Source organism: Sardina pilchardus, chromosome 4 (assembly GCF_963854185.1).
Source record: "Sardina pilchardus chromosome 4, fSarPil1.1, whole genome shotgun sequence".
Taxonomy (NCBI): domain Eukaryota; kingdom Metazoa; phylum Chordata; class Actinopteri; order Clupeiformes; family Clupeidae; genus Sardina; species Sardina pilchardus.
Genome location: NC_084997.1, coordinates 11,167,455 through 11,411,247, shown reverse-complemented (window position 1 = coordinate 11,411,247; position 243,793 = coordinate 11,167,455). Strand labels below are relative to the sequence as shown.

The 243,793-nt window shown below is 41.7% G+C and overlaps 6 protein-coding genes across 8 annotated transcripts; 3 read left to right on the top strand and 3 right to left on the bottom strand.

Annotated features, from left to right (window-relative positions):
- Positions 1-2,062: 2,062 nt before the first annotated feature.
- col5a2a (collagen, type V, alpha 2a) lies at positions 2,063-37,051 on the top strand. The gene is made up of 54 exons (XM_062534139.1): positions 2,063-2,278; positions 18,732-18,953; positions 19,282-19,298; positions 19,432-19,464; positions 19,572-19,604; positions 19,841-19,894; positions 20,207-20,299; positions 20,942-21,016; positions 21,650-21,694; positions 21,849-21,902; positions 22,204-22,257; positions 22,342-22,395; positions 22,503-22,556; positions 22,784-22,837; positions 23,008-23,052; positions 23,280-23,333; positions 23,426-23,470; positions 24,199-24,252; positions 24,480-24,578; positions 24,710-24,754; positions 24,916-25,014; positions 25,865-25,918; positions 26,631-26,738; positions 26,938-26,991; positions 27,082-27,180; positions 27,297-27,350; positions 27,454-27,552; positions 27,648-27,701; positions 27,791-27,844; positions 28,108-28,161; positions 28,263-28,316; positions 28,462-28,506; positions 28,627-28,725; positions 28,861-28,968; positions 29,057-29,110; positions 29,735-29,788; positions 29,978-30,031; positions 30,117-30,170; positions 30,277-30,384; positions 30,475-30,528; positions 30,644-30,697; positions 31,037-31,198; positions 31,596-31,703; positions 31,830-31,937; positions 32,773-32,826; positions 32,951-33,058; positions 33,324-33,377; positions 33,505-33,612; positions 33,721-33,774; positions 33,881-33,988; positions 34,109-34,409; positions 34,597-34,778; positions 35,302-35,541; positions 35,861-37,051. The coding sequence occupies exons 1-54, from the start codon at positions 2,191-2,193 to the stop codon at positions 36,005-36,007; spliced, it is 4,473 nt and encodes a 1,490-aa protein (XP_062390123.1). The 5' UTR covers positions 2,063-2,190; the 3' UTR covers positions 36,008-37,051.
- Positions 37,052-38,334: 1,283 nt separating this feature from the next.
- gulp1a (GULP PTB domain containing engulfment adaptor 1a) lies at positions 38,335-103,977 on the bottom strand. Of its 3 annotated transcripts, XM_062534162.1 has the most exons (14): positions 103,922-103,977; positions 75,510-75,587; positions 57,286-57,365; positions 50,541-50,602; positions 48,474-48,545; positions 45,538-45,636; positions 45,291-45,428; positions 44,986-45,102; positions 44,758-44,844; positions 44,368-44,592; positions 43,852-43,984; positions 40,726-40,820; positions 39,948-39,958; positions 38,335-39,582 (listed from the first exon to the last, which is right to left on the bottom strand). In XM_062534162.1, the coding sequence occupies exons 3-14, from the start codon at positions 57,311-57,313 to the stop codon at positions 39,561-39,563; spliced, it is 1,089 nt and encodes a 362-aa protein (XP_062390146.1). In that variant the 5' UTR covers positions 57,314-57,365; positions 75,510-75,587; positions 103,922-103,977; the 3' UTR covers positions 38,335-39,560. The 3 variants fall into 3 exon arrangements, with proteins under 3 accessions (XP_062390146.1, XP_062390147.1, XP_062390145.1); XM_062534163.1 differs by lacking the exons at positions 39,948-39,958; positions 44,368-44,592; XM_062534161.1 differs by lacking the exons at positions 39,948-39,958; positions 75,510-75,587; positions 103,922-103,977 and adding an exon at positions 65,648-65,766.
- Positions 103,978-124,023: 20,046 nt separating this feature from the next.
- tfpia (tissue factor pathway inhibitor a) lies at positions 124,024-144,421 on the top strand. Its single transcript, XM_062534166.1, has 9 exons — positions 124,024-124,182; positions 132,708-132,908; positions 136,443-136,613; positions 138,325-138,396; positions 138,549-138,611; positions 139,246-139,308; positions 140,463-140,534; positions 141,642-141,821; positions 144,088-144,421. The coding sequence occupies exons 1-9, from the start codon at positions 124,101-124,103 to the stop codon at positions 144,153-144,155; spliced, it is 972 nt and encodes a 323-aa protein (XP_062390150.1). The 5' UTR covers positions 124,024-124,100; the 3' UTR covers positions 144,156-144,421.
- A 2,591-nt stretch (positions 144,422-147,012) lies between these two features.
- Positions 147,013-167,130, top strand: calcrla (calcitonin receptor-like a). Its single transcript, XM_062534150.1, has 13 exons — positions 147,013-147,160; positions 157,286-157,375; positions 158,107-158,257; positions 159,176-159,289; positions 159,710-159,822; positions 159,949-160,040; positions 160,166-160,292; positions 160,407-160,560; positions 160,660-160,720; positions 161,753-161,819; positions 162,262-162,480; positions 163,952-163,993; positions 164,738-167,130. The coding sequence occupies exons 2-13, from the start codon at positions 157,307-157,309 to the stop codon at positions 164,954-164,956; spliced, it is 1,428 nt and encodes a 475-aa protein (XP_062390134.1). The 5' UTR covers positions 147,013-147,160; positions 157,286-157,306; the 3' UTR covers positions 164,957-167,130.
- Positions 167,131-218,830: 51,700 nt separating this feature from the next.
- Positions 218,831-221,505, bottom strand: si:dkey-10c21.1 (uncharacterized). Its single transcript, XM_062534169.1, has 4 exons — positions 221,396-221,505; positions 221,013-221,286; positions 220,557-220,610; positions 218,831-219,418 (listed from the first exon to the last, which is right to left on the bottom strand). The coding sequence occupies exons 1-4, from the start codon at positions 221,405-221,407 to the stop codon at positions 219,156-219,158; spliced, it is 603 nt and encodes a 200-aa protein (XP_062390153.1). The 5' UTR covers positions 221,408-221,505; the 3' UTR covers positions 218,831-219,155.
- Positions 221,506-224,983: 3,478 nt separating this feature from the next.
- On the bottom strand, positions 224,984-237,241 carry LOC134078315 (protein FAM171B-like). The gene is made up of 8 exons (XM_062534149.1): positions 236,980-237,241; positions 229,953-230,186; positions 228,872-228,964; positions 228,450-228,599; positions 228,089-228,259; positions 227,744-227,860; positions 227,535-227,655; positions 224,984-226,770 (listed from the first exon to the last, which is right to left on the bottom strand). Exons 1-8 carry the CDS (start codon positions 237,158-237,160, stop codon positions 225,417-225,419), a joined length of 2,421 nt encoding a protein of 806 aa, XP_062390133.1. The 5' UTR covers positions 237,161-237,241; the 3' UTR covers positions 224,984-225,416.
- Between the last annotated feature and the right edge of the window lie 6,552 nt (positions 237,242-243,793).

The following is a 243,793-nucleotide window of genomic DNA, read 5'->3' as shown; positions in this document are numbered from 1 at the left end:
AGATAGATTATCGGAAGCCATACAGAGCAAAGTTTCTCAAAAGTTTCAGATAGTTCGACTTTGATGATCGACTTTAGACCTGTTTTTTATTAACATGCACCACATGTTGAAATCTGGCAGTGTGGTCCTTGTCTTGTTTTCGGTTAGCTGCAAGAAACCCAGCCGAAACTCTTGTGAATCATGGTGCACAGTCACTCACCAAAGGCAGGTTTTGAGCTCTGGCCAAAATAACTGTCAACACCCCCACAACCCCTGAGCTTTGACCATCCAATAAGAGGGAAGTTTGTAATCTCTATCAGATATGGATCTCTTTTCCTCCCTCACAAACTCAGACTAAAATTCACCCCTTACAGTACCAACCTTACAGTTTTCGTTCCACAAATACACCAGGATTCATTAATATCATCAAATGTCTGGCTGAATACCTCTTGTGGGAGGATTCAGTTAAAGTATACTCTGGAATTCAGTAGGCTATGTTAGTTTGAGTTATAGGGTTAATATCTAAGTTATTATTAAATTATATTCTAGCGTTTTTTGTATCTGTGTGTTGATTAGGGGGTCCGTTTTATATGTTAATTCATGTGACATCATACAGATGGGATGTAGTCACATATTTGAAGTTCACATTCCTTATGTTCGCTAACAGTTATAAGACCGCCTAGAATTCCATTCAGTTGTTCATTACGAGCCACACATCTACTCATCCTGTGGAATCCCATGTTGAATAGCTATGCTGAGCTGAGAGGTCTGATTCGTGGAAGAGATTTAGCTTCCCACATCCATTAGATTCTAGAATGTACACACCTCTTGGGAGGCGTGGCCTTGTACCAGCCATTTAAATAATTAGTTGTTATTCACATTTATTTTACCCTCTGTAATATTCCAGTTTCTTATTGACATTTAGATCAGGCACTTTGGGAAATTCATTTTCTTTCGTAATTGGCCTGACAGAGTTGACATTGATAGACATCAGACACATGAGCTCATAAAATTATATTGGAGGTCTTCTGTTGCAAGAAGGGTGTTGTGAATTTCTTCCTTGGGATAGGATAAGGCTACTTTTGTAAAGACTGTTTGTTGAGAAAGGGCTGATGAAGTCCAGTGATGGTGGAAGGAGAACCATTTGTGTGACATGCTTAGAGACAAATGGGAGGTATGTTGCACAGCACATAGTAAGCACCTGTTTAAACAACATCAAACTTTTCAACAGAGGTGAGCATTGGTGTGGGTCTACTGAACACTAAAAAAGCAACAAACAAGTTTTACTGTTGCATCGCCAGGTGGCATAGCTTTACTTGAAATGAAGTGTAACTTGAGACACTCCTATTGTATATAAGAAGTAACACCAGTATATGCTTGATCTCCATCAGTTTCATAAATGTTAATGTTTATCATGGGTTTCATATCAACAAGAACATCTGTTCAGCATGTGAGAGATGGATGTGCTTTTCATGAAGTCCATGAAGCCTTCCTAACTTTGTGAACAATAGGAAAATTGCGCCCCATATTCATGACATTCAAGGATTGATTCATGCGACTATGGACACAGACAAACGATAAGGAGATCTAGTGAGCATTCCGTCTCAATTTTGCATGAACAAAATTGCTGATCCCACAGCCATTCTCCAAATGAAGACAGCTGTAGCATAAAATCTATTCTTGTTCACCCATAAAAAAAAGTGCCTTTCAGTGAGATTGGTGCCGTTAAGCCACTAATAAAATCTCAGTTTACGGTCTTGCTAAGCAACCAACACTGGAAAAAAGCAGTTCCATGAAAAAAAACCCTTATCTTCTGGTTATCTTCTGCAAATTCTCTTCTCCCCCTCAAAAAAAAACGTTGTTCCCCATTTATAAGTATTTGCTAAAACACCAACAAGCCATGAAGGAAGTTTCATTAGAGAGAAGAGACGTGTGGACAAGGGTGTAGTTTCTCAACTACTGTCTGTGACTGGATGATTATGAGAGAGCACTGACACAAAAGGGGGAGGAAAATTAGGGCTGCCAGCATTCTTCTTATTTAAAGCTGTAACTACAAAAAAGTGCTTCCAGAGGCTGGGCTGGGCTGGGTCTTGTTGCTGCTAGCAGGAGAGGAGCAGTCCTGCCTACATGGTGAAGCGATAACTCGGACCCTTTCATCCTCCTTTTTTCCCCATTTTGCACACAAGGAAGGCTCATGTCTTGCCTATAGACATGATGAGCTTCGTGCAAAGCAGGACTTTCTTACTTCTGGCTTTCTTTCTGGCACAAGAACTGTTTGTGAAATGCCAAGACATCAGTGGTAAGTTCTGTTTGTTTTTACTGTTAATTGTGCTGATGGCTTGTGGATATTGGGAAATTGCTGTTGTTAAGAGATTCACACTGATGAAACCAACCTCAGCATGTTTGGCTCAGACATTTGTTTGGTGTTTTAAGATAAGGCACGGAAGCCTTACATTAAACCTAACATGATTTGGATTTATTGTATAGTTGTTTAAATGTGTTTTTTTTTTTAAGTTGAAGAGACAGTTTAATGCAGAGCAAAATCTTTTTTAACTCCAGCTATTCCATCACTTTGAAGTATAGCTATATTGTATAGTAGTTGTCTACATACATGATACTGGATTTTTGTCAGGGATTTTGACTAATGCTAAAACATTGCTTTTTAACATCTTTCACTAAATGCTTTTGTAGACATCTTGTCACAGGGACAATGTGGATGTGAATTGCCCCTGGCGGGGAAGCAAATTAGTGCTATTGAGACTAATTGTGTCCTTTTGTACCTTCATTTGTTGCTGATTGCTGGTGATGTCACCTTGGGGGTAACGCAAACATGTGAACCATAAGGGGGGCTCCTATAGGGGCCAGGCTTATACCGCAGCTCTATTGTCAGGCTGTAAGCTTCAGTAAGTGTTATCCATATCCAGATTTGGGTACCCCAGCGCTTTCCTCGGAAACATCTGTTGAGTCCATTTCATCGGGACTCACGCGTCTTTGAGGGAACACAGCCTGCATGTCTAATGCAGCACAGATGTAGGTGGGGTGGGGGGGTGAGGATGGCAGTGGGGGGGTGGAAGTCACAGAGATAGATTGCCCAAATGAACTGAGGAGAAAGCAGTCCAGACGCACCTGAACACTATTATTTCTGCCAAGCAATGTTTTCCTAGACTCCTTTTATGGGGTGACATCATTTTTTCCCCCTAAATGATGTCACCAGGATTGTCTGAGCCTTTGGCGATGTAGGGAATTTCCTTATGTGCTTGTTTTGTTGGTTCTTCTTTGCTTTTGCTCAACAGTCTTAAATTGACAATAAGATCAAAATATCTAAAGCATATGTTTGCGTTATACATACTAGTGTTATCAGAGGAGGATAACACAGAGTAGTTCATGTAAAACACACATGTTTTACTTGTGGGAAACATGCATTGACTTTTGGGAAAACAGAGACATCTTGTGGCAGAGCTGCATACTACAGAAACGGTGATGTCTGTTTTACATTGTCAGTTTAATCCAATATATGACATTCATAACGAGATGAAGTCATCACATCAGTTTTCTTTTTAAAAGATGTTAACAAACACAGTGGTGAATATGAAAATGTACTGACTAACTTAACAGCTTGTGTGGAGTTAAGCGAATACCCTTGAAGTATAAGGTTGTTGGACTCACTTGCCCTTGGGATTAAAAGTTTGCCTTAACCGCACTCTTCTGAAAAAGTAGAATTATCGTATGTATGTATTGGACTTGGAGAAATGCAAATTGGCATAGCGGAATTGAGGGACTATCCTTGTTTGTGTAGTTCTGCAGGACCCCTTTACACAGGGCGGACAGAGGCATTCCATGGGATAAGTGCAGCATGTCCTGCGATAGTTGCTGTACATGGAGTCAGGGTGGCTGTTTGACAGTGGGTACCTTCACTGTGCTAGGCTTCCACAGCCATTGTGGTTGTTGGAACATGTCAAATTCATGAAGAGCTGGGGTTTAGTGTTGACTTGTGTAGGCTGCTGAATTTGTAAAGCTTTGTTGATAGAAAATTCCTGACACACCCAATCATGGAATACAAGAACCTACTGCCTCGCTGTGGAATGGACTATTGTCCTGTCTGTTGCAGATGTATCACTGACAGTTATTTTTCCGGCAGAAAAGCTAGTTTGGATAATTTGCTATTTCGAGTCATCAAAAAACTAACCTAAAGATCCATTGTGTATACTACTTAGGGTTCTCTAAGAGGAGACTACATGTGAAAATGTATTCTTTACATGTTCTTTGTGAGCAGGCAACACAGATTTTGTAAAGATTCTAGGTGGCACCCTTTTCCTGTAGTGCATTATACATTTTAGTCCATGAAAGTAAAGGCTGAGAGAGCCAGCATGTCGAGTGTCTTTCTCCAAACATGGCGCCGGAAAATTGAGTATGGTTGAATGTTGATGTCAGTGAATAATGGAGAGCAGCTGGAAATGCTGGAACATACTACGCATGAGAAGAAAGGACACATATTGTTTGCCAAAAAAGTGGTTTTGTGGAGTGTGCTATGTCTTGGTTTTTGTAATTGGATGTCGACTGGTGGAATCAGGATGAGACTTTGAAAAATTGATTCACGAAGATGAATTGATCATGAATGATTAACTTGGACGGACAGTCGTCAATGATCAAGCACAGAGAGCAGACATGTTACATGTTTGTGACGAATCAGGTCTCTGAGCAAGTAACCTGGGCAACTCACCCAAAGAAGGGAGTTCATGTCCAGCGCTGTGGATGAGGGAATCCATGCTTGAGTGCGTGTGAACATCACCGCCCGCCCACCAGGTTCACGGCCCCCACAATCCTGGAGCAGTTGTAAAACATCTCCGCAGATGGCACTTTTTAACTTCAAAGGCGCCAACCACTTAACACTGTGTTCACTTAGCCCGCTAAATGCTTTTATGGACAAGACAGTGGGAAAGAGTGTTCAGAAGCATGTAATCATGTGGAAGATGTTCTGTTTTTTTTTTTTTTTTTTTAATGAAGATTCATTTGTTGCTTTTAGATCCATGGATACAGCCAATTAATATCTCATGTTTGAATTATTTTCATGGAACCGATCTTCTAACTGAGACAACTTACCAATCTCTTGCCAGACCGAGTCTGCATCCATAAATACATTTCTAACGAAGCTGTCTGAATGCCCAAGTTTAGGAACCCTGCCAGGCCCGCAAGACAGCATTGATGGAAAACATGTGCTGCATTTTTGTGCCATGACTTGATTACACGCCTCTTTGCTCCCCATGTAAAAACCAGGGGAATCAAGCTCTACCTGAACCAGGACTGTAACCAGGGCACCCAACGTCAGTAGTCATACATGATTCGCCATAGAGATGGACCTTGATGTTTCTGTGGGGTAGACATTTTAGTTGATGGACTTTTAATGCTGCTTGTGGTCTTGAGAAGGCTCCATGGGAACTACCAATAAAGTAAATTACGGCAGTCAGCAAATGCGGAGCGCTAGATGACTTCCAGATGTTGAATTGGTTGCTTTGGCAGTATTTGTAAAATATTAGAACAAATCTTGGGCGAAACGCAGAGCTGGAGGAAGTCATATGGCTGATGTAAGACATAACGTGTCAGTGAACAGCTTAGGGTTGGAGGACATGGAAAATGTGTACACGTGGGTACGTAGCCTGAAGAAACATTAGCTCTCTCCCTCTCTCTTTCTCCCTCTCTCTCTTCTCTCTTTCTCCCTCTCTCTCTTCTCTCTCTCTCTCTCTCTCTCTCTCTTTCTCTCTTCTAAGTCATTAAGGAAATAATCACCCATTTTAAGATGGGCAATTTAGCCTTCTTGCTTGTCAGGGGCAACTTGTGGGGCACTTCCCTCTGAGCGTGCTCCGTAATCCTAACAACCTGATGCGGTTGGAAGGTGAAGAGGTTGGACAAACCTGAAAACACTGGGAGCACACAGGTGGGCTGCGAATGCACCACATGGCATCCCACTGAGTGCGGTGTTTAAGTCACACACGCTTACACAGCTGGTTTCGGTTTTCCTGCCTCCACAAGGAGACTCGGGCCCCGGGAGTGCCTTATTTGTGGTTGGCTGTTTACACACGGCAGTGTTCTCGCATCGATATTTCACCGTGACCACATTAATGAGCATGTGGTTGGTTGTATGATCAGAGAAGGATGAACCGCCACATCTGATTATGGACGAAAAGCCCAGATCATTTGGCTGATCAGTGTAGTTTTGCCATGACAAGAGGACTAAGTAGACTTGCATGTGCATGTAGACTTGCACTCAATAACACACTTCCTCTGACTGATTGTGGCTTACTAATGGTCCAAGGATGGCACATAGTACATTTTAATGCTTGTTTAAAAAGGGAAAATTGGACCAAAATTAAACAAATGATGTACTCAATTAATACATTCAGTCAAATACCATTGCAATGGAATGGCAGTTAGCCACAATGGTTACATTAATCCGTCCACTGTTTAATCAATTAAAGAGACATCAATTTGTGGTTGAAGCAGTATAAAGAAATTACATTTTAGAGTTAGAGCTCTCAACAGATCATCATGTCCTCATGGAGATTATAGTAGGGGGACTAGGTTACACTTGCATATTAATTCAAAAGTATGGACGCTACTATGGATAGAGATGAATGCCACTGGACTCAATGGCACTTCAATCACAGGTAATGCCATGGCTGTGATTTCTACTGATAAGTGTTTAAAACATTCCATCAGTTGTGTGTTCTTAACCCGGACAACCATATGCCACATGGTGATGTTGATTGGCTGTTGGATCCTGATCAAAGTATTGTCATGAGGTTGCTGAAAAGCGATATAAGCATTCCATAAGGCTTTTGATTTCTGCCAATATCTAATAAAATGCAGTCCACATGGTGCCCAATGCAATTACATCTGTTATCAAAATGGAGCATGGGAACTTTAGCCTGACCAGACAACCTTTCCATATAGAACCAGAATACATTAAGAATGTGCTTGTTCTATCTGGATTTTGTTAAAATATGGCAGCCAAGCTGGCCATACGTACAGCAAAGTTAAAACAGAACATTTTCAATGCATTTTCAATATGCCCCTACTGTCTTTTATGGAGGTCTGCATCACATTACCTTGGTACCTTACACTGTTTTCATATTGCTCTTAATATCACATGAAGAGTTAGGTTCCAAAAAGCTATATCCTCCATATTCATGATATTTTGTTTGTTTCAGGCAATTTCGCTGTAATTAGGTTATTGCTCTTTTATTTTTCTTTGCTCAGTCAAAACAACAACTGCAATATTATTGATATTACCTGAGATACACACTTAAATAACATGACTTATTCATGTTTTTAAAAATGGACATACTGTATATTGTTTTGGAACCAAGAGACGCCACTTCACAGAAGCCATGTGTGTAGTGTGTGAAGATAGTTGATAATTTAATGTGGATCTGTTTTGTCTAAATCTGTACACTAGTTATTTGTCAAAACCTGTTTTATCAGACACAATAGGCCTACAGTGTATAAACGGTATGCAGAACATATCCAGCATTTGTGAAAGCTAGTCAGCTTGTTTTACAGATGTTGGGCCTCTTTGTTATCTATCTTTATTGATAACTTCTGTATTCATTTGTGTTGAGCACAGATGTAGTGTAACTAAAAAGCTTTTCTGCTAAGTATGTTTTTTAGTGACAGCATCTTAACAGTATATTTTATATTTAGGGATATCTACTAAAATATGATTCTAGATGTTAAAATATTAGACATTGTAAACTTGCAAGCCCATAAAGACTGCACTGATAAACTTTCGGAATACACCTCTCCCAGTGGAAGTCAGTCTATGCTCTATCTTATGGAGATGCTGGGAAACATGATAAAAAAATATGTTTAAAAATGCAATGCTCGACTATCCAGACTGGCTAGGCAGAAAGTAGGTCATTAAGTGTCAGCCCTGAAGTACTGAAGGACCTCGTTGTGTCACACGCCCACTGATGTTCGCTCCAAGCACAAGGGCAAATGAATGCGCATGGATGTTGCCATGAGTTACTCTGAGTCATGGGACTGGCTTTAATAAAGCCAAAGACTAAATTCAATATTTGCATGGAAGGAATCCCTGTGATTCTGTCTTCCAATCTGATCTGGCAAAATCACACCACGTTTTGACCATTGTTGTTTCTCAGATGTTTTGTGCTTTTTATCAGTTTGTGATTGGTTCCATATGCTTGTTTTCTTTTTGTCCTTTCATTCTGGCACGGCATAAAAGCCATAAAAATGGAAGCAGGACCTAGACCATGTGGACACGTGGGATATGAAGTCAATTGCGAGGCCTCGAATGGTTGGTTTTGTGGGTTGTGGATTTGATTTCCCTGTGGCAATCAGCTATGTTGCTAGCGAGACAGAGCCCATGTAAATAAGCCATAACACAGACTCCGACATGCTGTTCTTGCAGACTGCATTATCTGAGCTGCAGGATGTCTCGTCACAGAGGAATTTCCTCTGGACAAGACGATGTTTGGTTTCAAGGTTTCACGAATGTCAAAGTCAACTGCTCGTTTCATACCAGTAGGAAAGACTATGCAAACAGTCGCAGAGCACAAAGGTACATTTCCACATCTGCATGACAGACATTTGTTTGATCATTTCCCTCTGCACATAAAGCAAATGTTCAAGGGAATTCCAGGGCAGCAAGTAATGGAGGGCCAATCAGAAAAAAGCTGCATATTCATCTCTCTGCTGAAGAGTATGAAAGCTCATGCAAACATAACCAATATGAGTGCCGTTGGATTCATTACATAAAGGAACTCCTAAGATGTTAATTATAGTATAGATTTAGCCTTAATGGATTCATAATAGTTTTCCATTACTGTATATTGGACTTCATAGCTGTAGAAATCTAACCATTATTTACAGGCCACAGATTTTCTCCATTTCTCAACAAAACTATTCTGTTTGTGGCAAAGTCGCCAAACAGGAAGTGTACACATATCTTAGCCAACCTTTGGTCTTGCCCTTGACATGATGACTTCAAGTTTCCATGGCAACTGTAGCCTGCTAGGATGCTTGGCCCTTCATAGTTGTTCACAATTATATTTTTTGTCAGTTGTTCTCATTATATCACTTCTTTTCATCCTGATAATCTGTTTAACTAAATCCATCACCCATAATCTATCCATATTCATGAATCATTGAAAAGGGAGGCTGTATTAAGTCACTGGTGACATGAATTCACCCTGGTCCAGGCCAACATCTATGTCATGAACATATACGGTTCTGAGTATTTATTTACTGACAGCAAATTACTTTACATGTACAGTACTTTCCTTGAAACTGATGTGAAAGCCACACTTACCGCAACTACAATAAGCATGCACAGCAGTTGTGAAAAGAAACTACACAACTTGCTAATTCAGTGAAGTCAATTCCGGGGGAGGCTTAATGGAGCAGAGTCTAGCCAAGCCAGCTGTTGATGACTGTTTGGATAAGAATGTGATAGCTCTTTAGAGGAAGATGGACTCTGCAAGGCCAGATTAAAAAAACATCTAGGCAACGTTGCTCTCTCTCTTTGTGCTTTTGTGAAAAGCAGATGTTAATTGTGTGGAGGAAAGACTAGATGGAAGTGTTGGATCAATTTGCTTAATTCAACATGGAAAAGAGTGCGATAGTAGTATATGCTAACTTAAAGTCCAACTTGGCTTGAGTGTACAGTTAATGATACTTTTGATATCAATTGAACTAGTAATTAAGATTTATGTGAATAAAGGCATATTCTCTGTGTGCTCACTTCCAGTGGTGGTTGCTGCATTGCATTTACTTTCATTTGTATCTGTAGCTTGTTTTTAAATGAGTACCCACCTGTATTGACCACTCTGATGGAAAGCGAATGGCAGACAGTGACAGTCTGAAGTTCTGTTGGCCCGGAAAGCAAGTGTATGATTTGTCGCAGTAAGCAATTGATAGAAACGTTTTGCATGTGTTGTGGTTCTTAGTTTTAATTAATATAGAAGAAATGTAGTTGTTTGATCCAAGCTGCAGTTGTTGTATTGTGTGTGCATTGGGAAGTGTGAGTGAGTGTGGACCGTGGAGGCATTTGGAAAACTTTTGAGCGACGGGGATCAGTAACTCTTGCTTTACTTTGAAATTGTTAATTTCTTCCTTCGTGTATGCATTTTTGGACAGTTTTAGCCAATTAGTGATGTGGTGGTTTGTCAGAAACTTCGCACAAACACTATGCCTGCTGCAATAGCCAAAGCCTTCTTGTCAAGATAATTTAAGACCCAATAAACTTCAAGGGATTCACCTGGTAACTAAGTGATAAATTACACAGTTGCCCTGAGGCCACAGAATGGGTGATGTCACTGACCCTGAGCAAGGCAATTTGGGCCATCACACTGACAGGGGGCCCCATGAACAGACGTTGTGCTCGGCAGGCTGCTCAATCACGCCTTTCTGCCCAAATCTCAAACAGACTCCAGCAGGAATTAAAAGCAGGTTAATCTCACCATTGATAGTGCTTGAAGGGAAAAAAAACAACAACAGCAAAAGATTGTCCACTTATGTGGCTGTTTTAGGATGTGCATATAATTTACAGTGCAGGATTGTGAAGTATCAGATTTAGCAGGGATTTTAATGTTCTTGGAACTAAGGTTTTAATATGTATTGGCATGTTGGACTTCTGCTTACGCTGTGAGGCTACTCCTGCTTGGTGGCAGATTTACTTGAGGTTAAAACTAACTGAACTTGCAACGGGGATGTGCCAAATAGTTCTCGGACACCACATTTTCTTTGCTTGATGGTCCAGTTCTCACTGGAGCCTTTTACATGCTAGGAGAATGTGATTGGGCTTTGGTCATTCTTTTGGTTCAAGTGGATATCAGCAGGGACAGGGATGTAACTAAGAGGAATGCCAATTGGCCAATAAAAAAGGCAGATTAATGAATATGTGGATGTGGTCACTTGATCTTAATGGGAATGGTATACTGTTCACTGCTAATGCACTTTCACAGCGTATAAGCCAGAAATCATTGTGGTCCAATAGTGAAATAGAATAGAAACTTTAATTGCCACACAACAATGTTGGTGCTATTTTTTGTAGCTCAGTTATACATGAATAAATAGAGTTGCAAGAGTCAAGAGTCCAAATCCTCTTCAGTTCTGGAACCAATAACTCAGGATTGCTCTGTTGTGGTTTGTCTTCTGGGAGTTGCAATTTTAGTTCTGATGACTCTCTGGAATCCCCCCTAACCCCAAATTCTTCAAGTTTAAGTTATTTTAAAAGTTGGAAATAATACAAATTCCAATGACGAGAAGCAGAATAGATAGCATGCATGCTCTATGCAAAAACAACAACAGCAACAACAAATGGTGCTTTGTTCAAACAGCTTGTCAGACCCAAGCTTTATACGGAGCAGAGAGACAAGATGGCTGAGCTGAAAGCAGTTGGATCCTAGCTCTCGGAGTTTGTGATGTAAATATTTAGCTCACACGCTGTTGCTTTGCTTTGAGTGATTGGGGAGGCAGACAGCAATGTATGGCAGTGTCGCTGCACACCAGCTGTGACTGTTCTACGAGGCCTGTCAACATTCAAACAACACGGGAAAAAAAAGGGCCCAGGGAAAGGATTTGTTAAAGGAAACACCAGGAATGGATATTTTCATCCCCCAGGACAGAAAGTAGTTGTTCCACTGTGGACTGAGGAGAATGTGGGGGCAGTTTGCATCTCAAAAAAAAAAAGCACACAGAGCAAATAGTCCATTACGGACGTGGTTGACCGATGCATAAAACATAGTCAGAGGGCGCCTCCACAAACCAAATGCTCCAGTGCATTGTACGCGAAATTTGATCAACTAGTTGTTACCCAGACTCCAGGATGTCCATCGGAGTACTACTAGAGTGGAATAAGCTGATATAAACTTCAGTACATTTGTTTGGGAGGAATTCCAGAAATATGAGTTCAGCCTGGTTTCAGCTGCCACATGTCCAGAGGTGGAGCAGAGTTATGCCCTATTGTAGCTATTACAGTACATGTTCAAGCCTTCGAAATGGAGAATGCATATTTCTTTGCATGCGTGGTCTGTCACATCTAATATGTCAAATGTGACATGATGAGTGCTGCATTATTGGACTCAACCAATGCAAGAGATTATTGTTATCCAGCAGTATTACTGTGAAATGGTTATCAAACCGAGTGTTGTGTATTTCACATCTCTACAGTGCTTGTAGTGGCAAAGGTTTCTTCTCCACAGAATTTCCACAGAATTAGTTTCATAGAGGACCAAAGCCAGATCTGCGAGAGAGAGAGTCACCATTGCCAAACTAGTCCCCGTGGAGCATAAATCATGAGGAAAGGGGTGGTGGAGGAGGAGTAGTTTGTGTAGCAAAATAGAGATGCATCAGATAGAGAGGGCCTCATGCTACGACGAGCCTCGCTCAGAGTCTGTGTAAGTTTGGAGAGTCCCGTCAGTACGCTGCCCTTGGTTTGATCCGGGCAAGTGGACGCAGCTTGAGAGGATATGAAAAACAAATGTTTTGACCCCTGTCCAACTCCCATGTAAGATGCAGTTACAAATCAAACAGTGCTTGCTGTCTGAACTCCACACGTGAAGACCCATCATTTCCACTGTTTTCACACATCTTCTTTTGGTCATGCAGAGGCCTACAGGAAGTTCTGAGATAAAAGTGTGCTATGGAGACGTGTACTATAGAGGTCTTTATAAGGACACATATTTAATGTTTGTGATTGAATATACAGTACTTAAGCTAAATGGTAAATGACTTGTGTGTATGGTGCTTTGAAAAAAAGATGGCAGAATTACTGAATCTTTTCTTGGTGTGAAACTGTGGGAAGCCTTTGATCTTCGATCCTGTGTTTATGTGCCAAATGTGTTAGAACGCCATAAATTATATACTCTCACTGGATTTGAGGCTTTAGGGCTGTAATTTATCTTAGAAAATGGCAGCCTACAAGCCACGTACGGTTTCAGGGTAACCACTGTGCCAGTCAAGATTATGTGATAGGAAGAGCATTGACATGGAGGTTTTGTGAAAAGAATTGATTATTTCACCACGTTCTGCACTCCACATGGTACATGCCATTATAGTTTTAATATACTCGTTAAACTGATTACTGTAAAAATAAGCATTATAAGCACTATTTTAGCTTTAGCAAGACATTTGTCTCATGCCATCTATGCAGCGGAAGGCATTGCAGTGGTATTATCATGTGTATCATTAGGCGACAGTAGCCAGCACTGCAGTGGTTAAGCATAACCCTGAAACAGTGGAAAGTTCGCAATCCTATGAGGCCACCACAGCTGCGGTCAGAAAGCGCTCCCTAGCCCAGATGGACATACTTGCAGAAGTAATCAGAACAATGGAGTGTTCATCAGAGAACCCCATAAGACTCTAGCAACAGCGACCAGTTCAGACATGCTGTCAGCTACTTATTCATTTTAACTTTCCTGGCCGGGCTTCCCAGCCAGCCCTACCCGTGAGCAGAGCAAATTGATTGTGTGGAAAAGAGGGTGAGAAGGTGCGTGTCTAAACCAGAGGAAGACGTGTTTCATGCTCTGGTCTGTTTTCCCCTCCCTAAGCTAGATCGGCCATCTCTGTTCTGTTTGAAACAACCTTTCTAATGCACATATTTTAGCAGTTTAAAATGAACACATATGGTAATAGGTCAGTTTGGTTGAGAATTGATAGACTTTTGACCAGTACGAAGGAGACCACAAAGAACATGGAAACCCATCCGGGCATGGGAGGCAAGGGATAATCATAGGTTGTGCAGTGACTTTGAAGTCCATTTGTCTGTTAGAAGACACTGTAAATGAATGAGCTTTGTCATCACTCAACGACTTACTACAGACGCATTTGACACTGCCAGTGTGAGAAGTACAACTCTAACTTGTCTCGGTAGTCGCTGAACAAAGGGCTTGGAAAAGACCCTTGAACTCCGGCATTCATTTGAGGTCTGACCCCAGCCATTTCAAAATGGAAGACATGTGAAAAGTTGAGGAAAAATAATCTCCCTGTAGCAGAACAGCGTTTTCTCAGTGCGGCCCACAAAAGAGACCCAATTCCTCTGGTTCCCATTTGCTTCAGTCTTGTAATGTTGGAAGAGGCCCAGCTGAGAACCCAGGAGGCAGCCTTGTGTCTGAAAGTCTTTCTGGCACAGAGTCACACCACTCTCTTATTTCTGTCCTTATTTTGAAAAGATGGTCAAGGAACTTAAAGGAACTTAGTAGACCTTATTGACCATGCATTTTGGTAAGGTAAAAGCAAATCTGCTGTACACAAGAAAACAGATTTGCTTCAGCGACTCACTTTTTCCATAAGGTCATTTGTCTAACCCCTGCAATCTGGCAACGGCTGCAAACCTCTAAACACAGCACGTTATGAGTATTTCCACATCAGCCAGGGAAAATCCATAAAGTATTAATTTGTCCCTGTTTCCTACATTTGACAGATATATTTCATTATCATTCCCCTGCTTGGCTAGTGTGATGTTATTTATCTTGCTTATTTTAGATGTCCGTGGGAGGGCTATTATTTTTGATACCCACCAAATGCTATCTCCCCCCGTTTTTTCCAGAGGAAAGTCTTTCAGTCAGGGTGGGTGAGGGGCAACGAGGGGAGCAGATCCAGACTAGCATGTAGCCGGTGAGCTCATGTTCACGGTGAGGGGTGTGCAGGTTGAGGGGGAGGGCAAGCGGAAAATCTGCATCAGGAAGACTCCTCAAAGGGGTACGCTTTCGCTGTCGTCATCATTTGTGGGCTTTTATAAACGTCTGCGGAAAGAACAGAATCTGTACTGAATTAGCTGGAAATGTTGGGTGGAGGAGGGGGGAGTAATGGCTTGTGGAGTACATTCTCTCCCTGTACAGAGAGAATGTTCTTGAAGCTTTATCCTTAAGCATCATGGAGAAGTAAAACAATACTGTTTTAGAGCTACTTTTTGAAGAGACTAAAACGGTTTCACAGTATTGTTTTATATCTGACATAAATCTCTTAGATAGGGAGAACCACCCATCCTTTGTTGCGTGTTAGACTTTTACTCAGCTTAAAGAGGCGGTGCTGGATGAGTTATTGCTGATGGAAACAAAGTACTTACATGGATGTCGTGTATAAAGTCAAGGCTGAAAATAGCTGCCATTTACTGTCATGAGTATATAACTTAATGTCAGAACAGCACGCTTTACGCTTTGACTGGTTGATTCCCTCATAGGAGAGCTCACACTCCAAACTAATCCCTCATACATGAAATAGCACACTGAAAGTCCAAGAGCAGAAAGTCGTAGAGACAAAAAAAATTACTGCCGAACTAATGCTGCGAAACAGTTTACTGGAAAGATTTTTGGAGAATCACCCCCTCCCCCAAACCCCTCCAAAAACCAAACAGTTTATTATAAAGGCCGTAAAAATCCACGGCGAGTGCCATTGGGTCATTTTTCCATCGCGCCAGATGAGACATCAGCCAGAGTCTCTACATCTGTGCTGTCATGGGGCTTCTCCTCCATATGTTCCATTCGTGATGCAGGGGAGCAGGAAACTCTTCTTCAGACATACCACACGCACTCATCTCCAGAGCTTTCCTGTGCTCACCCAGGTCAAAGGAAATGTCTCCTTTTCCCAGACGCTAATACCTGAGCAATAAGCACACCCCGCTGTGTGGAACGTCTGCACTTTACAAGAGGGATTTTTCAAGGCACACTGTTGTCAGCTGAAGTCTTCAGACGCGTCTGTCTCTCTCGGTTCCCCAGTGAGGCGCGTTAAAGCATGACTTCAAACAACATCTACCCCGAGGATGTTAGCATTTCAATGAGCGTATCTTTTCCATCTGACAGATTATGCGTTGGAGATATGGTTCTTATCGGCTTGAGTTGTTATGGTGTCCATGCAGAGTAAGCTAGCAAGCTGGACTTCCAAACTGTCTGTAAAACTGGGTAGATATTAGCTAATCTGCCAACTATGAATACCTGGAAGGATTGTCTGTGTGACTAGATTGTTTGATAATGTTGTCTCTTTCATCATTCTTGCCTGGAGATACGTAGCAAAAGTGTTATAAATGGGTATAATGGGTTTCCTGTGGTAAATCTGTTTGCAAATGGTGAGGGATTTGAAGGCTTTGTTTTCAACAGCCAAGAGCTTTTCAGCTAATATGGGAGTGAAATCATGGTGACTTTGTCTGTAGGGGCCTATTGTCCATGCTTGGTGTATACAGCCTCAACAGCATTCCTTCTCAAGCTCTTGAATGCCACCTGGTGTTCATGCAGGTAGAAGACCATGTACAGTATGAGAGGGATAGTTGATTCCCAAGTGCTTGTGGTGCACTAGTAGGCTTACTACCATATTAGTGACCATCAAATAATATATAAATATTTACCATCAGCTTTATTTAATAATACATGAGATGTTGAAAGACATGAATGGGAAAGCACCTAGAGATCTTGTTTTGCTCTACCAGACAACGACAGAATGTTGTAGACCCTTACATACAGTACTTTACCATGTCCTTGCCATGCTCATGCAAGCGTAATACAAACAACATTCAAATTAAGTGCCCCTTTCACATGTACTTACCTCTTTATCAGGGAAAAAAATTGAACTTGAAAAGTTGAAAAACACATAGCTTATCAGTTTTGGGAGAATTTGGCTGTATAGTACAAAACAGTTTTGAGAGTGATAGTGTATTTCGGGTTGCATTTATTTTTGCTGGAAAAATGATTTATATCTGGTGGGAAAACCACTTCGTGTTTAAGTGATGAATCACAGCTCTCCTGGGAGACTGCATATGGACAGAATTAGCTAACGTCTGACCATATGAGACTACCAGAAAACGGGGTCACCTTTTCCAGAAACTGTCCAAATGGTAGTCTTAAGCAAACATTTCTAGGTTTTAAGAGTGACTTCCTGAGACACACACACACACACACACACACACACACACACACACACACACAGAGAGAGAGAGAGACACACTCAAAGATTTTCTGGTGTTGATTGTGAAATATTTTTTTCATCTTGGCTAGATGGCATGACTGATGCAGGGAAGAAAGAGCTGCTCATTGCTTTTACAGCTGATTGACCGATTGACCAAATCTGTGTTTTTATATCTAATAATTAAGTGTTATCCCATACCATAGCAGAGGAGGCTTCTATAAGACTACAGGTGAAGCAGTGCTTCACCAAAAAAAAAGTAAACATAAAAAAAAAAAAAAAAAACCTTACAATAATCCAATTTTCACTGTTTTGAAACAGACAGACAGTCATTAAGACGAGCTGTTTTCCTGAATTCAATTCTGTGAGTGACAACAGCGCCATCCCCACACCCGCGGTGAAACAGACAATTGCAGTGAATCAGACGATTTTCTTGCTTCACTACCATCGATATCTTTTCCCATTGACTTCAATGTAAATCGAGTGAAACCCCCCGCGGCTCGTGGATTTTTCCCGTTTCAATGGATCCTTATGGCAGATAAGTCCCACCCGTGAAGCAGTGACCGATAGGGTAACATTTTGCACTTCCGTCACTTGAGTATGATTGACACAATAATCTGGCCAGTCAACGCCTTCATAAGGCAACTATCGTTAACTGACTTTGACAGCGACGATTTAGGAGAGCTTCATAATCAGCAACAACAACACATCATTTGTTGAACAGTCATTTCATAAGACACATCTTTATTTTCCTGTGTAGATGAGGATTTTGCTACTTATGGTTAGTGAATATCTTTTTTGTTTCCTAATATAATTTGTTTAGCAAGAGCCCTTACAAGCTAGGAGGGTATTGCTAGGAGGGTAGCTAGCTTCGTTTCCAGTCATATTCATATGAGGACAAATTACGAGTGGAAGCAGAGGGCAGACCAAAACCTTCTGTGGGAATTACACAGCTCGTTGATGCTACGGTAAGGAGACATCTCAATTGTAGAATGTGAGGAAGAACCGTGAGTAAGGCTGAACGATATACCGTTATGTAAGGGATAATCAACGACGCGCCGTGCGTCTACAGGAAAATAATGCACGTTCGAAGTGGTAAGGGTCCCGACGCCGCAACCGCGTCGGTCGACAGGTTTTGCTTCACCAAAAAATTTGATGACCAGCCGCCACTGTACCATAGTACCCCCAAAGAATCAGATAGAATGCTGCCAATAAACTCGGCAAACTCAATATATCACATTTTACTCTCTGGCCATGATGCTAAGTAATTATTTTGCACTTGCACTATAATCACAGTCATGTACTATATGTGTAAAAGCAAAGTTGCTTTTAAAAAGTCACAATTGCTGTGTTTCTGAGGAATGTGTGGCACAAGTGGGTTCAGCATCCATGCCACATTAGGGTACAGGGGCCCTATTACAGAAAAATATCCTAACTGTGTGTCCTGTCTTAGCTTAAGTTTGAAAGATAGGAAAAATCTTGAGTTAGGATGGTTCTGTAATGGCAAAATTCCAATTTTAAGTTAAGATTTATTCCTAAATGCCGTTAGGAAATATGCTTCTGTAATGCCAAAAATCCTAAATGCCATCCTAAACCAAGATAAGGTAGTATTTCAGAGTTAGGAAGTTTCTGTAATGAGGTCCAGGTTCCCACGGGGACCTGGGCTTGTGTCTGACCCCACCCCTGCACCTCTCTCTCCAACCCATCTCCTGTCACCCTGCTCTCTTTCTCCTGTTTGTTTTCAGGCATAAAGCCCAAAAAAATATAATTGAAAATCTTCCACTGTTTTTTTTTCTGTTTTCCACACAATGCTTAATGGGAATTCTCTCTTGTCATGTCTGCAGGAGATGACCAAAGCTGCATGGAGGACGGTCAGACGTACTCCAACAAAGACGTTTGGAAGCCAGAGCCTTGCCGGATCTGTGTGTGTGACAGCGGGACCGTTTTGTGTGACGAGGTCCGCTGCGATGATCTGACCAACTGTGAGAGGGTGTACACGCCCCCAGGGGAGTGCTGTCCTCGGTGTCAGACCGATGGGGACTCTGGCTACGACTCCGGCACGTCAGGTGAGACGCACCTGAGAGGTTAAGAGGCCTCCCTACCAGAGGTGGAAAAGTCCAGTTTCAGAAAGTAAAAGTCCACACATATCTGTGGCAACCATTCATTTAAACCAGCTGATTCTAATGAGCACAACTCTTCAGCTAGGTAGAGCAGCTAATGGATGAGATCACCTGTGCTATTGCCCAGGTAGAACTAATGCATGATCAGACTTTTACTCACTGAAGTTTTCCACCTCTGCTCCCTACAGACTCACAGTAAAAATGGAAAAATAATCAAATGCAAAAATACGATTGCTTATGTTGTTATATTCTCTCTTTCCATTTCCATGTACAGGTGGCACGGTGTATAAGGTGAGCTACGTTGGTTTATGTTGCATGGAACACAGCAGGATCACAATGTTTTGCAACACAATTGCAATCATTTTATGCCTCATGCAATTATGCTTCATGTTTTCAAAACTGTTTTTCATTGTTTTATTGTCAGGGTCAAAAAGGAGAGCCAGGAGATGTCCCTCTCGTATGTATACACTGAATATTGTACATCCATATTGTAATGGTGTTTATCCTCTGCAGTGATATGTTGCTTAATTCATTTCATCCTCACTAATCATCATATTATTACAGGTGACAGGAATTAGAGGTCGCCCAGGGCAAATGGTGAGTTGTTTGTTAACACTTATTTGGTAATACACATGAAATTCCCTGTGTGTAGCTTGCAGAGAAGCAGTAGTTTTATGGTGTGAAGGCAAGGCATGCAAGTACAATGAACACTAGGTGGTAGTAAATAACTGTGCTTGTTGGTCTCAGGTTAAATTTGTGGTGTGGAGTTACAGTATCTCACAAATGCATGTTCTGGTCCGTCTGGTCACTCTGTTGTGTTGCTTGTGTTTTAGGGTCCTCCCGGGGCACCTGGATTTAGAGGTGACCGTGGTTCCAAAGGCAGGCCTGTGAGTAACCAAAGCCTGCTACATGGCATCTGTATCACTGCACTTACAAACCTTTGATGGTAGATGAGGAAATCGTCCTCACAAATATTGATAGTTAAGAGTTAGCTATCCAATCTGAGGTATTAGCAATAATTACACCCTCTAGATTTTATGAATTCAATTACATTTTTATTACAGCTGAAGTGTATATATTAAATGTTGACCACAGTCCATTTACAAGCTTCTTCACCACTAATCGGTATGTTTACATGAATTGGATACAGTACCGAATGAATTAGTTGCTGCTATTCACTAGGAGCCATCTTCTTATAGGGTCCAAGAGGCCCATCAGGATATGACGGGGAACCTGGTGTTCCAGGAAACCCAGGACCACCCGGCCCGGCTGGACACCCAACTCATCCAGGAGTAAGTGTGGCAGTTGGACTACACTGCGCAAAAGCCCTCAAGCTAGTCAAGCTAGTTAGAGGCTCATGATATGCTAGGAAGTTCTTCTATATCTTCCTCTAAGGCTAGCTGCAGGGAGATACCCCCAAACCCTCTGAGATCTGAGATCTGCTCAGTAAAAAGTCTGTTATTTCTTTATTACCATGTGCTAAACTCTGCCATTCTGTGAGATATCCTGAGGTCATATTGATTATGTATAAACCAGTATTTGAGTAGAAAATGATAATTCTTAGTTCATTTCCTACATTGCTGGCACTAGCATTAGCATTTTCTCAGCAATCCTACTCCTGTGATTACTTGAAATCAGCATGTCCAAGGCGAGTCCAGTGCTTCATCACATGACCTGCCTTCTATCCCTATGCAAGGGTATTACTGTATAACTTAGCAACAATGATTATTATGTCTTTTTAGATGTTACAATTCATGAATCAATATATTTGTTTGAGCTCTTTCTGAATATGTGTTTTGGGATAGTGTGTGTGTCATAGAGGCAAACACAAGTCTAAGGATTTTGACATCACACTAATGAACTGTGTGACTTTAGTTCTAATTTGACAATCAGAGGTATTAGGATGTGACTGAAGAGCCATGTGCTGTTTCCAGGGCCAGCTGGGCGCAAATATGGCTGGAGGATTCGATGAAAAATCAGGAAACCTGGCAATGTTGCATGGGTCACGGGTAAGCAGAGGTTGCTACTGGTATTTTTGACTAAAGTATAGAACCTACAGTATATAGCGGGTGTTATTGTGTTTAAGACACACATGTCTTCTCTCATTGGCTATAGCAAGGAGTGTCATGATGTGAGTGTTATAGTATTATTTTTCAATGACAAACAAACCCATAAGTAATGACATTTTGTCTTGAAACAATTATTGATAAACAGAAACCAGTAGAACTTGATGGAGGTAGAACAAAGAAAAATCAACGATGTGGCCACAATTCTGTTCTGAATGATGACTGTTGCAAACCAGAGATAATACTATTTTAGTTTAGTTTAGTTTTAACTCTTGTCAATTTATGTTCAGACTTGTCTAGTCTTCCTAGTCTTGAACTGAGCGACCTTCATATGAGGTTTTTGGACTAAAATGTCAAATGTCAAACTAGTGGATAAGATATGATTAGATATGATAAGATATGATTTTCAATCCTGAAGTCAATCTGAACTTTTCCCTCCATTTTTTTATTTTTATAAATCAGCCAAAAGATTAAGGCAACATCTAAGCAATGGTCGTAACAAAGAAGAAAATGATATCTTGAACTGTATATTATTTTGGCAATATGCCACTGATGATTGTTCTACTTTCCTTTCAGGGTGAGTCTGGAGCAAGAGGACCGCCTGGGCCAAATGGCATGCCTGTAAGCAAACTCTGCTTTCATCTGTCTGATTAATCAGTACAGTATCAATTGCATAGCTACTCATTCTTGGCGTGTCTTTGCACATCTCATATGTACCTGTGATAGTCTGTGCTTTTCCTCTTCCATAATCATGACCATTGGCCATATGTTTCAGGGATCCCCTGGACCTCAAGGACCCCCTGGTGATGTTGGTGATCCAGGCCCAATGGTATGTTGGCACATTACCCAGTAGCAAATAAACTGTGAGAGATGAGTAGCTTGTAGCTTATTTGATAAATATGTGTGAATACAAAGTGAACATGTGGATGGCCAGAGTCTTTGTGAACCAGCAATTGAGACACATCATTTATCTTATTGCAACAATTTCTTCATACATTGATATACAGTATTTATATATATGGGCTGAGATATCCACTTTCAGCCAAGTCTTTATCAGCAAACCTGTTTCAGGGTAACAGCCTGGATCCAATCCTAATAATGTGCATAACATGTCTGTTTCTATTTCATAGGGAAATTCAGGTCCAAGAGGTCCTGAAGGCCCTCCAGGAAAAGCTGGTGAAGATGTAAGCAGATTGTTTCACCAAAAGTGTTTTTCGTGCCATTGTTTCCTATTGGTTAACTTGACGTGTCAATCATTTTTTTCCCAGGGTGAAGCAGGAACTGGAGGAAATAATGGGGAGATGGGATTTCCAGGGTCGACGGTAAACCTCAAAAAGCATTATTTCTGGTTGCTTAGATAAATCTTTTATATTTATCCATTATATAAATTGCAGCCTTATTTAAGTATTTTGTATGTTTTGAATATTAGGGAGCAAGAGGATTCCCTGGCACACCTGGACCCCCTGGCCTTAAAGGTCACAGGGTGAGTGCACTGTAAATTCTTCATCTGACAGACGTTTGCATAACCCATACGTTATTGTAATTTATTTATGCCCCATTTACATCTAAAGTGGTTTTTGGAGGTGAAACTCTGACCTGCCCCCCTCCATCTCCTCTCTATGTGTTTTGATGTCCATTCTGCCATCTGTCAGAGTGGGTAGCAGGTCATATTTTCAAGTCAAATGCTGAATATTTTGTCTGATATTCCAGGGGCACCAAGGGCCAGGTGGCATCAAAGGAGAGCGTGGTACCGTAGGATCGAAGGTCAGTGTTTTCAGTGCAATCATCCTTGAACATCCAAGGGTGGGAGATCAAGTCAGCAGAAGCATCAGAATGAGCCAATCAGAATTTGGTCAAGCTAGTTCAAACAGTCATTCAAACTACCCTAGATGCTCTATCATTATCATGACAACTGATGCTTTTTGTTCCTTCAGGGAGAATCAGGACCTACAGGCCCTATGGGTGGACCTGGTCCTATGGTAAGATTTATTAACTCAATACTTCAAGCCCTTAAAGCAAGGCCCTTAGAATGTCACAACTACTGTACCATCTTGACTAGTTTGCAAAGCTATTAGACGCCTCTGTGACAAAAACGAGGTATAGTTTCATCTTTCTTACAGACGGAGAGATAAAGTAGGTAGTTTAAGCGAAACAAAAGGATGTTGGAGGATCTCTTTGTGAGATGATTTTATTTTATTCCACAAAGGGCCCCAGAGGAATGCCAGGAGAGAGAGGGCGCTCAGGACCAGGGGGACTGGCTGTAAGTACATTTAGTCAGCTGATTTCAGATGAAAAAACAAATACACTATTTACACACTTTTTCATTTCACCATTTGACTATTACTGTTGTAGGGATCTCGTGGACCTCCTGGGAATGTTGGGAAGCATGGCCCAATGGTAAGAGAAATGTTGACGAAATGCAAAGGTTGTACGCTCATTTTCTTTTTATAATGGTTTTGCAGATCTTTTATTACCTAGCAGTTTGGATTATGTATTCAGAAGTTTTATATTGTCAGATTTGGGAGAAGAATAGGAAACAGCCAAGTGACTCACTTTTTTTCTTATCAGCCATGAGACAATATGTTAGATATCCATGATACAGCACTTACCTTGAAAGAGACATTTCAAAATGATGTTTACAATATATATTTGGCAAATGTTAGTGTGCCATCTCTCAGAAGTAACAATCTGGCAACCCAACCTTGCTATAGACCTTCTTAATTCACATGGTGAAAACTGACACCTAGTGGCAAAATGGAAAACAATAGGCTACATAGCAACAAAATCAACAAAATGTTGCACTTTTTCAACAATGTTCAATGTTTTTATAGGCAACAGGAACCAGGGTTGTTGTCATGGTATACATGTATGGTTATGTGAGGAATAGCCAAACAAACTGTTTAAGCTACTGTACCTAAAGGCTATGCACTATGCACTAGGGTCTAGGTTGGATGTATGTAAAAATGTGTGGCTAGCACGCTAGCAAAGTTAGCATCCTAGCAAACCTTTTATCAGTGCCAGAATTGTTGATTTTGGTGTTTATAAGGGTTTATTTTTAAGCTAGCTTGCATTAGTTTGTGTAGTATTAAGTACATTTTGACACATACTTTTGTTGACTGTTATAGGGACCCTTGGGTCTTTCCGGTGCCCCTGGCTTTCCAGGAATGCCAGGCATGAAGGTAAATACATTACAATGATGTCTTACTCTTAAGCTACTGCTACAAATATAAGATTTATTGACTAGACACAAACCTTATGAAAATGATTATTAGACACAAACTATTTGAACTATTTTAACTTTAGATTCAGAATGTACTGTAATAGCATGTGTTGGATTTGGACTGGACTTACAAGGGTTATAAAGCAAAGTAAAGCCCAGAGTGATAACCACTGCACTAATATCTAGGGTCAACCTGGACCCACTGGTGTGCGAGGGCCTGAGGGACCACAGGGTCAGAGAGGTGAGACTGGACACCTAGGAAGAATTGGATCAACTGGTCTTCAGGTTTGTAAATAAACTATATTATGTGTTTTCTGTGTCAAAATATAGCATCCTCATGCAGGCACATATAACTCCTGAATATACATCAGTATTTTAAAAGCATCCTTCTTGTTTTCCTTGTTTGATGGTTTTAGGGTCCATCAGGTATTGATGGAGGTCCTGGTACCAAGGGTCCTGTGGTATGTAGAAAAGGCAGAATCATCAAATATTTAGCAGCCTACGGCACCTCAGCAAATGCCATTCATTATTAAGGACTATATTTCAGTGAACAATCATAATAACCTCTGTAGACCTTCAAGATTCATTCAACGTAATCATTCTGTACTCTTTGTGTCCCCAGGGAAATGCAGGTCCCCAAGGTCCTGGTGGCCTTCTGGGTCCACACGGTCCCCCGGGGCCCCAAGGAAGCACTGGACAGCCTGGAATCAAAGGCACAAGGGTACATGTTTCACACTTTCATTTAAAAACAGTTTGAAACGATGCTACTGTATATGTAAGGCATCATGGGTACATCACTCAGTAGTCTATTATATTCTCACTCTGGAGCTGGCCCCTTAAGGCCAGTTCAAACCAAAGATTCGCGACGGTCTGAGACGGTTGCGGAGAGCAGTTGCGGCGGTGTGAATCAAAAGTTGCAAGCAGTTGCAAGCAGTTGCAAGCCGTCGCTAAACATTCAACATGTCAAATCTTAGTTGCAGAGTTTTAGAACGTTGCTGGTTTTTAGAATGTTGCAGCTCGTCTCGTCGCGGATCTTGTGTTTGAACTGGCCTTTAGGCTTTGAGAAGAGTGGAGACGGCCAGTCAAGAGTCTTTAGGGAAACACGACTGTAGTGCATCCTGTGGTCAGGCAGGGCTTCCTTCTAGACTTTGCACCCCTGTAATTCAACAGAGAACCCTGAAGTGATATGCTTATCTGTATCTGATGTGATATGGCAAGATATTACAACAAGGATTGACATAAGGACTGTATCACCTAGAATATCTGAAGAGAAATCATTAATAGGGAGGAAAATGAGATGCTATCAACGTAGACACACAACAACACAAGATTTGGATACAGAAAACCCCACACACTTGAGATAGAACAAGAGAGAAAATGCACATAAAAATGAGTGAGTATCGACTCTAGAGTTGGTGCAATGTTTCCATCAGCTCCTCTTCCTTCAGTTACTTTTGTTAATATGTTCAGACAGTCCCAATGCAGATCCACTTCAAAAGGAATATGAATGCCATTAGTGTGAAATTGTGTTGAATCACTTCTGAAAAACTTACAGGGATGTTCTTTTCTAGGGGGATGTTGGTGTTGCTGGATTTAAAGGAGAGGCTGGACCTAAAGGCGAATTTGTAAGTGAGACATGACAACTGCCATAGATCATTTACATTTAAATGTTCCTGTGAAATCAACACAGACTAGGGATGCCCAATATTATCAGTAGGACATCGGTATTGGTAGATAACAGTTTTATATTATCAGCATCGGCAGATACAAACATTTCTGCAGATATTCCTGGCAGAATAATAAGACTATAATCAGCACAATCTATTATGGCTTCAGAGGATACTAATCTGTTCAAAAAAGGATGAGCTTTACCATTTTAATGTCAGTATGTCTTGTGATATATGTTGTGTCAATATGACACACAGTAGGTCTATGTCATATGTCAAATTGCATATTTTAAGTCTACACCATGTTGCAATTTTGGAAGTATACATTTAGGGAAGAATGAATGACAGTGAAAATGGTATGCCTTTATCTACAACAACTAGGCCTTACCACAATAAGAGCCATAGATTAATTCTAGTAGAGACCCTCAAAGGAAATAAAAACGATGTGTCATGATTATCGGAAATCAGCCAAAATGAGTTTGAAGATTTCGGCATATTGATTTCCGGCAGTAATCCAGTATTGTGCATCCCGTATACAGACTAAGCATATTAACAAATGAGTGTAATTTGTTTGACTGAAAACAACTGAAATATGTTTCAGCTTTTATTTCACATATTCATCCTTGTGTATGACATATTTTTTCCTACCCCCGAATGCTGGATGTGATAGGGACCTTCAGGGGCCCAGGGAGTTATAGGCCCTCAGGGAGAGGAAGGGAAAAGAGGCGCCCGTGGAGACCCAGGGTCGGTGGGCCCACTTGGACCTCCTGGTGAGAGAGTGAGTTCAGTTGTTAAGTTGTTGTACACATTTGAAATGGTCAAATTGTTACGTATGTGTGGTACCTTTATGGCAATGTGTGCTTGAGATAAATCATTGAAATTACCCTTAAACATTTGTGGATTCCTATGATATGTGAGATTGTTTGGTTTGTAATGTAAATCATTTGTTTATCACCACTCTGTTCTTATGTACATAGGGTGCTCCCGGAAACAGAGGGTTCCCTGGTGCTGATGGATTACCTGGCCCCAAGGTATATATGAAATGTTTACCAGTGGACCAACAAAATTCGACTTTACTGAAAAATCGAAGTCTAAAATTTGTCATTTTCTCTCACTCTTAGGGAGCTCAAGGTGACCGAGGACCATCAGGAATCGGTGGACCGAAGGGCAGCAATGGCGATCCTGGGCGGACAGGGGAGCCCGGTCTACCTGGAGCAAGGGTAGCCATAACAATACAGTCATTCCCCGTGCAAGGATACATGCAAGAACTTGTTCTTCTTTTTCTCACTATTGCTGATACACTGTCCTAATGCGGATTACTGTTCCTCTTTCAAAGGGTTTGACTGGAACACCAGGCGTCCAAGGTGCTGAAGGAAAACCAGGGCCACTGGTATGCTGAATTGCTCATTATTTATACACAAAAATGATTGTGATTGAAATAAGCAATAATAAAGTATTATTGTGAAATTAACAACACATTTATGTTTTCATAGGGTCCACCAGGTGAGGACGGTCGTCCAGGGCCAGCTGGGTCTGTTGGAACACGAGGCCAGCCAGGATCGATGGGACTGCCCGGTCCTAAAGGTTTCAGTGTAAGTTTACAAATCCAAGGTCATGTCTGTCAAGTTATCTGGTCAGATGTTTTGCCACCTAACAGGGACTAACAAGTTAATGTCAATGCATGTAGGGAGATCCAGGCAAGACAGGAGAACAAGGATCTGGAGGAGTTCCAGGGCAGAGGGTAAGTGTAACGAGCAACCATGCACGCCAACAGCTGATATCCTTTCCTAGGTGTTCTCTGAAGGAGTTCTGACTATTGCTTTGTTTCAGGGGCCTCCTGGTAAAGATGGTGAAGTAGGCCCAGCTGGTCCTGCAGGTCCTGCTGTAAGTTTTGCCATATTTTTTTATATTCAAAAAGACACGTTATCCTTTTATTTCCACTATCGACTCGATCGGATGTCATTTTTAGATAACATAGATGTATAAGGCAAACATAGAAACTGAAGGATTTCAGACGTTTCAGGTAGAAAAGTGAGCAGTTGTTTAGTCAAAATTGTTATTTTGATCAACTCACATCTCAGGTTGTCACTGAGAACACATGACCTCACCAGAGTCTTCAGTGACATCCTTGACCTCTTCTGTTTCAGGGACCAGCAGGAGATAGAGGAGAGCAGGGGCCCCCTGGCATGCATGGCTTCCAGGTGAGAACTGCAGCCTGTTCTTCTCTACTAAAGTGGCTGACTATATATGTCAACAGATGCACTAATGCTGATGTTTTGTCTGTCTTTTGTCATGTGTATAGGGATTGCCTGGACCTCCAGGTGCACCAGGAGAGGGAGGAAAGCCAGGTGACCAGGTTAGTAATGGTCTAATGTTAATGCAACATCATGAAAAGTTACTTTCTAATGTACACAGCCTCTATAAGCATGACAACTATGTTCGTATAGTCCTATATAGTCATTGTCTGTCATAATCATGATACATTCAAATGTCATACACAGGGTGTTTCTGGAGAAATTGGACCTGTGGGTGCCCTTGGACCTAGAGTAAGTTTGATTTCAAGAACTGTTCTAAAGATTTAAAGATGTATCTAAACAATACCAGACTTGAGTTCTTTGCCATGTTTTCCTATGCTTGATCCTGACGAGCAGTTATCTATCCATTAGGGCGAGCGTGGCACACCTGGTGAGAGAGGTGATCCGGGGCTTCCTGGATTGCAGGGAGCCAAGGGTATTCCTGGAGCGGCAGGACCCGACGGACCAAAGGTACGTACCATAATGATGTCGTTGCGGTTTGGCCCGGGCAGTGACTATCATTACTGATTTGTCCAATTACTTTGTACAACAATGAATCACTAACGGTTTGTTGCAGAACGTTTACATGTCTCCCTCCATCCACAGGGAAGCCCAGGACCTACAGGTGCTCTTGGTGACCTCGGCCCACCTGGGCTCCAGGGCATGCCAGGAGAGAGAGGCATCTCTGGGCCATCTGGACCTAAAGGAGACAGAGTATGGACCAGTTGTGGGGGCAATGTCATGTCACAATTACGGTCAAGACCACACAGAGTTGTAAACATGTTCTGTTTGATCATTTCAGGGAGCCTTGGGTGATAAAGGTTCAGAGGGAACACCAGGAAATGATGGTGCAAGAGTGAGTCTTTTAAAATCAAACTACATTATTTGATGTGGACAAAGGCAAGGTATTGAAGAATCCTGTTGTATCTTTGCAAAGGGTACAATACAGTTAGTAGATTGATCATAGATACATGTTTTGAGGGCCTGGTATCTCAAAATGATTTACTTCAGTTCTGCTGACTTCAGTTTTGGTCTTCAATTAGGTACATGGAAATCTATTGAACATTGAGTAACTGATAAATGTTTCACCCTCTTAAATTGTTCTGGTAGCAAAACTTCAAAGAATTCTGGTAGCAAACCTTTTGGCAAAAACAAAAGTGTACATGTTTTGGCAAACTTTAATCTGCAAACATATCCAATAACAAATAGGAGAGGCAGCCGTTTTAACCACTGTGCTGGGACAAGCAACCACTCTGTTTACAAGACTTCAGCTGTGTGGCTTTGAATTCCATGTCTTCATCCAAATGGATTGTGCACAGTTCCTCATAAATGCTTATCTCATTGTGTCTTTATGTGTGTTCAAACTGTGAGGGGGCATGTGATGGCATGTTTCCCCTGCATTTCATATGTCTCCGCTTAATTCACTGGCAAATACGATGAGGCCCTCCCTGACATGCTCTTGTTTATGCTGTGATGATAGGGACTTCCCGGTCCTGTGGGCCCAGGAGGACCTGCTGGCCCTAGTGGTGAGAAGGTAAAGAACTTTTTTTGTTGTCTTTCTTTGTTGTTTTGTTGTTGTTGATTTGTTGAATATTTTATTATGATAGCCAACAACTCATGGTCTGCAAGATGACTGTGAGGCTTGTCTAGGAGTGGCAGCGTATCCATAATCAGCAATACTTTTAAATTTGCAATAACATGATATTTTGGAATTCATTCTCAGGGAGAACCTGGTCCAAAAGGGCCACCTGGACCACCAGGGTCAAGAGCAATGCCAGTGAGTAATTATTTCAACAAAACTGATAACAGAAAGCAGAAACCCAGTTCCATGTTGCACTAAACTCAATTATCCCTGCCCTTAGGGATCTCCGGGAGAACCTGGGCCAATTGGTCCTGTTGGATTTGCCGGACCACCCGTGAGTTGACCACTAATTCACCATGGCTAAATTCATGACCTTCACCACCTGAGATTAAATCTTAGCACTCACTCCGTCATGTTGATTGCTCCCGTGATCTGTGCAGGGTCCTGATGGTCAGCCAGGAGTGAAGGGAGAGCCTGGAGAGCCAGGACAGAAAGGAGATGCCGGGTCGCCTGGGCCCCCAGGGTTGTCAGGAGGTCATGGGGCTCCGGTGAGTATGCGTTAAATTCTTACCATTGGTTAGTAATCTATTTCACATGAGGCTGCAAATTAATCAGATTGATTTGGTTGTTTTTCTAAGGGTCCTGTGGGAGTTGCTGGGCCAAAGGGTGGCAGAGGAACACAGGGAGCACCCGTAAGTGTTTTTGATTTAGTTTTTTGCCATTGGTTCATTTTGATCCAAAAATAGCCAGCACACGATGAGAGGAATTGAACCTGAGAGCTGACTTGTTGTCTCTTTTTTATCTGAGGGCCCAACTGGTTTCCCCGGGTCTGCTGGACGAGTTGGCCCACCAGGTCCAACTGTGAGTAATCAGTTCTCCATTCCGTATTCCTTATTATAGATAGCACCAATATGAATATTGAAAGTGATAGAGGACTAGAGCAAGAACCCCCGAGGTTCTAGAGCTAAAGAACTACATCTAGGTGATGGTGGGGACCCATCTGCTTGGAGTTGGTTGACTGGGTAGAGCGATAGAGTGTGGTGGTGGGTGTGGGATAATAGGAGGGTAGTCGAAGACAATTGAAGATGTCTTTGGGCCTAGATTATAAGAAGCTGAAGAATGTTGTAGTTGTAGCTTTATTTGGCAAATATCTCACTTTGTAATAAATGGAAATGGCTTTCCCTCTTTTGTCATTGTTAGGGCCCTCTCGGAGCAGCTGGACCGATTGGTCAACCTGGCAAAGAAGGACCACCTGGCTTACGTGGAGACCATGGACCTCCAGGACGTCAGGGTGAGAGAGGCCCAGCTGGTCCTTCTGGTGGCATAGGAGACAAAGGAGACGGTGGAGAAGATGGACCCACGGTAAATATCCTATCAGCAGATCGTATGAATGATAAGAAGAGTCAGTTGGAATTGGTTAATTGATGCCATTGGCTGCTTGATGGTACAGCCCCCTTTTACTCATCTGAGGATGATTCTAGATGTTCTTTCTAAAACATCCCCTCTTCCACCGACTCTGATGAAAATGTAATCGTACATTGAAACGTTACTCCAGTCATTATGCACATTTTTAGATAGATAGAGGGCCCTTTAATTAGCCACTAGTGCTGCAATCACAGATATAATATCCAGGGATCTAAACAGACTGGGAATGAAATTAAATTATTATTACTACTATTTACCCTCAATTTATGGTACGCTTTTTGGGGGGGAGATAAAAACATCCATCTGACCAATAGTAAATCTTCTTCTCTTTCAGGGCCCTGATGGACCTCCAGGTCCAGCTGGCACAACAGGAATGAGGGGAATTGTGGGTCTTCCTGGTCAAAGAGGAGAACGTGGAATGTCAGGGCTTCCAGGGCCAGCGGTATGGATTGAATTCAAGACCCTAAATCTCAACTATGCTATTTAGCCCAAATATGCTACTTACCCAAATATGCTACTTACCTCAATTATGCTACTTAACTCAACTGGTGGCTTGATGCGTTTACAGGGTCCTCCAGGAAAACAGGGAAATCCTGGTTCTCAGGGTGACAAAGGCCCTTCGGGACCAGTCGGTGTGCCAGGTGCTAATGGACCCCGTGGAGACCCTGGACCTCCAGTACGTTCCCATCTTTACATCATTCAGTCATTACATTCTGAAATGGGCAAAATAATTTAAGATGCCAATTTCAGCATAGCATTGTTACTGTTATTGTTCCCAGAACTTCCCACCCTTGAGCAGTATGGCACGAGTGAGAGTGGTGTAACAAATTTCACCATGACTTTGTTTCGGCCGTCGGCACGAGGCCAGAGACCCAGTGCCGCAGGTTATCACAGCCATGGCTACAAATGCCACGATCACAAGTGCCATATTAACCTATCATCTGATCAAGCTTAAAGACATCAAATTGTGTTTTCTACTATTTAATTTGATTTTTGTTTCTTCATCTACAGCCCAAAAACATTCCAAACTGTTCCAATCTGTCTTGTATCTGTCATGGCCAAGCTATATCACTCTTCACTTTTAGAGCTCAAAGTTCAGTGAGAGAGGCTGTATGTGCTTGTGCACACATAACACGTTTATAAAGCCTACTTGCTTATCTGTACGTCACATGCTAAATTGAACAGTCACTGTACTCCATTTACTCCATTTTATCACTCAATTAATGTCAGTTGTGGTGCTTTGAATGAATTGAACATTCACATTAGATTTCAGCGCAAAATGTTGAGTGATTGCTAGCGAGTGGGGATGTCCTGAGATATCGTCACTAATAGTGCATTAGCAGTAAAGTATTTCCAAACATGTGTATTGTAATCTCAACCCTTGCATCATATGTGTGCTGTTGATCCTTGTCTTGTTCTCTTTTGCCCCTCCTTTCATTCCCTCAACATTATAGTCTACATATGACAATGAAAATGTTAGCAGAACATAATTATCCAATCTATCTCAACAGGGTGTCCCAGGCGCTGATGGCCCACCAGGCAAAGATGGAGTTCTCGGTCTCAGGGTAAGACTGCTGCCCACTCTCTACAGTGCATCTTAACACACTACACCTCACGCTTGGTGTCCCCCAACCAACGGTTGTCTTAATCCTCTCTTCCTCCCCTTTTCACACCTGTGTTGACCCACAGGGAGACAGAGGGGATCTTGGCCCTGAGGGACTGACTGGGGCTCGGGGAGCTCCTGGGTCTCCTGGCCCTGTCGGTACAACTGGAGGTCCTGGCAAGAGGGGAGAACCAGTATGTGTGCTTTACTTGGTTTTATGCACGATTTTAACCATGTGTAACGATTTTCTAGACATTTGGTGACTGACTGAGCCATAATCTGTTGTTCTAGTCATGTTCCAGATGTTACTAGTTGTTTTATAAAATGTGTTATCTGAAAGGCCTTATTTGGGTTTTGGACACTTATAGTTTGCTTAATGAAACAAAGAATATCTCCATATTTCCATATATTTTACAAGTTCGTTGTACAAGTCCTCATATTGGTATTTTCCTGAAACAGGGCTCCAGAGGTCCGGTGGGTCCTCCTGGTTCAGCTGGAAAGAGAGGCCTCACAGTAAGATCTTACACGTCATACTGTCATTACATCACATTAGCTGGCTGGTACACAATTTCATTGAGGAATGCTGTTTAATAGCATGAAATAAAGATATACACAGATACTCATAAATATGCACTTACAGGGACCACAAGGACCCAGAGGGGATAAAGGAGACCTTGGTGATCACGGAGAGAGGGGCCAGAAAGGTCACAGAGGATTCACTGGTCTGCAAGGACTTCCTGGACCACCAGTAAGGACAATGATCATACTACCATTTCATACCATTACATGTTGGTATGTTGATGTCTTAAGCAAAATGTAGGGTGCCTTTTGAATATCTGTGTGTCGTTTTAACAAGGGCTCAACTGGAGATCAAGGAATGCCTGGAATCTTTGGACCAAGTGGCCCAAGAGTGAGTATTACTGTAACAATGGGGGGAATTTCTGATCTACAAATTAGAGCATAACTTGATGAACAAACAGAAAAAACAGCACAAAGGACCATATTTTCTATCTTAGGGACCTCCTGGGCCAGTGGGTCCTTCTGGTAAAGAAGGCTACCTGGGGCAGCCTGGACCAATGGGACCTCCAGGAACTCGTGGTCTAAGTGGTGAAGTCGGACCCGAGGCAAGTAGTCTGTAGAAATAAAACATACCTGTACTGTACATGGCCTTAATTACCTGCTGTATACATGCTAAAGGCTAGTGTTGTGTAGTAAATTGCCATCGTTTCATTTGTTCTCACCAGGGACCTCCTGGAGAGGAGGGTCCACCTGGGCCTCCTGGTCCCCCTGGCCGCCCCACTGCAGCTATGGACGACTTATTCGGTGGGGGTGACTACGGGCCGCCACCACCTCCAGAGTTCAGCGAGGATGAGGCCCTGCCCAATAGCAATGCCTCCGAGGCCCTACAGGCAGACCCTGGCGTCCAGGCCACTCTGAAGGCCCTCAGCAGTCAGATTGACAACATGCGCAGCCCCGACGGCAGCAAGAAGCACCCAGCACGAACTTGCGAGGACATCAGACAGTGCTACCCCCTGAAAAAGAGCGGTCAGTAAAAACCGTAACCGTTGTCATCATCCTGTCATGATTTATGTAGTTTCATCACCTCACTGACCGAGTTCACGAGTCCTAATGACGACGTCTTTGTGTCGACGTTTAGATCTTCCACAATCTAGTGTCAGTGATAGCCATTGACTTACTTGGCCATAATATGAGTTTATGGTCATCATTCCAGGTGAATACTGGGTGGATCCAAACCAGGGAAGTGCAGAGGATGCCATCAAAGTGCACTGCAACATGGACACGGGTGAGACGTGTATATCCCCAAATCCATCCAGCATACCTCGCAAGTCCTGGTGGAGCTCCCCTTCAAATAAGCCTATCTGGTTTAGCACCAATATGAATGGTGGAGTTCAAGTAAGTACACTGGTGTTGGTCAGTACTATTGGTTTCACTATGACTGGTGAACCCTGCTGGCCATTAAAGTTATTAAGAAGTCAGTGTTAAGTTATGTTCATTATTATTTATGTTTAACTCTGAAACTGTACCTCCAAAGAGGAATTAGAGGGCTGTTGGTCAGCTTAAGCTGATTTATAATGATCTAAAAATGACACTCAAAGGTGTTAACATGCAATACAGGTTTGATACACTATTAAAGAGCAGTGTATTTCTCAACCAATTAATCTCAACCAACCAAAGTGCCTGTGGAAAATGGCAGAGTAGTCCATTGGCATGGACCTTTGGCAAAAGTCTGCGTGTCTGGTTTAAATGCAAAAAAAAAAGAAGATATATACTGTAGGTAATGATATATAAAGGTGGGCAATAAAACCACCAAAAACAGTGTAGCCTCGAAGTTTCATCACAACTTGGTTGTAGCTCATACTACAAACATATGTAAAAAATATATTTCAAATTAATCACAGTCATATTTCTTTTTTAGTTCGCCTATGGGAACAAAGATCAGCCAGCCAACGCTGTGACGGTACAGATGACTTTCATCCGTCTCCTGTCCAAAGAGGCTTCCCAAACCATCACCTACCACTGCAAAAACAGTGTGGCCTACAAAGATAAGACAGGAAACCTGAAGAAAGCAGTCGTCCTCAAGGCAGCCAACGATCTGGAGCTCAAGGCAGAGGGAAATAACCGTTTCAGATACACTGTCGTAGCAGATACTTGCTCAGTAAGTTGAAAGCTTATGTACTTTGGCTGTAGAGGGAGCATATTGCCACTGACATCAGTGAGAAGCCACATACCTATCTACAAGTCTTAAAGGCACAATAGTCCAACATGAAGCAACATGTGTTCACTCACATTGATTCTTAGCCTTAAGTTAAGTGAATATAAAAGCACATTGCATTTTTGAGCTTCAGACTATTATACTGAAAACATCTAGCCTCAATCTACACAATTGTGAAGTAAGTTCACGGTCATAGCATATCCTTGCAATACACTTTCCAACAAAATTATCATTAACATGAAATCACTCTTTCCTTTTGCAGCAAGCCAATGGCAACTGGGGCAAGACAGTTTTTGAGTACAGGACACAGAAAACAGCAAGACTTCCCATAGTGGACGTGGCCCCTGTGGACATTGGTGGTGCAGACCAGGAGTTTGGAATTGACATTGGGCCGGTTTGCTTCTTGTAATAAATCAGAGGAGAATGGGATGTAGTGACGAGAACCCTGAGACTCTTGAACTGACTGCTGACTCGATCAGCCTTGTACATACCGTACAATGGACTACTCTGACCCCGTTGCAAGATATTTATTGTCCCTTTCTAATCATTTAGAACAAAAAAACAGCAGTAGTTTCAAGCCCACTGTAAATCATTATTTTTCCTAATAGGGAAAAATCCACATTCATTGAAATCAATGCAATATAATGATGTGCATTGATTATTGTGAAATCGAACCAAAAATAAAACTTAACGTGAAATTTTCATTACAAATAATTTGCAGATTTGTTTTATTCAGTCATTACCTGCTGTTCATCAATCATGAGTTCAGTTGCTTCACCTGACACAAGTGTCTCTGAACATCATTAGTTTCCTTTTCAAAACCAAACTCATTTGTTTATTTTTGTCATGCATTTTTTTTCAAGTTTACTTTTTTACAACAAAGAAATGGTGCTAAATGGAAACCTGTTTCAGTTATTCCTCTAAAGAAAGAATGTTTGATAATGAGAATGTTGATAAAAAAAATTGCCACCTGTAACCAAGTAAAGTACCTTCACTCTGTAATGATGATGACATCCAACTGAGAATTAAAGATGAGACAGTGGATTGGTACAGATGTAAGCTACCTCGTCTCTATGTACTTGGATTGATACATTTTCCACACAGTTGCAGGGAGGATCTTCCAACAGTCGCACAGAACAGAGTTGTGGACAGTGGAATAAAGATCTTACAGTCACTGATGGAACAACCAAATCAGTGGCTGAGGAAAGGTGTGTTTGAGTGACTTTATATTGGACATATTAACATTGGTATGCTTATCAGTTAAGCAAGGTATTTGCTATTGGGATGTGTTATATTCTTATGCATGTAGCTAGGCTCTTTAATCGGCTTTGCAGTCCCTTCTAACAAATCTTTTCCTTCCCAACAACCTTTCAGCCATTGCAAAGAATGGCCTTAACGCCAAGGCCTTCATGTATCTTTTTGCTATGCAACAAATTAAAAATATGCTTGTGTATCTCAGCTCTTTTTTGTGAAATCAATTGAGAATATTTAATTTACATTTTTTTCTGACTTGGTTATGAATTTTTGGGAAATTTTCTACATAAAATTCACATTATGATTTAAATGACTCACTATTCATTTAAACTTGAGTGATGATTTTTTTTAAGAACATGGTTATGAGATAGATAATATATTCCCTATTGAGTTGAAATATTCTTCATTATATTGGTAAATATATTGTATGTGGTTAGCTCTGCTGATCTTTGTATGAACCTGTGCAATATATTTTAGTGCTAGGAAGATGTGACTTTTTCAGTTGTTGAACTGTACTGCAATGTATACCTCTACCAGCAAGGGCATGACCTTGTCTGACTAATTGTTTAATGTTTTGTATCATAACTTATTTCAGCTCGGTGCTGATGGCTTTTCATAGGTGCATAGACTGTTAGCTTTAGATAAATTATTTGAAACAGTATCACGTAAAGCTATGCTTTTGACCGAAGTTATGATTAACCCCATGTTACAACTGGATGGCCTAAGTCCTGATAATGTAGGCAACTGAAAGAGTCACCAGAACCCATGGAAATGCACTTTGGGGGAAAAGACGTGATGGACTGCTGTCTTACCCAGCCAAGTGTTCTGCACTTGTGAATTGAGATGGCACAGCAGGAGGAGACCACGGCATCCAGGCAACCCTTACTCTGCATGTGGCATCTCAGCTATACAGAGAATGACTTCAGGGGTATAAACCCAAATAGCGAGAGACATAACATTGATCTTACGTTAAAATGCTTTGTACTAGATAAATAGCCTTTGTAAAAAACACTTCTGAATCTATTTCAAGGTAAATTACGAAAAGAGTTGTGATATGATAGTGTGTGTTTACATCCAAAGTTAACTAAAGACTGTAGCTTAAATTGTAACAGTTCAGTATCATTCATCATGTGAATATGAGATGGAAGAGTTGATAGCTGCAACTCCTTTGAAAAGAAAGGAAAAGTAGTCGACATGTAGCAAAATAACTACCCATTCATGTATATGTATTACCACAGTTTGACTTCAATAAATAACTTGTATTGTACAAAACACATGGTTTTATACTTCCTCACTCTGAGAGTAAAACCAACATGACTAGTCTCAGCTGTCCAGCTGCTCCTGGCATGATCCTTTCTGAATTCCTCCTCCATCTCCAGTAGGAGTACACATACAGTGAGAGAGGTGTTCATACAACAACAACCGGACATGGAGTATATAATATCAAAACACTGAAAATAAAGCTTCAAAAACACCATGGTGTATCATGTGATGTTATATTTAATGACTACAGGGGCAAAGTTTAAAATACTGCATACAAATTAAATGTAATCATGTAAACATATAGGTGTTAACATCAAAATATACTGACAAAGGCTTTTAAAAGTGCTTCCTTGTGCAAGTGGGTACTAAAACATAGTAAGGAATGAAATTCTGCTACCCAAGAGGATTTCAAAAAGTACATACTGGGCTAAATGGATAAAGAATACAAACAGATGGTTACATGTTCTATTAAAATATCTCAATGAATCCATTTTAGTCATGAAAATATGTTAAATCATACAAAATGTGTTAAACATGAAGCTCAGTTTGGCATTCCAGTAATATGTCAATAGCTACCCAATGATGCATCGTACTTCAACCCTATACAAATGTAAGGGACAACATCCCCCTCTAATGACGCAATTGTAAACTTCATAATACAACTTCAGGTCAATACTGATTTTGCCTTAGAACCCACATCCTTCCTGTCCTGCCAGAGAACACAATGAATTCTCAATATTACTGTAATGTATACTTCAATATGGGGACCAACATATTAATGTGGTCATGAAGGAACATTTCTGTATCTGTAGTTTTTAGTACAGTCCTTTATAACTTTACAGAGCTGCAGCCAGAACTGAGGAGTCATGCTAATGTTTCCTGTTTTCAGACTTCAACGATGTTATATTGCATTTATGAATCCCTACATGGCAATCACAAGCAGACTGTCAGGTACAAGTACAATGGAAATGTATGTGTGCAACAGAAGAGGTTTCTGAAATGACAACAAAGAACTAAAATATAATGACAGCTGGAAACATAATAAAATGTAATTGCCGGGACATGAGAATTCAGATATTAAGCTTTTTGATACAGCATGTACCATTGGACATACTATTTACATCCTTCAATGCCTGTACAAGGGGGTGTCAAAACTACTCTATTCTTTTTTTTAATAATTGTTATAAAAATAGTGTTTTAACTTATCAGACTTAAAATGTAGGTTCCATCACATTTCTCTCTTTTTCAAACATTTCTGTTTTTGTAAACCAAATTCTAATGCAAAGACATACAAATCTCAAGGTGAGAACATTGACATCTTGACTGTAGATTCAATTTTGGCACTTATTTAATAGAAACAGGAAACAGTATTTCACAAAAAGAGTCCTCTTGGCATCAGCAGCGACCGTCTAGTGGGTCTGGAGAAAAGACAGTGCCCTCTAGGGTTAGTCCCATTTTGAACCCCTCCTAAAAAGACAAAAAGAACACACAATTAGATATAAAATTAGCTATTTCCAGATTTAAAAAAACAATAAAGAAAGTTAAATACATTGATACATTGATACAAGTACATTGATTGAAGAACTCAAATCACTTTTTTACTAGGGCTTCTGGTTTTTCAGTGTGAAGTAATATTTACTGATACTGTATATAACTTTAGTGACACTGATAGCAATTGGAACTTTGAACCTTTTTTTTTACTATACTTGGGTAATACTTAAGTAATACTTGGAATGGATTGATGGAAACACTCTTTTTTCAGAAGAGGACTTGAAAAACTAGTGGCCCTAGCCAACCACAAGAAAAGCGTGAGGTTAGACAAATATACAAACCATCTCTGACGCTGCCAGCAGAAGCGAAAAAAGAAAGGGGAGTTAACAAGAAAAAAGGTTACAGAGATACAAATGTGAAAATAAAAAGAACAGCTAAAAGAGCAATACAACCGTTTATCATTCAGTGTTATTGAATAATGTGTTTTACTGAACAGTAAACAGGAATCAGCTAGTTCCAGTATTTTTTCATTTTCATTACACTTTTAGGCGTTACCTGAGTAGTAATAAATGAAGAAAATAAAGAGTTCAATAACTTTAAAAACATCAGAGAAAGAGAAACGTTGACGTTATAGTTTTTGGTTAGATTAAATCAGGGTCACACATGCACAGTAAAGACAGACCACTTCATCAAGTAATATCACTGCCAAATTACACAGAGTGATAATGGAATTTCACCGACTAACTCCCTCACTGTGAAGCAAAATATCATTATCATCACAGCTCTAGCGCGCTAGCCAACTACTCCCTGAATGGCAGCAAGATTACCTGACTGAGCTCCAGCCGTGCACACATACAGTACACACACACACACACACACACACACACACACACGGGCACGCATACCCACAAGCGCGCACACACATACACACACACACGCATGGCTGAGCTCGCGGGCTTCTGGGTGTGATCGATAGACATTAGAGAGACGGGCGGAGGGGGGGGAGCTGGCTGGGCGAGGGGGTCCACCTCTCCCAGTCACCGTGCCTACCGTCTGCTCCGGCAGCTGCCTCATATGCATGCGTCGCCATGTGCTAATAATTCACAGACATGCAGTCACCTGCATCTCGTCCAGCTTGGATTGGATGTCCGGAGGGAAGTCAGCGGCCCCACAGATGAACGGGTCAAAGGGTTCGGCGCCAAAAAGATCTGTCCCTATGTGTGAGATAGATAGAGAGAGAGAGAGGGAGGGAGAGAGAGAGAGAGAGAGAGAGAGAGGGAGGGAGGGAGGGAGAGAGAGAGATGTAGAGAGGTACTGTGCTGTGCTGGATTGTGGCGCAGTACAGGTGTCCTGTTTGGGGAGGTGTCTGGGACATGAGGGTAATGAATGGTGCTAAATGGGCAATTTATTTCTTTTTCGTTTCTGGAGTTCTTGGCAGAAAGTCTCTGGAAATGTGACCCTCAGGTGTGGTTTGGAGAGACACATTTGTTATGAAAACTCTCTCTCTCTCTCTCTCTCTCTCTCTCTCTCTCTCTCTCTCTCACACACACACACCTTAGACCAAAGTACTAGTATCAAAAAGTAGCATCCCTGTGAAATTCCACTTGTCCAGCTGTCGTCCAGTTAAGCAGTGAATCAAATGTCTCTCTATAAACCAATGAATCAGAGCTGCACCGTCCAGTCTCATTAGAGAAGGCATCAGTCTCAGCCATCACCATCTGGTGGCATCCATCTCCACGGAGTACCACTGCAGTGATGTTAGGCAGCGGGAATGCTGAGTGAGGCACAGTAAGTACGACCGACCGTTTCCAAAGGAGTCTGAAAAACCCTGTTTGTCTCAATAACATGGAGTTTGTGCTGTCTGAACGGCACAACCGCAAGAGATTTGGCAAGATGTGCCAGACATCTAGGGCCCGATTTTGCCGGTCGCGCAATGAGCTTTCGCCACTTGCGCAACCTTTAATTACTATTCTCTGCGAGCGCATCCTTCATTTGTCCAGCGCAAATGTACGTTCTCTAAATGGGAGATGATATTGCGCCCTAACGGGCGTGTCAGTGAAGAGAAGAGGTGTGGTCCGGCGCAAAGCTCGCCAGTCGCTAATATATGGATGAAGAAAGTAAGTGCGCCACTGACCAGGAAAAACCTAGTCGGAAATCACTCGCGCATAGCTGAAAGGCTATTATATGAGCGCATGAGGCTTGGGGATATGGAAGAGTGCACAGTGCGCACTTCTTTCATCAGCAGGAGCGCGCGCAGCCCGAATATAATTAAATAATATTTGTCCGTTTCTCGGTTTTAGGTTCGTGTATTGGTCAGCAAAAAGTAGCATACATAGCATAACAACATCCACATGCAATAATACAACAATAACGTCTAACAGTGACCTGCTCATTTAGACAACATTACACAGCCCTATGGCTAAGTTACCTTCAGTTAGTTTTGTTCTAGCATACCTTTAACGTCTGGCATTAAACAGCTGTAGTGTTCTGGCAACTGTCTACCTTGTTATTGCTCATCTGGAATAACTTCTCTAGCTGCCTCCATCCTCCATCCTTTCTGTTTTGTTTGTTTAAAGAACTTGCGATATCCATGATGAGTAGGAGTTAGTGAATTAGCTTCACATTGTGTGCTGATAGCGGAGTAAAAGAAAACAACACGTAGCCTAGTTGCGCGCCTGCGTGCGTAATCTCTCCTGTTCAGACGAAATGTGTGCGCGTGGATATAGCTATATAGCTCATTAAGTTAATTTTGATAACGTATTGACTGACTTTTTCTTAAAATAGAAGATTGTAAATAGCCTGATGGCAGGCAGCTAATGGGATGCTGTGCATATTGGGTGGGTACGGCATGGCATGCCAATTTGGTGTGAATACACACACACACACACATACACACAAGGGAAATGTAATAATGATAATGATCAATAGTGAGAACTAGCTTCTGACTACAGCTGCGGCTGCTGCGTTCATTCTGAAATAATCTATTTAAGTCATAAGCCCCGAGAGACCGTAAGCAAGTGCCTAAAACCCCCCTTAGCTGTTCTAAAATCAGTGTAGCCTAAACTATGGACTAGAGTGACTTATTGCTTTTCTAAAACGGTAACTATACGTCGATGTATTCACAGATAATCATTCTTCCGCCAATACATATTTCTTCCATAGGAATGGTTGCCATGCAACATCGACACGCAGCCACTTTAACTTTTGTGCAAGTTGTGGTAGTGCATTAACGAAATGCGGTCAAGGTGTATGTTTGTGTTGGATTTTATAACAGCATCGAACGCGATTCAGCCAATCATCATCAAGGACCGGAACTATCCGTGTTAGAAAATAATATTCACACATCATGTACATTATTTTCACAATTTCCCAGCATAAAAATTGGGAAGGCTTAGGAAGCCTCCATTACGCGCCGCCCATGCCTCACGCACGAGCAAGTCGGTCTCTTCTGGAGTAGACGTCCAGGTAACTCCGCCATGATAATACCAACAGACCATTGAACAATGCGCCAGGCTTTTAAAGGGAATGAGAGTGTGAAATCTAATTGGTTTATAGCATGCTACGCCCAAAAGACACCCACGACTAATTAACTAAATTAAGACAACCCCTTTTCACTTTGCGCTGAGCGCAATGTTCACTTTTCAAGCTGTCATTATAGCCTTTTGCGCTAGGACCGCCCCCAAAGAAACTAGGGCGAGTGACTTGCGACAATGCCCAGTTGATCCTGATAATAGAGCCCTTAGACTTTATTTTCCCTGCTGGCCCTGAGAGTTTTTTTGGAAGAAAACAAAGAGAAAGACGCCAGTCAGTTTATCACTAGACGGTTTACCGTAGTGTGCTCTGTGTGTTTATCTGTGCTTGACACAGTTATGCTAATATAGAATGTTTCAATTCTCTTGGTCAACCAAGTGTATCCAAGAAATTGTTCACGGGTAAGAAACAGAATTCTTAGTAGAAAGGACATTTTCTTGACAGGATGATCAGGGAGATACCAGTTCTGCTATTTAGAATCCACACATAACAAACTAACTGAAAACCCAGGTGTGAGTGAGTTACAGATGCAGCTCAAGAGGTGCTTAGCATCTCCAAAAAGCAAATAATTCTCATTCATTATGCTGATTACTACAGAACAGAAATGGCCCATCATCCATAATCATCCATTATGAGAATGCTGTGCTATGCTCTACAGTAAATCTGTTCTGGTAGCGGTAGCTCAAGACGTTGGCATGCAAGTCGGGGGCTTACGTGGGTCTGCTGGTTGTGCTGGGGGAGGGGGTGACGCTCCGTTACTCGCCGGTAATGGAACCAGTGGCTCCACAGCGGAGAAGGGAATCATGTCAAAAATGTCTGTGGATGGTTTTGTGGAGATGCTGCCCGCCTGCAGGGAACCAAGGACATTAGAGCAAGGTCAGAACGCCGCTCCCGAGCCTTCACACTATGCTATGCTCAGATCAACAACACACAATCATGCACACTCAGGCTGTGTGAAAGAACCACATTTTTATCTATCAAAACATTTATCATTGAGTGCAAGCTTAAGTACCCAAACGAAACAAACAACATCACCAAAAAAAAAAAAGGTTTTAAATGGAGAAGAAGTCACATGCAGTTGCTAATGCAGAAGATGGCAGGCTGGAGCGAAGCAGCAGCAGAAGAAAAAAAAGATAGAAGTGAGACAGCTGGCTGCTGAGCCCAAAGCACACCAGCCAAGATTGGAAAGAGAAGAGAAGGAAAGGTGTGTGCTTTTTTTTTTTTTTTTACGCGAGGCCGTGGGATACTGCATCCGTTGGGAGGCTTTGGAAGCGCAGGCTTAGCGGGAGGAGGGGTGAGGAGGCCCGTGGAGAAGTTGGACTCGGGAGAGCTCATAGGCGTGAGAGTGACAGAGGAGATCTCGAGACACGAGAAGGAGGTGAGATTGTGACACCAGAAGAGAGAGGAAGGCCTCTGCAGCATGTACGCTTCGTTAGCCGAGTTTAAGTGCAGCAGCTGTGGGAGAGATCACACGGAGGGGGAGTTCAGGAGGAAGAGAAATTGACAGCGCTAGTACTACTCAGGAAAGAAGAAAAAAAACAGCACAAGAGGTGCAAGAGAGAGAAAGAGAGAGAGAGAAAGAGATATCTGGGGGGGGGGATTTGGCAAGGAAGCTCATACAGGGGACACTTTGGAACTTCTCAACTGCTCATCTAAGTTCTGTAACTGCTTCTTCAACTCGGTATTTTCCGATTCGAGTTCCTGGATCTGTCGAAGACAAATCAGAGAAAATACTGTCAGTGAGTGGACATGTGTTAAATGTATCAAATCAAACGTCGCCACTGTAACAAAATACTTGAAGTATTCTAGGATCTGAGTGAACACGCTACATGTCCAAATAAGTCTTACTCTCTTCTGAAGGGTTCCTATCTGTTTCCGTGTCTCTACATCTTTTCCTCCTGACTCCAGAAACTTCTTGTAGGCCAAGTCAAAGGCTTGGCCAATAGTCAGAGTGATCTCCTCTGCCTAGGAAACAGGTTTAGGGAAACCTCAATGCACTGTGACATAGACATTGCACTTCACTGAACCACTGTACATATTTCCGGGGAAAAGAATGTTTCAAGCTTATCCGTGCAGTTTATAATGAACATTTTAATTCATCTTTAATTTCAGAAACTGATTGAAATAGAAGATAAGTGTCGAAAATATCTTACACATTTTTCACTGTCAAACACGTAGCAGAGGTGTTTATTTGATTCCGAGTCTTTGCAGATGAATGTAAATATCCTTTTGTCTGTTTTATCATCAGCACAGAAGGATATCCTGTGCAACTGGCAATTGTGCAGCACATCCTGCGAGTAGAAAACAGTCATTTATTTTAACGAAGAGGACACCTATATTTGTAAATATGATTTAGAGATATTACACCTGTAAGCAAATACACTTCATTGGTACACATACCTTTGTCTTAGGATCTAATATCTTTACTCCGTAAATTGATATTTGTAATTCCACCTTTGGAACCTTCTGGCCTTCTGATTTCTTGATGTGCCTTTGAAACTGCAAGGGGAGAAAAGAGACATCTTGTAGTACTGTAATACTGGGCAGCAGAGCTGTAACTGTCCCGAGGGGACTGTGGAACAGTTGTTTGTGTGACACACAGCTCTCAACCAGGCTTGATATGGACAGATGGTGGTTTATTACTCATTGTTTTAGTTGTAGTTTAACAACTACAACTGTTGTAGTTTAACAAAATCTCCCATGTCCAACTGTAGAGTGGCACCACTGGAGAAATAGGTTTTATACCCGTCAGTATCATACTCTTCTAAATACATGACTTGCTCCCCATTTCTGAGCATCTTGATTTGCAGAGCGAGATTTTGGCAGCTCCACCACTGTGAATCCACAGTAGTAAACTCTTTTGACTGGAGCTGTAAAGAAATCAGTTTTACTGCTATAGGCCTGTCCAACATTGGTGATGATTTTAGTGAAAACCAAGTTCTTGGCCAGTGTGTATCCTGCATTAGTTAGAGCGGTTGAGAACGCCACCTTAGGTTTCCCCGCAGCCTCCTTCTGTAAATCCTCTACTGCAGTCTCAGTGGAACCAGTCTGTTCTTCAATGCTGTCAGCTCTGACAGTTGTATTAAGTTCTCAGTGTTCAGGTCCACCACTTCTGCTTCAGCAGTGTCCATCTTTCTCTTCAACACGACCAACTCTGTCTCGTGTGCGGCATTTTCCCTGACCAGGTCCATCACTGTGGTCTTCACAGTGATCAGGTCTGTGTGCATGATGCATTTTCCATCTTGAGGTTCATCACTTCAGCCTCCATAGCGGTCTGGTCACGTGTGTTGTGCTGCAATGTCTTTCTGATTAGCTCTCTGTACTGCAGTTTCCTTCCCTGGATTCGCCACTTCAGTTTCACTAGCAGCCAGTCTGGTCTTCAAGGCTGCCAGTTCTGCCTCTTGTGCTACAGTACATTCAGGCTTTTCAGAGATTCCACTTGAGTCTCACTGTCCACCAGTCTTTCTTTCATAATGGTCAGTTCTCTGTCTTGTGCTACACTGACCATCTTCAAATGCCCAACCTCGGTATCCATTTTGTTTTTGGTGCTCAGCAGTTCACCATGAGTGAGGCTCAGAGCTGTCCTTCAGTCCATCATGGTTCCAAGCTTCTCCAGCACTTCTTGGTGTTCCCTGAGCTATGTGTAGATATTCACCTGCCTAGTGAGTGCAGCAGCAGCCCCAGTGCTCTGGCTCGCCGCACATGGAGAACAGCAGCACTGATGGTATGATGACAGCCCTCATCTCAAGAGCACTCGATCTCATACAGTAGCAGTAATTGTAGTAACAGCAGCAGCGGTAGGAGACTCAGTCTGTGGGCACTCTCTCTTTACCCTAGTCAGTGATGGCAGAAGACATGTCGTCGCTTTTTTGGGGTGAAATAAAGTCCAGGGACACTAATTAAATCAATATGATACGGTACTATTTCTCCGAGGCATATCTGTTTATTCAGTTATCAGTGTTCTGAGAAAATACAAACCTGTCGCCCAACTAGTAGGACAGGTGGTGTGTCATGACTTAGTTTTTAGCAGCCACTTATAGTATAAATAAAGAATAGTCTTTATTTGTTTTTGAGGATATGTCTCTCACTCAAATAGGAAAGGGAAAATATGTAAGAAGAAAGCTTTTTGTTATCTTACAGTAAGACAATTATATAAATGGATGATGAAAAGTCCACAAAAACTCACTACATTTACGCAAGATAGATTGTTTGATTTTACTTCAATAATAAAAATGTCTTCATGCCAGGCCTTTCCCTTTATTGCTTCCACCATCATTGGCAGGTATGCTAATCTTACACACATAAGCAATACATCCTCAGGAGACATGTCTAGTTGCCAGTGATATAGCCTATCCCATACATGCAAGGTGAAGTGGACCTAGTAGAGAAGGTGTGCTGAGTTTCAACACAGGAACATTCTGTCACATCAACTGATTATAATGCAGCGTTGATATATGTAAAACAACAAGCCATTCAATCTCTTTCAGTATATCCATGGCCATGGATTTAAACACGGATTAAAAACAAAACCCTGTAATATGAAACTCTATGGATCAGACAGGTACTGTGTGGGTGAAGGCATCAGTGTTCAGGTGGATGTAAAATGTACCCGTTCTGAATTGTGCCAAGGATTAGTTTTCTCTTGTATTACATACTACTGTATATATAGAGTTCAGATGCAAGACCCTCTAAATCCGTCCGACCATGTACATAACTGTTCATTTAAATGGCCATTTTTTTAAACCAGGCTCCAATAGGTTTTTGGTCACAACGAAGAGAGTGGTATTTAGCGGTTATTGAAGCTGAATTACAGTATTTGATTACTGTAACATATACAGTACGATGTATGGAGAGCATTCACTCACCATCATTATCTCATTTAGACGGAGGTATACATACTGTATGCACAAATGTACTCTTGACAGTGCAATATTGCATACGAGCTCTTTTGTATTTACAGTAATTCTCAGGCTGTAGGAATTCTCTACATGGTCTGTGTACTGTCAACCTTGTGTTTGATTTATGTGCGTGTGTGTGTGTGTGTGTGTGTGTGTGTGTGTATGAAATTGCAGAAGTGTGGGTGTTTTGCTTATTATGGTAAATGTGTCCTTGATAGAATACATATGACATGTCTTATATATTAATTTAGCTTAATTTGCTTTTTTCTAGTAATACTAATTTGAACAGTACCTGTGCCTGTGAGCCTGCTCTCTAGACGTCTGGAGATCAAACATTTAAATGAGTAAATACAAGTTGTTATGATCAGCCCTGACTTCAAGCATTAGGTTTCCAATTCCCCTTCTTGTGCATTACATGGTGCATTATAGATCACTTACCTTAAGCTTTCTGACTGCATCTCTCACAATCTCTGTGCCTTTAGGTTGCTCAACCTCTGTGTTGCCGAGGAACTACAGAAAACAAAATGAAATTCAGTCATTACTATTTGCAGCAAAAAGGTACAGGTAAAGGAGTCAATTGCTTCATGTTGTTTTGTCCAAGCCTAGCCAAAATTAAGCACAACATCACACCATGAATTACTGTAAACATTCTACAACAGAACATCCCAAATATGCCAAGTGCAATGCATAAATTCAATAGGTGGTTACCAATGTTACCCAAGAAACCTCTTCAATAATACCCAGTATTGACAAAAAGATTTATGAAATTCTACTAGTGTAGAGAAAACTTTTCCTACATCTGTTGAGAGGCATTTCAATGTACTTTCCCCCTAGTGAAATCTTCTGAGTGTGAACGGTGAGCGGAGAGTTAAGCACTACTGCCTGTATCCAACAGATGGAGCTATTAACCTTTGCCATGCCACCATGTGGTCGCGCGTCTGGCTGGCAACATGCTCTGGCTCTCCTTGCCTTTGCTTCAGGTCCTTGTGTTCTGGACATCTGTATCCCAAAGACCTCTGCAGCTACTCCGCAAAGCAACACTTTCACCTGCACTCTGTCTGCACACCGGGCATTACTGAGGTGATGTACTTTCATTTTAATTTAATATGGCTGAACTCTTTCTAATAGCACATCGAGACACTTCTCCAATGACACTGTGTGCTTGTTCAAAATACACCTCACCGTCCAAATGACTGTGAATGTCATTCAAGCTCCATACACTCACTTCCATTAGAAGTGAGATATTTAGCCCCAATCAGAAATGTTCATGGTCCTCTGGGCAACATCCCCTCTCCAGTTCTTTCCAGATAATATAAATAAGTTATTATGTGCTTTAATTTTGACATTGGCCTCATCCTCATTTAGACTTCTATTCGTTTTCAGCATACTGAAATAATTACTATGATCAATATACTAAAATACTTGATACATTTTGAATGCATCGCGTCACACTTGAACTCAAACACTTGAACCGAGTGAGTGTCCTGATGATTTCTTTTGGCCCTGTTTTATGACGGTGGCTGGCCGTGTTCAAGGGCGAGCGGTGGCGCCGAGGGAGCAGGAGTGAAGTGGCGATGACAGATACACAAGGTGAAGCGCCGCTCCTTTCCAATCACTGCACCGCACCCTGCTGGACTCTGAGGGGAAGGAGGAGGTTTTCGCCACATAAGCCCCGTCTGTGCTCATCCATCATCCGAACCCGCTGGCAAAGTACCATTCCTCAACCTTCCCGATAGCCACTTGCTCTGTCTGCCCTCCGCTCTCTCCCTCTCTCTCTCTCTCTCTGTCTTTGTGTCTCTCTCCCTGTTTAAGTAAGGAGTTGGAGATGCTTCAGCGACAGCTGATGGTTTTAACCCACACCTCCGATTTCCTTCTTCTTCATAGTTCAGTAAGACATCCCCCGAAAGCCCCGGGAAGGTGGAAGCTGACAAGCCTTCACCTCCGAACAGGAGCCCGGGCTTTTGTGAAGCGCCGCGGTGCAGAAAAGAAGTCTTACAGACAGTGAGTGAGGGAGTGAGTGAGTGAACAAGCAGGCCAGGGATTGCCTTTTGGATGTGTGTATTGTTGACTGCCAAAGGAGTAAGACAAAAACAAAGTCTGTTTGTGATGGTTCATGTTCTGCAGTCAAAATCTATTTGCATTGATCCGTCCATTCATGCTGTTTCTCTGTTTGCGTGTTCTCAACCCTTACAATGTTGTATTGAGTAGTTTTGAAAATAACACGTTGAAAAGCATTTGTTGTGTATGCTGTATGTGTTTGTACTAGACATCAGAAAGAGGCAATGTTGAAAACTGTCTATAGAGCACAGCAGCGAAAGCCCACTCCACGCATTGATTCAAAACAACTGCTCGTCAATAGTTGTTACCACGCTACCAGGTACAGCAATCATGCTGTTGTGGACATGCAATAGTCACATGTGCTCCTGCTGACTTAATACATAAACACTTGAGCTATCATTTACACATGAGATCATATGTTTTTATGGGGGTCGGCTCTTTACATACCTTGACATTGTACGCAATGAAGTGTTTGGCCAGAGCCTCAGGGGTATGCATCCATGATTTATCTGCAACATAAACAGGTCAACAGGTTGAGTGCAGAAGCAACAGTCATTTTCACTAAATTACACACAAGGATGCTGCATGTGTATGTGCATACAATTCCTGAATATTCACAGTGTCTGACACAACAGCACATATGCTACATTTGAACTGTTAAGGCACAGTATTTGTGTTCTGTTTGTGTATATAATTACAGAGTATGTAATACGGTATCCCTTGTGCTCCATCCCCTTGGCGCTCACAGAGCAAGATCACGGAATCAGCAACACTCGACGGGCCACTCCAGCTGACTGAGCCCAGAGGAAGTGGTGCTGGAGCACACTGATGTCTTATAGAGTGTTTAATAGGTGCGAACGATCACCGTTTGGATGCGCAGTGTCTTCATTGCACCTATTAAAACTCTCTTTAAGTTAATCGTGTGCTCTGGCTCTTCCTTTTGGGTTCAGTCATCTGAATCGGCCCACTGAGTGGCCGGCTAACTCCAGAATATTCACAGCGTCTGACACAGCCGATGCTACGTGACATATTCACTGTTGAGGCTAAATAGATCCCTCTCTTTTCTTAAGGAAGAAATAAATACCGCGTCTGATTTCGTTCAAACTGAGAGCAAAAAATGAGAGATAATGAAAAACACAGATGTGCCACTGAGAGTTGGTATTAGTCAGAATAAACATATCTCTAGCTCGCACATCACATCTCATGTGTTCCGTTTCTCTTTGTTTCGCTTGGCATGCCTGCTATCAAGACGTTTGGCTTCGTGAAGCATATTGTGTGTGTACAAAAGAAGAAAGCAAACAAGCCGACAGGACGTGCCTGCGCTTCAGACATTCAGACATGCTTCCTCTATTGAGGGAACGGGAGGCAGCTGTTGCCCAATGCATTTTTCAGTGACAACACAAGGCATCTGTGCACATTACAGTAGCGCTGAACAGGAGGATGATCCGCACACACAGACAACCAAGGTCTTAAAAGTAACACAGCTGGGCAAACAAAACAATATAAAGCCCAGATGGAAAACATATGCATAAAAAGCTATGAAACACCATATTGAAAATAGCAGTATAATTAAAAGGCACAAAAAAGGAGATGCGCTCCTGTTAAATATTGCCTGAGGAAAAGGTCAAGTTGCATCATGATAACTGATTTAATTGCATCATCGTAAAAAACTCAGCGCATGCTGTTTTCTTTTTTTTTCTCAGGCCAGGTGTCTTGACAGGTATTTCATTAAACATCTGCAATTCTGCAGCGGACACAATAATACTGATGAAGCAGCACTTAGGGCTGGCCAGCGCTGGGACTGCGGGCTGCGTCTGGACGCTGGGCACTGGCTAGCAACAGCTGGATGGATAGCGATACAGGGGGATGTAAATCTAACAAAGAACCTCATGAAAGACTGAATGAAAGAAATGAATCTCCCCCGGGGGACTCCTGGGGCGAAGGTTGATAGAGGGACGGCACCACCCTCCGCACCCCACCACCATCACCACCACCACCACCCCAATACACACACACACACACACACACACACACACACACACACACACACACACACACACACACACACATGCGCACACACACGTGTACCCCCTTCCCCCATCCTGAGGGACAGCTTGAGGGAACAGTAAATTCTAACTATGATAGATGAGCTGCAGGAGTCACCCCAGTCAGGCAGGCACTTGTGCACTTTTTCTTTGTGTCAGCAGACTGGGCTGATTAATAGAGGTGGCCACACCTCGTTTCCACCTTCACCGAAAAAAAACGGAAAAAAAGAGACAAGCCCTTCAAAAACAAGACGACACCTGAGGAGCTGAGCACTCGACCGCGAGGAAGGGGTGCGAACTCTGCAGGTGGGATCACAATGTGTCTCTTTTGCTCTGTCTCCTTCTTTGTCACACACTCACTCTATCTCTCTCTCTCTCTCTCTCTCTCTCGCGCACACACACACACACACACACACACACACACACACACACACACACACACACACACCTACACACACCATAGTGCTGACTGGGTCTGGGTCAGATCTGATGGTCAAAATGGTCAACTACTGTATGGCAGTATATTTTCTGTTACTGATATAGAAGCTAGAATCCATGCTGACTTGGTCACTCTATTTCCCGGAGTTTTCAAACCCACTCATCCATCCAAGTTGAAAAACATAAAAACATAAAACACCATTGGTCTGAAGTAAGCCAGGTTGATTTACAGTATTATACCCCGTAGTCCAATAGCAGACAGAGAAATGTTACACAATCAATACATAAATCAGTCGCTGAGACTGCAGTTGGAAAAAAAAGTGTAGAAAAAAAGAGACTAATTGGCAATGATAATGATTCATTAATGCCCCCCCCCCCACACACACACCCCATGTGGAAAACAGGTAATGTTTATAGGACAACAAGATTCGCTTGGAAAGCAGTCACTGACAACCTTGAACGTCTTGGAAAACAATAGCCAATTAATCTCCAATTTGGCGCGGGCCAGGAAACCCAGCGGATCGAACAGGTTCCTGCGGATTAACATTTAAGAGACCTCTGTCAATGTGCACAACCTTAAGTGCTTGATTCTAATTACACTCAATCGCCAGCAATTAATAGTGGTTCATTAGGTAAGAAAACCTCAGAGCTTTTTTTCCCCTCTTATTGCAAATGGATTGGTTCTGCAGATGAGCAGAGGGACTCTAATACTAGTGGATGTAAAAATTACAGACGATGAGGGGGAGAGAGAGAACCAGACAAGACAGGTCAGCTGGCCGCGCTGGCAAATGGCGAAAGCAGCTGTCTGGTTATTGACTGCATAAGGACAGCCAAGCTGTTATTGCACAAATAAAAATCAAAACAAATAAACAAAACGCTGAATGCATGAATGGCCACATGCACTCACTTGACAGTGCGCTGATGCTGACTCACTCTCCTATCTCTGGCCTGTCTTGACATTGACGAGGTCTGGAGGAGGACGACACATATTCCAGCCCACATCAATATCAGGTCAATATTAGGCCAGCCTCAGGTCAGCAATAAACTATATGATCTTGAAATAAGAAAAATGACAATTTCCTTTTCAATTGGTTACTTTTTTTAAGCATTGATGTTCTCATACATCAAATGAACCATTTCTGAAGAGTTTGAAACAAATATGGTAAATAATACTGATTGAGTGAATATGAGTTCATATAATTTTGGTTTCATGACCCCTACACAGAAAAATGCATTAGAGAAGACTGAGATAACGATAACACACACACACACACACACACACATACACACACACACACACACACACACACACACACACACACACCAAGAAAAACGCCATATAGGATTCTTAGATTCTGTCAAAAAAGAAGAAAGTCCTCCAGAAAAGTAGTAGTCGGTTCCATTCATACAATGCATGAGTCATTTCATATACAAGTACAACATTAGCATACCTATAGACCAACTCTCACAGGCTCTCACATAAGCCTATTTTATGTCCATCTCACCGGCCTGAGAGGGAGCAGACCGTTTAAAAATCATTTAAAATAAGAAATGGTGTGATAAAGATAATAATAGAATATTATTGGCAGATTTTTATCCTTTCAAAAATGTTGAACTGTCTTTCATTATGCCAGAATATAAGCAACTATGTATATAATGTATTCATGACTTTCCTTTAACTGGAAAACATTATATCTGATCTTATGTATATGGCAAAACATTATGCTGAGTGACCTGGAACCATATCCCATTCACCCTTTGGGAAATACCAGTGGACACCAGCCGCTGTTACAGTAATGTATCAGGATGACATTCAAACGTTGACCTTTGCAGAGAAAGGTTAACACAACGGAGGACTCATAACATAAAGTATGTTGAATTCAAGTAAAACATATACTACATGCTATGGCACTTGAAAAGGTGTCTAACACATTCACATAATGGAATCACTCCCCTGAGAGAGCAATGCAGTTGGTTGTCTTTTGTAGTGTCACTCAAAACTAACGAAATAAAAGAGTCCATAGCCTGAGTATCTAATTTTCCACTTGGCTGATTTTATATGTGGAGCTCTGAATGATATACAGGAGACATTATAGTGTCGCAGCGATGATACAAAAGATACACATCCAATACGCTGTCAACGGAGCAAACAAATCTGACCCATTATGACAAATGATTAAAGCTCTTATTAGCTTAAACTATCTGCACTGTCCTCGCACGACGCACGCTCAGGCCACCCACCACCACAGCTCCTCATTAAGAGCTCTGGCCATGCATCAGGCCGAGACCTGAACTAGTCCTCTGACGACAGCAGTGAAACATGAATTCAAGAACACGGTGACACAGCCAGAGAGAGAGAGAGAGAGAGAGAGAGAGAGAGAGAGAGAGAGAGAGAGAGAGAGAGAGAAAGAGAGAGAGAGAGAGAGAGAAAACGGAAACGCTGGGGCGCCAGAGCATCCAAATCACTGTGATTGCAAACTATTACTCACGGGGGGGACGGTAGTAGTAGAGGTGGTGGTGGTGATAGAGGGGGTTCTCTAGGAGCGAGGGGCTGGCATAGATTAAGACAGACATGAGAGGGCTCCGGTGAAGCATTAGAGAGAAAAATGATCAGGGCTCCTCGACACTCTGCCTCACCCACACAAGATTAGGCAGTCCTGAGAGTCGGGCCAGCCCAGCATCCATATGATTAAATAAAACTGCCTGGCCATATTAGATCATCACTGAGTGGCAGGGAGGATTAGGACGGTCACATAAAACCTCCACCGCTACGCTCCACAGCTACTGGGAGCTACGACCGAGAGGACTCATTTCCATCCTTAACAAAGTACAGTGTACATATTTACACACCACGATGAGCAGTTTTTCCATCTTTTAAAACATCTTCTACTTTGTGAGGGTAATTCTAAACCCCACTTTATCTGCAGAATGCCACGGTAATTAGCTGATATAGAAGGTCAGTTGGGAATCTCCGTATGTGGTCCAGGCTTTGATTTCGCCATGCTCTAATCACAAACAATGCTCCCATTTAGTGGTGGGTAATTGGATGCACATATTTGGGGACGAGAAAGATTCTGGACCCAATTACTTCTTTGTCATCACATACACACACAGGCAGCGCTTGTGTGTCTGGTCCTTGCAGATAAGGGGATCAGCTAGATCACTTGCGAACAAGTGCACATTGGACTTGTTGAGCCACAGGCACATTCAATAACCTGTTGTCAGCAAAAAGATCAACATGATCTCCGTGCAAACACCTATTATGTCCTGTTTTTGATGAGTCTGACAGTATCGCTCAGCATAGCGAGATTTCATCACACCACAAAGCTGATTCGCATCACAAATCACTGCTTACATAGAAAATGGGGACAACTAAAGCTGACAGATACATTTGAGATACCGTCCATAGTTTTCGACGCTCAACGCATAAGCTTAGATCTCTGTGCCTCAACTGGCAAATATTCGCCATTGAACTGTGAGGCCTCTTCAAATGCGTAGCAATAAAAGCCATGTCTGAGGATTCTGCCCCTAGTAATGTGGGGACTGCAAAAACAAGATAACTAGGGCTAGCAACTGCCTCGGCTAAACACTGTTCTTGTCTGACCGCGCAACGCTCATTATCAGCGGCAAAAACAATGACCACTAATGAATGCCTGGCCCTGGGAAGAAAAAGGAGGCGTGTTCCACCCCTTTGCTGAAATGTCAGTTGTGCACATGAAGGGCTTGCATGGACCTTTGTCCCTGGAGTGAAAGGGTTTAAAGCCTTCTTTATGCCAGATGGCTGGATGCGCCTTTGTAGTTTCCTCCGCCGTCCAACAACACTGGCCTGTGTGCACGTATTAAGCCCTTTGAAAGAGCACATCGGGCCACATCGGTGCAAGGCGGGCGGTGGTGGCTGTGCCGAGCCGGCCCGGGCCCGGGTAGTGTCCTCTGAATACAGTACGGTTTTTATCTGCTAGAATGACATAACAGTCTATTAGCCGAAACGTCCCTGAGCACACTGATTCATGGAGGCAGCAACGCGCGACTGAAGAAAAAAAAAAGTATTCCCTTTGGCTTCATTAGTATGCCAATCTCAACAGCGGAAAACGACAACAGCCGAGATATCCCTGATAAGATTACTCATCTGAAAAACAACGGATAGCAACTCTGATCCAACAACAGAGACACACGTTTCCCTTGCTTGATCACTGTGTTTGTCCTTTCAGTGCCAGGCAAGCCAGACGGGAAATCTTAGCGCAGAAACACACCCATTTGGTGGCATTGGGGAAAGCGGCGTTCTCCAAGAGGGACTTGACGGGGGGGGGGTGAGGGTGTGGAGGTGGGGGAGTTATCACATCGAGAATCCATTAATTCACTTGGGAGCGAGCTGAAGAGACAGCCGGTGGTAAATATGTCAGGTGAGAAGAAGAGCAAATGAACCCCAGGAGCCCAGCGTCCTGCCCGCTGGAGGCCATCGACAGGCGGCCGAGAGAGAGAGAGAGGCAGTCAGCGCTGCGAGGGGGCAGGAGCCACGTCTGAAACGCTTGTTAGAAGGCTGAATCTGGCACCTCCACCAAGACTGGAATCACATTATAGGAGAGAGAGAGAGAGAGAGAGAGAGGGGGATGGAGGGAGAGAGGGGGAAAGAGTGGGAGAAGGAGAGAGGGGGAAAGAGTGGCAACTGAGACAAGGTCACAGACAGAGATGGCCACGCCGCTGCTGCTCACCTCTTTTCCTGTTAAATGCTCGGTTCATGCTGGAGCAAGACCTGTCTGCGCTTTCCCTCCCAGAACGTTACCACTTCCACCTGGATACAGAGAGAGAGAGGGAGAGGGAGAGAAAGAAAGACAGAAAGAAAGAAAGAAAGAATGACAGAAAAGAAAAGAAAATATGTCAGAACATGTTAGCGTTTCCAAACTTTCTTAGGGCTTAGGGAGAGTGCTTAGGGAAGTGTTCTTCAAAGAAATCATCTTCTGGGACAGTGAGCTAATTACTAGTGACATTAAAGTACTCTGATGGGTTCTGAGGAGTTCAGTCCAAAGAAATCATAAAACCATCTCTCAAACGAGATTTATTAATCTCCAAAAAGAATCAAAGAATACAGAAGTAAAAAATAGCTTAAACTGAGTTAAAACCCACAGAAGCTTATTTCCCATGATAGGGTCAGGTGGGCAGGAGCTGAGGGCATTCTAGGATGTCCACCTGGACACAGCTTGCCACAGAGCATCTCCATCACTCCCACAGCCACGTCTTCATATATAAATCATGTCAGAATGGGGAACCATGACAACGACTGACACATCCATCATGTACAATGGCATGCTGTGGCTGACCCGCTATATTACTTTGTGTTGTTGTAGAGACCTCAAGTTCCTGACTGAGCAGAAAAAAAGAAAATACTGCAATTCAAGCCAGTGTCACAACATGGTGCAGCCAAGGTACTACAGTATATCTATTTGACCTTGTGGTGAGACAGCAATACATGCATTTCACGAACCTTACATTTTAGCTGGAAATTGATGAGTTAGGTTTCAGATGCACTTTCCTTTCCTAATAAATCTTACTACTGGATGAACAAATATAGCTGGTCAGCTATTTGGGGAGATGTCTTTTTTATAAAAAAAAAGATAATGAACTTCAAATACATTCATACCTGTGGGAAGCTTTCTGCAATTTATTAAATTATACTAGCGGTAGAGCTGGACTGAAGTACTTTGAACAATGCATGCTGAGTAGGTGTGCATCACAATGTCATTGTCTGTGTCTGTTCAGATTTGAAAGTGGTTTTAGTTGTGGATTAGGAATGTGAGAATTATTTGCACGCAAACTACAAGTACCAACATAATTTGCTATGCAAGCTAGGGCTACTCTCTAAAAAATCTCCAATCTATTACACTCAACACCATCCCCAATGAAAACAGTGAAACACAGTCATTTTCTATTTTTCAACACAAATTGACATGAGAGAGAGGAAAATTTTTTTTTAACAAACACTCAACCACCACAGGCACCACAGGTAGCCTATGAATCATTACCAACTAGGGACCATTGAGAATTACTAAGGCTTATTTTCCTCCATCAGAACAGGCACGGAATGGTGCATACCTCTTTGCAATGGACAATTCTGGAATTTTACAGACCACATGAGATTCCTTCCTATCCTTCTGGAAAAATAATATGCATTTTTAAAATGTGCCAACCTTACAACAGAGAACTGACTTTCTGTGAGTCTGTCTAAGAAGAGTATGTGGCTTGGAAAGTGTTTTTGTGCAAAATGGAATGCAAGCTGAATGCATCTGAATATGTGGGGATAGTGCTGTTGCTTTATCTGAAGTTTTTGTCAAAATTGCTCAGCAGGGTATTGGGCATGCTCAGTCACTTGCCAACTACCTCTACAGAATTTAACATAGTTTTAAAACTAGGTTTGGTCACTGAGAATGACTGATGTATTTTTCATCACAGTCATAAAAAAAACACAAAAGATTTTCAACTGTAGCTTTGAATACACAGCATACAGAAAGATATAGGCTTATATAAACCAAAGCAACAAAATCATTGCCTTAGAATTGACATTTTTCTTGAGCTATTGACATATTCTCATTCTGTGACAACTTCATAAAGTGAGGTGGGGTGTGTTTCTTCTTTGTATGCAATTTTGGAGGCTATATTAAGAGAATTGTTACACTTTCATCAGTATAACTCTATGGAATTCTGCATTTATTGAAGCTGAACTACTCAGAACGGAGGTACAACCTTACAATTCCAAGGCGAAAGAATGTCGATGATATCCAAAGTACCAACAGAGCTGGAAAGTAATGATACGACACAGAGGTGTGTAAAACCTAGCTCATATCATCAATAGTTCAAAAATATATTATACAACATTATAAACCATAAGGTCCTGAATGGTTCAATTATAATATTTTACCATTTAATTTAATTTGGATAACTGAGGTTCCAATCAGGGTATTTGACGCACTGTCAATTATAGAAATGATGACAAAGCTTCTTTTTTTTTGGAAATGCAATTTTCAGAAACTCATTTTCTGACATAATTCAAGCCATTGGGAGATGGGCTGCTGCTTGGGTACTGGTGGGTACAAATGGGTCTATCAATCATTTTACTCTTTGTTCCTTTAATAGAAATTCAGCTGATGCCAAGGAGACAGAGAAAGCTGTGGAGAACCAAAGGCCATAGAAACATCTGAGCTCATCGACACCGCCTTTGGCAATAACAACTTCACTCTTCATCACTGTCCAAATAGATATCGATCCTCACTCCTAATGGCCATTTCTTAAATACATCTAACCCTGGGACAGTAGGGGCCTGGAGAGTGAGTTCACTTTTCTCTCATCCGGCCTCACCACTCAAAGTAAATATCAAACCCTGGACTGGGGAAGAAACAAACAGTGTTTTGACAGATTAAATGTGCTTTATATATATATATAAATAAAAACTCCCCCTGAAAAAACGGAAACCCTCAAGGGCATTTGGCCACGCTTTGATTGAAGCTTTAATTAAGAAATGATTTGATTCAATCCCTCAGTACAATCCTTTTATAATGCTCTGGGGCCAAGACGACAAAGCTGCCCATTCATGCACTGCCTGAAACAAGCCAAATAGACAGACTGTATTATTTCAGGTGAAATGTCTTTTGTAACTCACAAAATAAAGATGTCTCCTAAATTAAACCGATCGTTTAACAGGAAGTGAGGTTTAATTAAAAGTCAAGACAGGCTTTTCATGAGGCTACAATATGTCGCTTTTGTCTTTGTTATACCTATGCACTGATTTAATACATAGATATAAATCGTTAAACTTGATTAATCAAAGCTTCAATTGCTAAAGCTATGTTGGCTTGAAGTGCTTCCTGTCTAAGCAAGTCCCAAATCATTGATTGGGAGGAAGACATTGTATATAAAGTGCTACAAAATTAGAGGAAGAGATAGGAGCACTCTAGAGTCCTTTTTTCAGAGCTGAATGTGCCTCTAATTTCATCTCTTCAGAAGAACTTAAGAGCATAGCTCGACAACGTTGACAATACTGCTTTGATGCGCATCGCACCATTTTTTGGATCGGTCTTTTGTTGCTTTTGTGACTGCTGCCAGAAAATGATGCTTGCATTTCCCACTGAGCACAGATGAGCATTGCATCTAATTATCCTCTGTAAAGTAAATCACTTTGGATGAAAACAAATTACATGACAACATTAGCATCATACCACGAGAACCCCTAAGAATCACTGATTGTTGTTGCCTTTGGATTTGTAACAAGAATCATTATCAATTCAAAAACATCTATAAAGAAAATGAGGTCATGACTATTTTGGCAACCCAGAAAGAAAAAAATGTGTCTCATTCCTTTACACTCAGACTGATATTCATATGGTGAACCTTGAGGTCTCTACGCACACAATGGGCCTCTACATTTTCCAGAAACCAACATATACTGGAAAGCGGCTCTAATGTTATGTTGTAGAGAGGTCTGCCAAAAACACGTGACACACTAGCTTAACTACCATGTGGAGAAGCACAATCCATGATTTAAGGGATCATTTTCAAAAGGGTGTGGTGCAGAATAGCATGCTACTATACAAATACATAATGGTATTTCACAAGAGCCCCATGAGAAAACTTCACATTTGGAGAAAGGGGAAAGTAAATTATAACATGTTATAGCACGCTCAACAAAGGGTACACATAAATATTAGATGGCAGGAATAACATCAGAGTTTTACTTCTGTAATGGGCAGTACTGAATTGGACATTTTTTCCCTTGTAATCTAGGCCACTGTTCTAGTCCTTCTGTAAATACATGAAATCATATCAAACATTAATAAGTACTGTCTGTCATTTTCCTGCCAGTATTACGGTGTTTTGCTGTACTTTTGCATTGAGGAAATACAAAATAATCAGTTTCTATAGATATAATAGGTAACACTTCACTTGAAGGTATCTACATAAGAGTGACATGACACTGTCATGAACACATGACACAGTCATGACACATGAACTCTAACCCTAACCCTAACTTGTCATGACAAAAGCCGAATGACACTTAATGACAGTGTTAGGTCAAAAAGGTTTATGACTTGATTATAAGGTTTATGACACGTTCATGACAGTGTCACTCTTGTATAGATACCATCAAATAAAGTCTGACCAAATATTATTTCTGATCACTCCACTCAGAGACAGAAGGTCAAACAGAGCGAACAACTCTGTGGAGACTTCAAAGACATTTCCGGGGTCTGCCAACAAACCCATAGTTCCACGCAGTAGAAAACGCCGCAAACAAGCACTCGTGCATGTGTTTCCTATTTACAACCAATTGGACTGTCACAAAGAGCAATGCACTGGCAAATGCAAACAGGCAGAAGGCCTCTACACCTGTGTCACAGGAGAGCAGTGATTCATGGGAGCGCGGCATGCTTTTGTGCGAGTGCTCAGCAGGGAGGCAAAGCTACTATCACACGGTTCCAAATGCCACAACGCAGACATGTCTCAACAACATCAATTCAAAAAATCTTCAAAACCGTGCTGCTGTCCAGGGGAAGACAGAAGATACAAATGCCAAGACTACTTCTCAGACTGACAAAATGACAAAGCTCATTGATCACAAGCTACTTCAAGGACACAGAGTGTCTGTGAATTAGATAAGGTTTGCTTTCAGTAGTATCACGTTCAGGAGGAGGAAAGATTATCATCAGTTTATCTGATGCTGTGAGTGCCAAAACACAGGTATCTTATGAGCTTGATGGGGTTACTTTGAAAACACTCTAAAAATAACTGAATTTTAGCCAGGTATATCTTAATTTACAATTCTTGGAAGATGCTCAAGGTAACTGACACCATTAAGTTAGTTTTCAGTTAACTTTATTTATCAAATATAAAACTAATGATCAAAAGATGCCTGGTAGAGAAGCTACTCAGTGTAGTCATTTGTTTTTCCCAAGCTGATGTGTAGCTACAAACAGCACAGAATGTTTTTTTGTCAGTAGAGTTGAATATTGGTTTGATGGGATGTTTCATCTACCATCTATAACCTACCCAACCTCTACATATACAAACACATACAGGCATACAGTAAAAAACCTGGATAATCTGTATACATGGTACACAGGTACACAGTACAAGTACAGGCTTTTGTAAAGTGACCACAAAGTTTTGGCGACCATCCACCCACACAAATAAAACCATTTAAAATTCAGCAGGCCCCAATCTCCTTCCACACAATAGGGAGCCGAATGCTGTCTGGTTTCTAAGGACACCAAACACCTCACTGTGCTTTCTTCTTTCCCTTTTGTCTCTCTGACATTTTTTGGGCCCCACCGAGGAGCCAACCTCACATCAGCGCTGTGTTCAATTACAAACACCATACTTCATCTGACTTATTCGTTCCACACTGTCTGGACAACGGTTAGCAGCTGACATCAATCTAAACCTCAGTACAGTGTTGCACAATATGCCTTCTTGGGAGATATGAAGCTATCTTTATCTGTGTATCTGTTTCTGTGAAATTGAAAATAATTTGCTTCAGTATAATTCAATTACATAGAAGAGGAAAATATTTGGTAACACTGTTGGTGACAGCTCTTGCAGGCAATATTGTTGATAAAGTTCTACCACATGGGTAGAGCCTTTATAACATGTATCTATGACACACTATACCATACCTAGTGCTCCTTGGGTATTCTGGAAGGCTATATAAAGCATATATAGGTGCCAGACTGCTCATGCTCTCACACTTCAACTCCCAACAAAGTATGCATGCCACCCTGAACATATAAAGTGGTTCTTGAAGGTTGCTTGAAAAATAATTAAGGGCTATTTTAACATAGATCTCTGCTTCTCGAGGTCACCAAGCACTGAACAAAAATGGTAATAAAAATGTGCTTGAGTTAGCTTGAGTTGCTGCAGATAATAGCAGTAGTACTGTCATTTGACATACCGAGAGTACTCGGTGCCCTCAAGAAACAGTGATCTATGTGAAAAATGGTGAGCAACAATATGCCACTTTCCAAGGTCATTTTTCGTCATCTACATTTGGCATGATATTCAAATCCAGTTGCATAGTTCATACAAGAGGCACATAATCATACTGGTCATTCATGCTAAAATTCACACTAATATTCTACACGCAAATACACATCATCAATCACATTGCCAAAACACCCCAGTACTCAACTGAACTCTAGCTGGCTCACTAGTTTTATACGAACTCTGTTTATGATCATTTATTGATATATCAACTCAACTGGGAGGCAGTGGCTCTTTCACAAGCTACATTTCCAGTCAGGACTGGATGGCTACAACCAGAAGTTCTGACGTCACAAAGGTGAAGCAACAAAATAAAGGTATTCACCTTATTTCGCCACGCCCATTTTAGAAATGTATTTTCTTCCACCTTGTGTTCAGTATTCTGATTGGCTAGTTCCAGCTACTTGTTAGCTTAATTGGGTTAACACGGCAGAAGAGGATGGAGAGGCTCTTGGAAGGAAACGAGAAATGTCATCAGGAGGTCAAATGGCAAGATTGCACTTCGCCATGGGCTATGCACCTCTACGGAGTGGGTAGATGATACAGTATGCAGTGTTAGCCTCCCGTATCGTATGGAGAGATTTCTAGATTTACTGTAAGATCTAGGTCTACAAGATGCAGGCTAATTCATTACCAATTTGGCATCAATTATTTTTATTCCGATCAAAAAAACGTGATGTCTGTTACACAAATGGCATTTTGCATAGTATTACTCTAATTCAAAATACATCTTAATGGCCAAATAGTTAAACTGAAGCAAAGCAGACAAAGAAAAAACAAGGACCTCCACTCCTGGTAATGGTGTGACATTCTGTTTGACAGCAGCTGTGTTTGCCTTGCCTTTACAGGTTATACTCAGCTGAGTCAACCTCACCGGGAAGAGTCACAACCCAGCTTCTACACAGAGCCCAGCACTGCCCACTGGTACATACACAGACATACCAGTACACAAACATGCCCCATAATATACTGCTGTCATGAGAGCACGGCTAACACAACAACCTATAATCACAGATTCATGTGTGAGTCAGGCATCTTTCATTGTGAGAGTAGGAGGCAATGGATTGCTCCGCTGGGAACATGGGAATGCTGTTTACTGGTGCGCTTCTCACATGATCCGAGACATCACTCCTAGTACTTACGACAGAGTATAAACACTACAAGGTCCAACACATACGCTGTGAAGAACACTTGGAAAATAACACGCTTTCATGCACAGAAGACCTCCTAATACACTCCTAACTATAGTCATCAAGCACCATCAGCTTCAAAGCCATAATTTGTGTCTCATTATGATGAATAGAAAACGAACCTGCGAACATAACACTATGAAAGAAAAGAGCTAAAGCAAATGCTACAGGCAAACACCTAATGAGATTCATGCAGTCAAGACTCAGGGTAAAATTCCCAGCCACCTTATAATTTAAATTCCTTGCACCATATGTGAAATTCCTGTGAAAAGCAAAACTGTTTGAAAAAAAGGTGACCTACTTTGACCCCTTGAAGTTTTCCCTCTTGGAGGAAAATAGAGTCTCTGAGTGGAAGTTACAAAACTAAGGCACAAGAAGAAAATATCCCCAGATTTAAATAGATAACATTATAACAACATAAAAATCGGAAGGCAAAGCTGAAGATTTTAAAAAAAGCCCTTTAGAGATCCACTGATCAGTGCCATATGCTTAACAAAGCTGGCAGCAGGAAACACAGTACAAAAACACGTTCCACAATCCTAACAAAAAGCCACTGAAAAAGACAACAATGACAGTGCTTTGTTCCTATGGTCAGACTCACCATCACCCTGGAATGTTGCTTGCTAAGTGTTCACATTCAACCTCACAACGATGAATCTATTAATTTACAGCACAGCATTACCAGCCAGGATCAGCTGTGCCCTTAAACTAGGCTCAGTCATATTCTGACTGATGTCTCTCTCTCTCTCTTTCTACCCCATCTTTCTCATTCTCTCTCTCTCTCTCTCTATCTCTCTCTCTCTTTCTCTCTCTCTCTCTCTGCAACTCTCACAGACCCAGAGACATAAAACACTCTTACCAACTGCAAGGGCAGTGTCACCGAGCCACAAGCTGATGCCCAATGCCAAGCCGAGCTATGAGTGGGGGAAAAAACCGGACGGCGAGCCGCGAGTGGTTTTCATAGAAACGTGCGGAGGGGAGACTAACCCCGAGCCGGAGCGGAGGACCTTTGCTTTGCTCGTCGCTCGCTGGGAGCTGGACTAGAATAGTAGAGGAGGAAGTTCCAACAGTGCCTAATGGTTTTCAGCTGTGGGCCAGATGGAGAGGCATGGAGTGTTGTGGTGGAGAGGGCTGATGACTTTGCAAACTCAGGAGGATGTTTGTGCAGTGACACAGTTCTCACATTTTCAAAAAGCCAGGCATGTTTACCCTGAACAGGTTTGGAGAGTTAAAACTGCACAGCCAGCTCTTCCGTTTCAGTTTATGTGTGTGTGTATACTGTGCTGCAAATTCAAATAATAATGATAATAAAAGATGTATACCATTTTCACAAGGTTTGCAAACAAATGTTTAACTCATGATGGAATTCAGATGAGGCGTTGAACCACTTCAAAACCCTGTCATTCAAAAACAGCACCATGTGGTGAGCCTGCGACTGAGAGCAACAACAACAATGATGGTTGTGAGGTAAAAATATCAGTCACTCAGACCGGAGCATTTCTGAGAATTGTAACAAGGAAATACAGAGGGGCACGTTTCCACAGAGGCTAAGCAGTTTCCATTGCAGCTGCAAAACTACTTGAATTTAAGGCAGTGGATTCTGGCAGCAAACTGTGTTATGCCTTAGTGAAATCTGACACCTGTGTTTTTTTCAGCACTTCACAATGAACTGCTACAGATGTCTTTACAAGACAGGGGCCATACAAATAAGAAATGGGAAAAAAACATCAGAAAATGGAAAAGTACAGCTTCTGTTTACAAACAAAGTGAAGCCTCCCCTTGCTGTACTACCTCCCGACTTCTAGTCAGCAAGGCCAGTTTTACAATGGGTGGGGCCACATTAGTTCTGGCTTAGGAGAGAGAGTTTGATTTCATGAGATTCTACTCTTAGCTTTTTTTTGCAAACGTGTTTTGCTTTCCATCATGTCGTGTTTCAGTCTTGTGTACACAGCTGTGGGGTGGGGACGAAAAAAGGTGTTTAAAGACTTGCCAAGATGTTTTCCATTTGTAAAGGTACGGCTCTGCAGTGTGGCAGTGGCCATTGAGGAGAAGGAATAAAATCAGCAAGACGGCCTACATCTGGACATCATTCCTTTGGTATGTGCTAAATATGACTTTTGGAGAAACACCTCGCGTCTGGAGACAGTTTCCGATGTTTTAATCTAAAAAATCAAAGCTCAGTAACAACATTGCAAAATACTTTCCATTTGACTTCTTCCCTCCCTCTTACTTAAGCCATTCTTCCAATACTCCCCACATTAAATCTCACTGGGAGTCCTTTATAATATCTATTTAGTGCAAATGTAAACAAACCAGAGAAGTAAACCACTTTGCTGTTTGGGATGCCACTAGCACTTCATTAATTCATCAGCGACAATACATTTCATTACATTATTATTGCCATGTGAGTATACAATCTTCACGGCTGTTTCTAGAGAAACACAACAGCAGTCAACAAGAGTGGGGAAAATTAAAGCCCACGGCACTTCAGTAGGTCAAGCCCTGACATTTCCAGTTTGCTCAACAAGCCAAGCTCTCCAATTAAAGCCAATGGAGGAGATTTTGTTGTCAAACAAAAGGTGAAATAATTCTAATAATTTGAGAGCCACAATTCACTCAATAACACAGTACAAAATCAGGCTTGACAGCTTAAAAGGCTAGCGCTGGCAATTGTGTAGTGTGAAATTGGGCTGTGGCAAGATGTCTGTCAGCACGTAAAGAAGAGAATAAATAATTCCCACTTAATTAATTCTGTCTACTTTAGATGTATGACTCATTTGGAATTCAATAAATAAGTTCAGTTGATAAAGACTGTCACACCAGTACATATCTAGCTGAGTCATTGTTGGCCAAGGATCCACATTGCTGAAAAGCATTAGTTCACCAAAAGGGCACATTGATGTTGGCACAATGGATTTGTGCAAGTGAGCTAAAAATAAGAATGAGCTTGTTTATTTTACTAATATGGTTGGTGGATCAACAGACAATCCCCACAGACACCTGTCCACCTGTCTGAGTCCCGTATGTTCCCTGCATCTCATGTGGGAAAGCATACTGTATAACATATAGGTCCAGTGGAGCCAGTTGATGTGGCTCAGTCCTCAACATACAGTCTCACAGGTTACTCATAATGAATGATATGAATTATTATATTAAGTTGATGTTGACATGATTAACACTGAAAATATGACTAAACACCATGTACAGTATTTAGGCCTATAACAACAAAAAAAAAACACAATATTTTATTAGAAGAACGCAATGTGATTCCATGGTCGAGCAACAGTATAGCTGTTTCTTTCACGGTGGTTTAATAAGTCAAATTAAGTGTTGTACTTGTAGCGTTATGCTGCTAACTATGCCATTTAATGAACCATATTTAATGGAAATATGTTACCAATCAATCTAAACATTTATCTCAGTTGAATGACTCCATAAAATGCTATTTTCAACCTGGACAAGTAGAATTAAAAGATAAAAAAAACTAACGACCTTACATTGGAACTAACAACTGCTTTAATGAACGGCTTAAAGGGATATTCCGCCATTTTTGGAAATACGCTCATTTTCCACCTCCCCTCGAGCAAAACAATCGATATTTACCTTGTTCCCGTTCATCCAGCCATTCTGCGAGTCTGGCGATACAACTTTTAGCTTCAGCCTAGCATAGATCATTGAATCGGATTAGACCATTAGCTTCTCGCCTGCTAGCTTCATGTTTAAAAGTGACTAAGATTTCTGGTAATTTTCCCATTTAAAACGTGTCTCCTCTCAAGTTAGAAAGTGCAATAAGACCAACTGAAAATGAAACCTGCCGTTTTTCTAGGCTGATTTGACATGGAACTACACTCTCATCTGGTGTACTAATCAAGGCAACTTGCAGGCGCAGTGATATCGTACGCAGCATCTGAAAATAGTCCCCATAGAGAACAAGCAGTAGTAGTGCCAGTAGCTGCAAGTTGCCTTGATTATTACGCCAGATGAGAGTGTAGTTCCATGTCAAATCAGCCTAGAAAAACGCCAGGTTCCATTTTCAGTTGGTCTTATTACACTTTCTAACTTGAGAGGAGACACGTTTTAAATGGGAAAATTACCAGAAATCTTAGTCACTTTTAAACATGAAGCTAGCAGGCGAGAAGCTAATGGTCTAATCCGATTCAATGATCTATGCTAGGCTGAAGCTAAAAGTTGTATCGCCAGACTCGCAGAATGGCTGGATGAACGGGAACAAGGTAAATATCGATTGTTTTGCTCGAGGGGAGGTGGAAAATGAGCGTATTTCCAAAAATGGCGGAATATCCCTTTAAACTTAATGAACATACATACGATCTTAAAGCTGCAAGGAAAAACCATTCGACTGGGCAATGTATACCTAATTGGTTTTCTATACAAGAGCAGATGGTAATGAGAGATCTAGTGTGAGACGCTTCTCTTCAGTTCAATCAGGTCAGCTAATGGGAAATGATCTGTCCTCCTGCTCACATCACTGGCATCAGCATTGGTGGTCTATGGCTTCCTTCTCACGAAGGCTTCAGTAAAAAGCTATTCAATATTCAACACCAGCATTAGGTAGTGTTGATAATCATTAAAGGAATGTGAATCCTATTGGTCTTGCCAGACACCACACCTTAACCGAAATAACAGCCAATCCTTTGAGTCTACTGATTATGCCAAGGTATTAGTGATCTATTTGAATATGCCAGACATTTCCATTCTGAAAATAGAGTCTCCGTGTTGTACATTTCAAACACATACACACAGCACAGTAAGGATGCTAGGAGGCTTTGATTTTGTTCTTTGCTAACCACCCACCTAAAGCAAAAAAAAGAGCTTGCCTTTCCTGAAAAATCGCAAGAGCATCACTCTGACAAAGCCTCAGCTGTTTTTACTTAGGAGCTGAGCATGTGTTTTCAACCATTAGTGGCTACAGGACAGGAAATGGGGAGTTAGGTCTCCACACACACACACACACACACACACACACACACACACACACACACACACACACACACACACACACACACACACACACACACACACACACACACATGAATGTGTCACACAGGACTACACTACCTGGCTGACTAGCCTCTGTGCTGTAGAAGCGCTCAATATGTTCACTTTAGCAGCAATTACAGTACACTGGAGGGGTATATGTTTTTTTTACAAAAAACACACATTTAAAGATACACTGTCTTTACGGCGCCAATTTGATGGTAAACAAACGTCAAACCTATAAGCTGGTTTGATTTGCATTGAGCTCAATGAGCAAATAGGCTAACTGACAAAAAAAACACCATGCCAATCTCTAGGTATGGTGAAGGGTATGTGATGAAGAGGGGCTATTTTAATAGGGCTCGGGATTGTGACGTGAAAACTTCGCAGGCAGCCATATTGGCAGCCTCACTCCTTAGTTTACTACGGATTACTATGGATTTACTCCCGCCTGTTAGTGTGTTCCTGTTACTTACTGCAATGTTTGCCTTCTTGGTCGTATGTTGCTGTGTAGTGGGGTGTAACAGCGCAGCCCACGATCGCAAGAGGAAAAGAATCGCTAATACTATCAATTTTCTGCTTCTTGTCTTCTGCATCTGAATGAATGGATTATTATGTTTGTTGGTGCGCTACCAAGATGGCGGCAATATTCCTAGAACGCAACGCGTGTGCCCAAGCCATATTCCAAAGGCCAAGGGAACTTTATCAGGATGCATAGTATCCTGGATCCATGGAATAACTGGCCTTTAAAAATAAAAATCTGCCTGCCTCTACGGGAATATAACATAGGAGTGCAAACACTTATGCCCCTTGTATTTTAAGGAAAAAACTTTTATTTATTCACAATACATTAGTCATTCACAAAGAAAATTGGTGTCCTTAAAGGTTGAATATTTCCTCTTTTTTTACTTAAGGAATTAAGATTGATTCCCAAAATATGATTTTATATTCCTCTCTAGTCAACTTTAGCATGGGTTCAAATACTTATTAGCCTCACTGTATATAGCGGCTCTAGGGAGAGCTCTACAAAAAGCCTATCGAAACTGGATAGTGTACCTTTAATGACCCAGTTCTAATAGGTTACTGTTACACTAAATGAGAGGTATTCCTTGTAAATTGATTGGTATTGAGTTTTTTGTGATCTCAGGTTATAACCACCTGGCCCTTCTAGCCAAAGACACATCAATCTGACTCCCATGTTATTACATGTAACGTATTCAAAATGGTGAGTTCACAATCATACATCATAATAGGCTACTGCTTTCTCATGCTGTCCACATCCCCTTTATGGAACAGTTCAGCTGCAGAGCCAGCCTATCTGCTGCATCTTGCCAACAATAAAATCTGACAGCCACTGACAAACAGTCTGCCATAACTTCCAGCCCACCTTCTGTTCTTAACAAGGTCAAGAGACTGTTAGGACAAAAAGACAGTGCTCCACATTTGTAAATAATGAATTATGACAAGTGTGCCTAATTCTCCACAACAAATCAGGACAGCGCCAGACTCCTAACAACCAAGAACGCCCCAAAACACCAATATTCAACTTGCGTGACTGCATTCAGTGAGAGAACACATTCAGTCAAAGGCTCTCCACAGCAGACATGAAATGGGTTAACGTGTTTTCTCTCCGCCGGACAGAATAATTTGTGGACACGCAGCTCCGAGAGAGAGAGAGAGAGCCATGTAATGAGGGAGAGCTACAGAAACTGTAAACAGTGTGGAGAGAAGCGTAATTGGCAATTAGCTGCAGTTTGGTGGGGGAACCCCTGACTGGGACTGCGGTTGGGAAGAGGGACATTTTCAGCAGATGCTATTTTATTGGGTTTGATCTGATCGGCTCTCTCCAACTGGCAGTCGTCAGTGGATGCGCTATAGCCTCTGGCACCGACCGCCTCTTTGTTTTTTACACCGCATCAGCGTGATGGGAAATAAGGGACAAAAAATGCAAACAACTCACGAGTCGACGAGCCAGCCTCGCCATTTAGGAGCCGGCTTTTTGCCAATGTATTCATCCCTTCTACTCCAACAGGGACAGACTCCCAGGGATGACCATTTAGACAGCGAGATGAGGATGAAATCTGGAAGCATGACTGGTTTTATAGCCGGAAGTTATAGCCGGCTATCATTGTAGTGCAAAAAATATGTGCTGTGATGCCACAACAAACTGTCTAACAGTTGAAAGCAGAGGTGGGACATATTGAATAGGCTACATTGAAATGATACAAGCAGTGTTGGGAAAGGACTGAAACAATGACACATTTCAAAAAGGCTTTAAAAGCATAAATAAGTGACATCAAAGCAGTTTTTCCAATAGGCTGAATATTTCTGTTGAGAATTATGGTCTGATGCACACAATTGTATTGCTCAGTGTGCCAATCCATTTGAGAAATACATTTTTCCAACTTCTCTTTATTCTAGAATTTTTATTCAAAGTTTTCAAAATGTGGAGAATACATGTCCTTATTTACCGTATTATTAGTCAATTGGCCCTGCTCATACCAATAACCCTGCAAACCAACACAACACTGACACAACTGCATCTGTGTTGCATGACACATAGTATCATACCTCAAAAAGACTAAGGTCATCCACTTGCATGACTTCCTTTGTAAAACCATTTATCCCTCAAAGCCCAAATGCAGGCTGATTGTCTGTGCCTGATAAGCACCAGTGTGGATTTGGAGTAAACCTGCATGTGTAAGCCACACATACTGTAGGTGCATATCAGTCTGATTGGATTTGATCAAAGTTCCCACACATATACACTCTGCTCTACACTGTGCATCAGAATAACCCAATGTCCTTAAAAGTCACTCCTGAGGCAATCTGCACGGCTCATTTACAGAGCTGACCACAAGATTTAGCCCAGATGTTCCTACAGCCTCAGCTGACAAGGTTGTGGACCGCGCTCACCTCAAGACTCCAAGCCCCTGTGAGCTGTGACCATGATCCACCGTGCAACAACATGCATGTGTGGAAGATAAAAATGCCTTTCTTGTCTCAAGAGGAGTCCTATCTTTTTGACAAATATCAGTTGTCATTACTGCATCATCAGCTGATATCCATAACAAACTTATGACCTGAGTGCGAACTCTAGACTGTGTACTGTGCAACTGTGCACCGACCGAAAATAAACCCTCAGATATGCCTGGCAAACACATTTCCCATCCATAAATATAAGTATGAAGCAGCAGAATGCAAAATCCATCAAAACAACTGTAAATCTCCTTCTCCTCATCCGCTCCGCCCTCTTCTGGAAATACAACTCCCCCAAACATCTGCTCCGTCCCTGTCCACAAAATCTGCACTAGATGGATTTAAAACACAGCACTTTTTTTATCAATGGCAAAGGCCTAACTGCATACAGCACTCCATTATGTGTTCGTGATGAGAGCAGACTAGGTGTTACCAACAAAATTATACCACACAGATTGCACAATTAATTAGATTTTTTTGTGATTGGGCTAACAGCCAAATTGTTTATTTAATGCTCCAACTCTGACAAACATCAATAAAACTCTGCTGATTAATGCCACTTATTAAAATGATTAGCATGTGACAGAGCAGCTTTAAATCTTTTTTCCTTTTTCCCCCTGGGGAAAATGTTCAATTCAAAACTCATGAGGGTAGCACAAAAAATTCTTAAAGGTCGGACAAGGCACAGGTTTAGGAGTCCAAAGATCTTTCATTTCAAAATGATAGCTGGATCAAGGACGATTAGTTTTAAATACGTTGCAGCATCTTGTCAGAGTCAGAGATGCTGCTTCAGATCACCCTACAGCCACATTGCCCTCCATATTTATTGCCACCCCTGGTAAAGATGAGTAAAAAGAGGCATAAACAATCATGTACAGTAGCATGCATGTCCTTGCAAATCTTTATGAGGAATTTTTCTTTCCCTTTAACGTAGGACTTCTCCTCATTGTTTTCATTGTGAAACTAAGATAAAATGCCCACAGTTGATTTTCTATACCTTATTTTTAAACATCTTTAATACATGTGAAGGGCATTGTAGATGGCAATCTGAGGACAACTGAAGTTCGATTTAGGAGGAGACATACAGTACAGGATATCTCTGGCATGCCAAGTAAGGACAGTGAGACAACAAAACAAGCACAGTGTAGGTGCTGAGGACGATGATTTAGTTGGCTGTATTTTCATTTTGTGTAAGCCATATGAAGCATAGAAATTTTCTAGAACATAGATATTATACAATTAAGGTCAAAACTTTTCAAGCGCAACCTGCGGGCTAAGTTTAATGTTTTCATTTTCCAGCTTGATGGAGTAGCGCATTAAGGCCTCTTGGTAGTGCAGGGCGAAGTACTTTTGATGCAGTACTCTTTGATTTTGCATTTCTGCCTCAGCTCAAAAACACTGGACACAAAAAAGTTACAAAAGAACAACAAACAGAAACTGTGGACTATTTAGATACCACCGGCAGTCTCTATTCATTAATGCTATCCAGTGAATTTAGTCTTCAGGGAAAAGGCAACATTCTACCTCCTATTAAAGTAATGGAACATTATAAAGCAGGAAGGACCGTTTGCTCAGAAAGGCCTTATATCATCCAGAGAGGAGTGTGCGCTTAATTAAAGGTCATAAACAAATATGACCGTGAAAATATAGAGCCGTAATCAATAGAAGCAGAGTACTCATTCATCACAACGACCTGTTTACATCTTTATGGCTCTCGAGCTTCCCACCGGTGACTGCCATGATAAGGAATTTACCATTTAACCAGCTCTTCAATTAAAGTGTGTGGAAATGTTCAAACTGCACTGAAAGTCTCATTGCATTTGGTTACATTGCTCCTAGATTATTTGAAACATAACATGCGGTGTAGTCAACATTTGAGAAAGCCAGGCTGGGTCCTGAGTTTTCAGATGTGTTGGTGTCACGAAAAATATCACAGATGCAATGGTGCTTCTGATACAAAGGTGCCATGGCATGCATTCAATTCTTGAAGTATTAGTCCACATCAGTCTCCACAACACATGGGATGTCAACAGTAGCTGTAGTAGCAGTTCTGCTGTAATCAGCAATCACATATTTTCTGTTAAGAGTGAATAATACCACAAGCCAATGCAGCACAAACAACCCCTCCAGCTTAATATGTACCAGTATAACAGAAATAAGCCCAGGGGACGCGGGACAAAGTGAAAGTGCCAATGTGCATTATTATCACACAATGACTTCATTACTTGAATGCCAACGCTGCTGTGATCAGGCCATCTGATGAACCATCAGTGCTTCTCTGATGGATTTCTTTCTCAGGACGCTTCAGCAAATCCTTGGAATAATCGATTGTGTGTGCATGGTGTCCAGGCTTCAAGGTGAAAGTCAGGTCTGACCACTTGCTTGTTTTAAAAAATATTCATGGACACTATTCCATTTCACCTTGGAAGGAAAATATAAAAATGGTTCTGGTTCCCAAAGTGATACAAAAAGTAAGAGAGGGTGGAGTTACATTTTAACTCATCTGATCTACCACATCTCAGAAATTAATTCTTTCATTTTTAATTCTTTCATTATTCATTCTTTCAAGAGATACAGCAGCATAGTGAACACAGGGAGTGAAGCAAATTTAAAAAGGTTTTCCTGCAAAATGAGTGTTTAATACAATCTAAATCTAATCTACTTTTCTTACAAAGTCTTTCAACACCAAAAAGCACAGAATCAGCTTTGTGTATGTGTGCAGCGATCAATTTCAAAGATTGTCTTACCTGTTATGTCTTAATTAATGACCAAAATCCACAGTTTTTCTTTTGCTCATTTAACTGTCTGGGTGTGTCATGTGTATCCTAGACAGGAGAGAATGGGAGAGAAAACACACAGTTAATGTACAGCTGCAGACAAGCATAAAATGAATTCCTTTCCATGAATATCCGCAGGCTAAATATAAGAAGAGCAGATATATTTCAAAGAATTTTCCACTATGTCACAGGATGCAGAAACCAGATCATATTGAAACACATGAGTAGATCTAAACTGATAAGACACTGGAGAAAATATCCCATCAGCTATGCTTCATCTGTAATGGATAATAGTGGCTTTTACTACAAAATCCATTTGCATCTACCTTACTAACATAATCATTATCCCAACTGAGCACCGCAGATAGTCATAGACCATAAAAGACACACTTCCCCTCCAAGTGGACAGTCACATTACTGACCTCTGACAATAATTATCTATTAATGCCCGGCACGTCTGTCTGTCTGTTTGTTCTTTGCATAACTCTCGAGCCATTTGCCTACTGACGTCATTTTTGGCAGATGTTTTTCTGAGGGCACAAGTGAGTGGAGTGTCCAGCCTGTTGTTGTTGTTTGGATGAGAAATGCGAAAGTTAGGCCTATCGCTAAAATAACTATTGACAGGCTCTTGTCGCTCTGGCAACTCCCCTCCCGCTCTCCCCTCCCTCTACACACAACTGTAACAGAAGAGTTCAGATGCAAAACCCTCTAAATCCATCTGACAACTTTTCTTTTAAATGAGATTTTTTTATCAGGCTCCTATAGGTTTTTGCATACAAATCAATATTTCAGACCAGGAAGAGAGTAGTATTTAGTTGGCTTTGAAGGACAATTATTTGATTAACATATACTATGTGCCGAGAGCGTTCACTCATCATCGTTATCTCATTTTTGACGGAGGTGGTGTTTAGAGGCTTTTGCTTCGGAAGTCGGAACTCTTCTGCACACTGACAGAAAGTAACACAAGTGAGTGCAGCGTTGAGTATGAAGTTGTCTGCATATATAACGGAATATAAGTGTAAGACGTAACTATAAGACATGGCTTTAACTTCAACCATATAAAGACCTCAATCCCCTGGGTGCAGCTGACTGCAGGCAGAGAGTCATCCAGCAGATCTTGACCTCAACAACGTGCTGACCAACTCATAAACTGCCTCGTGGAGGGAGCACGGCAACCATACTCTGCCATTTTAACCCTTAGATGCATAGGCTACCAATACCTACACTCTTCCATGAGTGGGGTCAAAAATGACCCCAATTAGAATGCATGCGTTTTTTGCTGTAAACTCAAATAATGTCTCTCATTTTCGTTAAAGATGATGATTTTTATTATATATTTGTCTAAAATGTTTTTATTTCATGTTGGACATATTGATGCATCACTTTTTATTAACATTTTATTACAAAACAGCTTTTAGATAGGCAAAAAAGGTAAACATCTTACAATTATCTCAACATAGGTGAATAGGGTAAAATTTTTTACTTAGAGATATCTTCATGAAACTTTACCAGTTGAATACTCACATAAATAGGAGAAAAAAACGTATTGCAAGTTTTCTATATTTATGTTTAAATATGCTAATTAGGTCATGTCTAATTAAATATGCGCTAATTTGCATATATGTTTTGATGCGAAGAATCTGACCATTGGAAAAAGCCAGGTTGAAAATATTTTTTTGTAGTGTTAACATATCAAATAAAAAAACATTTACAGAGGTGATTATGAATATCTTCTTTTGTTATCCAGTAAATCAGAAGGTACTGCCAATTGGCTTAAAAAAAATGATTTTTGCCCTATTTTTAGGCATAAAAAATCATACAAATCAGGCCAAGAACGCTATATCAACAAATCCCTCTGTAAATATCGCTTGGTGAATTCTACTTCACAATTATAGGAAGAGCGGACATCGAAGGATCAAAAAGCGACGTCGCTATGAACGCTTGGCCGCCACATTATATGATGATACTTAGATTTATGTTGTTGTGTAAAAATAGCCTTCAGGATGGTGAAACTGCTGACATGAGATGTGATAATCAACAGTAAATGTATACCTGACTGCCACAGTTGATAAAAATAAAAAGATCCTAAGGTTAACTTTTGAAATTCCATAGAAAATGCTTGGGGTCATTTTTGACCCCACCTATGCGGATCGGTGGTACTGATACAAAACATTAAATTACTTTAAAAATATAACAGTTAGACACAAATCCAAATGGCCTCATGTCAAAGACAACCTATTTGAGGAATACATAGAAGGTTAAATGAAAAAAAATTAAAATGAAGAAGATACTGCAAGAAAACAACCTCTGGGGTCATTTTTGACCCCACTTATGCATCTAAGGGTTAAATTACACAAGCGACAATCCCAACAGCATCCCACAATTAAAAATGGTTTCAGAGTGTCACATTCTTGTCGTCATGTTAACCACGTTAACGTGGATGTTATGGCAGCTGCTGTTCGGTGCCAATTTAGGCAGTTGCATATTTCAAGTGAATTACTCATTGAAGCTCTGAAATCTATATAAAAGCCACAGTTGTATGTCCATTTTATCTGTAACAATCTGATATGGTAGTTAGTAGAGTGAAAGGGTTTTTTTCCTACTACAGAGTACAGACCATCCGTTTTCAAAATAGCTGCAGACATGTCACTAAGCTACGAGCATTCAACAAGAATGAGCCTGATTAGACCCAGGCACTGCACTAATTACCACACTACCATAAAGGACACTTGGCCCTCTGGGTTTACACAGCATATAACCCATTCTGCATGCAGTTGCAGAGTAATAATCAATGTGCTGGATATTCTGTCAGTTTAAAAACATCAAAGATTTGACTTCTGTGGCAGAATGATGCTTTGTAGAATTCTGAAGTTAGCTGACATTCTTTTATGATTGGTATTACCAGAGACGGTTGAAAAAGGGTTCTTAAGGATCTTTGGTATTACTCATTTATACCCATTAAAACGGTATACATACTGTATATCTGAAACTTCTATATACTTTGGAATCAACAACTTAAAGTAAAAGCCAGACTCCCAATGTCGCTATGCCTAGCCAAAGTCAGCAATCACTCCAAATGTTGCTTACAACAGTTTCAACCTAATGCCACACTTAATCTTCTGCCACATTGTGGATGTGCATTTGAGAATTAATATAATGTCACGCATTTAAATGTATCCACATTTCTGGAAATTACATGATAAGAAACATTTCCAGCTGTGATAAGCCTCTTAGGATTTCAATTTACACACAGGTTTGATAAAGGCTGAATGGGCAAAGCCAAGGTGACTGCCATTTTTTAAAACTCACAGTTCCGATTAAATATATCTTAATCCACAGCATCTGAGCATTTCCTCTTGAGCTTATTCTAGTCAGAGTCAACATATTTAAAGGTGCTTCAGTACTAATCTGACAGTCTCTGGGTTCAGTAGACATATCGGCTCTCCATAAAAGAGGAAATCATAATGTTTCAGCTTGACGAAATTACTTTTTAATCGACCTTGGAAAATACATAAGCCATGTAAGTTGTCACAGCCCTGTTCTGTGCAACAATGGCTGAGACTTTCAAAACTTGAAAAGCATAGAGCATTACATTTGGGGTGTGCTCAGAAATGGGGTCGTCTCAAACACTGAGGTTGACATACGGTAACACCTTTAGATTATATTCCCACAGAGCCACTCTATGAAGAGTAGTGCAAGTATCATTGCCTCCGGAATGGACTGGGAAGCTTGTAAAGATTATACACCTTTATGCCAGTTTAGTAGCCTGGCAAGCCAAACTATACAGAAATGTATAGTCTGGGGTCAGACCATTCACAGAGCTGAAGCCTGTGGGTGGGATGCACAGTTGTCTTTCAAACTGCCTCTGCACGTAATAGGCCAGCATTTGTGACCAATCGTAGCTGGTCGGCAAAACAGCAAATACATCCTTCTTTCTGCTCAACCTTCAAAGAAAAGCCCAAGTCTAACTCTTCAAAAGCCAATTCAAACGAGCGCGCTTCGTTAGCCTCATCCATCTTTCGTTTTTCTCTATGGTTGTGCAACACGGTCTCACACCCAACTCGTCGAACGAGGACGCATGGTCCAGCCCCTTGGTGTCAATATCGGAAGCCGAAGGTGAGCTAAGGCGGGCTCAAGGATTCCGAACACAGATAGAGCGTTCTGATTGGATAGGCTGGCCTGGAGTCGAACGCATTCTTGGCTTTAACGGTGCGACCCAAGACCATCCCGCTAGGTAAAAATATTTTTGGCCGCTAGGGTGCGTCTAGATTTCTAGGCTACCAGTTTAGAGGAATAGTATGGGCAATGGGAGACCTTGCTCCTCTAAACGCATACTCATGTTATTTAGTAAGGACAAACACAAGCAAGGACAAGTATGAAGTCTTTCCACATAAACCTAAAACAAACGGTAGCATTACAAAGTCTCAACTATGTTACTAATTTGGGGGTAATAGCATGGTGGCAGTAACTAAGAATGGGCACAGTAGAATTTCAGTTCTTGAAATGTGACTGGGAATGAAATGGGAAAGAGACAATCCCATTTAGTAGATGGTTTATTGTCCAATCACGCACTAGCATACTTGTTCAGCACTCCGTCAGAAATACAACCAGTTTCAATGCTCTCGAATGTTATAATCAACACCTTAGAAATGTTTTAGTATGCAACGTGGGTAGCCCACTAAAAGTGTCCAAAATAAATAAATAAATAAAAACATAAATACATAAAACCCCCGCAAAAAAAACAGCTTTTCCTGAAAGACATCGATTTGTCTCTATGCAAATGATGTCAGATAAGAGGACATCCCTCTGTCTTTCATGGCGTGCGTGCCACGGAGCCGGTGCCAGGCTGCTGCTGCGGGCAGATAAGGACCTAAGACCAGACCTGAGACCAGAGCCAGAGCGGCAGGCTGTCAAGAGGGGCTGCTGGAGAGGGCTGCTGGGTGAAGCTTAGCCCTGGCATGTCCTGTGTAGTGGTGTACTACCATAATTATCACCAAATCCGGGGAGCATGATACACGATTTCTGTAAAGAATGGCACAGCTCCGTTTACGGATTTATGTATTCACTGTCAAGTCCACGATGACAAAAAAAAGAAGAAAAAAACAGATGAGAATTGTTTCAGTGAGCAGGTTGTTACATAAATTAAGTTATAGTAGATGTATCTTAGGACTAGATATCTAAAACCTCATAAAACATCCCAAGCACTTTAGTGTGTAAATCTTTATGATGTTTTTGCCGACTGATTGACTCAAGCAGAATGGAATATTTCATTATTACTAATAATTTAATAATTAACAAACAACATAGACCAAGATTTTCCCTCCATGCACAGAAAGTAGCCTAGTTAAAAAGACCAACATAACTAAAAGGCAGACATTTATTTAGGATGAGAAACATGACCCTGCAAGGGACCATGCAATATATTCATCCTTTGAGCTTAGAATTGTGAAATGGCATAAATAATTGCAAATCATAAGTTTAGGAAGAGAACAGAAAGTTAGGAAAAGTCACAAACACATTTGCATTTAAATGAGGGGCTGGATGTGTGGCAGAAAAAGCTCCATAGACATACATTTTTCTCCACCCAGTGGCAGCTCTGGAACACAAATCTGAGTCTGCTGTCTCATGCCCATGCAAAACTGTCTCGAGTCAGATTGACCTCCATCACCACATCACCGCTAACTTTAAGAGGTTGCACTGAACCATCTACAATGCTTGGCCTTCAAGGTTTTTCCATTCTCTGATACAGTATGTACGTGTTGCCAGAGTCTGACAACAGATCATACTGTATGTAACTTGAGTTGACTGTCCCAGACTGAACTCTACAAACTTGCAGCACTCCAGAAATACAACTTGCACAAAACCCATAGGTGCTAGCATTGTGTCACTAACATTTCCCCTGGTGTTGGGAGGGAGGTTAATCTTCTGGCGTCATAACTAATGCAGTAATATATACATATATCTAATGTACTAATAGATAAATATGTCTATGTAGTCTTTTTTTTTGGGGGGGGGGGGCTATGTAGAAAGTGGTGTTATAAACTAATAGAGCAGAAGGAAAATAAATGGCTTCCAAACATACACTACATACTGAACATGGTATGCTTGTTGAAGGTGAATCCCTCTTTTATGTCAGGCAAGCTAGGTTGAAGGATTTGTTATCTGGACGCAAACATGGATAACACATACCGGTATGTTTTACATTTATCTGTAATTATTGTTCAGAGACTATGCTGTCTTGCCTTCAAGTAAAACAGGCACAGACATAATAATGCACACATTACATCTTATGAACAGAAAAAGGAGCGCTTGTCCAACTCTGATGTAAAAACCAATGTGAAACATTTTCAAAATGTGTCTGTGTGTTGGGGGAAGGTGGGTGTTGATGCTCAATTAAACAGCACCATAATGAGATACTAACCATTATTCACATTGATGAACCATGAATAATCCACATTAAACTGCCATTGTCTATGATTCCACACAGTGATTAGGTCATGTCAGCCTTGAAAGTACTATTATCATACGTTACAGGGGCCAGATCAGAGAGCAAGTCACAGCCGGGAACTGCGCAGAGGACTGACATGATGTTAAAAGGAAACTCTAGAGCCCCAGAGCCATGGAGATGGCTCTGGCCGACCCACCATGTCTCCATGTGACAAACTGTTTTATCACATCTTAAAATGGTCGCAGAAAGACTGATGTCATTTAGCTAAATCCCATTGATGTCCATTAGATTGATCTCCTCACTGGAGACTGGGTATACTAAAATGACCTCCTCGACACAAAACCTGTGTACGATACACACACACACACACACAAAATGTACACACACACACAAAACGCATGTGCAGTCACACACACACACACACACACACACACACACACACACACACACACACACACACACACACACACACACACACACACACACACACACACACACACAAAACACATGTGCGCCCACACACACACACACACACACACACACACACACACACACACACACACACACACACGCACACACTGAAGTACACACACAAACATGTGCGCCCACATGCCCACACACACACACACACACAAAACCTCAATGTCAGTATATTTGATCATAATACAGTAAAGTAGCCATACTGCTCTTGCCAATGACATGACAAATGTGCAGCTCAGTATGAATCAATTGAGCGTGTGACATGAGAAGTGGGAGCTGAAACCGTGCTCTCTCTCTCTCTCTCTCTCTCTCTCTCTCTCAGAAACTGGAGTCCACTTGTTTGTGCAAGACTGCAGAGGGACATTTGGGGATAGAGGACGTGCAAAGGACAGTGCTCTCCAATGCACGTGCTTGATAAAGTGCAATGCCAACACAGTGTGTGTACATGGATAAGGGCTCCTCTTCTGGAGCGTGTGTATCAGAGGAAAACACAGAAAGATTCAGGTTGTCTAAAATAAAAAATAATTCTTCACAGCATTTGCTGACATCTAAAATACCGGACGGTGTTTCAACTGAGAAGATAAACCCTTAAAGAACTATTGCAAGAAATAAGAGTGCTATTTGCCTGTCTTCAGTAAAACACAGCAGAATGGCACAGTGACTTATCAGCCAAATTATACACTGCTCTGTCTCATTCAGCGTTGCCGTAGTTGGAATGTATTTTCTAATGAGTTTTATGCTGACTGCAGGAGGTTCATCAAGAGTTATTTTATGTATAGGCCGGCCAGCATGGTGTGACGCCGCAGTGCTTTCAGACAAATGGAATCTTTCTAAGAGACCAACGCAGAGAAACTATGTGGTCATCTAAATGCATAAGCAGTGTCGGACGCGCGAGAAAATAAGCCGTGGCGGTGGCATATGCGCGTCTCTGTCTGGAAGGAATGCCGTAATCACCATCAGTGGGTGCTTCTACACATGCCTGTCTGTATGGAAAACAGCCATTTCGCTTAAGACAAGAAAGGCCTTATTAAAAGTATGCCGTCAATCCTTTTCAGAAACAAAAGTCTCCTTTTAACCCTGCTGAAGACACCATCACAAAGAGCGTCTCTCTGTATAGCTCTGATGTGGCTGGTGGGGCATTCATAAATCAGAGGATCATAAAATCACTTCAGTGACACTCAGTATTCATATTGTGGAGCACCCCTCGTGAACATCAATCAATCAAACCGTGTGAGTAGCCTCACAATGCTGCCATGATGACAGCAAACTTCTCGGGGCAATATGAGTTGCCTGACACATAACGGAGAGGTGCTGTCAAAAAGAGCTTCCGGCAATCAAAGGCCAAATCTCTTATTTAGGGCTTATCAGGTTACTTGTGAAGAATGAGCGTTGCCCTTTTTGTAAATGGGTGGGTCAAATCAAATCCATCAAGCAATTAAGGGGCGTTCTCTATCTACCTTCCAGAGATAAGGGTTAATGACCACATAGCCTTATCAACAGAAAAGGCCACATAACCATAAGGAACAGGATGAGTCTGACATTTGGGTTGGTAGAAGAAAACAGAACAACAAACAAGAACCACTGGAGCACCCTGGCTTGTCCTGGGTTCAGTGATGATCAAACACACACACACACACACACACACACACACACACACACACACACACACACACACACACACACACACACATGGCGAAAACTACAAATTTTCTTGACCGACCACCGAGCCTCATTAGCCGGTTGAAACCGGTTAGCCGATTCGTTTAAAATATTCTACGCTATTTGAAATAACAGCCACGCAATTTCGCAACTCTGTCGCATCTCTCTGTCCCCCGTTAACACACACAGCCCCGGCGGCGGCGCCGCACTTTCACTCACGTCACTTTTTTTAAAATCCCCTACAGCGCGAAACATGAGTCCCACAAACCAAGGAGCTTGTAAGTAAGTGGAGGACAAATGGCTCCTTCGTTTCGAAATGGTTTGGGTACAAGGTGATCGCGTTGCAATTAAAGGCGTTTGTCTAGCGTTAGAAGCTCATTTGAAACTGAAATTGCCGCGGCTCACTTAAGAAAATGACAGCTCCGAAGAGACGCCGCTATAGTTTGAGGAAGTACTAACAATAACTAGAAATGCAATTCCAAGGAATTACCAGTGCCTGAAAATGCAAAAATAGATAGATAATGTAGATATGGTTGCTAAGGTGTAGCTAGGGTAAACATGGTGGTTGCATAGTTTACAGAGAGTTGAGTGTGAAGGTAGACAGTTTAAAGATGAAACATTCCAGCTCTAACTTAACTAATGATTTCTATTCATGTTAAAATGTTGATTAGCTAACTTAGGTAATGATTTCTAGCAGTTACGCTAAAAATGCTAATTATGCTAGCAATGATAACTTTACTAACAATGCTAACCAGGTTGATTAGCTAACTTAACCGATGATTTCTAGCAGTTATGCTAAAAATGCTAACTATGCTAACCATGCTAACTAGCTAACTTGCTAGTGAGGACTTTTATTTTGAAACATTTGTTGCTAGGGTATCCATGGTGGCCACTATCAAGAAACAAGAAGTTACTGCAGTATAATCATGTTGGTTGCTATGGAAACGGTCATAAACACTTAATTTTAATGGTTGCTATGTTGGTTGCTAGGTACATGGAGGTTTCATGTAGTTGACTGGAGGCATAGTGGATGATAACTGACAGTTGGAATGGTTGAACAGTTCAATAGTTGAGTAGTTTCAATGGTTAAATGATTTAATAGTGTATTATTGCAGTGAGGACTTTTATTTTGAAACAGTTGTGGACAGAGGAAACAGTTAACAGGATATGTAGTCTTCTGAGAGACTGTATGCTTAAAGCCAGAGAAACTGACAGTTGGTGCCCAGGTGGCTCTGAGACAGAGTAGATTGTTTAAAAGTTGAATGTAGATCGTCTAATTAATGTTGATAGACAGAGAGTTTAATGGATGTTGATAAACAGTTTAATGGGTGGATGAGTGAATGGTCTGAAGAAGATGAATGGATAGAAAGTTGGATGGAATGTGCCTTATATTCTTGTAGAATGGAGAGACACAGCTCTCTACTGAGAGAGTAGTGGATACAGATACAGGTGTAATCAATTTAACTGGCTAGTCTTAAGAGAGCCAGGCCTGAGACAGAGTAGATTGTTTCAAAGTTGAATGTAGATCGTCTAATTGATGTTGATAGGCAGACTGTTTAGAATGGGTGGATGAGTGAATGGTTTGAAGAAGATGAATGGATAGAAAGTTGGATGGAATTAGGAAGACTTATGTTGATACCGTTGATACGGGGGAACAGAAAATGTAGTCTCAAGAGATCCAGTTTAAAGCCTGAGAGAGAGAGAGAGAGCTGCTGCACCTGGACTGGCCACCTGGCGTAACATTCTAATTGCTGCCGTGATGTCATAATGAGCAATGTTAAGTCTATGGGGATATGTTTAATAGTTTTTAATTTACTGTTTAAAAAGTATAAAAGTTACAAAGTTGAAAAATATATTGCACAGGTCTCCTTAGTAAGACCTACGTAGCAAAGTTTTAATCAAGTTTCTACGTTAAACGGTTCAAGCTGAATTGCGAGCGTTAGAAGAAGAAGTGGAATAACTAGAAATGCAATTCCAAGGAATTACCAGTGCATGAAAATGCAAAAATAGATAGATAATGTAGATATGGTTACTAAGGTGTAGCTAGGGTAGACATGGTTGCATAGTTTACAGAGAGTTGATAGTGTGAAGGTAGACGTTTTAAAGATGAAACGTTCCAGTTCTAACTTAACTAATGATTTCTATTCATGTTAAAATGTTGATTAGCTAACTTAGCTAATGATTTCTAGCAGTTACGCTAAAAATGCTTATTATGCTAGCAATGCTAACTTTACTTACAATGCTAACCAGGTTAATTAGCTAAGTTAACCGATGATTTCTAGCAGTAATGCTAAAAATGCTAACTATGCTAACAATGCTAAATTTGCTAACAATGGTAACCAGGTTGATTAGCTAACTTAGTTGATGATTTTTTGCAGTTATACTAAAAATGCTAACTATGCTAACAATGCTAACCATGCTAACTAGCTAACTTGCTAGTGAGGACTTTTATTTTGAAACATTTTTTTGCTAGGGTATCCATGGTGGCCACTATCAGGAAACAAGAAGTTACTGCAGTATAATCATGTTGGTTGCTATGGAAACGGTCACAAACACTTAATTTTAATGGTTGCTATGTTGGTTGCTAGGTACATGGAGGTTTCATGTAGTTGACTGGAGGCATAGTGGATGATAACTGACAGTTGGAATGGTTGAACAGTTCAATAGTTGAGTAGTTTCAATGGTTAAATGATTTAATAGTGTATTATTGCAGTGAGGACCTTTTATTTTGAAACAGTTGTGGACAGAGGACGTAGTGAAACAGGATCTGTAGTCTTAATGAGATTGTATGCTTAAAGCCTGAGACAGAAGGTGCCTCTCATATAGCGTTTACGCGTCCTCTCTCGCTCCTCACTGATCTACATAAAGAATGATGGAGCGGCAACAATGGGATAGTCTAGCCCTTCTTCTATCTTTCTTTATGTAGATCATTGAGGATCGAGGAGCGAGGGAGGACATATAAACGCTGCTTGAGAGGGACCCACAGTAAATACTTTAAAAGTTGTATGTACTGTAGATAGTCTAATTAATGTTGATAGACAGAATGTTTAATGGATGTTGATAGACAGATTGTTTAATAGATATTGATAGACAGTTTAATGGGTGGATGAGTGAATGGTCTGAAGAAGATGAATGGATAGAATGTTGGATGGAATGTGCCTTATATTCTTGTAGAATGGAGAGACAGCTCTCTACTGAGAGTAGTGGATACAGATACAGGTGTAATCAATTTAACTGGCTAGTCTTAAGAGAGCCAGCCTGAGACAGAGTAGATTGTTTAAAAGTTGAATGTAGAGCGTCTAATTGATGTTGATAGGCAGACTGTTTAGAATGGGTGGATGAGTGAATGGTTTGAAGAAGATGAATGGATATAAAGTTGAATGGAATTAGGAGGACTTATTTTGATACTGTTGTGCGCAGAGGATACAGGGGAACAGAATATGTAGTCTTCAGAGAGATTGTAAAGCCTGAGAGAAACTGACAGTTGGTGCCCAGGTGGCTGACCAGCTGGGGTAACATTCTAATTGCTGCCGTGATGTCATAATGAGCCATGTTAAGTCTATGGGGGAAATTGTAATAGTTTTTAACTAATAGTTTAAAAAGTATAAAAGTTACAAAGTTGAAAAATACAAAGCCCACATCGCGTAAGTAAGACCTACGCGTCAAAATTTGAATGGAGTTTCTACGTTAAGCGGTTGAAGCTGAATTGCGTGCGTTAGAAGAAGAATAACTAGAAATGCAATTCCAAGGAATTACCAGTGCATGAAAATGCAAAAATAGATAGATAATGTAGATATGGTTACTAAGTTGTAGCTAGGGTAAACATGGTGGTTGCATTGTTTACAGAGAGTTGATACTGTGAAGGTAGACAGTTAAAAGATGAAACATTCCAGTTCTAACTTAACTAATGATTTCTATTCATGTTAAAATGTTGATTAGCTAACTTAGCTAATGATTTCTAGCAGTTACGCTAAAAATGCTAATTATGCTAGCAATGCTAACTTTACTAACAATGCTAACCAGGTTGATTAGCTAACTTAACCAATGATTTCTAACAGTTGTGTTAAAAATGCTAACTATGCTAACAATGCTAAATGTGCTAACAATGCTAACCAGGTTCATTAGATAACTTAGTTGATGATTTTTTGCAGTTATGCTAAAAAATGCTAACAATGCTAACTATGCTAACCATGCTAACTAGCTAACTTGCTAGTGAGGACTTTTATTTTGAAACATTTGTTGCTAGGGTATCCATGGTGGCCACTATCAGGAAACAAGAAGTTACTGCAGTATAATCATGTTGGTTGCTATGGAAACGGTCATAAACACTTAATTTTAATGGTTGCTATGTTGGTTGCTAGGTACATGGAGGTTTCATGTAGTTGACTGGAGGCATAGTGGATGATAACTGACAGTTGGAATGGTTGAACAGTTCAATAGTTGAGTAGTTTCAATGGTTAAATGATTTAATGGTGTATTATTGCACTGAGGACTTTTATTTTGAAACAGTTGTGGACAGAGGAAACAGTGAACAGGATATGTAGTCTTCTGAGAGACTGTATGCTTAAAGCCAGAGAAACTGACAGTTGGTGCCCAGGTGGCCGGCCACCTGGCGTAAGATTCTAATTGCTGCAATGATGTCATAATGAGCAATGTTAAGTCTATGGGGGAAATTGTAATAGTTTTTAACTAATAGTTTAAAAAGTATAAAAGTTACAAAGTTGAAAAATACAAAGCACACATCGCGTAAGTAAGACCTACGCGACATAGTTTGAATGGAGTTTCTACGTTAAGCGGTTGAAGCTGAATTGCGTGCGTTAGAAGAAGAACTAGAAACGCAATTCCAAGGAATTACCAGTGCATGAAAATGCAAAAAAGATAGATAATGTAGATATGGTTACTAAGGTGTAGCTAGGGTAAACATGGTGGTTGCATAGTTTACAGAGAGTTGATAGTGTGAAGGTAGACAGTTTAAAGTTGAAACATTCCAGTTCTAACTTAACTAATGATTTCTATTCATGTTAAAATGTTGATTAGCTAACTTAGCTAATGATTTCTAGCAGTTGTACTAAAAATGCTAATTATGCTAGCAATGCTAACTTTACTAACAATGCTAACCAGGTTGATTAGCTAACTTAACCGATGATTTCTAACAGTAATGCTTAAAATGCTAACTATGCTAACAATGCTAGATTTGCTAACAATGCTAACCAGGTTGATTAGCTAACTTAGTTGATGATTTTTTTGCAGTTATGCTAAAAATGCTAGCTATGCTAACAATGCTAACCATGCTAACTAGATAACTTGCTAGTGAGGACTTTTATTTTGAAACATTTGTTGCTATGGTGTCCATGGTGGCCACTATCAGGAAACAAGAAGTTACTGCAGTATAATCATGTTGGTTGCTATGGAAACGGTCATAAACGCTTAATTTTAATGGTTGCTATGTTGGTTGCTAGGTACATGGAGGTTTCATGTAGTTGACTGGAGGCATAGTTGATGATAACTGACAGTTGGAATGGTTGAACAGTTAAATAGTTTAGTAGTTTCAATGGTTAAATGATTTAATAGTGTATTATTGCAGTGAGGACTTTTATTTTGAAACAGTTGTGGACAGAGGAAACAGTTAGCAGGATATGTAGTCTTCAGAGAGATTAGCTGCGTTTCCATTACAAATATGCGCAAAAACTTTGTCGATATTGTCTTAATGTCGAATATCACAATTTTCGCAATTGCGGTGTTTCCATTACATTCGGCTAACTAAATTAAAATCTCGTGTATTCTCGCGTGCTGTAAGTCATTAGGAGACATGGTGGTTATCAACATTACCCAGATTTAGCCATAGGGATTTAGCCTACACTAAATGCATTCAAATTGCCACCACGGCACGCTGATTATCAGTCATTAGGCTATAAGCCATCAGCGGAGGAGGCCTACGTTTTGGTGGGGCAGAAACATAAAATTAAAAATGACATATTTCACAGGAGTTTGTTGTAGTAGGCCTATGCTTAAATCATGTCACAGCCATGTCAGTGGAATATTTCGTAGATCAGCCCAGTTGATTAGTTTCTAAAACTAGAATCTAGATTTCTTTCAGCACCGTTCTCATCACGTTAAACAAACCAGCAAAGCATAGCAACGTTGTTGCTATGGGTAAACAAAACTAGTTGAGCGGTTGCGTAGCCTATGCAGCGTTTTTGAGAAAGTGTTGTCGGCAAGTTCACAGCTGTGGATTCAACATTTTAGAATGACACGAGCCACTTTTAATGAAAAAAAATATTATTTTTTTACATTATTCTCCCGGTGCCACTTCCTGTCGGCAGTCTTCTTCGTCGGGTTCGTTCCTCCTAACATCCGGTTGTTGGATCACGTGACTCGTCAGATGCGAAAAAAGTGTTTCCATTGCAGTTTTGCGAAATATACAAATTTCGATACGCTCGAAATACCACCTCACCCGAGCGCAAAAACTTTTTATCGAAACATGTGAGTTTTTTCGAAATGTGTGTGTTTCCATTAAGCACATTTATTTTCGCAACTCTTAATTTGCGCAATTTAATGGGTAATGGAAACGCAGCTACTGTATGCTTATAGCCAGAGAAACTGACAGTTGATACAGGTGTAATCAATTTAACTGGCTAGTCTTAAGAGAGCCACAGTGTATATGCTTGAAGCCTGAGACAGAGTAAATAATTTAAAAGTTGAATGTAGTCTAATTAATGTTGATAGACAGAGAGTTTAATGGATGTTGATAGACAGTTTAATGGGTGGATGAGTGAATTGTCTGAAGAAGATGAATGGATAGAAAGTTGGATGGAATGTGCCTTATATTCTTGTAGAATGGAGAGACACAGCTCTCTACTGAGAGTAGTAGATACAGATACAGGTGTAATCAATTTAACTGGCTAGTCTTAAGAGAGCCAGAGTGTAGAGATACCTGAGCCTGAGACAGAGTAGATTGTTTAAAAGTTGAATGTAGATCGTCTAATTGATGTTGGTAGGCAGACTGTTTAGAATGGGTGGATGAGTGAATGGTTTGAAGAAGATGAATGGATAGAAAGTTGGATGGAATTAGGAAGACTTAAGTTGATACAGTTGATACAGGGGAACAGAAAATGTAGTCTCAAGAGCCTGAGAGAGAGAGAGAGCTGCTGCACCTGGACTGGCCACCTGGAGTAACATTCTAATTGCTGCCGTGATGTCATAATGAGCAATGTTAAGTCTATGGGGAAATTGTTAATAGTTTTTCATTTACAGTTTAAAAAGTATAAAAGTTACAAAGTTGAAAAATATATTGCACAGGTCTCCTTAGTAAGACCTACGTAGCAAAGTTTGAATCAAGTTTCTACGTTAAACGGTTCAAGCTGAATTGCGAGCGTTAGAAGAAGTTGGATTAATAACTAGAAATGCAATTCCAAGGAATTACCAGTGCATAAAAATGCAGAAATAGATAGATAATGTAGATATGGTTACTAAGGTGTAGCTAGGGTAAATATGGTGGTTGCATAGTTTACAGAGAGTTGATAGTGTGAAGGTAGACTGTTTAAAGATGAAACATTCCAGTTCTAACTTAACTAATGATTTCTATTCATGTTAAAATGTTGATTAGCTAACTTAGCTAATGATTTCTAGCAGTTACGCTAAAAATGCTAATTATGCTAGCAATGCTAACTTTACTAACAATGCTAACCAGGTTGATTAGCTAACTTAACCAATGATTTCTAGCAGCAATGCTAAAAATGCTAACTATGCTAACAATGCTAAATTTGCTAACAATGCTAACCAGGTTGATTAGCTAACTTAGTTGATGATTTTTTGCAGTTATGCTAAAAATGCTAACTATGCTAACAATGCTAACCATGCTAACTAGCTAACTTGCTAGTGAGGACTTTTATTTTGAAACATTTGTTGCTAGGGTATCCATGGTGGCCACTATCAGGAAACAAGAAGTTACTGCAGTATAATCATGTCGGTTGCTATGGAAACGGTCATAAACGCTTAATTTTAATGGTTGCTATGTTGGTTGCTAGGTACATGGAGGTTTCATGTAGTTGACTGGAGGCATAGTGGATAATAACTGACAGTTGGAATGGTTGAACAGTTCAATAGTTGAGTAGTTTCAATGGTTAAATGATTTAATAGTGTATTATTGCAGTGAGGACTTTTATTTTGAAACAGTTGTGGACAGAGTAAACAGTTAACAGGATATGTAGTCTTCTGAGAGACTGTATGCTTAAAGCCAGAGAAACTGACAGTTGGTGCCCAGGTGGCCGGCCACCTGGCCTAAGATTCTAATTGCTGCCGTGATGTCATAATGAGCAATGTTAAGTCTATGGAGGAAATTGTAATAGTTTTTAACTAATAGTTTAAAAAGTATAAAAGTTACAAAGTTGAAAAATACAAAGCAGGCATGGCATAAGCAAGACCTACGCAACAACGTTTGAATGAAGTTTCTACGTTAAACGGTTGAAGCTGAATTGCGTGCGTTAGAAGAAGAATAAGAAGAAGAAGAAGAAGAAGACCGAGGAAGAACAGTACAGTGCATTTTCATGCACTGTAATAAGAAACCTAGGGAGAACAATATAGTGCATTTTCATGCACTATAATAATAAGAAGTTGAAGCCTAGGAAGAACAGTACAGTGCATTTTCATGCACTGTAATAAGAAGAAGACCGAGGAAGAACAGTACAGTGCATTTTCATGCACTGTAATAAGAAACCTAGGAAGAACAATATAGTGCATTTTCATGCACTATAATAAAGAAAGATGATCATCATTACCTAATCTGTTACCATTGCTGACCCTTCCTGAAATGTAGATGTAATGTGTTTCCAAATCTAAGCCCATCTTATGCAGAAAGTTGCTGCAACACGATAAAACCAATGGATAAAACGGGCACCTCCAGATTGCAAAAGACGCACCGGCCATGGCATGCGAAATTTTTTTTTTTTTTTTAACCGACTAGCGACAACTTTGATCGGCTAACGTGGATACGGTCAACCATCGGTCAAACAGTTACCGGTTAACATCCCTAACACACACACACACACACACACACACACACACACACACACACACACACACACACACACACACACACACACACACACTAACACACACACATACACACACACACAAACACACACTGACCATGGACGGCATCTGTGGCCATGGAGTTTAACATGAAAAACAAATAGCCAGACGCCCAATACATCCTTTCCAAATCACTTCGAAACTCACTGGTCAATACTGGCTTTCACATGTGGTCAGTCTGAGTTCCACCGTACCCGACTTCTAAATATTTGCTTTCTTCATCCTGGTCGCAGATCTGAACTGATGAGCAGTACAGTACTGTACAGAACTGATGAGCCTGTCCAAGCCAACGAAAATGTTATTTATATGTCTCGTTGCCTCCAAAAACCTCACGCACTCTGGTTGCATTGGGACAAGCGGTTTCATCACTGGCAGAGTTTGATGAAGAATCTAGCCGGGGTTACCTCAGGTTCAGGCCCAGAGAGATTTATTTATCTTTTAGCTTTCCCCACTCACACAAGATCAGGCCTCAGTTTTCAAATCAAATTAAACTTAAGGCGTAAACAAATTGAGGTCCTGGAAATCCCTTCCACAGGGCTAAATCCACATAAATCTTCACTGAAACAAGCACATTCTGCTCCACAGGCTGTCTGCAATCTACAAGATGAGGTAAAACATTCCCACGAAATGTGGCCCAACAAATATTCACTTTTAGAATTTTAGGGAAAAAAATACTTCTCAAAGTGGTTTTGTGTTCTGGATGAACTCGACTTTTTGTTTTTGCTGAGATAACTGAGAACACAGTGACATCACAGGTTAACACTGAGGTGCCAAAGAACATTGTGACATGATTCACCTCAAATAAATTACTTATTTGATCAAATTGAATTATGCAAACACAACAAAACTTCATGTCTCCATCCACACAACTCCTGCAGTGAGTCACCGGCTATCTGGGGAGTCACAGACGGTTGTGACACAAGTTTGGAAATGTCTCTTGGCCATACTAAAGTATTTTTTTTTCCAAAATACCAATTAACTTAATGGCTGAACTTCGGCGGAGAAAAAAAAAGAGGAGATTCAAATGAGCCGGACGGCACCAAAGGGCCCTGAGGGAGCCCTCGCTCTAGATCACGTGCACAGAGTGATTAGGATCCATCACAGTGTGTTTCTCCCGCCGGAGAGAAAGCCTTGACAGAAGAAAGGGCGGCAATGACGGGAGCCACAGAGCCAACGATGGCACTCAGGGAAAAAGACAGAAGGGGGGGAAAAGCGAGAGAGGATAAACGAAAGAAGCACGCTCACCAAAGAACAAAAGGGAAAAGCTGAAATGTGTCAGGGGAATGAACAGATCTGAAATAAAGGGGGAAAAAAGTTCGGTTACTAAAAGCTCCAGACGATGTCACGTCAAAACATGACGCTTTGGATTCGCATGGGGAGAGAGAGGGAAAAGTTTCTGGTGTCTGGGGTGACGAGAGGCCATCTGAATCCATCAGAACATGCCGTGTGCATTCAGCTTCTGAGCAGTTACCAAAGTGGTCCATAATCAACTTTACTCCAGGTCATGATAGCACTGTTTCCAAAACAATAATTTTGTGAAGTAGTTGTTCTGCTAAAAATGGATGTTGTTGATAACATGTTATTCTCCTCTTTTAAGAGAGATGGAAGTGGGAAAGCAGGTACGGACATGGCCATTTCAACAATACCTCATCCCAATTCAATAATCGCTGCTCCTCAGACATAATCGGATTCAACACACAACAGCAGGGGTGTCACTCGCTGTATATTCTGACAGGCATATACAGGTGAAAACAATGTAAATGTCCGAAACAAGGTCAGCCCCCTCGAGGCTAGAACTACCAGGAGCAGCAGGCAGATGCCTAAGTGAGCTCCCTGTTTTACACACCCATAGCATGAATACTGATCATGGACAGACACAGTCGAAGGTGCAAGCAGGAGGGCAAAGAACAAATTGAATGGGTGGAAAAGATTAAAAAGAGCAATAACAGCCACAGTAAATACTAATAGACTGCTGTGTTTCTAACACTCTTGGGATAGGAATACCATTAGTGATAACCTTCTGTCAGGTGCTCCAGTGCAGTTTCAGAAGACACACACAACAGTCCCAGGAGTACCAATGAAGGCACCATTTCTACAGAGTGGCTTTACTCTGGTCACTTGGGACCTGTTACTCTCAGCAGGTGGTGGAGGTCTTTCTTAATGTGTTATTGCTGAAATAAAGTAGGTACCGGTACATCTCAAGAACAAAAACTCATCAAATGTTTTCATGATATCTCGTCCAAAAAGCTAGTATACAGTACAGTATGATAGTAACAGCAGTGCAAGTGAAGACAAAATACAGGCTCACAGCAAAGCGTAAAAGCAGCCAGTGTGCAATATAATCATATATAGCCGCAGACGTTTTCCATCAGATACAGTCAAAAATGAAGCACTAAATAAAACTTAAAAAAAAAAACTTTGGAGGAAAATGCTAAATGTGGCAGAAGATGTGTCTTCTGCATTTAAAAAGGGCTGGATTGATTTTAGAAAAGCTAAGAGGCGCTGTTGGGCATGAATCTCACTTAGTTATTGTGGTACATTTGTGACCAATGTCCTTGTGGGACCTGTGGCTTTTCTTAAACTGCTATCATATACACTTCTCGAATCTGAACACAAGACCACGGCACGGGATCATGGTGTGATGGTGAATGTGTTGGTGTTATCAAATTGTCCATATGACTAAAATCGTTGGGAAAAGGTGTGGTGCCCATATGTATATGGAGCCCTGACTCACTTAACACTACAGGAACAAGGAATCTGCCGCTTCAGTCAAATGAACTACTTTTTATGATGCACAAGGTGTTGAAATAGCATAGGGATATGCAAAATGTACATCCGAACTACAGAAAGACAAACAAATGTAATTATACAGAAAGATCCTCAAAACTATACAATCTGACTGCATCCTTGCATGTTAACATGGCATCAAATGTGACAAGATTTAGTGAATCTTTTGACAGAGGTCAAGAGTTTATCAAATGTTCCAAACCAATCGACCATTTCTTTAAGACATAAAAAGGCACAGACACGATAAAGACGACTCTCTGTGGATGTGTGGTAATAATGGAGATAGAGATTTGATTCAACGCTTGAAAATGATTTCCAGAGGCTTAGCTCAGCTCTCCCTGAAACAAGCAGCGATACGCTTTCTAAACTCCAGAGAAACACTGGAGATAAAACCTGTTGGTGGATGACATGGAGCACTGAGGCAAAGGGCTCGGATTGAAAAAAGTTGGAGGGGATATCTGAGACATGAGTTGTCTGGTTGGCATCCTCTCATGTGTGAAATCTACCTGAATCAGAACCAGACAGATACCTTGTTTGCATAATCTCCCAGTTAAAAAAAAAAAACCCTCTCCAATTCAGTTTACCTGTAGGGGAAAAAACTGTAGCAAGAGCTTCACAAATAACCTGCGTTCTCAGTGAACTCTGAGGTATACGGTATACGCTACTGAAGTTTTGGACATGCACATTAATAAATGGTGTTTTGAAGACTCTGCCAGTACAGACACCGCTGATCAATAAAACTGTCACAAATATAGCCTCCTCTAAAACCGTGCTGTATCTTATCCTCCACAGTCATTTTGACAGAATTTTTCATGTAGAGGGTTGGGGTTCTGTGATCTCATTGTGCAGTGGAGCAGTAAATGTTGACGGCACATTCCAGAGAGGATGCTGCACTGCGCTCACTTCTCAAGGTGCTCCACCAGATGTGCCACAGATTGAATCGTCTAGCACCAGGCAGAGAACCCGTCTGCTATCAATCCACAGCTTGGCTTGAGCTCCTTCTTGGACTTTGAGGGCAATCTTCTAGTCTTCTACACTTTTAGAACCTTCCTGGTGTAAATGTATTCTGTCTTGCCTTACACTAAACTCAGAACATGTGCCATGCTTTTATTCAAAACAACTTTCAATTCCAGTATAATACAAGGATGTGTCTTGGAATTCAAACTAGTGAAGTTGCCTCTGCTGGTGTAATCCCAATTTCTCTTACTTTTTAGAATATTATGGGGTGTAACTGATCTTAAGCACTACATTAAAATGGACTGTCTAGATAACGCACCTGTCAGCATATTTTAGTAGACTCCACTCTTCTGCCTTAATTGGAAAATAATGTTGTTTCAAGATGTCACCTGCCACTTCACTGTGAAAAAGGAATCTGCTAAGGCAGATATTTTGCTCGGTTTACATTGTTTTAAAAACACCTAACTGGAGTGCTGACAATTTAAAAGTGGCCCTAAACAAATGCATTATTTGGAATGATTTTTTATGAGCAAGGTTGAGAGGGAACTTGGCACAAGATGAATGGAGGCGTCCCAAGAATAACTTTTCTCTGGGATTACATTTGCACCATGGCCAAGAGCTATGGGAATGTTTATTACGCGCAGACACCTCCGGACTGCTATGATGAGATACGTGCTCACCCATGATAGCGCTACATGGCTCATTCCACCAACGGCACTAAACAAATCACACGAAACACTTATAATTCAGGATTAATTAGGTGGCATTAAAACTATAGACTAGCTCAGGCTAGATAAAAAGGCCTCCTGCTGTATGATAATTCATCCTGTGAAATGAGACTGGAGGAAGATGATTGGGAAATTAAAACTAAAGGAGAGAGTAATAAATGGCTATGAGCTGTAAGGAGAAGGCTAAAAATGAGACTCTGTGACAATCTGAAGTAATGTGACGGGACTGGGAACCTACTCCTGTTTGGGAAGACTGTGGCTTATTTCTTATCCACCATAGAAGTGTACTGTCCTGGTAAAGAAACTAGCGCTCTCTGATAAACCACTGTATAACCACAAGCTTTTGGAGACCCATCCGATGTTGCAACAAGACAACATTTTTGAGCATTGATAACCATTAAAACAACATTTGTCACTGCACTCACATATCATTACAATGGTGTAACATGAGCTCTTACTGCTTGTAGTATCACGTTTTTTAAAGGGGTAATGATAGCATCAGTGATGGCATTAATGAGGTAAATGAAACTTTATAATGCAAGCTGTGAAAGTTTATACAGTAACATCAAAATGGTTAATGCTTTATGAGTGCAGTTACTGCAATGTATAAAATATTATACGGACTATGAGGCTTTATGAATGCTTTATTACCATTTTTCCATGTGCTTAATTCTTCATGGATAGCAGGTTCATGGAAATAAATCACCAAAACTACTATTGATTAAAATCCATGGATGATGGTGATACTGCATCAGTCAGCTTTTGAATGGCTTGCTTACTGCTCAGATGCACATGGCACGACACTAACACAACCCTAAAACCTTCCCTTAACACTACAGAATGTGTAATACACAATCAGCAATGTATCTCTCATCTATCATCAAGTTGGATTCACCAGTCAGCACACCACGGTACAAACACATTTAGATAAGAAAGTTTGGTGCATGTGGGGTTGATGTCCTTAGATTTGTTCTCAGAACAGATAATGAAAAGAAAATAAGACATTTAAGAGAGTGTTGCTGGATAAGGCCCACTGCGCATTGTTTCTGCACCTGTAAATTAGGGTATCTCTGCCTAATTATGTCTGCATCAAGATAATGCAATCAGTTGAAATGGAATACTCGGTTTAACCCAATTAAAATCTAAGACTGAATGTTATTTGGATTCAGGCATTGTTTTCAATTTTACTTTCTAAAATTACATCATTATATGCTGGAAACCTTTGAGAAATTGCTTTAAAGGTCTAGCTGAGGCATGAAAAGGGCTCAGTGAATACTCTGATCACAGTAGTATGGCTATAGATCATGCATGATGCCATCTCCTTTCAGTTCCATATCATACAGCTGAGCCTACATTTGTGTTCAATTGACCAGTGTGCTGTCAATACATATGTCAATATTCTGTGCAAATCACACCACTGTGCTGATGTGATGTCTCATTATGATACATAGCATCTGCTCGTCTGACTGATTTGCACAGCAGTTTGCCCACTACTACAAACATACAAAAACACAAAACACAGTTCTTTCCCTACTTCCCTTCACAGGAAGCTTTAAAACTTTGCCTGCATGCAATGGACACTAAAGAAAGAAAGAAAAAGCTCAAGCTCTACCACTGTAGCAGGGGACCAGCTGAAGGTTTTCCTGCGGCGTTAATTCCAGACCATAACAAGATGTTCAACTTAAACACTACCTGCACCAGAGGGGCCAATAATATAATGAGATTTATTCTCCACAAGGTGTGTCTTATGCCCTTCAACTTGTGCTTAGACCGACTACTACTCTTGGATAATAAATTCCAAACTCGTCTTGGGTTGCTTAGGTGAAGGATTCAACATAAATCTGGAGAGGCCCATTCTGCGGAGGTTTTACGGCTTTAGTTATGACTGCTTTCAGAGATACCTGGCTAGAGCTTCGCAGTGGACGGGTCAAACTGCTTGTAGCGGCTGTCACAAAAGTATGAGCGCAGAGCCTGTATTTGTTTTAAAAGGAGCTCCAGCTTGTCTTCAAGCTACAGTAACCTGCCATCATTGAGGAAATGTGAAAGCAGGTCCTGAGAGAATTACCGACTGTTGAAGTCTAGACCAGGAGATAGTCACGTCTTTTTTATATATATAAATATATAAATATGTCAGAATGTTTGACCAGAAGATGAAAGGCTCGACACACAGTGTGACCTTAAAATCCCTTCATCAGGAAAACGAGACTAAAGAGTAGCGATTTCACACTGTTTCACCAGCGCCACCGCTGCTCCGCCGCGCCACACTTGCCTCAGACTGCCACGGAGCCGACTGACAGCACTTTCAAGTCAGGTAACGTGGCGAGCCAGCCGCTCACAGACGCGCCGTCGTGCCTGTCCCCTCATCTCTCTGCCCTCATTAACACACGAGTATTTGACCATCAGACACACACACACACACACTTTCCCATTTAACAGAAAATAAGATCATCCATCCCACTCCAACTCACAGCAGCCCTCGCTGATCTCGCACACAGAAGACAGTAAGATATTGTCTGCACTCTTATGCTACATTTTCTCAGGACAGGAGTTTCACGCTCTCTCTACAGATTCTCCCACCACACAGCCTCTCCTTCAAAGATTGTCCCTCTTTTGGTACATACAGTACATGGCAGCTGGTTTCAAGGCGCACATTTTGCCCTTACCTACAGTACACCTGAAAGCACACAGTAGTATACTAGAGGCATGAATGGTCTGAGGAAAAATGGACGCAGCATGTACACATAAGGTCAAACCGAGTGTTTGTCTTTCAGATAACCGAATGCTATGCAAATGTTATCTGGCATCACACTGTGCACCATAAAGCATATCCAGGAGGATTAATGTGGCCCCAGACGCTAAAGTTCATCACTGTTTATCGGGTTAAGACACCAGACAACCATGAGAGTAAACAGCACTGTGATTAGGTGTGTCCCCCACTTGTCGACCTCTCTTAATGCACTTGCCACAGATTCCCCCACAGACCCGATTAGAGAGGTGTACCCTTCCAGGGACATTAGCACACACACATACGCACACGCACACACACACACACACACAGATACACACACACGCACGCACCCACACACTCATCCACGCACGCACACACACACACACACACTCACAAGCACAAGCACACACATTCACTCACCATCCACCCACACACATACACACACCAACATAAGCATACACACACAGACACACACACACACACACACACACACACATCCTGTTAATACTACAGTGACTGCAGCTCCTGAGCTCAGAGCAAAGTCTGTCACACTCCAGTGCCACGATTTTGGAGCACATCTAGTTGAGAGTACGGCTACTGCCCTTCCCAAACAGCTTCCACAAGTGTGTGTGTGTGTGTGTTTTTAGACGACCTTTCAGGCAGCGAGTAATTAAAGGCCCGAAGGAATGGATGCCAGCGGAGTCCCGCAAATCAATTCTTTTAATTAGTCAATTATGTGCAGGGGTGCAGAGAGAGCCTGCATGTGCGCCCGCTGGCCCAGTACGGACAGGGGCCCGACTGCCGTTAATCTACATGTCTATCAGCCACCTGGCTGCCACGGTAACTGACTGGAGGTCACCGGGATGTGGCTGTAATGGGCACAGTTTGCTCAGGTGAGTCTCTGAATCGTTTCTCCATGGAAACCGGGAACGGTGTCGCGGGAGGGGGAAGATTGCAGCGTTGCCTTCACAGTGGTGAGCGGCCTAACGGAGGCAAAGCCAGGAGAGAAGTCAGAAGCCACGTCAATCGGTTTCTTACAGTAAGATGTCCAGTTAGCACTGGTATAATCTGGCAAGACAACAGCCATTTGAAATATAATATAACAATGAACATTCTGTTTACACCTAAAAACTTCTGTGGTAGAAAAAAAAAAAAAAACAAGCGAAAAGGAGACGCAGCAGAAAACGTCCTGAACTAGTGTAAATGGAAACTTGAACAAAATGAAACTGGGGGGGATCTCCTGGGGGTAGTTACTCAAAGGCTGGATTAAGCTTTCTTTTTCTTTCTTTTTTGTGTGGATGAGTCCCAGGATGTCAACACACAAGGAGGATATTTGAATTTCAAACTGGAGGTGCAGGACTGTAGCCATGGGAAACAAACACTTATTGCGAATGGTTTGGGCAAGCTGAATGTTTTGGTTGGTGCTGATGTTGGGATGTGTAAAGAGGAGGAGGAGGAAGAGTACTATTATGGTTAGAATATCATAAACAGGTTTAGCTGATTTGCAAGTTTACTATAGCCTCCAAAAAAAGGGCTGTTCAATAAGCTTTCATTTTTTTGGAAATGACAGCAGTAGTCGGTCAGTGACTGTAAACTCCTCTACATATAAATAGCTTGTAAAATGTTGCTGATGCACTGTATTAAAGCACCAAATAAAGCTATAGAATGCATTCCATTTCCCTCACTGTGTAGAATGAAACAAGTTGAACAGAGGGAGTCGCTACTATCCGAGGCATAAGAGCTTTAGCATATAGCAAAACGATGGCATCCATCAAGTTTTCAAGGTCCTCATGATGTGAATGGAAGGTATAATGGTGTTATGGTGTGATGGAGTTGACAAATTACCATCTGGAGCACTCCTGATCAACTAATTGCATCAGCATCTCCAGAGTGACGGCCACAGGTATGGAGCAGTCCACAGACAAAAAGCAAATGCCATTAAGGATGAGATTAAATTAGAATATGTCGGCCAGCCATTAAAGAATATTTTTTTTAAAAGAAACATCTGCACCAAGTGAGTGCCTTTTTATAAGGTTAAATGTTTGTTTGTGTGTGTGTGTGTGTGTGTGTGTGTGTGCGTGCGCGAGCGTGCGTGCGCGTGCGTGTGTGTGTGTACTATGCAATGGATCTGTGCATTGCCACTAAGTCAGTCGGCCAGTACACACAACTAAATTACTTCATGCATCTGAGTACACGTATCATAATATAAATCAGTCATTAAATTGTCATTTTAAAAATGGTCTGGAATAATTTCATTTGCAATAGAGAATGCTGTATTCTAGCAGGCACAAATCCTTGGCAGAATAACAACTACAACAATGTTTTCAGGAGTACATCTAAAATGCCCAGCCGAGTAAAAATAAAACACAGCCACAAAATTCAATGAAATAACATTTCATTAGATGTTTACAGCAGTGGTCCTCAAAGGAATCTCTGATTACTAGAGATGATAAATTCGAGAAGTTTTACTATATATTAAATCATCTCTCCTTTATAGAGAATGTTTATACACAGCAACACGTACACCACTGAACAATTTAATATGAACCTAAAACACTGCAGGGGGGGGGGGGGGGGGGGGGGGGGGGAACTATAAACACAACAAAAACAAAGCAAAACACCCTCCATTAGAAAGCACTGCGGTGCTCCAGAATGACTCTTCTATTAGAACGACCGGGCAGCCTGACGGTCCCTCTCTGTTGCCGGGGGTGCCCCATGAATATAATGATGCATGCATCTCTGCCACTGTCAGCCCATTCTCAATCCAAACCCACCCGCTGGGACACAATCGCCCCCGGGCGAGGACGGCATTGAAACAGATCCGGTGTTGTGGGTGAGAAACTGTTTTCACATTTATCAGGTTCCCTCAAACAGGGTAGAAAAGCAGACTCAGAGATTCTACCGCTGAGATTAGATAAACCTCTTTGTAACTTCGTAAAACGAAGATGTCCTCTTTCACAGTAAAATGTCAACGACGGGCGCACACGGAGAAAACGAAGAGAACAGCTAGTATTTCAAATTCATCCAACTACTTTTAAAGATTAAAGAAAAGATTCTGCCGAGTCGGCTGAATACCAGCGGTCAATTCCACTTGCCCACTCGTTTCAAACTTCAAATTCCACTTGACATTCGCACCCCATGTTTAAAAATGAACCTGCTGTGCCTGGAACCGCTAATGGATGCACATTTCATGAGACAGAAGTCTTGAGAAACGTACGAATTTGCACCACTCAAAAGAGGACCAACTTTACTATTTTAATTTATATTGAACACAAATATCCCTACAAACTTACTGAGCACTTCTGCGAGTGTCAAACGACTAGAGACTGTAAATGCATTCAAAACATGAAAGATTGATCCACTTTTGAGGATTTAAAGTTGTCTATCACGTACCAATCTGCATGATGGTCAAAGATAAGAACATCCTCAACAACTTTAGACACTTGTAACACAGTCTGGAGCGATAAACTTACTAGTCAAAGAACATTTAACTAACATTTCTTACCAACGAGAGTCGTCGTCTCACGGTCCGGCGTAATGGTACCGCCCGCTTTCTCCTCCTCACTCTCGACCCTCATTCAGTCTACCACATCCCTCAACCCAGCTGCGAGAAAAGTTTGATGACGTCAGCGCACTCCGTTAAACGCCGCTGGTAGTTGCTGCAGGAATCGCCAGGCAGGCAGCGACTTAAAGAGACAGCCGATGGGTGATATATCTGCCCCGGATATATCGTATATGTACTTTCTTACTTCTGCCTTATGCTTTATGTGATGCTAGAATTGCTAATATATCACGCAATCGTTTTGCCTGGAGGTTGGTGTCTTTATGCCGGTATTAACAGCTCACAGAGTTAAGGCTTCAGATCGTTTCTGAGACAGTTGTGCCACTTCTAAAGCTTTGATCTCAGCTTTTCAATGGGTTTCAAATCCAGAGGGCAGAATGTCATCATTAAACTGAATTGTTCCCATGTGAATATGGAAAGTGTTTTTTTTTTGTCTTCTTTTTTTGTTAAGGATTTCGAAGTCAAATTTTGTGACCCAAAGTTTGATCCCAATTATCATTTTAAGTCCTTTGGAAGAGGATAGCAGGGAATCATGCCCCAGCAAGTCACGCAATGTTCTCAAAATAGATGTGGATTTCCACCCATATGACAGCGCGCTCTCCATCCACAGATCTATCATCAATACAGACTACCAGAGCAAGAGTCAAGAGCTGCCTGCCATCGCCTTCCACTGAAAAATTGATGCTCGACGTGGCCAGGTGGAGTCTTTTGAGATCAGGATGAATAGAAGGAGCTATCATCAAATGAAAACATTGCCTGTCTTAACATGACAAATAAAGAGGTCTCCAAGCTGGGTGCCTGGCAAAGATTTACAGGAGGTTGTGGGTGGCTTCGGAGGATGGTGGCACCCTGCCTTGATAACATGGTGGTGCATGAATTACATCTTATTTAAAATGTCATAAAAATTTCATGACATGCGCCACATCTTGTCTTGTGAAATGCATTCACCAAAAATAGCTCCTATACATACACTTACTAAATACGGTTGTATAATATTAAATGGTCAAGCTGGTGAATCCACTGATCTCCATGTACCAGGACAATGCAGAGAATTTCAGAGCGCTGGATTGCCATTTTTTCCCTTGAGAAATGTTCCTCTAAGCAATGCTGACTTGTAATGGCTTCTCACCAATGAATGGCGTTGCATATAGGATTCAGTTCACATCCCTGACACTATTCCTTTTAAATTGCTACTGGCCTTACTGTTGCTGACAATGACCGCCGTATATACCAAAAGCTTTGTGTTAGACCAGTATACAAACTGCAGTCTGTTTTTTTTTTTGCATGGGAATGAAACATGGCTTTTAGGTAATGATAAACATCTGAGGTTCATAAAGCTATCAGCCACGGAGCAGCCTCTCAATCTTAGTCATTTTACACAAAACCTTTTTAATTTAATTGACTCCATAATGAAGATGCCAATTCTCCTGTTATCACAGGCCCACAGGCAATGAAATCCTCCCTGCCTGCCTCTCCAGCAATCACTATAAACCTGGCTTTTCCCCCAAACACAGTGAACATCCAAGGGTGGGAAGAATTCTGAGAAAATAGAATGGATCTTACACTCTCTGTGCTCTTTGCATGCAAGAGTGAGGAAGTGGGAGGAAACATGCATATACAGAGCTAAGAACTCGCTTACCTTGCTCAGACTGTATGTGAGCTAATTGTGTGCATTCAGTCATAAGCTAAATAGATTGGATTTGCACGTAGGAGGTACACAGCTGTGGGGTCTGATGTACACATATTATACAAATGCATCTACTGCTGCTATCTAAATTATAATGTTGGTTTGTTGACTTAATAGCTCAAAACACTTTGATATGGGGTAAACAAGCAAGCAAGCAACATGAAAAACAAGAATGTCAACAAAAACAGAGGACCAGATTTATGTAAATTTAAGCATACACGTTAGTAAATGAACAAAGAATAGATCACTTGCATCAGTTATTAAGGGGATAAACTCTGAACAAAAATAAATTCTCTGACTCATCAAACTGTAGCTGTATTAGATAATTGGAAATGTACAATTTTAAACCCCATAATGAGTCACACCGTAGGTAGTAATAACAGAGCAATAGGATGATTTCAGATTGTACCATTGTGATGGGACCTGCAAAACAATGCTACATGTGGTTTATGAATGTGGTTTCAGGATTTGAACCCCTCAGAGACTTCAGTCATCATTTTCATGAATCAAACAGGTTTGAATGCTGTTTCTTCCTCATATTGTACTTAATCTCCTGTGAAGATGGATCAAGATTATTTGTGGTTCGGTAAATCACCTGCAACACAAGATTAATGATGTTAGTTTTACAAATGTAATAAAAATGTTGCTTCTGCCTCTCGAATGAATGCCTTACTAATTACATTAGTTGCCATCAAGACATAACAGGCCCAAGACTCAAAGGGATTGGGTGCAGTAATGGATTTTTGTGGAAGAACATACTGTATGCTCACTATAAAGGCCTGTATATTACGCACGAGTAGTTCAAGAAGTCTGTTTGAGTTAAACAAAGAGAGATGACATGAAAAATGTAGGACTCTATTCCCCATAGTAATGCCCGGTCAGTTTGTGATGGTAAAGCACACATTTATATGTCATATTGCACCCATTCAGAGAGGATTGTGAGCTTACTTATTCAGTGCAACAACAACCAGTATTAACAAGCACATTCATTTGAGCAATTATTCAGCTCTATTGCTTGCCATTGTATAACAGCAAGGAACATACTGTATTAATACAGCACGGCATTGGAATAAAAATTACTCTACTAAACAAAATTGCAAACTCACCTCAGACCTTAGAGAATTATTGCCTAAGCAACAAAAACAAAAAAGTAATGCATTTTTCATCAAATAAGAATTGCTTGCACGTGAACACCAGACAAAAAAGAGGGTCCAGTGTCGGAGTTCTGACCATCTTCAGCGATTCATTCCAAAGACAGGTCTGGCCACCCACGAAGACGCACAGGGCAGATGCGGTCAGACCCCCCAGTGCAAACGGCTTGTGATGGTCTTTTAATCTGCTCTTGGTGGGAAAGGACTTTGCATGTTCACAGGAGGCTGGATACAAACCAGGGGAGCCAGCACAAAAAAAAAGCCCCGCTGGGCAGTGCTGGAAATCCCATTAACAAAAGGGAAGTCACTGCTGATAAGGCGATCATATTTTTGCTCTGAGTGCTTCGGGATTTCACACCCTGCTATTTCTCAAGATGAAGTAGAAGAGAACACATATGGGATAGAAAGTCTTGAAAGGATATCAGGAATGTGGCAGACACTGAGCACAAGTCCTTCCTAAAAATGGGGAGTGTATGACCCCTGAACCCTTGCAGCGATTGATAAAAATGTGGAACATACTGGAACTTGGCAGGACATACCGTCCCATACTGCTCTTTTCCTCCACCAGTTCTCAGATCTGAACACCTCTGATGACCCTTTTTTCTGTGTAGGGAGTATAGAGGTACCAGAGAGAAACTTTTTTGCCAACAGTGATTTCACACAGTTTTGGACAGAACATGCCATGATAAAACAGCATAAAACAAACTAGATGATATTGCATCCAACTTCAAGCTGCTCATTCACATTTAAACACAATGGGTCATATGTACAAATAAAAATGTAATAACTGAGTTTATAAGTGACACTTTGCTCTTAAAGCTTGGTAAATCAACCATCTATCAAATCAACTATCTGAAATAATTATAAACAAATGCATACTTATCATATGTTGCATCATTCAACACAGGTCATCTCAGCTGAGGCATGAAGGACACGCGAAAAGAGTTGAAAGGCACTTTTTATCTGAGGCTTGCATCATTAAGTCGTGTGGACTTCTGTTCAAAATGGCGGAAACTCATGAAACCCATTTGTTGCTATATGGAATGTGCAGTTGAGTTTCACTTCTTGGTAGGCTACTCTTTTCTGCTGATACTTTCACCTGACCTGCCTCAGACAACCAGAGCTACAGTACATCTTCACATGTATATTTCCTAATGGTTTCATACAAGGAAATACAATAGAAAATGCTACATGTCTGTCCATGTTTACACAATATAATCAAGCTCTAATAGCCTGGTCACATTCTAAATTGCATAGAATTTACTACAGTCTGCCCATACCTTACAGAGAACACACTCCAGTGCCCAAATCTGTAGAGTAGTACAGAGCTTATGTATCCTTACAGATGATTGCAGATCGTCCCATTACTGTAAAGCTTCTCTAGAGCCTAATGCCACATTAAGTCCAGCTCTCAGTCCAGCTATCCGATCTCATTTCATTACTTCGCTCTGCCATTGATTTTCCCGAGGAGAGACACCGGGAAAATGTATCAATGGTTTTAAAAATGAGTGCCAGTCCTCTGAGGGTGTGTGGAGGTATATTGCAGTGGGACATGAATCAGAACTGTACTGGGTGCCAAGGGGAGTTGATTGTTTAGATAAGTCTAAGCCAGATATTAAATTTGGCCTCTCTTTCCTCTGCCAGAAAGCAAGGAGATGATATGGGTTCTCGGATCAACACGGCAAAGGTGTAGTTTGCTTTCCAATTCGAACACAATCAGCGCAGCCACTTCAACCGTCTCAATCAACAATGCTTCATTAGACCGCCGCATATTTTCCACACGCTGTGACAAAGTAGCTGAAGTTGTTATGGTTAAGAATCCATCAACGAATCACAATGCTTCAGCAGCAGGCAGCGGGTGAACAGGTTTGTGCTTCATAATCAAGACATAATTTAAAAGGAGGAGAAGGATTAATAATGGCAAGTCAATTTCCCTCTATTATGCCGCTAATACCAAATCGTAACCTTAGAAATTGCTATTGCACATTTTAATGACACCTCCACATTTCTGAAGTCATCCCAGCATGCATACTTACCAGTAGTTAGACCAGCTGCATTTGGGATATTACTTTTCCCTGGATCCGAATAGAGCGTGCAGGTCAACGAGTGTGCTACCTTAGTGTGTGTACATGTCTATATCTGCCTTCTTCATGCATTTGTCTGCTTGTGTGTGTCTGACTGTGTGCACATCAGGGATGGAAATTAACTTTTTTGTCCACCTGCCACTGTGGCAAATCTACCAGCCACTCAACATTTTTACCAGCCAATATATATTCAACCGTTCCACACATTATACTGCCAAGTAGAGATGTAACGGTAGGCTATGAAAATTTAACCCCACGGTTTTCGGTAGGCTATTATCGTGGTATTGTGTTCAATAAGAAAGCACTGATAGGCCTACACAAGCTGAAATAGTTTTTAAAAAGTGTGACTGTGTCTATTACAGTACATTACAAAAATATAGGCAAAACCCAGGCGCGAATCATCATATAGGCTAGATATGGCTGCAGCCTAGGGGCCCTATGTGTGCCAGCCTGTTAGGGGGGCCCCCATTGGCCATAACAAAACAAGAATTTCTTAAAATTTACATAAGAGAATGAACATTAAACTTCATTGGTCCAAAATAGATATTCAAAGTAGTAGTAAGACGCTGATTGGGTAAATATGGCGGAATTCATAAGGTAATTTTGTTTTCAAAATATACGTCATTCAAGTTACAGTTCAATACGAAAATGTCGTAAAGAAAGTATGAGACCGGGGCTCAAAAACAAAAGGCTAATAGCTAAAGAAAGCTATCAAATTCTCCTGCAAAAAAAACCCCTAAATTGACAGGATTTTAAGCCTTCAAGACAAAATGGACGTTATTGATGATACTGATAGCGCCACTAATTTTATGCTTGTCTAGCTGTTAATCAAATGAATGGAATTAAAGTTGTCATGTTATTGAAGGAGAGTAACGTTTCCTGAAGATGAGACAGTTTTATCACTCGAAGAAAGCCTATGGCCACAGATTGCATTCTGAGTGACAGTCAACGTTATAATGACTGGAAGCTTTGTGATTGTGGATTTAAAGATTGTCATAATGTGCTGTCTCTGTTATTGCTGCTTTTGATCAGTCAGATTTTAAATCTCCAGTGGTAGGCTACAGTAGGTTGGGCTGTTGTAGTGTCATTGAGATCTCCGCCCATCTCACACAAGAGCCGACACGTTGACCGCTTGGATTTACACTGCAACGGAGGCGACAATAAGTGTAGGCTATCTCTACAGGAGGGATATTGGGGGTAAAATCGACCCCTCAATATCTCGCACCCAGTAGCCTAGGCTACGAAACCCCGAACCTAGCAGCGAGAAAGACGAGCAAATTAGCGGAGTGCTGTCCCGTGTGAAAGCCCCTGATGTTAGAAGATCCGTTGATGTGGTGGGTGCTCATCCAACTTATGGGGGTAGCTGGATGTGGGATCAAATGGCATGGGGTGTGTTTGGTCTGCCATGTCCCTGCATGGATTGAAGACAAATAAAGAAATGCATTAGCCAAACCACAGGGTGTCTTTGTTTCAATGACCAACACATTATTTCCACAATAGGGAGGGAAAGTGAAAATATATGGGTCTGGTAAATGTATACAGTCAGTCAATGGTTGTAGGCTATCTATCTAGCTGCCACGTTAACTGGAAGAGTAGTCTCTAGGCTCTGACGCAATGATGAGAGCCAACATTCTAAGGCGCTCCATTCCAGAATGTTTGTTGTGATCGTCATGTAGCTACATCGATGTTGAGGATTACAAGGCGTGTGTTCTTATCTCTGCGGCGACTGCAAATATTCTGATGAAATAAACAACTTGAAGTAGAGGTAGTTGCTTACCCCACAGTGGCGGGTGTGTCGCCAGCGCGCAAAACTACACGCATTTGGTGGGTGGCGGGTGGCTAATTTCCATCCCTGGTGCACATACAGACATATACTTGTGTATGCGAGTGTGTGGATTATTACACCAAATCATCTTATAGCTAACCTATAGCTAAGGGAGTGTTATCCTCATCCAGTGAATTATGCTGTTATGATAATGTGTCCCCTTATCTCTAACGTTCCCAAATGTTGGTGTGTTCCACATGTATTGTACACCATTAATATATAAGTTGTCCATTTACTATGACAGGAACATCTGTGTTATCACTCACAAACTCACAGTGCTGAGGAATCTTCAAAGATAGAAAGGCAGTTGTGCATGTATTGTTTAAAATGGCCATTTCCAGCAAGAGTCACAGAATGATAAGCTTGTTAAAACATGGCATGTATGTTTAAGGTATGACACTGATTTGTGGTGGGGAAAATCACTCCTCAATATCTCTTCAGATATTGTACTGTAGGCCTACTCTGTGTAGGCACAAAACATTCATAAACTGAGCATGTTAACCCTGCACACTAAAAAACGTGTTATTATTGGGATTTTGTAGTTGTCTGGTTATTCATGTAATGTAACATGTCATGTAAGTGCTCAAGTACATGTAATAAACCGATATTCTATCGATTTGCTGCTGTATAGGTTTATGAAAAATCTGTTTAATAACACAGTAAACACACCTACAGTAGGATACGGCTATTCTGATTCCATCGAGACATACATACACCTTAAACGGATTATTCCAGTAGCCAGATCATTAGCCTAGCAGTAACTGTTTTTTTTAAGTGTGCATGTAAACGCACACACCGTTGAATATTACTTCATCTGTATATGTAACTTTCAACAGAACTTATATTCTTCCATCATTTCATATGTGGCTTCCTTCAGCAGTCTTAATCAATGGAGGGAAATAAACAGCAACTCTTAATGTCACACCCGAGATTCATCTGCATGCATTTAATTGTTATACAGGCTCTCCAGTCACTGTCAGACCAGTGACTGGAAATGCTTTCTTGTTATCAGGGCATTTCCGTGCTGGAGTATGTCTTCAACTCACTGGGGAAAGTCAATACCTGGCTGGGGCTTGGTTAACTGCCAGACAGGGGTTGTTGTGGCAGCTTTAGAGGTATAGCAATCTAATTTCCTGGCCTCACTTAAGGCACCAGCTGGGCCAATTTTCAGTCTGAGAGTCCCTGGGTGAGCTGGACCATCTCGGGTGTGTTGCGGAGCGTGCAAACGGGGAGCCCCTGTCCTGCAGGGGTCTATCAGTTAGCCATTTCCATCCATGGGGTGTGGCGCCCATGTCTGAAGGACTGACACAATTAAAGGTAACCATCATGATAGGCATGACATGCAGGATTGTCTCATTGAAGGACATAAATAAACTGTTCACCATCTTCAAATCAACAACGTAGCCTATTAAACTGGGCATGTGGTATTGACATCGTCCTGGCAAGAAAGGATGAGCTGTGCTTAAATCACAAGAATAAAAATGCACTGACACACCCCTCCATATTCACCTTGTCCTGCCAGATTGAGGCTTGCAATGTAATTGGGATTTGGAGATTCGTTACTATATGGGCCATTGAAAAGCTTAACTGATTTCTATATTTATTTTCAAATATCTAATTGACCAAATTCCCACTGCTTGAATGATTTCAATTCGATTTCAATTGAGTTATGGGCATTGCTATAATGAGTGTCAAAAGTATATTGTGAATGATCGGATCAGCCAGTGTTTCTCATGGCAAGTCCTGAGCTGGTGAGATTTAAGCTGCCAGCATCTACCTGTTGGTAAATTAGAGGAGCCAGCAGGGGGGGCATCTCTTCTCCCAGGAGAAGGACCTTTGTGACTTCCTGCTTAAGTATCCTTGACTTTATGTCCTACACTTTTGAAAAAAAAAAGTAGATTCCAGTCCAGGAATGTGATCTAACCTCCTTGTCTGCCACCACCATATTGTCAAACCTAGATTCCATATGACAGTGTTTCTTTTTAGTCAATTCAATTGGCATAGCACGACTGTCCATGTAGGAATACAAAAAAAATGTTTACGAGCTTTGCTTCTGAGTGGCTAAACATTTCTTCTCAATTGGACCACTGAGATGATATCACTGAAAACACACTTAAAACAAGAGTTGTTAAAAATGTACTTAAGCATCAAAGAAGTCGCTATTGGAAAGAGTTATGGTTGCTATTGGCTCATTCGATCGATTCTGATTACCATTTAATTACATAAAACCCTGCACAGGCTGCAGTCAAGTACATAATAAAAATACTCCAAGCTATGAGAATTTCAGAGAACTTCAGAGCACTTGGCACAAGCACAGGGTACAAACATGCTGCAAAAACATTCTTTAACCCCCCCCCCTCCCCCCCACAGGAACACAGGTGACTTTGAGCATGATGTCACTTGGGGCTGGTATTAGGAGTTTATAATTATTCTGCTTTATTGATGTTTTGCAGTCAAAGAATGTGCTCTCCATCCATAATAATCCATTCAAACAATACCTAACACTTTCATAAAAAAAAGAAAAGAAAAACAACACCCCCAAAAAAGAACCTTTAAAAAGGTACACTTGTAGGGATAACACTTTTAGAACCTTTACTAATCATACTAAATCCCTTACACTCCAAAGCTTGCATGTGAATATCTCTGCAGCAATAAGAGTAGAATTTCATCTCAGTCAGGGTTTAAACTTGTCATGGACTAATTAGCAAATCTCAATGCTGTGCCGCTCTCCTCTAAATACGTTGCTCTCGAAAACAAATCCCGAGGCTTACAAATGCTTCCGAGCAATCAGCGTGCAGCATTGTTTAGGCGACAGGGTTAAACGTTCAGCTTCTGTCCAGAGCTGCTCATTTTGTTTTTAAGGAGCTCACATCAGGCAAGGATGTATACAGACAGACCTATGGATGCATAATGAATGTCAATGGGCACAAATGAAAGCACATTTGTGTGACTAATTTCAAGTCTTCAGAATCCATTTAGACTGAGTAATGAGAGACTGGTGCTAAGTGTTTTTTGTTTGTCTTCACCTTGGAACAATCATAGAAAATGCTACTGACGCAGCGTGAGCATTTCTTAGTATGATGCATGAAAATCTATATTTTTGAGTGCTATTTTGTAGACTATTACAGCTTGTTTCCGGCATTTATCAGTTCGCTTCTCTGCACCTAAGAGTGCTTCACGCCAGCACGCTGGATCTAACTTTCTTCCACATGGTGACTTCTTTTCGGCTGGCTCCTCTGAAATGATGCTTTCTCCTATACAGTGCACATATTAATATCTTTTATTAAAAATCATGAATGAAATCCCCTCTGTTTTCTTCTTTATAAAACACAGATTTGATGTGGCACTCAGCACAGCTCTTGTGTATAACGACGTCTCGCAGTACCTTTCTTATCATCCCACATCCTTTATGTTTAGCAAAGAAAATGGGCCGTGCAAGAGTCATTTGATCTGAGATGATATTATTGCATATAATGAACGTGAAGTCAAAGGTGTCAGACTGGCAGACTGCCTTAACACAGATGAAAAAGATGTGCTGTACTTCTAGAAACAACTTTGGTATCTTCTGAGGGTAATGTGATCCTTGAGAAATGCACAGTAATAATTTCTGAGGTTGGCAGAAAACCAAGAAGAACCCAGAGGTTTGGGGCTCTATGCTCTATGCACCATTCTAAAAATGATCATTCCTTCAAGTTGCGATCAAGTGCATTCAATATGTCTGTAAAACATTGAAAAGATCATCATTAAACTTTTGTCTTCAGACAGCCTTTTGTGATTCCAGAAGTTTGTGATCATAGACGGCATCCCATATATATTTCATCTCTTGCTTTTTTTAAGTGGATTCTTGTGATGACCAATTGACCTTTGAGGAACTGAAGCAGTGCACTGCAGTGGCATGAGTGCACTTGCACTAAACAGCTAACAGCTCTCAGTGGTCTATTCGCAGTGATTATGTCACTGGTGTAGTTTGGGTCAGTACTGAGCTTTACTTATAGAGCTCCCAATAAAGATTTTTGCAAGTTTCCATAATTATGCTATAAGTTGTGCTCCTTGGAGCACCGTGGCGTGTACCAGATTAGTAATAACAGAGGAACTTAATAGAAAGAATTAAAGGACAAAAACATCATCAGTGTCAGATATATTGTATCTGAGTTATTGCAAGAAATACCATATAGAAACAGAGGCATATACACAACATGCAGTATATACAACATGCAGTACCTGCACACCACCCCTGTGCTATTGTGTAGCAGTCATGTTACTTTAAGGTCATACATAACAAATCACCTTCCACCAATGCCATGATAAGTGCAGCCCATCACAGCTGTTCATATAACATTGCTGAAAGGAGGTTTCACCCCCTCAGGGGATGACGAGCAATTTAAGTGATCCAAACAACTCACGGTGCATGCATTAAATCTGGAAAGGGGAGAAATGGATGGGGGAAATTTGCATACCAGGTCACCTTACAGTAAAATAGAATTGTCAGTCACATCGTGCCGATATCAGAGCAAATAGCAGTAAAATTACGAATAGTGCAATCAATATTTGTAGTTGCATTATGCATGTTTTCGAAAAGCAATTTCTAATTTTCCAAATGGCCTTCTGATGGCTGGGATGTTTATACCTCCAAGAGGTAAAATGTTTACCCATTAAGAGTTATGTTGTAATGCTGACCTTGGCATTACCGCAGTCGCCTCAAAGAAAAATTAAGTTTATATCCTCTTGGAAGGTCTCTCTGGAGATGCTATAGTACCAGGTACACATAATGAGGTGAAGCAACATTTCCTGTTGCCAGCTGACACATCAAAGCCACAACCACTTATTGGGCACTATTTTAAAGAAATAGCATATGTCTGCATGTTGTCATGTTATTGATTAGCATGCCCTACTTTGTGCTTACAGACGAGCTTATATATTTGTGACTGAAGTGAAGTGCATTTTATGAACATCTTACAAATCTCTTGACTTCAATATACTGTAACATGTCAGTAGATATCTGATTCAGTGGCTTTTGATTGGTGAGACATCTGTTAGCCCAGCAGCACAAATTATCTGTACTGCATCAGGTCCCTACTGTCAGGAACAACTGGGACATGAAATCACTGCAATTGAGATATTTTTTTTACCAGCTCAAATGGGCTATAGCAATCAGTCCATTATATCTATGCCATACCACACAATTAGACAATTATATATTTTCTGTCAAGCATTACATATTTTGACAGACAACTTTGACAAAGAACTGTGGTACAACAGCGATTTGAAAAGCAGCCGGAAAATTGTTTCTTGTATACAGACCGTTTTTATGTTATTTGGCATCTGTATTTCCACAGGAATATCCTGGGGTGTGATTATAATAAACATCACAATTTACATGCTGATTGTTGCTTACAGATCTGCAAACAGATTGGAGCAAGTTACTTAAAGGCATTCGGACGTGTCTCTGTCAAGCAATCTGCAGATTGCAAAGCAATTTTGTCACAATAAAACAACAATTTTACTTCCTTTTTGCTTGTGAGGCCACCAATCAGTAGCCTACAGTTCAAGCTGTTTGTCTTTCCATAGACAGTCATAAGTCATCTGAATGATTCCTACAATCCTGCTTTCATGATGCAGACTACAACTTTGTGTGAAAGCAGGAAGGCTATGCTGCTCTGTGCTGCTCTGTTTAGCGGAAATTTATTCCTGTCTGTCCAAATCATACATAAAAAAAAATCAGTCTCTTTCTGCAAAGAAACTGGGGCTTGCTCCAACACGCTGTGCATTAATGACATTTACATTACGAGACCCTCTTTCCCCGGCCCCCTGGATAGCTTTTATATGCGATAAGTGCTTTGCATTTAACATGTCAAAGGCATTAAATATGCACTTGAACAGGAAATGTTCTAGCTCTTTGCCCCCCAGCACCAGTCTGCTGATTTGCTGCAATGTTACCATCCGAGGCCGGGTCCAGAGAGTGGGGAGAGGTTAAACCAACGGAGCAGCCGACCCTGGCATCTGATGTCCAGGGGTTCCATTTTAACACTAAAGGAGTTGAAAGGCTGGTATTATTATGCTTCACGCTCTTTCAATTAGGGAGGCGGGAACATGCATAATGTGAATCAATATCCTCCACAGCCTTCATTATATTTTACATAACTGATACATGCTTTACTGTTTCCAAACTATGTCGAAATAATAATTTCTGGTGAAAGAATCGGGATGCTGGCATAATTACATGGTGTCTAGATTGATGTCGAAGAGGAGTGATAAGACTCTACTGATAAGACGGATAGTACTCTTTCTGTGTTTCCTCCTCTGAGGTTTTCACTCATATATTTCACTCAATATGTTTATTTGTAAACATCTTGAGACAAATTCCAAGCTCCTAGCCATGTTCAAATCATGCATTTTGCAAGAGTGGCATTTCAAAGAGAATCTGAGTGGCCAATGGATTGATAAACATATGTATTCAGCAGGTGATATAATTGTGCTGCTGGCTTTGGTTAACCAGGAGTTTTATCTTAGTGAGTGACCCCAAAGACCAGAGCAAACTGACACATAAAATGACAGTAACAAAAAGACCATTACACACACATTCTGCGTACCGCACAGCTTGATCCCGCTGATCCCTCTGTGTGTTGATGCCTCTCTGAGCGTCTCATCCCAGCGCCACCCTGATGCAGACACGTAGTAAACAGAAGAGCAGGAAATCTCATTACAGAGGCTGTCACTTCTCTCAGGTGCCCGGGAGTAATGGAGATCCTGCTTGGTGACACTGCCGAACAGATTAATACTCAGAAATAGAAAATTATTCTCCGGCTAATCTTTGGACCATGCCTCCTTTAATTGAGTTACAGCTGGATCCATCAATCGCTGACTTATCACAGCTCTGGTACACACAGTCATCAGGAACTGTCATGTGGCTGCGTTTCCTGCCTGGGGGACACATTTTGAGAAAAGGGAGAATGCTCTAGCCACCTCGTAATATTCAGGTTAAGCGTAAAGGGCCACAGCCAGTCACAATACACTAACATTTTGCTACAGTGACTAATTTGTGACAGTTGACTAGTCATATGTTGATTTGTTGCTAAGCTGAATGCAAACAATGATGAATATACTAGGTAATAAATAAATAAATAATAGGGTATTGATCTCAGTGCCAACATATCCCTGTTTGGTAATCTCTGTGGTTGTTGAGTGTGTGGCAGTATTTGACAGATCTATGGGAAATTTGAGAGTAGGGGGAAGAATGGGTCTGTGTTTTTTTTATTGCAGTAACTGTTGTTTACCTAAAATAATTTCAGAACTGTGTGTTCCGGGACCCAGGGAATAGTTGCCTGATCAGTGGAAACGCTGGCTTCTTCCCAATAACAAAAACAAAAGTTCACTAAGGCATGGGTATGATATCTTGGAATTCAATAAAATAATATAACAACTTTCTCCGCAAAACTGAACCTGATTTGATTAAACATGAGCGCTATAAGGGCGATTCTCTTCTCCTTGGCTTCAACTGTCTTTTTTGGTTGTTTTGACCTCTAATGACCTTCCCCTGGGACTCATTTGAACATGAGCACATTTCAAAACCAAAAGGAGATCATGTACGGCCTCTGTTATTGTACCAGAAAAAGTTCAACTTTCTTGTGTGCAAACAAATCTCAGCGACTGTTTGATTGTGAAACAATTTTCCTTGCAACATTAAATAGACTTGAGAACAAATGAAAAGATCCATACCATAAAAATCAGGACAAGTATAAAAATCAATAATACACACTCATATTTGCTAGTGATTTGCATTCTAAGTAGTCTTTATAGTGTAATCACCTAAATTCATTATTTGGGGTACTGTACTGGCCACAAGGCTAAAGGGGTCATGGGTGAGAGTGACTGGAGTCATGCTCCTGGTGTTTCACAAGAACTGAGACTTAATTAGGATAATCAGATGTCAAAGAGAGAGAGAGAGAGAGAGGGAGAGAGAGAGAGAGAGAGAGAGAGAGAGAGAGAGAGAGAGAGAGAGAGAGAGAGAGAGAGAGAGAGAGGCAAGATATGACTCAGGCTGCTTATTCATGCAGTTATAGATGTTTCTCTATATCCAATTTGGCAGAAGTTAATTAGGGTGGCTTTATTCGGGCTAAAAAAGCATTGGTCTCAACTTGGCTTTTCCACAGTCCAGGCCTCTTTTGCCCTGAGGGGCTAGATGATTTCTACAAGGCCAAAAATGGAAAGTAATCTGTTTCAGTGACTATTATGAGTGAATTTAGATAAGCTATTTCCCACAGAGCAATACAGCATCCCAATGAGAGCCAAGTGATGTGTCTCATGGATATAACCTCAGCCTCTCTATTTACGGTCCCCTCCAGTCTGCTTTTTCTTCAAATGTAAAAAAAGAGTGTCAGAACTATTTTCTTAAAAAAAAAAAAAAAAGAAAAAAAACCTTATTAGTCACGTCGTGGTTTTCTGTTTTTGACAGGTTCCAAATGGAAGAAGTGAGAGGACTGAAAACAGAGCTCTTTTACTATGAAGTCACAGTCCTGCACTTGGTGGAAAATAACCCAAACCCAGACACGTTAATTATATACAAGTTAACTGGACTGCTCCAACTGAGCAGTTGTTGGCTGAAACATTTTAATGAAAGCACTAACATTCACTAATGTTTTGGTTAGTGCCGTGATAAAAGGCTTTCTGTGTGACTTAGGCAAAGCAAAGCAATCTTTCACACCATCCTGCTCTTACCAGAGGAAAGCAAGGGATCTGACTGCCTCTACTTTCTCTGCATCAAAGTAGGCCATAATTAGAATATACATTATATTATATGTGAATGTACTGTACATGTTCAGTTTAGTTTTTATTTTTTGGCCATTTTTGGCCCTTTATGCTTTTACCTTGCTTGTTTGCTATACTTGCTATATTTGTTGTTTCCTTAATGCCTTATATGGGTTTTGTAGTGTTTCAACTGGTCAAAAGTTCAGTTCTCTCTCTCTCTCTCTCTCTCTCTCTCTCAAAATATGCCATGTGTCATCTTTCCACCAAAAAGTGTGCTATTAGTCCATTCCTAGTAAGTTCAAAGTTCCTTTACGAAACGGCTGCTTAAAATGAGCTAAAGCATGTGGCGTGGGGGGCATGCATTCTACTTAAGTCTGTCTTCATTATCAAAACTTATTTCGGGAAATGTGATGCAACATCCAGCTTGTTTCATATTTGTTGTATAGTCATAATATAATTCCTGGCAAAGAACATTTCTATGGCCACGTGCATATGAGTTTTAAGGCATCTCCTCAGATAATAGTTCATTTTAATGTCATATGACATTACTACTGTCGTGCCCAGTGCCCCATGGCATGGTGGAATGACCGTGTAATGGGTATGTTCATTAACAGACCCCAATCCATCAGTTTAACTTCAGGGTGAAGATCTTTCATATCACTGCAGTTTAAGAGGCTATCAACATGCATTCGTGATTTCAATATTTTTCAGATTGGATTTTTTGTAATTTTCTTTATTTTCTATGTTCTATTTTGAAGACACCAAGGGCCGTATATAAAGCTGTTCTGAAACTGTTTAAAGTAGCTGTTCCAGCAGCAAAGTACTTTTATGCTAATAGGGAGACAATTAAAAAATTAAAAAGGAAGGCAATTCATATAAGTATTCCCATCAAAGTTTGTGACCTGAATTAGAGTATTATTGACTTTGAGAAACAGACTGCTTGCTGTGGTAATTCTGTGCTTTCCCATTGAATATGTAGCAATAATGAATTGAAAGTAACTGGAAATGCCATGACATGTCCAATTGAATCCCAGACATCCTGTGTTTGCTAAACGTTTTGGAAATAAAAATAGGTCTGGCCTGCCTGTGTCATCTGTATATATTCTCAGTTGATAAGAGAGTTTGTCTAATGATTTGTGAGAAACAGCAACAGCAAGACTCAATTTCACTTTCACTGGACTTTTCATGCTACCTTAGACATGCATTCTTTAAGTCTATTTCAAGGCAAGGAAACACAAATTAAAAACAAACCAAATAATTTTAATTCTTCCTGTTCTATCATGCGTCAGTGTAACAAAGGCGACTTAAACATGATGGAGCAAACGTAAATGTAAGTGTACTGAAGAGATTCATTCAAAGCAGTCATGAAAAGTGTTTAGGTAAGAAATAAAAAATGGAGCATGAATTAGAGTTATGTGATTTAAATGACCGTAATGCAAAGAAAACCAAAGCATTGTGGGACGGCATGGGACAGTGAGAGGGAATGTTGAATCCCTGCCAGCATAGCTGCCCAGATACTGAGCTCAAATCATTACTCTACTTCACAATGATGATGGAGATCCCCCTCGATCCACACAAAGACTAAAGCTTTAAGCCTACATAGGTGATGGAGGTTATCGTTCTTATGTCACTGAACCGCGTTGTTCTGCAACAAACGGGCAACACTTCTGACCCATTGGTTGGCAGTGCCCACACATCACCTAATATCTCAACTGTAAAGTGGCATTGTGCATTGCTTTTAAGAAACTCTAAGAACCATCTTTTCAGAAAACACCTTGGTCTTCACAATGTGAACACTTCTGAGAGTTAGACTGTAACTGAAATAAGATATTGACCTGTTTTCTTCCGGTTAAAATGGCAGAGAGAGAGATAAGATGATATACCAAAGGAGTTTGCTGTACCCTGTGTTACCTTCTCACACAGCTATCTCGATTCCACTAGAATCAATTGCAAGTCATTCATGTTTTGCAGACAGTCCTGAGGAGTTTTAAAGACCTCTAAAATAAAAGACAGAGCCTGGAAAGTTACCTGTTGCTCACGTCCCAAGGGCAGACAGACATAAAAATAATCAAAAATTCATCACTGATTATTAATGATTGACCTAGATTTTAATTTGCGTTGGAAAGCCTTTGTAGTTGCACTTGTGTTGACAGTATACAAAGAATCCCAGCAGCCAAGAATTCCTTCAGGGTTTTTTCCCTCCCCCTACATACACCTAATACCCAAATCCATATTAATCAGGTTACTTTACCTCTTCGTATTATTTAATTTCAGCCTTGAGAAAAATGATGTTTATACTTCCATAGCTAAAGGTGACCCTGTTTCAGGTGAATCTTATAGTTAAAAATTCTGGTGTGTGTTCAAGGTCAACAAGTTCTTTCATTTGTACTGTCCCTCACAGTGACTGGGTTGAATTGCTGTAGCTTACTTTGTTGAAAGTGGGGGATATAGGAAACCTGGTCCTGATACCCCGTTCATTTATCTTCCTGTACAGAGCCACTTGTGTGTCTGATTGCTACACTCCCCTGAGCTGGTCGTCACTATAGAGTTGAAAGGGGCACCCCGAACCACTTGTAGAGAGGATTTCACACTGGCCACTTCCAATTACCCATGGCTGCGGCAAATTGGTCGGGTTATTGACGATGAATTCCCGCTACAGACAGTGCACTGATTTGGGGCACGGCGCGTGGCGTGCATATGCTGCCCAGTTCCTTTCCAACAGGATTTACTGTAATGATGTGTCTGGCAATTCACACATTTAAGCTATTGATTACTGGCACCATCTCTAGAATACAGCATGGCATTAACAAACGCTAAAGTCACTGTGAGCATTTTGAGATGGTGTGCTAAAATGTGTCCGCTGTGCACTTGACCTTGTAGCAACTTGCTTTGGAAATGACCACTGAAAAGCTTGCTTTTTGATACTTCTTTCTCACATAATGAAGAGGGTTTTGAAATGTTTAGAAATGCCAGGACAGGCTGGATCCTGGCATCGTTCCCAGTTGTATATAAGCAAAAGTTTCTATTTTGGCTTTAAAGCAAATACTTTTAGTAAATAGAATGAACAAAATCAAAGAATACCCACAGAGAATTCTTAAAACCCTTTAAAAGATCCCTATCTATGTGTTTATGGTTTTTTATATTTTTGGTCTTTTTTTCCTCAGTAAAGGCAATGCGCAGGGGAAATATCTGATTTATTGATGCATTTTGTCAGATCTCTCAGAGGCTTAGAAGAGGCAACTGAATGTGCCCTTGGTCACTGAAGGTGCTACTCGAGGAATTCCAGAGGTAATCACAGTTACAAATGCATGATGGAATGTGATTCACCCATCTGTTCCTAAGCAACATCAACCAATAGTGTGCCTCGCGGTGAAGGAATGCATGACCCCTATCATATCATCTTGCTCAACCATAAGCACCCAGCTGAAGGAAACTAATTCAGCCTCCTGAAAGGAACCCATTTATTTTATTTATTATATCAGGTGAACCCTTGAACCCCATGTCATATTACCAGAATGATTTCTCTCTGCTACTTCCGAATATGTCTGGGTGTAAGGTGTTTGTACTGTAACACCAAGATGATAGAAAGTCACTGGTGGGGGCATTATCTCATTTAAGACATGTTTTGACTACATTGGATTAATTAAGCCATACCTGAATCTGCACATCTTCTTTCAACTTTGTTTTAAGTCATTCTTTGTTTTAAGTCAACCTGCAGTCACTCAGTGCCATCCAAACTGCTATCTATTTTTATCACTGTCATAAAAAAAAAAATAATAATGTTAATATTTGCAAAAACACAATTAAATAGGTTAGCTCAAGTTATTTGGTTGAAGAGACTCGTTTCGCTTTAGCACCAATCTCCATGTAATTATTGTAACAAGCTCTTGAAGTTCACACAGACACAAGGCTCAGGGGGCACCAAAGACCAAAGCTAATAGGCACTTAAAGACTCATCAGGGCCAATGAGTCATAGCATAGCAACTCTGTTTGAGATGAGGCTCGTTGTCCCTTTCATTGCTACCCATGTGGTTTCACCACTAGACAGACACATCACAAGCCATGACGGATGTGTGGATGAGTTGTTTTGGGGTAACACAGTCAGACAGACAGACGGACCGGCAGGCAGATTGACACAGGCTATAGTTATGAATAAACAATATAAGGATCTTGCATTATTTTACCGTCAGCCAAGGAATGGCATAAGATGTGCTAGGACAGCTCAACAAAGAGCATTTAAATCAGTATGATGAACAGTGGCAGATTCATCAAAATAAAGATATGAAATGTGTCATGCATGGCTCTACTGCTACACAACCTCATTATCTGAGAAGGGCATTACGACCCAACAAGACTGTGGTCTAATAGACAAAATAGATCAGTTAATATACAATGTCACAGAATAGCACATTAAATTACCGTGCTTTCTAATTAACCGTATTGTGTGTGTTTGCTTTTGCTGGCAGTTTGTCAACTCATCACGGTAGTGAGCGTCAATACTCTGCTTATCACCCGGAAATGCGTGCGGACGTCTTGCATAGTACATGAATTGTGAAGCCACACTTCAAAGTTCATAAAGCAGATCGTCTGTCAGTCACCACATAGCGGGCTCCAGCAAGTTGCTTTTTAAATGGCCATCACCACTAACCTCGTATTTTCCTGCGTTGTGTTGTCTGCATTTGTCTCTGAACATTACGCATTGGACTTCAACGGTAAGTTTTTTTCAGTGTAATATGAAAAGAAATAGAAGCAATGTTATTTAAACAACTTTATATTTGACGTATTGGTGGCTGTCCAATAACTGATGATAAACTGTTGTTTCTTTTTCCAAGTTAACTTAACTAACTGAAAATGTAAACGTAGTTAGAGAAACAAGGAACCGGCTTTATAGGCTATTTGTTTATAAGGTGAATAGCATAAGCTTTACTGTTCTGTCTGTGCAGTGGTTATTTAGTGTTAACTACTAATGGTGCTGTCAAAAGTCAATATCACGAAATGTGAAACAGCTAGAGCTTTTCAAAAAGCGGGTGGTTTTCATGAACAGGCTGTTGCAGTTAAGTCAGTAATAGGCTATCCAAAGTCTGAGATCTGAATGACATTTTTTTGTGGTGTCTGTATCACTGTGATCTCAATGTTACGAAATTGTCTATAAATATAGCCTCTAGTGGTAAGATAATAGTTAACCATACACTCGTGTAATGTTAGTAACATATGCAGAGATAACTAAGAATTAATTTGCCAATATGCTGCGGGTGCCTAATGAGTTGTAAATTGCGTATGACTTGGCCTACATTTGGAACACTCCTTGGTAGTTTTAGTAAAATAGCCTGCTGTAATAAGCGTTGTGTAGCGTGTAGCGTGGGTGTTGCCAATTGCATTACATTTTAGTTTTTTTTGTTGATGTTGTTTCACTGTGGAACTAATCCTTCATAATGTCAAGCATCCTGTCCAGCTGTGGTCTCTTTCTCTGTGGAGATGTCTTTAGTCTCACCATGTACAATAGTTTGTTGTGTGTATGTTGGTGAGCTTGTGATGAGGGAATAGTTTGGTGTGTGTGTGTGTGTGTGTGTGTGTGTGTGTGTGTTTATGTTTAATGTAGATTACAATATATTTTTAATGGAGATCAAACAAAATCAGACAACCTATGAACTTCGACAAACTTTTCAAGGTCATTTTGTTCCTCTTACATGGGTTCAAAAGACCTCTTTGCTGTTCTTTTGACATAGACATGGTCCATGCATTAACAAGTGTGTCCACCTTTGTGAAAATAAAATGTTCCGGTCTGATTGAGCTTACTTGTAAAACCACAAGTTTGCTTTATTGTGAAGTAAATTGGGATTAGGAATTCTTTTTTATTGTGCTCTTTGCTGTGCTCCAGTGACTTTCCTTGGGGGGAAAAATTGCCTCACACTTTAATTTGTGGCAAGAATTAAGTGCTCACTCAGAGTATTTGATGTGGTCTTTTGCACCCAGCTTTGATAGGCCTACACAAGCCAAAGGATTTGTTTGGCAGGAGACAATAAGCTTTATGTTTGAAAATAATTATAGCACTAAAACTACTGAACGCCTCTTCAAAGTGACAAGGCTAATAGTATTCAAAGTAACACTGCTGTTGCATGTTGATGAGGATTTGTAATTGTTCGTAGTTGCAACAGTGTTTCTATTTGCTTGCTTAGTTTTTCAAGGCGTTCTGTGATAACACTTTCCAAATAGTTGTACAGTGGTTTTCGCTGTAAACTGTTCTCTCCTTATGCTAATATGCCATCTTTAAAGGAAGCCCTGAAAGTGCAGAATCAAGCATTTTTGTTATTTTCATAAATCTTTTAATAAATGGTTTAAAAATAGACTCAAGTTAGAACTGGCACATTGACTATTAATGAAGAGGAACAGAGCCTGTTCACGTGGTAACCTAATGAAATCAGTTGACTGAGCACAAGTGTTATATCACACCTCAACATGACATATTGAACAGACTGTATTTACCTCAAGTTAAAGAAAATGATAATCACCTTACTTTTTGTTCAAATTTTGTACAGTATTTCCTCATCAGTTCTCATTTTCACATTGCATATGACACATGCTATGTGTTTGCATTATGCACACATACAGAACTACAAATATCATGGGACAGTAGTGGATTAACAGCAGTGGTGTTTGTGTTACCGAAGCACATAGTGATACTGGCTGTATGATACAGAAAATATTAATCTTTTGGCATGGAGTGTCTTTTCACTGACAATGAAACCACCTCCGTTGCTCAACCGACTTGAATTTGGCACTCGTGCAACAATGAGGTCATGGTACTGTTCCCAGCCTTGCCTGGACGGTAATAAAATATCCACCAGCAGGATAGTTTTTGGATAAAAGCATCTGGTTAATGACAAGGCTTCATTACATTGCCAGAAGAGGCAGTTATATACTACACATGCATAATCCCACCATCTGAGTAGATGTAGATGGGTTTTGATTCACTACCTGAAGCAACTCTTACCACTTGTACTGTTGTACCACACTCTGTTACTGTCTGTTCATGAGTGGAACATCATTTCACAAGTTCTGGGAAGACAAATAAAAGCACGGCAACAGAGAGTAGGCTTGGGTGGTTTTACTGGATGTTTTAAGCATGGAAAAGCCCATTCATAATCAGCTGCCAGTCTGTGGTGAGTGTGTGTGTGTGTGTGTGTGTGTGTGTGTGTGTGTGTGTGTGTGTGTGTCTGTGTGTGTGTGTGTGTGTGTGTGTGTGTGTGTGTGTGTGTGTGTGTGTGTGTCTGATGCATTAGTTATCCCCAGGAGTGTGAGTCATTAGAGGAAGGCTTGGCCATGCTGATATCAGTGTGTTTTTCCAAAGGCCTTAAATTTGGGGGGCACAGGATGCCTGTCTGTCTTTACTGTGAGTTCTCCGAATTAGCTCACTGTGACTCAAACTGCTTGGCTATGATATCAGACGCCATCAGACCTCTAGCGTGGCACATAGGTTGAGTGGGTGAGTCAGGGGGAACTAAGCTGACATAATTGAACTGATGTGGAAGAGCGCTCTATTTGGCATTCCAGTACATTAAATGTGCCCTAGAAAACAGCTTGTACCAGCCCTATGCAACCTCTCTTTTAAAGACGTGTGTGGTTTTGTCTTAGTAGTGGTGGGGATTTTTTTCCCCGCTATCTCTTTTACCATTTTCAGTCGAGACTCTGCTTACATTTGAATAAATCACTCAATCACTGGCCACTCCTGTGTTACCTGACCAACATACTGTAGGCATACACTTGTATGGCCTCGCCCAAGTTACAGAGAATCCCAGCACGGCACAGTGTACAATAACTGTTAAGTCATCAGGGGTTGATAACCTTTCGTGACAAACGTTATACAGTCACCAGTGAACTTGTTTAGTGACAAATGCACTGCAATCACCAGAGGGGAGTGTATGTGGATGAGCTATGCTCTAATTCAACATAGACTTGGTACTTTTTTGAGTACTCAAAAGGAACGTTAAGTGAACGTTAGAGTTATTCATCACAGAGTGACCTTAGTCACTGGCGTGACTCACTGGAGAGTGAGATATGAATGGAGAGATAGATGGGCTTGGTCAGTACAATCACAGCAAGCTCTTGCTTAACTGGTTATAAAAAGAACTATTTGAGTGTATAAGTAAGGCAAACATAGTTAAAGCAATGTGCCATTCAAATTTCACTCGTTAAAAAGTAATTACAACCTACGCACTGAACATGACCATAAAAGGTTCTGTAAACACTTATATTCGTTAACATGACAAGATGAGACTAGGCTCTCTTTTCGTGCTCATGAAGAAACCTTTAATCCATTTTCGTGTCCAAGTTTGTTTTTCACTATAATATTTATTGTTTAAGCTGTCAAAATGAATTCAGCACACTGTTGGCCACCATCATATCTTCTATTATAGATGTGCTGCTCTCATGTACATTCATGTGTTTAGCAAATGGTTTTATCTCAAGTGATTCATAGCACAGATATGGATTTTCATTAGATAGTGGATTCTCTGGGCATCAAACCCCATGATCTTCCTGCTGTTCGCACGCACCTTGCTCTACCATCAAGGAACCACAGGAACATAGCACTTGTTCCAGGACTGATGTCATTGTGTTTAAACTGCCACAGTGGTGCAGTTTATACGATAGCTTGCAGTCTCCCTTCCCAGTGTTTCACTTGTTTGTGGCGTGTTGTTTGCCTTTATGGGTGAGGACACCTGGTAGGATAAAAAGAGAGGGCTAACGCATGAGACCTGTTAGTGTCTAATTGCGTCGTCAGATGTGGTGAAACAACGCAGTACATATGGCAATTAGTTAGCATCACTAGAGATTCTGTGTGGTCCTGGCTTTTCAAATGTGTTTATTATGTTTATGTATTTTACAGACACCTCTATCCAACACATCAATAGGGGAAATACAGATCTGAATGAAAGAATAAGATTCAATATTGGCTGACTGCTGCTGATACAGATACAGTTTTGTAGGCAAGATTAAGTGTATAAACTAGTATTCCTATTGTGTACATCTATGGTGATCCCATTCCCCATTGTGATTTCTGCATTGTGCAGTTGATTTGATGGCCTCCTGTTGGCTTTGTATAGCTGACAGTTAAAATGTAGCACTAGCAGTCTGTACTGACAGAGACGCAGCATGTGACCTTTATGATGTTCATGGAGTTGGAATGAAGGCAGAACAGAAGTGTGTATTGATCTGCGATTTAATCAAGAGCATCTTGGGTCTGTTATATGAACTTGTCATCTCAGGTGCTGGAGTGGAGAGGCTTTCTATTTATACAGCATTGATTCCGCAATAACACGGGGTGGCCTTTTAACCAATATGTAGCAATGTAAATACATGGATGCATGGGTAAATATTGGTTCCTGTCTCCGCACGTCCTTGGAATATTCCTCTTGATTTGATTAATGATACATGAATCGATTTCACTTTAAAAAGGTGCACTGTGTTCCTTTTTATTGTTTTGCACAGTGCTTCAGTGACTTGGGAAAATAACCTTTTTTGTCATTTTGTCTCCAGAAGAAATAAGTAGGCTAAAAGGGCTTTTTAAAAGGCTTTGCGGTCTAAAGCCTTCTTTACCAGTTACTGCTGATGAAAGCCTGTGTTAAGGCTGTGAAGAGTGTAAAAAGGGGGACAGAAAACTCTCATCATGATCCTTCCACAAGTTACACTGGAGCAGTGAAATGATCCCAAATCTCTGAGGAAAAGCTTTGGGTAATTGGCGATAAATGAGCAAATTCCAAACCAGTCCAAACATACAGCCAGTAAAGCCTGGCAGCATTCCATAATTTCCTCGAGTTTCTCTATGGGATTGAGTCTTTAACAAGCAATTGTTTTAAATTAGGTTAATTTTTTGTTCATCAGGAGGGGCTGAGCCTACAAGTAAATCGGGTCCCTAAAGTCTCAGAAAGGATGAAATGGATGAAGTACTGTTACTCAAGACAGACAGTCTTCTGCCTTCTTGGTCACAATGCAGTAAATACAGACTATCATCTATTGATTTAATATCTATCATTAAAATCATGTATTTATTGATCCATCATATTGAGATCTGAGATAGTCATTGACTGGCTAGTGGCTACATCTCAGGTAACAGTGGAAATGACCCTTCTTGTGTGATTAAGCTGCCTGGATTTGTTTCCCATCTTCAGTGTGATTGATCCTGCAGTGCTTCACACCAAAGCTCATAAGGCTTCACTGATGTTTAATCATTCCCAGCCATATGCGGCTACATAATGAACACCACCTTTTCAGCTAGAGAGCAAACGGAGTTCTTGTGATGGTAAAGTTTATTGATTGGGCAGTGATGGATTATCTGCTTCATTGAAGCCTGGACAGTAGATCTGGAATAATGGCCAGACCAGAGGTACTGTGTGCTTGAGATTTTCACTCTTCCCATGTTTGCTGAAGACCCGGAGGGGTTCGAGATCTTCTCTCGCTTGCCTTGGAGTTGTTGTTATTGTCAAACACCGGGAGCTAACAAGTTCGGTCCCATCAGGGATTTGAGGTAGAACAGATATAGTCAGCCTCTGGCAGAACGGGGTTTGCTGTGTGTGTGTGTGTCTGTGTGTGTGTGTGTGCGTGCGCGTGTGTGTGGATGGGGGTTTTTACCGACATGTCGTCCATGTGGGAAACTCTGAAAGGCCACAGATAAATCCTCCTTTCAAGATCACAGGAGCCAAACGAAGTGTGGGTGCCAGGGCAACGGCCGAGCTGAAGTGAGGGCTGAGCGTGTGCTGGTGAGAGAGGACATGTCTCAAACTGTCTGATCAGACGGAGAGATCTGTGGGAATGGGAAAAGCACACAAGCCATGGCCTAAATCATGAAATTCATTCTGCCTGAGTGCTAGTCTGTGTGAACAATACGGCAGAGCCCTCAGAATATGAATTCTTAAATGAGAGTAAACACAATATGGCCAGAGGAACTGCCCAAAATCAACAGTCCAGTTTAATTGTCCACAGTTGCAGCACATCGCTGGAGTCAGTTGTCAGTTCATGTCAGTACTGTTGATCAAGTTTTATATTCTCAAGCACTGATTTAGAATTGCCAGTGTGCACTCTTATCTAGTATGCAGAGTGACCCAAAACTCCAGTATGACTCAGTTAAACAGTCAAAGACCATGGATGTGATTCAAGCTATTGTTCTGTAATCATTCCTTTTGAAAAGGGCCCTGACTAATATCGGGCTAGGTATTCTGTAACTTATTTGTTCATCTTTCTCAATCAAGATGATGAGCCTTGGGCAGTATTTGCAGATACCTGCATGCAGGGTGTTATCATAGAAGGAAGTAGGTCTCAGGTTTCCTTGTGGTTGAAATGATTATACTGCAGTTTGTTTCTATTTTTTTTACTTTTCTTTGGAGTGGTCACGCAATTGCACGCTCCCGGGGAGAGCCTAAAATCAGCAGAGCCCAGCCTTGATATTTATTGAAACATGCCAGGGCTTATACTGAAAGAGGGACAGCGGGCTCTCTTTCTCTGCATCGACAATAAGTCTGGCGAAACACCAGTGTTGTGTAATTTAGACCATTATCCACATGCAGGTGCGTGGGGAGTGAACTCCGGTGAAACAGGAGAGAAAAAGAAAATAAAAAGAAACTCTAGTAGTCAAAGTGCGTGCACTGGGAAAAAGAGTTGGTACTTTATGAATAGACTGAATATGTTTCTGGATTTTGGTGATATAATGGAGGATTTCTTTTAATAAGGCTGCATTTCAAGCATCTTGGAGCACTGCTTATGAGTTAGGATTGCTTTTTTTTGTCTCAACAGTGTGTCTCAGTCACTTGTGTCCTCAAAATAGAGGTGAAAGAAAAGGGGAAAAAACAACTTCATGAAAAAGCTGAATGTGCCAGAGACGGCAATTCGCCCCTTCTCTGTCATAACATGAGGGGTATCAGGTGGGAGAGGAGACAGAATTGGAGTTAGTGGTACTTTTCAGTCATCATTTCCGTGCCAAAGAGAGTTAAAAGGTTCGATAGCTTGCACATAGAGAAGTGTTTTTCCTAATCCCACTGAAAACATCCAATGTTCCAATAGCCTGTAAGGTATCTTGCAACGAGGATAAGACATGTGACCCCCTCCCCTTCACTTCCTTTTTACATTGTGATATAAGACACATTCAACATGTTGTCGGGTCGGTCTGATTCGGGGCTAAATCTGCTTGGCATTAGATTCAAGGCTGCTGGAAAGCTCCACTGCCCCTTGGAAGCCTCTCCAACGGGAACAAAAGGCAGCCCATGTCATTGTTGTCATTATATTGCGCAGGAGTTTGTTTTGGGAGGCCATGCGGCGGACCTACATGTTGACATACTCTGAGGGCCCTCGCGGCCCCCGAGAGAGACGCATGAATAGCTTTTTCTGTCAATGTAATTTCCCTCTGGGTGGCGGAATCTCGCGCTGCTTATCTTCCCAGGCGGAGGAATGTAAATAAAAATATCAAGGCCCGCAGCTCCGACAACATTTAATCACGAGCAAAAGCAAACCCTGTTAAGGCGACCCCGAGTTTGCTTCTTAGAATTAGAACGCGGTCCACGGTCACACATGTCGGAAGAGGCCATATCCACATGGAAACCGGCGGAACAAAATGTCAAGCTGGTATTCTCATTAGGGCTCGAGAGGCTGGGAGAACCGAGATAGCGAAGCATGCCCGCCTCCTGACCCAACGTGGTTGCGCCACACGGCAAGGTGCGGAGCGGCGCAGCGGGAGCGCCGTGGCACGATACGGGCTCGATGCGCACAACGACGCTGAAGGTTAAAATGAACGACTTGCCCATGGATAGCTGTCACTCAACGGCAAGGCTGCGTGCCAGACTACTCTCTCTCCCACAGCCACAGATCAAGCGCCTCACAGTGTGTGCGCTGGATCTACCATATTGACTCAGCATGAATGGTCCGCTTTGCCTACTACACACCTCAGTGATGGGAGACGTTCTATGCCTCCATAGCCATTTTCTTTTCGTGTGAACTAGAGCGTACCAAAACATTTTGATTGAACACACATATGTTCATCGATCAAAATGTTTTGAAAGAGCTGTGTATATATAAACATGTTTCAGCAGAGTGATTCATTTCACAAGCCTTGATGGACAAGAAAACAAGAGAAAGTAGTGAGGGTTCACTGAAGTCACTCAAACCGTTTTTCCTTAGAAAAAATCATTTCAGACACACACACACACACACACCTGAACTGAAACCATGTATCTGTTTTTCTTCCTTGATGCAGATGATAGGCAACCGAGCATGCATATATTCCACCACTCCTGTGCCTTGAAGAGGGATGAGGGGCCCTGCAAGGCCATCATTGAGCGATACTACTTCAACATCGACACAGGCTTCTGTGAGAGCTTTGACTATGGTGGATGTCATGGCAATGACAACAATTTTAGGACCCTTGAAGACTGTGAAAATATGTGCATAGTGAACGGTAAGAAGGTTTTCTTTGCTTTTCATAGCACATGCTTCTGTGAAATATTGCACACACACACATAGATACATATATATGTATATATATATATATATATATATATATATATATATATAGTATATATTATATAGTATACTTGCACATCTGTAGAACGTGTATACTGTATATGCCATAACTGTCTAAGCACTGATACAGTAAGCATAACAAGTACCTTTCCACAATCATTCGAAACTGAATGCTCTCAAACCAAACAACCCACCCTAACAATAAACTGGCAGATAATAAGGGAGTTTCCTGAGTTCAAATAATAAAGAAACAAAGCGCTCTGATTCATAAGCCATGAACTAGTGGTTAAGAAGTGTGGATACAAAGTTCAACAGAAAAAAAACGAAACAAAACAAAATGCTCTCACTCATGAGCAATGCTCTGGCAGATAAAAAGGAGTGGATCCAAAGTTCAAATAAATAATAAAAAAAGGCTGATTCATCAGTCAAGCCACAAAATAACAGCATTTTATCACAACGTTTCAATGCAGGTCCAGAGCAGATGTAATGAGTAAGTGCTTCACTTGAATGAGGGGTTGGACATGCGTCAGGTTGGACATAATTGCAGGTGTTTTTGGCCGTCAAGCACAGAAAAAAAGCAGAGCGATTATTTTGTGAACTGACTCCACAGATCTCAGGCAGGTTATGTACCTGGACAGCACGTGGGCTAGAAAAGCTGTGCTTTATTTGTGACCCAGAAACTGAATCTTGCATGCAAAGTGCAGTTCTGGGACAAAATTTAATTTTGTCCCTACATTACTGTAATTCACCAATGAGGACAAAGCTTTCATAAGCCCCTTCATGACAATCCCCCCCCGGGCATTTCTGTGTGTTTCTTTGTGAAAAAAGCCTTCTCCCCCCTCACAGTCGTGAGGCCACGGTAGTGTGTTGCGTAGTTGGTGTTGTGAGTCATATCTCATTACCCCATCCGGTGTGGGTCACTATGATCCGACCGGATCCTCTCTGAGAGGACCCTTCATGGTAATCACTGAGGAACAGATGTCATGTGATTGAGAGGGCAGCCTGCCCACGGACTCTGCTCTGCCTAATGCTTTAGCACAGTTTGGTGGAAAAAACAAAGAAGCGAATGTACAAACGTGCAGAGACAAGAGACGTACAGAAGTGCACAGTTACTCAGGCACACACGTAATCTCTCTCTCACACACAAACACACACACACACACACACAGATACAGAAAAAATAGAAGTTCTCTCTCTCTCTCTCTCTCTCTCTCACACACACACACACACACACACACACACACACACAGCTTTTGCCCCAACAATATACCCCTTTGTGAAATGACAGAAATACTTGGGAAGGTCAAAGGAAGTGTCCCTGTTGAGAGGCAGCACTCAGATTGCATTGTTGGGAAGAGGGGATTTTCCCCTGGCCTCCTCCTACATACAACTGGGGCCATTTCACTTCTAATTCCTCTATTTGGCAAGATGTTAAAGATTTTTTTATTTGCATCAGCAGTGGAAGAACTGAGAGGATTTTGACCTGGTTCAATTGATCCAAGTCTTCATTTCCATGAGCAGAGTCAGATATGCCTTGTCGGGAACAGGAAAGGTCAAATTGGATGAACCTCTGTCCAAGTGGATAACATTGTAGGAGTACAAGTTTTTTGTAATTGAAGAGATTTTATGAATTCAGATGTTGAGTGGGTTTTGCATTTCGACCGGGTAGAGGTTTAGGGTGCCTGTGAGTTGCTGGGTCTGTTTTGTAGATTGCCACCAGCGCAGTCTGGCGTTATTTGTCTCCCCCTAGTGTGTCTCTCTCCCCTAACATGGTGTGTGTGTGTGTGTGTGTGTGTGTGTGTGTGTGTGTGTGTGTGTGTGTGTGTGTGTGTGTGTGTGTGTGTGTGTGTGTGTGTGTGTGTGTGTGTGTGTGTGTATGTGTGTGTGTGCATGTGTATGTCTTCTTACCTGAAGGCTCTCCTTGGAGACTGACCCAGTTCTTTTCCTCATATTTTCAAAATCCATTTTGCTGAAATATTGAACTCCTAATAGCCAGCCTGAAAATGGCCCTGTCCTTGAGAGACAGAAGGAAATATGCACAAGAGTCGTCACAGTGATGTATTAGGCCAGGTCAACAGGAAACCACTATCAAAATACAACCCCCTAACTCACCTGACACTAGAAAAAGTCCTTAGTTGTAAAGAAGACACTTTTCTGAATTTTTCATTGAGAGAAAAAATGCTCTAATCACTCAGTAGTGGTAGTGGTAGTGTCATTTATTTTTGGTTGAAGAGCTATATTTGTGAATTTGAGTGTGTATGTTTGCATGATCTTTGACCAGCATTTTTAATTAAAAAAAAACACACTGAGATGAAAATACAGAGATCAAAGCTGTCTTTGCTATGCTTTTGTTGCTGCCATTACAAAAAAAATGTTGGTGGCCAGACGTGTTGTTCCTTTAAATGTAAATGAAGTGGCTTAGTATGCAAGTATGCAAGATCGCAGAGCACTTGAGTTCACTTCAAGTTCACTATGTTACATTTCACAGCATATTCTGAGAGTGCTGCCAAACACAGTCAAGCACACTTATGGGACACTAGTGACTGCCATGATTAGTCCATGGAGGGGACGTCCCTCAAATTGCACCCCCTATAAATCTCATGTCAGTTAGTGCACCAGCTCTGGATTATGCCCCATTTCAGATGGGATTAGAAGTGTCACCTAAGATGATTGATGGCCACTTAACTGGAATATTTTAATTAGCAACGGCCATAAATAAATTCTGCATCATGGAGTAAAAAGGTGGCAGGATATTAAGTGATTTTTATCTATGAAGCTCTGGAACCGAGCCAGTCACTTTATCAGAGGGATATGTCCTATAGATTGGGCGGAAAAATCAATCACTTCAACCTGAGGGTGGCACGCAGCCAAGGTAATTGTTCTGGGGCCGTCAGTGTCGCCTCTTATTGCAGACCTTTGCAATAAACACAAATGAGTAGCCGAGTAGTTAAGGGGGTTTGTATGCACAATGTCATACTCTGATGCAGTTCATATTCAGTCTGATCTCTTCTATAGTGATGTAAATATCACTTGTCAGCTCATTAATAAAATCAAGTGGTAGGAATTTATATTTGCACACAACTACATCACAACTGATTTGTTACTTTACTTTGATGGTCATTATGCTAATAACGATAATAGATTCTCTATCATTCGCTAATAAGCAGCCTAGTACAGGTGTGCTTTAAGCCCACTCATAAATAGGTTTATTGTGCTACTAATTAAATTCTATATCAGTGTTCTTCAACATGCTTGAACTTAAACTTAAACATAAACTTGATAGTGTGTTTCACTTGTGTTTGATCTTTGTTTGATTTGTTGTTTAATCGATGCCTTTTAGATGCCATAGTCATAACCTCAAATCTCAGGGGGTCCAGACTCTCTTGAATAGGAAACTCAAGCCAGTGTTATTTGACCTCACTGCACTTCAGCTCACTGGAGGGTAACCGTGTCTCATGTTCTGTTGTAGAGGAGAAGAGCCCCTGCTACCTCACGGACGAACCGGGGCCTTGCCGAGGCCTGGTCCCCCGCTACTTCTACGAGCGCCAAAGCCAGAAGTGCAAGCGCTTCTTCTACGGGGGCTGCTTCGGGAATGCCAACAACTTCAGGACCATGAAAGAGTGCGAGGCGAAATGTCAGCGTATGTACGTCACGGCATTGTGCCTGCTCAGCCAGCAGAAACAGCAGGTCTCATCATTCACATTCTGCGGCACATAGCTGGTCTCTAGCCCCTGGTTGCCCCTCCGAGCACACTATTGAAATCTGTGTAAATGCCGCGGGAAAGGATTTCTGAGCAGGTCCATGCTTCTGAAAGGCCTTTATCCTCTGAAGTGGGCCTTTTAGCTGGCGGGTGTGGAGCCTGTGTGCGAGGGACAATGCTAGTGGGAGGACCGTGTAACTTTAAATTGAAGCGCATATATTTCTTTCTTTTTTTTTTTTCTTTTTTTTTTTTTTAAGAAATCGATGTTAACTGCTGGTTATAACAGGCTAAATGTACACTCCCATATCACCCACTGTTGTCAGAGGTATATTGTACAGCTGATGTTTTTCAGGAACATCATTTGTATTGTGTGTAAAATGGTCATTTGTTATGCTGGATAGTGGATACTGGTCTTGAGTTGAGTGAAAACATCTAGCCCGTTTAGTAAGATTGTGTACAAGTGTTGCACAAATATGACAGGAGGTTACACACGAAAAGTTTCTTATGTAACAAATAATGCATCACAGAGGCTTTGACCTCCTTCAGAGCAATTTTGCTGTCACAGACATTGAACTAGGTCTACATGGCAGACATGATTAGCACACACATTTAGAGTATTTTAAAAGAAGCAGTATGGTGGCCCTGGCCCACAGTGGTACAGTACTTTTCTTCCTTTCCATTGGGGAGACATAACCATAACACTGCAAGCCTTTACAATTCAATTGAGTTTTAAAGCGCCATGAAGTCTGAATATGAATCAAAACACTTTGCAGAGCGCAATTTGAGCTGGGTCCTCTAAGTCTAAAGCAAGCAGTAAGGAGACAGGGGGTAGGAAAAACCTCTTTGTATGAAGAAACCTCTAGCACAAACCTGGCTCATACTGTAAGGGGGGCCCGTTTGCTTGAGGTTGGTTAGCACACATCAGGATTAGCATATCAGCTGAAATGCAACTTAAGTTAGACATGATAAACAACAAACTCACTGTGGAAATGGTTTCCTAGGAGGAGTAGAATTGGGAAAATACAAATAGACATAAAAATAGACATTTACACAATGCTTTGTTATGGAAAGAGTCTTTGGCCAGCATGTTAACACGTCCATACTGGGCACTTTGGACACACCATTCTCTTTGATGTCCTCATTACTTAGCTATTTTCCCTCATTCTCCACCCAGTACATGTTGGCTACTCATCATCCATGAAAGATCATACAAATCTTTAGCACAGAATGTAGCCAGCAGCAGGCTATTACAGCCTCCCACCAGTGTGAGCGATAGCCAACGCAGCTATCTCATATCCCTCTGAAATTCAGCCCACGTAGCTCGAGGGAATATAGGTACTTTTTTAGCAGATACCCCAATGACAGGCAGTCTTGGCCCAGCATGAGAGAACAGGGGTGAAAAAAAAAATCATATTTGTAAATCTGCCTCACCAGTATCACATTGCATCAGAATGGCAGCAGCCAGCATAATAGCCCCAAGCTATCTTCAAGCGATGCCAAGCCACTGTCACCCTCTGCTTCCTGAACCACTCAGACTACGGGCTGTTAGCACGGTGGCTAATCGTCTCCAGGGTGTTGCCGCTCTAACGGTCCTCACCTCAGTTAACATGCCCTGAAACTAATGGCCTTTCTTTCCTCGTTCTCTTCGCAGAAAGAGTCATTCAGACTGACATAGATGCTCCAAAGCCCACCAAACACAGCCAGGAGATTCCCATACCAGCGGGTAAGATGATGTGTCTTGTATTACTGTGCTCAACACCCTTGGAGGGGGGGAAATACATTCTCATAATAACCAATATAAAGTTACTACTTGAATTTGATTCTGGCATGGGTGAAGTTCATTTCATTTCAAGTTGGCAATAAACTCTCTTTTAGATGTTGTCACACAGCCTCCTTTGGAAGAGGTGCACACAAAGGCACCCAAATTGGAAGCTGTGGGTGAGTCCCAATCTGGATCATACCTGTTCAAGCCTGTCTTAGACAATTATTGTGCCTATTTTTTAAACCGACACTGACTGACAGTGTATTTGTCTGTTCATTGAGCTCACTGAATGATACTGTAAGCAGGGCATATCCCTGCATGCAGGCAAAAGCTGCCCACTGTGGGTTTGGCAGTTTTTTAGAGCTCTTGGTGATGAAGGAAATGGGAGGCGAAGTTGACGAATGATCCAGAGGCACATATCGGAATCTCAGTGATTCATTGCGCTGCAAGAATTCAGTGTGAGCAGCATAAAAGCTCTGATGTCTATTCTCGAAAGCCTTTGTGGGACAGATCTTTTTTTTTCACAGTAGGCCTACCTGTTCAGTCTGAAACACTAATTATCAGGGTTTACTGTATCTGCATAGCCTAATGCCTAACCTTAAGTCCAACTGTTACTCTAAAAACAATATATCAGAGCACGTAATAACTTTGTTATTACTTTAAGTGTTACAATGCACATTGTAGTTTACTTACACTGTAATATGCGTTTCTATAACATGTAGTCATGTTTCTTAATGTAAGCATTGTACATTGAGTCTCTGATGGAGGACGTGTTACAGTCAGAGCTCTGATTTCTGATTTCTCACACAGATGTTGTTACAGAAGCTCCTGTGGCTGATGCCCATAATGAGTCTCACAAGCTGGAACCTGTAGGTAGGTCTCACCCTCTCCCTCCTGCAGCATTAACCTTGTTGAGACAAGGCCTTGGGTTGCATATTCCCAGCCTCACAATGAGAGAGTCACAGTGTGACTTTTCCAAACGATGCTTTTTCAGAATGTGTTTCGTTCAGTGGTCACTGAGTTATGAGAGATACACTGAGTTGCCCTGAGTCCCCACATAAAATGTCCCTGCTCATTTCATACAGGGGTGTCGCCTGGTTTCAATGAGTTATGAGTTTCAACAGAGCAAGCACCTGCACACTAGGTGGTGTGGGTTCACTGTGATCTACTGTGAGCTTGCCAGTTTTTAGAGCCGAAGGAAATGGGTTGTGAAGGTGACAAATGATACAGAGGCACGTATTAGAATCTCGACAAATCATTGCTCTGCAGGATTGCAAGGCAGAGGGGAAAGAACAGCAGAGCGTTGTGCTTGTGCTGATGTGTGCTTTGTGCTAGCCGTTGTGCTAACATGTAGGCCGTGTGGAGTTTCCTGAAGCCTTACGTCATTGTTAAGTTATTACCTAAACTGTGTCTTAACGTTTTGAGGTGTTTTTAGAAGTGTTTCTGAAGTAGGCCTATACATTCTGTAGGAGAAACTTTTTTTAAGTTGATCTGGACCATTCTCAGTTACAAATATCTAAATGGCTGAATATGTGCATAGAATAGAATCTTATGTCACATGATGCGAGATATATTCAGTATGGAGAGACACATTTTAGTATGAAAAGACACATTCCAGTGTGAAAAAATCCAGCATGAAAAACTCTAGTTACTGTAACTCTAACTTGCAGACATTACTTTTGAGATTGTATTTCTTGTTGATACCTTCACTCAGAAAACAATTTTCATTACCCATAACATCAAGTACATTGTGAAATACAGTAATAACACTAATTTCTGTAATTAATAATACACCTAGTCCTTAAAGTCACAGTCTATGACTATGCTGTTACTCTTTGTCATGCAATATACAGTATGACAAAGCATCCTAATACCTGATCCTGCACTTAAGAGTAGAATACACTGTAAGAAGTGGCAGGTCATCTGAAGTGCTTGCATGTGCCCTAATGAAAGCTGAATGCCTTCGACAGTGCTGCTGAGTAGTAGGGGTCTGTGTGCCGACTCTAATCACCTGTAATCTTTATCAGATGTGGTCACCGCGGCCCCAGCGCTCCCAGTGGAGGACATGCTCGTCCTGCGGCAGATCCAGGAGGCAGCAGGTACTGCAAGGATACTGTAGGCAGGTGTATTTGTGTGCCACAATTCATACACAAGGCGACTCAATCTGCTCCCAAAAATAGAGAATACCAGATAGTAATAAATAAAAGCATAGGGCACAAATAAATATTTAAAAGGGAAAAAAAACGTGAAAAGAAATGGAAAGATATTGAAGTTACCAGACATGAAATACAGCATACAAGGCCTTGAAGTACATACGAAAGTCATAGAATACTGAGCGCAAGGAGAATGAAAAATAGAAAAGTACTGTAAGTCTCCCTCCTCTCAGCCTGTAGTTGTCTCACACCTGTAGAGGTTTAGCTGTCATCGGATATTCTCACTGTACTTCATTATTCAGCGACAGCCCCTCTTCTGGGTTTTTCTGTCCCAATCTAATGAGGTGAGACAGAGTGCTCGCTCAGCTTGCCAAATGGCCCGTGCATTTGGAGGTCAAGAGGTCGCAGTGCCACCATCATTTCTCCTTTCCCCCACACTCATTTGACAGTGATGCACAGCCCTGAGAGTGACTGTCAGCAGCAGGCATATCAGGCTTAACTGCTGCAGAGATTGTATCGCCTCAGCAGAGTCAGTGTTTGTGTGTGTGTGTGTGTGTGTGTGTGTGTGTGTGTGTGTGTGTGTGTGTGTGTGTGTGTGTGTGTGTGTGTGTGTGTGTGTGTGTGTGTGTGTGTGTCTATGTTTGTCTATGTATGTGTGTGTGTGTGTGTGTGTGTGTGTCTGTGCGTGTGTCTGTGTGTGTATCTGTGTGTGTGTGTGTGTGTGTGTGTGTGTGTGTGTGTGTGTGTGTGTGTGTGAGAGAGAGAGAGATAGAGAGAGCCAGAGAGAAGGGGAGAGAGAGAGAAACAGCTTGGCAGAGAGAAAGAGAATGAAACAGTATTATGTAAATTATATATACTGTTTCTGACAGTATTACATTGCTAGTGATCTTGTAACCTCATAATTGGCTCGTATGAGGCCAGAGGACCTCCTCAGACATTCTTGTATTCATGAAACAGAGCTGCCATCTTGTGGACAGTACTGCACAGTTGTTGTTGCTGCTGCTGCTGCTGTTGCTGGTGTTGACCTTGATGTTGCTCTCTGTGGGCTTCCAGAGCTCAACATCCCCCATTTCTGCCTGATGTCCATTGACCGGGGCACCTGCGATGGCATGGAGAAAAGGTACACCTACAACCCTAAGAAGAAGAGGTGCCAGCTGTTCCGTTACAGCGGCTGCGGAGGGAACAAGAACAACTTTGTACACAAACGTCACTGCATGAAGATGTGCATGAAAGGTAATGGAGAGGACATTTGATAGCCTCAGGGCAGCTATAACAACCTTATCAATGACAAAGCAGAGAGTTATGGCAACTGATTATGAGGAAATGTCAGGCCCTAATTTCATTGATGGGCAATGGCCAGAGTTGGGCAGTAAGCAGGGTCTTGCGTATAAACTTGGGTCTTGTGTATAAGCTATTGTGTTGCATAAGGAAACATTGTGCTACGCTGACCCACTCATGGACAGCAGCACTTAGGACCTTGTGTTGTTGACTTGACCGAATGGACTTGCTGAGTATTTGAACTAGTTATTATAGTACATTTTTACACTTTACTCATCAATGAAATTCGGGCCCACTTTCTTAAGTTCTTGGATTTTGTGCTTTTTTGGATGTGGCTGTACAGACATAGCATACTAGGCTGGATGATCCCTGCCTGACCCGCCGGCGAATTTGGATTTCGCCCGGCAGCTCAGGCTGGAAACCTGCAAATCTATTTCCTCTTTTCCCTGCCAGAACCTTTGGCTCCTCCAATCGCAAACTAGCTTATCCAAAAGACGCACCCGGATCGTTGGACGGAGCGTACGGAGTCATGATTTGAATGATGCCAATTGGGCTCGACAGTCCCGCCTCTCGTGCAGTAGAAATAAAGTGCAGACTCCCCATTCTAATGTTCAATCTTAATAGATTGAGCTTAGTATGGTGATAGGCAAACTAATAACATACATTATTAAACCTAAAAAAATCTCACAATTTTGCACAATCACAGTCAACCAGATTTATTTTAATTTCTTTATTAATTTTATGCTGTTATAACTATATGTGACAAGAACATCTTGGATCTTGAATCAAAATGTAAAGTTTTTCTATGAAGGTGTAACTCAAATGGTGTTTCATTTAGAATTTCCATTACTGCTCACAAATTCATTTTATGTTAATCAATAATTGAATTTAATGCAAAAGCCTCTAAATCTGTCTGACCACTTTTCTTTTAAATGAGCATTTTTTTTATCAAGCTCCTATTCATGGGTTTAATCAGGTCCTTTTCCACAGGTGTTTAAAATCAGCACCTAGATTATAAATGCAGACTGCATGGTGCTTGATTACAGTAATGCACCTATGGAAAGGGACCTGATGAAACCCATGAATAGGGTTTACCTGCAAATCAATATTTTAGGCCAGGAAGAGAGTAGTATTTAGCGGGGTTTGAAGTAAAATTATTTGATTAATGTATACTATGTACTGTATGGAAAGCATCCACTTACCATTGTTGTCTCATTTTTGATGGAGGTGCAGTTTAGAGGCTTTTGCATCTGAACTCTGAAATTATAATAATATATATGATATTAAATGCATTGATTCATATTAAGAGGATGTGCTTGTCAAGACTACCGTAATTTCCTGACTATTAGCCGCAGCTTATACATTGATTTTGCAAAATTTCTTCAGCTACAGTATGAGGTTAATACAGGGGGGCAGTTAATATGGTGTTAACACTGTCCTGCGGCTTATACACAACGCGGCTTATATGCGGGAAATTGCTGTATTATTGTGTGTAGAAATATCTTTTATCAGTATATCAGTGGCATCATCCAAGACCATCTCAACCAATTCAGCCACAGGAGGGCATCTAGATTGAATTCAAATGGATTTCAACGCCAAAATAAAAAAAACAGCTTGTAACAGTTTACTTGTATGACTTTATCATAACAATATTAGTAGACATATAGATAGTATACACTTGGTTGTGTCAGTATTAGGTCTTTTCAAAAAGCACACAGTCAGAACTTAAAGGCACTCCATATTTACTAGGACTCTGAGGAAGATGCATGAAGCATCGAAACGTTAGTCCCTTTGTGCACCTTAATCCAGTTTATAGTTCATCTGTGCTGCTCCGAGTCTTTACTTCTAGTATACCTACACGGCCCCTTCTCTCGTCTGATGCACCACATGTAATGCTGCAGAAGCGCGGTGGATCTACTGTACTCTTTTGTGAAACTCCATATTTACTGTTAGTGTCTGTTATTTACAACAGCTGGCATTTATCTTTTGATGCACTGGGCAAAAAATGATCAGTGATTTCAGCCCTTTCTGAAGAATAGGTGGACAACAGGAAAAAAGAATGAAATGCAACAAAAAGGGAAATGCACAACCAGTGGAGCAGTGAGTTGAATTTGGCGGCGTTCTGGCTCCGTCTGTCATTTTGGGCTTCTTTTGCTGCTCTCACCATCCATCTATTTGAAAGCTCGTAATAACTCTTGCTTTGTCCCTTTTATCTTCTTAGGCCACAGTAATTTGAGGGTCATTCGGATCAAGAAGAAGAACTCTCATATCTTACATCCTGCTGACTGAGCCTGTGGACCGGCCCTACTGTATATGATACAAGACAGCACTACCTTTTAATCCAGAGAAGCTATTTATATCAGTATATTTGGGGTCTTCTGTAGTCACTTCCGACGAAGTCTCCTAATCTTACATCATAGCCTCACATAAATTTGTATAAACAACTTATTTTTCTATTCTTTGTATTTCAATTGTTATGTGTATTCCTCTACTTATTATGCACTAAATTGTCTGTATTTGAATATGTTTTTAATTAAAGTTTTTTTTTCTGAAAATTCTGCCAAAATACTCTTTACAATCTCTCCGTCTGCCTCTCTGTATAGTCCATATTGGGTGTGTTTTTGCTTTAGTAAATGAACACGAAAACACAACAAGAACAGATTACATTTATACAGCACTGTATCCAGGTATCTACAGTATTCAAGGGTCTCATCACATCAGATGTATTAATCAAGCACCATGCAGTCTGCATTCATAATTTAGGTGCTTGATTTTATACACCTGTGGAAAGGCTGGGACCTGATGAAATCCATGAAGAGCGTGCTTTACAACGAAGAGGTGAACCTCACTTCAGCCACCACAAATGGTCAGCTAGCTATCACCTGGAGCACCTGCAGCACCGGTCTGGAGCCAGGAGGCTTGCCCCACACCAGCTCGAGGTGGACAATGGGGGATATACAGTGAAGTTTACTCATTATATAAGCTACCTACGTAGTATGTACAATTGGTTGTAAGTGAAATTTCAATAGGAAACTGAAGAATGTGAGCGGTTCAGCCTGCGCAAAAATAGTCCAAATAGACGCAGGAATGGATGCACTGGGACAATGCAATAGAGTGCCATGTTTACTCTGGGATGTGGAGTTCAACAGGGAAGAAGCTCTTCCTGAGCCTGCTGATGCAGGTTTGGAGGTACCTTTAGCACCTGCCAGATGAGAGGAGGGTTGGGGTGCGATATGTCCTGTCACCACCCACCAGGGGGCAGTTAACGTACCACACGGTTCAGTTGGTGAGAACACCCTGAATGGTACAGCAGTAAAAGTCAATGGGGGGTGCTGTGGCGCAGCAGACTACAACGTCCATACCATGGACGGGTCCTAGTGCCCATGGGGACCCAGGCTCGAGTCTGACCTGCGGTCGTGTCCCGGTCCCACCCTGTCTCTCACTCTCTCTCCCACTCGCCTTCCTGTCTGTCTTCACTGTCCTGTCCAAAATAAAGGCAAAAAACGCCCCCCAAAAATGTCCAGCAGAAAGTAGAGCGGCGCTGACATGCCCTCTTGGTGAGGGTGGAGGAGTTGAGGGACTGAGTGAGATCACCAGTGATGTGGACACAGAGGAATTTGAAGCTTGATAAACTCCTCACTACATCTCTGTTAATGTGGATGTGGATGTATACTGTAGGTGTACCTCGTTCGACTGAAGTCCACAGATGATCTCCTTCGTCCTCTTGTTACTGAGGGCCAAGTTGTTGTTAATACACCACCCAGCCACTTGCTGAACCGATCATCCCCCCCCGGAGGCCGTCTCGTCTTCTCCTCTGATCAGGACTACAAGGTGTCATCTGCAGACTTGAATATGGTGTTGGAGCCACAGACAGGGGCACAGTGGTAGGTGAATTAATATGGAGTAGAGAAGAGGGCTCAGCATGCAGTCTTGTCCAGTTTCATTTGACAGTGTTCTGGATGAGTGGTGGGGAAGCAAGAAAGCCCCACAAATATGTGTAGGCCTACTACTGGTTTTGGCTCCAGTCTTTTGAGCTACAGTATTGAGTGCTATGGGATGTGTTGTTTTTGCAGTGTCACTGTAAACCTGGACAAGTTAGATGAACCCAAAATATTTGAGGGAAATAATTACCTTTGTTTTAACATTTGTTTACTCAAACAATTAAAATGTTAAACAAATCACAATATTTGATTTTAGTACCAGTAACTCAAGTAAAGCAATTAAGTCAAGTAAGCAATTAAGCCAGTAAGATCATAAGGTCATCAGATAGATAGATAGATAGATAGATAGATAGATAAATAGATACTTTATTGATCCCCAAGGGGAAATTCAAGAAGCAGCAAGGAAGACAGACGTACAACACAGTTGGGTGATAAAGCTTAAAACTTTGAGACATCTACATTAATGCTACGTGACAAATGAACCTGTTTCCCATTGAGAGCACAGGGAAATTATGTAAAGAGTCTATTAGGACTGTAAAGTTTTTTTAGAACAGACTTCTCTGCAGTCCGCACCGGTTACCCTGATCATACTCCAAGCATTTGCCAACATTTACATGTAACTGTATCTTTTGGAGAAATAAATATATGGTCATGATAATATCTAATGGGTGCGTAATTCTATACATACTATCTTTCTACCTATGGAAATCTCATCAGTAAGCTAGAGCAACAATCTGCCTATATGCAGTTATTGAATAATACCACGAATGCAACGCAAGATGGCAGTGTTGTATCGTTTGGTCACTTGCTTGTTTCACATCGTTTGGTAGTCTTCTACTTTTACTATGTTACATTGACAATGACAGACTTTTTTGAGTAACATTGGTGTGAAATGAATAATTATGCATTACGTCATTTTAAACAGGTCAGATGCACTTCCATTGGCGATCATCAGCCTTAATGCCAAAGTGGAAATGTGAAATGTAGAAGTCAAATTCCTTTTGATTTTCCTGTCTAAAATCTATTTGCAGAAATATATGCCATTGTCCATTTAAGAAAGTGAAAACTTAATGCCCAGGAAAGTGGATATTTAGAATGTGGACATTGCTTTGAGGCGGGGATAATCGGTGATGTAACAGGAAGCCACTGTAGTGGGTCTCTTACAACCTGAGAGCAGTCACCGCTTCGCACTGTTCCCACATCTCTCTCCGGACGAGGGACACTGCAATAGGGATTTGCAGTTACCAGCGCTCTTTGAGGAAAGTGACAAATTGTATTCCATAACAAGGGAAAAGACCGAACCGTATATGAACGGATAGCCAACTTCTTCTCTGCTTTGGATATAACTTGCAGGTAAGAACCAACATTAATCTAGTTGATGTTGCTTTGCTGAAACGCATTGGCATTGAGAGTAGCCTAGTTCCTTAGAGGAGGTTCATGTCATGGGGACTCCCTATCAGTAGACTAGCCTACTGTGGTCCATGAGATATTCACGCCATACCAGTAAGAATTGCTGTAGTAGTAGTAGTAGCAGCCTAGTAATAGTAAGACTGTTCTAAAGAAGAGAATAAGACAATATTTAAGATGTCCTTCACTTTTCTTGTAATAGGCTTATTCATCATTTATTAGAATCTTTACACATATGCAAATGCCTTTAGATGCTTTAAGAGATTTCTTCACAAAGGTGAGCTAATAAATTAGTTTATGTAAGTAATAATCGGGGATTTATAGATGTTAGGGGAACACAGTGTTTTACAGTGTTAGGTGAACACCTTGAACCAAAAAGTCAGTAACTCAAGTCACGTACTGCAATAAGGCGGAGATATTCACAATATGTAGATCAGAGAACTGTGGTGAGGTTCGCTGAAAAAAAAAATTTTGAAACTGCATACGCTGGGTCAGTTAGTGAAAATTTTGACAGTCAGGTGAGGGAATTTGGCATTGACGTCTAAGCTTAGTCGCATTACGCTGCATGGGCAAACCGGACGAAATGCTTTGTCGTCACGATGTGTGTGTGTGTGCACACACTCAAATATTGTGGTGACACGATGATTAGCTGACAGCATCATTGATGTCAACGTGTGTTAATTTCGGAAAGGTGTTCAAAATATATATATAAAAATATGCACATTGTTTTATTTTCTGTCAGTGCTTATGCAAAGAGAAATAAAGCATTTGCTAATGCAAAGCATGACATGGCATCTCTCCATTCATATTTGTGGAACAGTTCGTGGAGAAGAAGCAGATAGGTTCCTGAATACCAGCACTATTTGCCTATTCTACCTGTTGACGGACTTGACCGTTTCTTTGGAGGGTCTGCCATGTTTATTGCAATGAATATGTATCATTCATAGGCTATAGAATACCCAACAACTCTGTTGCCTACTTCGTGTTTAATGTTAAACATCAAATATAACACTCGTTTTTGGAGTGGGATTGGCGTAAGAAGACTCTATTGGTCAATATAGAACTGTGCAAATGTCAAGTCCCAAGTGACACTGTTGGATAGCCATGTGATTTGAAGAACATTGAATGTCAGGAAAACAAAGAGGTTTCATTGCATTGCTGTCAGAGCCCTTTTTATCACCATGGTACCCAATATTTGTTGTTAACTATAGGCTATAGTTAGACCGTATAGTGGACATTTTTGAAATTATAATATGTGGACTGTGATATCTTACAATGACAATGTTGGATGGATTGTGTGTGTGTGTGTGTGTGTGTGTGTGTGTGTGTGTGTGTGTGTGTGTGTGGCCTACAGTGAACAGATCATCACAGTAACAGTGAGTGTTAACATGTCATGTTATTACTCATTGTCTGATTTGGATGACTTGGATTGGCAAGTATTTTGGAAATGCTTAACAGTTCTAGTCTGGCTACCACCACACTAAACTCAATCTTTTAAGATTGAACATTAGTATGGGGAGGCTGCGCTTTGTTTCTACTGTACAAGAGGCGTGATCAATGGGCATCGTTCAAATGACTCTGTACGCTTGGATAGTCCTTCAACCAATCAGACCAACGAGCCGGTGCGTCTTTTGGATAAGCTAGTCTCTGATTGGAGCCAAAGGTTCTGGCAGGGAACAGAGGAGATAGATATGCAGGTTTCCAGTCTGAGCTGCTGGGCGAAATCCAATTTCGCTGGAAATTCAGGCAGGGTTCACCCAGTCTATACCAGTTCAGAAACCCTGCCTATGCATCTGTTGCTACATATGGCTTTATTAATACAAAGGCAATGATGATGTGTGATCCATCTCACTTGATCACTCATTCACTTGTTATGGTCAAAAACATCAATAGTAGAAATTAGTGTTGTCGAGATACCAAAATGATGACTTTGATACCATATTTTGTCCAAGTATCTTGATGCCAGTGCTGAAATACAAAAGCTTAAACATCAGCAGTGGAAGTAGCCTAATACAGTTACTTAAGCATGTATGACAGTTTTGTTTTGTTTTGATAACAAATGGATTTTATAGCAAATCTAGCTTTTATTAAGACAGATTAAAATGTAATTCTTACTGACACTAATAATAGGGATGGGTAGTATTTTTAATTTCATCATATAATGTGCATCAAGTGGATATGATAATATTTTTGTGCATCAAGTGGATATGATAATATTTTCTTGTGAAACGTTTCTACACTGGACAAGACCTTGTTTGTCTGATTCATGCAGTATAAAAAAAGAGTTCCCTTGTGTCCTCAAACTTACGTAATGTGACCTTGTGGCTTTGAGTTGCATCTCTCACAGTGATGGTTGTACTGCGTTGGTAGGATCAACCTAATAAGATGTCAGAATTGATTAATTTAAGCTTATTGTCAAAATTATTGATTGATGTGCCATAGTTAAGTGTCTACTAATGAGGTTGACAGAGGAAAATATAATTTAGTTGATGAGCAATCAGCCGTTCAGGCTTGTAAATATATGCACTTATACCATGGCTGTAGTTGTGAAGAAGAGCATGCAAGCAAACACACACACACACACACACACACACACACACACACACACACACACACACACACACGCACGCGCACACACACACACACACACACACACACACACACACACACACACCCCACCACCACCACCACCACCACACACAGACACACACGCACACAGACACACAAGCACACCCATCAACTTTGAGAATGGTCAACAAGCTGCATCTGTACTTGTGTATTTGCAGATGAAACTGATGGCCTAATTATATGCAGAACAGAGGAGTGCAGCTCATCCTCTAGTCCTAAAATGTGAAGGTGGAAAGATGCACTTGTTCCCTATTCATCAGAGCTCAGTGTCCTACACGCTGTCATCCACAGTCACTCGCCATGTCCCAGTCTAATAACACCATCTCATTTCCTCTCTCTCTCTCTCTTCTCTCTTCTCTCTCCCACTCTCTCTCTATCTAGCTCTCTCTCTCTATCTAGCTCTCTCTCTCTCTCTCTTTCATTAGTTCTCCTGTGTGTTTGAGTGCATTCTGCGCATAATTAAGCCCCTTATCCAAACAACGAGGGTGCATGGCTCACCACTAGCCATGGCTATCGGGTTACATCAACTAACAGACAACATGCTGTACTCCCAGCGCTCCGCAAAGCAAGTCCCTGGCTTCAGTTCCTCTGGGCTGCGGCCGGGTCCAGGGCTATTGGTGGTGGTGGGGGGGTTGGGAGACCTAATTGAAAATTTCCTGCCGATAATTTTGGCAATGCGAATCTCCCTGACATTTCTTATGATCTTTTAAGAGATTGTACATTGGCGGGCTCCCCCGAGAGAACGGACTGTTTTTGTTCAGTCACATTGTGTAACATCATCACACAGTGGATGACAGCACAAGAGGGAGTTGCCCCCCCCCCCCATTTCTGACAGATGAAATCACCAGACCCCACGCTGTGTGGGTTGCCTGGTTGGTTAGGGCACCAGAAAGACTTTAGCAGATTTTTTTCAAGGGGGTGCTCTAGAGGAGATGTGTGCTAAACAAACTGTTGGGAGTTGGAGGAGGAGTGTGTGTGAAGCGGGGGTGTGTGTATGTGTGTGTGTGTGTGTGTGTGTGTGTGTGTGTGTGTGTGCGTGCAGGGGGTGGCACAGACTGGTCTGATTTATATACTGGGAGGAGGCTTCTTCTCATGTCCTGGAAATAGGAGGGGGTTCAGGGATATGCAAGCCCTCCAAGTCCACTTGGGTATGCATGCAGAGGAAGTCTCTCTGCTCCTCCATTTCAACAGACGTTCTTTAAACGAGACAGAGAGAGAGAGAGAGAGAGAGAGAGAGAGAGAGAGAGAGAGAGAGAAGCAGATTCGCTATGCATGAGAGAAGATGATTATTGCATTAGTAGTCACACGTGGGACGTGTAAGCCCACCAGTGTGCGCACAGATCTCAAGAAAGCTTCGCTGTGTGCACTGGGCACCCTTTACTCTCACTGTATGTCCACTGATGTGAGACGAGCCGACACGTTTCTCTCATTTGCATCCCGACATGCAAAGGACGAGTGGCGCTTTGTTTGTGCAGCGTTTGTTTGTTGTGTGCAGTTGGCGCATATTTACTCTGCACTGTCAGGCGCCTGAAAGCCGTCCAAGGCTGTTTGGGGTCTGTGAAGTGAGTGGCCCCCGTCGGTTCAAGTTCAGGGTCTTTCTCTTGCGCTCAGGGGGCAATTCCTTGTCTGTCTAAAAACAGGCGTGAATTTGATCCGGCTCCCGGGGTTATTTTTGTCACTGGAGGGGCTGCAGGGCTCTGGCGAATGACACGAACATCCGCACTCTCTCTCTCTCTCTCTGTCTCTCTTTCTCTCCCCATCTCGCTCGCTCTCTCACTACCTCTCTCTCTCCATCTCACTCTCTCTCTCTCTCCCTCTCTCTCTCCCCCTCTCACTCTCTCTCTCCCCCGCTCTCTCTCTCCCTCGCTCCCTCTCTTCCCTCTTCTCTTTCTCTCTGGCCTCCCGTGGGCTGATGGAGCACTGACTGACTAAACATTGGCGAAAATTCGTTGGGAAATCTGCTCTTGTGAATGACCCTCCCCCCCATTCCCCCACCATCCCTCATGCCCCATCACTACCACCACCACCCCCCGCCCCCACGACCAGTACACCCCTTCTGGGTATTTCTGTTTCTTTTTCTTCCAACAATCCGATCCTTTTAGTAACCACAGAGAGCACATTTGTGAGTGTTGGTCACTCTATCCATCTCCCAAGTAAGGGACTTGCAAAGTTAAATTTAGCAGTACATGCTGAACCCCTGAGACTCATGGGGTTAAAAACACCCCCCACACAACTCGCCGTCCCTGCACTGGGTTGTTTGTTTGTGCTAGACAAGGCCATGAGAACCTCGCAAGGAGACCCCACGCACTCATTTGGTGTTGTGTCTGTCTGTACAGAGATGGAGACGTAGGCCCAAGTGTAATAAACAGTTGGCATTGCTCCTGGGACCTGTTTTGCCATGTGAAATGAAACTTGTGACAGCCCCTGTTTTAAGAGATTGTAATCAGTTGGCTGGTCACTGTGAGAGGCAGGGCTGTAGGAACATTACAAATGGGACAATGTACGAGATGACAAATAAGCACGGGCAGATATTAAAGCATGACTGGATGCCCTGGGCCGTACTGTATTGTTGCGGTCCAGAAACAAAATGAAAGAAATGTGATTGTGAAGCAGTTGGTGAAGATATTAAAGTCAAACATGGACCTGCCCGTCTGTAGCAGAAGCACAATCTATTGGCTTTGCAGGTGCCTGAGATATTGAGATTAATATGTTCTGTGCAGAAGAGCTTGGTACCCACAGGCTTCACGGAGGCCAGGCCAGGTTATTTCAACTACATGGAAATGGAGGACACTTATAACCCAAATTACAAACAGGACCTTAATATAGATGGGCACAGTTATTAATTGTGCACATGCTATATTAGTTGAACTCGTGTTCGTTTTATTTTTGCCTCTCTGTGTTTGTTTTTCACATCCAGAATAGCCCCGGCGAGGCCGTCTCATATTACTGCCGTTCTTGGAGAGTGTGTTAGCATGATGATCGGGGTGTGAATGTCCGCAGTTTTTGACTTATTTCTGCATGGAGGGAACATTCTCTCAGCGGGGAGAGGGGAGGAGTGTTGCAGCTGTTAGCAACACAAGGGTAGAACCGAGCAAACGATATAATTCTCCAACAGGCTGTACCAGTCTTGAAGGAAGACCCAGGCTTTGCAGTGAATTTGATTTCTGTACTTGTTTTTTTGTAACTCTGGACAGTGTGGGCTAAGCTATCCTTGTTATGCAGGTCTGTGGTAACAAATAAATTGAAACTGAGATTCAAACAAGACAGGTTTTGCGTTTCGAGGTAAATTGAGGTCACTGTGAGAAACCTCACTGCTGCAAAGGTTATGAGAAGCTTTAATTACACAGACCATGAAGCACTATAAAATATGTTCACGGCCAATTTGCACTCTCATTGTAACGACCGCAGCGGAAATCTAATGTTCATGTTTGTTCTAACCTCAGAATGGAGGGGATGTGATACGATTGTCTCATGGCAGAATGATGTGTGAATACCCTGATCCATGATCAGAAGTATTGTCGACATATCACAGGCAAGCAACCACATTATCCTGAAACAACATTAGCTAACAGCTGTTTAAATGAATAGAATGAAGCAGAAAGGCGTGGACAAAAGGACAAAAAGAATGAATTGGAGGGTTATTGATGTCATGTGTTTGCCCCAGTGTCTTAACCATACATAGAAAGCCTCCCAGTGTTGCCTTCATGAAACAATTTAATAGCCCTTGACAGCAGTCCCTACCACAGCACATTAAAAGGGCAATTACTGCCATATCCTCCTCTGTCCTGGGAATCCACTGAAGAGCTGCTCCACACGCAAACACTGTATGGACTAATGGGTTTGCTTTTGTCTCTCCCTGCTTCTCGGGAACAATGACAGGTATTCCTGAACATGTGTAAAAGACTGGCGAAGGCTGGCACCGGAGCAGTGAGCATGCAAAGAGGTGGTGGACAAAAGCCCGGCATCTGGATTACTCATCGGCGTTTGTGCTGGTGGGAATCATGTTTATGAGCTTATGTTTAGAGCTTTGCCATCTTTTTACTCCCCCACACATAAGCATGTTGTGCTGCCCACAATCTCTCAAATGCCAGTGCACTTGAACACATTGGCAGGAGGGGAAAAAAGCAGACGAACAAAGAGCTGGTCTTTCATGTGTCTTCTGATGAGTAAGAATCTCTGCAGTAAAAAAAGAATGAAACAACTCGGCTGGCTGGCTGACTGCACTCTGCTGCCCTCCTCGTAGACTTTGACATCTGGCGGTGCCCGGGGGCAGACTGAGGTTCATGCCAGGCTAATCCACAGTGTTGCCCGTCCCAACAGCGACAACATTGGAGTCATATAAAGCCTTTTTTCCTGGTGCTTTTTTTTTTACTAGTAGGCCCATAATCAAATCAGAAAGGTAACTTTAACTTTAGCCTGCAGCGAGCTGACATCATCTAATTAATTCCATAAAAGGGGCTGATTGCAGCCATTTGCATCTGGAGGCCTGTAGCATGGCCTGGATTGCAGAGGGCTGTTCCACAAAGTGCCTGTTTAAAGAGGATGCTGATCCTAAAATGCAAGCACCTGCAGCCATGACTCTGTGGTGTGTGTTGTTTGGGTGGTCTGTCTGTGTGACACTTGAGCGTTTTTATTCTACATTCATTCTAGCTTGACTATGTGTTTGTGCATATTTGAGTTTTTGGTGTCTTTTTTCATTTAGTTATCTATTGCAAATGTATTAAATGAAAAAGTGTTTTTGAGTAAGGAGGGCAGTTTTACTTGATTTGATTGAATCTGGATTTAAACCACAGAAAACAATGGCTGACTAGCCTCTAAACAGCAAGGTAACATCTGTTTGTTGATTAATGTTTAAACACAGAATTCAAATGTCCCACCATGACCTTCGTATTGTAAACACCTATTAGATCTACAACTTCTGTTGATACTCATTTGTTCATTGAATCACCCATCTGAAGGAACAAACTTATTTTGAAAGACAGAAACATAACAAAAGCTTGTTGCGATTAAAGCTGAGTACTGCCAACAGAAGACATCAAACTAAACATCACTAAACATATCTGCAAATGGCTTGTTTTTGTTCTTAAGGGTACACACACTTCTTATCGGGTCCAGGCAGACTCGCTATTAGAATTAGTTACTCGTAATGCCAGTCGCAGTTCTGTAAATATTGTAACTGCCGTTTGAAAGTGTCAACAGTCTGGCTGATGTGATAAGTCCATAAGCACAATCACAGGACATGAAATTGCAAAAACGGCGGCGGAGCACGCTGCGGCTAAAAAACCTGTCCCAGAATAGGAAAACAAGTCTCCATATCTCCATATCTCGAAATGCCGCAGAGGAACTTGCAAAGGATGGGGCACAAACATCCTGTGGCTGAGGGAAGGGGAGGATGTTGACAACATGCAACTTTGCCTAGAGATAATGGGCCTAGTGGAGGGAAGAGTCACACAGGCAGAGCCGACTCCATTTAGGCAGCGCACAGAAATCTGTGTGCTTCAAGAATGAGAGTGTGGTGGCAGAATGGAAGAAACAGCAGCTGTGTATTTCAGCTATTTTATATGAAATTGATTTTATGTTGGATGAGGAAGTATATTTCATGCGTTGTATACAGTAGGAGTTGTGCATGGTTGTTGCCGTAGACAAAGGCAGCTAAAGCCGTCCACCAGGCAAGAGCTAATTACATGTAGGCCTGATCATTTTGACAAGTGCTAATTTTAAAATGGCAAACCTTTAAACTTCATACAACAATATCAAGTCGTGATGTAATCTTGTTGATCTTGTTTTAATGAACTTAAAATAATAATATCAATAGAAAATCTTGAAGATCCTTATTAAACATTAGCGTTCTTCAAGTGCTTAGTGCATTTGCCTTGTACTGTAAAGCCTGGGTTCACTGGTTAATGCTCGAGCTGTCATAATCTGGCACTTATAGCGGTTCCCTTTGAGGTTTTGTGTTAAGTGCTACTTCTACTAATTAAAGTGGCAAACATTTTGTTAGCAGAATGAGTTTAAAGCTGCCATGCTCTCCATAATTATAACTGTGACAGTCCCGGGGGTTTGCGAAGACAGATTTCTTGTGGTGTACTCACAGCGTGGGGCAATGTTGGCTCTCATGCCTCAGAGAGAAGCAGACAGGATTCATTAAAACAAGGATCATTTTAATGGGGAGTTAATAGCCACATGGATGTGTGCTATCTGACTGTTATGTATGCAATATTTAGATGTTTCATGTGAAAGTGCTTCATGTGAAATCCTAAATGGGGTTCACTAAAGGTCATGGAGCCCTACTCTATAAATCAGCCGGAATGCATCCTTTACCTTATAATGAGGCCATCGGTCACAAGCCCCCATTTCATTGCATTGCCACTTTGTGTAGATCCGATAAAAAAGCATAAACATGTGACAGCACAGTTAACATCTTATCATCTGTTTCCAATTAGCATTGCCATAATATTTTACTGCCTCGGTTCCAGTTGTTCTCAGAAGTGAATTGAGGGATGTGCGTTGTAATCTCAGTCTTATCTGGCTGTCGGCCATACCCCCCAGGTTTCCCCCCACTGATGTTACACCCCCCCCCCCCCCCTCTCTCCAAGCCCCCCGGAGAGGACAAGAGCAGCGGGGTGGCGGCACTGTTTCAGTCCTAAGACTGATAGGCTGATTGTTTAAAAGAGTCTTAACAACTTCAAGAGTTTTCAAAATGATATGGGAGTCTAGAATTTGTGTGTGCTTTGTTCAAACGTATTTAGCCTGCTGTTACAGCGCAGGAGTCTTACTGAGCTCTAAGGGGGGAAACGATTATGTTTCTCCGAAGCATTTCATTGAGTATGCACTGTGTAATTTAATATTACTCTGAGTTTGCCAAATGGTCACTGCAGGAGGTTTCAAAACCCTCCCTGTCATCACTTTGTCCTCGCGTTGGACCTTTTTGCCCAGTGTGTTCCAAAAAACCTGCACTTAACATTCAAATAGATTTCATGCTGATTGCATAATATCTGTCTGAGATATAAAAAGCTAGTGTTGTGTGTGTGTGGTGTTATGGAGAGTTGTGGAGAGAGGGGAGAGTATTCTATCCAAGCACATTTTCAGTGCGTGTCGGTCCGCTGGACTTGGCTGTGCAGTTTTCTCCAGGGCGTTTTTGGAGCAGCAGTTTTTTCGCATTGGAGTGCATGGGCCACCGAGTGCATAGTGTCCACCGGTGCAGCTCACCCCACCTTCAGCTGCGCGGCCCCTGATGCAGTGCAAGCCAAGGTGACGAGAGGAGATGGAATCGTGTTATTTTCCCTCCCCCATGAGAAAAGCGTGCACTGTGTTCCTGACAGGAGAAAATAGGGTGGAAAGTGAGCGGGCTTTTTTTAGCGCGACACTCTCGGCCTCTCTTAATGAGGGAGCAGGACTCTCCGAGTGTGGAATGGTGTCTTATCGAGCTCTCTTCCTTTATAGGTCAATAGAGGATCAGTGGGAATGCCGAAAAAGAAGATGCAGCAGCACTCCTGGATGGTCTCTCTCCTTCTGCTCAGCTCGCTCACCGAGGTAATTTGCTGTGCAGCTTTGGAAGATGGATGCCCTGTCATGATCCTAAATGGAACCAAACAAAGAGACTGGAAAAGGAGAGAGGAGACTGTCTGTAGGAAACAGGCTGTTTTTGTGTTCAGAATTTAGTGTCTTAAGAACCACATTTAACCCAATATTATGTTTCACTATGTTTGATAGCAGCCTTCATTTGAATGAGGAAAAGAACGCACTGTTTGTCCACTTTGTCCCCTGCTTCCAGGAAGCCCCATGGATGGAAGGTTAAAGGGTTATCAACATGTCACAAACAACTTCCAGCTTAGTGCGACACAGCTGCTCTCTGCTCATTCTTGTGAAATGGTATATTTCACACAATTCACAGAGGCTAAATTTAGTCGTCAAGTTTTTTATTCGGATTTTCGTCAAATTACTAGTTTATTGTTACTCTATATCTTTCTGAGGGTTGTGCCTACTATAGTTTGATTACAGTCAAACTGTAGTCATTAGGCATAGACAGACTATCAGAGAGTTGCCTCATTCATGACAGTACCATACATACTTCATTACAGAAATGTTCCTCATTCAAATGAATGGCATAACTAAATTAAGCACATTATGACTACTTTGTTAAAGTAACCTTAACTTGAGCTCTATAGCGGTTTCAGATTTATATCATTACTTGATATGGAGCTTGAATCAAAAGTAATTTTTTTGGTTTTGGTACAATTGATTGATTTGTGTGTATTCACCAGGTGTTTGTTACGGCTAGCCCTGAGACCAATGGAAGCCACCAGCAGCAGACTCATCATGTGTACTATGACATTGGCGTCACCAGGAATAAGATAGTGACGGCACAGTTCGAGTGCTACCAGAGAATCTTGAAAGACACAAGCCAGAAGAAAGGTACAGCAAACATTATCTTCAGCCAACATTCTATTGTTCCCATAAGACAGCATACACACTAACTGTCTGTAGGCCTACTCTTGTCTGTTTGTTTGGCTACTACAGTGTTCTAACACCTGAGAAAAGAGAATTGATAAGACCTCTCTCATCATTCAGTTTTATACTGTCTTTGGCTGATACCTCTTTTTAGTTTAGTTTGCTGGTTGTCTAGTGAAGTGGAGTTTTATTTAAAGTACCCTATTTCGGAACTGATCTGAGGCAGATTTGAGATCCTTTGGGAGCGACTTGGAAGCCGGAGGAAGTCTTTGGACATTTAGCAATCATCTCATTAAGATGGAAAACTTTTGGGGATTTGTTTTCGCAAGCCTAAATAAACAGATTTCACACAGGCAGGTTGTTGTGAAATGTCTCCTCACTGTAGATTGGCAGTAAGCTAAATGTAAGAGACAAGAGAGTGTAGAAGGTCAGAATCAGCAATGGGTTGGAAAAATGAACTGAATTTGTAACATGAGTAAGGACTTGAACAAAGAATGTGCTGTGTAGATGCATCTAAAGATTATCAAACTAGCTGTTATTTGTCAACCAATCCTAAAACAGTCCATTTAATCTGTAGACCCAACTGGGATTATTGAGTTGACACAGGTTGTTTGAGTTTGAGCTCTGTGTCAAAGACATACTGTAGTCTCTCCTCTCTGAAGATGAAATATTGATCAAACTGCATTACAGATATGTGTGAAAGCATTCTCCCCTGACTGTTCCTCTCCTAGTTTGAGCCCTCTCCCTTAAATACCTCCGCTTCCAAACACATTGTTCTCTAGAAAGTGTGTCACCGCCTGTAGTGACTCTGGCCCTTTTTTTTCTTCTTCTTCTCTCTTTCTTTTTTTTTTGTTTTTGGTCTGCTCTCGCTTGGCTGGGCAGCTGGGCCCGTGTGCAACAAGACGTGGGATGGCTGGCTGTGTTGGGACGACACCGAGGCGGGCGTCACCTCCGAGCAGCACTGCCCAGACTACTTCACCGACTTCGACCCATCTGGTGAGACTGAAAGAGAGAGCTCCGACTCACCCAGACACGCAGCACTCACCCAGGCTGACCCAGCTGGGAAGGGCAAGGGAACACACGGCACAGGAAGCTAAACAGACATGACTGCTCTTTATTTGTCTTTTTATTTTTAAGGGTCCGCCATTCTGGCGATTCCCAGATTGTATGTTTTAGTGTTTGTTTCTCTCAAGCCCAAGTTCAGATAGAAGCGGTATGATTAATACCATATAATAGTGCTCTGAAACAGATGAGAAGATAAACATCCTTTCAAACATCCTTTCAGCAGGAGCAGATTTATGAAGACTTTAAAATGATTTCTACAAAGTGAAAAACCCTTTTTTGGAAGTGCACTGGTGTAAAGAATGTGGTGAAAATATGTTGTATAATAATATCTGTCATGTTTTGGGGAAACAGAAATGGTCAGTAAGATCTGCAACGAGAATGGACACTGGTTTCTGCACCCCGACAGCAACAGGACCTGGTCCAACTACACCAGATGCAATGAGCACACCAAGGAAGGAAGAATAGTATGTCTGGCAACCATGCAATTAATTCCTCATTTGTGCTTCTCTGTGTTTGCACCATATTAGATTCTGTCAGCTGTGTAAGAACCAGTTGGTTTTAATTGGTTTTATCTCTGTCGTTTATTTCAGACGGCACAGAACTTATTGTACTTAGCCTTAATTGGACATGGCCTTTCTCTAACAGCGTTGTTCATTTCATTAGGAATATTTTTCCACTTCAAGTGAGTGAAACATTAATCGTATAATTACACATTAATATGCATGTTATATCACAAAATATATTATTGTAACTGTTCAATGTCAGTGGGTATTGTAGAGTGATTTTTGCTTTGTGTTTTCATTTCAGGAGTTTAAGTTGCCAGAGGATAACCCTGCACAAAAACCTGTTCTTCTCCTTTGTCTTAAACTCAGTCGTCACTATCATCTGGTTCACCGCTGTGATAAACAATCAAGAGTTAGTGCAGAGAAATCCTGTAAGTGGAGATAAATAAGATAAACGATTTAAGATATTGCATGAGATAAAGCATACCTGTGACTCCTTTGATGTCTGCTGATTCACATTTTATTCCTCAAATTGTCCATCTCAGGCCAGCTGCAAAGTGTCTCAGTTCATCCATCTGTACCTGTTTGGGTGTAATTACTTCTGGATGCTGTGTGAGGGAATCTATTTGCACACTCTCATTGTGGTGGCAGTGTTTGCCGAGAAGCAGCACTTGATGTGGTACTATCTGCTTGGCTGGGGTAAGTAGAACTAATTGTCTCACCCTCCGAGCATTATACAGTACAATGCAGAAAGTCCCATACCCACTTAAGGTGTTGTTTCCTTTTTGTCTATTCTAGGTTTCCCTCTAATTCCAGCTACTATACATGCCATAGCACGCAGCTACTACTACAATGACAAGTAAGTGCGTTCAGTCTGTGTTTGTTGAGTTGAGCTGAGCTGAATGGACGTGTACAGTATTCATGGGTTTCATCAGGTTCCTCTCCACAGGTGTAGTAATCAAGCTCCATAAAGTCTTGCATTCATAATCTAGATGCTTGATTTTATACACCTTTGGAAAGTGACCTGATGAAAACCATGAATAGGGCAGAGACCTAATCAGGCACTGACAACACTACATAGGGGCAGGGCTATATCGAAGCTGGAAAGTGCAGAACAAACACAGCGGTTGGCCAGTACACAGAAAGCACACAGCATGTCTTTTCATTTAATGCTGAATGTTTTAGACTTGCGAAGTTGCGACTGATCTCATAATCAAGACATTTCCCTGCCATCCAACTGTTGTTTGTGGCACTGCTCCCTGGCGTTTTCACTCATGCAGAACAGCTGCATACGTAATCAGTAGTCTCTCCCTGCACCTCTCCCTCTGAATGCTAACGAAAACAAATGCATGACAATCAAGGAAATGTATCTTACTGGATGGCATAAGGGAACTAGAAGTATCACATTCAAGTACACATTCACTATACAATATACCATGTTACAATTTTGAACACAGACAGGCTAGATCAAAATCCTCTATGTGCTTTAACTAAGGAGCTTGGTCGAGTTGCTGAATGTGAACACAGCCAGGGGATGTGTTAGCAGTTATCATTAGAAGTTAATATAACATTTGACCAGGACTGGGTCTAATGACTGCTGCAGAATTATATCAGTTTTTCTCAATAAGCAAACATCCAGTGGCAGCAACAGTTGTTTATTCACACTCAGTATAATTTCAGCATAATCTCCTATTAGCCACTCTTCTTAGAGAGTGCTTGAAGCCTTCAAATATTTATAGCAAATCCAACGTTTCCTTAAATCTGACTCCTATAAGCAGCTTACATAGATCCCATCAGCCTTAAGCTAATTACTATTGTCTGCAATAGATCTCGCTGCATTTTGGGATTAAGAGCAAAACCTTTTTTTCCGTTTTTCTCTCCACATTCACAGCTGCTGGATCAGCTCGAATACATCACTACTATATATTATTCACGGTCCCATTTGTGCGGCGTTATTGGTAAGACAACTGTGTTGTTTCATTTCATTTTTCTTATAGCCTAATGAGGAAAGTTTTAGAGTGCAGGTTATGAATGAGTCAGACTATCATGGTAAAGTCGATCACTGAAATATTTTTACCTCCTTGCTTGCTTAATTAGTGCACCCATCCAGCGGATTTATTCTCTCCTCATGAAAAAAATAAAATATCAACAAAATGATGAAGTGAATATTTCTCTGTGTCTGCCTTTGACCCAGTTAGCATTTATAGTCCTGCGGGGAAAAGCTGACAGAGGATAGCTACATTAGTGTCATACATCGATTCCTGCAAAACAGAAGTGCACAGTTGAAAAAGATTTCTCCGCTATCCCCAATCCCCCCACCTCTCCAGTTTACAATGTAGGTCACTTCAGGGGAACCCTTCACTCATACAGGAGCTAATTGGGCTTCTCTCCCTGTTCCAGGTGAATTTATTCTTCTTGCTGAACATCGTGCGCGTCCTCATCACCAAGCTGAAGGTCACTCACCAGGCCGAGTCCAGTCTGTACATGAAGGCGGTGCGGGCCACTCTCATCCTGGTACCCCTGCTGGGCATCCAGTACGTCCTGCTGCCCTACAAGCCCCAGGGCCGCGTGTCGTCCGAGATCTACGACTACGTCATGCACATCCTGATGAACTATCAGGTAAGTGCCGGACTGGCCAGGAGCAAAGGAGCGGTGGGAGTTGGTGACAGAGCTGAGGGTTTGGTGCACTACTGCTGGCTTCAAAACCAATTAGGGGCTGAGTTATAACTCAGTGCACAGCTGCAGAAATAGCTGGAGCCCATTCAATGTAGTTCCTTTGGGGTGTAGCTGCTTTAACTTTGCCAGTGTCCTTTTTTTTTGCTGGGTTTTTGAACCATGTACAGTAATATCCGGGCGAGTGTTTGGCAGCCCTGCCTGGCAAGTCTGTTTATGTGTGTGTTTCATGAATCTTTGGGAAAAACTTCAAAGCCGTCTCTCCCTATAGAGTCTCCCATTTGCCATACATAATCACTGCAAGGTAGATCAATTGTCTTTCATCTCACAAACTGTTGTTTTGTCAGGAGCCAACATGGCTTTGTTTGTATGTTCATTCGTTATTTATTAGTTTACGGACTAGTGTTTGTTAGCGATGAGATGTTTGGTACCTGTGGGCCACTTGAATTTAGCTTTGATTATGAGTGATTATACTCCATGTTTTTTAGGGTCAGTAAGCTAAGTAAGTTAATCTCATCCTCTTGTGTATTACTTTCAGATAAGGAGAGAAATAATCTCTTATAGGTGATAAGCCCATAGGGAAGTGAGATGTGTAGCACAGATTGGAGATGCGAGATCCATCCTAAAAAAAACTGGCTGCACCAGGGACAGACGTGTTGTGTGATCACAGAGAAGAGCGGGTGCCACTTGTCTTAGCCAGCTGGGGCCTGATTGGCAGCTCTGATTTGGCGGGTGACATCCCATGTCACTGCTGCACGTGTGAAGACGTAGCGAGTGTTCAGGACTGTATCCATACCACAGGATCCACGATACTCAGCCTGCCAACTGCCGCATGCTTTATTCAGCATATGTTTGTCATGCCACCAGCCTTAAGGCTAGTACTCGCAGATCTACTGACTGCCCACGTTGTCATTTATTAATTACTTATTCTGATTTTTGGAGTGAATGAATGAATATGTAAGAAAATTATTAAATAAAGGAATGTTTGCCTGCATGTTATGCCTGTGGGAGTTCAACCAGAGACAGATTGCCCCTTACATAAGAAATACATTTTATTTCCTCTGAGTTGTTCAGTAGATGAAGGCACTGGAGAAGTTAGTTCACCATTTACATAACTGTGTGATGATTAGAGGTGGAAGAGTGAGCCAAGATTTGTGCTGTCACTAGAGTTTGGCCTCCTCATAAGTCACTGCAAAAACAAAACAAAGCAGCCAAAAAATAAAAACTGTTGCTTGTGTGGTCTTGTTTACAGAAAAAGCACAGCAAGTCACCTGATGTCAAAGCACATTATGAGAAAGACACATGCAGTTTCCGCTTCGTGTTCCTGTTGAGCAAAATGTTTACTGATGAAGAGTGATCAGGTTCTTGGATTAGTCACAGATGTCTGATGATATTTTTTATTTTCTTAATTTTTTAGGGGCTGTTGGTGGCCACCATCTTCTGCTTTTTCAATGGGGAGGTAAGATCTGTTTAAAGACTTCTGAAGATTTCTCTGTCTCCTTCTTTACCAAAATGGGACAGTGAGAATAGACAAGGATGTCCTCCCCCCTCTCCTCTCCACCCTCATGTAACCTGCAGGTCAAACTCCAGAGCTCCACAAAACATGGCATGGGAGTCTGTGTGGTCTCCTGGGTTTCTCTTAGACTCGCAGCCATCAAGACACTGGCACGCATCCTACTGTACTTTCTCTTTTTTTCATTTTCCTCTCTCTCTCACTCTCTCTCTCTCTCTCTCACTCTCTCTCTATCTATCTATCTCTTGCTCTCTGTTTGTTAGTCTCTCTGTGACCATCACATGCTGGTTATCTCTCCTTCTCTCTCATGCACATACAAAGACACAAACACCACTGTTTTCCTCTTTATTTTCAGTTATGCCACAAACCCTGTTAGCAGTAATAGGGCATTGCTTTATTTGTCCTGCTCATCAGAGCAGCAGGTCATAGGCTAATACTGTAGTCACGTAATGGGGGGTTAGCTGTCGGGGGGAGTGGCTGCACGTTAATGGCTATGAGATGTGTGAATGTGTGAAAAGCTCATTAATGCAAATGTGAGTGTCACAATCGTTTTATCTCCCTGTGGGCATGGTTACCAGTGTCTTTTTCCCCTCTTCTAATTGTTCGTATGACTAGGGTCAACAGATGTTCCTTTCCACAGGTGAAAGAAAATGCTAAGACCGTGGTGAACCACATTGTGCTTCTTTGCAGGTCCAGGCCGTTTTGAGGAGACATTGGAACCAGTACCGCATCCAGTTCGGCAGCACGCTGACCCACTCGGACGCGCTTCGGTCCGCCTCCTACACGGCCTCGTCCATCACAGAGGTGCAGGGCTGCTACAGCCTGGACAGCCACTCAGAACACTTAAATGGCAAAGGCTGCCATGACATAGAGACAACCATTTTCAAAACGGAGAACCCTTTCGCTTAAGCTCTGCCACACTTCTTGGTCTTACCTGTTTTGGGACTGAAGGACTCTCTTCATGGCATTACTTGCTATACGTGCACTGTGGAAGGACAACAGTGGACATCGGTCATGGGGGTGGGTTAAAATGATCACACTGTATAAGATGTTACTTCACTTTCTCTGTGAAATGAACTAGGCACTTGCTTTCCCCTGGGGCTCCACATGCTACAGTACCATCCATACTTGGCCTGGTCACAAAAGTGTAAAATATTTGAAAGCTGCTTTTTTTCCCCCTGACTAAGAACACGCTGGCCTAAATATACTGGTTATTCCAAGTGGTCCTTACACATATACTTTCGTCTTTGTCTTTCGTCTCTGGGCTGTTTTCACAAAAAAGCATGAAATATTGTATGTATGTGCGTATGTACTGTATGTGTGTGTGTATGTATGTATGTATGTGTGTGTGTATGTATGTATACGTATGTATGTATGTATGTATGTATGTATGTATGTATTGTATGTATTGTATGTATGTATGTATGTATGCGAGTGAATGGCAAAACATACTCTTGTAACATGTTTTGTACAAAAACACACTCTTTTCTTATTTGTTTCAGTCACAACAAAACAGGTGATTATGAACATGTCGAGACGACAGATGACAGTGTTGACAGAACTCATGTTTGTCACAAATAGTTGCCATTGTCATTGATCACTTACTCTACATTAAGCATGATGTTTTGAGATTATACAAGATAGGTCTGTATTATTTTGAGACAGCGTAGAGTAGGAGTTCTGACAGGAGAAAGATATTCTTATCTGCAATCTACATTTATCTTTTGAACACTCATAATCATTTTGTGTAATATAGGAAGAAATTGTTTACGGAAAGAGACTGCAGCCACATTCAGTTTTCAAACAAATCAAAAGAATACTGCCTATGACAAGAAATTCTTTTTACGGGTTATGGTATTTATACGATTTATACAGTTTTATACAGTTTCTTGTATACAAGTGTATGCATATACAGTTTTTGTTGTGACATAATATGCGATGAATTGTGCTGCCATAATTTTACACCATGCACCAGATTTAGCTTAGCATAATGAACCCCTTATTCACTCATATTCAAATTACTGGGTGGGTGTTTCATTTTACACTTAGAAAGGTACAGTCACACCAGTTTACAGTGATCTAAACGAATAGCTTTCTTCCTGCTACACATTGCCTTGATTCCAGTTCCAGTATTTCTATTGAAGGAACACTTGTTCTGGCAACTGAAAATTGACTCATAATGTCTTTATATTGAGTGCAGTCACATTGCCTTACACATGATAGAAGTACACAATATATGTTGCCATTCTAACACATCAGTTAATGTTACAAGTGCATCTTATAGTGTTTTGCAATGTGTTATTTATGTCCCATATCTATTGTGGCATGTATATTCTGTTTGTTCTAATATTTTTATTATGGCTTGGACAAATTACATTTTTGTACAGATGACAAAAGGACAACCTCTCAAATTGAAAGAAACTATGTAAATACCATTTTTTCCAACATCATCTGGGCAAATCGTGGATTTTGTGTAAATATAGTACATTTTTGAGCACGGATATCTATGTCTATCTAGGTGTCCCAAGTTTGAAAGAGTAATGCTTCAGACAATTTCACCATCTACTGTACCTGCTGTCCCTGGTCCTCAAACTGCAGTTGACCTGGAAAGCCTCAGCAAAATGTTGAAGTAACGTATGCAGACAATGATGACATGAAATGCTTTGGTGTATTGTTTGTTCTAAAGCGAAATCATGAGCCAAATACCACAACATACAGTATACTGTCCGTCTGGTATGACCGCTGCTACGGAACTATGCCACTCTTATTTAATTCAACCCATGCTTGCTTTTGTAATGGTATGTGTGTTTGAATTGGTTACTCCAGGGCAGTTGTAAGAAGTATCATCACATGATGCTTGGCCTTTATCGAAGCATTATCTCATGCACAATTTTAATGCATTGGAACCCAACCACTTTGTGTCTCCATGTTGTTTGAATAGTCTGTTCATTTCTGGTGTAACAATTTGTATATCAATGAATGTGAGCAATGTTGCAATTATGTATGTATATTACCGTGCAATTACAGAGTAAGAGTAGCACTGTGTACTTTCATGACTCTTAATAAATATATTTTCTAACTTATATGGCATAGTTACTTGAAATATCTAATCAACGTGAATTGAGGTAAAATTGTATTTGCACTTCATTTCAGTTCTACTACTAGAGGGAATGCAAAACCCTGGCTGCAGAATTTGTTCATCCAAACCAATCACATCCAGTCTTTCTGATTCAGTGAATACAAATAGCAGAGTGGTGCATTGCCAGGCATGAGAAATCAGTGCAACACCTCAGCAGAATGTTTTTTTTTGTTTTTGTTTTTCTTTTTTTTCTTCTTTTGCTTGTTTGTCGTGATCCTCTGGCATTGCCGCAACCTACCTGCAAGATGGCAACTCCGCCTCAGCGCCTAGGAATCATGTTTAACCCAGCGTTTTTTGATAAGGCTTTAAACGCAGCTGGGGAGAGAGTTGTTGCACTGGGTAGAGTGTAGCCTACATTTGGATATTTTCAGCATATGCTAAAAGCAGTCTAGTTTCCTCTCCTGTCCTGTTTGGCAATATTCTATTAATGTGAAATATCATGTGCTGAGGATAATATATAAATGGAACATGGAACGTAGAACACGAAAAAGTCTCCAAAAATACCGGACACTCTCTTGGTCTCCAGAGTAGGAACTAGGCTGTGTTCTGACGGAGAGACCACAGAGTGATGTGCTCATTTGCCTTTTGAAAATGAAAATATTGCCACTGTCCATTAGGAGCCATTCCCAAGATGGAGGAGTCATCAGTTAGTTACACGGGACAGATGGCCGTTTGTTTGGAAATCTGCGAGAGTCCCAGTCAAACGTGCTGGAGTACAGAGCTTTGCACTTCCCCATCCCAAGATTATTTATGAGATCCACGGGGTTTCACGCCAGCAGCAAAGTCAGAGAGAGGGAGAGAGAGAGAGAGAGAGAGAGAGAGAGAAAAGACTAAGAAAGAGAGACAGAGAGAGAAAGGCGGGGGAGAGAGAGAGAGACAGTCTGAGGAAGCTAAAGCCTCCAGATGTTTCCTCTTCCATGTCACCCCTCAACACTGGGAGACCTGCACCACATGGGTCTACACCCAAACACTTAAACCAGAACACACAAGTAAATCCGGGACAGTTCAAAACTAGAAAGGCTCATCAATACCCTTTTGTTATTTTGGGTGTGGGTGCAGCAGACAAGACAAGCCCAATGTTGGTTACGTCTTACATTGATTGAAAAGAATGAGAGGTGGCCTTCACACCAGTGTCTGAATATAGGTCTCCCAGGAGAGTCAGGGCCACAGCTCAGACAATTTGCCTGGAGAGCTGCTCCAGAGCCGCAGGTCCTGGCCTGGCAGTTTGACAGTTCATAGCCCAAAGCGAAAACACTCACTGCCATTGTAAACCTATTTCTCATATACCAAAATGCTAAGCAGACGGCCACTGGTAATGCATTATACAGATTCTAGAAACACAAGTGGTAAAAGGAGAGTTCATGTATCATGATATAATCTTCATCTGTCCTTTGAAGGTAATGATACTGTATATGGAGCCATCAAAACTGAAAGGTGTTTATTTGGAGTTCTGCCCAATTAGCAGAGTGTCTTTGATCAGACATTAAAGTGTATGGAGAACAAACATGGTGAAATTTTAATTACATCATCCAATTGAACTGATAACAGCCAGCAGGGGGGGAAAAACGTTCATCATTTTATGAGTGTGTTTAGTTGTTCCCATGGAGAAAAGTCTCTGACGTCTATGTCAAGGGTGCTAACGTCACCAACCCTACTTTGAGTGACGAAGTGCAAGCTGCCTTAGCAATACCAATCAAGCATGTAAGCTTGGAAGTGTTTCAACCACCACAGAACGTTTTGCAGCAAATTGTTTACATGTGCTTGCAGGGGCTGACTGGCACTCTGTGCGTCCAGAATGGCCGTCCATCTGACTTCTGTGGACTGGCTGGCTCAGTGCCTCATCCACATTAGAGCTACCGTCCAGCTCTGCACATAAATAAGCATCACTCAGCCTTCATAAAATAGCTATCGGTAAGTCTACGCTACCATTTGTCATTGTCATCCAAAAAAGTAAACATTTGCGCCACCACGGTTTCAATGATTTCTAAAGCTCGCTAGAATTGACTTCCGTGCGGGCAGAAAAGACAATTAGAGTTAGTAATATGTCATGAAAGAACTTGGGATAGGCCTACTAAAAACGACAAAAGAAGGCAACAGGGACAACAGTGACATTAACCACTAACCCCCAAAGGTAGGCTATATTTAGGCTATAACTTCACCCGTCAATTATCATAGCTTATTACACGGCTCTTCAGACCCCGTCGGGGTTCTGTTCATCCTGTCGGGAATTATTTTCCGATAATGACCGGCGTTCATTATAGGCTACCTTACTTATTTTTCGTTTGGTGCGAGGTAAACCCCTCCAGTTTTGCACATGATGTTAGAATGTGAAACATTTTCAATAGGCTACTACGAAATGTTGCGATGCTTCATGGGTTTCATCAGGTCCCTTACCACAGGTGTAATAATCAATCACCATGCTATCTACATTCAGAATCTTGGTGCTTGATTTCATACACCTGGAAGGGGACCTGACCTGTGCCTGTGTTATAATTAAATGAATATTGAATAAAAAACAAGACTGTCTAACAGATCATTTACATGTTACAAAGGGGTTATTTGCAGTGAGCTACCCCTGCCTTAACTGAGGTAAGGCCACACAGTATTGCTGTGTTTAGGCTATAGTTTTATAAGTTCCTTTTTTTTCTACTCTCAGTAAATGTCATGTTAAGGTGAATTTAAAAGGAGTGACCTTTACATTATTCAAAGATTGCTCAGAAGCTAGGCTACTCCATTGATGTAGTAGGCTACTGTATGTGATGAGATCAAACTCCCAATAGACCTGCTTTTCAAATGAGTTGAATATAACAACCTGTGTAGGTTTTATAGGCTGCCTGTATTATGCCTTCAGTGCATGTCATATTGTCATAAATTATGTAATATATTATATTATATGTCAATTCTTTTTTTACCTTTATATTTTAGCTTCCAAAGAATTCACTAAAAGTGAATACTTCAAGTATTTTATCTCATGGGACCCAAATTCTCCAGCTGTGACTAATTGGCAAACAATCACCTATTTTTGAATGGTAAAGTACCGTATGTGAGACAGCAAGGGTGTGTGTACTGCATATGGGAGTGTGCCTATTTGGAAGAAAGTATACAGGGCCATTTTTTAGTCCCAGTCCAACCCTGTGTGCTTGAAGTTTGATCTCATCATGTACTGTATAGGCAGGTGGAGTTTTGAGAGAGGAAGAGGAGTGCACTTGCTTATTCCTTCCTCGTGCAGAATGTTAAAACGCCAGGGAGATGTTTTGGTCAAAAACTAATTGGCTTACTGAACAACATGATGTAAACACCTTGCAAATGCCAGTCCATCACAGACCACAGCTAGTGGGGATGGCAGATTGTTAATCTGTCCTTATTATTACCATACACAATCAAAATTAAGTTGAATGGTGATATTAAAAATAGTAAGTTAGCTAATGAAAGTATACCTTCAAACACCACATACTGTTGCTGTGTCCATTCCTTCCTTTTCTGTCATAGAATGAGAAAACTGGTGTGGGAGTCATGGGGAGCGACTGTTGGTGTTGCAATCTGACCATGTTTGAAATCTCTTTTCGTCATTCAGATAACCCACTGATGTGTCCTCATCACAAATACCAAAGAGTTACAGCAGTCCAGACGTTTGCTCATTGGCTGGATACCTGCCTGATAAGGTTTTGCTATGGTAACAGTTCAATCTTTACTCCTCCTCACCACATGAACATATGGTTCACAAGATCATTTGCACACCAGGCCAATAGATTTAAGTTTCATTCCACCCAAATAACCGAAAAATATCTCAATTTCTGCTCAAATCGTTGCTTCAAAGAAAGCCATTCAAGTAGGTACATATTCAGGGAGGGTGATATGTTTTTCAATATTCCTAAAATTGTGAATACACACACTATTTTAGTTAATCTACTCAAGGTTGGAAAATCAGAATTCATAAAAAGCTCTGAAAAGGAAAACATGGTAAATAAGAGTGTAACTGATACATTGAGTTTGTGCTATCTTTGTATTCCCTAACTTTTAAAAGCACATTCTGTTGCACTGTCACAGCAGAGAAAAGCAATGCACCCGGTCATACATTCAGTAACTGAACCTTTGGCAAAGATTATTGACGCATGAAGAACAGTATCATTGGAGATCACTTTCAGAGCAACATTGAGAATGATAAAAAGCAGTCTGAATCCATAAAATTGTAGCCATCACATTCATGAACATCAGGAGAAACTTTCCTTATCATTGGTCAGTGTGGATGCTTTTATTGTTGGAATAGTCATCTGTAGTTATCGTTCCTGGAGTAAACGGCCTTTTAGAGACTTGAATAGAATTTTGGAGTTAGGATGTGGCTTACGCTATGTTATGAGATGGTCCATGATTTGGTCCCATCATATCATCAGTTGTAGAGAATACAACGTTTCTTCTCAAGAAACAGTGAGTTTACACTGAGTTTATTTGTATAGACTCTGCAGTGCTAGTGCAAGATTCAACTGCAATCTCTCAGTATGTGCCTCAAGCCGTGTAACACAACAAGGCTGTAATCATGAAGTGGAAAAAAACTCAACCGGAAAAAGCTAATGTACACATTGGTCATTATTTCTGAGAAATTACACACACACTTGAGTGGAGGAAACTCCCTTCTGCTGCGTGTCAGGAAGTTCTTTGCCTCCCCCTCGTCCATTGATTCCGTATAACAGGACACCTCGCGAGCCGTTATCCTTTAGGCCTTTTATTTAACCATCCTGTTGTGTTGTGGGCAAATTCGACTAATTTACAACTACAATTTTACAATTACAATTTCTCTCAAAATATTGTTAATTTATGACGTGACTCCATGACACGAAACACATTTTGATAATTTTCATAACCATTTAGGTGTTAGATTACTTTAGAACACCCATGTGTATTCCCAGTCAAAAGTGGCATAAGAAATGAATGGGTGAGAAAATGGTCAGTGTATAAGATTGAGTCCACAACACAACACAATTGTAACACAATAATATGACAACACAATTGTAACACAATAATATGAAGCTACATGTATTTCATGTGAACTTAATTAAAACTATTTTATTGGAAGTAACTTGTCAAGTTGTGTTCTCATGAATCAATTTCGTAAACGGAAAGAGAAACACATTTCATTTATGTGCAACTGTCCACATTACAATGCAATAAATTCAAGTAGTTATTGTTTTTCAGTGTAGGATGACTGCAGGTTCCCACCTCACAGTTGTGATATGTTGAGTGAGACAGAAGTCTGTGATGATGAGATTGGATATAGCACAGAGTAACTTTTCTGTTCAGATGTACAGTATGTGGCCGAGTGTTTGTCCTCTGAGAGCCAAATATATCCGATGGCTAATCCTTGACTGGGAAGTCGGCCCATGAGGTTTACTGAGTATAGACCCCTGTCCAGGTTACACTTTCTCTAAATAGCCTTCTGCGCATAGTGTAGTGCCAATTTCCATTTTATAGCTACCATATGTCCCATATGAAAATAATAGAGTGGTCAGTAATATGCTAAAGACCAAACATGTTTTCACATATCAATGTGTTTCATATTTTGTCATTATGTACAAATCATATAGTCAGCATAAAGCATATGCTGACTACTTGCAGTAGGCGTGTATGTGCATGAGAGCTCATTTTCAGATGAAGGTAGAGGCTCTTTGACTCATTTCAAATGGGACAGAAAAACCTCTATGCCTGACTGGGTTGAATTCAGCAGCACAGAACACACACATACACACTGCAAGGAAATTCTTCCTTCACAAAATCATTCAATTAAATTTTTCCTTTCCCCCTAAGTGTTGCTTGACCACAGCCACCCGGGCTCTAACTGACGTTGATAAACAGCTATCTAAGGCTTCAGGCAGGATTAGATCTCCATCAAACTGCCCCCTCTCTCTCCCAGATAAATTACTCCATCTGTATTACGCTAATGCAGTAAAACAAGACAAAGACAGAGTAATGGTGCCATTTTATGGGCAATTTTATGATTGCCATTTATGCCCCATTTCATTATTTTATGAGAAAAGAGGAAGGTGGTTTATGGCAGCATAAATTTGTCTGAATAACAGTTTGCTCCGAAGGCATTACCGGCTTTTTGTTCTCAACAGTCCTGAACAGCGGCAGCAGCAGTAGCAGCAGCAGGGCAGGCCTCGCTGATGGTTTGACGAGGTTGCTTGAGGGCACCGTCACCTGCACTTAGCATCAAACCCGAGACGAGAACACACAGTACACAGGACACAGCTGTGAGCAGCACAGAGGAGCGCGGCCGGTTAGCGTCTCATTAACCTACTGTAGGCGTGGTGCTGCCGCACTGCAAGTCCTGCAATATGGCTCCTTACGCGGTGCGCTCAGGTCAGACAGCAATGCATGGACGGCAGATACGGTGTCACTGAGAGGTCCAGAGGCTATGCTGTACGTCGCTAGTTAGAATGCGTCCTCAGAGCAAGTGTATGCTTTTATACACACATGCACACAAGCTCATAGCTCTAGGATTGCCCTTTATTTATTGTGATTTGTGTATCTGTAATTAATTCATCTAAACATTTCAATCAAATGAATCATTGAATAATCAGCATTGACATTCAGGTTAAAAAACTTCACTGTTCAAATAATGGCCATAACAATCTATGATATTACCTAATATGCTGAGGAAATATACTCAGAAGTTCTTCGGGAAGAAGTTTTTTTTACACATGCAAGGCATTTCAGGCCACACTCCCCTCAATGTCAACACTATTTCTTTGCATTGATGTGGTACTTTAGAGTTGACCAACTCTGGTGATATGCAAATTCCTTGCTGCAGACATTGCAGAGGACTTTATTTTAATCAACACTTTATTTTTATCATAACACCATCTCAGTCCGTTTTTTAAAAGTAAATGTTCCAATCAATGATCTTGACTAGAACGGCTCTGGGTCATACGGAATAGATTAATCTGCGTTATTTTTTTTAATCAGTATTTTTTTTTATCAGTTATTTTTCTCAAGTTAGTTATTTTGACAGCCCTATTTTATTATCAATGCACACAATCAAACCCCATAACACATGGTGCGGTCAGTGATTTAGGAAGGAATATTTGTGTTTATGTTTGTGTTAATATTTAAATGTACGCTTTTGTCCAAAACAATGTGCATTATATTTAACCAAGCCCAAGCGAAACACACCAGAGAGGTAGCTCACCCCTATACTTCAGTATAATGAGAGATACTCCATACAGGGATTCGTTTGGGAGACAGCCTATCCCCACTTTGTTTGCTTCCAGTTTTCAGAGCCTGGGGGCAATATACCTTTTTTTGGTTATGGTTATGGTTATGGTTATTTAGCAGACGCCTTTGTCCAAAGCGACATACAAATAAATAACAATACAAATTAAATAACAGTGAACAATTACAAAAAAGGGGGAATAGCAATATTATCAATAAAACAATCAATTAAGCACTACCCTAATGAGAAATAGAACAATGAAATGAGAATAGCAATCAAATAAGTCACTCCGTTAATTATAAAATAACAACAACAACTATAGCATGGTATGGCTAAATTTAAGGACAATAGCAGAATAAATGTCAAATTCTAACAATGGACGAATTATAACAAAACAATACTATTATACAAACCATAACACATAACAAACGCTCAAAAGACTAAGTGCATATTAAACCCCTTTTGAAAGATCCAAAACTGTTGCTGGAACGGAGAGCACTGGGCAACTCATTCCACCAACACGGAACCACTGAAGAATAGGATCTACAGTTTGACCTAGCATGAATGGTTTGTCGGCATAACAGACGCTCCTCAGAAGATCGCAATGGGCGGTTGGGAATGTACATCTTGATCAAAGAACTAAAGTAGCTAGGAGCTGATCCAGTCAGTGTCCTATAGGCCAGAGTGAGAGATTTAAATTTAATTCTGGCTACTATAGGGAGCCAGTGGAGAGTAACTAGGAGAGGGGTTACGTGTGTCCTCTTTGGCTGATTGAAGACCAGTCGTGCTGCAGCATTCTGAATCAACTGTAGTGGTCTTAATACGCAAGCAGGTAGGCCAGCTAACAGGGAATTGCAGTAGTCCAGCTTGGAGATAACCATTGCCTGTACAAGAAGCTGAGTGGAATCTTGTGTCAGATAAGGTCTGATCTTCCTAATGTTGTACAGGGTATACCGACATGACTTTGCAATTGAGGCAACATGCTCAGAGAAAGTAAGTTGGTCATCAATTATGACACCCAAGTTACGTGCCGATCTAGTTGGAGTCAATGAGGATGAATCAAGCTGGATGTTCATCTGTTGGGGAATGGCTGTTTTTGCTGGAAACACCAAGAGCTCAGTTTTTGAAAGATTAAGCTGAAGGTGCTGATCCTTCATCCAGATTGAAATATCCTTCAGGCATGCAGAGATCCGATGGGAAACACTAGAGTCCTCAGGTGGGAAGGATAGGAAAAGTTGAGTGTCGTCCGCATAGCAATGATATTCAAATCCATGAGAGCGAATAATCCCACCTAAAGAAGTGGTGTAAATAGAGAAAAGGAGGGGCCCTAATACTGATCCTTGAGGGACTCCTGTAGTGAGGTCATGAGACTTTGATATCTGTCCCTGCCAAGACACGCTGAAAGAACGCCCTTTAAGGTAAGATTTGAACCAGTCAAGAGCTTTCCCAGAAATTCCCAGTTCATATAGTGTAGAAAGGAGAATGTCATGGTTAACCGTATCAAAAGCTGCAGATAAATCTAACAGAATTAACACTGATGACTGAGCAGAGGATTTAGCTACTCTCAATGCTTCAGTCACAGATAGAAGAGCAGTTTCAGTAGAATGACCACCTTTGAAACCAGACTGCATAGGGTCTAGTAGGTTATTCTGATAGAGGAAGTCACACATTTGCTTGAAGACCACTTTCTCCAAAACCTTTGACAAGAAAGGAAGAAGGGAGACAGGTCTGTAGTTCTTCACATCAGTTGAATTAAGTGTACTTTTCTTCAGTAAAGGTGTAATTCTTGCCTGTTTAAAAGAAGAAGGAACTATTCCAGAACTGAGTGAAGTATTAAATACATGTGTGACTGCCGATATAATAGCGGGTGCTATAGACTGCAGGAGAGTAGACGGGACAGGATCCAAAGGGCATGTTGTTGGACGGCTTCGCTGAAGCAGTTGAGAGACCGCTTCCTCATCAAGAGGAGAGAAAAAGTCCAATGATGGCATCATGTTAACACCAGGCAGAGTCCTTCTTACAGGGTCATCAAACTGAGCACTTATCTTAGCAACTTTCTCAGTGAAAAATGTTGCAAAGTCATCTGCTGACAGTGAAGTAGCTGATGGCGGTGGTGGAGGATTGAGAAGAGACTTGAACGTAGAAAAAAGTTTTCTGCTGTCAGTGGCGTTCTCAATCTTACTCTGATAGTATGTTCTTTTTGCAAGTGTGACAGTGGATGAAAAAGATGAAAGCATAGACTGGTATTTACTAAGATCATTTCTATCTCCAGATTTATGCCATTTCCTTTCAGCAGCTCTAAGTTCCTTGCGAACTGAGCGTATACTGTTTGTCAGCCATGGATGGCGAGGTTTAGAACGAGTGGGTCTTGTGGAAAGAGGACATGCTACATTCAGACAGGATGCCAGTGTAGAGCAAAGAGTCTCTGTAGCGTCATTAACCTCAAGTGATTTTTACAGTGTATTCACGGAATGGGCAGCTAGTGGTCCTTAGGAGACGACTGCTGAATGTGACAAAATGTATAAAGGCTTAAAATTGTTTATGATCGCTGACTACCTTTTTTCTTTTTATTATTATTTTAAGTATATGTTTTTTGGGCTTTTTTGCCTTTATTTGTATAGGACAGTGAAGGGTGAGACAGGAAGTAAATGGGAGAGAGATGGGGTGGGATGGGGTGGGAAATGACCACAGGCCGGACTCGAACCTGGGTCCCCGTGGGCACTCGGACCCGTATGTGGTATGAGCGCTGTAGCCTCATTAGCGCTCCCCACCGCTGACTACCTTTAATAAAGAATAATATGTGAGGTTTTGTTGCTTAGGTGAATGTCTAACCAGAACTACAGTAGACACAGATAAATTAAAAGCGTGAACATTATTAGAATACTGATGAAAAGGCTAGACATAACACAGTGATCAGTGATATACATAATTATTTTCAAATAAAACTGTAAACATGGAGATGATCCATAGGATAGATCCACAAAAAAGTATTACAAGTAAAGCATTTGAATTCCCGACATTGGACCTATATGTCTAAATATGTCTCCATGTCAGATGTTATTTTACATTCACAGCACCTTCTGTTGACCCGGCCAAACAGTAACTTAAAGAGTAAGTTCAACATGACTAAGGAAAACACATGACTTCATGAGAAAGTCCACAAGTGTCAGACTCCACTGATACACAAGCAGCAGCATATTTAACAGGAAACCCCACTGTTTATGGTCAAAGGCAAAACAAGCGAGACCTGCCAAAGGGTGTGCCAATGGAAGATACCACAATAGGTTCTGATTGGGAGAATCCAGTGAAAGAATCACTTAAGCTCATGCTCAATCAAATAAAAACTCAGAGACTTCCGAAAAACATAGATAGACACTTTCCAGAGATCCAAGTTTGTTTTTGATCAGCATTCTTTCATCACCATGGATTTGATTGACTGCTCTGAACCTTAACATTGAACTACATGTTGCTTCCATGGCCTTCTGTTGTCTGCCAGGCATTGAAGAGTAAAACAGGATGCAACATCAGCAGAGTGTTTGCTCTCTGCTATCTACCCACCAGTATCAGCTATAGGAAAGGAAACAGAGAGGAGGGTGGAGATCTTGATCCTATGAAAAACATGACTAAGACTCCAAAAGATACCCCTTACCCCTTGTGTATCAGCAAGGTTGAGGCCCATTTCTCTAATGGGTTGCTGTTTACTGGAAACAAACAAATGTATTTTTGTACACAAACGAATACACCACACACTAATGAAGGAGGTTAGGGTATTTACTAAGGCAACATAATGTGTTTATCGCCAAATCGATTGGGGAATAGAACCCCAGATTTGAATTGCAAAAATGTTTTTCAACATAAACTCATTGTTAATAAGAACTGGGTTAAGAGCAAACATTTTGCAAAATGCCCTGTACTGTATATTCAAAGTCAAAAGATGTTATTTTCAATGCCAAAGAATGTTCTCCACAGAGTTTCAGTGTCTGTGAGTGAAAAACAAAACTGACAGCTGGCTTATAAAATTGTAAATACAATGATTTAGCTGACTGATAGTGAATAGGGTCCTAATATAGACTTAGAGGATATTCCTACGGCCGTCAGTGATATGTGTGCACAAGTGATGCAGTTTTAATACAAACACCTTGTGCACTTGCCTTCTTACTATACTCAGTGTGCGAGCCAGGCCAGCTCTCGTGGTACAAGTCACCCATTCCCCAAATCTCTCCCGAAGTCACTACTTGGAACTGTCAGCTGGCAGGAGAGTTTGTCAAATGACTGGGCTTCACAATGGTGTGGAGACAGAACCCTAATTGCATCATACAATTTCAGAAATCTCTCTCTAAAAATATGAGATTATTTAGTGCAAGCAGTATTTTGCAGATGCAAACAACAAAACAACAACAACAACAAAAAAAAATTACATATGAGCTTGATAGTTTGAAACGAGAATTTCTCATAGTGTCGGTGACATGTGTATGACATTGGATGGTATGCAGAGATTGCACGCAGGCGGATTTTGGTTTTGCTGCCGGGCAGCTCTCGCTCAGTGCGCATTACTGAGTCATTACTGGCAGGGCGATAGGACAGTTTGTGAGGCCCGCAGCTTAAGAGGGGGGCTCTCTCTCTCTGGGGACATGCGGGAGTCAGATATTTGACCTCAACATTTTGGGAAACCGTGTCTCCCTTTCGCTTCCTGTGAGAGGCCAAAGTGAACACAACGGGGACAGGTGCTGAAACTTGAGACCGTAGCCCCCCCCCCCCCCCCCTCCACACACACACACACACACACCACCCCAGTTCACCTCCCCACCCCAACTTCAGCTCAGTGTGTGGGTCACAGCTGTGTGCAAGGGGGAGACGAGCCCGTTCTCTGCCTTGGGAAACACCCAGTGGGTTTTGCAGCGTTGAAACAGACACCAGAGGCTCGGTCAGTTTTATAAGCAAGTTCTCGTTGGAGAAATGTTGAGGCAACTGTTAACAGGGTAGAAAATATCACGCAGTAAATGAGGACCTGTGTGTGAGAACGCTCCACCACTGACCAGTGCTAAGACCAGCTGTTGTCCGGCTGCATAAGCAGTGGTATTGTGTCCGCGGACATGCTTTGAGATCCTGGGTCGAGCTGCAATGCTTATGTAGTAATCAGCTGCAGGACCTTCATAATGACTTTGGCCGTCGCGCACGGCAGAGGACCGCTGCCAATGTTTGTCTTATTAATAGACAACATATTCAAATTCCAATGGAATAGTGTATCTTTTTCCGGATCATGGACCCACAATAGGGGGGCTAAATTAGTTCTAGGAAGCAGAAATGCGCTCTCATTTAAAGCTACATGACGTTGCATGCACCCAGGAGGACGCCATATTTCAGGCCTAACAAGGCTCTCGGCCTGTACTCTGTTGACTATTCACGGTCCCAGTTTCCCCATCAGTCAGTGTCTTTTAAAGAGAAGTTCCATTGCGGCAGCCAACGTGCGTCACTCCCAGAAGGCCGTGACGACTCCTCACACTTTGACCCCGCAGAGAGAGACAGGTGGATAGCATCTAACCCGGGTAAATAAGAGGTGAGAATAGTAGGATAGAATCAGGACATAGTTCAGAGTGCGGGTAACCAGATCCAGGCCTATGTGTGGTAGTATGTGAGGCAACGACACCTCAGCCCGGGGCATTACAGGGTAATGCCCACTCTGTATGCTTCAACTGATTCCATGGGGATGAAGCTATTGGGTCGACCTAACACTCAGCTGTGAAGTCCTTGAACAGAGATTGACTTCCATCCCTGTGTCTTTGGGTGCTCTGGCTAAATCTGTCTGCAGAGACCCAGAAATGACTTAGGCTGATTCTTCCTGGAAAATTGGATAGGGTTACTCTGACCTGACGCAAACTGGAGAATTTTTATGTTTAACCAGCAGTGTCGGAAACACCGGCTTAATAATCCAGGCCGTGTCGATAATGTGACAACATAACAGAAATAGCTGTCTGCATATTAGCATACTCTCTCTTTGGGACTACATTTCAGACTCCAGCACATCAGACACTGGTTCGCTGGCATCGGAAACTTGATACATTCGGAGACCCTTGCATAACTGAAAGTTTGACAGTTTGTCAAGTTCATTCAAGAGATCTGTTGCACTCTCAGGATGATCGTCTTACCACAAGCTGTATGAATATTGAATCGGGGGGTGCTCAATTCTCAAATCATAAAACATGGAGTGTGTGTGTATCGCCCAGTGCCCACTCCTCTGTGATCACCATGTGTGTCATTCCCATCAACTTGACAGGTCCGCGCTTAGCCTTAACGAACGATGAATATTTCAGCGCCATGTCACGCACGGCATGTAATGTTTGCCTGTGCGTTGCCGGGGTGAATTCGGAGGAAGGCCTGCTACACAAACACGGCGAACAGAGAACGCGTGCTTTCTTTAGGGGGAAATCAGTCATCGTGCAGCCCCTCAAGAATGCCCGGTGGTGCATTTTCTGAAAGAGAGATTAGCGACAGCAAAGCGAAAAAGAGGGATCCTGTGTTTACCCGCCGAAGAGCCAGGAATCCGATGGCCGGGGTTCAGAGCATGCAGCCGCAGAGCGCAGCCATGTTGAAAGAGGAAATTTCTGTCCAGGTTGCTCTTGAGAAAGAAAGGCATATACTTCGCACAGCCTTCCTGTCATTGTAAGAAATCACCGGCCTGAATATTTTTCTGCCGCAAGGAGAGTGATTAAGACTGCTGGAGACCACACCTAAACGTCGAAGCACAGACAAAAAAGCTTGACGACAAACATATGTTGACCGTTGGCTTAGCTTAGTTTGAGCCTGCATATGATATGCCATGCAGAGGAGACCACCTCAGGAGCTCCTCATGATACTTTTTTGATTGTAAGGGCCATAAAATGACAACTACTTAGACAATTCAAATAGTCTTTACTTAAATATGAAAGTTCTTTAAAGAAAAGGACACAGAATACTGAATACTGATTTCTTATGTTCATAGGCAGTGTACAACATGCCCAACAGAAAAAGCAGAAAAACATTACATCTGCCGCATTTCAAATGAACTGTTAATGACAGCGTTTCGCAGTCTGAGATGGTAGTGGTCCGCAATATTGCCAACTCAGTAGGCCATGTGTTTAACTGTAAGGCAACAGTATTTCTTGTCTAGTCTCTGTTACACAATGACCAAGCTTCATGTTTGCTGAAGAGAATATACATGTATATTCTACCATTTTAGCTTAATAAACAATGTGATGGGTTTATTCTATTAATTTTCTGTACTATGAGGCCCAGTCATTGATTGGTCTTTATGGATGTCAGTCAAACTAAAGACCAGACATGATAGGTTAAATGAAACAGGTAAAGATAGGAAGAGCAAGATGGTTTTTTTTTCTATGTACAGATATTACTGGTCTCATAAGCCATCACTAACTTACTGGTCTCATAAGCCATCACTAACACAACATTTATAAGTCTTTGGCACAGTTTTTTTTTACCAAGCTTTAGCCATGACAGCCATCTGTCCAAACCCAAGATATGTGCATGCTATTTATGCCCTTTGTTTTGAGTTCTTAAGCAGGCCTTAGATGACCTTAGAGGTCTCGGGCTTTAGACCTTAGAGGTCTTGGGCTTTAGAAATGGAAATAGAAAGGTCCCTGGCGTGTGCCGAGACATTGATTCATTGCCCACCCATGGAGGAAAGCCAGGTGAAAATTGATTACTATATCCAAGTACGTTTTCCAGGAAGGAATTTGTGACGATAATCGACAAAGAACTGTAGAAACATTTTAGTCTGGGTGCAGTATTTATGTTGATGCTTAGTTTGCAGGGAAGCTTTACTCCGGACCCAGTAATGAAATACAGGCACGAGAAGACATGTAAGCATTGCTGAATTATTTGTCACTGTCGGATATGACAGCAAAATGAACTGTTGACTGTTGACTTTGTTGCTTGTGGGAAAGAAATTAGATGAAGGACAATGTCCCTGTCACATTCATAGCAATCAAATGATGAACTACTATAAGTTCACACAGCAGCTGCCAATACAGCAAAGCAGATCACTGTACAGAGATGGATGGATGTGTGGAGTGGAGCATTCAATGCTCCTAAAGGACCTCTCTCCATTCAGAAGGCTTTGAAGGTTATTTTACAGCATTTTTGTCGTCCCCATTCAAAACATTAATACAGCCATTTCCTCCTCCTCCTCCTCCTTCTCCTGATTTCCCATTACACTATTAGCTGTATGAGAACATTTGAAACGTTCATAACTACGTCAGTGTGTGGCGGTGAATTCCTTATCTGCATTTTCCGAGGCTTGTACTGCCTGTTCTCCGAGAGAGAGAGAAAAAAGCACCCTCCTGATGGGAGGTGAAGTGCTTCATTGAAGCCAGTCACAGCCATGCTGTTGCGATGATGAAATGCTTGTTGAGCAGCCAGTTATGCATGCTGACAACAAACGCTCGGAAGCACAAAGGGGGAAAATAATTTACATTAGTATTGGCTTCCAAACCATATTGTGTCCACCGAGCGGCTTATTGAGCATTTGATTAAACACTCACAGGTGGTGTTTATGATGTTTTCAGATAAAGTTGTGCGAGAGGAAAGCGGTGTTTACTGCTGCTGCCGGCTGCTGCCGAGTTGCCCTTTCGGTGTCAGCTGTATTATCAAGCCGAAGTGTGCAGGAGCATTGTGATGAGAGATGATTCACAATAGCGGTGACTAATCTGGCCTCGGAAGCCTCCGAATCCACTTAAAGCTACCGTCAACAACAGCACAGGGACTGGACAGAGCTGCTGGGCTTCACTTGAAGAGATCAAAAATAAAAGTATCGCAACCACACTGCCCACATTCACAAGCACACTTTACAGGTTTTCGTTTATTTCAGGAACGGTGCTTAAACTCCCCCATCCTCATCAACATGGGCATTTATATATTTATCTATTGTTTTATTTATTTATTTAGCTATCACTTCCTTCAGATCGGGGCCTTGGGGCCGGACTTTGTGAAGAGCTTCAGCATAGCCTGGATTCATTGTCCTTTCACATACTTGGCAAGGCATAACCCCATTCACACCATGACAATGGAGAAGATCCAAATTTAGCTACATTATTGTGAGCACTGTCAGTGTGAGATGTAAACTCAGAAATGTCCACATTCATCTTGACTTTGTGAATGTATGTCAAATTCCATTGTGATGCCCGTCAAGCGCTTTAGAAAAAAAAAGGTCGCTTAAATGCCTTTTTGTACAACCCCTTTTTTCTACGTTGGACGTACGAGATGCCGCTTAAAGAACCGCCTTGCTAAACGTGTCAACCATCACCAGTGGAGAACCCAAACTATACGAAGGCAAGACATTTTATCGCAGGGGTTTCCAACCATTTTTTCCTCCAAAAGCTACTTTGACAAATTGAACATAGCCGAGAGCTTTTATGTATGCCAAGTATTCGCATAGCCAAAACCGCTGAATAAGATTTGTATGCTTTTTAGAGGTTTCTTTCAACTCATTTACCCTCTCTCTTATTTGGAGACTGAGAATTTGATTTCATAGGAAATTTGTTTCCCAAGTAAGTGGGTTATCAGATGCATGGTGTATCTTCCTCACACCATTTGGAGAGCTACTTAGAAACAGGTGGGGAGCAGCTGCCAGCATGTGAGCTACCTGTTGGAGACCCCTGATTTAGTGGATGCTTCACTTTCAGGCCATTGAACATGTTACAGCTTTGGCGGGGATGGCAATAGAATACAAAAACTGAAACAAAGGAAAGCGTTTTTGATACATTGATTAGATGGAATGGAGTCCAGGTCTTAATGATGATATTGATCACACTTGTTCCCTGTAAATGCACCTGTGAACTGAAACTGATCGGAGTCTGTAGATAGTCTACTCTATATTCTTGGTGCGTTTTTGTGTGTTTCTCCATTGACTTTGTGTTTAGACATATGACCTGATGACCTATGCTGTAAAATTGATACTTATCAGTAGGTTTGAATGTTGAGCCCTGAAGAAGACTAAGTGACAGGTTGAAACAGGTTGGCTTTTTAATCAACGTGCCAGATTGTAATACAATCCGCATTTCTTATCCTTCCTCGTTTTCACCCTTCTTGGAGTGCCTGGATTGATCTTTATCATGGAAACCTAAACCTAAACCTTAAATTCAGTATAAAACCTCTATTTCTGCAACAACAGCAGCTCAGTTGATAAGCCTTTTTGAATGAAGAGAACAGTGAAACATATCAGAAGTTGAGTAAAATAGACCAAAAATCGTATTGGAGACATAACCAGGTTTTGAAGGTTTTTTCTCTTTTCTCAATTTCAGTGCATGGTCATGCACAGTAAAAATGGGAGTTTGTGTGTGTGTGTGTGTGTGTGTGTGTGTGTGTGTGTGTGTGTGGGTGTGTGTGTGTGTGTGTGTGTGTGTGTGTGTGTGTTACAAGTTTCTTTTGCAGATCCCATCCCTGCCTTAATTTTTACATGATTATCACAGATAGTACTTTGGTAGCTCCAGAGACCTACTGTAAATATGATTTCATTATTGTTTCGTCACTTTCCATGATCTCCAATATTTCTCCTAAATTCCTTTAGGAGAAAGAATTTGAGAAAACTTTGATGAGGCATTTTTGCAAATGTCTGCCATAATTGAAAAAAAAACCACCTCCTTGCAGTCAGCTTTGGACATTGTTCTTGTCACAGGCTAATGGTAAAGCAAAACATACAAAAATGAACCCATATATGGACATTTCTCCTTGTTGTAAAAAATGACCTGGGCTTAGGTGATGTTATGTTAGGTGATGTTACTGTAAGAAAATATATATTTCCTGGGATTCCCGGTAAGAATGGGTTTTTTTCCGGTCTTAAAAACCTAATTTTCGGGAAAAATAGCCCACACACATAGAAAGAAATCTAAATTAGCCATCTTCTCCTCTGTAGAACTCCGGATGCCGGTCGTTGAGTCAGTCCCGACAGAGGAGATGGAGCGCATCACCGTGCGGCTAAGCTGCAGGCTTGGCAGAGGGGCAGAAATGAATTCCGCCGAGTAGAAGCTGGCCAGCCCTGGGGTCTCAGGAGGACAATGCACGAGCATCTTGGCCGTGGGAAAGGGAGTGGTCATAGGCACAGGCACATTGAGCTGACTGAGGTGTGTTTCTGTGTGTTCAGTATGTTTCTGTGTGTGTGTGTGTGTGTGTGTGTATGTCAGCATGTGTGTGTGTGTGCGTGCGTGTGTTTGTGCGTGTGTGTGTGTTTCTGCATGTGTGTGTGTGTGTGTGTTTCTGTGTGTGTGTGTGTGTGTGTGTGTGTGTCTGTGTGTGTGTGTCTGTTTGTCTGACTGTCTGTGCGTGTGTCTGTCTGTCTGTCTCTCTGTGTTTGCTTCAGGAAGAATGTCTTGACAGAATCATCCCACCACTTCATTTCATGGGGCTGTAAATTCAAACTCATCCAATTACTCCAAATGATGTCATCAACCCATGCTTTTGCATGCGTTGTCTAACCTGAAGATGAATTATTAGCCAGAAAGATCTGAATAATGCTCCAATGTTCTTTTGGAAACAAGACAAAACAAGAACCATTTAATTTGTGTGCATCAACAAGGATTGGTATCATCACTTTAGTTAATTAAAATCTAGATTCAATTATTATTCCCTGTCATGTCCTCTTCGATTCTGATGCTATGCATCTAAAGCAGGAGTCTCAGGCTCAAATTGGCTGGGGCTACGTTCCAGGAAGTCTTCATATAGTCTTCCAGGTGATCATCTGGTTGTGCATGGTCATTTGACATCAGTTCATGTCCACGCATTTATCAAGTGAATGAACTCTTGCCTTAGGTCAAACCAGTGCATCATTTTTTACATTCTACTATAGATTTGAGATTTAAAAAGAATAGAATAGAATAGAATATATACTTTTTTGATCCCGTGAGGGAAATTCAGTTCTCTGCATTTTACCCAATTTAACCGAATTAGTGAACACACAGCACACAGTGAACACACAGTGAGGTGAATCACACAACCCAGAGCAGTGAGCTGCCTGCCCAACCAGCGGCGCTCGGGGAGCAGTGAGGGGTTAGGTGCCTTGCTCAAGGGCACTTCAGCCATGGTGGACTGGTCGGGGATCGAACCGGCAACCCTCCGGTTACAAGCCCGGTGCGCTAACCAGTACACCACGGCTGCCCTGAGACTGATATTCACTTCCTGAATAACATACCTTTTTTGAGCAGATATTCACAAATGCAACTGCGAAATGGCTCACTTTCAATCATTCATTTCAGTGGTTTCATTAATTGCTTATAATCGCATCAGTCTCATTTCTTTTCTGGCTCTTGAATCTGAAAGGTGTGTCCCTCTCCACTGGTTGCACATGTTTGAGGGAAATGTTGCTTTAGTGGTTTATTTGCATATTTATTTATTTATTTTTGTCCACGTGCAAAACAGACAGTTGTTGTTGCCTCATTACTGATGAAGAATGACTTTTATTGAAATTTCCAATGCTTCTGGTCAACATTTCCATTTTCTTCAGAAAGGCGTTTGCTTACTGTACAACGCATTTTCCTGCAATCCCGAAGCTGTATTACAGTAAAATGTTACATCTTCTTAGGAAGCAAATAGGAAAAAAATGAATGATTCGATGCAGACCAAATCTCATTACAAGAAAAATCAACCCAGGGACCACGAAAAAAAACTGGCTTGTGAGCCAGTTTGAGTGAGATCACTGGTCTAAAGGAATAAAATTTTGCGATGCACTTCTGAATTTTGCTCTAACTACAGTATGACAACAGTACCGATGTTAACACAGATGCCAAGCATTAATGTCTCAATTAAGTGAAGGACGACATGCTGAGAGGCTGCAGTAATGGATTCAGCCAAAGGTCCACTCCTCTTCTGATAGCGGGTCGTGGAGGAGCCTCCACCGCTCGGAGAGCGGCCATCTGTTCTGCTGTCAATTTAGTCAATTAGAGACTTGCTAAATGCAGCTTGTTTCCTCTCATTCAAGAGTGCTGACACGCAGCCCACTCCCCCCAGCACACACACACACACACACACACACACACACACACGCACACATATATATGTATACATAGGTGTGCCTCCGGAGGAGTCCATCTCCACAGGCGAAAAAAAAAAAAAAAACCTTCTTTACCCGTTTCCTGGCTTTGTTCTTCCCCGAGCAAAAGAGCTCTTGTGGGGGTAGGGTTGCGGTGGTGGTGGGTAGAGAGGGTGGGAGGGGTGGGAGGGAAGGAGGAGGAAAAGGTGGATTGTTACAGACGGGCTTCCTGGCCTTCAGCAGACCAAACACACTAGCGGGTGTCTGTGGCACATTGGGCAGAGAGCTCGGACTTCCACACACCTCTGACATGCGGGCATTTAAAATAGACACAGCAACGCGAAGGAAAACAAGCACAAGCTCATGGCGAAGCATTCCCTAGAGATGCTATAGACTTTAACCAAGCCAAGAGGATGTAGACCTACACTAGATCAATAATTTAATATTTTGATCACAGCAAGGAGACAAAATTACAAATAATACAGGCCTATCACACAACTTGGTGCAGTGTTGAAACCAAAGCATTGGAAACATACAGTATGGGATGTTGTACTGAAAATCAAAGGAACACAACGTCATGGGAGGCAGAGACAAATCCACTCTTTGACAAATAGAGGCATCAACAGCCTCACATCTCATTGAAACCCTGACCTTAAACCTAAGTACTACCTACCCCACGGCTTCTTTAGAGCAGCTTCAACAAAACAGAACGTTATGACCTTTCCCCAAGATGTCTGAGGATTTGTGAGGGGAAGGTTAGGTACAATTGGAAAGCTCAGGGGAACTGGAGAGCCAAGGCCATACAGTAGCTGTTGAAAGACATGAAAAAAACCTTGGCTCACACTTCGAGGGGTGTGGTAAGCACAGAGAGCGAACTTCAAAAGATTGACAGGAAGGATGAGGAGTAGCTCGAAAGTGTCTATATTTACAGAGGAGGGGAAAGGAGCTTTTCAAACAGGGAATGGTGTGTTACGACAGAAGTGGACAACCCAAGGCATCTTTTACACCCGTGCCCAGCTATCTGGCACTCTTTACACACGGTTCCACATGAGCTGCCCACAGAGGGCCAAGAGGGTGGGGAAAGATGGAGGAGCTGCAGACAAGCGGTTCTCTCCTGAGCCAAGAGAAGTCAAGAAGAAGTGAAGATATGAAACCCCTCACTGAATCTGTTGGCCTGTTTTAGGTCTTCCTCTTGAGGCATATTTTCATGGAACACATGGCTTCCGCACACAGAAATGGTTTCACCTCTCTCTCTTTGTCTCTATCTCTCTCTTAGACAAACACAAACTTTTATTTATTATACCATACATTGTCTAGTCTACATATCAGGTACAAAACAAATATTTCAATTGTAGTGGGTTCTAAGAAGGCTAGGATATGAAACCGGGTTGGTTCCCATTTTCCTCTCCAATTTCTTAACTCGTCTAGACTTTCTAAACCCTGTTGCCTGAATGGCCAAGTATTACTCTCTGTCCTCGTCATCATTTGCCCCATTTAAAAGTTCACAGCACAGCACATGACTGGGTCCGGCTGGTCATTCCTCCCAGCGGCTTTCTCCCCCAAATGGTAAACAAGCACTGTGAAAAAGCCTTGCTTGGAAGCAAACGTTCCTTCTATGTTGCCCAGAGGAAGACCGTGGAAACTTCCGGCAATGTGCTGCGATTAATCTGTCTCTGTCAGGCTAGAACAGTGCACTCCCTCCTTTTGACCTTCTTTTTTCAGAGTGACAGTCTCTCTTATGCGCTCTGACCTTCCGCATGGGTTTGCGAGTGTGCGTTGGCTTTTTTCCCATCTGAAGTGGGAGTTGTGCGTGCTCATTTTTTTTAAAGCTCAGAAAAGAGACCTCAGTGATCCACACCCACACATGCATACGCACAAAAATGATGTTATCGTTGGCTGGCACCACCCAAGATAAAACTCCAGAGGATCGGCCGTGCGGTCAGAATCAGAATCGATTTCATTTTACAGCCAACATGAAAGAGTTTTTTTTTTTTTTTTAAACGGCATGCCTTACAAAAGGGACCAATGTTAGAGAAAAATATCCACATAAAGTACCGTGGAAACACTGAAGTGGTGTTCTTGTGAGCTGTTGTAAAGAATAGAGTTTGTAACTAAAATGTGTGTCAGCTACTTTTAACTTCAGCTCAGCATGAATGACTCACTCATGTATACATATAGATTATGAGACTTCTTTCAAAAATCCCTTTATTCAGAGACAACATACAGTATGTTGAGGATTGCATTGCTCAGGTATTTAGATATTTACCAAAGCTGTTTTTTTATATAGGAATTGACTATTTGTTCCTACAGTACTACTGTATATTCATATCGCATCGCCATAATTTACCCAGAACCAGCTCAGGGATTTGAAATATGAATGTAATTTTACTCATCCAGTCCTAATGGCCAGGATGCATTGTTTTGAATTAAAAAGATATTTGAAATGGAGTATTTTTCTCATCCTAGATAAAAGCATGAAATAGTGGCGTTCTTTTTAAATGGCTTTTTGCGGCCTAGCTAAGCCTGCTGGACAGGCCTGGTAAAAGCATATGATATGGAGACTGGTGTCTATGTCCTTTGTAATGGTTCAGAAGGAATTAAGACTTTGAAGGGACAGGAAAAAGAAGGCAGATCATTTTAGGGCAACCAAAGGGTGGCATGTGAAAAATACAATTAAGAAGGCCGGAAATATGATGGGCCGATCTTCGCCCAGGGCATCTCAAGTGTTTGTGTAATGAGGACGTGTAATAGAGTGGGTGGTAAATGGAACTGAGATCAGATCATGAGGACACAGAGAAATATATTGTATTGTGAGCAAGTCTGGTAATAACTGGGCAATGCTTTTTGCCTGATGAAAAATCCATCCCTCTGCCTGTTATTAATGTTTAGCATTGCTGGAAAGGTATTGAATTACAAATAGTTTACAATTAGAATCCAAAACATATATTTCCATGGAATAACAGAAGAGTATGTTGTGACGTCTGAACGTATATTTGCAATATCGGCAACTTTTATCTCCAATGTTTGAAATAAAAGCATAGCAGGCAGCATTTCATAACAACACAATAGTGGGTGGGGGGAAAACGTCTGCTTTTCTGCGAAGACATTAAATGCCGCAGCCTGACATTTCATGACAAGAACAAGGCTGAAGGTGGCTAAAATGGAGGCCGCTCACGTGGCTCACACCGCTGCTATAGCGGTCAGCTATGGAGCGCTCCTCAGACCACGGCGTCGGCCATGGTATGGCACAAGGGGCTTACATAAACTCTGGCCATGATTCACTTAGCAGGCCTGTAGTATGGCATGATGACAACTGTGTCAAGTGAAGCTGTTTTTAGAACACATGCACTCTGACCCACCGTGTCACAAACACTTTAGACCTGCAGAACCGTGCTCAGGCAATTGAGCAGTAAATAAAGTCAGCAATGTGGAAATCAGTCTAGCCTGACAGATGAAGGCGTGCGTGGGAGGTTTTCATACACTTCAAGCATGCCACGCGGCGGCGGCCTGGACATACGGAAGGTAGATAGCACTTCATAGAGAGGTATTTTTAGCACCTGAAACAGAGAAATGTTCAACTCTGTGTGGCATGGTATGGCATTCTTGTGGAATTAATGTGGGCAGGGCATAATACAATATAGTCCACATTTCATCACAAATATTACCATAGAGGTCTTTGATCTCATACTGTCATTGTTTCAACCCCCTCCCACACACATACACACACACACGCACATGCACACGCACACGCACACACGCACACACACACACACACACACACACACACACACATGCACACACACACACATACCACCCCTTGGACCCCCACCGTACACATTTCCCCAAGTACTCCAGAGTCCACTGCAGGTGTATCCACTCGTCTATGGCGAATACAAATACAGTCATCCGCATTCTAATTTTAGACACTTATCTCGACGGAATCCATTCATGCAATGGTTTCACCAAAGAAACACTGTAAAGCTACTTTAACAAGATGAGATGACCATAAACAAACAGATCTCCTTGGGCTTCTTCAAGAGGACACACTGGCTAAAATTTGGAATGTTGCACATTGTTTTGAACAAAGAATAACTGTCCAAGGGTGCACACACACACACACACACACACACACACACAAAAATCTGTCTGAACCCTTTGACTCATAACTGAAATAAACGATGCCAACCTACAGTGAGACATCTGTTTTTGACAGTGAGTAAGGTTCTTATGCAACCCATTGCACGATGGGCATACCAGCCCCACAGAAAGGAGCAAACAAAAAGAAACTGGAATGACAGAAATCAAAGCAAAGCTGGCTCCTCTCTGGGCAATAGCTTGAGAATTATTTTGTGAAGTCACCAACACCAGATAGAAAGAACTGAATGACCTGCTAGGACAACATCTGTCAGCAGCTTTGGCTCAGAGTTTGTTTTGTGGCTTTGATGCAAGGTAAACACACAGCCTTTCTAATGGGGTGATGCAGTCAAACAGACATAGTTTAAGAGGTAAAGTAGTTTGGGGAAAGATAGTCTGAAACTGTAGTCTCTTTTTTTCCCATCACTTTCTTAGGGAAAACAAACCATGAGGTGTTTTGGGTACACAACTTTAAGATTGTTTGTCAAATAACATAATTGGGTAGCATCTCAAAACAGCAGCACAGTGAAGACACAAAGCTTGATGGAGGCTGTAAGTCAGATGGAAAGCATTAAGAAAAACATGAATTATTATTAATCAGGACAGAACACAATCATCAACTTTTTAGTCTAATTCAAGAAATTAATGTGAGTAAATACTTGGCAGCACACTTTTAGAATTTTGATTAAAAATGAATTTAATAGAGTTAAACAATGTGCTAGTTATTACCATAAATGGGAGGATAGGATCAATATTTATGCTCAATGACAAAAAAGTTCCATTTACAGTCAATATTTATTTCCCTAGTGAAATACCAAAGGACAGAAAACAAAAACAAGAAAACAAATCACATCCGTGTCCTCTAAAGCCCTGGATGGGGAAAACAGAGGTTTCATAAACAAGCCGAGAGACTTTCTCCAAATGACAGGCTTTACAACACAACGCAGAGTTGTTTTGCTGTCCTGATAGTATGACTCCATCTATATGGGAACTGGGTTCACACCGGCCACATATGGTGAGGCAAAACAGGAGGATGATTACAGCCATTTACCATCAGCTTGCTCTGATGTTCTCTAGACACATGGAAACACAGACACATGGAAGATCTGGTAATAATCTACAGTATGTGGCTGAACAAGACATGAGCACAACTTTTCTTACACTCACCACAGAAAGAAAATCTGCTTAAGATAAGAAATGCATGAATGAATAATTAGGTCTTATCAGGTCCTCTAAAACAGTACCGTCACAATTAAAAGACAAGAAGTCTTTAAGATGTTTTTTTTTTTTTACCAATAATGATTGCCTTTGAGAAAGCTGACAAATGAGACATTAATGCATGGCTGAGTGAGGACCATTCTCTCATCCTCAGACACTAATTGCACTGCCACAATAGGAGGCAATTTTCAGCCTTCACCAGCCTTTATCAAGCTGAGATAAATAAGCGGGATCCTTCATTGTTTACCCTGATCAACATCTGTGACAAAGCTGTCATGTTTTTTGAGGTAATACGTAATTGTCTTGGGATAATTCTCCAGGATCCTGTCTGTGACTAAGAGCATTATTAATCTAAAATCCACCTAATATGCTCCGAAGATCAGAAACTATCTTAGTTATCTAAGATACACGGGCCTCATAGGGAGATACATTCACTGGTTCCAAAAGGAACATAGGTCTTTTTATAGATTCAGAAAGAGAGGTGTAAAAAATGTATGCTGAAAAAAAATCAATCTTATATCTTTGCCTCCTGTACCTGTCCTCTGAGTCACGTATATTTTCCACATGCTTCATTAGATGAACCACCATGTGCAAATTGCCCAAAGTCGAATGGCTAAAATTAGGAGCTTGGTGTAGGCATCATCTAAATTCATATGCATGAGGTAATGAGCGGAAGCTCTGAAAATAGTGCATCACTGGCATATGAGATGCCCATGTTTGTTTTGCCACACCCCTCTGATTATTGATTTCACTAGGCCTATATCAACCCCACAGCAGGTCACTGAAGCCCTTGACTGACCCTTTCAGAACGGCATGATGAACTCCTTGTGTTCCTTTTTTCCCTGTTGAATGCCCAGCTGTCGTACACAGAGAAACACACAATAGAGAGAGCGAAAGGTGGCGGGGAAAAAAACAGACTTCCCCCTAAGTGCCTCTAATCAGAGAGAAGGCTGCGGGCACTCGCCTCCACTGCAGACATGATCCCTGTGCTGACTCTGGGCCCTGGCCAGCGTCTGCGTTCCTGATAAGCAAAGCATTCGAGTAAATGGGATCGACCGGAGCTACAATCAGTGAAGGTGTGATGAGAGAATTGAACGGGCCGGACTTTTTGCATATTTCAGGAATGATCAAAGCAATGAGAGAGAGAGAGAGAGATGGAGAGAGGGAGAGATGGAGAGAGGGAGAGTTAACTGTTGTGAAGTAAATGACCAAATCAGGGGGAAAAAAACAAACAAGCTCTCTTGCAATGCTTCATTTAAGGAAATGTAATGTTCTGGTTTCCCTCACTGCACAAACATTTAATTAATTCAGTGCAATTACACAGTCTTATAAGCCCCAACATCAAGGCTTAAAAGGGGGAGAAAAAAGGGGAAAAACCCAAACTGAACTTTCCAAAAAAAAAAAAAAAATCTGGCTCGTTGGCCTGCTGTGCGAGAGCCGTTCCCTGGGAGAGACAGGAGCATGTTAGCGTGAGCGGAGACGCGGGCCCCTGGGGCCCGTCGGGGGCCCGACCCTGTGCCCTTACCCCTGGCGCTGCGCTACGACAGGCCCATTCTCCTGTGGATAATTTACGCCCCGGCCCTGCAGCGCTGTTGTTGCACCCTGGCATGCCACGGCATACAAATGGGGTAAACACGGCGATCTGATTGGACGTTTCACACTCCAGGTCACACCCCTCCACCCAAACCCACCCACCCTCCCCCACCCTCCACCCTCCACCACCACCTCAACCTCCGCCCTCTGTGCTGCCATCGCGTCTGGCTTCATCTGAGGCACATCTGAGGGAAAAGCGCACGATCGCAGAGTCAGTCGGGGAGCCTGATTCCATTAAAGTCTGAGAATAACTGTGGGGACTATTTCCTCTCATCACGTAACCCCTCATCTCACCCCATCCATCCTCTGTTTGAATTGAGCCAGCGCAAACAGATAGAGTGAGCCCGGAGCGGTGACACACCTTCAGACGGACATTTAATAACGGCTCTCCCCGAAGACACTGATACCCATGTAGAGAGCAATTGGGGGAGCTGTGTTGTTTTGTATGATTTGATTTGCTTTATAACGTGGCATGACAAATCTCTGAGCCGCAATGTTAAGAATTTACTTGAACATGTCATGGTTGGACTGTTTTTTTTCACTTGCCCTCGCTGTTTTTCTTGGGTCAACGCAAAGACATACATCAAGTTAAGTACAGTTATGTTAACAAGAAGTCGTGGGAATTCGTTTTTTAAGCTGAAAAGTAGATTGATGCAGAGAAAGCTAGATTATGCCATTACATTTCCTTTTTTCCTTTGTATTGCGCTGAATTATTAAACGTCAGCATCTAAACTGCATGATGGAGCAGCCATCTATTGGCTGAAATCCAAAGCAGAGGCTATACTATCACAGACAGAGTGCAATGCTGTACAAAGTTGACTGTGACTTAATGCCCGGGGGGACTGTCAACCAGTGCAAAGCGAGGGGCAGTTCTCATGCTTTATTGCTTCATGGTATATCCGTGTTTTCTGCCTCTTATGTGTACTCCTGTGGGTGCCATTACTGTGACTGCCATGGGAATCCTACAGCAACCACTTGGTGAACATGTTATATATGCTTTGTCTGGGGGAAGAAACCTCTCCAGGACTGCTGGAGCTGGTCAAAAGTGATTCAAAACAGATTGTGTAAACCATATTAATGTATGTATGCAAATATTCAAAAGATAAAGAAAATAAATGGATAAATGCATACATACTGTATATGCATACATACAGTACTTACAAACATGTATAAGTACATACAGTATGTATATGCATGCATGCATTATATCAGTGTACACATGCATACACATTACATATTTATGTAAAAGACAGAAAGTACAAAAGTCAGACTTAGTACTCTGTACAAATGTTAGTACAATCAGAATAGTCAAGACAAAAGTCAAGGGATAAACGGTAACTATGGCAATTATTTAGGAGCGCGTAAGAATAATTACCTAGAAATTCCCCGCAAGGATCATCAGTCACGGAGTTTTGTGGGGCAGAATAATGTAATGGCATTCTGGAATCAGCATGCAGCGCGCTGTCTGCCGTGGCCCTGCGACACTCACGCGAACGCTCGACGACTTCCTCCTGACATTGAGACAAAGGAATCTGCGGCAGCAAAAATGCTTACCTCAACATTTGCCTGAGTCTTTGTATTCCCTCTCAAGTCCCTTCCCTGCAGATTTACGAGGACAGGTACTGGGTTCAGGCTGAATGTGTGTGTGTGTGTGTGTGTGTGGGTGGGTCTGTGTTGAGTGTGTGTGTGTGTGTGTAGGTGTGTGTGGGTGTGTGTAGGTGTGTGTGGGAGGGGGTGGGTGTCAGATGGGAGAGCGATGCTGAAAACAGTTGGCAGGGTGTCTGTGGCTGGGCAAACTGATATTCATCTTGATCAGACACTTTACAGACTTTTAACTTTAAGGATGTTCAAATCGGGCAAAAAATCATATTACAAAAAAAAAAAGTTTTAACAAAATGTGCTACATGGGCGTGCTCTTAAATGTCCTCTCTGACCTGTGCCTTGGCAAGGAGCATTGAAGATAGCCTAGTGTTCTTCTAGATCTGTGAGTTTTCCCTCAAGGGTACCCAGGGATCTACCTAGACTTCCCATTAAAACAATGTGTAAGGTTCAGCACTCAATCTTCATCTTTATGCTGCTGTGTGCCCCCTTCACCATCAAAACTCAAAGCAGATTTGAGGACAGACCAAAGTAATTGCTTTAATTGGAGCTTCTCCTGCTGGGCCAGTGTGAGTTTTTAGTGAGGGCCTACCCCTTCTGTTATGAACAGTGTGGGGAAAAGATAATGATGAGCATCCAAAAGTATATCCTTTGACAAGATTTAATGAGCTGTAAACGAGCATTGTGTTCACGTTTATGAAATGAGAAGAATTATACGCTGTCTAGAAAATTCCTCTTTTCTGGCCTTGACCCTGAAAAAAAGGTTAAATAACTATAGGGCAGCTTCATAAGTTTTTCTCAAAATGACGGATTATTCATGTAAATGTTTATGTTTGTGTTCTTTAAGCAACCACCAGCAGATGGTCTGAATCCTACTAGCTGACATGCAGTACTTCTTAGGTTATACAGTCTAATTTAATTTTCTAACAGATTTCATTAATTAAATCATTGTGATCTATTTGTGCTTTAAATTCCTTGTATGGAAATGAGGGAAATGCATTTCCCTGAACCTCGGCAACATTGCAAAACAAACTGCAAGAGCTTCTTTATCCCAAACCTCTCCCAGCCCATAAAATAATAGAAGAGGACTATTTACATCCTTTTGTAAATAAAGATGTCATTTCCTCTCGATTAGCACTTGTGTGTTTGACAGTTCCAATGATGCACAACAGCAGGACTCTATTTTTGAGCCGTTGCAGAATACAATAAACACGAAGTCCACCACAATTAAGAATGATAAAATGATGGTTTACTGTGGCGGGTAACTGTGTGAGCTCAGGGGGACATTCATTTCAGAGGACAAACAAGTTACAAGTTCGGTAATGACCGTTGAGTGGACAGCAGAGAGCAGTAACCAGATTTGGCATGAAGATGCCCCCACGTCAGACACACAGAGCCCTGAGTAGATAATAAGAGTGCCTGTGCTACAGATGTGCTTAAGGCCCTTTCACACCAAGTCTGAAACTCATTCAGTCGCAAATTTAGTTTTCATCACAACAAATGTCATCCTCCATGTGTAAATACTAATTAGAACAAATGTAGGCTATTTAATTACCAACATGATTTCATGTGGATTTCATCTGAAAAAAATCAGACTTGGGTGTGTAAATACGTATTAGAACACATGTATTTAATTGCCAGCATGATATCATGAGAATATTTCATCCGAAAAAGGTGGCCTTTGGTGTGAAAAGGCCTTTTGTCCATCTGGCAATGCTTATTCAAAGGTCTTGTGCACAGTGGTGAAGAAGACTAAATACTCTGAGTTTCAGCTCGTTTTCTAACTCCAGAGTTTCAGCTCTTTTCCCAACTCTATAGTTTCAGCTCTTTTCCCAACTCTATTTTCAGCTCTTTTCCCAACTCTAGTTTCAGCTCTTTTTCCAACTCTAGTTTCAGCTCTTTTCCCAACTCCATAGAGTTTCTCTACAGTACGTGCTCTGGCCTACATTGATACAATCAATGAGACCTTCAGTGGGTGGGCAATGTTTGTGCTTCATGTTAACTGTCCTAGCACCAGCCCTTTAATCTGTAATGCCTTTCTCACCTAGTCATGAGAGCACAAGCTGTGTGTTTGTGTGTGTACAGTATGTTTGTGTGTGTGTTTGTTTTCTATACCAATGTCTACAGTAAATTCCTGTGTATTAGCAGTATTGTGTATAAGCAGGACAGTGTTTTATGCAAGTCAAAAGAAACACAAACATATTAATACCATATCAACTGCCCCATGTATTAACATCTTACTGTAGCTGAAGAACTTTTTGCAAAATCAATGTATAAACCGCGGCCAATAGTTGGGAAATTACAGTATCAATTTCTATCCAAATTTGAAAGCAACAAAGCTCAGACCATCGTGATGTTAACTGTTCATTTAACTATGAGGGAAAGCACATAAAAAAGAGCACCAATGAAATCACATCTGTGGACACAAAGACCAAACACAGATGACTACTGTAATGTGGTTACCTTTAATTTAGTTATTATTAATATCCCCGGAGCTTTGGCCACATGGGGCTGTAGTCGGAATCATTTAACAGCTATGGTCCTCAGAGTACATTAAATTATGTTCACGTCATTAGAGGGAAAAGGAAAACAAAAAAAATAAATCCAATTACAGCATTATGGATACAAGGAGGGTGAGGGATAGTTGCTGCAGAAGACTTAAGCAGCATATGCACAATGAAACAAGCGATTACATACAGAACTCTTTACTCAAAACATCTCGTTAGGCCTAACATTGAAGGAAGATCATGTTTGGACACAAGATTTAGGGCTAATGTGTTTCATCTTAAGTTGTTTTGGGCATAACATTTTATTGGTTCTTAGAACTCAAACACTCAAACCTACTTAGGTTTATGGTCTGTATCATTTCCGCGTATCATGTGTTTATCGCTTTTACGACTTCTCTCCCAGAGAAATATGCAACACTTCAATTGAGACCAAAACAATTTCTATCTAAAGCTCTGCTAAGTGCTGGTTAAAAAGTCAGCATGCAGATGAAAAAGCAATTTACTACTGCTAATTATGTATGAGGCCGTGGATTATATAATTCAGTTTAACTGTGATAACTGCATGCATGAAGTCCTCAAACCTAGTCGTAATAAAGGCCAGGGGCAGTAGCAAAGCAATGAATTCATCATGATTATAAATTAAACTGATAATGCACTGCTCATTTGGGCTAATCGCTTGTTGCACTTGTGTCTGGTTTGTCTTGGGGAAGGATAATTGAGATTGATGAGCAGAGAAAGGGCAGTATCTTTACAGACCACAGGCCAGAGCAGGGACGTTGGGGGGGATAGGAACAAAGACGAGTGCTTCAGTGAACATGCTGCCATGGACGTTATGGGAAAATGTTGGGAAATGGGGAGCATACAGCTGTGGAGTGGATCGTGTTACGTCACAGGACTGTCTTGTGTAGTTTGCAATGATTTTTTTTATCAAGTGTGCAAACTGTCATGAAGTGGAAAGTAGTGCACTGTTTTTTTTCAGTGTACTGTTACTTCTGCCTACAAAACACATGTACAACATGTTATGTTTATACACTTTTTATTCCATCATTATAGGACTGTAACTGTGCTATTAAGCAAAATAAATATTCCTTTAACTATTCTAAATGGATTTACATTGTTACAAACCTATTTTAAATCATTCCTTTTCAGAATGAGGGACACATTTACAGGAGTTTAGCTTGAGGCTTTATTGCTGAACTTCATGGAACACAATCCAGACTCTGGTACTTTATTGAGGGCAACTGAACCAGTTAATGGCTTGGTGTTCATTCGTTAGCTGACTCATGTTACCCCATAAAGAAACATTTGTTCCCCGTAGAATTAAGGAAACAACAGCCATGAAGATCAAAGCTGATTACAAGGATTTGGAGGCATGAACATTATTTCCCAGCAGATATGAGCACTCGTGATTTGCAAGTCAGATGGACCTCAAGATGCCAACATGCATTTCAGAAGCTCAAGACCGCCCTGTGTGAAGCTTTAGTGCCTGAGTTTGCCTGTTTCTTCAACCCATTTAAATTGTACACAGATGCTTGTTAGGTGGTAGGAAGGAACTATCAGTCTTGGTCCAGGAGAGGAAAGAAAGAGTATTAGAGTAGATCAGTTACATCAGTCTTAGCCATCTGATTTCGAATGAATCCATTGTGTAAGGGATAATGTGTTGTCTGCTGGTCAATACTGGATAATAAGTCCCGACAGAGCAAAGAAGACCCCAATGTGAAGCTGAGACAATAGGCATTGCTTCAAGGTACTTCACAGAGCTGAAATTGGCCATGATAGGCTATGGGTAAAACATTGGGAAGGATTGTTCAGTGGGAACCAGCAGTAATACCTTACAGTGGAGAGTCTATTGAGGGGAATAGATGAGACATAAGGAGACATACGGATTCTGGGTACAACATGCGACAAGTTTGAGACTGCTGCTAGCCAGTTTTGTATTGTTGTATTTTATGTCCTCTTGTGTATCTTAGATAGTCGTCATTTTTGATTGGCCTCTGTGCAGGGCCTGTTGTACCAAGAAGGAGTCCCTTTACAGATCCCGATTACAACATGCTGCGCATTTGTTACTGTCACAAGTAAATTGTGAATTGTGATCGAATCTCTAGTCATGCAGTGTGATGTGAAATAGGCTTGAATGTTGATCGGGCACTGTGGGAAATGCCTGACCTATAGCACAAGAAATGTAACACCTTTTTCTGAGTATAGCTGAAAATAGAGGAGAGGAGAGGGGGAGAGAAGTTAGGACATCGATCAACATGTTGCAGTAGCCAGACATCAGAGAATTGACCAAGGAACACGGGAGGGAGATTTGTATGACACAACACATTGCCTCACATCAGAGATTGCTCAAACAAAACCGCTGTAAGAACTGGGGAACAAAAATCCAGACAGGCCGTGGCCAGACCAAACAAATAAAAATGCAAGAAAACCTTGATTTATTGATCTGAGCTCTGCTGTTGGAAGACCTCATGTTCACAATCATCCAGATTTCTGCTTTGCTGCCTACAGTACATCGCAAGGGGCACTGACCTCTTTCACAGAGAACGTGCACAACACACGTGTGCATCCTGTCAGTGCTTGCCAGAGCAATGCTGCTTTATGCAGTAACACATATCTGAGAAAATGACAAACGTCAGAGTCAAATTTGCACTTCAACTGAGACGGCCCACAGCTAGCACTGAGATGACCTGAGCTTAAGAGATGAATATACGTTGGCAATTTACAGTTGAGAAGATGAGAAGAGGAGATATGCTTACGATCATCTGAAAACACACAGACAGCACAAAGGCTGGAAGATGACCATGTGCAACTTGACTCATACCACTGAAATGACAGCTGACTCGACTTGTGTTGCTGATATTTTGTTGTCTCCTTTGCTTCCGAGTTCTCGGCGGACGCCTGGTCTCAAAAAGTAGTTCCATTTATGCATGACACAGCAACCCTCAAATGAAATCCCTACCATCATTATCACGACGCTGAATCTCCCTTCCATTAAAAGCCATGTGTAAACACAGCACCACAAACAATCCCCTGATGTCTGACTCATGGTAGATGGCCTTGGGGGCCGTTCAGCAAGACTAAGAAATGTTTAGTTTCGACTGTAGAGCAGAGCGACACTCGAAACGGCTGAGTGATTAAAGCACAAGCGCCTTCTTCAAGTGGTAATCCCTGTAGGGGGTGGAAAGGCAGGCTTGCAGTGGGCACGAGTTTATCTATTGCCTTTTCCCCCTCCGTTCTCTCTCCCTTGCACACTCCACTCCCCCTGGAGATAAAGGCAGGCGTCATTACCAGCTGTGACTGTGGGTCTTTCACGCCATCCTTCTCTCCCATCCGCTGCCAACGAGCAGGCTCTGTTTCCGAGGGAGACGGTGGTCTTTAGAAAGAAAGTTATGCTAACAGCAGACAGGCACATGGGATGTACAGTAGGCCTGTGAGCTGAAAAGAATGTTGAGAGACAATGGAGTTCTGGAAGACATGGACGTGCAGAAATGTGGCTTTTGCTATCTTTCTATACGAGATACAGCCTGAACGACATGAGCACACACTCTGCAGATTACAGCAGAGCCTATAGTCAAATATGTAGAGTCACCCTTGATCGTTGTCGTCATTATCATATATTCATGTGCAAGGGATCCCTCCTATGAAAACCCCTAATGACTTTTTCTTTGGATTTTGAAATGTGCCATTTGTTATGCCATTTGGTGTTTGTTCCGGAGGAATGTGGGGTGGAAATATTTTTTCGGGAAGACAATTTTAACTACACCTATCCATCACGCAGGGAATCAGCACGGAGTTTAGAGAACAATTGATTAGCGATTGTGCAATGAGCTGCTTAGTAATCGCTTATTTGCATGAATAGATTTCCTGTCAGGCATTTTCTGCTCTATAGCAAATTTCACCACATCGTTTGGCAACAAGGGTTTAAGATGCAGGACTGTGGGGGGAAAAAGAGGAAAACATAAAACAGAATATTTTAAACTAAATCTACTGGGTTTGTCAGATGTAAGGACGATTTATATCAGGCCCTGAAGCAAGTGACAGAACTAATCCACACAGGCTTGCTATTTACTTATGTTGATTAGAGGGGAGATCTATGTTCCTTGCCGATGATAATTCAAGTGTCTGTCTAGCCTGACAAATTAATTTTGTACCCTATTTTAATACCTGTTCAAGGTAGTTGCCATAGTGATGCTAATTAACCGACAAAATTCTGTCCTGGGACTCCATGGTCGTATAATGACGTGTACAGCTTACATTTTATAATATACTTAATTATAGAGCATATAAAGGTCAGTTTAGGCATTCAGTTTATGAGCGTTGCTTCCACTTTTACCTTTTTTTTTGTTCAACTCTTACGGGTCAAAGGAAAATGGAACACCTTTGATTGTGAAACGTATTTATGTATAATGAAGTAGGCTAGCCCCTGCGCAAAGAGACATATTTTGGACATCCAATTGCAAGTCCAGACTGTAACGGCAGACGACATATTTTTTTCCAACGTCCAGTATTGACATCCACAGGACCTCTGCATAATGTCCAAAGACGATTATCTAGGCCTATTGGAGTCCAAATGGAGCCGTGGTTAGATGTCCAAATGGCAGACCTAGTTTGCACGCCATGCAGTTGTCCAGAATTGGTTTTGGACCGAAGGATGCAATGAAGACATGAACTGCGCATCCATCATACTGTACGTGTAATGTTTAGTGGGTACAATGAATGATATGCTATTTGGCAAAGGAGAATTCTGAAAAGAGAAGGTCTGGCATGTCCATAGAATTTGTATTACTGTATGTGATATAAGTTGAAACAATAATATGAACAAATATGAGTTGACGCAGTTGATTTTGGATTTCCTATCTTGTTTTTCTTAAAAGTGCACTTGGACTTGGTTAATTGGATATCTTAGGGACAGCTGTCTAACGTGTCCCACTGAACACCATGCCAGTGCCTTGAGGTAAAGATGACACCACTGGTTGTCTCTCCCCTGATTTGTCATTCAAGTTCCACTGCAATATTAATGCAGGATAAAAATAGGTGCACCTTAAGTGCCAACTAGGGTTGATTGTTCCCCAGCATCACCCTACAAATGGTTTCTAACATCCAGTCCTGTTCGTGTCAGCAGAATCAGCCAGACGGCACAGCAGGGGCCACACTAATGTCTGGACACTGCTGCAGCTTAAGTGTAAGTTCCTTTTTCCGTTGGTACCATCACATTCTCTGGGCAAATTGTTCTGTTCTTTATGGTGTAAACATAATGTAAATTGTAAATAGGTCGTTGTAAATAACATTTACATTGTGCGCTCAATGTCACTGACCAGAGAGTAGAATTATTATTATGTCTTATGTTATTTGATTTAACCTACTAACTGGTGTGTTAAAAATACTCTGTCTTTCCGACTGCCACTAAGCCTTTCCTTTTTTCCAATGGCTTAAATATTTAATCAAATAAGTGTGGCTCCTGGACAGAAAATTAACTTACTGTCATGTTGATACTCAACAGGAATGAATAGATTTCCCCTGCAGTCTAATTCCGAGAGGATTTCCCTTTTTTTAGACACAGAGGACAGAGGGCACCGAACCTTTCCAGATGGTCCCCTCATCAGCGACCCGATGAAATGTACTGGCCCGCGTCCAGCGTGACATAACCCAGTGAATATGCCACTTATGCCCCTAAACTGGACTGGCCGAGTCCAAAATGTGAGATTGGAAAGGCTACATTTGCATACGGAGATACTCCTTTGCCCTAGTTTGAATTATGGGTTTTCATGAAACTGTAGAGACAGACCCGTGTCCCCATGCAGTCAAAATGGCTGCGTCGGTAATTTAGTCACAATGGCTAACTGCCCATAAGTAGTCCATGGGCCAGACCGGCTACCGGTACCATCTGGGTGGGCAAATTCTAGTTGTGATTTTTTTATACCTACACATCCCTAGTTTATGTTTTGATGTGATAGACCTCTGAGATTGGTAGCTTTTTAGTGGTTATCACCTAATGAAGTACACCACCCTCTACAATAAATCACATTTTAGACACCTGGTGCATATCCTGGTTGAACCCATGGTTAAGATACTTATCAGTGTTGTATAATATTGAGTGTGGTATCATTTTAAAGAGTACATCCTAAGCTTTCATTCAAGCACATTGGTGGAGCCCTCTGATTAACACAGAGGTCACTGGAGCTCTTTGAGCCAACAAAAACACAACATTTTCAACCATTTCCGCCTAAACTATACACTTTCTTTATGCCCTGTGGCATCAGAGAATATTACAGACACAAAAGACAGAAACTAAAATACTCTCAGGACTCCAAGGATTCAAAAAATGTATGCTTTACCCATACTACTCCATTAAGGGATGTAATTTCAGGGCCAAACTAAAAAGGATGACCAAAATAAGAAGCAGGGCCAAATTCCGCACATGGAACTCCTCGGGCCCCCTTCTGTTTCCTCTCCTTCACAATCTTTTCATGGCCAGTAGAAGAGTTGTGGATCTTATACACATGAATGTCATAATTCTTCTCTGTGACAACATACAGTGCATTTCCCCACCTGTCTGCTAGTTTTCTTTTACCACATTCCCCCATATTCGGGATTTAAAGTGAGAAACTACAGGTGAATAGGGTAAAATTTTAAAATAATAGATATCACCATGAAACTTCCTCAGTTGATTACTTACACAAGTATGAAACAAAAGTATTGCAAGTTTTAAAATGTGTATGTTTAATAATGCAAATGAGGAGTTGCCTCATTAAATATGCATGATTTTGCATATTTCCGGTAGATAGATTTTGAACATAATATGATAAAGTCAGGTGCACAATCATTTTGTTTACAAACAAGATTAAAATTACAGGGGGATTTCAGGATATCTGCTTTCATTACCTAGGAAATCAAAACATACTGTCCATAGTAAAAAAATATTATTTTTATTATCAAAATGTCCCATAAATCAGGCCAAGAATGATTAGCTAACAAATTCCTCTGTAAGTATCTGTATATGTGTGTATAGCTGGAACGTTGGGTGTACATACAGGTGCTACAGTACATACAATGCCTTTAGAAAATCATCATACCCCTTTGAAATAGTTACTTTATTTGTCTTACAGCCTGAAATCAAAGCCCATTTTTATTTACGAATTTAGCATCAAACATCAAAATAATGAAAAAAGGCAAAAGTTCTGAAAATTAATTTTAAAAAATGAAAAACTAGAGTAACAGGGTTGGAAAAGTCAGCATATCCCTGATGTAATACTTTGTAGAGCTTCCTTTTACTTTGATTACAGCCATCAATCTGTTTAGATATGTCTCTATTAGCTTTGCACCCCTAGATTGGGGAATATTTGCCCAATTTTCCTTGCAGAATTGCTCAAATTCAGTCAAATTCTGTGGGGAATGGCGATGGACTGCTGTCTTCAAGTCAATCCACAGATTTTCTACAGGATTTAAGTCAGGGCTCTGACTTGGCCAATCAGGGACATTCAACTTCCTACCCTTAAGCCACTGCTTTGTTATTTTGGCAGTATATTTAGGATCATTGTTGTGTTGGAAGGTGAATGACCTGCCCATCTTCAGTTGTCTAGCAGAGGGACACAGGTTTTCCTCAATAATTTGGTTGTACTTGACAGCATCCATTTTCTCTTTAATCTTGACCAATTGCCCAGGACCGCTGAAGAGAAACATCAACACAGCATAATGTTGCCCCCACCATGCTTCACAGTAGGTATGGTGTGTTTTCGGCGGTGTACTGCGTTTGGTTTTCGCCAAACATAGCGCTTGGAGATTAGTGCAATATACACTGAAATATTCTGCTACCATGTAGAAAAAGGCTTTATGGCAGATGAGACTAAGATTGAACTTTTTGCACTGAACTCCAGGCGCTATGTTTGACGAAAACCAAACACAGTACAACACCCAAACAAACCATACTGCCACACACCCTGGCAGCTGAGTTATGGACATACTCAGAGTCTGCTAAGGCCCTTGGTGGGCAGTCCAGTCAGAATACCATTGCAGTAGTCCAGACAGGAGGTGATTAAGGCATGGATGGGTGTTACTGAATGTGTGAGTGAAGGCCAAAGTTGTGAGATGTTTCTGAGGTGGTAGAAGGCGGACTTGGTGATGTGGGACTGGAAGAATGACGCCTCAGGAGATGGGGAAATGGATCAGCCTTCCACAACCAGGGCCAGGTCTCCAACTTTCCTGAGCAGTGGTGCAGGGTCTGCCATCATGAGCTCTGTCCTATTACTGTTGAGTTTGAGTAAGTTTGTGGTCATCCATGATTTGAGTTCCTGCAGGCAGTTTACAAGTTCTGTGTGTGGGAGCTGGCATGAGGAGTTTGTGCTGATATAAAGTGTCATCGGTATAGCAGTGGAAGCTGAGTTCATGGTTACGGATAATATGACCTAGGAGTAGCGGGTGCTAGATCAGAGTTGGAGCCATTGAGAGTGATAAATTGTTTCCGGTCTGTGAAGTAGGACTGGAACCAGGATGCCAGTGCTGTGCCAAACAGTGCTGTGCCACTAAGGCCGATGAGCTCAGAAAGGTGATGAAGCTGGATGGTACCACACCAGAGATGCATTTATGATGTTTTCCACTGGATGACAGAGCATGGGAAGACAGGTCTTGATCAGGGTGGTGGACATTAGGTCAAGGCTGCTGTTGAGGTCTTGGCTGAGGTGAGTTTTTTTACTCGGTCGGCATCGAGTGGAGAGAAGGCAGATAGGCAGCACTGAGGTGAGCCGGCAGCTGAGTGGTGAGAATCCTGTTGGGGCAGTGTGGGGCAGAGCCCAGGAGACTGGAGCTGCCCATGGATGGTGTCCACTTTCTGCTGGAAGAAATCCAGGAACCCGGGGCCTCATTTGTAAAATGTTCTTACGCACAGATTTGATCTTAGACTGTGCGTAAGCTCAAATCCATGGCAACGCTCAGATTTACTATAAAAAACCCCATCTTTGACATGGAAAAGCATCTCCACGTCCTTTGCCATACGCATGATCAATATCAGAAGTAATTCTTAAAGATTGGACAGCACTTCACACGTATGCTGTGTTAAACAATTTAGCATATCAGCATTCCCTGTTCATAATTCTAACTCTCACAGGAGAAACACACAGAGTTCATAACTCTCAACCAAGCCACTCCCCAGGTTATGGCTATCCTGAAGCCTCACAGCCTTGGCCATGGTGGCGGTCTTAATGTTATGCATCGTGCTCACATCCTGGTCAAACTCAATATGACCTCCTTTGAATGTGTTCACTTCACGTTGTCTGGGTCCACACAGCCCCTAATCTACTTTGACGCTATCTGACTCCATAGCGACTCATCTCGTCACCCACCACCCTTACTCTTAGTTGAACACTACAACCAGGCCCTCTCTCTCAGGACTTTGTAGCACCTCTCACCACATGTTAGTGTCTTTCTCTGGTCCTTTCCCCTGGTTCATCCTTGAGCACCGCAGGATGAAGACCACAGGGTGTAGGCTCGAGAGACGATACAGAAGATCCAACCTCACTGTCCATTGTGAAACATTTAAAGAACACATCACGAACTACAAAGAAGCCCTCTCTCAGGCAAAAACAAGATATTACTCCACACTCATCAATAACCATCAAAACCACCCCAAATTGCTCTTCTCCATCATCAACCATCTTCTTCACCCTCCTGATGCTGCTAAACCCTCAGATGCAACTGACCTCTGAGCCAGGGGCCTCATTAATAAAAATGTTAAGTAGAAATCACCCTTCATTTGATCTTAGATCATCTCTGGAATTATCGTATGTATGATTCAGAAAAAACAAACGTACACACAAAAAAACATGTGTAGGCCTAGCCTATGCCATCTGATATTAACTAGCTTACATTTATGCGCTGTCATTTCTAATAGAATTATGATTTTCCAAGCAGCGCAGTCTGGAATGAGTCCATTGTCATTTCTTCTGCTTGCAGTAATGTGGTATGCAATGTGTGATGCATTTGGTAGATTTACTTAATAGAAAATAGTAGGCTACCTTATGAAGGAAAGACCTCTAGGCCTACGTTAAGGTACAGTACGTTTCCAATATGACCCAGGCCCAGGGTCATATATTGCTGATGTAGCCTAAAGCGTACTAAATTATAAGCATGATAAGTCATATAGGCCTAACATCTCTTTTGGGATAGGCTATGTTTAGGCTATGTTTTTGCTAAAGTGAAGTATAGTATAGAAGTAGTTTGCCGGTCATTCTTCATTCCTTCTGCACGTCGGGGTTCAAGCTATTATATCTTTGCATTTGTTTTCTAGTGCCCTAAACATTGCCCTTTATAGTTTGATATAGGCCTACCTTTAGGCTATCTATCTTTATATTTCTGCCTACATTATCCAAATTGTCACTATCCAAGTATTTTCATCTGATCTCGGGCACTGCCATCAGTCATAGAGCAAACAGGTGCGCGCTTTGCAAAAACCTTGGGCAACTCTAAATATGAAGATCAGAGGATAACTTCTGTCCCTTGGTGATTTATAGATGATGCCAAACTATCTGTCCATTATTGCTCATTCAAATATGATCTTTTTGTGACGGAGCCATGAACACAAATGTCATATTTTCCTTTCCTAAACAACACTTTAAGGTCAATATTACATTGATTGGAACATGAAATATATCAATTACTTGTATGGTAGGCCTTTGTGTTTTTTTTAGATGTTATGAAATAGGTTAGGTAGGCTATAGGCCCATGTTTTTTCTCACTTTTCTAAGCAGGCTAGTTAGCTCAATAGCAGTTTCACGTCAAATCATGAAATATTAAAAAACATGTTTGTTGGTCACAGTCTCATGACACACCATAATTACATTAATACTTGTTATAATCCCTTGTGCCAAAATCCAAGGTAAAAATATATTAAGAAGCCTCTGCCCAAATGAACTTAAAGGAGCAAGCTAACCACCAATCTGCCGACTAATGGTCACAAACACACCAGTATACTGCTGACAAATGGCCAATCGAACAGCAGTATACAGTATGCAGCATGTCATTGGGGTTATCAAGTGGGCACCCTCATTCAACGATGTTTCATTAAGTTAGGCCCACAACACCTCATGAAGGCTTAACAGTAAAACCAGCAGGAAGTCTAACTCCTCCTAACCCACAACCATTCACTTGCTTGTTCTGCTGCCAGGGACATGGTAACCACCTGCCTTAGACTTCATCCACAAATGCCCAATTCAGAAAGAAAGCCAATAGCAGATCTGGCCACAAACCCATGTGCGCCGATTTCAATAGGCCTTAGTCATGCACTCCAACTTTGCTGGGCTGCCTCCTCTGCTATTTCAGTGTATTTTGCTCTTTTCAACTCATTGGCCTCTTCTACTCATAATAATATTACAACAAACGTTTCCACAGTGTGTATACACATATAAGTCCTTGGGGTGGTGTTGGAATATAAGATTACAAAATAAGACATGGACAGATACGTACCTGAAACAGGGAAGATGTGGAGGTCACAACAATATATGACAGTTGACATAAGTGATATTATATGATACAAAATACAAAATTGATACATATGGGGAGGAAACAGAAGGGGGCCCGAGGAGTTCCATGTGCGGAATTTTGGCCCTGCTTCTTATTTTGGTCATCCTTTTTAGTTTGGTCCTGAAACTACATCCCTTAATGGAGTAGTATGGGTAAAGCATACATGTTTTGAATCCTTGGAGTCCTGAGAGTATTTTAGTTTCTGTCTTTTGTGTCTGTAATATTCTCTGATGCCACAGGGCATAAAGAAAGTGTATAGTTTAGGCGGAAATGGTTGAAAATGTTGTGTTTTTGTTGGCTCAAAGAGCTCCAGTGACCTCTGTGTTAATCAGAGGGCTCCACCAATGTGCTTGAATGAAAGCTTAGGATGTACTCTTTAAAATGATACCACACTCAATATTATACAACACTGATAAGTATCTTAACCATGGGTTCAACCAGGATATGCACCAGGTGTCTAAAATGCGATTTATTGTAGAGGGTGGTGTACTTCATTAGGTGATAACCACTAAAAAGCTACCAATCTCAGAGGTCTATCACATCAAAACATAAACTAGGGATGTGTAGGTATAAAAAAATCACAACTAGAATTTGCCCACCCAGATGGTACCGGTATGCTATATTTTGGGTCTTTGGCCCATGGACTAAAGCTGTTTGTTTAGTGATTTAATACGTATATGAATTACCAACATGTGTTCTATTTTTAAACACACACCCACGCACACACACACAGATAGATAGATAGAAATAGAGAGGAGAGCAGAGAGAGAGAGAGAGAGAGAGAGATACATAGACACACACGTACACACGTACACACACACACACTGTGCATGGAGGGAACCAGAAATCAATCTGGAGCTGATGAGCTTCCAGGTGATCCTTGCCATGCCCCCATCATCGCCACTACCCCATGTCAGACATTTCCGATGAGCGACCACCAACACAGAATAACCACTGCCTGTCTCCATCTTGTTAGCCTCAGATGGCACGACTTAACGCTTCGTTCTACTCATCCACAACCTTTTGCCAACATTTTGCTGCAGCTCAGTGAGTCACAGTGGCGGTTTGTCATGGCTGATGCCGGCCCTCACTTTGCCTTGTGTGACAGGCCGAGACGGGGGCCTGACGTGAAGGAGTGGGAGGACGGAGCCAGAAAGACTATCTGTCCCAGACTGCTTGTTCATTTGAATGGGGAATACCCACTGGATATACATATTTCATGAAGAGGCTCGAGCGCTAAGCATGAGAAATCAACTGTTCAAATTAGATAGGGGACCAAGGGAGGAACGTACAGTATGGAGGTAAACGTGGAATGTACAAAGTGTGAATGAAAAGAACCAGAATTAAAGGACAGTGCGATGAAAAGCCAGGTGTTAGGAAGACGTGGCCTGGCAACAGGCTCGAACAAAGTCTAGGGAAATTAGATGTGCTGCCCAGACCAACATCCCTAACCTAAGTGTGTGCAATAATGTGGCAGTCAGTGTGTACGAGCTAAAAGTGTATGAAATGCAAGAGGACACCAGCTTACCTCCAAGTCCTGGACCAGCCTGCGCACTGCCTCCTCTAGGCGACCAGCCCACGCATTACTCCTACTTCCCAGACTGTTCATGAGAGTGGGGAAAACCCCAACACAAAGACGAAACAACGAAAAATAGGCCCAAACGCAAAATACATCCAAAAGGGAAAGGGAAATCCACAACAGGGCCAGTCTGGAAAACCATGAGGTGCTGGTAGGTCCCAAGCAGGCCTGTCCTCATGTCAAACCAAGATCCCCCATTAAAGCCGCTTCATGGCTTTTGTAGCTAGCTTACAGCTACCAGGTCAAAGAAGCAAGCTGGTGCCCCCTTGTGGATGAGATGTGTTTGTGAAAGTGTGCTGTCTAACTGAGTGCAAATCACAGGCAGCACATCACATCGTAACACCAGGTTTTGCTTTAATCATCAGAAAATGTCCTCCAGCAAAAAGAGTAGACATTTGGATGCCTGTTACTCCCGCACCTGCTTTTGTCCTGACTACAAAGACTAGCTATTTGCTGCATCCTCAAAGAGCAAAGAAAGAAGGACTCAACTCCATGATCATAGTTCACACCACAAAAATATCTTTAAAGAAAATCCATGGAGGATGAACAACCAGTCTCCAATGCAATAATTGTGCAGAGAAATATATAATTCTTGACCGAGCCTCAATGGCATCAGCATTTCTAGTGGAGTAATAATGCTACACACTGTACACATAGTTTTCACAACAAGATGGAGGAAGATTAAAGATGATTCTGTAATAGAGGACACATCAGAAGACATCTGAAGACACATCAGAAGAGCATCTCATAATTCCATTCCCTATTCATGAACTTTGTCCGGGCTGGTAGAAGATTGCCTCAGTCGTAGCGTAGGATTGGGTAAGGCAGAGGCCAACTTTGACCCAGACAGACTCGGCCTGTTTCAACAGCTGTAATGATGAATCTGAGCCACACTCAGTGGGATGCTGTCATGGGAAAAAGGCATGTCATGGCGCATTATGGAAATATGGGCATCCAAAAATAATCATTTTTCAAGACAACAAAATGCTTTTAGCTATTCAACTTCAACAAGTTTGCGTAAAAACACCAGTACACGACGCACCACATGTGAATAAATCGATCTCTCTGCAAGCTTGCTGAAGTATTTATCCCAAATTAAGCACACTTGGATAATGGACAATGGTTATGGTTGTTATGGTTATATTTTACAGATGCTTTTATCGAAAGTGACTGGACAAAGAAATAATAATGTATAATATACACTTGTATTAGAGGCAAATATGCTGTATTATTTGAAATTATAGATGAAGGAAAAAGGCATTGTAACAAACATAAAAAGGCTTGTCCTATTTAGACGGCCATGTTAACACATAGCCTAACACAGCGTGAAAGGCAGCTGTTCTGAATGTCTCTCCTTGGCCAAATAAATGCTGGAACACATTCCAACGAAGGAGAAAAACACACACACACACACACACACACACACACACACACGCACAGACACGCACAGACACAGACACACACACAGCCATCTTGTTTCATCCGTGCATGCATGTGTATGTGTTTATATGTCAGTCAGCTAAACCATTTGCACGTTGAAATCAGGACCATAAATCAGATGGGCTGGCTTTGAAGTCCGTATGGGAAACCTTTTGATCCTCTTGGTCTGTCTTGCAGATGCCAGCCACTCTGTACCGCTCACAAAGAAATTCATTGCTCCCCGAAATTCATTTGACCAAGCCTTTCTTATCAGGGAGAATGGCTTTCACTGACCTTCACTCACACTTCTTTAGAGACGGAGTTTAGTTTAATAATGGGCTTAAGAGCACTCCACAGTACAGTAGTAGCAAAGCCACTGTATTGTACAGACTGCAGTTAGTAATGCAGGTAATATTTTCAGTGCACGTTATATTGACAGTCCCTATAAGTGAATATTTTATAATGTCTGAAGTTCTCCAGACTCTGGAACTCGAATCTGGGCCTCTCAATTTCACTTTGACATTCGTGCCTTTATAGAATCATAGACAAGCGACACTGAAGCTCACAATCACAGACAATGAAACCTTGGAGAGTTTCCACCCTGGTGACCTTTGGAATGCCCCACCGCCTAGCAGAGCGTGTCGCCAGTCCTGCTCAGAAGCTGTGGAAAAAAGCGAAGGAAATTGAGTCTAAAGAACAGGGGATATCCGTGGTAACGGACACAGAGCCGCTATGATTTCCATTGCAATCAGACAGAGACATGGCCCTCCGGACGGTCTTCACACATCCTTGTCATATTGATTGGACCTCAATTGAACATGTGCACCACATTCAATGTCAGCAATGCCTCTCAAGGACACAAACCATGGCAATATAATACAGATATAGAGAGAGCGATGAAGTACTAACCCCATTCATTTCAAGGGCCCATGACAGCTAGGATGCTAACTGGCTGAAGCTAACTCTCCAAATCCTTTCCCCCCGATACAAACCCCAATACCTTTCTCTTATCAATAGGTCCCTTTCCCTTTCTTCGTCAAATGCCCTTGAAATGGAACCATATCCCACGATCACGATCCAATCGAGCTCCATTATGGGACATGGAGAGGCCAGTTTCAGCACAGGGGAACTATAATCATGCTCTTAAAAAACAGATTTCAAGACAATCATTCATGGCCTGTTCATGTAATAGGGCCTGTTACTTATTACAGGGTCCTCCTATGACTAGACGGTTTGTGCTCCCTCACCATGAATTATGGCTCTCTTGCCATCTAGACAGAGGAAATTATGCAATGCGAGGAAGGCTGAGGTCTGTCAGTCGATGTTACCACTGGTGCACATGCTGAAGTGTGGTCCACAAGAATGGCCATCAGCTGCCAAGGCAGTGGCATGGGAAAGCAGCAGCTGATTGACACCTGAGAGCTTGTTCTTCAGACAGACTTCACCCAGCTATGTTTCATATCATATTTCATATTTCATACTGCAGTAATGAGCTCCCGAAAAGAGGCTGTTCAATGCCCTGTAAATGTTTGAGGAGAAATTATGATTCTTGAGGGGCATTGCAATTTATAGCCTGAGAATGAGTTACCTGACAAAAGGAAAGTTTTAGCAATGTGCAATGTGATGTGTCAACATCATTTAAAGTACGCAAGGCACACATCATAAGCAGCCTGTTAGCCAGATCAGAGCAGAACAAGATGGGTATGCCATGCTTTGTGTGTGTGCCTTGCCAACAAATATAACAGGTAACAGAGCCAGTCCGTCAACCCTTTGCCTGAATTGCTCTCAGACGTCTGGGACAGCTCCATCACCTGATGATTGATCCATGTCTGAGCACGCCATGTGTAAGTTGCTTCCCTTGGGGTGGGTGGGTGATTCAAGGGGCTCTGCAAACAGCCCGTTTTACTCAGCAAATGGAAACAGATTCGTCAGGTCTGGCTTTGTAAACATCATGTTAAGCCAGTTTGCTCTTGGCTGTCAAAAAATTCCACCCACTTGGCATCCTATCATAGTTTGTACCTGATCAAAATGCTCAAAAAGACAAAAAAAAGAAACCCTTTTTGATTGACTTCAGAGGGAATCACCCTCACTTGTTCCATTGTAGTCCCCCTCCCTTTCCTCTGTGACTGTATTCACACCACGCTCCAAATAGACACTCTCTTCCCACAGCACTACGGAACTGCACTCCCACACTCTTTCAGCATAACATAGTATTGTGTGTGATGGCTGCTTCTCTCACAGTGTGGGGGAGGTTTTTTTTTTTTTTTGGAGGGGGGTGGGTGGCTGGGGTGGGTTCTGAAAGTGCTTCAACAAATCCACGTAAAACAAATGCACGATGCTTGTGAGTTCACAGGGAGTCGTTATCCATCACTCACGACGAGGGCATGCACAAGATGAGGGGTCTCACTGCTGAGAGCCCTGTGGGGTGAGCAGAGCGCAGAACTGACAGGTTCTCTTACAGGGGGGTGGGGGAGGATGGAAGCAACACAGGGCAGACGGGACGCCCGGATGGAGCGCGGAGAAAAACGATTCCTGATGTCGGGCCCCCATGAGTTAAAGGGAACGTGCATGGATGCTGAATACAGTAGTAAATAGACATGATGAAAGCTCAGCAATATGGTTAGCTTTGCTACAATGTGTGCACATTTTTGCTTATTGACTTTAACATCATGCAAGTACTCTTATTCATGAGAAAATAATTAGACCTAGTTTACTGCGAGTCTTGAACAGATGCAAGGTTTCAGGCTGCAACTAGTCTATTGACTTTAATCCATTTTTATGCAACTTCTTCTTCCAGGAAATTAAAAATAGCTTACCATTAAGCATGGGGCTATTTGGCAATAATGTGAAACTAGTGCTGAAAGCAGCTCATAAACCCCTTTCGTGATCAATGGCATTACTAGAAAATCTGAATTAAACAAGGGTACTCTACCACACCACTATACAGTTGAATGGGACAGAATTCTATAGAAGCATAAACTGGTATGTGCAATATTTTGTGTGATATTCATGTTGCGGGGTTAATGTTGTTTCCCTGGATCTTTCCACTTGAGCTGTGCTATTCTTTTTGAGTTTCAGTGTTTTCTGTATTTTCCCACATGCAGAGAGAAGGAGGTGTATGGGTGTGGCTATGGAGTCTGTCCCCAAGGGCCTCAAAAGTGAACTCTGACTTGGGGTGTCACCCCACCCTCTGTCTCTTTCTGGGACTGTTCAACAGGACAGCGTGTGTGTGCGTGTGTGTATGTGTGTGTGTGTGTGTGTGTGTGTGTGTGTGTGTGTGTGTGTGTGTGTGTGTGTGTGTGTGTGTGTGTGTGTGTGTGTGTGTGTGTGTGTGTGTGTGTGTGTGTGTGTGTTTGAGCCAGCAATAAATTCACTCAGTGAGACTCATTTCCGTCGTCATGTTGAGTAATTTCTTTATAAACAAAACACGACACAGAGTACATTAAGGCAGAGCAAAACACTCCTGTTACAGTCACTGTGACATCAGTCTGAATTAAAGGCAGCTTTGCAGTCTTTAGTAACAGAGATGGAAGTGATCGGATGAGCTGAGCCCAGTCTGTAATGGTCCATGCACTGATACGATGACACTGATTTGATCTCTGCAAAACTCTCCGTATCAGTTTAAATGGTCTGTCCCTTCCCGAGCCAAAGATTCACTCTCTGGCGCACTTATTCACACGAAGACATACTGTAATGTGCACCGTAATGTCAGTGGGATTTTTGAGGAGAAAATAAGCAACAAGCCAGACCATAGCAAGACAAGTTTCTTTGTTATTTATTTGATTCTTTCTTCCTTTTGCTTTCTGTCTTTCTTTGTTTCTTTCCCAACTCTGACTTTTTACATTTTGTATTAGAAGATGTGTGCACTGGTGCACTTTGTACCCTGCTCCTTTATGGTCACTCACGGTCAGTGACCAAAGAGAAACAGAGGAATGTGATGCCTTTGCAAACACATAAATGCCCCTGTCCCTAGTCAAAGTGTATTTGATGTAAAGCTTTAATGATACTTGATACTCCACTGAGTGCAAGTTGTCAACACCTGTTCACCATGTTATTGCCCGAGACGATGACCCTATAGCCTTAGATCTGTGATGCTACCTCATGGAAACTGTTGCAGTTGACTGGCGTCACAATCACTGGATGACTGATGGTGCTGGTTGATGGATCAGTAATATGAACTACATGATACCTGTTCCACTGGCATCGTGGCACAATACTAACTGCTCCCATTGCATGAAGCTCACCAGGTGAAACTCATCGCACGGTGTTTGAATGGCGGGGTCTTATTACAGTGTCTGAAGTCTCAGACCTTATCCAGGGGTCAGATCAATGGTGCAACTTGATGCATGATTTAGAATAGCCGTTTTCAATTAGTCCACAACCTGCATGTGGATCAGAATGGAAAGAAAAATCAATATTGTCACACCGTGACATTCCGCTGGTCCAAATCAGGCTTCTGTATGAGCCTTTATAAATCTCGCAGCGTTTCAATTCTAATATCCATTTAGAGCTGCACCTTTGCTGTCCAGGTCCATTGTCTTTTCATGAAAAATATGTGCTTCTTAGAATAAACAATAAACAAAATGGTGATGATGGATGGCACTCATCCAAGAGTCCTCTCTGTGCAACCCATGGTGTGAAATGGTTTTCAGCCCTGTTTAGGTTACTAAGATGTGCACAGACAAATTAGGCAAGGGAGTGCTATCAATTATGTCAAATAAATGGATAATTTAAAAAAAAATTCTCAACATTACCCCATGACGTGAATCATAAAATTTGATGAAAACACTGCACAGCGTCAGGTCATGAGGGAGGGAACCACAATTTAATGTCAGTGAAACACTAGTGCCATCTAGTGGTGAATACATGCACTTGAAGCTTTCACTATTCTAAAAATGAATTACTAATCACAAAATGCCACTTCATGCAGAAGTGCACAAATAAGAAATGGCTTGACATGCTTTAAAAAACAAATCAATATCACAAAGAGTTTGTGACAATGTGTGATGTCTGACACCTAACAAGCCCTGTTTGTTTCCTACAGTGTAACAGAGCTTACTCATAGCAGAACCTTAACTCACTCTGTCACTGGAAGGCAGCTGTCATGACAACTGAGCAGGAAGCTAACCTAGATAGCCAGTGGGCCCTCACAGGCCAGGGAGTAATGTGCTGCAGACACCAGTAAAGACTATTCATCCATCTTCTCCTGGCTTAGGTGGATTTCTCTGAATTACTAAATGTATCAATATGTTTGTTCTGTGCTTCCTTTTCCAATAAAATACATTATTTTATTAACAACATTTGAATTAGTTTCACCTTTTATTTGTTTCATCTGCTCATTTTGCTTTTATTTGTGTAAAACACATTCTGTGAGTGAAGTGTCCTATAAAGTCCCCTGTCGTGCACATTACACTAGAACACTAACCTTTACTCTCACACAATTCCAGCAAGTGCTACTGATAGCAGATAGTGTACATGTGTACAAACACTTACCTCAAGATCTGGCCATGATTTGTCAACAGTGAAGTGATGTTAGCCCCCTCTGCTCCATCTAGCTAATCATCTTTTCTCACCACCGTACATCTATTCTCTGTTGGGTTGCTGGAATAAAGGATTCCAACTAAGCTAGTTTATGTAGTCTTTGTAGAGCTTCATTGCATAGCTCCGTATCTTTTACAGTCTTCATCAATTCATTGGAGCAATTAGGCTACTATAACATGGAATTTGTGTTCAAGAATTCATGCTCCAGGTATCCTTCTAAAACACATTCTATCACTGTTTGGGATATTCTGAAACTGTGGACACAGACAGTACCTGGGCAGGAGATTCCCTTGTGAGAACAAATGTGGTATCTGAGGGAGGTGGAGGTAGCCAATGGTGTTTACTTGTTCCAATTGTTGGGCATCCAATACAACAGTTACTTTCATACATTCAGTACATGCAGTGCATACCTGCAGTCTTTATACACATGTTCTATATCATGACTGATCGTGTTCTTTTCTTCTTGAAAATAATGTGTTTGTTACAAAAACATCTCTTTAAAAAATTATTCATGTTCATCTCTAACTTACTGACACGTTTTTTTAAGATTGTAAGTAAACGTTTCATGCATTAGCAAAGTAAGCATTCTTTTCAAAAAAAGATTTTAAAAACTCATTCACTCAATTAAAAATACCAATTTCAGATTTCATTGCTGGTATTTTGCAATCAAGTCCTTCAGAACGTCCTCCTCATGCATTTGCAGGGCTTTGAACAGTATCTCTGCCTGCCTTTCGACAGTTATTCTGTTCAGGATCAGCCTCATTTGGGCCTCCTTAGTCCTCTCTGCTTCCGCTTCAGAGATCATTTCAGAGTGAAAACCCTCCTCCTTCAGATGGTCTAGAATGGACGAGGTGTTTTTCACTGACTTAATGAGAGCAGCCCGATTCTTCTCCAAAAATCTACGTTTGTCTAAATAGAAAGAGAAGATACAAAGTTAGTCTAACTAGTGTGGCATAAAATAGATAGAAGTATACTTAATATACAACATCAATCAATTTGGCTCAATTTGGCCAAAGACCTGAGATCTTCTGAGATCTTCTCTTCTTGAAATTATAAACATTTTTAATCTATTTGCTTTTACCTGACATTTTCAAAATGATGTAATATTGAACAGTGAATATAAGCACTATGATGGAATCCAATATGAAGCATATGTTTCTTTGCTTTTGTACAGTTCACATAAACTAACTATTAGTATGAATTTATATTTCCTTGCAGTATTATGCAGATTTACCAGCATCACATTTTACATTCTATGTTGCTGATGTTCCTCTACAGCACCTTGTAATAGTAATCTGTGACAACACTGGTTTCTGGGCATCAAGTAGGCTGCAGTTACCATGGGTAATTTCAAAAGGCATATACAGTATTTGTGTGACATGACCGGATTTCTGGTATTTAAGGCTATAAAGGATTAGTGGTATATTCGGCAGAGAGAGCATGATGTAAAGATTTGGTAGATGTTGACTCTGTAGGCAAAAGTGACCTACTGTACTGTAAATCTAAACAGACATTTGGTACAAAGCAAGAGTCCATATCAGAACAGGTGTGTCTACTGTTTTTTTTTCTCTCTTTTTTTTCTTAGACCGGTTCTGTGACTTTACATAGTTTTATTAATGGCATGGCATCACAATGTTGTGGTGTGCCAAAATATTAAGTACTTATCCCTATGCTAAGTCATACAATATTTTGTGGCATACCAGAAACTGCCATACAGTATATGCCTGTAATTACATGACATGCCATCTTCAGGTCATGATATGTGCCAGCCAAACACATGTTCAACCGGCTGTTCTAATGTCCATTTCTAAACATGCCACAATAGGCTATTTATTCTAAAATACTCATCAAACCATATCAAACCATTCCGCTATAATGGAATTTATACAGTAGCCTACATTGTGCTGTACAACATTATGTCACTTGATGTTGATGTGCTATTAAAAATAAGGCTATGCCATAAAACATAAAATGTACTTTGGCAATGACATAAAACAGGGCACTAAGTCCTTGCCCAACCCCTCTGTCACCACTGTTTGGACTTTACCTGTTATCCGGCTACCAAAGTCTGCTGAGGGATCTGTTGAAGGCCCACTTCCGGCTATGCAGATAATAAGAACAGGGTCAATGATGTCAATATTTTGTTATTTCCAGAAATTCTGTCATGTACTAGGCCTATTGTTCTAAACTTCAGAGGTAATATGAGAAACGTAGGCTATTCATGCAGGTTGCAATTCCAGAATTTGAAGTAGGCTAGGCCAATCTTAATCATTGTACCAATTGTATTATTGTATTGTTGGCTTCATTTAAGTAGGCCTGCGCCTGCTAGCTGTCTCATCAAATCACCTGTTCCGGCTAAGCTATCTCTATGAACACAAGCAGCTAAAACAATAAGGTATTTTATTTAACATTTCTTTCAGACACTTCCACTGCCATTGTTCATTAAGCACACTTAACCAATTAGCATGAAATACCTTTTATAAAATGTAAAATAAATAGTGACCTGATGAAGCCAACCATTTGGCAAGATCTGGGTATGTGTTCTTGATTCTGTCGTCATTTAGCGCGCGAAGAAATTTCGCACAAGTATCCTCTCCTTTGCCCAACAACATGTCAATAAGTTCACTATTGGCTTTATTTGGGTCTGAGATGCTTTTTAGTTTTCCATATTCAGCATCAGTTATAATTTCCTCTGATTGGACATGTTGTAAAACAAGGTCTTTATCGAGACACAGCCAGTCCACGAGTTTGAGTCTATTCTTTTTGATAAGATGCTTCTGAAAGGGATATAAAGACAGTCAGATCTTCGACCGGAGACAATTTTGACATAGCCTAAACGGTAGCCTACGTCTACAGCAATGATTTTAATAAAATGTCCGAACTTACCGACTGATCCATCTTGTTTTCGAGGTTGGCTTACTGTAAAGTAGTAGTAGTATTATGAGAAGTTATGACAGCTTCCTTGTTTGGCTTTTTAGTTTCGTTTTTAGGTGTACATTAGGGCGGAGTCAGTAGCAAATAGGCGGCGAACTACTTAGGCCCACCGATCTTTGAGTTCAGTTCATTATAACTGGGGCCAAAAGTAAAAGTGTCACATTTACAATTTTGTTCCCCGTAGGTATTGTGTGTCTGTGTGCATGCTGTAGTTCTTGTGCGTGCGTGTGTGTGTGTGTGTGTGTGCATGCTGTATAGTTACGTATTTTCCACGCTGTATAGTTCTTTATTGTGTGTTTGTGTGTAGGGCTATGCTCAGTATGCTGTACATCTTGTGTATTTGTTTGTTTGTGTGTGTGTGTGTGTGTGTGTGTGTGTGTGTGTGTGTGTGTGTGTGTGTGTGTGTGTGTGTGTGTGTGTGTGTGTGTGTGGGCATGCTGTACCTACAGTAGGCTGTACTAAATGGGCTCCCCCAGGTTATCTTCCTCTACCAATAGTGCTGAAATTCTGGTTTATACCCTGGTCAGTGGTCACCTGTCACCAAGACTATTGCAACTCTCTGTTTACCAGACAAATCCATCCATAAACTACAAATAGCTCAAAACATATTTACCAGAACTCTCTCCATCAGCCATATAACACCTAGCCTGTTGTAAATGACCCCACAACTTATTACTACAATGTTGAGTAATATCTGTGTAATTATTGTTTTGCAAGTGAATAAGCCTTTCTTTTATGGGCTAAAAGGGGAGGTAGCCTACCTTTGGTTGTCTTAAGTTTCGGTTTTGGTATGTTCTTTGGTAAGAAAGAAAAAGCATAGCTCTTCCAAAAAGAGAAGTTTTATTAGTGTAAGGACTCGTAGCTATGAGGCCAATCAGGCCATTAGCTCAAGGTACTCATAAGGTGTTGTTACAATATAGTTACAGTCTGGTTTACTGTACAAGAAAAGAAAATAAACAAAGAGAATTGCACCAGTAAAAGTGTACGCCACTCATCAATGCGGGGATCCTTACACCTGTCCTGCAGCAACTTCACTGGCTCCCTTTACATACTGTAAATACAGCATCATTTACAAGATCTTCCTCCTTACATTCAAAGCTATCAACAATCTTGCCCCTCAATATCTCACGGTGCTCCTCCATATCAAGACACCCACCTGCTCCCTCAGGTCTTCTTCCTCCATCCAGCTCATCCTCCCACCTGCTTGTCTGGTTACCATGGGGTATAGAGCTTCTCAGCCCCCACCTCTGGAACTCTCTGCCTCATTACATTCAATATTCAAGTACATTCAAGTCCATAACCACTTTCAAATCTCACCTAAAACTCGTCTTTTCAGACAGGACTATTCCCTTTAATTTCATCTGCTTCTACTGTAACAACCCCACCCTTCCTCTTTGTTCTATTTTATGACCTCCGCTAAGGAGGTTATGTTTTCATCAGGGTTTGTTTGTCTGTTTGTTTGTTTGTCTGTCTGTCTGTCTGTCTGTCTGTCTGTCTGTCTGTCTGAATGTATGTCTGTTTGTTCACCAGATAACTCAAAAGTTATAGATGGATTTCGATAAAAATGTTCAGGAAAGGTCTGAAATGACCCAAGGAAGAGACAATTACATTTTGATCCAGATCACCGTCTGGATCCAGAAAGTTTTCGCTTGGCAGAGGTCTGTGCACTGGGAATGCTTTTCTAATTATGTATATAAATTAGTATTTCTAATGTTATTTTATTGCCTGTTTCTTTTGAAACAGTTTTTTTGATTGAGGGTTTTATTGTTGATTTTGTAAGGTGACCTTGAATGTCGAGAAAGGTGCGCATAAATAAAATGCATTATTATTATCATTATTATTCCTTTTAGTCACTCACCAGGATGCAGTATAGGACCTACAGTAAGTCATCATACTGTATGTGACGTTTCAGGGTGTAATGGTCACCTGAAAGCTAACTTCTGATTGACTAGAACAATCTCTGTTTTAAAATGGCTTCTCTATTCACAGGCCTAAAACACGTAGTGCAATTCAAAATGTTCAATGTTAACATGCATCCTTATGGTTACTGATTGTTAGAAGTATAACTTGTTTTCCTCTGGATTATTCATTTATTTATTCATTTTTCCCTTCCACAATGTTGTGTCAACGATTCCCAGGACACTGAAAGAAAATGGGTAGACATGTTGCCCCAAGGATGACACGGAACCATTGATTTTTGTTTTGATCCGTCACAAACGCACATATGCACACACACACACACACACACACACACACACACACAAACATACACACATGCAGACAAGCAGGCACACACACACACACACACAGAGTCGCTGCTGCCCATTCAGGTGCCCTAAGCAGAACTGCTTTGTGGTGTCCCCCCTCCAGAAAACTAATTCACAAATTAATGAAATATATTTAATTTAGACATACTATAAGGCTCATTTAGTAGAGTGGACTATATAGGCCTATGCAACACTAAACCATAGAGAGGGCTGAAATATAAAGTGTATCATGATAATTTTACCAGCAGACAGCAGAAGAAAGAATGCTCTTTGAATCCACGATGTACAAACGTTTGTATCACAAGAATCACAAGGGTTTCTTAACCCATGACTCCCAGCAAGTCCTTTACATGCAGAATGTGGTAGCATTAGATAGGGTGAAACATATCAAGACAAAGCTCTGGGAGAAAAGAAAATGACTAGATTTATTTTTATTCAGATTTGCATTATTGATTTGCTGTTACAAAATTCATTTAATCTGTATTAAGTTAGCAGAAAAAGCTGCATGCTGAGTAGGTGAAGCAATTCACAGCAGAAACAGGAAGTGGAAGTGAAGACCAGTCACTCACAGCCACTAGTGAGAGCTACGGTATAGGACGGGACACAGTGGGTTGCACAACAACACATCCAAGAGAGCATACTGGAGGAACTGCAGCACAACTCTGAATGGTAAGCATAGCATGTAGAGCACAAGCAGAAGCCTTTAAAGGACATGACTGGGGTTTGCTTCTGAGGTGTTTTGGATACAGTTAGCAGATATTTTGTAGTGTCTGCATAGTCAGCAGCAGATGATCATTACAGGTTATGTACACTATAGGTGATGATGGGTAAACTACAGAATATAGCCAGACCAATGTAAAACTAATGAGAAGCTAGCATGCTATTTTCAAACCAGCTAAATCAGTCACATGGTTACAACTTTTCATGTTTATACACATGAGTAAGGAGCCCAGGAGGTGTCATTGCGAGATATTTTTGAGAGAATGTGTGCTCATTTTTGTAAATTGTGATCTCATTTTGGTAGATTGTGTGCACATTTTACTATATTGTGCGCACAATTTACCAATTCATGTTTTACTAAATTGTGCCCTCATTATACAAACATTGATAGCACAATTTAATAAAAATGAATGCACTATTTAGTATAACATACACACAATTTAGTGAAACATGTGCATGATTTAGTAAACTGTGCTCATAAGTTAGTAAAATGAGCAAACGTTTTCTGGATATATCTTGCAATGATCCCTCCAGGGTTCCGCACATGCATGTGGTCTTTCAAATGAACTCATTTGTTGCCCTCTGGCAGATTGTGACCAAGCACACAGAGCCACAATTCTATGTGGAAAGTAGTAATGAAACAGAATACACAAATTACCTTAAAAATGTACACAAAGTATCTTCCTTCCCAGCCAGTGACCACCAGTGACAGCTAAGAAAGTCTATACCCATACAAAAACGGCTCCATTTCTTTGTTTATCACAAATAGTAATAAATACTATAAATCCCCTGTATGTGTTGAAACAGCAACAAACATAATATAATACTTGCTACTTATACACTTGTTACTGGACAAGTAAGGATTGTTAGAGACTGTTAGCATATTGTGCTGTATAATAGTGACATTTGTGCTCATATTCCTTTCTGGTGTGGACTTTAATGTTGGCCATGTTGTTTTTTCTGTTGTTCACCACACATGTAGCTTGCTAGTTGAGCTTCATGAGAGGCCTCTCCTCCTTCATAAGCCACGAGCTCCTCTGCCTGTCAGCCCTCCTCTTGTCTTTGGGCTTCCTCAGGCGGCGCGGGGACGGAGTGGACCTGGACTCGCTGTCCTCCTGGGCGCTGGACGTGTCGGCGCCGCCGTCCTGCTCCTCGGGGATGTCGGGGACGGCCCCGCCGGCGCCGTCCAGGAGGCTCCGCAGCGAGGGGTCCTCCGGGGTGCAGGTGGCGGTGGTGGCGCTCTCGCTGCTGCTCAGCTCGACGTCGTCGTTGACGCTGCACAGCCGCTGGGTCCTGCCGCCGCCGCCGCCGCCGCCGCCGCTGCTGGAGGCCGCGCTCCGGACGAACGTCCTCTCCCGCTCCATCTTCCTGCTGCCGCCCCCGCCGGCTGCCACGTGCTCGTTCATGTCCACCCCGGAGTCCAGGCTGGTGTTCTTCTTCTCGGAGGCCTTGTGCAGGCACTTGTGCAGGTCTAACACCGAGTGGCGGATCTGGCCGACCGGCTTGCCCTCTAGAGACACGAACCAAGCCCTGGGATGGGGCGAGGGCTTGCTTTTGGAGAGCTCCTGCAGGTTCTGTTCTGACGAGCCTTGGTGGTCGCTGCACAGAGGGCCCATGACCGCGGCCTCGTTCAGCGTCCCCGGCACCGAGACCGACTCCAGCAGCGTGTTAAAATGCCCCCAGGCTCTTGCGCTGGAGCGGGACCCCTTTGATCCTTCCGACGCCTGCTGCTCCTCACTCCTCTGCCTGTGGGCTTCTGACAGCGGGGGGGCTCGGGGGTGGGTCTGAGTCAAGTTGTCTTTGCTAAGCGCCTCCGCCTGCCTTTCATAGCCCGCTCCCGGCCTGGGGAGAGTGGCTGACATGGAGCTTGACGGCTGCTCGGCAGAGAGGAGGAGCTCTGCCGCTTGGAGTAAGGCCACGGGCTGGTTGTAGACGTGCACCACCCTCTCAGAAAGGAACACCTTCTCACTCAGCGCCACAGGGACTCTCGTTTGATCAGATCCTCCTTCAGGCCTCGCAGCCTGGCAGGCATTGATGTAATGTGGGGCAAAGGAGGCAGGGAAGGCTTGCTGCGCCACGTTACCTACGTTATCATAGAGATGATGGGCCCCTGGTAGTTTTCGACTGTCCACATAGTGATTGTGTTTCCTACCATTAGAATGAGTTGAAAAATTGAAGTTAGAGATGTCAGCTTTCTGAGTAGTATCTTCATTGCCTTCTGGGTCTTTATAAGTAAACTGCTGTTGATACATGCTGTTAGTAGACGTGGTCTGGTCTCTTTTAAAAAGATCCATGTGGATATCTGTGGTTCTCTTTGGTGGTCTTACACAGGAAGAGCATCTGCAAAGAAAAACACTTGTTAGTTGGTTATATGAGAATAATTAGGGATGGACAAAAATACATCAAACTATATTTTGAAATTAAATCAAACACCCTAATTTGAAGTGTATCAAAGATTTACACTAGACCCTTTGGACCCAAGTTCATATGGACAGTTGGTTAGGTTATTTTTGATTATATGAGACCAGAGTCCACCACAAAACAGTGGTCTGGGTTACGGTTCACTAGAACTCTGATGTAGCTTGCTTTGGTACTATGAACACTACACTAGCCGGGAAATAAATGGGTATTTTTGTGGCGGCGTCAATCAAAATAGGTAAGTTAAAGCTTGTGTTTCTAACACAAATGGATACAAATGTTGCACAAACTAAAATGTTATGTGAACAGAGACCACCTGGGGGAGTAATCACACTCGGGTGTGAAGGCAACCCAAGTGGACAGTGTTTTAAAACAGTTTTCCTTTTCCAAATGTATGCTCTCACACACACTACTATACTCTCTTACATACACACATGTAAATTGAGTATACTAGTATTTGTGTGTGAGCATAGTGATGTATACAGTATGTGATATTATGATTGTGTGTATGTGAATCAACAATTTTCAACCATTGCACATGAAACAAATGGCACAAGTAGCATAAATGATTATGTATGTCCAGGCAAACCACTTTGTGTGAATTTTGCAGAGATAGCACCGTTGCTGCACAACACATACACACACAAACATGAACACAGTATACAAAAATGATAGTAGATACTTACCTACAGTTACACAGCAGCACCGTCAATATTCCCGATACAATTAGGATAGTCCCAGCCAGAACAGCCATGAGCAGATACGCATGTTGATGGAAGTCTGTGTGACTGGCACGGCCCATAAAACCTAAATCAGCAAAGACAGAGCTGCTTAATGCTGCTGTGCTGGGCGAGAGTGCAAAAATTACTCATAGCATTAAGTTAAGTGTCCATACCACTGGACGAAGGAAATGGTGCAGCGATCCAAAAGCCCAGGTGGGGTGCTGTAAACGACCACACTAGTGCACCATCCTGCCGGATGACAAGGCCCAGACCTTGGTTCACCCAGGCACCTGAAGGACAAGACAATATTTACCCGCTTGGATGGTGTTTACTCCAGTATTTGTAGTGCACTGCGCTGTGTCTTATCAGTGCAGTTTTACAATTAACGCTTTAATGGTTGCTTGCATGTTATTTATGGGTTGCCTCTGTATCCTGACCACTACAACGAGAGTAACTATATTTTGAGGACATTTTATATAAATCAGGCACTTAAAAGAATTAAAAAATCCTATTCATACCAGCCTTGCTGTCAAAGGCCCAGGCGGGAACAGTATCGGAGACGCTCAGGCCACTGTTGTCTGGCAGAAGAAGGCTTATCTGAATGGGGCCAGCAACCTGGACCTCTCTGTTTTTACAGCTGAGCTCTACGTTAACAGCAGCTGCTGGTTTCAGCTCAATACTCCTATACCCTGAGAGGGACACAAACAAACCATGTAGGTACAGATAATATGGTCATTTAAATGTGTGAGCACAGACCACAGACCACAGACTGCAATATATGTATGCATGTAAACATACACCTATGCACACATATGTACTATATGCATGGGCACACATGCACATGCACACACACACACACACACACACACACACACACACCTGACTTGCTGATTAGGACTCCCATGGTATTATAAAAGATGCTTTTCTCAGCAGTCGCTTGTGGCACTGTCAGGTAGGCTGAAATAGTAGAAATGTTACATTCTGGCACCGTAAGCAGGTTCCTCTGGAACTGCACATTTGGCAAGGACTCTAAAATAAATAAAAAAAAGAAATAAAAAAAACAGGTCACAACCTGAAATGCTTTAAAACATTTGTCAAGAGACCAGTCAATAAAGTATAATTAAAAGTAAACATCAATACAATTAGTGGTCTATCCTTCGTTACACATTCTACAACACAACGGCAACAATTGGTGTTTTCTTGAATATAGCTGAGTGTCACTTGCATATCATTACAAAAGAAATAGGCCATCTGATTTAAGCAACAGTTATTTAGTAACCCTTGTCACGTGACATGCAAACCTGATATTTTTCCTGTTATCAAAACAGAGTCTTCAAACAGCCAGATATTCCCTTGGGTTTGAGAGACCAGCGATAGAGTCACGGATGAGAATACTGAAAAAAAGATGACAGAGAGACAGAAAAGCAAAGACTTCAAAGGGACTGCCTGTTCAATCATGAACTAACACTCAGTAGAGAAAAAATCTAGCTAGGTAGTCCTATCATCATGCACACTGCATACAGGTTTGTCACAGCACTGGCAGCTGTTGCAGTTGCATGTTATCAAAGCTAGATGGAGACCTCACATAAAAAATTCAGATGCTGCACCTTGCATGCGTGATGGGTGGTGAGATTTTATTTGCTCTGTTGGTCTAAAAACTACTCATCCTAAGGACCAACACATGCATTACTGAGGCTGGGAGAGAGAGAGAGAGAGAGAGAGAGAGAGAGAGAGAGAGAGAGAGAGAGAGAGTGTGTGTGTGTGTAGTGTAAGCATATATTAACAATATCACTGTAGAATATGTAGCAGTGTGTGAATCACACCGTGAACAAAGCAAGCCAGAAATCCCACAGCAGTCTATTAACAACAAATAAAAAAACAGGTACCTTCATTAAAAATCAAAATTTATATTTTCTCCGATATTTGCGATGCAGAAATAACAAGGTGGGAGTTGAGTGCCATGTCTCTCCACAGGGATATCTAAACACGTCAAGATGAATCTGTTGCAGGTCCAAGTGCTGGTGAAGTGCTCCTGTTTCCCATCATGAGCTTCACCATCACCCCCAGGACCCGCTCACACATTTACTGGACATCTGGCACAAATTCCTCACAACACAAATCCTTGCCAAACTCCCTCCTTCACGTCTCAAAAATGTCTTTAATAATAATAATAAAAAAATATGTGAAAACAGTGTATTTGTGTCACAATATGGCTCCTTCCTTATAGCTACATAGAAAAACTATATGTTTCATATACCTTGCAAAGACAATGGGAAATATACCATTTTAGTACAGCAAGTACACAAGCTCTTTACCACATCATACTGTACGCAACTAGTGCCACTCTGCTGTTTTCATAGATGTGTTCCGTTTGGGTCTTACTTGGCATTCTGGAGGCCTTCCATGGGAGTGGTGTGAGAACATAGCCGCTCAGGCTGCCCACTATAGTGACGGACTGCTGTGGCGAGTAGGGCACTCGAAGCACTGCGGAGCCATCTTCACTAGTGAGGGTGGAACTGGAGAGAGCATGGTTGACAAAGACCTCCACAGACGCCCCTTTGAGACCCTGCCGACTGGCTGCGTCTCTCACGTGAACCTTCAGAGTGAAGACAGTCGCTGGGGGGGACAAGTGACAGGAAAGAATTGGGTCAGTGGGATGGCTGGGAAAGAATGTGTGTGTGTGTGTGTGTGTGTGTGTGTGTGTGTGTGTGTGTGTGTGTGTGTATGTGTGTGTGTGTGTGTGTGTGAGTCAGTGTGAGAGAGAGAGAGAGAGAGAGAGTGGGAGGGAAGGGGCAGACACACCCAGAGACATTTGAGAATGGTGTGCAAGGAAATATGTCACCGTTGATTAGATTAGAGGCAGATGCAGCTATGTTTTTTTTTTTTAAGCATTTCACTTAAAAAACACAAAAAGCTTTTTAACAGTTACTCCCTTTTGATCAGTGATTTTTCTGTTGCATAATTTACACAGATTAATGAATGGAAATTGCCTTTATTAAAGCTTAGGTGTGCCTGTGTCTTAGGTGTGCCTGTGTCTCTCTAGTATTCTTACTGGAACAAGAGGATTACACAGATAAAATAACAGATAAACTGTGTCAGATAAAAAGATTATTTGTCAGTGTATGACAGCAGTCTTCTGTTTTACCCACAACAACCAAACCTTAGAGGCGGCAGAACTTATTTCGTTCAAAATTGAGTAAGAACGGCATAATGTCAAGTCTACTGACAGAATAAGAACTCTGTCTACTGACAGAATAAGAACTACTTTGCCTCGTATTCCATTACCATCTTGATGAACTCTGTTCTACACGGTCCATTAACCAACCCTTCTGTGGACTCAAGCAATGCATGAGAAGCAGATTGAGGCTTCCTGATTCATGAACTGAACTATTCTATTAAGCAAGATGGCACACTGAATTCTCAAATTTGTATCCAACAAAAGGGGGCTCTATCCTTCAATACGGCACTATGCAGCTGTATCTATTCTTAATCCAACTGACAAAGGCACAGTTACGAGACAACTCACAAGGGCCTTTTGGTTTAGTCTTCCTGACAGAGCGAGTGAGCGAGCGAGCAATACATATGCTTGTGGGCAGGACAGCCAAGGCAGGCGTGGGCGACTGTCCTCTCATGAGGTGAAGAGATGGGTACAGACGTCCCAAACAGACCCGTCGAGCTGCAGCGCTGCGGGCGTCTCCGGCTACCCCAGAAACAAACCCCTTCTCCACTCGAGAGTATAGTGGTGTTTACGTTACGTAACATGACAGGGTATTGTCAACGGACTGGAAACGTAGTCGAAGACGACTTTTTCCAACATAACACACAACAAGTGAAGATAAGTCTGAGCATAAGGTATGTTTTTAAAACATATAGTCACAGCCATCACGTACAGACAAACAAGACTCTCAGCTATGACAGTCCAGGATGCTGACTTGGCACCTACTGTATGCATCAGGAGCCTGAGACACTGGGGACATACTGACACGAATGAAGGGGATTTCAGCAATGCTACCAGTATCTAGATCTATGACATCTATGATTACAATCCACAATCTAAAATCGCAATCATATAATTACATTGGTTAAACTAGAAAAGCACTCCGAGAGCGCAGACCTCCGCCAAGCGAAAACATAACCGCCTCCTGGATCCAGACGGTGATCCGGATAACTCCCAAAATGTTATAATTTCTTCCTTGAGTCATTTCAGACCTTTCATCGAAATCCATCCACAACTTTTTGAGTTATCTTGCTAACAAACAGACAGACAGACAGACAAACAAACAGATAAACAAAGAAACAAACCCTGATGAAAACAAAACCTCCTTGGCGGAGGTAATAAGTACTGTAGGCCTACTCGTCATTGTTTTCCAAATGGTACAGTGGAACAGTAGAATCTGAAAAACAATGCATCAGTTCACACATAAAGGTGGTGTAGAATGCATCTCTCACTATAAATTGGCACATTTAAGAAAGTGTTCCTTTTATGGTTAATCTGATTATAAACAGTCTGATGCTGCAGTCCCTCACTTTAAAGAAACAAAAGAAGTGCATAGATTCAGCCATCAGCCTTAAATAGCAACAGCACGTGTTCTATATAGAAGTGGGCCAGGCCATTCTGAGTCTGAGTGTACACTACAGTACAGTATAGTGGTCATCAGGGCCTGCCATCTTTTACCACAGCCTGGTAAAACACACACCAAGCTCAAAGCAAGAGTGAGAATCATCAATAGGTCGAGAGAGCTTTCTGGGTGTTACGGCTACACCCGTGGTTGTTCAGTCTGTGGATGAAATGGGACTTTCCCATCACTCTCCTCCAATTTAGATAGCAGCGGAGGTCATGTTACAGTGCGCATCGATCCCAAAAGAGGCACTTGCATTGCAGACCTGTAAGCTTGGCCCTGCCCAACAACCCATCAGCGCACACACGCGCACACACGCGGACACACACACACACACACACACACACACACACACACACAAACACACACTTCCCCTCCCCCCATGCTATTTCTTGGCAAACCACTCCTGGCCAAAGGCCAGACGGATGAGTTTCTGCCCCAGGCACTGTTCAGATGTATCCTCCATACAACACTAGGCTGAAGCCTTCCAAGAATCAGCGCCTCGAGTGTTTCTGAAACTTCAAGGAGAGTGATGGTGTTTTTGATGTAACAATGCTATCTCATCATATTTTCAAGTGCCCTCAATAAATATTTCATAACACACACTATATATCCCTTATGTTTAAGTATCAAAGAAATAACCAAGGGAGGAACATATGCCATTTTCAGTCTGACGGTGTCATTTTTAGAATCAGGAAACTTCAGACAGCGTGTCCTTCAGTGAAGTTTGATGGACATCTTGATAAGCTCCCTCTGATAACTGACTGAGGCGCCTGATTCTCTTCAGGACTCTCCCGATCACACAGCAGTAGCTTAATGGACCAGCAGCCAGTATGAAGGATGGACTGATAAATCTGCACCGGGGGTGAAATATACCAGATTACTATAATCCTCTCGTATGACCTGCCACAGAGATACCCACACTGACATACTTTCGCTTTTATCACAGACTATCAAACCTTCATGTTCGACATGAGTGCTTGCATCGAACTGACTTAACCATTTAGGGACATATTAATCATAACTGTCTGATACTAACACAAATATGCTGAGGTTAAGTTTGCAGGTTTTGATGACATGAAATATTAACACACTAAGCTATATGATCTTGTTGCACGTCCAAAGCTCACTAAGTAGAATTAGCAATCAATGTTCTCCAGGGGTTAAGCGTATGCATCCATTGTGCTCAGTCAGCTAGACTGAATTATGCTGATAAAGCTTAATGTCAACAAGAGTTAAGGGAAAAGAGCTGAACAGTATGTGCTTCAGTGACTTATTGCCATTAATGTTCCATCGGAAAACAATCCACAGAAGCACTGTTTTAAGGCCTAAACCCATAAAGCATTCATGTCATTTTGTTGATGTTGTTTGATGTTGCCTCGAACTCCACGCAATAATTTTAAAAACAATGGTTACTGATCTCCTTTCCTCTACAAGCCAAGTAGAAATGAGTTCAGAGCACTGTCACAAGGAATCCTCATTACATTGCTATAACCTCTTTTGTGACTAATACCCAGTGTTGGGGAGGTTACTTTAGAAATGTAATGTGTTACAGTTACAAGTTACCCTGTTTAAAACGTAATAGTAGTGTAACTATTTGAATTACTTTTTCTGAGTAACGTAACTAATTACTTTTGATTACTTTTTGATTACTTTTCCGATTTTTTAATGATATATATAGTCCCCAAATCCATGCGAAGATTTCGGCCTTGGTCTACAGGCTGCTGAGCAGTTCTGTACAAGCGCACAAGGCAGCAAGGGCATTCAATGTCATGAATTAGCATCACATTTTTTGTGAGGATAATATGATGATAATCATAACACGTTAACAGGCAGGCTTGAAGGCCTACGCCGATGGCGCTGTAGACGTGATAGAGCCTATCAGAAGGTCCCGTATCAAACTATGGCTGTGGAGGGAAACAGTTCTTTTTACATACAATATTCTTTGCAAGGTTTTGCTGACAATATTGAGATGTAATTCAAATTGTAATTTTGAAAAATTTCAAAAGTACCTGTAATTGAATTACAATTTTTTCTACAGTAACTGTAATATATTACTGTTACATTTATTTTGTAAGTAAATTACGTAACTCAATTACATGTAATGCGTTACTCCCCAACACTGCTAATACCGACTAACACAATTGAGAGATCGACTTACAAAATGTAGTTATCTACGTACAGTACATTCATCATACAGAAAGAAGGTTAATTGGCATGGTTATGGTATTAGCTGACACCTCTATCCAAAGTCTTTAAATGGTAGATATTATTCCGATGTGGCTGACTGTACATAGACATACAGTAAGGGCTTTTGCGGACGGCTATAGTGGGTAGTGAGTGGGAGAAAGAGCTCATTATGTAAGAAGGATGAGAGCAAGAGGGAACGAAACCTTACAGGCCCCAGCTATGCGCATTCTGCTGATTGCCTCAGCCCCACACAGACACATTATAGAGGAGGGATTTACCATCTCACGCAGTCTTTCAGGAGCGCAGGGTAAATCCTAACGCTCAGAAACACAACTCAAATTGGACTCGGAAACTTCCAGGTCATCGCTGTGGATTTAGGCCAGGCCAGGCATGGTCAGGGTGAGATCAGTATCTGGGGCATGTTTGATCATAGAAAAAAATAGAGGAGAGATCACACAGATGGAGGATATACTTGTAGCCTCCACGGGGAAAAGAATTTGCTGTAAAGTGTGTTGTATGCAACTTTTAGATACGTTGGATTACTGTAACATTGACTATGAAAATCCTCCAGCAATTTTAAAGATGCACAGTTGGAGAATGACCCTGTTCTGAACTGCAGGCAAACTGCTACTGTCATTATAAAGAAACAATATGATTATAAATGATTGACCAGAATAATAAAACATTAGAGGGTATAACAGAGGTCTCTTCACACAGTAAATGGTCTGCTTTCACAAATCCCAAAGGAAATATTCACACCCAGTGGCGTAGTCTGTGATACGCAGAACTATGCATACCCACTTAAAAAGCATCACCATGTCAGTATACCCCTCTTAAAATAGACAAGGATAGTATTAACATTTGGAGTTGATCACAGTTACCCACTACAACCTAGACTACGTCACAGTACCCACTACAGCAAACTAGACTACACCACTGTTCACACCCACATTGGGGTCACAGTGAAGATAGCAAAGAATAAATGCCCTCACTTCATGAAAAAGTATCACAGCATGTCCTCACACAAAACAACACTTTTAATGCCCTCATCATGATCAAGAGCGTGCGGGAAGCAAGTCAATCAATGTGAGTAATAATATGTAGTCAGCAGCCCTCGCCAAGATGCATGCTGAACATCAGGACACGTGGGTGTAAACAAAAAGCCATTAGCTCATCCTGGAGCACGCCGTGCATTTAGAGATCCTGCGCCTACAAGAACATTATGCATATCTATTTACACACTGTACCTGAGTCAGTGGAGACTATTGATTAGTTCATCAGCTGACTACCATGTAATGGAGTCAAATTCAGGGTACTTAGTCACCCAGCTATCCCTCCTAATTGATTAATATTACTGTGTGTGTGTGTGTGTGTGTGTGTGTGTGTGTGTGTGTGTGTGTGTGTGTGTGAGTCAGTGTGAGAGAGAGAGTGTAGGCTGCATATCGTGTTAGCAGCTCCATAATGGAGCTCTTCGCTGTGCTCATGCAGTAGTCTAACCGTGCTGCTGCGAGCAGGAATCTGAATGTCTAAAGGACTCCGAGATAAGAGGGGAGACATCAGAGCTGTAAGTACAGTGTGTGTGCGCGTGGCGCGGTGCGGCGCGTGTGCAGGAGCTGACTGCTCAGCCACGAGGGATGCTGCTCGCTGATGAGGCGGGGAGGAATGTCTTGTGCGGAAGAGCCGAGCTGTGTTCATGCGCCTGGTGGAAAACAACAGATGGGCCGGGAGGCAGGAGGGAGTTCTGTTCTGGTGGCTGAGCACACCATATTCTTTGGATCGCAGCAAAGCACAGAGGGCTTACTTTGTGAAAGCAGGGCACTTACACTATAGCGGGCAGAGATGGCTTGACTATGTGCAGCACTGCCTATAGGCTAATCCAAACAAAGCATGGTGTTCAGTGTATCTTACATGTATTATCAACCACTATTGCCAATGTAATAACCCATGCAGAAGCAAATCTCTCAGGAATACAGTATGTAACATACTGTACGTTCTGTGAATCAGTCTTTGATGTCTAGACTAAAGCCAATCAATGACGATATCTATCATACACAATCCATCAGAAAAAAACCCCCAAATTTCAGATGACAACAACATACTGATATTGAGAAAACAATGACCACTGTCATTGTTACTCAAATTGTAGCCTACAGTAATACTGACTGGAAATGTAGGGTAGCCTACATCAGACAACAGGCCAACAGTGACCTTTGGTATGAACCTTGCCGCTCATCAAAGCACTCCACTGTTGCTCAGTGCAATTCAGTGGGTGGGGATCCCAGAATCAATTTACATTCGCATCTATCACAGACTGTTATGATAGAAGGCTATGCAAGGACATATTCTTGAAGAGAATCAAGAGCAAGGAAATATCGCCAGCATTTAGCTTAATTGGAGTAAATATATAATGATCGACCCATGACACTACAATAAAAAAAAGAAAGAAAGACAAATGCTTTGTCTACAAGCTAGGCTACTACAATACTCTTCAAATCAATTACAGCGACAGTTCTGAGAGGATCTGAGAAATATGACCAAAACAATAGGCTAGTCTACTTGATGCGTTCCCAGAATTCACTTGTTACTGAAGTGTCCTCTACCTGATTCAGTGACGTCGGTCTTCAGGAACTGATGATGGATTAGCTCGGGCAGTTGCTGAGCATCTTCCACAAAGTTGTCGACATCTCGGTTAGTTACGACCAGTGCGCTGTCGAGCCCTCTCAACCCATCTTCACTCAGAATCAGCAGCGTGATCAACAGAAAGTAAGGAAACTCAGACATTGTGAGGAGGAATATATGTATAGAGACATAACTGCAAAGAGGATCCGGTGGATGAGAGAGGAGGAGCGCGCACACCGCACATAGACAGTAAAGAGCGCGCACCACAATGGGGCTAGTCCCTTGTGGATGCGCTAGCCTACTATTACGGCATCACAGATTGCCACACGATGATAGCAATCGCCCAAAGCCGAACTGTAATGGCATGCGTGAAATCTAACATAGCCTACACTAACACATTGCTGCCATCTGCTGGAACAAAGCTGATCTAATTAGGAATTATCCTACTGTATCAGGGCTGTCTGTCTCTGTTCCCTTAAATTAGGCTACCAGAGTAGGTTTCAGATGGTGCAGTTGGTTATGAGAAACGGTATCAATTCAATTAAATATCTGCCGTTTTGTAATGATAGGCCTACTGAGATATTCACAGCCAATCTAACAGTCTATTGTCATTTAATGTATTTTATTTGTCCACTAGATGGCAGCAGCATATCATATAATGTTCATGACGACGGGTAGGATAACAAATGCATATGCTTTATTGCAAGTATAATGCAAATTGCACACTCAGCTATTGTACACAGGGTAGCAAACGCAATAGTTATGACGCGAATTTATTATAAACAGATGCAACACCACCGCAGACAAATGGCTTGAAACGGCAGTCACCTAGTCTTTGCCTACTGGCTTGTAGTTGGCTGTGTTGTTACTGAGACATCTTCCATGTTTGCTGCACATGCAAAACTGAACCTGGCCCCGATCCATTTTTTTTATACCACAGCCATATGGGGCACACATGATAAATGAGAATGTCAGTAGATAAACATAAAAAATACTACAAGATCCTTGGCAATAATTTGTCGATGTTGTCAGCAAAGTTTGTTGTGAAATTGTCATAACACCTATTCTACTGACTTGAGAGCAATAAAATAGCAGTGATGCATGGGCTACTAACCAAAACAAACAAAAGAAATACCAATATTTATGGATATCCAGAGATAATGCATGAAGCCATTTTGTCATTTTTACCAACATCCAAAGACAAACGATGCCAGTTATAAAATGAAGTCATTTTTCATCCTCAAAATTCTGTTGGGTCAGCTGTGAGGCTGTTAAGAAGTACCTTTCACAACAAAGTCCTGTATGGTAAACAGGGATTACCCTGTCTTTCATTCCTTTCACATCCACCTGTCTCTATCTACAGTACAGCCTCTGTAACCCCCTGTACACACTCATTTCTTCACTCCATAACTCTTCACATTTTCTCTCCACAAGATACTCACCCTCTCTCACCTCTCTCCCTTTCTCTGGCACGCATACACACACACACACACACACACACAGAGAGACAGCCAGAGAGAGAGGAGTCACTTCATCACCTTTGTTCACCCATCCTCACCTTAAACTGATTTTCTCCGGGGAATTTGGTAGCTATCCACTTAATCACCTCAGTTTCATCCTTCAAATCCTGCAGGTCTTACTGTGAAATCAATAACTCCCAGCGCCAATTAGTGGGGCTATTTGTCTATTACCTAAACAGACTTTCACTAGATTAACAACAATAGCTCTCATATAATCAAAGCAGCAAACACCATTTATTTCTTTGTTTTGCGAGCACCACATTAAATGCACCGTCTCGTGCGAGCATGTACACGGACGTCAATGCCCTGCTGTAGGTGAGTGCACACGTGGCAAATATTCTCGCACCGTTAACAGTCAACAGAGTCTGCGGCTCTGTCAGTATAATCAATGGAAGTAAATCTCGGCGATCCCTCCACACTCACAACAGCTCTGTTAATTACAGGTGCTCTCTGCCTGGCCTGCATCAGAGCCTGGATCACCGGGGAGGTGTCGGTGAGTTGCTATGATGATAATGCTGGATGACGGATGGTGTGTGGGGACTGTGGGTGATATAGGACTGGACTGGAGGGACATTGGGGCTCTGCTTGCCCATGTAACCCCACACTCATGTTTCTTTGGCAACATGGACCTGACGACAAGGCCAGCTGTCAAATCCCTCCTCCCTGTGGTGGCATTGCAGACCTATGTATGGTCTAGCATGCTGCAGTTTAAGCCTCCACACACACGCACACACACACACACACACACACACACACACACACACACACACACACACACACACACACCAACGGGAGGGATGATGGAATCTGGGGATGGGATCAATTTCCCATAAATTAGACACTGTAACGGCTCATTTCTCCACATAAATACCAACCCCCAGCGGGATCATTTTATCATTTAGAGCCCAATCTCCAGCCCCTGCACAGCTCCATATTTTCTCTATGAATCATCCTTCAGCCAAGCAGGTTCCTTTTCAGCCACTGTGCACGGTGGTGAGAGCAGTATTTGTAAAGAAAATATGATCCCTGGAGTTCTCCTCATAAGTTTCTCTATCAGATTTTTCATTTCTAGCTTAATAGGGTGAGAGTGGTGTCTCGGGTCTGTACAATCCCAGGTCTCAAGGAGTTTTAGATTGGAGCTTATACAAGGATCTGAGAAGAGTTTTCCTTTGAGCGTGTTCTGACTTGTTTTTTGTTTTTTTTTTCCATGCAGTAAATTGTCCCATTATGGAGGAGATTTTGTCCTGCAGTTGTGGTCCATCATGAAGTTGCCCTCAGTAGCAGACACAGAGAGAGAGAGAGAGAGAAAGAGAGAGAGAGTACTTCACACTGGCCTTCACAGACTAGTGCTCACCCACAAGGTAGAGACTGGCAGAGAGAGAGCGATAGAGCGATAGAGATAGAAAGAGCACTGTGTGACGGCACTCATCCGTTTCGACTCCATCTCTGTCTCCGGTCATGAGAGGAGAGGTGTGTGGAGGACTCCTCTGGAGCCCTAATGAAAGTGCCAGCCTAGCGCTTTCCCGGATGACAAACGGAGTTCACCAACGACCCGTCGCCACATTATCACTCAGGCCATGTGGCAGCGCCGGTGACGTGATGTGACTGCACTGTAGCCTTCCTGCCCTGCTCGGGGTCTGGGGTGGGTGAGTGGGGGGGGGGGGCATCTATGCCTCATGTGTGGGACAACAATGTCTTCAGGAGGAGCTGTTTGTGTCTGTGTTTTGTGTATGATCAATCCTGCAGGGCAGGCTGGTCTCTCTCAGTGAGTTATCCGTCTTGCTGCTGTCATGCGGAGGACTAACTGTTTCTCTGCTTTGAACCCTGCTTCTTTGGCACATGCCTGATTGTCTGGATATCTCTGCTTAGCCTTGATCACGGAGTAAATAATCCGTTGTCTCCTGACGTTTGTATTATTAATGGTGTTAGGTTGTCAGATCTTTTGTGTCGCTGCCTTCATAGATTGTTTATAGTCTGTACACAGAGTGCTGGGGGTTGGTTTTTGCTCAGTCGGATTTGTCTCTTCTAACATCAAGGTGCTCACATTCTCCTAAGTTCAAGGACAGAATAGTTGACTTTATTTAGAAGCAGTGCTGACAAACACAAAGAGCTGATATTATTTATATGTTTTTCCTTCTAAGGTATATGTATTTGATGTACTTTATACGTTACATAATTTGTTATTGTGTAAGACTATTTGACTTGTTACTCTAGTTACTGTAATGTAAGTTGCCAATTAAGGTGTAGTCTTTATCAAAAAACCATACACTAATCTGTAGAACACTATAGAGTAGTAGATGCATACAAAACTATAGCAATTGGCAGTGTTTATTATAACTGATAGCTGTCTGGAGGCCAGTTTTGACACCTCAGCAATGTACACTTAACCAAAGGGACTGTTTCCACTGCATGCATTATGGTACCTGGAAATGAAAGGTGTCAGTGTGAGGTGGAATTTACATTTGATTTCTTTTCTTCATTTCTGTCCAGTGTGCAACTTTAAGATGGTAAACAATATGAATCAATATTTTGTGATGGAAGCATATTAAACTGCACAAACTTGTTGGCAAGAATAGATTGTTGCAGTGTTTGTGCGACTGTGCGTGTGTGTGTGTGTGTGTGTGTGTGTGTGTGTGTGATTGTTCACGTGTGACAAATGCGGGCGCAGATGCACACTGACAGCATGCGTGCCTATATGAATTGTGTGCAGAGACGAGCAGCACCAATAGATATCATGGACAGGGCCAGGTGTGGCCATGGTGTGGCCGTGGTCGTCACTGGTCGGCCAGGTCAGCCACTCGCTCGGGGGGAACAGAGGCTCCAGACTCATGCCCCGGCTGATACTCTCCAGTGCCCTCTCCAACATCTTTAAACATCTGCACCTGTCAAAGATAGTAACACTCAGTATACATCAGGAGGATGTTAATTAAGGCCAGCATTGTTGAGGGCAAAGAAAATGGGTCACTAATTAGTTTTTGTATTACTTTAGGTTCCACGTTAATTGCTGAGAATAAATTACATAAATTGGACAGACCTGTGGTAATTGAATTAGGAAAAAAAAAATGTGATTCGTAGCGATAATGTGAAACCCACTTTCCATCAGCGGACGAGTGTCTTAGATGGCCACTTGTGCCTCTGAGGAGACTGCCTCTGTGGGCCTCCCACTGTATTGTATTGTGAACGTTTGGACAGGAATGCAAACGGGCCTCGTGCTGTGTAATTGAACAGAGGGATCAGAAGGGGCCCCGTCTTGTTTGAAATTCTATGGATCTGCTGTGGCAGACAGGCCATCATACTCAGACTGAGCGCAGCAAATGCAAAATGGCAGGGTACCAGCAGGCATAGACAGGAAGGCATACCAGTATATGCAAAGTAGTCATTCTCATCTCATCACAGGCCAAGGTGCAGCACCCTCGGTTTATAGTCTCAAGACATGAATTTTACCTTTACCACCTATTATTTCCCCCGTGTTCGTTTTAAGGATTTGCATAATCGCTTTGTATTAGCACATTCTCCTTATGTGTCCCACTTTGTTTTCCTGTGGAGCGTCTGGCGGAGTGAGAGGCGAACAGCACCCAAACTATACACTCACAGAGTTGTAATATAATACATAATGTATGTTCTGGGGGAATAGTCCGCTAAATGAATCATGTTAAGTGGTGTAAGCGAGTCAAAACAATGTGTACAGTAGTTATTGTTACTGACTCGACAGATCTACAGAGACAGTTGAACATGCTATGATTGTCAAGTAGAAATGCAGTATAGTGAATATTTGTTATTTTTAGTCAGTTGAAATCTGTGTGTGTGTGTGTGTGTGTGTGTGTGTGTGTGTGTGTGTGTGTGTGTGTGTGTGTGTGTGTGTGTGTGTGTGTGTGTGTGTGTGTGTGTGGTTGGAACATGCCGTCGGGGTTGGTTGAGATCGGCGATTTCTCTCTGAACCTAGAGTACTCCGTTTTGTCTTTGGAGTCACATTGGTGCTCTGCAGTCATCTTTGCATCTGTGATACTGCGATAGCTCGCTGACACCTAACTGCAGGGTGTCTCAGATGAGTGCTCGTTGCCAACATGCAAACCCTGCCTTGGGCTCACGGCCAATCACTCGAGAAAGAGCAACCCAGGCTCTCCGAGCACCGTGACCAATTGAAGCAGCAGGAGGCCCCTTATTCTGAGGAGCACAGGTGGCCCTGACCCATCAAGGAGAGACACAAGGAGGGTTCTGGATAGGTGCGCTTGAAGGGTGCGCAGGTGGAATAGCTATACCTGTCTAGAGGCTGAGAGGTGGCTTTGTGTGGTAATGATGTGCGTGCGTGTGCGTGCAGAAGAACTCCAGCAGCACCTGTATGGACTGTGTTCGCGCAGTGACGGATGTGCAAGTGAGAGAGGCACAGTCAATTTTCAAACTTTTCCTCCTTTCTCTTTCTTTCTCTCTCTCTCTCTGTCTCCCTCTTCCTCTCTCTCGCTCTCTTTCTCTCTCTCTCTTTATTCATCCCTCTCTCTGCTTCTTATCGAGTGATATGGCATTGATGTGATAAAGGGACAGATTCAAGAGACTCAGTCAAGCAGAAGGCACAATTAATCATCACCTCATCACCTGAGAGGATGTCATTGACCATTTTCGGAGACAGATATTTGATTTAAAATGGAATGACGTCCCATGCAGGAGGACATTCATTTTGCTGTAACAGATAGTTCATTCCCCGGGTCTGAATATCCCATGGAATAGCTGATAAAATGTGATTCATTTATTTATCTCGAAAAGAACTGGTGTCCTACCGATGTGCCCATTCTTTATGAAAGAATATGCAGTATGCAAACGCAGGCAGCTGCCAAGTGCACAAATGGGGATTCATGGATGTGGTCTTGGAGTCCTTTTAGCTGCACAGGACACTGAACAGAGAGAAGCCATACACGTATACTGTATGTGTGTCACCAAACACTGGTGCAGAATGTGGAACGAATACAAGATGTACTGTACAGTATTGAGGTAAAGTATATTGTGATATACTGTAGGCTATACTGCAACAAGCAAGCCAAGCTAAAATGTGCACACTACAGTGAAGGAAGACTCCAGCAGTGACATTTTAAGACTATGTGTGTTCCAGTTCATCTTACACACAGAATTCATTGTCGACATTTACTTGACCTGACCCCAATGAAAAAGAAAAAGACCCCACTGTTGAACAGCAGAAGCATATTCATTATTCTCCACTACAGTGTCTACAAGGGCGCTATGAGGGTGCTTTGAGCAATACGCTGTATTCTCCATCATCACCCGT

Excerpts from the sequence above, each read along its gene's own strand:
- calcrla (XM_062534150.1), top strand. The coding sequence starts at position 157,307 with ATGCCGAAAAAGAAGATGCAGCAGCACTCCTGGATGGTCTCTCTCCTT. Across the intron at positions 157,376-158,106 it reads TGCTCAGCTCGCTCACCGAG|GTGTTTGTTACGGCTAGCCC; the intron begins GTAATTTGCTGT and ends TGTATTCACCAG. Across the intron at positions 162,481-163,951 it reads ACATCCTGATGAACTATCAG|GGGCTGTTGGTGGCCACCAT; the intron begins GTAAGTGCCGGA and ends TTAATTTTTTAG.
- gulp1a (XM_062534161.1), bottom strand. The coding sequence starts at position 57,313 with ATGAACCGAGCATTTAACAGGAAAAGAG. Across the intron at positions 45,637-48,473 it reads ATGCAGTCAGAAAGCTTAAG|TTTCAAAGGCACATCAAGAA; the intron begins GTAAGTGATCTA and ends CTCCCCTTGCAG. Across the intron at positions 43,985-44,367 it reads GCAGTATCCCACGGCCTCGC|GCGGGCAGCATCTCCACAAA; the intron begins GTAAAAAAAAAA and ends GGTTCCCTGCAG.
- tfpia (XM_062534166.1), top strand. The coding sequence starts at position 124,101 with ATGGCCATCACCACTAACCTCGTATTTTCCTGCGTTGTGTTGTCTGCA. Across the intron at positions 138,397-138,548 it reads GGAGATTCCCATACCAGCGG|ATGTTGTCACACAGCCTCCT; the intron begins GTAAGATGATGT and ends ACTCTCTTTTAG. Across the intron at positions 141,822-144,087 it reads CATGAAGATGTGCATGAAAG|GCCACAGTAATTTGAGGGTC; the intron begins GTAATGGAGAGG and ends TTATCTTCTTAG.
- si:dkey-10c21.1 (XM_062534169.1), bottom strand. Across the intron at positions 220,611-221,012 it reads CAAATGGTTGGCTTCATCAG|CCGGAAGTGGGCCTTCAACA; the intron begins GTCACTATTTAT and ends TTATCTGCATAG. Across the intron at positions 219,419-220,556 it reads CTTTGGTAGCCGGATAACAG|ACAAACGTAGATTTTTGGAG; the intron begins GTAAAGTCCAAA and ends CTTTCTATTTAG.
- LOC134078315 (XM_062534149.1), bottom strand. The coding sequence starts at position 237,160 with ATGTCTGAGTTTCCTTACTTTCTGTTGATCACGCTGCTGATTCTGAGT. Across the intron at positions 230,187-236,979 it reads GACCGACGTCACTGAATCAG|CGACTGTCTTCACTCTGAAG; the intron begins GTAGAGGACACT and ends TGTCCCCCCCAG. Across the intron at positions 227,656-227,743 it reads ACCATTTCCTTCGTCCAGTG|GTTTTATGGGCCGTGCCAGT; the intron begins GTATGGACACTT and ends TTGCTGATTTAG.
- col5a2a (XM_062534139.1), top strand. The coding sequence starts at position 2,191 with ATGATGAGCTTCGTGCAAAGCAGGACTTTCTTACTTCTGGCTTTCTTT. Across the intron at positions 22,838-23,007 it reads GTGGTACCGTAGGATCGAAG|GGAGAATCAGGACCTACAGG; the intron begins GTCAGTGTTTTC and ends TTGTTCCTTCAG. Across the intron at positions 27,553-27,647 it reads CCGGTCCTAAAGGTTTCAGT|GGAGATCCAGGCAAGACAGG; the intron begins GTAAGTTTACAA and ends CAATGCATGTAG.